We start from the raw sequence: 243,882 nt of genomic DNA on the forward strand, positions 1-243,882 counted from the left end.
ACCAGGATGATGATAAACTTCCTTCAAGCAACGAACGCTACATATGGGCCAAGTTCCAAAGGCCTAACTCCCTTACATTCCCAGGATAGCTCCAACCTGCCCAAGGACAATGTAACCATTAAAAACACTGGAAGTAACACTTTGAGTGCCTGCTAAAGGACAAAATCCATGGTCTCTGAAGACACCATTGGCTACGCCTACACTGGCATGATTTTCCAGAAATGCTTTTAACGGAAAAGTTTTCCGTTAAAAGCATTTTCGGAAAAGCGCGTCTCAATTGACAGGACGCTTTTCCGCAAAAGCACTTTTTGCAGAAAAGCATCCGAGGCCAATCTAGACACGCTTTTCCGCAAAAAAGTCCCAATCGCCATTTTCGCGATCGGGGCTTTTTTGCGGAAAACAGTACTGTGCTGTCTACACTAGCCCTTTTGCACAAAAGTTTTTCGGAAAAAGACTTTTGCCCGAACGGGAGCAGCATAGTATTTCCAGAAAATCACTGACGATCTTACATGAGATCGTCAGTGCTTTTCCGGAAATTCAAGCGGCCAGTGTAGACAGCTGGCAAGTTTTTCCGGAAAAGCGGCTGATTTTCCGGAAAAACTTGCCAGTCTAGACACAGCACATTGAGTTTATTCCACAATCATTTCTGAGGAACCAGCAGAGGGAAAAATTGAGAATACGGGAGACAGTTGCCAGGCTCTCAGTTCCTGTGTCTTATCCCCCAACATCCGGGGGAAGCGCCTGAAGGCAGAGTCCTGCTTAGCCCTACAGCTCTGCAATGGAGCATGGTCAGTGCAGATGGAATCTTCAGAGAATGTATCTGTCAAATTCTATAACAAGTCTTTGCTGAGCATGTGAAAACTGAGATTTTTCAGAAATTTATAAATTGGCCAAATTTGATTAGTTTTTCCTGGGACCAGCAAAAGGTACATCGTAGGCACAAATGCTACGCCACCTCAAGCCCACACCAAAGCAGGAGAGCACCAGAGCTCCTCTATGACATGGCTGTAAAACTTATTTAAACATGAAAAAGAAAAAATGTATTTTTCCCTAAATCTCATGCTATGAAAGAGCAAAACCATTTTTGCTGAAACTTTCCCCAAAAATCTGGGCACATGTACAGGAAATTTCCGCCTGAATGGTTACATTTGGCAAAGGAAAGAGGGTCTTATCATGGGAAGTGATGGACAACCTCATGACCAGGCAACACTGTCAGCTTTGCCCATAATACAGGAGAAGAGCTAAATAAACATCACACTGTCAATAGCTATGTTGCCAGCTCTTGTGATTTTTATTGCAAGTTTTGCAACATTCTGTGTTTTTTCTTAAAATACTAGACCCTGAAGTCCTGTGATTGCAGGAGAATTTCAGCTTTCATATACAACTTTTCTAGCCCTTATGGCTGCAGATAACCCTAAATATTCTAAAACCACTAGGCAAATGAAAAGATCTCCCCCCCCCCCCAGCATCTTTTTAAAATGTCATGTGATTTTTAATCCAAATCTGTGATGTTGGGGTATCTGATTTTTTTTTGAATACTAGGGAATAACGCATTAGCCTCATCAAACTGCCAAGCAAAAGCTGGTTTACAATTTACCTCCCATCCTCAAAGACAATCATAGATGGAAAAGCCTCAAATCATACAATGCAGGATTATTGATGCTCCTTTGGCAGTTGATTTTCTCTATAACCTTCTTATTTTTAATATTTTTACTAATGCTGTCTTACAGTGCCAGCTGATCAATATCATCCACGGTTAAAGGGAAACAATAACATTTTCCTCCCCAATCTATCACAGCAGCCACCTACAGCCTTTGGAAATCCTATAACTCTTGGATCCGGTAAAGCAAGCCCCCAGTGGCCAGTCTAGTGCAGCACCACCGGCCCTAAGGCAGCTGTCCCACCTCCACTGCAGAAATGAATCTGCGCCTGTAAACTGTTTCTATAGCAGCAGCAAAGCTGGAAAACAGAGCTGGGCAGAGGTAGCACAAGTTTCCAACCTCCCAAGGCTTCTAGGCTGATATTCTTCTGCTCTGCTCCTCCTGAATGATACATGTAGGAGATGCAGCCTGGTAAGTCCCAAAGCCCAGCAATGCTGCTTGTATGCCTGTGAATAACCAGTGTGTCACCAGTGCTGGGGGGGGGGGGGGGGAGAATCTGGGGGAGGACTGTCCTTGAGACTAGGCTATAATGAAAATACTGCTCTGATAGAGGCAAGTTACAAAGGAGAGCATTTGGCCATTTTACTTTATTTTCAGACAAAAATGGGCTGTGGCATAGAATAAAAATGCCTCCTCCTCTCCCCCCACTGTACTCAAACTAGGGATGTTAAAATGTGTGTAATCAGCTAATCGAGTAGACGATGGAATTTCCATCAACTACTCGATTATTCAATAAGGAAGGAAACTGCAGAGGCGCCGCAGGGTTAGCTCCTGGCCCTGGGAGGTAACCCCGCTGTGGCTCTGCCTTTTAAATGTATTAAGAGCAGTCAGGCTCTTAATATATTTAAAAAGCAGAGGCACAGCGTCTGGGACCAGGCACAAGCTGGAAATCAGTTGATTCCCGGCTTACGCCTGGTCCCCCACTACACATCTGCCTCCCCTGCCCTCCCAGACGGTGCTGGGAAGAACCTGCTTTTAAGCTGGCTCCCCCCAGCCTCGGCTTCTGCTCCCTCCCTTGCTGCCTTTCTCTCAGAGGCAGCAAGGGAGGGGGGAGGAAGCAACTAGTCGAGTCACTACCTGACTACCCGATAAGCATGTCTACTTAATGTTTCACTTTACTATGTATATGAATTGGAGTGTGCATTAGCAATATTTAGGATGCTTGAGTTTTAAGAAATTTTCTTCTCTAAATACAAATTCTTACTCAAAGCCACCCCAAACTGTCTCTTTTTAAAATAAAATATGTGAATTTCAGTGAAACAAGTGCTTGGTATTAATCACAATTAAAGATAGTCTTATTTCTGAATATCTGTGACAAAGACAACAGAGTGAGTCAAAACTGTCAACAAGGTTAAAAAAACCATTGTTCAGAAACCTAGAAGGTGTATATTATAATAACACAGCATAGTCAAACATAAGACCAAAAAAACCCCACAGGGTGAGAAGAAAGAATGTCAGCCCAATTCTGCTCGCCTTGTTCATGTGCATAATACTATTACAATATTGCAATCAGTAGGATTAGATCCATAGACAAGGTGATCAGAATTTAACACTTCAAGATGTATCTAATCATGAGGAAAATTGATTCCATGCATCAAACCTTTGAATTTTAAAGATTATGTCAAATATCTGCATCAATGATATAGTCTGGTGTATATAACTGAGTGTACTGCGTCATCTTTAATTCCAGAAAAGTCAAAGGAATTCACTACTTCTAAAATGACTCACGCACACAACTTGGCACCTAGTTTCAAGTGAGTAGAAAAGCATAACAACATCCCTTAGGGATTTTCTGTGAACTCTATTTCAAAAAGGTACTTAGTGAAGACTTGGATGGACAGCACTGAATTATAGTCTGACTATAGTCTGAATTATAGTCCTACTGCTGGAGCCCAACTGGTTCTTAACTTGTATAGATCTCTGACTTTTTGTACACAATAAAGCTACTAACAACTCTTCCCCAAATTAAACTACTTTTTAAAATTGCTTTCCTGGCATATGAGAAGTTTAGAATCCCTTAGTGTCTCGTTTAACAGGTTATTATTTAGATCATCTCAAAAGTGTGTTAAATGGCTTGTTAGTGTAGACAAATGTCAGAGTCCATGTCCCAAAGAATTTACAGTCAGACAATGTATAAAAGGAGGAGACAGTATAGAAGTTAGGAAACAAGCTACAGACTAACAGTTTCATTTTGCAGCACTCTGGCCCTGATCTAACAAGGCACTTAATTTTAAATACAATTAATTTCATTTGACTCAGTAGGACTATTCACTTAAGTGCTTTGCTGGGTTGAGGCCAGAGCAAAGATGTTAAGCTTTCCCCTTTCCCCCCCAATTTTCTAAGGTCAGGTCTCTCATATACCCCCCTCTGAGAGGGTAACAATATATCTATGATTAGATTGCCACGTCTTACTAAATAAAGTGCACTGTCCATCATTGCAGGGTTTTTCCTCACATACACCCTGATGAGAACTTGTGTGCCATTAGGAGTATGTGTACTGCAGTTTGAAAACCACTCATAAAAGATATGCAGTCACTCACTTGGTCACTGCAGTATCCAGCCAGAGGGAAGGCAGTAGAAGAAAGTGTAGGAGAGGAAGACATACCTCATGCAGCAAAGTCATTAGGAAAATGGTATTGCATTGTGAGCTGCTGTTGTGTTTGCAAGAGAATCCCAGAGGACCCAAGGTAGTGAGGCATTTATGTTGTTTTAAATGTATCACTTCTCCACATAGCCTATCACAAAACTAGATTTTTTTTTCTTTTTAAGGAAGCTTGAAATTCCCTGTTTCTGGGCAAACTGGATTATTATAGTTAACAGTGCTAACTCATTGCTGCTCATTAAAAGAGGGATAAAAAAAAGAACAGCTTCATTTAATAGCCTCAGATTTAACTTTTGTATCATTTTAGAATACTTCAGACCAGTAGAAATGTTTCCATGATTTAAATTCCAGTGGAAATAGCATTTCTTTAAGCTAACCCAGTCACAGGTGATTTGTGGTAGCACATGGGAAGTCCCTGTCCTCCTGCCAAAATCTTAAATTGCTAAAGGGGGTGCCTCCTCATACCCTCTCCATGTGGCCTTCTCTGCACCTCCTCTCTTCACAGGCACAAGTTGCCTATTCTTGTAATGCATGCAGCCCTGCCATCAGAGTACTGTGATAATGTATAAATACTAAAACTGGCTAGAAATACCACTGAGACGGATTTGTTCCTTTGGGGGTCTAACAGAAGCATAATGCTTAAAAATATATGTTTTAATATTAAAAATGAAAGAACATACAGTGGAGTTAACAAAATGAGCCAGGAGTTGGACTATTTCGCTCCCTTTGTCTGAGAAGCATGCAAAGGGGGCCTTGAGAAACTGTGGGAGAACTTCCTTGAATATCCCCTCCCAGGAAAGGAGTTAAGGCCCTGTGAAGTTTGGTGGAGCCATGTATCCACTGCCCTGATACACTATAGTCTCTCCTACCCCTTGCTAACCCAGCTCTGCTAAGAACATTTATACCCTTCCACACCCGCACATTTATATCCCCTTCACTCATAGGGCTGGAGCTTAGGGCCTCAGCTATTTAGCAAATAAAAGTTTTAGGGCTCTATTATGAAAACTTCAGGGCCATAAAGGAGCCATAACTGTCCTGGGGAGAATTTCCCAATGTCAGCAGTGACGCAGGACTGTCATAAATGCCCCTCCTCACACAGCAATGTGAGAAGTACTGAGACACAAACACAGAAAGAGACAAAAAGAGAGAGAGATTGTCTGACAGGAATTTCTGGGCTGCTTCACAGCCCTACTATAAATTAGAGCAGCTTAGAAGCTGCTAAAACATATGTTTGTGCCTATAGTGGCCCCCATAGCAGGCCTGTATCCAAGGAGAAGGAAGGTGCAAAAGATACATGAAGTCACCCTCACCCAGCCCTACTCCCAGAGTCCCAGGCTGCACCTGCAGAGCTATGGCACAGCTGCAAAGCAGTGCTTCATTGTTTAAGCTGCAGCTGTGGTGACTGGATAGACACAGAGGCAATCAATAGTGTGAAATGGGAGGTGGAGAAGTCCCAAGAGGTAGAGAGACAACTGCCAGAACAACCCTTGTGGGCGGGGCTTAAGGGCAAGGAGATGAAAACATGCCTGACGTGATTCAGAAGACTGAGCACAGCTGAGAGAACACCCTGTCCTGGAGATCACAACTTCCAAATAGCAGCCAAGGCTCAGCACAGCATTCAAACTAGGGATGTCAACATATAGACTACTACACAATTAACCAATAAGCCTGGGCTTAATCAATTAATCCTGTCAACTACGTGCTCCCCATTCTTGCTGCCTCTCTATCAGAGGCAGCAAGGAGAGGACAGGGAAGGTGGGAGTCAGCTTTTAAGCCAGTTCCCCATGACCACCAGATCCCAAGGAGCTGCTTGCCCCCCCCCCCCCCCCCCCCCCCGGGGCCAGGGCAGGTGGAGTTGGTACATGCAGAAAGCTGGCTTTCAAGTTGGCTGCCTGCACATATCAGCTCTTATCAGCTGCTTGCTTCCCTCCCCCCCCCCCCCCCCACACACTGCTGCCTATCCGACACCAGCACAATGAGGGAAGGGGGACAGGCAGGCACCAATACATGTGGGGAGCAGGCTTCTACTTGCCACCCCACACTGCTGCCTCTGATGCAGGGGTGGGGCCAGGAGTGCACTGACTGCCGGCCTGTCCCGGGGACTATCGAATAATTGTGTAACCACTAAAATTTGATGTGGTTACATAATCAATTGCTAACTAACATCCCCAATTCAAACTGTTAATGCTGGACGTGGCACGTGATTTTAAAAGCTATGACAAGGCACAAAATGAGACATACAAAAACCCAGTAGAGGAAGCACCTTGACACAGATAATGGATTTAAACCCCCTTCTGTGTAGGACATTGACTGATTGAGCTCCTGCAGTTAGCAAGCCACCACTGAGGACGTGTGGGAACTCCAAGTTGCTGTAGGATTGGCTTTTACGTCTACACTGCAATTAGATGTCCTTGACTAGCCCATGCCAGCTGACTGGGTCTCACTGGGCTCAGGCTCTTGGAGCTGTTTAACTGTGGTGTACATGCTCAGACTCAAATTGGAGCCCAGGCTCTAGGGCCCCTGAGGAGGGAACCCAACCAGCTGGCAAGGATCAGTTAGTTATTTGTTTTTAATTATGGAATAGACATATCCTCAGAGAAACTGGCCTGAATGCTGGTGCCAATCACCTTTTGAATTTGGATAATGGGGGGGAGAGGGTGTCATTAATTTGGTTTTTCATCTAAGATAGGAAAATGTTTATTTGAAAATAAATCAGTGAAGATGGATCTCAAAAATACACGGTCTATTTATGCTATAAATATTGAAGTGTCTTAAAGTCAAACAGTTAACTTAGACTGGAAGTTACAGTCAGTGTAGAATCGGAAGCTCTTATCTACTGAAGTCAGAACTAAAAGAAAAATAATGTGCTTGCTCATAGATCCCGTGTTTTTCTGTCCCGGCCACTGAAAACTTGTGTATCAAGGAGAAGATAAAATAAACTAAGGCTTTGCTGTAAAAATGATCTGTTCCATCTGTAGCTCAAGGCTTACTACAAATAAAAATAAAAACAACTAAACCAGAACAAAACATAGGCATGTAGCCATCTTTGACTTTGATTATATTGCCATCCGAAGGCCCATTACTTGGTAGCAGGAGCCAGTAAGACGAAAGCAGAAGATGAGATTCCACACCTACCTCTTGGTTTTTATAACAGATTTATTTGCCACTGCTTTCATAAATGTAACAGTCACTTTAAGAGGGGCTCAGGTTGATTTTCAAGGGAGCAGCAACTACAATTGCCACTGTGGGTTTAGTATCTGGAGGATGCTCTGTGGGGGAGAAGGGGGGAGAAGCGCTCTCTCGCTTTTGTTTTTCTTTCTCTCTGTGCAGACAAATAGACACACTGAGTTCAATTGAGGCAGAGTACATAAAGAACCTACAGAAAGAAGTCTACCTACTGGAACTCGAGACATCGTTTCTATATCCTTTAAATAATATAAGTTTGGGTGTTGTTAAACAGCTGTTGATTCTCTGACAGAATACCATATTGCATCTGATATATAATTACAGAAAGTTGCAGCATGCGTTTGGGAAACTGTAGATAATTCTCCTGCTAGAAAACCCCCCCAACATAGCTGAATCATTTTATTTATTGTAGGACACAAAAACAATTCCTTTTGTGTGGTGGTTGTCTGGAACATGTACATGAATTCCCTTATTTTGGGAGAATACAGGCCTCATGGGCATGCTGTTATCTTAGTTTGAGAGAAAACTGAATTCTACAGAGAATTCTACACCACTGGGGATGGAGTATAGCAGAGACTGAGACAGCCCCTCTCTGACTGAACTTTTGTCTTGGATACAAAGTTTACTTGCCTGTTTAGGGACTATGGTCTATATTACAAATTTAAATTGATGCAAGGCAATTTATATCAACCTAGCTGTGTCTGTGTCTACACTTAAATTGGTCACCCACTATTGTAAGCTCCCCATTATACTGACATCATAACACCATCACCCAAAGCAGCACAGCGTCATGGCTGATGTACTTAAGCGTATAACTTGCCCATGCAGAAACTGTTAGTTAGGGTTGACATAACTGTCCTCCAGCAGCTATCCCACAATGCCCCACCCTGGCTGCTTTGGTCCCTACAGTGAACTCCAGTGCCTAGGAGGGGTCACAGAGTAGATGCCCTCTTCCTCCTCACCTTTAAAGTTGTGCACATTATTTAAATTCTTTTTTCTGGTTGCCTGGCTTCGTGAGCACATCTCACAGCTCTCTGTTGTTGAGTGCAACTGGCCAGCTGATCCATGTCAGCAACATACTTCAGATGCACTCTTGCATGAAGTAGATAGAAGATACTGGATCTCCTGTGCCTATGAGGAAAGAGGATACAGCTATGAAACAGATGTAGAAACATTGACATCTACAAGCAGGTTGCTCAGGGGAAAGGGTATGACAGGGACTAGCAGCAATGCCACATGAAAGCGAGGACCTGTGGCTGACATACTTGAAGGCCAGACACACCAAAAATTGATCCACTGCGGAGTCACAGACATGCTGCTTTTACATGCCAGGTAGTCTACAATTATCTGCTGAAAGTTTCTAAGGATGGCTGCCCGATTTCTTCTTCTGTGGTCAGGCACTTTCCCATAACACTTAGTTACTTCAGCAGGCAGTATTGCAGTACCCAGATAAGCAGCAAACGGGCAGTTGGTGCCCAGCTTCATGAGCAAGGGGTCATCCGGGTCCCCTAGGATTACTCCGATCATTTCAAGGACCAGCCCACACTGATGGTGGCAAAGTGTCCCCACTAATCCAATCCACCAGTACTTGCATAACCATAGAGAAGCAGTCTTTCTTTGGTGATTTGGGGCCAAAATAGAGGTACACGCTCCATCACAGTTTGGGAATCCCATTGCTGCAAAGCCATCCACTCTGTCCTTCATGTTGCCAAGAGTCGCAGTCTTGCATAACAGGAGGTGATTAATGGCCCTGCACACTTGCATCACAACACCAGGTGGATTTCCCAATTCCAAGTTGATGCCTGACCGATCAGGAACAATCTAGCATTGCAAGTTTCCACAGCGTAATCACCATTTGCTTCTCCACTGGCAGGGCAGCTCTCATTTTGGTGTCACTGCACTGGAGAGTTGGGGCAAGCTCAGCCCACGTATCCAGGAACAAGGTCTTGTACAGCTAAAATTTCTGCCACCACTTCTTGTTCCAAAGCTCCATTATGATGGGTTCCCACTTAAGTGCTTGTTTCTTGGCCTAGACGAGCAGCAGCCACAGCTGCTTCATGACTAGGGCAAAGATTAGTCACAGGTATTTTACAAGTCATGGACAGGGCACGGGCGGTAAACAAAATTCACAGCCTATGACCGGTCCGTGCTCTGAGGAGGGGACTCTAGGCGTGTTGCAGGTGTCCTGGGGCAGGGGGTAGCTCAGGCACTGCTGGTGATTTTGGTCGGCAGTGTGCAGCCCAAGACTGCCACTAGTGCTCTGGGACCCAAGACCACCATCACTGCTGCTCTGGAATGAGTGGGGATGTGGTCGCCTGCTACCGTCATTGGATCTCTGGGTGGAGGAGAGGCATGCAGTGGCCCTAGACTTCCCTTAGTAGTACTGGCTGCTGCAGAAGTCACAGAGGTCCCCAACAGTCATGGAATCCGAGACCAAGTCACAGCCTCATCTTTGAACACCACCACCAACCTGGAACCGGTTCTCGCCATATCCCACGTCAATCTGTCCTCCAGAGAACTGGAACATTCCCCACTCAATCAGTCCTCCTGTGGCTCTACAAATATTCCAGTGCATACCTCCTGTGCTTGCAATGCTCCTCACGATGACAGTGCAGAACTGGGCAGGCTCCATAATTCTGTCAGAGATGGAGGAGAGCAGAGTGCACCATCCAAGTTTGTGAGCTTTTGGGGAAAAGGTGCAAAAATTATAGGATACTGTTCATATTATAGGATGGAGACAGTTGCAAACTGGCAAGTTGATCCCATGCTCTTTGTCACCCCTGCATGATTAGTGTCATCCCCATCATGTACTGCCAAAGCTTCCCAAAGACAGTGCCCTGGAAACAGTGCCAACTCACACAGTGGATGCCTACGCATGGTTCACTACACTGCAGCAAGCCAAGCACACCTGATGACTACACACATCATCAACACAAGGAGCCACGTACAAATGCACACAAGCAATATGCTAACTGAAATGGCTGCATGCCGATGTAACTTGAGGTGACATACACTTGGGCTGTGTCTAGACTGGCCAGTTTTTCCGGAAAATCTGTCACTTTTCCAGAAAACTTGCCAGCTGTCTCCACTGGCTGCTTGAATTTCCGCAAAAGCACTGACTTCCTACGGTAAGAAATCAGTGCTTCTTGTGGAAATACTATTCTGCTCCCGTTCAGGCAAAAGTCCCTTTTGCGCAAAGCTTTTGCGCAAAAGGGCCAGTGTAGACAGCTCAGATTTGTTTTCCGTAAAAAAGCCCCGATCGCGAAAATGGTGATCGGGTCTTTTTTGCGGAAAACCGTGTCTAGATTGGCACGGACGCTTTTCCGCAAAAAGTGCTTTTGCGGAAAAGCATCTGTGCCAATCTAGCCGCTCTGTTCCGAAAATGCTTTTAACGGAAAACTTTTCTGTTAAAAGCATTTCCAGAAAATCATGCCAATCTAGACGCAGCCTTGTAGTGTAGACACAGCCTATGAAATGAATGATTATGTCACTTCTCCCCACTCCCTACCAGGATTCTGAAATCAAATCAACCGGGATTCTTTTAAAAAAAAAAATCTTAAACATGAGGGGCTGGTCTACCCTGACAGGTTAGATCTGCATAAACCATTAATAGAAGAACTCTTCTGTTGACCTACCTACCTAACACCTCTTCAGCGGGATGAAGAGAACCCTTACGATGAGAGAACCCTCCGCGGCCAGTGTCAGTAGTAGTTCTTCATTGCAAACACAGCAGTGCCGTTGCTGAGTTTTAAGTTTAGACATAGCAAAGGTGTGATTGGGCAAGATAACACAGACCCACAACTATAAAATAATCAAACTGGTTTAAATCAAGAGCATGGCTCTGATCCTGCATTCCACATTCACCCAACCGATTTCAAAGGGTGTTTTAGATGGTTACTGGGATCAGTCCTTCCCTAATCATCTAGATGAAGGACTAAGGTTTTTATATATATAACCAAACAGAAATGATCGACAAATGTCTGAAAAAAAAAATTTTTTTATTGGAGTTTGGTTTTTTTTAAGCAAAACATTTAATTAGACTTGCAGAAGAAATAGCAGTCAACTTAGACACAAAATCCGTATTGTAAAAAGGGTATTAGGGTTGTGGTATACTTGTTAAGATCCTTGGTTTTTAAATAAAAATGCTCTCTGGGCTGGAATTTATTGAATTGGAATCTTCCAAGAAAAATAATTTCTGGAGGCTCATTTGCTCCTTTTTGCTGCATATTGAGAGGGGAGGAAAAAAAATCAGAGAGAAAATGGGTATGAGCATGGGCAGGGGTATGAGCATCACAGCAGGGGCAAAAAACAGACACGTCTGCCCCCACTACTTTCAGCTTTCTGTGAGCTGCCCCATGCTCCCCTTTCCCCCACAGCCCCACTCTGCCTCTTTCCTTCCTCACCCTATCACCTCCCTCAAAGCTCTGCCTGCACCCCGCTTCTGTCTGCCCCCCATTCCAGCCCCTCCTCAGAGTATGCCCCACCATTATTCCACCTTTTCCCATCCTCCTCTTCCCCCTTCCTCCTAACACGCCCCACCCACTGCACAGCTGGGTGGGCAGGTGGTGCTGGCAGGGAGGGGAAGGATCTGGATCAGCAGAGCCCAGTTAACAGCTGCTTGGTGGGTGGCCTCACGCCTCCCTCACTGTTTTTGTTTCTGTAAATGATCCAGCCCTGAAGCACCCACACAGTTGGTGCCTATAGTCCCCACTGCTACACAGACACTTGCAACCTCTCATCCACCACAACACAAGAGCTCAGCTGCACCTGACTGCTCACAAGAGAGGGTGGAGAAGTCAGGAAACAGCTGTTCTACTTGGCACACTTCCCTTGAAAACTAGCCTGTTATTTGCTCTGGGCATCAGAAGCTTCCTTTTTTTGGGCAGTTTGCTACACCCTTGAGGGGATCTGCAAGCCCAAGAGGCCAGCCAGTGGGAGGAGGTAGAGGTGGGGGTGGGCGTAGACTGCTTCAGGGTTTTCCCCTGCTTATGCAAGAATCCCCAACCACACTCCCCTCAAATCTGCAGAGTGGATGTGACAGAACAAAAGGCACACAGCTGTTTTTAGCATGTCCTTCCTCCAGCAACATTTTACCTACACAAAGGAGGCCATTCACATTCTGAATCTGTGGAGCCTGTATTTGTTAGAGGGAAGACTATACACAGAAAGCGCAGATGCACTTAGAAGGGCTCTCTTTAAAACACATTATTTAAGATCACATGGAAATTCACCCTTATATGCCAAAGGCTGACAGCTCCTAGGTGCCACTTAAGGCTTCAAAATACGGCCTCGGAAGGTATCCAGACCTTAGGGGTGAATTTCCTTCTTGCTTGCATTCTTATCGCAGGTGCACACTTTGCTTTGCATGTAACCAGTTAACCAATATGCTGTCTTGGTTAAACTCCTGGCAGTTGCAGCAGCCCACAGGCCTGGCCTCCAGTGGAGCGTTTAACTGTGAATTTCAATTGGTTCCACAGAATTTTTTTTTTTTAATTTTTACTTCTTGACTGAAAGTTCAAAAACAGGGTACTGTCCTCTGTGCATCACTGTACAGCATTAGTTCTTAGCAATGACTTATGGGAAACTAGGACACTCAATTGGGGTGTGAGACAGATCAATGAAGGCAAAACTTTTTTTTAAAATGTATTTTCCCTCCAATTCCTTTTCGACCTGGACATTTTCCACACATTACACCTGAGGGCATTCTGTGCCAAAAATTAATTTTCTATGCACAATATTTTAAAATTCTGCAAATTTTGTCAATAAATAAATGCTGAGGTTCCAACATGGCAGTGAGGATCATGGGCCACTGGCTGCCTGAAGGTGAAGATCACCCTGCAGCCTCCCCTCTCCCCCAGGTTATGGACTCAGTGGTGAGGCTGCACCTAGCCCTGACAGCACAAGGCCTAGGTAACACCCTGGAGTCATGTGCTCTGCACTAGGTGCGGAGCAGGTCCTGGTGTGGAGGGGCTCAGCACCGAGGAGATCCAGATGCACAGTGAGAGGAGTGTGTGGGGGTCAATCTGGGTGCAGGCAGCTCACTGGGGGTTCTAGGTGGGGAGATTCAGATGCACAGAGGCTTGTTGGGTGGGTTCCAGGAGCAGAGTAAGGAGACTCTGCAGCAGTTTCCAGGTGAAGTTTGTTGGGGGCAGAGAGGAGTGGGTGTGGGGGGTCTCAGTGAGGGAGAGGCGTGGGCTATGGGTGCAGCCAGTTGACTATCAATGGTGTGAGGGTCTGGATGTGGTGACTCAGCATGGGGTAGATGAGTGGAGGTTTGAACGCAGGGAACTCAGTGGAGTGTGGTCTGTGTCCATGGGGTGAGGGCCCTTAGACAGGGGGTCGGGGCATAGAGAGGCTCCAGCTGTAATGACTGAGGTTCAGTGGAGTGGGTTTGGGATAGAGGGCTAGGAGAGCTCTGGATGCACCAGATGAGGTTTGGCAGAGGCGTACTGATATGGTAGGCGAAGATGTACTGTGTTGGGTGTATAGGGGTGGGGATTAGGGTTACAACAGGGAAGTGATGGAGGCAGGAAGCCAGGGAGGATGCTGAGTTTCATCCAGCTGCTGGATGGTCTAACACATCTCTAGCCACTCCTTTCAGGGGAAGAGAAAGTCCCATCCTCTCCTGCCTCCTACCAGCTGATCCTGGCTCAGGGCAGAAGTTATTGGTTAGATGTGTTCCCAGATATGTTGTGATTTACCCCTCTGCCAGCTACTCCGGTTGCGTACAACCTTGTACTTGCACTGCTAAGGAGTGGTGTGAGACTTTTCTTACAGCTTCCCTTTGCTTTCCTATCAGAAAATTAATTTTCTGCTGGGAAGCAAAGAAATCTGCAGGAGACATTAATTCTGTGTATGCATAGTGGTGCACAATTTCCCCAGGAGTAACAAGTGTGAAAGACATACAGCTGCAAAAGGTCTGTCCAGGCCTCCTATACCCTCATTTCCCTTTGCAGGACATGGGGGAATTGGTGGTGTTGCTGAACTCATCACATGCATGCCACAAAAACGGGCACCGGTGCTCAATAGGTGGTTCAGAGTGAACCGTTATGAGTAGGCATACCACTAATGGCTGAAACTGGGCTTAAAATAAGAGGATGCCGGTTTAGCTCAGGAAATATGAACTCCTCAGCTGCAAAAGATTTAGCTGACTAATGTTGCCATCTTTCAATATGCTCGATATTTTACTTGAGGCCTCCATTCCAGGAGAGAAGGGATTACATCAGAATCTCAGCTTTCAAAGGCAACTTTCTAGCCTCACGGTGGTGGAGGTGACACTGAAAAATCTGACGTAAGTGCACCATAAAGGCTCAAAACCCAAACGTCATATAACAGTCCCCCACATTTTAAAAGAATCTCATGATGAAGCCACTCTCAGAACTTTAAAATACTGGGTTTCACAGTACTGGTGCCTAAATAATAGAGATCATTTAGTAGAGGTCAAACAGTTTTCTAGTCCTTGCCTGGATTCTAAATTCAGATTTGCTATCAACACTATTTAGAGGTTCTGTTCTATCTTTGTCAAGATTGCTCAATCAAAAAATAAACCTGCTGTCTCATGCAGCAGCTCCTACCTTAAATTCCAGCAACTTAAAAAAAAAAAAATCCAGGCTGGGAGTCAACAACCTTCTGCAGGACCTAGCAGCCCAGCATGGGGTTGGGAGCAGCCCCTATCTGCAGTGGGCCTGGAATTTTACATCCCTAATAGGAGCATCATTGCTTAAGTGCTACAGCTACAGCATTTTAAGTGTAGACCTACCTTTAGTGTAATTTCAGATACATCCCCACATCAGTCACTTTTTTAGCCCCACTCTTGCCAAACCTTACATAAAGCTATGTGTGTACTTAATTGATTTAAATGTGTGTTAAGGATGTGAACAACTAGTTGACCAGTCACTTCCCTCCCCCCATCCTGGCCCTTGCTGCCTCTACCAGAAAGATAGAGCTGAGCCAGGCTACATGCAGTATTTCAAAGCAGCAGCTCTGTGTGGAGCACAGAGTCAGCTGGAGACTCCCCCGCTGACCACAGGCTCCATGTGGTGCTGCAGCTTTAAAACACCACATGGAGCCAGACACCAGGCTCCCCGTGGCATTTCAAAGTGGCAGCGCTGCACAAAGTCTGTAGGTCAGCTGGGGACCCCGAGCTCCATGCAGCGCTGCTGCTGCTTTGAAACACCATGGAGAGCAGGGGGCCAGTGGGGACTGCTGATTCCCCTGCTGACCCAATGTTCCCCACAGTGCTTTTGCCTTTGAAGTGTAGCAACAGCCCTGGGGCTGTTAAAGGGGGAGGTGCCCTTATCGTCTAATCAAATAGTCGATGCCAATTACATCAACTATTCAATTAGCCAAATAATCAAAATTTTACATCCCTAATGTGTATAGTTACATATGTCCTTAAGGGAGAATAGAAATGGGTCAGTAAATTAGATATCTGTTTAACGCTTTTCTCAGTTGTGCAATAATATTGTGTGGTCTAGCTTACTACTGTGAATTTGAAATGTTATACATAATGCTAAAGAAAGAAATACATACAAGATAATACTGTGACATTTCATAGAGTTTATCAAAACTAGCTGCTTTAAAAATGGCTTAAGATGATGAAAAATATTTAGGATATAAGAATTTACTAGTGTTAGCAACTCAGTTTTATCACAAGGCCATTTCGATATTTGGTTTTGGTTTTTATATTTTTCCTTAAAGCCCCAGTTCCTGGAATCATGATTATCTGAGATTCTCACATGGGTTCTGTTTGTTTGCTTTAAAGGAAGTTTCTAGTGTTCATGGCTATAGAGGAAAGTCATAAAGACTCAGTAAATCTGAGTTAAATCATGAGATTTTCAAAAAATATTCTCATAATTTTGGGGGGCCTGACTCATTTTTAATGCTTCAGGTTGGCAATGCTGAGTGGTCCTGAGTAATAAAATGCTAGAAAACATGTAAGACAAGTTACACAAAAAAGGAAAATAAATTTGAAAGTATAACTTTAAAACAATCTTCAGTTTTTATATTTTTAGGTTCAAGAATGACAAAGTAGCTAATGCCAAATCTTGGATGAAATGTTGGAATAAACACTCAAACAAGAGCTCTAGTAACAATACAAAATAATGCTTTCCAGTCACTCATCTGGCACTAGTCAAACAAGCAACCACCTGTGACCAACATCACTATGACTACCACTTTATGTAAACAACCTGTCTCTACATTAGCTTGTCCTCCCAAATACTCTCTCCCTCCCACATTTGTTTATTCACTTGTTACAGAATTTCCAACCCCAAACAGGGTTAAAAAGAACCCACTCCTGTGACCTAAGAACCATGACACTGTTTTATTTGCCTTGTGCTCCGATCCTTCAAGGTGTCCCCGGGGTCTTATTTTCAAGCTCTATGCACCATTGTAAGAGCTAGATTTTTTTTTGCTTTTGTTTTTTTAATGAAAAGGTGAACGTCTCATGAAATCGGTTGATAGCAGCTGCAGCTTTAAAGAAAAACACACCAGCTATAATGAGACCTGCAATAAAACTCATGGGAGTTGGCAAGACTTTTGTTGCATATTATCTAAAATCTATCTTGTGAGCTCTCTGGGACCAGGACTATCTGTTTGTGTCTATGTCTGTGTAGTGCTAGGCCAGTGGCTGGCATGCTAGAATTACGATATACATATTCTGAATGCAGTAAAGTTTAGCATCAAATGAGAAACCCACTACTAAGCTTCTAGTTATTAAATTAATGTTGCAAATATTAGAAGTGTAATACTGTATGATCTTTTGCCCTTCTGAGCAAATTATTCCTCAACTGTACATTGTAAACAAGAGAGCAGGCAAAAAAGGCTGCTAGTATTCAACCAAAACTCACCACTCAAGCAGAAAAAGTGTTGCAGAAGATGAAGGTAGGTTTTCCAATGTCTACATTAATACAACTCAAAAGCAGTGTGCTAATCTGCTTCTTCATTCCTACCAGAATCTTGTTCTCTGAAATTCTCCCACCCCCTTTTTCTTTTAGATGCATATTCTAAGGTAGCCTCTTTCTACACCCCCCTCACACACAAACAGTTTGAGCAGCTGCCTTCACCTCCAGTGAAGCATCTTAAGTCTCTCTTATCCAGCCTTACTTACTCTGGAACCGTTTGTAGTTACTGCACCTACAGTTCTAGTTACGAAGGTTCTAGTCCATAAAGAATTTGAAAAGAAAGATACTCACCTGTGTGCACATTCTGTACATCCTCTCCTATAGACCAAATACTATGAAAATTCACTCCCTCCCACTTTTGAAGTTCAAAGTGCAAAAAATCAGCAGCTGTCCAATAAATTACATACTACATTTTTTGATGTTTTGTCATTACCCCTTGTAACACTGAAAAAAATGCAGAATTAAAATCTTACATATGTCCTAACACGCTCCATAATTTATGGACTGCCTCATAGTAATTCACTCTCTTCAGGAACCTTGTTGCAGCACCGTTCCATTTTGCAGTGCAAATGAACCTCTAACTATGTTTTAACAATGACTCAGCCTTGTGCAATGTCCTGGCATGATTCAGGAATGGAACGGAAAGGTCTTGTTTATACTACAAAATGAAAGCCTGTTACCACCAGTTGGGGACAAACTTCTGTATTGGCTTTGCATAGCAAATCTGTACTATTCAAGAGGCACTATATAGGATGGGAGTACAGGGTGGAGGGAGGGAAATCAGGAACCCAAGTAATGATGAGCATGGCCTTGCATGTGTTCATCTCACAAGAGCTGGATCAACAATAACAAAAAAACCTAATATATAAACAGCAGTAACTTGGATACCTCAGTCCCCACACACTCATCTGTGTCATTTAAATTGGGGGCAGCCATTTCCTGAGCACCTAAGGAGTTTGTCTGTTGTCCTTGGCTTCATATGCAGATATATAAAGCATCAGTGCAGGATTTAGGAAGTTGCTGAAAAATACCTATTCTCATATCCTTTGTTACTGGGATACCTCTAAGTTCCTGCTTGACAGCCTAGTGTCTTGTCAGTTGCTGACTGCATGTGTCCTCCCTGCATGCTGCACTAGTTCTGGCAAAAGTTTCAGAGGGGTAGCTGTGTTACTCTAACTGAAAAAAACTCAAAAAATTAATAACCAATGATCTTGTAGCACCTGAGTAACAAAAAAAATGTAATGGTATCATGAGCTTTCATGGGCATAACCAACTTCATCTAAAAAATTCATCTGAAGTGGGCTGTGCCCATGAAAGCTCATGATACCATCTACATTTTGTGTTAGTCTCTAAGGTGCTGCAAAACTATTTGTTCTTATTTTTTAAAGTTAGTTCTGGCCAGATAGCCCATACGGCAGCCTTTGATGGAACTGCCCCAGACAACCACAGAATCAATTTGGGAAAAGGCACATGGTCAGGTTTATCCCCAACAAAGCACAGTATTACACTCCATACATGTATGCCTTTAGGAACGGACTTTCTGCTCCCCCCTCAGCCAAAGACACCACCTCTGTGACTCCTCTTTTATACACTGATACAAACAAGTTACATATTTAATCAGATCAGAGGGGAATTACTACCCTTTACCCTGTACACACCCGTTTGTTCAAAACATCTCTGTCCATCGCCCTGTCATCCTGCAAGCAAGTTCTGCTTTGTGGGGGAAGAGGCAAAGGACAGGAGAGGCTTGGCCTCAGGGTGGAGCCTTGGGGAAAGGGACTTGGGGCAGAGCCTGAGTGGCCTAGGGAGCAGAGGCCTGGTCTGGGCTTTGGGGCCCACACAAGCTTAAGCTAGTCCTGTCTTCCTTTGCCTAGCTCCCTGCCTAGTGTACTAGCTGTTGTTGATCTCATTCTAAAGTGCTTCTCTCTCCTCCCATTCATTGAATGGGGAACTGAGATACCTAACCCAGTTTTGTGGATCACGGTATATTCCTGTGATTTTCTAGGCACCTGAAAGTTAGGTATTGAAATGTTGAGTGTGGTAGAGCCCAAGTCCTTGTGTGAAGCTGAGCCTTAGGGGCTGCTTCCAGAGGGGCACAGACCTAACCTGTTATCTCTTTGTTTTGTTCAAATGCTACATCATTTACTTTTATATTAATATGCACAGTGCTTCAAAAATCATTTAAATCTATTTTGAAATGCAACCAATTCATTTCATGAACACTGACATTTTTGTTTCAGGCTGGGGAAGGACATGCAGCAGGAAATACCAATCACATGTACTCTAAAAACATCAGTGTAGAAGATTTAGCTTACCCCACTTAATTACAACAAAAACTGGAACTGAAACTCGAACTGTCATTATCTTAGAGCACAGTACTATGGACATACCTACCCTTTCCCTTAAGAAAAATACACTTTTGCTGCATGTTGCTGCTCAACTTTATGCATGGATTAATCAATAGAACTGCATCTGCATAAGCATTTGCAGGATGAAGGCCTTAGCCTGAATTGAGTAACATTGGTGACCTTTGTCTTTATTGATAAACATGCTTCTTTATAATCTGAACAGGAAAAAGGGGGATAGCAATATTTAAGTTTATACTGCACTTTGTAGTACCAAAGCCAGAATTTGCCAAGTGCCCTAATTAGATGAATCAAACGGATTTTCTCCAAAAACAAATACAGTGTTAATATTAAGAAAACAGCTACTGTTTTTCCTGTGTAAAAGCACGACAGCTCATAAATAAAGCATGAGAAAAACAAAAGGAGTAAAACTATGCCAGCCCCCAAAGTACCTTAAGGTTCATTTACCTGTCAGAATGATTTTCCCAGTGAAGGAAACTGCTTGCTCACATGAAACAAGAAGTGAAGCAATTTACATGTGCATCATTCATTCTTTCCCATGTAATTTTTCCATTGGGCTATAATTTACTATGTCACAGGACTTGAAGGTCACAGCTATATGCTGAGTAGGTTCTGATTGCAACAATAACTGTGAACCAGCCTTTGACAATTCTTGATTCTTCACTACTAGAAAATAAGATATGGTGGATAATTAAACTCTTGGAATTAAAGATTTGTCAGTTAGTACACTTTGAAGGGAAGGTCTGGGTATTCTCGGAGTCTGAAACCAGGTCTACTCTATAAAAGTGTATCAGTATGTCGCCCATGAAAAACCCACACCCCAGAGCTCCACAACCTAACCCTCTGTGTAGACAATATCACAATGATGGCAGGACTTTTCCTGTTGACACACTACTGCCTCTCGAGGAGTGGATTGTTACTCCAACCGTAGAACCTCTCTCATTGGCATAGTAGCATGTTCACTGAAGCACTACAGTGGCACAGCTGCACCACTGCATGTGTGCTGCTGCCACTTTTTAAACATAAACCTTCCCCAATCAACTTACTACTGCTGTATTAAAAACCATACAGCTTGAAAATAACATTAAAGGAATGCTTTCATACTTCTGGCTATGTATACAAAATATCATTCAGGTATGTCTGTAACTAGCAGTGATACCTTTCTGGTTTATCCAGATGAGAAAAAAATTCTACGACCACCACATGGGTCTTTCTATTTAGTTCCTTGGCTATTAGGGAGATAAACAATTTGCAGAAGCCTCTCACTGCTATCCCTCTCCCCCTTCTATCATCCACTTACAATTTGATTCTACAAGATGCTGGCAACCTATGAGAACTCGAACTGCCACAGAAACTGATGAGAGAGAAAAGGATCAGGGCTCAGGGCAGTGAGCCCTTAAACCAAGTATAAAAAGATTTTAGTGGTTTAATATGAGTATTTATAGAGGGCTCATCTTGACCCTTGTTTCCCTACAGTGACAAGAGGGAATGTATCTAGGAAACCAAGTTCTGTCCTCAGTTATCACCATGCAATTCCATTGATTTCCAAGTGCAGCTGAGGACAGACCTAAAAGTCTGTGAGACATGCCCTTGCGTTCCAGGTTCCACCAGGCTGTAAACCATTTAAAACATGGCCTGGCTCATCAATAGCTTTGCCTTTTGGTTTGTCATTAGATATTGGTCTGTCATGTACAATGTGTTTAACGCCAAATAACACTTACAGATTTACTATACGAAAACCAAGTAACATGGCCTTCAGTTTTCCCTATCAATCCCAAAGCAATATTATCTGACAATGTAACAGATCAACTTCCTGGAGAAATTTGAACAAAGCACACCAGTGACCATCAGTTTCAAGGCCTACTCTAGCAAAGAGCCATGCCTCTAATGTCCCAGCATTGTCTCAGTGAAGTCCATAGGACTCCAGCAAGGCAGGGAGGGTTAACAAGGCCTCAGAAGAAAAGGGCAGAGTCAGCCCCAGAGCTTCCTACAGCATGCCAATTTAAAAGGCCTTGTGCTTCAGCAGCTGCAGGTAGGCCTAAGTGTCTGGTTGCATCAGTCCTTTGAGGAACCAAAGCTCTAATGACTGCAACTGTATCATGCAGAAGTTGTGCACCACGGAAAGCAGAAAATGTTAATGTTTGGAAGGAGTAACATTGGACTGGTACAACAAAATCATCACTGAAGGAGTTCACTAAGTATCTATCCCAGTTTCTGAAGAAACTTACTGAAGGACTCTTGTATGTACCGGTGAATTTTTTCTTTATTAAGCATTTTATAGGCAGAAGTAACATCAGTGATTTAACAAGAGAATAGTAAGTATACAGACTCCTGCAGTTACATATGTAGCAGAGGAGGTGTTTATACAGTTTCTTGAAAGTAAGTTGATATTTGTACAGACTTGTTTTCATTACTGCCTCTTAATTACAACAGGAAGGCTGATTGGTGTTGGGGCCAGCTGCTGATTTTGGGCATGCTTAAATGATTTCAGTGTCATCTTAGCTTCAATATTGTTGACTCTGATCAATGAAATGGGATCCTGCTTTTGTATTATACAATAAAAAAGCCAACAGCAGTGGATACACATGCTTCCCTCAAACATAAAACGGGTACTGTGATGAATGTGCACAGATTAAGAACTTAATAATAAGGGAAGTACCTACATAAATCTGAAGGAATCCTACTTGAAGGCCACCATAAACTGAACATTAACCTGGGAAACAAAAGTATTGCCAAACCCGTAGTGGCCCTGCCAGCTCATAGGAGCTGGAGCACTTTGTATTTGAAAAATCTCACTACGGAGCTGTTAGTCTGTGTGGGAGTAAAGAAGGAATCCAATAAGAGTGGAGTCTTTGTTTTTATTGTTAATTATTTAATGCTTACCTATTTTTCCTCAGATTATGTTCTTTTCCTGTTTTTCTCCTCAGTTTTTAACCTTTGACTATTTTTTAGTGTAAGTATGGAACCCCTTCAGCACCCTCAAGATTAGTAAATTTGTATTACCCTGAAACACAAGTGCATAAAAATTCTTATGCTGTTATATTTATAGGAATTACAATCAGAAATAAATACTGCTCAGCTGGAACTTGGAAAGAAAGAGACCACCACCAAGTTTTTCAAGGCAGAAAATCAAGCCACGCATGAACATCTGCAAACTTTGTCAGGTAGTAAAGGATCATTCCAATGTGTGGTACTTATGCAACAGTTCATCCTTAAGATAAATTCACACCTAACCTGAACAAATTTGTATGTGAATGTGTTACATAAAAGAAAGTAGAATACAGTGGAAATAAGGGGGGGGAGGTGTTATTTTGGAATATTTGAAAATAGTCTGTTTTAGATTAAAGCTCACAAAGAAGCCAAAGTTGTGCTAGATGATGTACAGAAGGGAAAAGGCAAGGCATCTATCTGATCAAATACATGACAGCTAGTGAATGTAACGAACAATGTTGCCTTGTTGTGGGTAACAGGTGCAGCTGAACTAGTGAAGAATATGTTGTAATCACAGAGGCAGACAATTAACCCATGTTAGCACCATTTTCAAAGACCACAGTTAAGAGCAGTAGCTATTTCTATTTTATGATAATTACGTTTATTTAGTAATTGGAAGTTTTAATTGCACAATAGTCCTGGTTTAAGCCAGCTGAGATCCATCCATTGATGACACTTGTTGTCTGCAATGGGCACATGTTCTTATTGCTGAATAGCCCCTGGGGAAAGGAATAGAATCTTATGGTTCTTTTGTTTTGACATATGCACATCTTACCAGTTCCATATACATTAATTGTGAGCCTGACTAAGTTAGCGCTCTTCTTTTAGGTAAAATGGAAGAGATTTTAAAGAGGGATTTGCATAAGAAGAATGGTAGTTTGAGAGTTCATTGCATGCATAAGAGAAATTATTTGTTACAATTTATTATAGTATTAATAGTGAGCTTTTAAATCAACAACAGTATTTGTAGTTACATCGTATTTAACCATCTAAAACAGAGGTTCTCCACCAGTGATCCAGGTCCTCGGGTGGTGGGGAGTGATAAGGAAGGCAGAGGGCTACAAGCAGATTTCAGGGGGGTGCCAAGCAGGACCACTGTTAGGTTTGCTAGGGCCCAGGGCAGAAAGCTAAGCCTTACTTTGTGGAGCTATTGCCCGGAGCTCCTAGCCCTGCCAGCTGGGGCTGAAGCAGAAGCTTGAGCAACTTAGTTTTATGGGAACCTCTGACACATGAGGCCTCACAGCTTGCTACCCCTAGTTTTTATGTGCAAAAAAGCCACTTGTGTTACTGATGGGTTGTGGAGCTCTTACAGCATGTTGGGAAGGTTTCACAGAAAAAGATTGAGAATTCTTTTTTAAATTTAGATTAACTGGGTAACTGAATAGTCAATGCAATTGGGTAATGGATTAGTCCAAAGGCGGAGGACCCCCTTGTCATGTGTAGCAACAGTCCCAAGGCTGCTGTTACATTTCAAAGGTGAAAGCACTGTGGGGAGCACAGGGCCAGAGGAGGATTCAAGCAGTCCCCCACCGGCCCTGTACTCCCTACAGCATTTAAGCTGCAGCACTGCATAGAGCCCAGGTTCAGTGGGGGAATCCCCAGCTGTCCCCGAGCTCCACATGGCACTGCCACTTTGAAATGCCACCTGCAGCCCAGGGCCAGCTAGGGACTCTCCAATTGGCCCTGAGCTGCATGCAGCGTTTCAAAGCAGCAGCGCCTCGTGGAGTCCAGGGTCTGGCCCCGGGCTCCACAGGGTGCTGCCGCTTTGAAGAGCTTTCTGACAAACAACAAGGGGGAGGGGAAGGAGTGACTAGTGTGTTGATTATCTGATAAACATTTGCTTACTGGATAGTAGACTAGTCGTTCACATCCCTTTTCTAGATCAGATTGTTAGGGAATCATCTTTTTAACCACTAGTCATTTGAGCAAACTACTACACAGTTTCAGAAGCCACTGTGAAGATGGAAAGGGTACAGATTTCAGTTTATGAAACTACCATCTGAAAGACTGGTATTTCACACAGCTGCCAATACTAGAGAAAAGTTCTTATTAATGGAGGATGTCACAAAGCTGAAGAAACTGGCTGAGATTGTCAATCAGGATATTTCACACAAAGAAGCAGAGCTACTAAGAGTCCAACAAGAACTACAGAAAGCCATGAATTCTGTTAAAGAAAAAGAACATGATATCCATCATTGGGAAAACCAAGTAAGTAATCCTAGCTAAATACTTCTTTTCATGGATTAAATTTACACAGCAAACTCTCAGATGCTTAGATGTTAGAAATGGGGAATACCTGATAGTCATCCAATCCACTTCTGCCCTATTTAGCCTAATTTGAAAGCACTTGTACCAGAGAAAGCTTTCGTATTTCCTTTGGAAGACATCCACACAGTGTAATTAGATCTCATTTCTCTTGATCAGAATCTCTCCCCCCATATAGCAGTCTTTGTGGACACCTGAAAGTGTCAATGAACTCCCAAAACTGACAACCTGGAGTGGAGTTTCTCATGAGTATTAGCTTAGCAGGACTTCAACTCCTGCTGGATAGTTCTGCAGATTACAGATACAAAAAGAACTTCGGTATCTAAGTCTCAGTGCACTAAGTCCTACTGAACTGGTCAACAGTTTAGCATAATCCAGGATGTGCAGTCTGGATTGTGTGCTCCCTCTATTTGCCACCTTAGCTTTATAACCATAATTCAGCAAAGCCCTTAAACCACATGCTTAATTTTAGACACACATATACAGGCTGTGTCTTCAATGTAGTTCAGCACCATGATTCAACAAAGTTCACAGGACAAGTCTGCTTTTGGTTAATCAGGATTTAGGTCAGAAAGACTGGATTTTATTCAAAAGTTCTAAAAATGAGGGTGAAGAACCTGGAATGAAAAATGGTCTCCTTTATTTAGCGGTTATTTAGGAATCTTTGGCTGCAAAGAGTAACATGTGAGAGCGGTGACTCAGTACTAGTACCACAAACAAAATAAAGAAAAGTTTGCCCACATAAAACATGATAGTTGAAGAGCTACATTAGAAATGGATTAGTCATTTAAATAATCAAGGTAGTCTAGAAACAACTGGGGCTAATTCATGTGAGTTTTAAATAGTCATTGTGAGGCTTAAATATTAACGTCATGTTAAACACAAGAGCACCAGTCCACAATTAAAAGCTACTGTCTTATTCTGCCTGTTTGCAGATTGCAGTGGTAGTTCATGTTGTAGAAGATAAGTTTTAGATTTATTTTATAAAGTTTATATTTTGAAGCATACTTCTGCATCAGATTCACAGCTGTAGGACATAAATCCCCACTGTACTCCATGCTATACAGATCTGTCAATATAAAAGTCAGGACAAGGGCTGGAACAACAAACAAGAATGTATATTGACAATCCCCTGAAAAAGACATTTTTCTCAACTCTTTGAAACTAGATTACAGGCAGTCCCCGGGTTACGTACAAGATAGGGACTGTAGGTTTGTTCTTAAGTTGAATTTGTATGTAAGTAGGAACTGGTACATATTGTAGGGGAAACTCTAGCCAAACATTTCTCCAGAGCTCAGTTTTATTCTCCCACACCTCACTTCCCTCAGTCCTTTATTCTCAAGCTGAGGTGTCTGCTGAGAAAAGCCGCTCCGCGTCTCCCTGGTCTGCTGGGGGAAAGCAGCTAGTGCGGGGCTGCCTCACCCCGTTTGTAAGTAGGGATCCGATGTAACCCGGATCCATGTAACCCGGGGACTGCCTGTAGTTGATTTTTAAAAATATTATTTACACAGCAAGTGCAGTATAGTGAGCCCTCGCTACTTCGCGGTTCGACCATCGCGGATTCACGACTTCGCGGACTTTTTTCATTACATTATGTATATACGTGAATCCGCGATGGTCGAACCGCGAAGTAGCGAGGGCTCGCTGTATACATGTTAAATATACATGTCCCTACTTCGCGGATTTTCAACTATCGCGGTCGGGTTTGGAACCTATCTACCGCGATAAACGAGGGTTCACTGTAATGAGAAACTTGAAACCTTTATATCAACACTCAAAATCATAAAATTTTCAAGTCAAATTCTAGTCTGACTCAAGATAGCCATAGAATGTCACCAAGGGTTTCCTATATCATGTTTTCTGTTTGAGCTAGACCATACCTTTTAGAAAGATATTCAGCCTCGATTTACGTCTTCATGCACTGCAGAACGCACTACATCCCTAGGTAAGTTGTTCCAATGATTAGTTACCATCACTGTGAAAGATTGTGCCTTGTTTTGAAGTTGAATTTGCGCTTTAGCTTAGAGCCATTGATCTTGTTATGCGCCTCTGTCTGCCTAATTAAAAAATCCCTGTTCTCGCTGAACTGCAGGTCTATCACTGATAGTCCCAAACACAAAATCCCATGACTTGCTGCTGTCACTTATAAATACTGATTTAGTTATTTACCAAAATCTAAAAAGTTACCTTTAAGCTCCTGCCAATACCAACCATAAGGGATAGAGATAGCCGGGAATGTGAGGGGAAATAGGGAAAAAAGTATTTTCAGAAGGATTATTCTAATTTTTATTCAAAAGATTCTTGCATTTTTGTATTGCAAACATAAGTGTCCTGCCACACTTTTCCCCCCCAACCATTGCTTATCAGTGAATTGAAATAGAAATGTAGCCGTGTTAGTCTGGTGTAGCTGAAACAAAATACAGGACTATGTAGCACTGTAAAGACTAACTGGTTTATTAGATGATGAGCTTTCGTGGGCCAGACCCACTTCCTCAGATCAAATAGTGGAAGAAAATAGTCACAGCCATATATACCAAAGGATACAATTTAAAAAAAAAAGAACACATGAAAAGGACAAATCACATTTCAGAACAGAAGCGGGATTGGGGGGGGGGGGGGGGAAGGAAGGTGAATGCCAGTGAGTTAATGATATTAGAGGTGGGGAAGGGTAGATGTCTGTGAGTTAATAGTATTAGAGGTGATAATTGGGGAAGCTATCTTTGTAATGGGTAAGATAGCTGGAGTCTTTGTTCAGCCCCCCGCGGAGAGTGTCAAATTTTAGCATGAATGTCAGTTCAGAGGATTCCCTTTCAAGTGCAGATTTGAATGTCTTCTGAAGTAGGATGCAGGTTAGCAGGTCATTGAGACAGTGTCCTTTCTGGTTGAAATGACAAGCAACTGTTTTTTCTTTGTGATCCAGTCTAATGTCTGTTTTGTGGGCATTGATTCTTTGGCGAAGTGTCTGAGAAGTTTGTCCAATGTACATAGCAGACGGACACTTTTGGCACATGATAGCATAGATTATATTTCTGGAGGCGTAGGAATATGTATTCTTGATCTTATAACTCACTTGGTTAGGCCCAATAATGGTGTCAGCAGAGTGAATATGTGGACAAAGCTGGCAGCGGGGTTTGTTGCAAGGGAAAGTACCAGGGTTGGTATTAGTGTGGTATGTCCTGTGGTTGTTGGTAAGAATCATCTTGAGGTTAGGTGGTTGTCTATAGGAGACTATGGGTCTGTCTCCCAGAGCTTCTTGTCCAGCTCTACCTAAGACTTAGAGACGGCTTCTTTTCTCACATCCCCCAAACGTTTCTTTTGTACAAACAAGAGTTCTGTTGTAAAGAAACGCAACGGCCACTAGAAGTTTCAAAAATTAGCCCATGTAGTCTGAGGAGGAGCTCAGGATTTTGAAAGGATACAAGAAAGCTAGGTACCCAACTCCCATTGATAGTGGGATTTGGATGCCCAGATTCCTTAGACCTCTTAAAACGTCCACTGGAGTCTTTTGTAGAACAGAAAGAAAAGAAAAAAAAATGAGAAACCTAATCTGCGCTGTATCCCAATACTAAGATAAAGAGGGTATATCCTGATTCTCCAAGCTGCTCACCTACGAGAGAGCGCTCTTGGTCAGCACACAGCAAAGGAGAATAAACATTCACAATCGCATCACAATCCCTGGTAGTCTGAGCCCTTTCTGACCAGAGGCCCCACTACTGTAGGGCATTTGGAACCCTATCTTTATCACTTCTCACAGGCAGTAACACATTTGGATTTAGCATGCTTTTCCATGGCAATCAAAGTACTTTGATGAACACAAACCTCACAATACCTTATGAAGTATTATCCCCACTGAAGAAATGAAAATTGTCTATAGAATTCTAGAGCAGTGGTCCTCAGCCTTTACCATCTCATGACCCTCATGTTAGTGTGCAAGTGTTTGTGACCCTCTTCCATTTAATGATTAAAAGAAAAGGGTGACTCACCACCAGACCTGTCTGTGACCCAAAGATAAGAACCTGTGGCCTACAGAATACTTACAACAGGTGCTAACAGAACTATTCAGAGCACCCTTTGTTTCCCAGAAATACCACCTGTGCTTCCAATATTAGATTAAAAAATTTAGAAAAAAAATTAAAAAATTGGAAGAGGTATTTTTATATGCTCACTGTATCTTTAATCTCTGCATTGTTGTGTTCAGCTCCTCCAACAGATGCAGCAACACCAGGATATGGAAGCAAAGCTTGTGGAAAATAGATCAGAATGTGTAAGAGTGCAGGCGTTGCTTCACCAGCTGGAGGAGAAATACCTTACTAGCTCCAAGGCTGTACAGCAGCATATTGCTAAAGAACTTGGGTAAGAACATATGCAGAGCCGGCGATTTACTTATTTCAATAGCTAGTGAAGGGGGAGGAGAGAGAGAGCGCGCGTGCATTGTTTGGAAGTGCTGAGCATCTGCACTTTCCAGTGGCAACAGGATCCTTGATAGCAAAACTGACATCATGGCACATGCAGAGAGCCATTTACATTTATTTGGGGAATCTAAAAAGTGAATTTGGTGTTCAAGAAATGTTTATCCAGGTATAGCATCAGACAGAACAATTTAAGCTTCTCCACACTGACTTCATAGAAGTATGAGGAAAGTTCATAGTTTTGCCTATTCTTTACATTGAGGAGTTGCAAATTGTAGTGCTAAGAGCTAAGCTTTCATCATGTAGAGCAGTGATCACCAATCAGAAGATCGGGATCTACTGGTAGATCTTGGAACCTTTGACAGGTGATCCTGACAGGTTTGGCCAGGAGGCTATCAACTGTTGGCACTTCATCTGCCCTTTTCAGCTCTGCCGTGCTGCTCCTGCCCTCTGCCTTGGAGGTGACCCTCACCCCTGGGAGCCTCCTGCTTGCTGTGCAGGGCACAGGAGGAAGTGGAGGGGGTGCTAATGTCAGGGTGCCCCTCCTTCCACCCTGTATCACATCTCCCCAGAGCACAGAGGGTTAGGGATGGAGAGAGTTTTCCGGCTGTTTTTGGGAGTGGTGCAGGGCCAGGGTAGGGGTGAGCCTGCTTTAGCTCCACTACACCAACACCCAAAAGTCACCTGTGGTAAGCAGTGCCCAGCTGGAGCCCACATGCCAAACCCCGGCCCTAGTCCTGAGCCCCTCCTACACCCCAAACCCCTGCTCCCAGCCTGATTAAAGTGAGTGGGAATGAAGGAGAGAGTGAGCTGGGTGGAGCCTCAGAAGGGATGGGAAGGAGGGGGGCAAGAATGTTTGGGTTTCAGGTAAATCCTGGATTGCACTTAAAATTCAAAAAGTGATCTCACACTTAAAAAGGTTGGGGACCACTGATGTAGAGAATAACTATCAAATTTATGGGGCTGAGGTTATGCCAGGTCTACAGTGGCCAGTTCCAGAGAATTGAGGCCCTCTATATTGTCCTTAATCCTGGGAAGATTGAGGGATTATATAGAGGGAGGTAGGAGGCTCACTTTTCTCTACTGTGTCCTCATGTGTTGGATTTTTTGGAGTGAGTGAATCAGATTAAGAATGGGTTGGTGTCACTTATTCTGGTGTACAGCACCAAGATGCTTTGGTGACAGGGAATTAAGACTGGTTCATATTAAGAAAGTAAAAGGTTCTTACACCTAATCTTGTGAGCCATTCAAGCTCAGAATTGGACTGTGTATGCCTGAGAACAGCAGCACAAGAGAGACTGGATAGTGCAGTAATCAGTATAAATGGATTAGAAAAACAAGCTGGTCTTCTTTCAAACGTTACCAAAACATCAAGCCAACTCAAGAGGCACAAGTTAGTTTTTCTGGACTTGTAGGACTACAACTTCTGTAATAGACTTTGAACTGCATATACTTTCCCACAGAAGAGGAGCTAACTGCAGTTTAGATCGGACTTTGAAGTCAGTAAAACTAGTAAAGTAACATTGCTTCTTATAAAACATCAGCAATATTGAATTTAGTGCTAACATTGGAAGTATTTTTGTTTAGTGAAGAAACTGAAAAACTAAAACAGCAGCTCAAAGAAAAAGAACTTTCTGCTGATGAGGATAAATATCTACGCTACAAGATGGCAGAAGATTGTGGATATCTGACAAAAGAAAATGGTCTCTTACAGTCTCAAGTTCTGGAAGCCACCAGACACCTAGATAGAGTAAGTTGGGTTTTAAGGTTTGTTTTAAATCAGGCTATGGGGGCATACATCATAGTTCACATTGCCCTTCCTATCAAGACCCAGCTCAAGCCAGGGAAGCTAATGATCCAACTAGTGAACCAAATTAATGATCCATTTCCACCTGAGGCACACGCACTGCACATATGCTAAAAAGAATAAGGCTGTTGAACAGCAAGTAGCAAAAAATGGCTAACCTGAGAGGGTAAAAACTGTTTTTAAAAAGTGTGGGTTTTTTAAAATCTCTTTAAAAAACACAAAATGTATAATCAGCTGGAACCAGTAAATCTAACACTCATCTCTGGAGTGGCTATGCTGTACTATGCTCAGTAGTAGTAAAGATTGCATAGCAGCCTCATTTGGAACTGGTGTGTTGAGATTCCCTCCAAGACCACTTTCCACTAAGGTTCCCAAAACTCAGTTCAACTCCAGATTCCCTTATTCTAGTATCTTTATGTGGCACAGAGCAAAGCTACAGAGTTTATCAGACTCAAGAGCAGGACCTGGGTATGCAGCATACCACATATGAAAAGTTACTCAGAAAACCTCTTGCTTTACTGACATTTACACATTAAACTGCATCACATTTTGGGATTGGTTTGGTTACTTTGTAGGAACCAATCTATGTATAGCACGCTCAATTGTGCACTGTTCGTGTATTAGCTGGTCTTCACATTTCAAGGTTTTACTTGTCCATTGTCCCTAGCACCAGGGTGGTTCTTCCTTATCTTGACTAGCACAGACATCCTGACTCCAGCACTTGCCTTGTTATAAGTTCCTATTTATTATATAACCTTCCATTCACCTTCCCAGTCAAGCCAACTGCTTTTTTTTGCGGAAGTGCAAACGTGCTATTTCGGAAGCCCGGTCTCTCTCACTCCATGAAAAAGAAGAGATCTTCCAAAAGAGGGGGATTTTCCAAAATTTGGCCCAGTGTAGACGGGCTAAATTTCGGAAAAGCCTCTCCCAAAAAATTGAAAAAACTGTAGTGCAGACCTATCGCTAGTGTGACATTTCTCAGCAGACTTCTCTCCACAGCGCTCTCAATGTGCTTTTTACACTCACTCTTTACCTGCAATTAGTGCTTTCCCTTGTCACCGATAGGTCTTAGTCTTTAAAATTTCAGTGGCACTCAGACCTTTTCTGTGCTCTGGTAAGCATTCTGTTATATAGGTATTCCCAGTACTCCCTCTATTCCAGTGGTTCTCAAATGTGGTATGACTGTCTTGCAGTTGGGGCTGAAGAGTGCCAGCGTGCCAGTCTCGCACCCTCCCCCCTCCTTGAGTTTCGAGTGCCAGTGCGGTCTTCCCACCGTTGAGGAGTGGGGGAGCCCTGGGCCTCATGGGCTAGCTCCAGCTTGTAGGGGCAGGAAGTGGCTCCACTCACTTCTACTCCTCCTATCCCCAGCTGGGGGAACTGCAGCACAGGAAACCACTCACCTGGAGGCTTTTCCCACTGCTCCTACTGGCCGGAATCCCAGCCAATGGTAGCAATGGAGAACAGTGCCTGGTAGTGGCGAGCAGGGACATAGAGCCAGGTACGCATACGCCCATCCCCATCATGCCTAGATCTCTACACCATCCCCTTCACACACTCCCATCCCACCCAACTCACTCCTGCACCCCTCCCTCCTGCCCAAGCCCTCAGCCTTTATCCTCCCTCCCACACCTCACATCCCCACCCTCTCTTGCACCCATTTTGTCATCTTAGGTGGTTGGCTGGTGGTCCACAAACCTTTCAAAAGTTTGAGAACCTCTGCTCTATTCCCTTGAATTTCTGTTTAGTTGAGAGTATGATTTTTAGGTGTTATTCTTGCATTCTTTGTCTAATACTATTTGCTGGAGTTCCTTTTCCATCCAGTTCTAGACTCCCATTATCACTTCCCTACAGAAGTCCATAGGATTCTCCTTCTTTAGCTCTAACCCGCTCCTCCAGTGCCCTGGAAACCACCTCAAAATTTAAACCCACCCAAACACCATTGCTCATGATAAAACTACCTATGCATATAATCAATTATATGTTACCTGCTCCAGACAGATGAATCTTAGTCATGGCACCTACTACACTGATATTGCCTCCAAGACCTCTCCACTTAGCTTCCCAAAAACTCCCTATTTCCTCACTCAGCTACTGTAATTTGATGTACAGCAAACTGGCTTGGTTACTTTGTAGGAACCAATCCCTCTATAGCATGCTCTGTTCATGGTAACTCTGATCTTTACATTGCAGGTTTATCTTATGCATTGTTCCAAGCATTGGCTTATCTTAGCTAGCACAGACATCCTGACTCCAGCATACTGCTTGTCAAGTCCCTATTTACGACATAAATCTTCCATTCATCTTCCCAATCATGCTCGTTAAGGAATAAGGCCAGTAACTTATGTCAGGCCTACATTTGGCCCCTTTCAAGATTCAGCTGTGCCTCAAAATGTGATTAACATTAGTTAATGTTACTCTTACCATGTTGAATGTAAAAAGCTCATCCTCTCCATAGGTGTCCTCCATTGGTGTACATGCAAAACATTTACATGAAGTTCTCAAGCACTATCTACAAGCACATCTGTAAGAGGGGATTTTGTGAGTGTAAGTTCTAACTTCTGCTCAAGTCAGAGTTAAACTAGGCATAAGGCTTTAATGCATGATTTCCTACAGGAGAGGCAGCTGAGAGAGAAGGAAAGCAGCTGCCATACAAGGAGGATTTCTGAGCTAGCCTGTGAAAAGGAAGAAGAACGACAACTTGAGATGGAGCTCACTTACCTGAAGAGACTACTGCAGGATGAAAGACAGAAAGCTCTTGCTGCACAAGAACAGGTATTGCATATTGGTTTGAGTTTCTCAAATTCATCACACTAAATACAATATTCATCCCATGGTATCTCAACACCTTTAAAAAGCTGAAGTTCAAGTGACAGATTAAATTTTCTCCCTTGTTAGATTTCTGATTAATATTTTCAATAAAATTTCTGAGCTTAAAAAAAGAGCTTAAAAAATCAAAACCTGACCTATGTGATTGGTAACAGGTTGCCAGTTTAGGTTTATATTGCATTAAGATAGCCCTTGTATAATATTGGAATGGATGCTGGAGTTGTATAGAGCTCACATTTGAAATATCTAGACTCCTGTGCACAAAAGTTCCAATTCCAACAAGGTGAATCAATCCCTTAGCCTTCCAAAAATCGATATTCTACATGCACATTCTATAAATACGTAGAGATCCTTTGGTATAAAAGGAAATTGTTCAAGTTAAAAAAATCCTAAATTCCATTTGCCATTATAGCGTATGAAGATAGTGGAATTATACTACAAAAATGTATTTTTCGTAGTACATACATTCATATTATAGCCTGACTGCTTGAAAGAGCTGTTCCAAAACAGTATGCAAATCAACAATTTCATCAAGGGGATTTTTTGGTTTGCAAATAATTCACTAACCATTCTGACCTCTGAATTAATTTAGCACTCAAAAGTATTCAGTGAATAGTTTATGAACAACTTGCACCTTGTCCTCTGAAAGGTGAGTCCAAACTGTCACACGAGCTATTCACTAGCATTTGCTGTAAGTGATGATAATAGTCTTAATACAAATGAGGAACTAAAATATTTTCATGAATATCATCAGTGATGTCTAAGTTGAGAGCAATATAGGTTAAAAATATGTACAAATCTTCAGTTATTTGACTAGTTTTAGATTATGCAAATACAATTGTGCTACTCATTAGTATAAGTTCTGTTACTATCGATTCAGTCTGAGTATCGTGGAGCTGATTTTCAGAACTGTGCCCGCACAAATCTATTGGCGATTGTCTTCAATTACTGCATTTGGATACAAGTCAGAACTCACTGTACATGCAAACATCTTTATTTGCACATGTAATCATAAGAGTGTATGAATTGGTTAAGACGCTTGTGCACAATTCTGGGATGGTCATTCTGAAAACCTTTTTGAATTTCAGGTAAAGTAAAATGTATAAGTTCTCCCCGGGTGAAAAAAAAAGGTACTCACAAACAGCGCGCACACTAGCAACATAATACAAAACTGAATTTTTGTGGGTAAGTTATTTAATAAGGCTTGCACTATGTCTCACTTCTGACAAGTCCGTTGTTTATCCATCACCTTTAAATAGCTGAATTTATAATTTTTTTTAAACCTAAATAATGCAATGGTGACTGGGCAATGCAAGATAGAGGAAGGAGAAATGGGAGTACTAACAAAAGAAGCTTATTTGTTGAGTATAGACAATATCTTTAAGTCTTGTAAAAACAAATCAATGTTACCCCATGACATTTACACTCCAAGACAAACAAAATTCCCTGGGACAACCAGAAATGTTATTTTTTGGGGGGAAATTTTTGGCGAGAGTATAGCAAAAAATGAAGGGGAACAGCCTGGACATTTGAAAGTAGCCATCCTTTTATTTAAAAAAATTCAAACCCAATTACAAACGGAGAAAGCTGACCTGAAGTTCATTTGCAAATTCAATATAATCAATTTAGGACTGAATAAAGATCTTAACTGATTAATGCACTATGAAGGCAATTTCTCCTCTTGATATTCACATCACCACACCAAATGCTGAGAATGAGCCACTTCTACCCTGACTTGATTAGCCTCATTTACACTATATAGAATTGTGTTCTGTAACTTCATCAGATGAATTGGAGTGGAAGTGGGTTTTACCCATGAAAATTTATGCCCTAATAAATCTGTTAGTATTGCAGTGTAGACACCCCTTTAGAGACTACTTTGAAAGAACTAGCGCTATTCTGAAATAACTTAGTCCGCGCATCTACACAGCAGGAAGTTATTTTGAAATATAGCATCAAAATACTGTCAAGCTGGAGGACTTCTTACTCCGACTCCTGTAATCCTCATTGTATGAGGAATAAAGGCAGTTGGAAGAAGCTCTATTTTGAAATAAGTGCTTTGTAGATGCTCCCTATTTCAAATTAAGATATGCAATTGACATCGCTCAATTTGTGTAGCTTATTTCAAAGTAAGCCCTGCACTGTAGGCACACCCTAAGGTGCCATGGGACTTCTCATTTTTGCAGATACTCACACAACTATCCCTCGGAAAAAAGGGTGGGTGTCTTGCATTTTCACTGGCTGTTGACTTTCTACTATATGAGATTTAAATTATTGAATTATAGTCAACCATTACATTATTCTGAATACAAAATATTAGGATTACCTACCTACAGAAATTAGATTGCTGAGCAACCTGAAGCCACAGGAAAGACATATCAGTTTGTCAAATTTTCCTTTGGAAATTTAAATGCCAACTGTCCATTCATTGCATCAATAGGTACTACATCTCCAGCAAGTAAGGAAATCTGTAGATCTAAACGGGCAGTCACTTCAGAGCCAGCTACAAGATTTAGAAAGAAGATGGTCAAGAGCTCAACTGGAAAATTCAAAGCTGCGAACAGAAAAAACTCATTTGGTAGAACACATTTCTCAGTTACATCAACAGGTACATGAATTCACTGCTTCTTAAAAAACAAGTGGTAGAATTTGTACCTTACAGTTGAGTCATCCTCCTTTATAATGACAATACTATAGAATAATATGAAGAGATCATTTAAAACCATACCTAGTGACAGACAGCTACAATTCTCTTTTCCATGCTTACATCAATGCAAGTGGCATCACTCTCTACATTTCTTATTTACCCTGATGTAAATTTGGAGTATTTAGAACATGGCTTCAGATAAGCAATGCAGGTAGCAACACTTGTAGTTACAAGATAGACTGGGACTTTCTAGAAGACCCACTTTTCAATCACTTATAATTTTGCCAGATTAATGTTGTGGGCTGAACTTCTCCTTATGACATCTATTTAAGCTCAACTTTTGGGGGAAATTTTCAGCAAAAACAGCCTAAATACTTTTCATAATGAGGTTGGGGAAACACTACTGTAAAAAAATTAACGTGGGCAAAACAATTATTAGGTTAAGACGCTCAAGTACCCTCATGCTTTGCAGTAGGGACATTCAACTTGGCAAGGGTGATGGGTCAGGGATGTACCTGAAATGTTTTGAACACGGTTCATAAAAATGTAAAAAAGGTTAGTTGTTCCTTGTGATAACAGGACACCTGCTTTGTTTGAACAAAGCCATTAACCAAAGCCAAAAATCAGATTTATAAAATGGAACAACAGCCCTTATTGTTGCAGACCTGTTAGTCTATCACAACATGCACCACTATGTGGTATATTAACAGTAACTGCCATTACCAGACCAGTATTCTCTCTCCAACTTTGAGATGCTTAGGAAAGTGCAAGAAATCCAAGAAAGAAACTCCACTTTAATAAGATGTACAGTTCAGACACACAAAGCTCTAGATTTCACATTTGGTATTGTTTTCTTGCCCTTTCATCTCATTCAAAATAAAGAAAAAATTAGGAAGAACCTGGGCAAATGGATACCTTTCATTGTGTAGTTCTGAGAGTAATCATCTTTACCCAGAACAGTTTAGAGAAATTTGTTTTACACCAGGGGTTGGCAATAATTTCTTGAGGGGGGGGGGGACATGCCAAGATTTTGGTAAGTGGTCAAGAGCTGCACTCTTCCATATCAATGGAGGGAGTGAGGGGTCTGGGATGGAAGCAGTGTGCAGAAGGGATCTTGTAGGAAGGAAGTGGGATGCAGGAGAAGGTGTGGGGTTTGGGTGAAGGAGGTAGTTGTGACCAGCGTTAGGGGAGTAGGGTGCTGAGGTTTGGGTTGTGACCTTAGGCAAGAGGGGGTTGTGACTTGGCGCAGGGGACGGAGATGCAGGAGGAGGCAGTGAGTTTGGGTTGTGACTTGAGACACGGGATTGGGGTGCAGGATCTGGGAGAAGATATGGAGCAGGAGGTGGGGCAGAGGGTTGGTATTATGTGGGGTAAGGAGACAAAAAGACTTATCTGCTTGACTCCCAGCCAGCAGCCTTCTCAAACCAACTGCCTGCCTGCCCTGGCTACAGGGACCATGTGGTTTTTGAATAGCTACAAGTGTGGGGGTAGGGGCAAGTGCTTTGCAAACTTCCTGTTGACAACAGGCAGCTCCCAGTGGCCAGAAACAGGCCAATGGGATTGTGCTGGGGGTGGGAGCAGCACATGAAGGCTCATAGCTGTTCAAACAGAACCCAGCATCAGCTTCCTTCAGCAGCATGCGGAGGGGGAGATGGGAAATCAGGTAGTCTGCCTGAAGTTCCCCACTGCATCCGCTGGCCAGAGCAAGCCAATGGAAGGTATTTTGCCCAGGCCTGGGTTTACACTATATCCTCTTTATATAAAGATGTAACACAGAAGTAAGGGATCCATTACAGTTATGTGCTTTGCAGCAGCTTGAAAGAAAAGATTATTGCTAATTTGACAAGTAGGGTTAATTGTTATGGATTACTGAGTTGATTTTTAGGAACTGGTAACATTTACACCAGTTCCGTTTGTGTACTGTTGCAAACGGAATTTCATCCACACTAGAATAAAGTTTTAGGACAAGATCTCTATCTAGGCCTGAGACTATATGATACAGAATCAATACTAACTTTTTTTTCCCCTTTCAATTATCTAGCTTTCTGAGAAAGAAGATGAAATCCGTCACATGTATGCACATGTTAATACTATGTCCTATGACCTCAACAGTCTGAAATCTCAAGTGGAAATAGAACATACCTTGCACAGAGAAAGATGGAAAGACTTCTCCAATATTCTATCATACAAATCACCTGCAAAATGAGCTCTATTTAGGGAAATCGCTCACTTTTTCAGTAACTGACCCAATAATTTTTAAAATGAAACTAACCCTAAATTAGTTTATTAAACTCCCATTGTAAAAAAAGTGTGTCTTGAGGAACCTATATAAAGCATACTGCTCTTCAAGAAGTGTTCTGCATTTCTGCACAGTAAATGAAACCAGGTCATATCAGAATCATCTGGAGCCTGGGGAGATAAACTAAGAACACTGAGTGGAATCTGCATGATCAGCTCTTGTGAAGCTGCCCTTCAACTGAAAAAAACAACTCATTTAGCCACTTCAATTGCAAGGATAGTCTCACATAGTCATCACTCCTAGGTGGCAGGCTCTGCCATGCAGAAACATGCTTCCTGAATTTAACACTACAAATTAAATAGAAAATCCATTAGTTACTTTTTAAAATTGTCTTCATATAATGAATTGTTTAAATGAATGTTCTTGCTGCACCAGCTCTAACATCCTCTACCAAAAGCAAATGTATCAACAACAATATACTACATTCTAAAGTTGTAGCAACCTTGAAAGCCTGAGAAAGTTAATGAACTTTTGGCATTCAGGATTATCGTCTATATGTCAACTCTGAAATTAAGGAAAAAATATCAAGTTCATTCTCAGCTTTCACAAACATTCCTTTTGGCTCAAATTAAGTTATGTCTCAAAACAAAGATGACAATTTTGGAAGTTTTGAACCAAATCCATTTACTCCTTTTCAGATGAGAAAACAGACAAAAAAAAAAAAGAGGTTTCTATAGCAATGTCAGTTTTGCCAAACTGCATATAAGGTTGTACATCTCTAGCTTCAGATACAATCTTGCTCTGCATACTGCCATTGAAAATGCTGCTGCTAAGATCAATTTCTTAGCCTTTCACTTTGACCTCCATAATGAATCTGCATTACTCCTCTACCCCCCTTCTCTAACATATCAAACATAAGTCTTCACTTTCATGGCCCTTCAGAACGTATCCCCTCTCTACCCATCATCATCTCATTAATAATCAAGATGTTAGCTCCTGCTTTGGTTGAGTCCATGCTGCTCGTCTCCTTTGCTCATGTGCCCCTCCTCCTTTTCCTCCTACCCTCTGATCAGCTCTCAGTGGGATACACTGGAAGGGGGAAGCACAGGTGTGACAGGCTCAGTGGAGAGGGTAGGAAGTGGCAGGAACCTAGGCGGAAAGGGTGGAGGAGGACAGCGCCTAGGGCAGAGCTGAGGGTTGAACAGTGAGCACCCGCAGGCCCAGTGGAAAGTTGGCACCTGTAGCTCCAGCCCTGGATTTGGTACCTATGTAAGGAGCCACATATTAACTTCTGAAGAGCCACAGGTTGGCCACCCCTGATTTAGACAGTCACTGGGAGGAGATAGGGAAACCCCTTTGGTGCTCTGCATAGGTCACAAAGAGCTACGTAGAACTGAGAAAGGCCTGTGTCCTCTCCAGATAGAAAGCCAGCGCCCGACACACCCAGCACATGGAGGCGTTTCTCCCCCATTGTTTGCATAAAGCTTGGGGTAGAAGACTAGCAGAAAAAATGTCCTGGCCTATGGGGAAGGTGGAGACCACCTTGGGAAGAAAGGCCAGTGTGGCCAAAGCTGGAACTTGTCTGAAGAACGGGGTATACAGAAGTTCTAACGTTAGCGCTCGGAACTCCAACACCCTTCTGGCTGAGGTAACAGCAATCAGGAAAGCTACCTTGAAGGAGAGTAGTGACAGGGTGCACATGGCTAGTGGCTCAAATGAACCCAGGAGCTTTGTCAGGACCAGGTTCAGGTCCCACTGCAGGAGAGGGTCCTTAACTTGGGGTTAGAGTCTCCGCAGACCCCTTAAGGAACTGAGAGGTGACCCCATGGAAGAAAACTGATTGACCTTGAAGCAGCAGGCGAAAATTAGATATGGCGGCCGTGGCCGTGGACAGGCCCTGCTGCTTCAGGGGCAGTAGATAGTCCAGGATTGGCTAAAGGGAGGCCTCATCCGGAACCACCCACCTTGCCACACCTATAGGGAGAAACGGGTCCATTTAGCTGCGCACGTGTTGTGCACTGAGGATTTACACCTCTCAAGGAGGACCTGCTGTACAACACCCCAACATGCCAGCTCCTGCAGGTTCAGCCACAGATGAACCACACTGTCAGGTGGAGCGAGCTAAGGCGCAGGTGAAGTGGTCAACTTTGGTTATGAGATAGCAGGGGCCTCAGCAGCAGCCTTCTGAATGCGACACCAGGTTCATTAGTGCCACAAACACGAGCTGGCCAGGCTAGGCCAGCATGATGAGGATGACCATCGCCTTATCCCTCTTGACCTTTCGAAGGACCTTGCTTATGAGTGGAAATGGAAAGGTGGTGTACAGGAAGCCTTCCAACCATCTGAACAGCAATGCATCTGGCAGAGAGTCCTGCTCGAGGCCAAACCTGGAACTGAACCAACTGAACTTTGCTTTGTGTTGTGTCGCGAAGAGATCCACTAGGGGATATGTCCAGTCTCAGAAGAGGGAGGCAGTCACCTCAGGGTGGAGTGCAAACTCGTGGCGAGAACTCTCTGCTAAGAGTGGTGGGCTTCCGGTGTGACACATGCAGGACATAAAACTCCCAGAGCCACATCGCCTCTACGCAGAGTTCTGGAGATCGAGCTCCACCTTGTCTGTTTATGTAACACGATGGCTGTGCTGCCCGTAAGTAGTACACCACCCTGCCTTCTTGGTGCAGTAGGAACACCTCGCATGCGTTCCGTATCACCCAGGGCTCTTTCATGTTTATGTGGCACACCCTTTCTTAAGGGGACCACATGCTTTGGGTGTGAAGGGTGCCCATGTGGACTCCCCAACTGCAGTCTGATATGTCAGCTCCCTGGAATGCAGTCGAAGATGGTATGCAGGTCCTGTTGGGCATGCCATTTGGGCCATCCACCAGGCCAGGGCCGACAGGACCCTGGGTGCCACCATCACTATCTGTTCAAGGTGCCTTGCTGGGCCATAAACTGACGCCCACCACAGCTGGAGGGGCCTTATTCTGAGCCTGGCCAGAGGTACCACATATGTTCAAGCGGGCATATGGCCCAGGATCTGTAAATACACTCATTCTATAGACATGAGGATGACCATGAGCTGATCAATTAGATTCAAAGTGCTCTCTGTCCTCTCTTGGAGGAGTGATGCTCTGGCTGTAGTGCAGTTCAGGACTGCTTCTATAAACGCTATCCTCTGGCTGGGCACCAAGAAGGATTTCTTTTCATTTATTAGGAGGCCAAACCAACAGCACATTCAGGAGGCGGTGGACATCCCACTGAATCTACCTGTTGGATGGCCTCTGGATTAGCCTATCATCAAGTAAGGGTACACCTGGACCCCCCAAGGCCTTAGGTATGCTGCCACCACCACCACACTTGGTAGAGACGCTGGGGGCCATAGACAAACCAAAGGGAAGGGTTTTCTTACAACTACAAATCTCAGGAATCGCTTGTGGCCCTCAAAGATGACGATGTGGAAATATGCTGCACTCTACCTCAAAGATGCCTATCAGCCCCCAGTATTCATATTGCGGAGAATGGTGGCCAGGGAGGCCATACAGAACCTGAAGTGGGCCAAATATTTGTTGAGGCCCCGGAGGTCCCTGTTGGCCTTGGGAATAAGGAAGTATCGAGAGTAGAAACCCGTTCTTGAACTCACGTGGTACCCCCTCCACTGCTCCCACCTGGAACAAATGGGACAGCTTCTGTTCAAGGAGTTGCTTGCGAGAGGGGTCCCTGAAGAGGGATGGGAGCGGGAGTGAGGGGAAGAGACAAGAGCTGGAGGGTGTAGCTATATCAGACAGTGGCCAGGACCCAATGGTCCAATGTAATTTCCATCCATTCCAGGAGGAAGGGATGGAGCCTGGCTGAGAATAGGCAGGCAGGATCCTGGGATTCCAGTATGTCATCTTCGGGTACACCCACAAAAAGGAGCACTTGCCCTGGGACTTGGGCTGGCTGGTCAACTGCAGGCCAGATAAAGGACAGTGGCCTTGCTTTCATGTCAGAGGCTTAGAGAGTGAAGGGGCCCTTTCTAGGTGAGGGTACTGGCCTCTTTTGGGGGGGACTTGTTGCTTAAACCATTTCCTCAGACCCAGGAACACAGAGGCCCAAAAGGATTTCAAGGTAACGCAGTAGTCGTTAAGCCTGTGCAACGTTGTGTCTATCTGTTCTGTGAACAGGGCCCCTGTGACAAATGGCAGGTCTTGAATAGAGTTCTGTGCCTCCAGGGACAGACCTAACAGGAGCAGCCAGGCCACCTACCTAATACAAATGGTGGAAGCCATGGATCGAGCCACCAAGTCTGCAGCATTGATGCCATTTGTAGAGCTACCAGAACCACTGACTAACCTTCTTCAACAAGGGTCTTGAAACTCCTTGAGACACACTTTGGGCAAGGAGGCCTCAAATTTTGCCAGCACCTCCCTGTGTTCATACCATGTGGTGCAAACAAGGCCTAGTGGTTCACCATCCTCAGGTAGAAGCTGGCTGAAGAGTGGACCTTCCTTCCACACACAGTCTTTATTCTTAGGGGTGAGTGCTGGCTGGCCCTTGCACTCCCTGTGGTTCAGACTCCACCATGAGGGAGCTTGGTGGTGGGTTGGTATAAAGATAGCCGTGGTCCACCACTGGCACAAAGTACTTCTGCTTTGCTTCTTGGCTATTGGTGGAAAGGAGGAGAGTGTCTGCCAGAGCACCATGGCAATTTTGGCAACCACCTCACGTAGGGGCAACGCCACCCTGCCTGGGTCCACTTGACCCAGGACTGTGAACAGTGAGTCTGACGATTCCTTCACCTCCTCAGCTTGGAGGCCCTGCCCATTGGCTACCCTCCTGAGTAGGTCCTGGTGGGCATTCGAGTCCTCCTGAGAATCCGCCAGGGGGAACAACACGATCACCTCATCTGGGGATGAGGAGGCAGGGGCTAGCTGGGCTTCCTCATCTTGGTGAGGCTGATTGTCTACACCCATCTCCTGGTGTGGGGTGGAGAGCAGAGGAAGAGGGTGTGCCCATATCTCCTTAGGGTCCCCTAGGCCCTGTCAGCACTGATGAGGCCTGGGATGGATCAACAATTGAACAAGTAACCTGGGGCTAAACCCAGGGAGTCAACGGGCACCACTGAGCCCGTGGCCATGGTGTGCTCTGCGACAGTACTGGCGGCACTGAAGTCAACGGTGCAGTCTGTTGTGCAGTCTGCTCTGCCGGGAGGATGGAGGCCACAGTCAACACCACACTACCAGAGTGGATGCTTACCGATACTCAAAGAGGACAAGTGGGAGCAGCAGCCTTTCCAGTGCCAGATTTCCGTCACTGACGAGACTGCAGCCACCTGGAGTGTCAGCGGGAACTTCTGTGCCCCAACAACGCTCCTCAAGTCTGGTGAATGGTGCTAGACCAAGGTATCACCATGCCGAGATGGAGACCAAGAGAAACGGGATGCACCTCTGCCGCTGGATCGCCTTGATAACGATGAGCATCTACAGCCCGGCAAACGGTATTAGTGCCATGGCAAGGGCGAGTACAGAGAGTCACTGTCTCCTCATACCACTTTAGGTATATCTTAGGTGGTCTTATACATTTTCAGGAGGCAAAGAGAAAACCTGTTCTACCTATCTAGAGAACATCCACATTCTATTAGTGAAAAAGATATGAAGGACTCTACCAATATTATGAACCTTTAGTCAATTATTCACTACTGTACATTTTATTCTCCAACTTGCATGCAACTTCTTGCTTGAGGTCAGTAAAAAGTCAATTGGAAGAATGTGTTATACTGCTTTTCCACATATAAAACTAAGTTTCTATTCTGCTGGCCCTTATTTAAGGGTGTAGCTTTGGTCTTCAGAACTACCCCTCTTCTTCATGTGGATACAAAGTTTTTTCTATCTTGGAGTTATCAGGGTCCCAGACTGCTGTCAAACTCCTATTGTTCTTATGACAAAGGCACATGCTGACCAACAGGGAAGAGCAGTTATCCCTTACTAACAAGGTAAGCCTAAATACTACAGAAGTTTTTTGGTTGAAAGGCTTATTAAAACTTCAACTATGCAATGTCTTTGTAACTAAACCACTGGAGTCCTGAGGCACCTTAAAGATTTATAGATATATTTGGGCATAAGCTTTCCTGGGAAAAAACCCACTTCAGATGCACAGGACTCTTCATTGATTTTGCAGAGAGACTAACGCAGCTACATCTCTGATAATTGTTACTAACCACTGTCAAGAGTAGTGCTGAAGCCATCTCTACTCTACAAACCATGATCAATGCAAATTACACTGGCATACAGCAGCCAAATTCTGCACATCACTTGGACAGGTATATACCTACTTGCTTCCACTGGTGCTGCGCATGCTCAGCAAGAGCACTTTTGTCAATGGAGAAGTGCACAATGGATAGATACCTAGTGTGCCAAATGCCATTGTCTGGTGCAATTCTTTTGGGGACATCTTTGTACTGAATAAAAATTATTCACCCAGTGATTTCTAGGAGCTGAGCATCAAGTTCCCAGCATGCAACTTTCTCAGTGCCATTAAGCCATCCGTATCAGATAATTTCATGTTTAAAAAAAATGCATACAAATCCATTTACTTTTCCATGTCCACCATCTCTGACAGTGCAAAAGTTTTGAAGCTTCCATGATTCTATGTGGCAAATGCAGAACATACAGCACTCCTTGATTTGCAAACCTGCAGAAAATACTGCAACCATAGGAGGACCTTACAATTTCTTCACTGGCAGTATGCTGAGGGACATTGCCTCCAACAACCTTTTTTTGCTTTCTCAAAGGAGCTACAGAGGGTAGAGCACTGATGAGTGGACTCACACTGTAATGCAGGTTTGGGAAATGTAGTGACTGCAAAAGTTTTAGATTTGAAAATACATATTTCTTTGATCTGTGAACCCAGGTCGCCCCAGCTCTCCAACACAGGGACAGCAGAATGAGAGCTGTGTTGACGGAAGTTAGTAATGATTGCACTGTGGACGCTTGTAACATCAAATTCTTACTGGTTAGTAGGAAATCATTTTGCAGCCAAAAAAAAAAAAAAAAAAAAGTGAGGACAGATGTCCTGCAAGTATGTATGGCTTCAAAAAGATCTCACCAAACTAAGTGATTGGGCAACAAAATGGCAAATAAAATTTAATGTTGAAAAATTTTAAGTAATGCACATTATTTTTTCCAATCTCAACTATACATACAATATGATGGGGACTAATTTAGCTACAACTACTTGAAAAAGATCTTGAAGTCACTGTGGATAGTTCTCTCGAAACATCCACTCAGTGTGCAGCGGCAGTCAAAAAAGCAGACAATACCAGGCATGATTAAAAAAAGGAATAGTGAATAAGACAGAATATCTTATTGTTTCTATATAAAACCATGATACGCCCACATCTTGAATACTGCATATAGATGTGGTAACCTTACCTCAAAAGATATATTGGCATTAGAAAAGGTTCAGAAAAGGGCAACAAGAATTATTAGGGGTTTGGAACGGATCCCATATGAAGAGAGATTAAAAAGAGACTCCGAATTTTCAGCTTAGAAAAGAGGAGATTAAGGGGGGATATGATAGAGGTCTATAAAAGCATGACTGGTGTGGAAAAAGTGAATAAGGAAAAGTTATTTACTTATTCCCACAATATAAGAACGAGGGGTCACCAAATGAAATTAATAGGCAGCAGGTTCAAAAACAAAACAAAAAAAGAAGTATTTCTTCACTCAGTGCAGAGTCAACATCTGGAACTCCTTGCCAGAGGATGTGGTGAAGACTAGGACTTTAACGGGGTTCAGAAGTGAGTTAGATAGATTCATGGAGGTTAGGGCCATCAATGGCTATTAGCCAGGATGGGTAGGAATGGTACCACTAGCCTGTCTAGAAATGGATGACAGGAGACAGATCATGTGCTGATTACCTGTTGTGTTCCCTCCCTTTGGGGAATCCGGTATTGGCCACTCTTGGCATACTGGATAATGGGCTAGATAGACCTTTGGTCTGACCCAATATGGCCGTTCTTAAGGCCATTAACCCTCTATGCAGGACTGACTCAGCAATGTGCAGGAATAAAGGGATGATTTGCAGTAATGGGGTTCTTGAACTGCCATGGGGCAACAGGTAAGCATGTACACATCCTTCTTTTGGAACCAATTCATCTTGCCACAGACTACATAAACAGAAAGGGTGACTTTACCATGCTTATGCAAGCATTGGATCTTTTTTCTGTGCTTTCCAATCCATGTATTCTACAGTATGTGTTCTGAACTAATAAAGACAAATCTGATTCTCCAAAAAAATGCAACTTGGACTGGCAAAAAAATGCACTAAAACAGCATGCAAAATAATCATAAGCAATATTATTCAAGTTTAATACATTCAGAGTGCAACTTTAAAACTGGAAGGGAAGTAAATATTTATGTCAATTTGAGTACATAAATGTGGTTATACATGCTAGGGATGCAGAATTTCGATTCATTGGCTAATTCAATAGTTGATACAATCTGCATTGACTATTCGATTAGTCGATAAAGGTGCTCCAAGGCTGTTGCTACACTTCAAAGTCTACAGCACTGCAGGGAGCACAGGGCTAATAGGGGACTCAAGCAGTCCCTAGCTGACCCTGGACTCCACATGGCTCTGCTGCTTTGAAACAGTGTGCAACTAGAGCTGCATACAGAGTTTCAAAGCAGCAGACCCTGGGCTCCATGCGGTGATTCCGCTTTGAAGCACTCCCTTCTCCTCTTCTTCCCCCATGCCTCTTGCAGCCTCTTTCTAATAAAGGCAGTGAAGAGAGGTGGGGAAGCAACTAGTCAACACACTGGTCAACTATCTGATAAGCATTTGCTTATTGGACAGTTGACTAGTCCTTCACATCCCTAATACATGCATCAACTGTGGTGCACACAAGCCAGTGTATGTGAAACTGGTCTTCCTTTCTGTCTCCCAGGATGGAGTGCTCAAGGTAAAAATGCAGCCCATGATGCTAAGAACATTGTGGGGGTGGGAGTGGGAGATGAGTAAACAGCAACAATGAAGTTGTCCAAGGATTGCAAAGGGTCAAGCATTTTTGGGGGGAGAGGGTGGACCCAAAATCTGTAGCTGTTGGGTTTGCTGCCTGAAGTGGTGGTGCATTTCCCTCTTCTTCCCTCACTTTTCCTACTTTTTCCTTATCCATGCGGTTGTCATGTAAGGCCTTCAAGCCTTTTGTTCACAGTCCAGTGTATAACTGGCATGTCGGATCTCACAGAACATGTCCTGCCTAGTGCTCTTCCCCCTCCTCGTCAAGGTTGACCATTGCAGGGGGTGGGGAGCACAAGATGATCATACCTGAGGTGGGATTAAAAAACAAACAATGTGCCATTGGAAAATGTGGACAGTGGAAAAGGTAAGGTATTTCATCAAGACTCTCTTCCCTTGTTCTCATAAACACTTTCTGTGGCTCAGCATTGCCCACCAACTCCAACCACAGTGAATGTGGCCCACTAGTGATAAGGTAGGAGGATTTTGGGTGAACAAAGTTATATAATTTTGGTTCTTGTTCTATGGCAATGGTATTAAATATTGGCACTATTTTCCACAGGCAGGGATGATATCAGCTGACCTCTCTTCTCTGAGAATCATAAAGGCAGTTAATACAGATGCTACCAAAAATCCAAAACCATCTGAGTTTGCATATCACTAGCTTGTCTACAGCAATGGTGCCAGCTCAATTCACCATATAACAGCATAGAACAATATTCTGCTGTGGAGGAAGAAATTAAGCAGTCATCTCTAGAAATTCTTGAGGGGATTTAAGACTGGGAGAATTCTACTCCACTGAGCTTGTGTGACCTGCAGATGCAGATGAGATGTGTGCATGGCAGCTGAGTGGGGTTGCAGGGACACATGGGGGGAGGGGAGAATTTCCCCAACTTCCTGGTCAGCTAGTGTCCGCATATATGGGAGGCTCCCAAATCCCTCCCTCCTTTAGCCAGAATGGGCAGGGCTGGTGTCCTTAGCCTGTTTGCCAAAAAGCTGAGACTGGGCAACACGAGATCAGTCACTTGATTATCTGTTCTGTTCACTCCCCCTGGAGCACTTGCTATTGGTTGCTGCCAGAAAACAGGATGCTGTGCTAGATGGACCTTTGTTTGACCCAGTATGGCTGTTCTTATGTTCCCTCCACCTTCCACTCCCCCAACTGTTCCAATGCTTTCCCTACCCACACCCAACAATCCTTCAGGTTCACTCACTGTCTCCTTCCAAGCAGTTACATCCCTCTCCGTCAGCTTCTCTATTATCCCTAATGCCCCTATCCCTTTGCACAGCTTCTGAGAGGTGCAAGAAATAGGTTTCTGTAATGTAGTTTTTTAAAAAGTTCTGTATCAATATGCCTAGTAAGAAATCTATTTGTCAAAAATATTTCCTGAATATTTTTTGCTCTGTTCCAAACATATTTACTAACAGGTATTATGAAATAAAATTACAAAAATAATTGAAACTTGCATGATGAGTGTGCTATTCTGAAAAATCTGCAGAATTTTAGATAACTGTATGCAGAATTTTAAATATTTTAATCAGAAGATTCCCTCCCCCCCCCCCAAGCATAAGGATTGCATAGTATCTCAATGTACTCTAACAAAGTGCTCTACATTCCCTCTCCACAACCCAAGAGGGGAAAAAATGCAGATGCCAACTCTACCTCTTCTTATGAGTAAATCATGAAATGTTTATATCTGTCCTGTTAATTTGGGAATGGGATGGGCATCATCTTTAAATGTAAAGATTGTAAGAAAAAAATGCACACACCAACTTACCCAAGTTCCCTTCCCCTTCATTGGGTTCATCTGCACTTGTTTGGTGGAACTGGTAACAGAATTCCCAGTTACATCCCACTTGCCCCTTTTCACATCAGAGATGGTCTTGGGTTCCTCAGTTTTTCCTGTTGGGCACTGGTGGGGTCTCTACCACATATGGCATGAAGTTAGTTGCAAAAGAGATCTGTGGGGAAGCACTAGGTCTGTTGTTGGTCTTCCTGACCTTCTAGACTACCCAGGTAAGTTCCTTTGCTTTCAGGCAGGACTACTGCTGATCCCATCATACGTCTTTGCCTGCTTCTTCTGTGCACTCTGCTTGTGAATGGTGTATTTATTGAGGATCAAGTGGATCAGTCTCCAGAATTTAGACAAGCACTAAATTTACTTTGGAAAAAATGACAGATTAACTCTCATAAGATTCCTAGCTGAATTTCATCTGTTATGGAACAAGAGTCCATCTTTCCATTTTAAACCTTTTAATATTACAATGGGAAGATGCTCCCATTGTACTCTTACTCTATGCTGTTAATATTTGAACAATTTATGACCAGTGTAAATGTATTTTAGCTGTGGCATATCTAATTTGATAAAGATAATTAAATTACTAATAAAAAAATTGTATGTGTCTGCATCCTATGAATGTTATCCTGCTTCACAAACAAATGGCTAAAAAGAAGTGTCCAAGTTTCTAAAGAGTAGTTATCGCGGCTTTGAAAAATAAACCTTTTCTGCACTCTAGGCAGCTTGCAAAAATAAAGGTTTTGAGGGGAGACTGGGTTTGCCCTTCTTTATGCTGTATAAAGGTGACTAAACAAATCCACCTTTTCACTATTTTACTAAATTGCAGCCTCCCATTACTTTCCTTTACAGGCAGTACCTGGGTTACGTACAAGATAGGGACTGTAGGTTTGTTCTTAAGTTGAATTTGTATGTAAGTCGGAACTGGTACATATTGTAGGGGAAACTCTAGCCAAACATTTCTCCAGAGCTCAGTTTTATTCTCCCACACCTCACTTCCCTTAGTCCTTTATTCTCAAGCTGAGGTGTCTGCTGAGAAAAGCTGCTCCGCGTCTCCCTGGTCTGCTGGGGGGGGGGGGGGGGGAGGAGGCGGCTAGCTTCGCATCTCCCTGGTCTGCTGAGGGGAAGCAGCTAGTGCAGGGTTGCCTCACCCCGTTTGTAAGTAGGGATCCGATATAAGTCGGATCCATGTAACCCGGGGACTGCCTGTATTTAAAATGAAAAATACTGAGCAATCAGCTTAGAGAATCTAGGTTTTTAACTGTTCCGAAGAAGCTCCTTCACTTCTCAGCTGTAAGAACAAGTGCATCTCCTGTACTTATCCATTTCACATCAGATGACTAAAGAGCATCTCATGTTATATTAAGAAAACAATTTCTGACAAACAGTTAAACAAAGATTGTCACAGTACAACAGAAGAGTCTAAGACCAATCAATTATAAGAAGGTTTGAATATTTATAAGTTACACTCAAATCTATATTAAACCCTGTTTTCAAAATATAACCAGAACAAAAGCACAACAATTCTGTAGTGTACCAAGTGTATATTTCAATTTACTGTATGCAATCTAACAACAAATTTGGTCATAATTTACCAGATATACATAAATGATTTAAGTAGTAAAAGAAGATTCAGTTTCAAGAGAATAAGTTCATACCTTGAGAAAAAAGTTAATACATTAAGAATGTAAAGCCAGGTCCAGTTTAAGCATTAAGTGAGCTGTATTCTAATAAAGCAGATTTAGGTGAATTTTATATATATATATATATATATATATATATATATATATATATATATATATATATATAAAATGATAGAGATAGAGAGACAGACCTACCAATTGTAAACTATGGCTTTAAAGGGGATGGAAAAAATCTTTATGCTATACTTACATATTCACAAAGCAGAACATTACTTTAAACGTTTAAAATACTTTTTCATATGATCTTTGCCCAGCTAATTTCTACTTTGGACCCCACCAGAATTACACATTTCAGTCTAGAACAAAATGAGAAGATGTATTCTTCCATTAAAAAAAAAACAAAACAACAACAAAAAAAAACTAGTTCTGTCAGGTTTATAGTGCCGTGGAAACTACCAATGAAATAACTGGATGATAAAAAGATGCATTTTAATACCCATATAACTGTAGTTCAACTTCTCAGTCTCATCCAGCAGAAGCAATGTCTAACATTAAATCACTGTTCTACTGAAATAAAAGAAAAACAATAAAGCTTGTCTCTTTAAATACATACCAACTTTGATCAGATGGAGCACCATTAAGATTCTGTCCGTCAAAGCATAGTTCAAAGTTTTCCACACAACTAGCATAATTTAGTTACCTGATATAAAATAGGAAAATATACTCATTTTAAAATTAAAACAAAAGCTGAAAATATGGGGACCCTCAATTTTTTATACAGTACAGTCACACTGGCCTAGCTATGTGTTATGATAAATGCTGTGCATATTTATTCATTGTGACATAATATTACATCAAATGCACTGTCCAATGATCAGCTAATTTATTAGGCTATGAAGTGAAGGAGTTTAACCTAAAGGTGCAATATCCTCCCCTCCCTCAGAAAGAGGCCTGAAGTCATTGGTACAGTATCACAAGTTTAGAAAAAAAGTCCATGGCTACAAAAATTCAAGTTTCAATGCCTCCTCAAAAACTGAAGTAAAGAGTGCTGGGAGTGGAGAATTCTAAAGGGTGAACTCAAATGAATATCATTTTGCTTTTGGTTTGGTTTTGTTTTTTTAAAAACGTTATAGCAAATTAATCCATTAAACATACATAATTTAACATTAAACACTAGAAACACCCCAGAAAATACAAAAGAATTAAAAAATTAGATCATGTGTGTTCATTTTAATGAATAACAATGAGCACAACAGCCTAGTGTCTAATTCATACTTCATAACAAAAACTAGCCAAAAGCAGACATTTATTGTAAATTAACAACCAAAAATTCAGATGTCATATAATATTTCTATGACACTTTCTCCATTTTGGGGACTCTAAGCTGTGTGTTGGACTGAGGTATACACTGGAGGGGGGGGGGGGGGGAAGAGATGGTCAACAGGGAATAATGCCAACAAAGATACTTAAAACAGGCAGCAATGCCAGAAAGTGTTTAATATAGTAAAATCTGCTATGTTACTCATACTCAAATCACAATCCTCCCTAGCATTAATTTTTCCTTGTGATTATTTCTCATTTGGTGAAAAAGAAATCGCTCTCTTGTAAATTCAAAATTGTCAAGAAATAAAGTCAGTAAATTAATACCAATAGTATCTACTCCAGTGCTTGTCACCTAGACCACAGGCAGGCTTAAAGCCAACTGATGAGTCAATTTAATTAGCATGTTCATATGATCTATACTGCATATTTACATTACTGAGGAGTTTAGACCATTATGGGTAAGGGGGAGGCAAGAGTGGTATGGCAAAGCCCTATTCTTGGAAATAAGAGCCACTAGCCCAAATTAGCCTCACCAGTTCACTGAAACTATGATTGAATTTGGGGAAGCTGTCATGTATTTCCATAACAAGATTGTAATATTCTTCATTCATGTTGACGGATACATGAATGTGTAACATAATAAGTACAGTTACCATGTCTGAATAGGACCCAAGTAGCTATATCCTATAAATAATAAAAAATACATTTTCTTTTGATAACTGACTAGATGTGAGGACTCTGTATAATTCAACCAAATGGTTGTATGCTTTACAGTCCTGTGCAAATATCATAAAAAATTTAATAATCCTTTTTTGCTATAAGGCTTTGACCCTACAAATTTCACAGCAACACAACTACCATCCAGCCTGTACCATATTTTGCAAGCCTTCAGTCAAAGAACTCAAATTGTTAATCCATAGCGTCCAACTGCAGCATCCTTTTAAGTATGCCTTCAGTCATCTAAAGGCACACAGACTTCCCCAGATTCATCCCATCGAGACTGGTCATTCTGTTCTTCCACATCATCAACTAATTCTTCATCAGCTTCTCCAACTTCATTTTCCTCATATTCTTCATCTCTAGGGAAGTCTGCGTCCTGCACCTGGTCTACTCCCTCTTGCCCTCCTGGTTGAGATTTATCTGCACAGTCTACACAAACTCCATAGCGTCGAGATCCATGTCTTATTCCAACACTGGCTGCTAGCATGAAGATCTTCTTACACACCATACACTTGTACTTTTTATCCTTTTTATGCACCTGAACAGGAAGAGAAATGTTACTTAGAAAGAACTTACATTTGCAACATTTGGAGAAGCCTGATGAATGAGCAAGACTTATTTGAGACAGGTTCATGCTTTCAGGTTCTCAAGAGCTTTTGATGCAAACTTTTGCTAGCCAAATGACAACAAGTGAGGAAAAAAAAAGGCCTCTGAAAATTGAGAAGCAATATTTTCATTGCCTTAGCTGTTGTCCCCTACAAATTAAGCACCTGGTTGGGATAAGACTGGCATGATTCTGTCAGTTTCACTGTTGTACAGTTTTATATAGATACTTGAAATAACATCCTTCATATTACATTTTAACTAATTAGTAATTTATTAGTTGAGTAGTTGATGGAAATGCCATCAACTAGTCAATAGGCACTTCAGTGTTCCTCTTTTGAAATGTACAAGAGCTCCCCCTGAGAACTCTTGTACATTTCAAAGCTGGCATGACAAACTGCGTGCAGCCAGCAGCAAGTCCCACTGACTCTGGGCTCCAGGAGGGTGCTTACCCTTTGAAATGCACAAGAGGGGTTCAGCCAGCAGGGGCTCTTATACATTTCAAAGCAGAAGCGCCTTCATGGAGCCTAGGATCAGCTGGGCACTCCCCAGCTGACCCAGGGCTCTGCATGCTTTGAAATGCCGCACTGAAGCCACGTATCAGCTGGGGAGTCCCCAGGTGATCCCGGGCTCCGCTTGGCATTTCAAAGCAGCAGCTCTGCATGGAGCCCAGGATTAGCTGTACAGTGTTGTCCCTCTGAAATGCCACTGCGGCCTTCCAAAGCAGCAGCGCTGCGTGGGTCAGCTGGGAAGGCCACTAGAATCACTAAACAAGTCACTAAAACCCACAATTTGAAGCCAGATGGAAATTCCTTGGAGGGGAGGTATTTTCCCATATAACACTTAGACCTTGATAATATGGGAATGTTAACAGCTAGTGCTATAACTAGACAAGCTGTATATTTATAATAAGAATGGCTTTTTGTTTAGTTTTAACACCTTTCCATGCAACACAATTTGAACAGAAAGAAACCAATCATAGTGGAATACCAAAGTGCCCACAGGAGGTTATAGTGATATAACTGTTTAAATTCTTAGATTATACTGAAAAAGTTTACCAATTTAATTCTTGTGTTTAGAGGACTAAGTCTAAATCAGAGTGGGTGAAAAAAATAAAATTATACACAGAGGATACAATTTCAATCCATGTGTAAAATCAGCAGAATTATCAGATCTTTTTTCATATCTTAAGCTCACTTGGACAGGGTGGGCAAAATATCTCACCAAGCCACCGGATCCAGCCCACAGGAGCTTCAGCCAAGACCCTGCCTCTGCCCTGCACACTGCTCAGAGAAGCAGCTCTGATAGCCATATGTTTCTCTGAATGCTACGAACCTGGGAACATGAAGGGGTAGAGGCTTTGCGCACTGCCCTGCCTCCAGCACAATCTTGCAGCTCCCATTGGCAAAAAATGGCATACGATCCCCGCAGCTGGCTGCTCTGCACAGCATGCAGGACCTTGGATGGCAGGGAGCCTGGCTGAAGGAACCTGCTGGGCTGCTGGCCAGGAGTTGCCCACGTAAATTACCTACCAACCATAGCCTACATCTGGCACCTCAGTCCCTCTCCTCCTTCCCTCAACCCTTTGCTCCCCCTCCTGCACCTCTACCCCATGTGCTGTCCCTCTGTAATCCAAACCCTTTGAACCTCTGCTCCCGCATCCATATCCACTTCCAGAGCTTGCGCCCCAATCCCATCTCCCGCCCCCCCGGTCACATCCAAATCCCTCAAACAGGTTACAACCCTCTTCCAGACCTTGCACCTCCTCCAGTTCACAACTCCCTTCCAGACTCTGCATTTCCCCACGAGGTCAGAATCCTTTCCTGCACCCATACTTCCTTCCAGATCCTACACCCCAATCCCCTGCCCTAGCTTACATCCTAAACTGCTTCTTTACCTTCTGCACCACTTTCCCGTGTCACAACCTCCTGCCACACCCTGCAATCCCTCTCTTGCACCGCTCTTCTAGGTCAGAATCCTCTCCGGCATCTATATCCCTTTCTGGACCCTGTACCACCCCCCTCCTGCAACCCAGCCCTCTGCCCAAGATCACAACTCCTTCCCTTCACTCAAACTCCCTCCTGGATCTGGACCACCCCTTCCTGCACCCCAATCCCTCACCCCAAGCGACCTTCTGCACCTGAACTCTATCCCACACCTCCTCCATTAATATGGAAGAGTGTGGCTCATGACCACTTACGTTCTTGGGAGTGGCCCCCCCCACAAAAATTATTGCCCATCCTGGCACTAGAATATTGCCCAATACTTAGGGCAATTCAACCCATTCCTCAAATGAAATTTTCTAACTCAGGATGTTAGAACTAAGATGTTGAGTATCAATTAATTCACTAATCGAATAGTCGATGCATTAGCACAGAGCCCCAGGGTCAGCTGGGGACTCCCAAGCTGACCCTTGGGCTCCATGTCGCACTGCCATTTTGAAACGCCACTGCGATGTTTCAAAGGAACAGCACAGCATAGCTGATCCTAGGCTCTGTGTGTCACTGCCCTTTTGAAACACCGCTGTGGCGTTTCAAAGCGGCAGCGCTGCATGGAACCCAGAATCCCAGGCTCCGTGTGGTGCTGCCACTTTTGAAATCCCCCCCTCCTTGCTACCTCCATCTGATGGAGGCAGCAAGGAAGGAAGAAAAGGAGGGTAAGCAACTAGTCCTTAATATCCCTAAATAAAACCAGCTGTTCACTGCAGTTGAAGTCTCGTGGTATAGAGAACATCACAACGGAAAAGATATAATTTGGTATGACTAATACAATGTTCTTTTACTCCGAGCTCAGACTGAGTCACTAGACAAGCAGCACCATATACAAGACACCTCTTTCCCATTGTTTTCTTGTTTCCCAGAATTTATGCTTTAATTTTTTTTTTAAAAAAAGTTACGGCTCTGGATAAGATGGTTACTTACCTCGTAACTGTTGTTCTTTGAGAGGTGTTGCTTATGTCCATTTCACTTGGGTGTGTGCGCACCGTGTGCACAACTCCTGGAAGTTTTACTCTTAGCAGTACCCGTCAGGCCAGCCAGGCAGCTCCCTAGAGAGGTGCCAATATGTCCACGCATATATTCACCTGCTGGCCCCCAACCTCATCAGTTCCTTCTTGCTGGACATTCCGACAAAGGGGAGGTGGGAAGGATTGGAATGCACATAAGCAACACATTTCGAAGAACAACAGTTATGAAGTAACCGTCTTTTCTTCTTTGAGTACTTGCTTATGTCCATTCCACTTAGGTGATTCCCAAGCACCCCCACGGAAGCGGGGTCGGAATCCTACACTGGAACGGACTGCAGCACTGCTCTACCAACCGCCGCATCCTGTCTAGCCTGCTGCGTGATTGCATAATGGTTAGCGAATGTATGGAGCGAAGACTAAGTGGCCGCCCTGCAAATGTCTATGATTGGCATCTGCGCCAAGAACGCCGTGGAGGCGGCCAGGGCGGAGTGGCCCATGAGAGATGGCGCCAACTTCCCTTTGAAGTCATAGCATGTCCTGATACATGCCGTAATCCACGAGGACCGGCATTGAGCTAACACTGGACAATCCTGTCTGCTATAAAGAAGAAGAGCGGAGCAGATTTCCGAAATTGTCTCGTCCTTTCTAAAGGAAAGGCAAGGGCCCTTCTAATGTGTGTAATGTTTGCTCCCTCCCATCCACATGCGGTTTTGGGTAAAAAACCGGAAGAAATATTTCTTAAGACGTATGAAACAGGGACACTACTTTAAGCAAAAAGGTGGGGTTTGGACGTAGGGTCACCTTATCATATATATATTAGTAGCCCAATGTTGATGACTAACGCTGAAATGATGGCTGTTCCCTTTGGGTGGCGCTGTTGCCTCCCGCCATGGTGCTCAGCTGACTTCTGCACTGCTCAGCCAGACTGCCGGAGGGAAGCAAGCGGCCGTTTGGGCCCCGCTCTTCCCAGCTGCATGGGGAGCATGGGGCCCAAACGGCCACTTGCTCCCCTGCAGCGGCCTGGCTGAGTGGCACAGAAGTCTGCCGAGCGCCACAAGGCGAAAGGGGGGGGGGGGGGGAGAAGAGAGCGGTGATGTGCAGTGTGACAGCAGCTCCAGGCTCCGCCTCCGGGCCCTGAATGTCACCGGCCCCGTCCCCCTTTGCCTCCTGCTGTGGCGCTCGGCTGACTTCTGCACCACTCAGGAGCAAGTGGCGCAAGCGAACGTTCGGGATACGCGCTCCTCATGCAGCACAGGGAGCATGGAGCCCAAATGGCTGTCTGGGCTCCGCGGTCCCCCAAGTGAGAGGCAGGAGGCGGAGGAGAGCTGAGAGACTGGAGGCTCAGGAGAGAAGACCGACGTGGAGGAGAGACCTGAAAATCCTATCTTATGATGGGTTAATTGGCTAGCCCTTAGAGAATATCGTATAAGGTGGCTCCAAAGAGAGGGCTCGCAATTCCAATACCCTCCTAGTGGAGGTGATAGCCACCAAAAGAGGTCATCTTCATCTAGGACAAGTGGGAGAGAGAACAAGTAGCCAGTGGCTCAAATGGAGCCTGCATAAGGCCCCGGAACACCAAATTCAGGTCCCACTGTGGAATAGGCTGCTTAACCTGGGGTAGAGCCTATCTAGACCTTTCAGAAACAACTTGACAGTAGTGTGGAAGACAACAAAGTGTTCCCCCTCACCCTTGTGAAAGGCCACAATAGCCACGAAGTGTACCCTGACAGATGAGGTAGACAACCCCGTTGAACGACGCCGAGGAGATAGTCCAAAAAAATCAGGGGGATGGGCACCGACACACGGTGCCCCCTTTCCTTTGCAACCCAGATTGAGAACCTCCTCCACTTGGCGCAATAGGTCACCCTAGTGGAAGGCTTCCTGCTTTCCAAAAGTACTTTCTTCACTGAGTCTGAACAGAGGACCTCCCCTTCATGCAGCCATGGATCTTCCAAGCTATGAGATGGAGGGACTGCAGGTTTGAGTGACACATAAGGCCCTCACCAAGCTCCTATGTCAACAGGTCCAGGACCAGAGGATGGGCAATGAGCTCCACCACTGACAGGTACTGCAATGAGAATCAGCATTTACTTTGTACCTTCTGACCCTCAGGAGCACCTTGTGAACCAAGAGGAAGGGAAGAAAAGCATATAGGAGACTCTCTGGCCACTGCATCACCAAGACATCCCCTACAGACCCCAGGTACTGTCCCCGGTACGAGCAAAACCTGGGACACTTCGTGTTGAATCGAAGCAAAGAGGTCTAGGAGGGGAGCTCCCCACCTGCATAAGAGAGCACTGACCACTTCTTCCTTGAGAGATCACTCGTGTACTGAGAATGCTCTGCCGATTTCATCTGCCAGTGTGTTGCAGGCCCCCAGGAGACAGACCTGTAGGCAACCTATTTTCTGCACAATGCAGAGGTCCAAGAGGGCTAGTGCCTCTTGGCAGAAGGGAGAAGACCGAGCACCACCTTGTCGGTTGATATAATACATTGCTGCCATGTTATCCATCAGAACAGAAACACAGTTGTCTCTCAAATGAAGGAGGAACGCCTGGCAGGCCAGCTGACATTGAGATGTAACCCCTTTTCTGCCCCAGAATACATACCTTACATCTGTAGCTCCACCAGGTGGGCTCCCCATCCGGCATCTGAGATATCCATCCCCAGTTGCGCTGGGGGGTGGGGAATGGGGGGCAGGGAGGGGGAGAGAGGGAGGTGCACTGAGCAAACAGAACCCGATCGCACACTTCACTCTCCCTCAGCCACCAATCCGACACTGATAGGTCCTCCAGAGGAATGGTGACCACAGCATCTATGGGGTTGCAGGCTGGCCTGTAGACCTTTGCCAACTAGGCCTGGAAGGGTCGGAGGCACAGTCTGGCATACTGCACCATGTAAGGGCATGCTGCCATGTAACCCAACAGTCTCAAGCATTGGCTCGCCAGGCCACCCGTGACCACGAAGGCACTGGATAATTTCCTTCATGGCTTCGAAGCTGGGGCTTGGAAGGTACGCCCCACCCTCTTGCGGCGTCTAATCTTACTAATTCTATCACCTGACTGGGTACGAGGGTCGACTTTGCTTCCTTCAACAAAAGACCCAGTTGCGAAACGGTTTGCTTAGTTATTGCAATATAAGTCTGTACCTGGTCCCTGGAACAACCCAATGAGCCAATTGTCTAAATAGGGATAGAGGCGTAGCCCCCCCTCTTCCTCAGGAAGGCTGCTACCACTGCCATGCACTTGGTAAACACCTTGGGCACAGTGGGCAGGCCAAACGGCAGCACTGCAAATTGATAGTGGTCCCTCCCCACCACGAAGCATAGGAACTTCCTGTGATGAGGGACAATATAAATGTGAAAGTACACGTCCTTCAAATCGAGGGCAGCATACCAGTCCCCTAGATCGAGTGATGGGATAAGGGACGCTAACGTCACCATTCTGAACCTTGATTTCCTTATGTAGGCATTGAGCCCTCTTAGGTCCAGGATGGGGCACAGATGAAGAAGTAGTGGGAATAAAAACCCTTCCCCCCCAAAAAAAAAATTGACTGGGACATCTTCTACTGCCCCCAGAGATAGGAGCGAGGAAACCTGCTGTCAAAGGAGGTACTCATGAGAGGGGTCCCTGAAGAGGGACAGGGAAGGGGAAGATGAGAGGAATGAGATAGACTATCCCCTCGCCACAGTATCGAGGGCCTAACAGTCCAAAGTGATAGTGCTCCAAGAGCAGTGGAAAGGGGAGTCTGTCTGAAAAGGGGTGATCTATTGTTGGGGCTGGTATGTCATCCTTGGGCGCACCTTCAAAGTCCCAACCTCTGGCCCTAGGACTTATTAGGGAGGTCCTTGGTTCCGGTCAGAGAACGAATGGGAGTGTCTCCAGGGACCCCTAGTGCTATTCCCCCTATTCCTGCTGTCAAACCCAGCTCCCTGATGGTATCCCCTCTGCGGCCTCAGGTTCAGCGAGCAATGCTGAAGGGCGGGAGTGTGAATCCCTCGGGACTTCAATGTTGCCCTAGAATCTTTGAGGCTGTGGAGCCTACTATCCGTCTGCTCCAAGAATAGCCCTGACCCCTTTGAAGGGCAAGTCCTGGAGCATTGTCTGCACCTCTGGGGAAATGCCGGAGACCTGAAGCCACAAACTCCTGCTCATAACTATGCCCGTGGCCATAGAATGTGCCACAGAATCCACCACGTCAAGAGCAGCCTGAAGAGCTGACCTGGAGACCACCTTTCCTTCCTCTGTGAGCTCCGCAAATTCCTGTTGAGAGTCCTGCGGGAGCTAGGCTATGAACTTATTGACGGCCACCCAAGAGTTATACACATACCTGCTGTCCATAACTTGCTGGTTCGCAGTCCTCAGCTGGAGTCCAGCCATTGCACAGGCCTTTCTCCCCAAGAGGTCGAGTTTCTTAGACTCTTTACTCTTAAGAGTAGGACCCCTTTGCCCTTGCCTCTCCCTTTGGCAGGAGGCTTGTACCACTGCTGAGCCAGGTGGTGGATGGGTAAACAAATGTTTGTGGCCTGCTTGTAGCACATAATATCACCTCTCGATCCCTTTCTGAATTGGTGGTATGGAGGCAGGGGTCTGACAGACTCTTGGTGATTTTAGCCACGGTTTTATTGAGAGGTAGGGCTATTCTTTCTGGGGCATCAGCTGTAATTATGTCCACCACTGGGTCCGCATCCTCTGAGCTCTTTGGCCTGCACCCCCAAGTTTTGGGCCAGGTGCCTAAGTAGATCTTGGTGTACCTGCATGTCCATAGTTGGCATAGCCAAGGCTTGATCTGGTGACAAAGATGAGGTGGCCCTTCTGCAGGCACATCCACTCTGGTTGGGAAGTTGTGTCGGGGCCTGGCCCAATGCAGGCGGCTGCTGCTGCAAGCAAACTGAGATCCCCACCAATCCCAGAGCGCTGGCTCTACTCTCTGACCCGGGGTCCCTCAAGAGCAGGGTAGCTGAGGGGGTAGCTCTGCGTGGCAAGTATTATGAGGCCATCACTAACCCTGACCTTGATGAGCCCTGGCGGTATGCCCATGGGGTCCAGAATGGCCACTGAAGGAATAGTTACTATTGAAATGGCCATGATTGCACCGTAGGTGGGCTGGACCTCCTTGACCGGTGCCAAGAGCTGGATCGGTACCAGGAAGTCAACCTATGTGGGGACCTTGACCTCCGCGAACTGCCAGAGCGCTGTGATGTGGCTCTAGACAATATGGATTTTACCTCTGACTAGGAGTAGTCGTCCAATGAAGACTACAGCGGTGCCGCAGCTGACACCTGGCCCTTGCTGGCTGCGCTGAGCCATTGCCGATGGCTTCTATCAGTGCTGTGCTGGTGGAGGGCATGGCCGTGGACTTCAGTGCCAAACGATACAGTGCCGGCGTCCCTCATGGATGGCCATCCTGCACCGCTGGGGGTCAGTGCTAGCAGCGTAGCCAGTGCCAGACCCAAATCTCCTCTCAGCGTCTGGGGAGGAGGTGTGAACTCAATCAGCTCCTGAGCTGCTCCAGAGTCAACAGCTGTGGGACCTCCTCCACGGACAGGTCCTTAGGTTTCTGGCTACTCACCTGCTACTTGGTCCATGCTGATGTCGCTCCTGAGATGGGGCCTTAGGTCATCCTTCTCATGGACGTACCCATGTCCCTTGTGGAGGATGATCTCCCTCTCCGCACCTTCTTGCGGGCATCCAGTGCTGGGGACTGGAAGTAGTGCTTCAGTGCCAACCAATCCTCCACGTCGTGGAGCACCTTGACGAGTGTCCAACCTCCTGCACCGACTCTGGTGCACTCCTTACCGCCAGTGTCATCTCTGGTGCCTGGGGTTGTAACGCTGATTCCATTAAGAGAAGCTTAAGTCTCGAGTTGTGTTCTCTTTTGGTCCTCAGCTTGAAGGATTTGCAAATTTTGCAAGAGTCTGTGAGGTCTTTCCCCACAAGCACTTCAGGCACTTCTTATGCGGGTCCTCAAGGGGCATAGGTTTTGAGCAGCGCGTACAAGGTTTGAAGCCCTGGTGCCCTGACATATCCCCCACAAGGGAATGTGTGTGTGTGTGTGTGTGTGTGTGGGGGGGGGGGGGGGGGGGGGGGGGAATGAAGACAAGCTCTTTCCTAACTATTCTACAACCAATAACTCCAAACAATGAGTAACTATTTATACTAGATAAGCTAAGGGCAGGCATTCCAGCAATCATGGGGGGGAGGAGGGGGTGTGTGTGTGTAAGAAGGAACTGAGAGGGTTGGGGGTCAGCACGGGAATATATGCACGGCCATATCGGCACCATTCTAGAGGACTCCCTGGCTGGCCCGACAGGTACTGCTAAGGGTAAAAAGCTTCCAGGAATTGTGCACGTGGCACATACACACCTAAGAGGAATGGACATAAGCAAGCACTCAAAGAAGCAGCAATGGTTGCTTCAACACCACACAAAAAAGCCAACTAAGTTTAACAGATGCGGTGATGTTGGCAAAACCTGGAATGCCTCCTCAGAGGTACCAGCATCCACTGAAATGAATGGGGCAACTGAACTCAGATGCTCAACGACAGTATTTTAAATAATAAATATTGTTAAACAGCTTCATTGTTCAATGAAGCGAACTTAAAGGAGAGGGAGGTGACTATTAGGAAGAGGTTTACACAGGGCACCAAAAGACCCCTTTTTTAAGAACAGGGGAAGAATAAATTCTGGAGTATACTACCATTTTCCCTTCCCACAATCAAGAAGCAGCCAAGCTCAAGGAACCTATCAAAATTTAGCACAACAACATGTTACTTCTTCTCTTCCAAAGGGGAGACAAGCGCAGGAAGCCCAATAGGGCTTATAAGCTCAAACATCTCCTCAATGAGGCTCTAACCACCCAGTGGAGCTTATGTATGTATTCAGGTCATTCTCAGAGGAAGACAAGACCTAGTCTTCTCTTGCAGCGGGAAATTGGAGATGTTCAAAATGCAATCACATCTTCTGCAAGTGGTATCTCATGAGGATAGTACTTTCAAAAATACCATGATCTCTTTTACTACTGCTTTTGCTGCTTCCCTAAAGCTGAAATGTTCATGTACCTAGGATTTATACAGCACAGCAATAAAAATGAAACTTGAATCGGTCAATCCCTTTTAATCTACACAGAAAAAAAATGATCAAAATCCCTGCTTTTTCATCTAATCACAGCATTTCAAGATTAGTTCTTATGGCCAGTTAATATACATGCATCCATAAAGCAGGTTAGTGAGCGAGCAAACTACTCAATCCCAATTTACGTGGAACATATGAAAGACAAGTTTTCATTTTTAGCATTAAGTTGGAAACAGGTTGGCTCACCTTAGATTTCTGAAGTACATAATACACATCATCCCATCAAATGGGCTTTGGATGAACATAGCTGCAACTTCAAGGCACTTCGGAGAAACTGACTAGCGGGTTGTCAGTTTGAGTGAAAAGATGTTATATTCAACTGCTACCTTAGTAAGTGAAGGTTTCTTTTGGTCTAATAACCATGTAAAACCATGCATTTCTGCTCTTTTGTCACTTTCTCAATCCTCCTGAAACATCCCAAAATGTACATGCCACCCCCAGGGAAGATTTTTGGAAACAAATTTCAGAGACAATAGTGAGCTTTCAAGATGGGAATTTAAAGGTAGATATAGCTGTCCTGGCACAATGTAGACTCAAACTTGGTTACTTTACTGTAAAACCGATACTATTCGCATGTCAAATCTCATATGAAATCATTTCCTACCAAAGATTAAGAAACATTTGAGAGCTTTAAAAAACACACAAAATGTGACCTACCAAGGAATGTCTTTTTACATGCTCTCTTCGAGTAAACAGCTTCCCACAGATGTCACAGCTAAAAGATCTAACTCCTGTGTGAATGAGCAAATGTCTCTTTAGTGTTCTTCTGTATTTGGCTACATAATTACAGTGTGGACACTTCAGTTTGTTCATGATTAGAGCAGATGAATCACCTAAAAAAAATAAAAAAAAAAGAGGCTCAGTGTTTAGTAACAGTAGAAAATGAAACAGGACTATTTTCTGATACAGTCTAGTATAACAAACAGCAAAAGGCTTTTGCACTAAACAGATGTCAAAACTACCTAGGTCAGAAATGTGTTGATCCAGGATCCGTTGACACTAGGGATATAAATGATTAACTGATCAGCATCCCAGCTGATGCATATCAGTTGCAATTAACCGGAGAGGGCTGGAGCAGCAACCCACTCAATGTGGGCAAAGGGCTGTTCCAGTCTGGAGGGGCCCACTGCAGGCAGGTGATGTTCCACCCCAGCCAGAGCAGCCCCCATCCACAGCAACCCTGGCCCAGTTAACTGATTAAATCAGATTTTACACCCCTAATTGATATTGACCAAATAAGCACAATTTGACTGAAGTGCCCATTTAATAAATGTCAGCTCCAATGGAGTCTGATTGTCATTAGGGATGTTAAATTTCAATTAATCAGCTAATCAAGTAGTTGATGGAATTAGATTAGTCAAATAGGGTGGGGAGGGGGGGAAGCTCATTATCTCACTGTGCTTCTCTCTTTGAAATGTATAAGAACCAGCCATGGCTCCTGTACAAAAAGAGAGATGCAGCAGGTTCCCACTGCCTCTACCCCTTTGAAATGCACAAGAGCCGCATGCAGTTCCTGCATATTTGAAAGGGAGACACACGCCGGGAACTCAGGCCAGCAGGGACAAAAGCAGTTCCCCTGAACCTCTTCTTCAAAATCTATGAGAGCCGCAGGCAGTTCTTGCGCATTTCAAAGAGACAGAGGCAGTGGGACCTGCTGCATCTCTCCCTTTGAAACAATCGCTCACTCTGGTCCGACTGTTGCTCTTCTCCCTTCGACATGTACAAGAACCAGCCTTGGCTCCTGTACATTTCAATCTCCACTCTTGCTGTTTCCCCATTGCCCTCTGCCTCCCCTGCAACGCACGTAGACCATGCTGGGGGGAACTAGCTTTTAAGCTGGCTCCTCCCAGCACCGGCTCATGGAAAGTATTTTGATAGTGATATATTCATAGTGAATTGTATTATGATTTTAGAATCATAAAGTTACTTGAATTAATGAAGGTATTTCTTTATATAATTGCCTCCACAGAACTTTGCTTACACTCCCTTCTTCCCCTCTAATTCAGAGCTCAGATGCACTTTCTAGAGGCTATGAAGAACTGGGGTATGGTCAGGAGGTTAGAGGGGCAATTATATTCTTGGGCCACTGATGGTAGAACTCAGTCAGACAAACCCACATTACAAGAAATGTTAAGATGCTATAGTACTACGTGACAGAAGGAATGGAATGGGTCTTAGGTCTCCACAGCTAGACAGAACTCAGGAACTGTTATGGGGCTGGCTATTCATTTCTTCACCCAATGAAGACATGAACACAAGACACACACAGGACTTAACTGCAATCAAAGCTTCTAAAACATTTTTTTTTAAGGGCATGTGGCTATGCACCAGATGGACTCCATGGAGTCAGTATCAGGGAAGATATAGCAAATACTTGTATGAGTAAACAGAAAGTACTGCTTGTTGGTACAAAGATTTAATTAATCTATAAATGGATTTTAAGTGTTTGTAGTCTTCAAAAAATTGTATCAATAGCCAAGCACTCACTTTGAAGCATCTAAAAGATCCATAACATTAATTATAAGAATGTCACCTTTAGAAATCCTATCCCAGGACTGAACTTGTACTCCTCTACATTAGGCATGTTAGTTAATGTTTATTTCTGTAAACATGTAACCCCTGAATTTTTCAGCGGTTACACGTTTACACATGGGGGAAGACAGTGCTCATAGGGCTCCCCGTGAGTACCAGTTCCTGCCTGCCCCCTCCCCGCTGCCTCTTAGGCAGCAGTGCGGTGGGGCGACGGGGGGGACGGGGGACGCGGCAGACAGCTCTGCAGAGCTACTACGTGCAGGGAGCCAACTTGAAAGTAGGCTTCCCACGCGTACTGCCTGCCCCCAACCACCATCCACGCTGCTGCCTCTTTGGAAGGCAGCAAAGAAGGGGGAGGCAGGCAGCTTCGTAGGAGTAGGCTCCCGCTTTCCCCCTCCTTATTACCTCTAATACAGAAGCAGCAAGGGGGTGGAGTATGTGTAGTCATTAAGATTAACCGCTAAGCCCAAGCTTACTGGTTAATTGTGTAAACAACTATACACTAACATCCCTATTCCACATTCAGACAGACGTAGTCAATAGGCAGACTGCAGACTAAATTTGGAGTACTAGATGCTTTTGAATGGGCCACCAAAAAAAAAAAAAAAAGTGCCTTATTTACTTTACCACCATTACTGTTATTGAAGTGTGAAAAATGCTGTTCCAGAGTCTAGACCTTGACTATACTATGACCAAGGAATACGAACATTGACAAAAGTCAGAAAAATATCCTTCATAAAGCATTCTGAGTTCTGATAAGGGATAAAAAGGACTAAATATTATTACTCAATCTGTATGTTCCTAGAACAGCTGCTTTATTAAGAAGGGGTATGTTTCATTATTATTCTATATTCTCAAAATCTTCAGAAAGTTTGCCTACAGCTAACCCCTAACTAGATCTATGCATTGGGGAAAGAATGGGAGTGAGGAATGTTGCCCCAAGAAGGGAAAGACCACCCAACATAGGTCTCAAGAGAAGATGCTTTTAGCCATGTTGAAAGGCGATATGGATTGCACCAACCAAAACTTAACATGTTAAGTGACGCTATATTTTATCTTCATGCTAATCCATATATCCTAAATTGACACTAAGAGCCTAATGTTTTTACAAATGCTAACCGGCTAGTTTTCTGTGAGCAAAGCTACTGTGACATCGCCAAAGGGAAGATTACAAGTATCGCTACTTGTGAGTGAGTATTTATGAGTTTCATATAACCCAGGATTTTTAAAAATAAACTCAAGAAGTCTGCTGGCCAGTTCTATGCAGAGGTCAGACTAGATGATTTCAATGATCCCTTCTGGGCTCAAGCTCTATCATAACAGTGAAAGAAACAAGACCTAAAACAGGGGCTTTGAAGGGAAAAAATTACTTGCCATTTTCCCAAGCTTCTTTTGGCCAAGATTCCGGCAACAGTCCATACTTGAAGTCATTTGAAGCACCCGGCAACAATCCATACTTGAAGTCATTTGAAGTACCAGGCAACAATCCATACTTGAAGTCATTTGAAGTACCTGTTACAAGTAATGTTAACTTGATTTATACAGAATTCTACAGAAGAGAATTCTTGAAAAGTTTGTTTTAAAATATAACTTTTCAGAGAAGCTTTATGACTAAGGTTCTGCTTAACTTATGATATTGCAGAAATTGCAGATTCCAAAGTATGAGGCATCCACTGCAATTCTGACCTCTGATGCACCCTCTAAAGCCCTGGGTGGCTGACAGGAGTGAGGGGGACATTGTTGAAAATAATGGACTTTATTAGCACAAATAGGGTCCATTACCACCTATGGTCTCCACAATTTTCCATGGCTTGTTTGCAATCATCACCCCAATTTGACAATTTCATCTTGGAAGTCAAGAAGGGAGTTATTTATGAATTGATCAGAGTAAATTTATTCACCAAACTCTGGGATTTTTAGATTACAGCCCTGGATAATTTTATCCTCCCCATGCTGGGAGATTCTGCAAAAATGAATGCATTTTCATGCAACAAAATCCTTATGGGTCAGTTCCACTCTAAGTCTTCATTCCCCACACTCCCCCCGCCCTCCCACACACTTTGCCCCCCATTTACATACACCAGAAAAATCGTTAGTGGAAACTTCCAGCCACTGACAGAGCTACACTATCTCTCTCAATGAGATTAGCTATATTGACAGTGTTCCATCAGTACAATAAAGTCTACATCAGGCGAGGGAAGACAGCCTCTGTGGGCTGGATTTGGCCCGCCAAATCGGCTGATTCAGCCCATGGTCTGGGGATGGGAAAGCACGCAAAGTTTCTTCCCGGCACCAGGGGCGCATAGCACTTAGAGTGAACCGCGAGCTGTTTTGACCAGCTGGAGGTTCTTCTAAGTGCCACATGCCTCTGGCAGGGTAGAGGGCAAAGACTTGATGCACTCCCATTCCGAGGCCCTGACTGGCCTGGGGGTGGGGGGAAGTGCATGAAATCTCCTCCTGACACCAAGGGTGTGAGCAGGGGGCAAAGACTTCACATGCTCCCGCACGCCCCAGACCAATCAGGGTCGGTGGACGGGAGAACACAGGAAGCATCCTGTCCCTTCTGCTCAAGGCCCCACCCCTTCCAGGGCAGCCTGGGACTTCACATTTCTGAAATGGACCCCCTTCAAAAATTATGGCCCACCTCTGGTCTACATGATCAGTTTTGCTATCATACTTGCATTGAGCAGACAGTAAAATTCTTCTCCATTTCCAGCCAAAATAGCCATGCAGGCAAAATTTATGTAATTCAGACCATGCCATATACCTAGTGCCTTACAACAGGTGGAACAAAGTACCTTTACTTGCACGGTTATTACATGCATACTGGGGGTTGTATTGCTACATCAGGAGAGGACTGACAGTATACTTCCTTTCTGTTGGGCAAGGTATATACAGAAACATCTATCATTAATTTTTCACTAGCATGGTGTAAGTAAAAATCTAATCAACATCAGATTATATGCATCAGTTTTCTTCTGTTGCTTAAGAAGCATTATGGATTATGCTTGACAGTGGTGTGACTACAACACACACAGGAAAACTGCTCAAAGGGAGCCCAAATGAAGCTAACAGGTGTCTGAATTTTTTTTGTCATGCAGCTGGATAGCCAGGTACCAGCTACAGTCCATGTGGGATCAATCATGCAACTGATTTCAGCAATTAAGTCTCAGTAAACACAAAGCCTCAGCTCCCAGTGAGTAAACAGGAAGTTATTCTGCTGCCAACAGGATTGTCCCAAGGATTTGGTTTGGGGTTTTTGAGGACGGTGGGAGGAGAGGAGAGGAAATGAAAGGAAAGGAGAGAAGCAGAGAACTCCAACCATTTTAGTTCTCATGCCTGGCTGGTGAAGGTAAGGAAGTGGCAATGTAATTTTCCTTTGATTCCTGGGAATCAGAATGAAACTGTGCAAAAGTAGTTTTTTCAAATTTTAGATCATACCAGATCATTCCTGTGTCCATGCTCCTGCACACAAGAAGTAGTAGTAGTAGTAGTAAGAATTCCCTCATCTTGAAGATAATATTGTTGATTACAGTACAGGCATCTCACAATAGCTCATTTAATGAAACAAGAGACACACATAGGTTAAGTTCCTATTGCTTATGAATACGTCAAAATTCTCACACAAATAAAATCCTCCCTTTGAGGTGAAAAGTATGGAAGAATGGTGATCTATATATCCCACCCTGCGTAACTAAAAGTCTCCAGGTCTGTATTAAAACCACCACCACCACTGGACAGTGACGATAGGTAATCACTTCAAAACAGAATGGATAATTGCTATAATCCTCCTGATCTTCAAGTGTAAAAGCCAATAGGTGTCATCCAAAAAGAGAAAGAGAAAGCTTTTTTGGAGAGGCACTATGTGATCAAAGTTTTTAGCAACTCTAAACTAAAAGCCTCACATCTGCAATACTAATAATCAGGGCATGACAAACGGCGGCCCCGCAGCGCGCATACACAAGACTCGCATTGCACACGCGTCCACTGCCAGTGAATGGGGGACCGGCTGAAATGATTTGTCAAGCCCTGCTTATAATCAAACCCTGTGTCTTGAGATTGTTTACACTACAAGCCTATGTAGAGTATCACAATTGCCTTGCAAGAACCGACTAGACTAAAGGTTTATGGCAACGGTTAAGGATATGATTGTCATAAAATAATGCAGTAGATAGGGTAACTTGAAATCAGACTTAGCAATTTTCATTTTCTATATGAGACCTCCTCAGTTATAGTTTTACTGGTTCTCTGTCAGAGAGACCCCTATATAAAGGTAAGGAAACTTATGGTAGATATAGTGGACAACCAGAACACCAAAAAGGAGAACACACCATTTTTGGCTCAATTAATAATCAGCAATTAGGAGTCTTACTGCTACTAACAGGAGTGCCCAGGCCCCTTACACAATAAGAAACAGGGTCACCTGGTGCAGAGTGTGTCAAGGCATTTAGTAGGAGAATCACTGCACAAACATTTTACAATTGTGTTTTAACACAAGAGAAGTGAGCAGAAAACAGGAGACAGGCAATATGCTGCACCTGGAGCAGCCATTATGCAGTTTATTTAACTCATTAGCTGGTTTCAATTTAAAATAAAGAGGCAACTTACCTAACAGATATCAGTTACATTTTATCGTAGACATAGTCGAGACAGCTTTTTAAAAGTGACTTGGAAGTGGTTTAATGAGCATTAGTAAGAAAATTATAGGCATTAAAGCCATTTGAAGAGGGTGACAAGAGACTGCTTTGTTAATGGAACAATACAGATACAAGAAAGGATAGTTAGCAGCTAGTTTGAAAAACAAACAGCATAAGGATCAGAAGTTTAACCAAGAGAAGGGAAGAGTTAGAGCAGTGGTCCCCAACCTTTTTGTGGCCAATAGCACATTCACGTTTGCAGAAGAGTGTGGCAGGCGCCAACAATTTTTCAAGGCTTATTTTATATTTGTACAGTAAAGAATATGAAAATCGTATTTAATATATGAAACCTAAGATAAAAAAGGGTAATTTTACATGTAAAAGGTATTAAATTATTCAGCAGTTACTTTCACCTTATGTGAATTTGCTATTGTCATATTAAATGTGAATTGGGTAAATTGGATAGAAACTTAATTTAGCTGGATAATTTTTATGTTAATTATGTTGTAATTTTAAAACAATTCTGCATTAATAAAAGGGGGGGATGTCCAAATGTTGAGCAAAAAAAGCACCCTCCCCCCAAAAAAAATCATGGCACCTTTAAATCTCACACTCCCCATCCCCACCATGTCTCCTCACCTTGCTCCATCAACTCCCCTGGTGCCTGCTGCCCCCCAACCTCTCACCCTCCTCTGCCGTCCTGACTCCTGCCCTTCTCACTGCCCTCAGCCTTCCTGAGACCTGCCCCCCTCCACCAGCCCTTCTCTCCCCCCTGGGCCCACTCCTCCAGTAGCCCCACTCTGATCATGTGAGCTACCCCTCCTCGTCCCCTCTTCTAACACCGCCCTCTACACACCTGCCCTGCGTCTCTCCCCTGCAGGTGTCTGCCCTTCTGCTTCACCCCCAGAATCCCCTGGCACCTGCACCTTCCCTTACCCCTGCACCCTCCTGGTGCCTCCTCCTTCCCTTACTGCCTCTGCCCCCTTTGCCTTCTTTTTCCCTGATGCCCACCCCCTCACCACCCTCTGCCCCCGTTCCCCTCATGCCCCTGTGCCCTCACACATGACTTGCTCCATCCCCGCCTTCCTCATGCCCATCCCTTCTTTCAAGCCTTCTCCCAGCACCTCCCCACTCTAGCCCCAATGCCCTTATCCTCTCCTCTCCCAGCATCATCCTGTCCCCCCTCCCACTGACACCTCCACTCCTGCTCTTTTTCTCATGGTCTCCACTTGCCTCCCTCCCCCGGCACTTGTATCTCCTCCACCCTGTCCCTTGGTGCCTTCCCCTTTCTTCTCCTGACCTGCCCCCCTTCCCATCAGCATAAGCCCCTTCCTCTCCCACCCTTTCCCCCTATTCTTCCCCTCCCCTCCCTTCTGCCTTCCAGTTTGCAGGGCTGGAGTCTGCTGCGATCGGGCCCCAGAAGTCCCTGCAGCCTGGGCTCCAGACCAGGTGCTGGAGCTGGGCCGCTCGGCGTTCACATCCCCGGCCCATCACAGCACTACCGCCCCGTCAGGTGCACTCACCACCATCCCGCCTCTGGTCAGGCTCTGCTCCCCCATGCCCCACTCAGCACATCTCCTTCCTTCTTCCCTAAGCCACAGCTGGCTGTTTTAAAAAACAGCGCCACAGTGCCACACCGATGTGGCACCTCCCCCCCCCCCCCCCCCGGTGCAGCCCTGGCTCCACCCGGGTTGACAGTGCATGCTCGCACCTCTCTCAGCCATGCCTGATTTCCCTTCCCCCAGCCCGGTACCTTCCCCAGCTGGTGTCAGCTTGCCGGCCTCCTTGTTGGAGTCCCTCGGCCCAGTGGGGTCTTCTGGCGGGGCTGTAAGTGCCAGCAGCATCCCTACTGGCTCCGGTGCAGGAATGCGGAGCCCGGTGGCTCTGTCGCGCCAGGCCAGTCCACCCCTGCATTAGGGTGTGTCTAATGCAGACTAGGCGGGCGCGCATAAATGCTCCCGGGGGCGCCATGGCGCCCGCGGGCACCACGTTGGGGACCACAGAGTTAGAGATACTAGAAAGAGAAGGGAGACATGGTCAAAGGCAAAAGGCCAAGAAAGCTATTTTTAAATTAATAGCTTTTTGAATAGATTTAAGAGGGAAGAGGTGGACATCAGTGATCAAGTTTTACTGGCCAATAAAGTGAATACGTAAAATTTGCCTAGTCTCAAGACTTCCTAGCACAGCTTATTTAGGAGACTGACCTTGACATCCACCTGAATCAGGTCCACCTTGTGATTACCTTAAGCTCCTTAATGCATTCAGTACCACGCAGTACTTTTACAGACGTTCTAGGCAACAATCAAATGCTTAAGCCAGGTTTTAAAACATATAAGATTCCATAGCCTAGAGTTATGGATCAATGTAGCTTTTGACAGAAGGGATCTTTTAAGCATATAAACCTGAGAAGTGAAGAACTTCTTTAAAGGGGGGGGCTCTAAAGTGCCATCTTGGAAGCAATTCAAGAGAGTATCTATGAAGTGGAGATTCCTTATTTCAGCAGCACAGAGCCTTTTGATGTACAAGTCTCTTAATATCCCTTTAACAGATAGGTCCTTTAAGGCAAGCACCACAGACTCGCTAGTCTTTCTGAAACCTTTCAAAGACTAAGAAGTTTTTGCTGTTAGTATTCAAGAGATTTGCATTCCTTCACCTTTGTATGACAAGAAAGGCCAAACATCCTGAGTCTAGATATTTTAAGAATATAACATAACATCTTTGGTCAAAGACAGTTAGACAACAAACCACAGGTAATAAAAGGTGGCTTACTTTTTCGTCACCTTTCAGGGAAGCCAACCTTTTTCCTTTTGGAGAAAAAAATGGTGACTCTTACAACATGGCAGATCACTATGGTTTTATTGAGCTCCTATGAGGGTCTGATAAACTTCACTGACAGAGACCAGAAGATCCCACTGACAGAGACCAGAAGCTTCAGGATCTCTACCAAGCATTTATAAACCTCAACTATCCACCCAGAGAAATAAAAAAGCAAATTGAAAGAGCCAGACGAATACCTAGAAACTATCTACTTCAAGACAGACCCAAGAAAACAATAGAACACCACTTGTCATCACTTACAACCCCCAACTTAAACCTGTCCAACACATTATCAATAAACTACAGCCTATATTGGAACAGGATACCATACTCAAAGAGGCTCTGGGAGACAGACCCATAGTCTCCTATAGACAACCACCTAACCTCAAGATGATTCTTACCAGTCACCACAGGACATACCACACTAATACCAACCCTGGTACCTTCCCTTGCAACAAACCCCATTGCCAGCTTTGTCCACATATTCATTCTGCTGATACCATTATTGGACCTAACCAAGTGAGTTATAAGATCAAGAACACATATTCCTGCGCATCCAGAAATATAATCTATGCTATCATGTGCCGAAAGTGTCCGTCTGCTATGTACATTGGACAAACATCTCAGACACTTCGCCAAAGGATTAATGCCCACAAAACAGATATCAGACAAGATCACAAAGAAAAAACAGTTTCTTGCCATTTTAACCAGAAAGGACACTCTCTCAATGACTTAGCCACCTGCATTCTGCTACAAAGACCTTTTACATCTGCACTTGAAAGGGAATCCTCTGAACTGTCATTCATGTTAAAATTCGACACTTTCCAAAAAGGACTTAAACATTTGAACTATCTCACCCATTACCAAGATAGTTTCCCCAATTATCACCTCTAATACCATTAACTCACAAACATCCCACTCTCCCTACCTCTAATATCATCAATTCACAGACACTTACCTTCCTTCCTCCCCCCCACCCCCCCGCATCCCCCTCCTGTTCTGCAATGTGATTTGTCCTTTTCATATTTGTTCATTTTTTAAAAATTGTATCCTTTGGTATATATGGTTGTGACTACTTTCTTCCACTATTTGATCTGAGGAAGTGGGTCTGGCCCACGAAAGCTCATCATCTAATAAACCATCTTGTTAGTCTTTAAAGTGCTACATTGTCCTGCATTTTGATAAACTTCAGTCACTTTCAGCACCAGATCCAGAGAGTAGCTGCTGTTGCCACCATTTACCACCATAAATACATACATATGGCCAGTGTCTGGCAACCTCAATACCTTCATGTTACTTTGCAGAATTAACCTTGGTACACTATAGAAGTGATCAACCACATAAAAGTTTGTCTGTAGTTTAAAATCAGTATTTGCTCACACAAGTATATGTAACAGATGAAGACCAGTGTACTCTTTTGGTCCACAGTATCAGGGTGCATTGATTTAAATTAAAGTGATTTAAATCAACAAAGTAACTGCTTTAAATCCAGTTTCCCCACTGATACTTCACACATTTCTCAAACAAATATGATTACTAGAACATGTTAATTTACAACTCCATACATCTAGGAGGGTATATTGTGTAATTTTTATTTAGGAAATAGTAAATAATATACATTATCTGTGTCAAGCTGCATATGCTGCAGCAGTACATTAGGAATCGTAAGAATTAAATCATGCAAACAATAGTACTTATTTTAAATGAAGGCAATTCAATTGCAGCAATTTCCTGAGTTGCTGACTGACAGCTGTCCTGAACTCTTCTTAAAATTTGACAATTTAAGAAGTCATCAAAACACTAAATGTACTATATCCTTAAAACTTCTGCAACTAGCTTTCATCTTCTCCATTCCCAATGTCATTTTCATTCACAGATTGAAACAAATGAGTTTTCCTGCGTTTTCGTCTCCCAATCAATTTCTTAGCTTTGAGTGAATACTAAAATGTTAAAAATACTCTCTTTATGCCTGCAGAGGAAGCTACTGCTGTGGAAAGTTAGCTTAGCAACTGAAGGAACTTTGTTTCAAGGTGCCTGGTTAATGATTTCCACCAATTCAGGGTAGTGACTTTGTTAACATCAGAAAACATTTACTAATTAATTGGTTTTGCTTCTGCCCTAAAAATTATTGTGACTGGAATAATTGAGTCATTTTGAGATGTCCATACCATGGCAGCAGCACCATCTTCAGAAATTAGGCATCTACCTTTATATCTGGGGTTAAAAATGCTAAAGAAAATTAGTTGAGTTAGTGCTTGAACCATTTGCTTCTTTACTGTGTGCAGTTTATCTTTCTGGTGAGGTATTTCTTTCATCAATATCCTTCTAAGTGACTTCCAAATTTTGGGAGAATCAGCAATTTCTCTGAAGCTTAAGGCTATGGATATATAAGTTTCACCATACTGAGAATATCTTCTACATTCCTCTAACCCAGTGTTAGATACTTTGTAAAAAAAGAAACAGTGATGGACTCTCTCACCCAGAGTTCTAGAAGAACAGAACAGTTCTTAAAGTAGTATTCAAAACAATCAACCACATAATTCCATTGAATATATTGAGGGAAAATTAGTTTGGATCCTCCTATTCTCTTCAGTGAAGCTAAACCAAATGGTTATTATGAAAGTACTTTGTGTTTTATTTTGTTCATGGAGAAGACGTACTTAAGACTTAAGCTAAAAGAGGCATCAAATGGACACTGCAGCCATATATTAAGGCTCAGTCATCCATTTCTTCTAAGTAACTTCTCATCTTTGCCATATTTGCAGCATTGCCCATGAAAAAACTGCACACGACAGCTGAATTTTTGTTCAGTTTATTACAGCTTGCACTGCCACTTACAAATATTCTGTTCTGGGGCATTTCCTGATGCATCTATCATTTCTGAAAGATATGCAACCTCATCTTCAATTGTCAGACAGACACATTACCAGATCATTGGGTATATCGCTCCACTTATCAAGGCTTAAACTGACAAATTTCTCAATATTTCTTACATACTGTTCAAGCCTTCTCCCCCCTCCCCCGCCCCCCACCATTTAGTCACCTTCCACCAATGTCTGCTCTACCAGGTCATAAGGACTCAATGTCAACGAATTGTTTGTTAATGCAAAAAGATGGCATAAATGAGCCGAGTAACCTTTTCATCTGCAGTGTCCTGTAGGTATTTACTGGTCCTTATTGCAGACCTATCTATAGCGGTGGGTTGTGTTTTTTTTTTTTTTTTTTTTTTTTTTTTGAGGAACCAAATGTAGGATGGGGTTCCCTTAGGAAAGCTGAGCTATACTTAAGACAGACTTATGGCATCACCATCTTTATCTGTGGCCATGGATGTTCCAAAGCAGTGTTTCTTAACCAGTGGTACAATTACCCTTAGGGGTACTCGAGAGAAGTCAGAGAGGAGGGGAGGGACATATGTCAACAACAGAAATTTGGAGAAAACAGAATTTTTGTTTTAAGTTTTACAGAGCTTTATTATTTTTGTACTTTATACCCAAAAATTTCACCACCCACCCGGCTACGATTAAGTTATTTAAACAAATGTGTTGCAATGGTAGGAAAAAAATTGTGTCTGAAAACTGTAGGTACTGGGGGTACTTTTTTTTTTTAAGGGGGTACTTTATAAAAAAGGTTGAGAAACTGTTCCAAAGTAAGGAGCATGTATTTGTAATAAAGTAAGAAAATGACACCCAGTTACAACTAGCAATTCTAGATTTCTCTCTTACTTGAGCTTTTTATACCATGTACTTAGGTGGCATATTCTAAACTAGTTAGCTAATTAAACAAGATGCAAGAATTAGTAAAGGTAAACTTTTTTCCCTTCTAGCAACATCCTACAAACAGCTTGGGAGTTTACTTAAGTCACACATACTAAAAGACAGACAGTGTCTTGAAGAATGACACATTGTGAAGTGAATTATTGAAGTTACTAACCAGTTGATCCACACTGTTCTTCAGACAGTCCACAGCTTCACCTATATACAGTAAACTTCTGATAGTCCGGCGTATCTGATAATCTGGCACCCCCTGGGTCCTAAAGGTGCCGGATTATCGGAAGGGGGGGCTATGAGGGGTCTGGGGTGGGGTGGGGGGATGCTACCCCAGACTCCCTCATAGCCCTCCCTTCTGATAGTCGGGCTCTGCTGCAGGCATCCCCGATTCAGCCACTGCTGGTCAGTTTCAGCAGCGGCTGAATCGGGGACACCTGCAGCAGAGCAGCTGGGGTGCTGCTGGTTTGGTCTGGTAGCGCCGACCCTTGGTGCCGCAAGACCAACCCGTCAGCACCCCAGCTGCTCTTGGGGACGCCTGGGGCAGAGCAGCTGAGGTGCTGCTGGGTTGGTCCCACAGCGCCGCTCCTCGGCGCTACTGGACCGATCCAGCAGCACCTCAGCTGCTCTGCCCCAGGTGTCCCCAAGTCAGCCGCTGCTGATACTGATCAGTGGCTGACTCCAGAAAGCCAGAGGCAGAGCTGCTCTGCCCTGGGCTTTCTGGAGTCAGCCCTGCTCAGTTTCAGCAGCGGCTGAATCAGGACGCCTGGGGCAGAGCAGCTGGAAGGCTGCTGGGTTGGTCTGGTAGTGCCAAACCTTGGCGCTGCGGAGACCAACCCAGCAGCACCCCAGCTGCTCTGTCCCAGGTGTACCCAAGTCAGCCGCTGCTGAAACTGACCAGCTGCTGCTGAAACTGACCAGCTGCTGCTGAAACTGATTCCAGGAAGCTGGGGCAAAGCAGCTCTGTCTCGGGCTTCCTGGAGTCAGCCGCTGGTCAATTTCAGCAGCGGCTGAATCCGGGACAGCTGGGGTGCTGCTGGGTTGGTCCCGCAGCCCAGAGGAGCAGCTACTGGACCTATCTGGCAGCACTCCAGCTGTTCTGCCCCCTGCTTCCAAGATTCAGCGCTGGTCAGTTTTAGCAGCGGCTGAATGGGAGAAGCTGGGGCAGAGCAACTCCAATGGTCCGGCTGCCCGGAGCACTTCCGGGTTCCTGATGGTGCTGGACCATCAGGAGTGCCGGACCATCAGATGCTGGACCATCGGAGTTTTACTGTAATTTTCTTCCAATAAACAGCTTTCCTGATATTTCTTGCAACTAGGCCTTGCATCATCTTCTTGCACAGTTTACACTTACTAGATTTTTTTTAACCGAGGAAATTAATTTCTTCAAAATATTTCCAGATAGGGTGTCTCATGCCCAGAAGCCATGACAATTTTCTATGGCAAAAGTATGGGTGAATATAGGAAGCTATGTGTATAATAAATTATGTCGTTCTTTCCTTCCCCTCCACTGTTCCTTTCTACTCTGCCTCTGTCCTTTCCTATATATAGTCTGTCTGAAAGACAGTATCTTAATTAACTCTTCTGTCTATGCTGGCCCAGCTCCTCCACCACATAAATACAGAAAAACAATCCTATCCAGACTGTCTCTTTGCACATGTGACTTTAGCGTGCTGAGAAACCAAAAGCCAAAGAACTTTCAAGAAGCAAGAGCTGATAGGCTGGACAGACTAGAGCCATTAATTCATTTTTATGAGACTGTGTAGGTTTAGCATATTTGAGAAGATTTAATTGTAACATTTTTTAAACAAAAGAAATGTACCATTTTATTGATAAAAAGTGTGGGTGGTTAATGTTGCTTCTGGTCACTGCAACATTTACCACCAGCCTCTCTTACAGAAGAGTAAGACTGATCGATCTTCCTCTACTTCTTTGACACAATCAGATTAATGGACTATGACTGAGGTCAGCCATGCTATATTTCCATTCCAAAACTTATGTACTTTATCAGTGCTAGAGCCAGGGAGCATAACGGCTACTAGAACATGGCAAAGCCATCAATGTTTACTATACATGTGAACAAAAAATACTTGGGAACAACTGAGACTTACCTTGAGTTAGCACTTGGTGCTCTCAAAGTCAAGACTATGACTAGCATCAGGATATTACTTTGTCAGCATAAAACTTTTGACTCAAGATGGCTGAATGATAGCTAGGGATATTTAAATTAATTAATTTTGGTAAATGTGTACTCGTTAAAAATTTCAGCAAGTATACATTTATACAGAGGATAGGGAAGGAAGGCAGTTCTGCAGGAACCAGTGTGCATGGGGAGCCAGCTTTTAAGGTAGCAGTGTGGGGGAGGAGTACAGGTAGCACCCCACAGCTGCTGCTCATGGAAAGCCCACTTAAAAGCCAGCTCCCCACACACAGGCTCCTGCCTCTCCCACTCCCCACACTGTTACCTGATACAAAGGCAGCAGTGGGGGAGGAGGGAGGGAGAAGAGAGGAATGAAATAGTGACAGTGTGACCTCTCTAGGAAGTGCAGAAAAAATAGTTTCTTCATTTCAGTTTGTTCAACTAATTCATTCAGACTAACTGGGAACTGAAAAAACAAGGAGAGCTCATTTTCCTCTTCTAACCTACGATTGAAAAAAGTAGTGAGGATGGAATTTAAAATTTTAGAATTAGGACAGTGAGACTCAAACCTATTCAATTCACTAACTACAAATAGTAGATCCTTTGATTAATCAGATTTGAAGGTAAAACATTTTAAAAACCTTTTATCCTTATATCTTCAAGTAGTTTAATTTATTAACGTGTTTGAATTTTAACTGAACTCCAATTTCCATCTTAGTATACCTGGAGACAAGGCACTAATAAAAGATGAGTAAGATACATGTCACTGTCCAGTTTCTAACCAAGAAACTTAAATAAGTTTTTTTTATATTTTGTATAGTATAACAGTGTACAGAATCACACAAATACAGGGTCACAGGGACATCAAGAGGTAATCTAGTCTGTTATCCTGCATGAAGGGAGGACCAAATATACCTTGACCATCCCTCTGCTTAAAAACCTCCAGCGACAGGTATGCTGAAAACTCCTTTGCTAATCTATTCTGATAATTAATCATTACAGTTAGAAAATTTTCCCTAATAGCTAACCCAAGACTCCCTTGTTGCAGATTAAACCAACTCCTCCTCAGCCTTCCTTGAGTGGACACGGAGAACAATTGATCGTTGCCCTTTTAACAGCCTTTGACAAAAGATGACTGAATAGGAGACCTCAAATCTTCAGCTGTTTTAAGAGTTAACATGTTCAATTTTGTTATGATTTTTAAACTGTCCACACATTTTTGTTGGTCTCCTCTGGACTCTCCAATTTCTCCACATCCTTCTTAGGATCATCCATACTAAGGATGTTAAATTTAGATCAATCAACTAATCGAACAGTCAATGCTAACTGCATCAACTATTCAATTAGCTGGTACGGGCATCTCAGCCTTTGAAATGTAGCAAGAGACCTGCCAGCTCATTACATTTCAAAGACAGAAGCGCTGCAGGGATCATGGAGCCAGTGGGGGACTGCTTGAGTCCCCCACTCACCTCCTGTTCCCATGGCACTTCTGCTTTTGAACCCCGCTATTGCTACATTTAAAAATGCAGAAGCACCACCAGTTCCCCACCTTGCTCCTGCCTCGCTCCAGCACCAGCTCTTGCTCCCACTCTTCCTGCCTCTGATAGAGGGAGCCATGTAGAGGGGGAGCAACTAGTCAAGTGGACTATCTGATAAGCATATGCTTATCCAACAGTCAACTAGTTGCTTACATCCCTAATCCCTACCCATACACAGAACAGAAAGCTGCATAGGGAATCATGAAATTTGGTGCCTAGGCAGATATGTGCTATGTATTAGCTCCAACACATCCAGCCACCCACTCCTGGCCCAGTGCTGGTCCAGCTGCCCCATACCCTGACTGCTTCCTCAGGGCTTAGTGCCTACCCTCCATTTACCAGGCAGCAAGAGATCCTCATGGGTTGGAGGTTTCAGACCGAGCAGGGGGAAGCTGTGCAGTGGGAGGCTGGAGAGAAGTGCCACTTCTCTCTAGCTGGCTGCCTGCTGCTACTCCACAATCCTTCAGTCCTCACTTCCTTTCTAGCCATGCTCCAGGTTGCCAACTCCCTCAGGCTGACCATCACTGCAGCAAATGGCGTATGATCGAATTGCTCTCTTCTCCCCGACAGCTTTAGCTTCCTCGCTCCTGAAGCGGGGTACCAGTGCTGGGCTGCATAAGGCACCAGCACTAGTAGGGATGGTCCTGATCCTTCTTCAAGTGTGGCACCCAAAGCAGAACACATTTCTCCATCCATGTCTTACAAGACACTCCTGTTAATGTATTCCAGAATGATGCTTGCAGTGGGACCACACTGTTAGCTCATATTTCATTTAACCTCCACTCCCTTTTGAGAAGTACTATCAGCCACTTGTAGTAGGGATATAATACTCTAACCCTTTTTTCTTCTCAAATTTTATATCTTCTTTGAATTTCATCTTGTTTCTCCAATTTAATCGAGGTGCTTGAAAATTCTAAATCTTGACTTCCAAAGTACTTAAAACCCCACCCAGCTAGGTGCCAACTGCAAATTGTATAAGTGCACTGTTGTCTTAATCAAGTTTTTAATGAAATAAGTGAATAGTACCAGACCCAAAGACATGTTAGCCTGGGAGGCTGTATCTTGCCGTGTCTGACAGCAGACATTTGTGCTCCCACTTTATAGTAATTACATCTGGATGACATTTCCCTTGTTTACTTATGGGAATGACTTGTGAAAATGTGTCAAAAGCCTTACTAAAAAATATCCCCCCCCCCCCCCCCCCCCGTTTTTATCCTTACATGTTGTGCTGTTCTTTGGAACTTTGGCAGCAATTTTTTTTTATAAGTTTCCACACCTATCATTAAAGAGCTTCTGATACAGTTATATTGGCCACTTCCCAGTGCTTTTTTTGTGAGAGTACTGCACCTCCAGTCAGATCTTATCTGGAAAGAACCAAGCATACTGGCAACTCCGTAATTAAAATAGTCTTAAAGGGGCAGTGTGTCTTAAAAGGGCAATGACAGACCCACCACCACTTTTTTTTTTAAACAAACCAAAAAAAAAGCACTGCCATGTCCAATTGTTTCTACCTTTTCTTTACATAAAAGAAGAGCAGCAAACTACTGTCTCCTTCAAAAATGCCAGATGTTTTGAACCCATTTTCCCTTAGATAAGCCCCATGAGAAGTAGGGATGTAAGATCCTGTTTAATTGGTTAACCAGGTAAAGGGGGCACACAGGCAGCAGCTGTCCTAGTCCAGCCCTGTCTGTGACTAAGCCGGACCCTAAGCCGGACCCATCGAGGACAGAGGCTGCTCTGAACACTGGAGCAGTCCCTGCCTGCCAGGTGCCCAAGCCCACTGCAAGCAATAAGCTCAGGGCCATCATGGATGACTGAGGTAGCCCCTGTCCATGGCAACCCTCCCTGTGGGACTGGAGCAGTCCCCTGCCTGCCAGAGACACAGAACTGTTCCATGCCCCACCAGTTTATCTTCTCATTAGGGATGTGAAAGATTACCTAATTAATTATCTGGCTGCTTAGCAAGAAGTAGTATCAAATCATACCGTGAAAAATATTTTCCTAAAGAGTGATTTACGTTCAAACGCAAAAAGACAGATTTCTCACCTGCTGGTTTAAAAAAAAAGTCAATTTACATGGGTAAATAATTCTTGTAACATCACCATTCGTATTCTGAGTGTCCATCAGAACTCAAGAGGTACAGCGGCATTCAGTATTACCAGGGAGCGACAATCTTTGTAATCTACTCACCCATGGCGAGTAGATTACAAACCGGAAGAGCCGGGTTCCGGCGATATGCGCATGCGCAGAACACCGGACAGCACGGCTGGCAAGCGGGGCTCACGGCGGCTCAGCAAGCCCTGCATATTATTTAACTTCAATCCTTTACAGGAAGTCCCCGGGTTACATCAATCCGACTTAAGTTGGACCCCTGGTTACGAACGGGGAGGATAGGGGGGCGCAGCTAGTGCGGGGGGCCTCCCCCACTGTCGCCGCCTCTCCCACTGTCGCCGCCTCCAGCGGCCCTTCCCCCCAGCAGACTAGGGAGACGCGAAGCGGCTTTTCTCACCGCAGAGGACGCAGGCGGCGGGACTGCGTCTCGGTGGCGAGAAAAGCCACTCCGCATCTCCCTGGTCTGCTGGGGGGGGGGGGGGGGGGCTGCCGCCAGTGCGCCGCCGCCATCGCCCCCCCCCCCTCCTCCTCCCAGCAGACCAGCTCTGCCTCCCTGTAGTCAGCCGCTGGTCAGTTTCAACAGCGGCTGACTTGGGAACACCTGGGGCAGAGCAGCTGGGGTGCTGTTGGGTTGGTCCAGTAGCGCCGAGGAGCGGTGCTGAGGGACCAACCCAGCAGCACCCCAGCTGCTCTTCCCCAGGCATCCCCAAGAGCAGCTAGGGTGCTGCCGGGTTGGTCCCGCCACGCCAAGGATCGTTGCTACCAGACCAACCCAGCAGCACTTCAGCTGCTCTGCCCATCAGTTTCAACAGTGGCTGAATCTGGACACCGGTTCCGACTTACATACAAATTCAACTTAAGAACAAACCTACGGTCCCTATCTTGTATGTAACCCGGGGATTGCCTGTATTCTCCACTACTACTGGGGAAGTGCTACTAATCCAGAGGCACACGTCATCATGCTCCACAAAGTTCAGTTAACACTAAGTAAAAGGTATTATTCCAGAGTGACTCCCTAGAGTAAGGAAGGGAACCACAGGTCAGTCTCAATTTATCATGAGTAACAAAAAAAACCCTCACACAAGCCAAATGTAGGGTGTACTTAGATAGCAAATTGCTGACGCCAACACAATCTCAACCTTTATCCTAGTCAAGGGAAAAACCTGAGAGTTGCCTCTCCCGCATACTGCACACTTACTCTTTCAAGCTTGCGACAGGATGAGGAGAGGAGCTACAGAGTCTCCATCCCAAATCTGGACCTAGTTTATGGGAAAATATTCTCTGTATACCTACATGACATATAAAAGATCCACAGAAGTGTGATGCAGCCTGTTCAACTTGATAAAATGTCGAGTTAAATGAGAATACTCTACGGAGAAGAAGAGAGCCTGCAAAAACATTTGAGACATCTACACAGAGAGAGGTAAAATTGAATTTATTCATTAAGATTGACTTTTTAGTACCTGATTTTGTAAAGTTGAAGGCACATGTCCCCAGTGTGCATAAGAGTTCAACGTAGCTGGTCCCCAGTAGAGTGGCTATCCCACAGTACTTGTGCCGCTTTGCATTCTGGGTTACGCTCCCAGTACACGTTGGGACCAAAACTATGCAGGAGCTGGGGGTTCTGAATATGTGTTGTCAGCATCCCATAATGAACTCATTTCATCTCTCCCGCTGTTTGAGAGCAACAGCAAACAGTGCCTTTCTCCTCCCCACCTTCTCTGTGGTTATCCCCACAGATGCCATAGCAGTGTAAGCACTGACCCCACTGCAGCTCTCATTGATCAAGATGTTCAGCATTAGGTATCATGAGTATGTCCACAGCGTATCCAGAGTCCACCAGAACAAGTGTTAATCTCAGGAAGCCGTGAACATACACTTCTCATATGATCTAAGGATGTTAACTAACGAGTAATTTACTAGTCGAGCAGTCAATGGACTTTCCATCGACTATTCGACAGGCACTTCTGCATTCCTCCTCTGAAATGTACAAGAGCCCCTGCTGGAACCCAGCTTATTCCAGGCTCCACACAGCATTTCCGCAGAACCTGGGGTCAGCTGGGGATTCCCAGCTTTGAAATGCCATGCTAGAGCCCGAGATCAGCTGGGGAGTACCCAGCTGATCCCAGGCAAAGTGGCAGCGCCACATGAAGAAGTACCCCGCCCCCGCTGCCTCTATCTGATGGGGGGGGAAGGGAAGAGAGATCGACTAGTCAACAGGACTATCCAATAAGCAAATGCTTATCAGATAATTGACTAGTCCTTAAAATCCTTAATTTGATCCTCTGGAAACAGGGTTCTGGGTCTATCAGACAAGCACAGATTTGAGCATCACACAGTGATGTGGTTATGGAACGATCGGCGGTGTCTGCAAGACATCATTATTCATAAGGCCACTTTCATATAAGTTTGCAAATTGCTTTCCTGCATCCCGAAGTGCAAGAATACTAGAATGAGACTGCTCTCAAAGTGGAAAAGTGTGTGGCAGTTGCCCTGTGAAAGCCTGCAATGCGACATAGCTACCGGTCAATTGGTAATCAATTTGGAGGGGGGAAATCTACAGTTGATGCTGTTGTGACCCAAGCAGCCGAGGCAATCAATACCATTGTTACATAAAGGTAGATACTCTAGAAATGTGGAGGACATAGAGAGCTTTGCTGCCCTTGGGTTTTCTAACAGTTGTGGGGACAATATATGTAACGTACTGACCGTCTTGCCAATAGTTTGAAAGTTGAGCAAGAAGGCAGTGGGATTTAGTCACGTATATAATATGACTGACTGTTCCAGGGTAGACCATAAACTAGAAATCGAGGTAAAATTATAAATCTGTCAATAGTGACAATTTTTTTAAGTGCTTATACACAAATATTAGCAGTTTAAATAATAAGATGGATGAACTAGAGTGCCTCGTATTTAAAGGAGGATATTGATGTAATAGGCATCACAGAAACTTGGGGGAAGGAGGACAAATCAATGGGACAATCATACCAGGGTACAAAAATATATCAGAAGGACAGAACAGGTCGTGCTGGTGGGGGAGTGGCACTATATTAGAAAGAAATGCAGACTCAATCAAAGTAAAAACCTTAAATAAGCCAAAATGTTCCATAGAATATCTATGGATAGTAATTCCATGTTCTAATAAGAATATAGCAGTAGGGATATATTATTAGCCACCTGATCAGGACAATGGTAGTGACTATGAAATGTTAAGGGAGATTAGAGAGGCTATCAAAATAAAAAGGACTTGATAATAGTGGAGGATATCAACTGGGTACACATCACCTCAGGACAAGATGTAGAGATAAAATTTCTTGATACCTTAAAAGACTGCTTCTTGGAGCAGCTGTTTCTGGAACCCACAAGGGGAGGAGAGGCAATTCTTGATTTAGTCCTAAGTGTAGCGCATGATCTGGTCTCAAGGTAAATATAGCAGGACCGCTTGGAAATAGTGACCATAATGTAATAAAATTTAGCATCCCTGTGGTGGGAAAAACACCTCAGCAGCCCAACACTGACATTTTATTTCAGAAAGGAGAACTACATGAAACTGAGGTTAAATAAATTAAAAGGCACAGTGACAATAGTAAAATCCCTGCAAGCTGCATGGAAACTTTTTAAAGACACCATAATAGAGGTCCAACTTAAATATGCAACCCAAATTAAAAAAACACAGTAAGAGAACCAAAAGAGTTCCACCGTGGTTTACTCACCAAGTAAAAGCAGCAGTGAGAGATAAAAAGACACTTTAAAAAGTGGAAGTCAAATCCTAGTGAGGAAAATAAAAAGGAGCATAAACTCTGTCAAATTAAGTGTAAAAATATAGTAATCTGTAAAGGAGTTTAAAGAACAGCTAGCCAAAAACAAAAAAATAGCTTTTTTTTTTTTTTTTTTTAAGTACATCAGAAGTAGGAAGCCTGATAAACAACCAGTGGGGCCTTTGGATGATAGAGATACTAAAGGAGGACTCAAACACAATGAAGTAATTGCAGAAAACTAAATGAATTCTTCACTTTGGTCTTCATGGCTGAGAATGTTAGGGAGATTCCCAAACCTGAGCCATTTCTTTTAGATGACAAATCTGAGGAATTGTCCCAAATTGAGGTGTCATTAGACGTGGTTTTGGAACCAACTGATATACAGTTACAAGTCACCAGGATCAGATGGCATTCACCCAAGACTTCTGAAAGAACTCACATGTGGAATTGCGGAACTATTAACTATGCTCTGTAACCTATCCTTTAAATCAGCTTCTGTACCAAATAACTGGAACATAGCTAACCATTATTTTTTAAAGGGCTCTAAAGGTGACCCTGGCAATTACAAACACAGAAGTCTAACATCAGTGCTGGGCAAACTAGTTGAAACTATAGCAAAGAAAAAAGTGTCAGACACAGATGAACATAATTTGTTGGGGGGAAGTCAACATAGTTTAGTAAGGGAATCATGCCTTACCATACTACCCTTCTTTGATGGAAGTCAAAAACATGTGGACAAGGAGGATCCAGTGGATATTGTATACTTAGATTTCCAGAAAGCCTTTGACAAGGTCCCTCACCAAAGGCTCTTAAGTAAAGTACGTTGTCAGGGGATAAGAGGGAAGGTCCTTTCGTAAACTGATAACTGGTTAAAGGACAGGAAACAAAGGGTAGGAATAAATGGTAAGTTTTCAGAGTGGAGAGAGGTATCTAGTGGGATTCCCCAAGGGCCTGTCCTGGGACCAATCCTATTCAACTTATTCATAAGTGATCTGGAGAAAGGGATAAAGAGTGATGTGGCAAAATTTGTAGATATTAAGCTGCTCAATATAGGTAAGACCAAAGCAGACTATGAAGCACTTCAAAAAGATCTCACAAAACTAAGTGACTGGACAACAAAATGGTAAATCAAATTTAATGTTGATAAATGTAAGGTAATGCACACTGGAAAAAGTAATCCCAACTATACATGCAATATGATGGGGACTAATGTAGCTACAACTACTCAAAAGTCAGATCTTGGAGTCACTGTGGATAGTTCTCTGGTAACATCCACTCAGTGTGCAGCAGCAGTCAAAAGAGCTAAGAGAATGTTAGAAATCATTTAAAAAAGTGACAGAGTAAGACAGAGTATCTTATTGCCTCTATATAAAACTATAGCATGCCCACATCTTGAATACTGCATATAAACGTGGTCATCTGATCTCAAAATATATATATATATATATATATATATATATATATATATATATATATATATATATATATATATATATATATATATAGCGCCATTAGTAAAGGGCAACAAAAATGATTAGAGGGTTTGAACAGGTCCCACATGGAGACATTAAAAAGACTGGATTTTTCATCTTAGAAAAGAGGAAACTAAGGGAGAATAAGATAGAGGTCTATAAAAATCAGCACAGTCAATCTGTGGAATTCTTTGCCAGAGGATGTTATGAAGACTAGGACTTTAACAGGGTTTTAAGAAAGAGCTAGATAAATTCTAGGAGGTTAGGTCTATCAATGGCTATTAACCAGGATGGGCAGGAATGGTGTCCTTAGCCTCTGTCTGGAAATGGATGACAGGAGAGGCATGTGGTAATTACCTGTTGTGTTCATTCCCTGGGGAAATCTGGCATTGGCCACTGTCGGAAGACAGGAACTGGACTATATGTACCTTTGGCCTGACCCAATATGGCCCATCTTATTTTCACTGCGCCTTCCCTGAGCACTAGGTCTGCACTCTCATTGGCTAGAACCTGCTGCTGGCTGCTTTTGGGGTGCAACATGGTCTGCAGTGCCAGGACAATCAGGAAGTAAGGATGTTATCTTAGCACCCCTGACCAGGAGCCACTCAAGATAGAGTCCCTCCTTTCCCAGCCCTGACCCACCCCCAGAGCTGAAGCTCTCATCCTCAGCCCCTCCCCCCCGGAGACCACACTTCAGTCAAATTATGTTGGGTCCTGGGCATCAACAATTTTCTTCAACTAGGTCATGAAAAAAAAGTTTGAAAAAAAATCACTGTGCTGCAGGGTAAGGATAGGGTCCAGAGTGACTTAGACAAATTGGAAGATTGGGCCAAAAGAAATCTGATTAGGTTCAACAAGGAGAATTGCAGTCTTGCACTTGGGTCAGAGGAATCCCAAGCACTGTTACAGGCTGAGGACTGACTGGCTACACAGCAATTCAGCAGAAAAGGACCTGGGGGCTACAGTGGATGAAAAGCTGGACATGAGTCAACAGCATGCCCTTGTAGCCAAGAAGGCTAAATGGCATACAGCTGCTCCCCGACCTGCGAATGGTCAAGATACGACCGTTCGCACTTACGACCAAAGCTCCCATGGAGCGGTCATAAAGGTGGTCCCTGAGTTACGAACACGACCTGCGCTTACGAACAGCACAGTTGCATGTAACTCAATGGGATCCGAGTTACGGACCAAGTGCATACAATTCTAGACCACCCCCCCCCCCCCCCCCTCCATTACAGGAAGGATGTGGACACACTGTAGAAAATCTAGCAGTGGGCAATAATAGTTGGGGACTGGAGCACATGACTTACGCCAAGAGGCAGAGGGATTTGGGCTCATTTATTCTATAGAACAAGAGTGAGAGGGGATTTGACAGCCTTTAACTAACCAAAGGGGGGGGTTCCAAAGAGGAGAGAGGCCGTTCTCAGTGTTGACAGATGACTGAACGAGGAGCAATGGTCTCAAGTTGCAGTGAGATTGGTCTAGGTTGGCTATTAGAAAATACTATTTCACTAGGAGGGTGGTGAAGCACTGGAATGGGTTACTTAGGGAGGTGGTGGACTCTCCATCCCTAGAGGTTTTTAAGTCTCAGCTTGAAAAAGTTCCGGCTGGGATGATTTAGTTGGACTTAGACATGCTTTTAGCAGGGGACTGGACTCAATGACCTCCTGAGGTCTCTTCCAATCCTATGGTTCTATGACTATATAGACTTTCCCTGATGGCGGGAATCCTTTGTTCAGCACCTTCCAACCCCATGAAAAAAATACTAGGTTCAACAGATTCCCTGTGCTAGGTGGCACGGTCACAAATCTTTCTAATACCAACTACAGTTTGGGTTTACAGGGTAGAGAAGACTATTCACAGGTCACTGGTTTGAGTACTGAGTCATTAAGTTTCCAGTGTATCAGTAATGGGCCTCATTAGCACATTTTAGAACTATAAGCAGATCCACACTTCATATTTCTAACTTCACATACAAGATAGATACATACAGAAAGGAAAGATATACAATCTGCTGAACCTGTAATGTTAAAACTGGTATTACATTTTTGTACAAAGCATCTTCAAGATACGCATATTCATATTCTGAAGCTAGTTTTCATAAAGCATAGGGGAAGGCTGACTGACACTGGCCACCAGGGAAACTGTCCAGAAAGATGGTTCATAATGCAGTAGCTGCTGAAAGATGCACTCCTTACCCTGGTTACACAAAGGTGGTAATCCAAAAAAGACTTCTGTTTTAAAGAGAGTGGTAGTGTAGCTCACAACATTTTAAACTCCTTTGAGCTTGTCAACGAAATGGTGGATAAAGAAAGAACAGCTCACGTTGGTGTGGACTGCCCCAAAATACTAGTATCTAAATTTTTTTTCCCCACACAAGACTATTACAAGAAGTTACGCACTCATTGGGGTAACATGCTAAAATGAACCTTTAGGACCCAGGGGGTGCCAGTTTATCAGATATGCTGGACTATCGGAAGGGGGGGCTATGAGGGGTCTGCAGTGGGGTGGAGGGGATGCCACCCCAGACCCCTCATAGTTCCCCCTTCCGATAGTCCGGCTCTGCCCCAGGCATCCCCAATTCAGCCGCTGCTGGTCAGTTTCAGCAGCGGCTGGATCGGGGACGCCTGCGGCCGAGCAGCTGGGGTGCTGCTGGGTTGGTCTGGTGGTCTCGCAGCGCCGAGGGGCAGCACTACCGGACTAACCCGGCAGCACCCCAGCTCCTCTGCCCCCGGCTTCCCGGATTCAGCTGCTGGTCAGTTTCACAGCAGCTGAATCCGGGAAGCTTGGCACAGAGCAGCTCCAATTGTCCGGCTGCCCGGAGCACTTCCGGGTTCCCGATGGTGCTGGACCATCAGGAGTGCCGGAGCATTGGATGTCGGACCAATGGAGTTTTACTGTAGTTGGTTTTCAACATAGCAAGAGATTAATTGCAATATTCAAACTTGGGAACATCCTAAGATTGGGATTGTTTAAAATATTTACTGATTATGTAAAGGTGGGGTGAACAATGAGATAGAAAAAAATTAAAGATGAAAAGGTTCTTGGTTAGTACAACTAAGACTAGGGACAGCTTTAGAAGGACTCCGAAGGACTGAATGAAAGAGTAGTATATTGGCAGATTAAACAAGGTTTTTCCAATGCACACTACCTCACATTTGTGGAAGAATACAAAATCCAATTACGTTGGGGACAAGGAGGGAGAAACAGTGACTGAGAATCAATAATAAAAAATTTACTTCTTGAATTCCTTAATATTTATCAAGCAATGTTGCTGTTCTCCCTCATTCTGGCAATACAGTGTGATGAGAAGTTACTCACAAATGCCCTGTTGTGGCTATCCCAATATGTGGAAAATCTCTTAACAGCACAGGCCCAGCATAGCTGGTTACCACACACCCAATGCAATCTCAAAAAGAGGACAGGTTGGAGCAAGGAGAGTAGTAATTTGTGTGTACTGTGTTCTAACCAACCCCAGCTAGCATATATGGTTGCTCACGGACCATTACCAGCTGAAAAACTTCAGCGGCCATGTCTGGGCAGGCAATTAAAGACTTATAACTTACAGATTCTCAGCTCCCCTCCCCCTTTTCTTAGGCTGCCCAAGCTGGGAGCATAAGGAAGCAGGGTCAGTCAATTCCTATCCTGTTTACCACCAGACACCAGCAACTCAACAAAGGAAGCAGACACAGCCATGTTTTTCCCCTCTCATGTAACACACTGGACAACCAGCTGGGGAGCTATTAAGCAGCTGTTCAGAGCACCCCTCTCTCCAGTTACTCCAGAGAAAACATGGGGTGCAGCTGGAGGTGATTCCATCCAATACTAGCCCATTAAATTAGATAAAAAGCACCCCTCACCACACAAACCACACTGGAAGTAAAGTTCAAGGAACACACTCCTAAAGTGAAAAGTCTCTTTATGAGCCACAGGTTGAACACCACTGGTGTGAAACCAAAATACAACTTCTTTTTACATCAAATAAAGGGATGATTATTCAAAAGATAAATTACTAGAAGACATCAGCCTTCCCACCACAGGGCAACTGCTGGTTTTAAAATATTGTATGGATCAAGTTGCACATGGTTCAGATAGCTGAAGTCAGCTAACCAAGAGACTACTGTATATATGTTACAAAAAAACCCTGAGTTTTCACCAGCTGATGTTACATGGTTTGTTTTATTTTATTACTGGCTCTTAAAGATTATAGGAAGTACATTCTCAATGTGAGCAGCTTCAATACTCCGCTTACAAGTATTTTGACAGCATATATCTGCACACCAAACTGACTTAGCACTTAAACAGAGTAAGCATATTTATATTAAGATTCCCTGCAACATAGTAAGATACTGACTTTGTCTAATTTACTATTTGCTGCAGGATCTTATCTAATGCATTTTTATAGACGTGAGGTTATTCTATAATAGATAAAATGGTTTAACTCTTGGATAATTTAATATCAGTGAAATAAAAATGTACCTGGTTCTTCCTTAATAAACTGCAAATCTTCTGTATATGGGACTGATGGCTGCATCATTGAGCATTCTTCTAAGTTTTCTTCATTATTAGGTGGTATGTTATAAATAAATCTCTTTGTAGTTTGGTTTTTCCTTCTTGCTTTTCCTGGCTCTTGAACGGATTGTCCCTGTGAGGCCACGTCATTCCACACAAAAACTTTCCCTTCACCTTGAGATTCATTTTCAGCCATTTCAGGTGAACTGTCCTGAACCCAACTACAGTCATTCATTTGATAGTTTTCAATTTGGCCCTCATCAATACAGTAGCCATCGTTTTCAGTTTTTATACTACTTGCCAAGTTAGTAAGATTCCGTGTTGCCCAGAAACTAGCAACCTTCTGATCCCTTGATGAAGGCAAGCCATCTCGACTAACAGATCTTCTGTTATAATCCACTACTACAGCCTCTGGAGCTTCTGATTTAATGCTTATATTTAAGGCATCTTTAATAAAATTGCGGCAGGACTGGACCACCTCTGTCATTTGAAGATAGCTGGCCACTGACATCACTTCAATGGCATTTTGGCTTGTAAGGACAAGGTTACCAGAATATAAGAAGTCCAATATGACAGAAAAACCTTGAACAGCAACAACATCTAAATAAGTAACAGTGGTTTGGTTACGGCTTTCTTTGTTTGTAAAGCAGTACAGGGTCTTAAAGAAACGGCTGCCTGCAACCAAAATGTTCTTGTGAGCTCGGAAGACCCTCCCACTCACCACAATATTGACATCACACAGAATGCCTTTCTTCCTCTGTTCATTTAGTTCTTGCAGCAGCTGATAGCAGTAAGAGTTTTCATTTGGCCTACTGTTGTAATCGCAGAATGCCTCATTAGTCAATTCTGATGGTATTTCTGACTCCTGTAATTAGAGAAAAGAATTAGCTCAGTTAATTGCCTTCTTAGTTTTCCCATTGTTGTCAAATATGAAAATAAAATTACCTATTAATACAGAGGAAAATGGGATTTTTGACAAACAAAACATATAAAGGCAATATGCAACACAAAATGTCCAAAAAGTTTCCTTGCGTACTATTAGAAACTCATTCCACTTATAATTTTTTTCTGAAGCTGTGGGAAAATGAAGAGGTAGATGAGCTATAACTACCACAAAAATAAACGCAAGCCACTGAAGGAAGACTATTTAGTTCAAGTGTTTAAAGTGGTTTATCACAAAATGCCTGAACTAGATGTTAAGGGACTACATTAAAGTTTTAACCCCAAATTGTTCAATTAAGAGCTATGAAAACTCCCACAGTGTTTCCTCTAATTTTTCCACTCCTGGACAGAATTTTCTTAGGCACACCAATGCACAGGTCATGTGAGACATCACCTTCACATTGATGCACAGCAAAATTCACGTGGCAGGAGCAGAGCCAAGGGGGTTCTGAGTGTAGGAGGGGGCTCAGGGCTGTGGCAGAGGGTTGGGGTGCAAGGTCTCTGGCTGGGGGTGCAGGCTCCAAGGTAGAACTGCTGATGAGGAGTTTGGGGAGGGACAGTAGGGCTCAGGGCTGGGGGTTGGTGTACTGGCTCTTTGCTGGGAAGCTCAAGATGTAGGGCAAAGGGTTGGAGCCTCGTCTTACCTAGGCAGTTCCATGCTATGAATGGCATAGAGGTGCTCCCTTCCAATGGCTCTGATTTCTCCCCAAGGCCTGGAGCTATCTCCCTGCTGCAGCCCCACATGAGTCTTAATCGGGAAGCTGCTTAGCTTAGGGGAACTTAGCTCACACTACTTTAATCTTCCATAGAGGACTCAAGTAAAAATAGGGAGACAGGATTTTAACAAATTCCCAACACAAATAGAAGCAAAAATAAATACAAATGCCACCCTGCCTCCTTTGCAGTTTAGTAAAACTTTAGTCTATTATCAGTGCACCAACTGCTACGAATTTTCATTAAACAATTTTTTTAACCTCTAAAGATAAATATTTAAATAGGTAATTTTCATCTATTATATAGATGGCTTCACAGAAACTTGATGGGATAAAACAAGCAACTGGAGTATTAGTATAGAACAGCGAGTCTCAAACTGTGTGTGGGAACCCTATAGTGGGTTGTACCCAGTGTTCCTGGTTTTTTCCATCCATGGGAAGAATAATTTGTGTTACATGCACCGCCGGTAAACACATATGCTACCAGGTGAAAGTGCTCTATTGATCAGCTGGGTGGCATCGGAATCTCTGAGTGGCCGCCCAAGCTCTCAGCTTACAGCTAACACTGATTGAGACCCTGTTTTCAACTTGCTAGGGTCCAAGGCTGAAGTCTGGGCTCTATCTCCTGGTGCCAAAGCTGAAGCCCCAGGGCTTCAAGTCTCATGTTATAGGTTCTCTGCTTCAGGTTCAGGCCTTTAAACTTTGGCTTTGCCCTCCCCGCATGAGGCAGTGAGGCTTGGGTTTGGGTACCCCCAATTGGGACAGTCAGGCTCCAGCAAGCTCAGGCTTTATCATCCCTCTTGGGGTCAGGTAGTAATTTGTGTCAGAAGGGGTCATCCAAATGATGTTTGAGAACCCCAATACAGAAGTTTTAAGCATGCTAAGGAGGACAGACAGAGGGAAAGAGGGAAGAGGTTGGGCCTTATAGAAAAAAATGAGGTTGAGATGGAAATAAGATACCAGAATTCCAACAACTCTGTAAGAATAAAAAGGGGTAAAAAACAAAGGCCATGTCATGCTAAGGTTCTACTACTGGCCAGCGAACAGGAGGAGAAGGTAGATGAGATTGGTTTTATTAGCTCTTAAAAAAACCATCGAAAGCAAAGAATTTGGTGGTGACTGGGGATGTCAGTTACCCAGACAACAAAGACTATACAGACTACAGGCAGTCCCCGACTTACGCAGATCCGACTTATGTCCGATCCGCACTTACGAACGGGGCTCTCGCGCCCCGGAAGTCGGGGCGAGAAAGCCCCGTTCGTAAGCTGCTCCGGTGCCCCTGGTCTGCTGGAGACCGTCTCCAGCAGACCAGGGGCACCGGGCGGGTTCCCGCGCTTCTGAGGCTTAGCGAGAGCAAAGCCTCAGAGGCGCGGGAGCCCCCCCCCCCCCCGCGGCTGCGGCTTCAGTCTGGGAGCCTGTGGTCTGCTGGGGACCGTCCCCAGCAGACCACAGGCACCCAGATTGAAGCGGCAGCAGCGGCGGTTCCCCGCGCCTCTGAGGCTTTGCTCTGGCAAAGCCTCAGAGGCGCGGGACCCTCCCCCCCCCCGCGGCTGCGGCTTCAGTCTGGGAGCCTGTGGTCTGCTGGGGACCGTCCCCAGCAGACCACAGGCTCCCGGACTGAAGCCGCAGCTGCGGCGGGGTCCCTCGCCTCTGAGGCTTTGCCAGAGCAAAGCCTCAGAGGCTCTGCTCCCCGTGTCCCTGGTCTGCTGGGGAGGTGGGGGCAGCTAGTGTGCTTCCCCTTCCCCCAGCAGACCAGGCTTTTGTTTTGGACTCTGGGGCAGAGCAGCTGGGGCGCTGCCGATTGGTCCTGCAGCGCCCGCTCTGGGCACTACTAGACCAACCCGGCAGCACCCCAGCTGCTCTGCCCCAGGTCCTGATTCAGCCGCTGCTGGCCAGTTTCAGCAGCGGCTGAATCAGGACGCCTGGGGCAGAGCAGATGGGGTGCTGCTAGGTTGGTCCAGTAGCACCCAGGAGCGGCGCTACTGGAGCAACCCAGCAGCACCCCAGCTGCTCTGCCCCAGGCGTCCCCAAGTCAGCTTCTGCTGAAACTGACCAGCGCTGACTACAGGAAGCCCGAGGCAGAGTTGCTCTGGCCCGGGCTTCCTGGAATCAGCTGCTGATCAGTTTCAGCAGCAGCTGACTTGGGGACGCCTGGGGTTCTTAAGTTGATTCTGTATGTAAGTCAGAACTGGCGGTCAGTTTCAGCAGTGTCTGAATCTGGACGCCAGTTCCGACTTACATACAGATTCAACTTAAGAACAAACCTACAGTCCCTATCTTGTACGTAACCCGGGGACTGCCTGTATATTGGAGAAAGCCATAAGGGGAGAAGTCATTCTAAACTAGATTGAGGAACTGATTGAGAATTTGAAAGTAAAGAGGCAGTTTGTCATAGGATCAGATCACTTTCACTCAGAATACATGATTCTATAGATGGGTAAGAGGCAAAACAGTACAATAAAGATAAAGAACTTCAAGACAACAAACTTCTGTAAACTCAGGGACATAATAGGAAAGATTCCATGGGAAACAAGCGTATGGGAAAAAATAGTTTGAGAGACGGTGTTTTTTCAGAGAAATATTAAGGACACAAGAGCAAAGTGTGTAGGGGAAAAAAGATTTGAAACTCAAAAAGAATCCTAAAAAAGCAGAAAATGTCAAATCACAATATATAGGTGTATGTATAAACACACACACACTTATCACAAGTGTTCTGGGACAAAATTAAAATGGGCAAGGCACAAAATGAGATTAAATTAGCTAGAAACAAAGCACAACAAGAAAACATTGCACAAATACATTAGAAACAAGACCAAAGACAGGGTAAAAGCCTGTTGGGGGAAGGGAAGGGTGGAGGAGGTTACTAGAGACTGGATGTCTAAGGTCAGGGCTATACTACACCTGGAAGGTCAGCTACATAAGTAATGTAGTTGGAGTGGATGTATTTTAAAACTGTGCTTGGCACTGTCTCCACAGTGGGAGATAATAGGAATAGAAATGCTCTTCTAAACTTCCTATACTCCTTATGACAGTGAGGAGTACCAGCATCGACAGACATAGACAGACATACACCAGACATGCTAAATCAAACCCCAGAAGATTGACTGTCAGAGCATCAATCCTCCATAAGGAGATATGGCCTAAGATTAAAGGCCAGTGAAAGTGACAAGATGTCAAAATAGGCAAGTTAAAAATTACTTCGACAAGATAGAAGTTTTCAAATTGCCAGTGCCTGATTAAACACATCCTAGAATACTCAATGAGCTGACTGAAGGGAGATAAGCTACTAGTGATTATTTTCCAAAAGAGTCCAAGGAGATTTTAGGGGACTGAAAAAGGGCAAATGTAGTGCCCAAGTACAAAAAGGGGAATAAAGTCACCCCAGGAAATTACAGACCAGTTAGCTTAATTTCAGTATCCAGAAAGGTAACAGGGCAATTCATCTGAAGATACCTTTAAGATAATAAGGTGATAAACAACAGCATGGAATTATCAACAAGTCATGTCAATCAAAACCAGTATCTCTTTGACAGGGTAACTACCTTTGAGGGTGTGGGGGTGGAAGGAAGCAGTAAATCAGGGTTTCCCAACCTATGGATCAGGACTCAAATATGGGTCACCATTACATTTCAAAAGGGTCACCAAGTGTCTCCCCAGGTTGCTCTGCCCGCCCTCCCTCCTCCCCCCATTTTTGAATTGCGTTGGGTCACCAAGTCTTCCTGAATTGTCAAAATGGGTGCCCATCTGGAAAAGGTTGGGAACCACTGCAGTAGATTGACATATCTGATGTCTTATGTGACCTACTCCTAAAACAACTAGGGAAATACAATTTAGATGGAGCTACTTTACAGTGAATGCATAACTAGTTGGAAAAAATTGTTCCCAGAGAGAGTAAGTTACTAGTGGTTCACAGTCAAGCTCAAAACACCTAACAGCTGGGGTCCTGCAGAGGTCAGTTCTGGGTCTACTATTTAGACAATGGCACAGAGTACACATTTATAAAGTATGAAAACAATACCCACCTAGGAAGGGGTTGCAAGTGTTTTGGACGACAGCATTAAAACTCAAAAAGATATGGACAAACTAGGAAAAAAATTTGAAGCAAACAGAATGAAATTCAATATGGATAAATTCAAAGTACTCCAATTAAGAAGGAACAATCAGTTGCATACATAAAATATGGGAAATAATGCTCCAAAAGGAGTACTGTTGAAAAGGATTTGGAAGTCATAATGGATGACAAGCTAAGTATGAGTCAACAGCGTACACTGTTGCCAAAAAACACACACCCCACCATATACCCCAAACAACATTCTAGGTTCCATGAGCAGGCGTGTTGTAAGCAAGTCATGAGTAATTATTCTGCTCTAATCCACACTAAATCAGGCCTCAAAAGGAGTAGTGTGTCCATTTCTGTGTACCTCATGTCAGGAACAAAATGAACAAAATTGGAGAAAGTCCTGAGAAAAGGAACAAAAATCACTGAAGAAAAGGGTTTGTTTAGTCTGGGGAAAGAGAAGACAGCAGATACAATAATACAGGGTTCAAGTATATGAAGGTGACAAAGGGGAGGAGGGAAGTAAACTATTCTCTTTCACCTCTGAGACGAGGACAAACAGCAACAGGCTTAAATTGCAGCAAGGTAAATTTAGTTTGGACATTAGCAGGGCTCGACAAACCACTGTTTCTACTTGCCCTGTGGCGAGTATATTTCAGCCAGTTGCTCCGTGCGCCTCATTCACCAGCGCTGTGCACGTGCGCAGTGCCGGTCTGGCGCATGCGTGGTGCAGGGCTGGCGAGTTAGTTTGCGCCACAGTTTGTCAAGCCCTGGACATTAGGACAAATTTCCTTCCAAGGTGGCTAAGCACTGCAGTAAACTGCCTAGGGAGGTTGTAGAATCAATAGCAGAGATTTATAAGAGCAGGTTAGTGAACATCTGTCAAATCTAGGGATGTTAAACTCCAATCAATTAATCCAATAGTGGATCAAATTCCATCGACTACTCAATTAGTTGATGGGGGCACTCACTATCCCACTGTGCCTCTGCCTTTGAAATGTATAAGAGCTGCCTGCAGCTCTGGTGCACTTCAAAGAGAGAGACATCCGGCTCCTGTGCCTCATTCTTTTGAAATGTACTTGTAAATTTCAAAGAAAGGCACAGCAGTATGGACACATCTACCTCCCCTATCCCCCACAGAGACGGTGCTGGGGGGAAAACTTGCTTTTTAGTCGCTTACATCCCTATGTACAGTAAACTTCCGATAATCCGGCATCTTTAGGACCCAGGGGGGTGCCGGATTATCAGATATGTCGGACTATCAGAAGGGGGGCTATGAGGGGTCTGGAGTGGGGTGGGAGGGGATGCCACCCCAGACCCCTCATAGCCCTCCCCTTACGATAGTCCGGCTCTGCCCCAGGCATCCCTGATTCAGCCACTGCTGGTCAGTTTCAGCACCAGGCAGCACTGCAGCTCTGAAATGCTGTATGTGGCCCGGGGCCAGCTGGGAGTTCCCAGCTGACCTGGGCTGCATGCTGCGTTTCAAGGCAGCAATACCACACAGAGCCCAGGGTCAGCTGGGGACTCCCCTGCTAACCCCAGGCTCCATGCAGCAACACCGCTTTGAAATGCCGTAGGGAGCAAGGGGCCAGCAGGGGGCTGCTTGAATCCCCTGCTGGTCCTGAGCTCCAAGCAGCACTTTCACCTTTCAAGAGTAGCAACAGGCCCTAGGGCTATTGCTGCACTTCAAAGATGGAAACACCCTTATCAACTAATTGAATAGTCTTCAAATTGCATCCACTGTTCGATTAGCCAAATCAAAATTTTACATCCCTACTACATAAATAATTTACATAATACTTAACCCTGCCAGTGCAAGGGACTGGACTAGATGAGCTCTTTCGGTCCCTTCCAGTTCCACAATTCTATGATTCTACATGGCAGCCTTCACCATTGGACATTAGCTAAGAAAAGAAGTAGAGAGAACTGAACATGTTTACTGCATGTATACCACAAAAACTCGAATTACATTTTAAAAATGTGCTATAAGGATGTATCATTGTAGTGCTGTTTAAACATGTAATGAGTGTTAATAAGTAAATGATTACATGCTTTGCATTTCTATAGATTTTTTCCATCAGGGTATCAAAGTGACTTGTAAATGTTACTGAAGAGAAAAAATGGCAATAGGTCCATGCAGATAGGGAAACCACTCAGCAGCACAAAGAATTTTGAGTTGAATTTTAAAAGAGAGAGGGTAGAGTCAGTGACTGAGGAAAAGGAGAGAAAACTGAAAAAGGCAGAGTTGGCAGTCTGAAATATTCAGGTCCTAATTTAGATGGGAGTATTGCCATGAAGAATACTCATAAGGCAGAAGCAATTTTGTAGCTAGTCACTAGAGATGTTTTTTAGGACATGGTTAATACAAATATATTTCTATTTGCCATTTAGGAAAGGGCCACAGATGTTTCAGAAGAGGCTGGACTTTGGACAAGTGATTTAGGAGGCCACAGGCTAGAATTTCAGTAATTGAATGTAAGAGAAAACATGTTATCACTGCCAACTATAATTCATTTACTGCCAAAAGGAACAATTATATAATCTAGTCTGACCTGTCTAACAGAGAACGCCACACAGTTATCCCTGTACTGAACCCAACAACTGGTGCTTGACTGTAAACCATCTTCAAATGCGAACCAATGCCTTTATGGAAGACATCAAGAGATAGATTGCCAGTTTCCATCAGAACCAAGAAACCACTCTCCCCATCACTAAAAACTCACGTATTTGGCACTAGTTTTCAATCCAATGTGGACCATGGAGAAGATGGCTGCAAGACCATAGCCAAAATCTTCTCATGAATCGAGTTTCAGCTGTTTCTCTTTAGGTAGCAGCTATTACCCCACTGGGCAAAAATGGAAGGAAAAGTGGTCTGCAGTAGTGGTTTAGACTCTTAGTGACTTGCCTGTTGGATGTAACATTCAAACAATTCTATACTTCTGTAAATCACCACCCTCCTCCTTCACAGTTGAGCTCATGGAAAGTTTGTAAAGAAAAGCCAAGTAGTACAACATGGATGTGAAAACAGAAGGTGGATGTTTTCTCAACTGAACCATAGTAGAGCGCACCTGTGGTACATCCATTCAATAATCTCAAAATCTTCTATCAACAGACTGCCATATCCCCCACACAGAGTACCCAACTTCTCACAGCAACTAAGCACCCAAAGGACTTGGGGACTGGAGTTTCAGCAATGAAACATGGTCAAGAAATCATATGGCACAATATATACATGAGGTAAGTTAAGAGCGATCTTAAACTAAAATATTTGTTTAGCATCTGTCTGTCTCCTGGGAGCAGGAAAGGACCCAAGACTCTTACATACATACATGCTACATGCAGTGCCACCTTTTATGAAAATTAATGGAAAAGCAGTTATTTGCCTTGCAGCATCTTTCTACTCTATACAGTTAAACTAACAATGTGAAGGACTAGTTGACAGGCTAGTCAACTAATCACTCCACCCTCCTCCCCCTCCCCCGCTTCCTCTATCAGAAAGAGGCAGCAAGGGGGAACAGGAGAGAGTACTTCAGAGCAGCAGCACTGCTTGGAGCATGGGCCAAACCCCAGGTTCCATGCAGTGCTGCCGCTTTGAAATGCTGCGTGCAGCCTGGAGCCAGTGAGGGTGTTCCCAGGCTGCACGCGGCGTTTCAAAGGTGACCCCGGGCTCCTAAGGCTGGTGCTACCCTTCAAAGGCAGAGGTGCCCTATCGACTAATTGAATAATCAATGCATTTTGCATCTAGTCAATATTTAACATCCCTAAAGTAAACACTGTTCCCAAACAAAAGGTTTCAGAAGAGTGAGATGATAGTAATTTCCTGGCCTGAAACAGTTTTCTAGGAAGAAAAGAAAAAAAAAAAAAATCTGTCTGAAATGCTTTGTTAGCTGTTTTGGTGATGCTCCACCTCACAGCTCCACTCCTATAGACCCTGCTTTATTATTCAACATTTATATTGCAAATTTTGCCTATTCAATATTTATATTGCAAATTTTGCCTATTCAGCACTACAAGTCGGGCCCTATGGTGGCAAATGCTATAGAAGATATACAAACAATCACTACTTCAGAGAGCTTATTTTTAAAATGAAGTAAAGGTGGAGAAGTAATCCTTAAAACAGGGATATTGAAACATTTATGAATGAAAGACCATCTCCTATTCATGACATTCAAAGCAACTACAGTTCAAGTGGAAAAGTAATACTACTTCAACTGTTTTTCAGCTTTCAGAGAACTACTGCTTTTAACTAAAAATGTATTTCAGACTGAAAGGGAGGTTTTGTGGTGTTACCTTGCAAAGCCCAAACTTTAAAAAGCATGGGGACGAAAAAAGAGGGGAGGAAGAGAAGAGAACTAGTAGCCCTTCTCGGTTTACTGAATACAGAAAAAGGAACACACCACAGTAAAGTATTTTTATACAACTAAACAAACCTCTTCTAGTACAGGAGTCCAAATTTTTTAAACAGCCAGTTTATCCCAGGATAGATAAAAATGATTACTGATTTTTATTTAAATCACTTATTTTTCTTTCAAAAAATTAACACATTAAAACTGAAATCTGAATTGAATACAGAATGTTAAGAGCTAAACTTATTTCTTAAACGTATATGAAAATAATGCAAGCTCCATGAGCCACTGTCAAAAAACCGAGTTAAAGCTGCTTTTCTGAATCATTTCCCCCCCATCCTAACTTTTGTTCTTTATTAACATGCCACAATAGATGGTATTAAGTGCTTAGCATATCAAACTTATTTGCTGAAGTGTATTTAATAGAAGGTTGGTCTACTGTACCTCAGTAAGTCGATATAAGGAATGCAACTCCAGCTATATGAATAACGTAGCTGGAGTCAATATTGACTTATTTTTCTTGTCTGGGATAGAGTACAGGGGTCAAGTGCAGAGTCATCTGCGATCAATTTGACAGGTCTTCACTAGACTGTCCAAATTGTCTGCCGGTGCATTGTTCTCAAGAGATGTAGTGTAGATGCAACCCAAGGGTATGTCTTAGACTACAAAGTTTTAGCGTCTAGACTACATCCAGTTCTGTTGACAAAGCAAGCCGCTTCGTCGACATGATAGTGTAGACGCAAAGGACAGTGTAGATGCAATAACGCCTTCTGTCGGCAGAACTCTGTCGACAAAAAGCATTATTCCTCATAGAATAAGATTTATAGCCATTGACAAAACTTCTGAGTTCTGTCGACATTATGTCGACAGAACTCAGCCGCAGTGTAGATGCAGGTATAGCTTTGACGACAAAAGTCCACTCATGTTGACAAAACCCTGTAGTCTACACATACCCTTAATGTCAGTTTCCATTCTAACATAGCTTGATCAAGATTGAGTAAACAGGTAATTATCAGTCACTATTTTCTAAAGCAGTAGAAGGTACAATCTAAATATCAAGCTATATAATTTTTTAAGTGTATACAGTTATAGTCTACCCTCCTAAGTATCAAAAAACATACCAAATCTAGTGAAAGGCTCTATTTTGTTGTAAATCAAGTCAAGATTGGTGCCTCAGTAAAGGCATAGAATCACAATATCCTTGAATATATAGCATCTGCAATTACTTGTGATGCATTTTGGCATTCTAAATTAACTCTCTCTAAAAAAGGCCCTGAAATCACTGCTCACACGAGTCTATTGCCCAACAGATCTATAGAAGTTTCCACTGCATTAGCGACCAATACCCACAATTTCCTTTCCTCACTTAATGGCATTATGCCATATGTTTATTAGCAACTGTTAAACATGCCCTGCAGTTGAAGCTTGTCAGCTCAAGAACACGTGGTACCTTCCCTAGGACAATGATTGAATGATCTCTTCCAGAACCCTATTCCCAATTTACAAAAACACACACACACACACACACACACACACACACACACACACACACAGAAGAAAAAGAAAAACACACACACGCATGCACACTCTAAGGCAGACAAATGCCTAGTAAATATTTAGAGCATTGGAATATTAAATATCAGGGATTTTTAAAGACATTAGTTTGGTATCAGATTATTTTAAGAGGACTAAAGAACACAAAAACAGAGATGTGATAACACATGGGAATGGAAATACAGGCAGTCCCCGGGTTACGTACAAGATAGGGACTGTAGGTTTGTTCTTAAGTTGAATCTGTATGTAAGTCGGAACTGGCATCCAGATTCAGCCGCTGCTGAAACTGATCAGTTTCAACAGCGGCTGAATCTGGACACCAGTTCCGACTTACATACAGATTCAACTTAAGAACCCCAGGCGTCCCCAAGTCAGCTGCTGCTGAAACTGATCAGCAGCTGATTCCAGGAAGCCCGGGGCAAAGCAACTCTGCCTCTGGCTTCCTGTAGTCAGCCGCTGGTCAGTTTCAGCAGCAGCTGACTTGGGGACGCCTGGGGCAGAGCAGCTCAGGTGCTGCTGGGTTGGTCCAGTAGCGCCAAGGAGCAGTGCTACGGGACCAACCCACAGCGCCCCACCTGCTCTACCACAGGCCCCAGGCTTTGCTCCACGTCTCCCTGGTCTGCTGGGGTGGGGGGGGCACTAGCTGCGTCCCCCCCAGCAGACCAGGGAGACGCGGAGCAAAGCGACGGAGGACCCGGGACCGGACCCGCAGCGCTTCCAGATTAGCGCCGCGGGTTCGGCCCAGGTCCTCCGCCGCTTTGCTCCCCGTCTCCCTGGTCTGCTGGCTCCCCCAGCAGACCAGGGAGACGGGGAGCAGCTTTTCTCGCCCCAGGGCGAGAAAATCCCCGTTCGTAACTGCGGATCCGACATAAGTCGGATCCGCGTAACTCAGGGACTGCCTGTATAGTGGAAAAAGCCATAATTTAATTAGTTTGGAATTGTGAATGTGATTTAGGAGATCTGACTACCTAGTAAAACCACATTTATTCTTTTGATCACACATACAAGTCAAAACAACTACAGCAGAAGAGAGCATCACAAAACAACAACAAAAAACCAATGGTTCAAGGATACAGAGATCAGTACCTTCCATCTGCAAGTTCAACCCCAAAAAACTACCCCGCAAGGGTTCCAACTTACTTCAGGAATAGTACAAATGAGGAAAAATCTTATGTTATGCTATAACTAAGGATGTTAACTATTGGTTAATTGAATAGTCAAGTAATTGCATGAAATCTTTGCAGTTACTCAACTATTCTATAGTCTCTGAGGGTGGAGCTGGTAGCCAGTGCACTCAGCCCTTACTCCCAGAGAGCCCCCTGTTACCCCACACTGTTGCCTCTAACAGAGGCAACAGTGTAGGGTGCCAAGCAGGAGCCAGTCCACAAGAGGAACTGGTTGTTAAAGACCCGCTTTACTGCCTCTGATACAGGTCCGAGCTCCTGTGGACAGAGGCTGCTGGGGGATGGCAGAACTCTGCCACAAACCAGCCTCTGGCCACCAAAGCCCGTGCTGGCTGTGGACAGAGGCTAAGCCAGCAGCAGTCTTTGTCCGTGGGGGGTCTTAGCTCTCTGTGGACAGAAGCTGCTCCAGCCTCTGCTCAGGGTGAGCTAGGACCCCACACCAACGGGATGCTCCTCAGCAGCCTCCACCGCTTTCCGCCCCCCTTCACAGGCAGCAGTGGGTGGGGGGGGGGGGGAAGAAGAGTGAGGGATACAGGAGGCAAGTAGTCAAGAAGATTAACTGATAAGCCTAGGCTTATCAGTTAATTGTATATTGACTAGTCCCTTACATCCCTAACTATAATACAAGTGTTTTCATTAGAGCGAGCATGTATGAAATTTGGAAGATTTCAAATGTATTACTACTTTAAAAAAAAAAAAGAGTAGTGCTGTAGCACCTCACACACACACTTACTTTATTTTATAGACACACACACTTCCCCAGCTTTTCATGGGCAAAACCCACTTCCTCAGATGAAGGAAAATCCAATGACATATCAAGTATCAACACAAATACCACTTCTAAAAGTTACACCCGACTTACAATAAGATAGTCAAAAACTATTTTAAATTATAAAGATAAGAATGGTTGTAGGATTGCTAGAGAGGTAACATGAGGAGTAAAGAAATAAAGGCAACTGTCAAAGAAACTAGAAACTGTAGTAATTTAACAATTCAGACAAGACAATGGTGACAGAGGAACAAACCTCAAATTGCAAGACAACAGACAAAACATGCTTGAGAATTACATAGCAAAACACATTAGCAGTCTCAAAGCACTGAGTTTCAGAGAATGCTTTTACTAGACAGATAAAGATACTTCAACCTAAGGTGAAGTAAGATGCAGTTAATAGTGTATAATTCAAAAATGCTCAGGTAACTGAAGTCACTTTACCCACTTCTGAAGTGAACCGTAACACAGCAGCAGGGCATTAAGAAGTTCTTGCATATCCTATCCAACTGAAATTGCAGAAGCATCCACATTTACTTAATATGCCTGTCTTTTAAACCCTGAGGTCCTGCACCCAAATTTAGATCACTGGATTTGCCAGAATTGTCACAAATTATATAAAGAGCTTCAGTAGTCAGCTCGTGATTATGAAACCAGTTCATATCTAGCTTAAGTAGAAAAGTATTCCTTCAAAGAAGTTAGTGATTCAGTAGCATTAGTTATTCCTTAAGTGTCTCATTCATCTACGGACCAGAGTTAACCCTGCCTAGCTTTGAGAGCGCCAAATCAACATAAAGACAAACTATACAGTTGAAGGATTTTCATTTATTCTGGATGTGCCTTTAGATAAGTCTATTTGTAATAGAAACTATTACCTTTGTGCCTTACTTTAATTGTGATGAATTTACTCCACTATGTTGTTAGTTTAGCCACTATGTACAATACTGTCAGAAAATAGTGACACAGAAAATGAAGTACTCATACAGCTTTTATGTCAAGCACATGTATTTGTTGACATTTCAAACATCCTTTAGACACTTGATATAGTAAGAAGGTCTAAAGTTGTCAGTGGCCTTGCCAATAAGAACAACAGCTTGTTCTTTGAGTTGTAGGAGACACTCAGCTCATTTCAGTAGACTTCCGATAATCCGGAACCTATGGGATTTAGGTGGTGCTGGATTATCAAATATGCCAGACTATCAGGAGGTACTATAAGCAAGTAATATATATACTGTATATAAAGTGTTCTTAACCCTTTTTATTGTACATACTGCATACAGTATACTGTAACGTTTTAATTTTTTAAAGCCTTTTTTACCCTTTTTGCTCAGTTCAGCTGCTGCCGCTGTTACCTTGTGACTCTTTTTGCCAAAACTCACTCACTAGGCTCTTGCCATTTTGATGCCGGACTATCAGGAGTGACGGACTATTGGATGCCGGACTATTGGAGTTTTACTATAGTTTCAAAGCATTAAAGGGGTTAGGTGGCACATTAACTTGGTTTTCAGGAAACCACGTTTATCTCCATGCAATTGCAGACATTTTATGCAAAGTAACTGATGAAATCTAAGTCACCTATGCTGGAAAAAATTATTACAGAAAAAAGCGTATGAGCACCTCATGCACCCTCTAGATCAGTGGTCCCCAACCTTTAGAGGCTCCCACGGGGCGGGGCCACTCACGCACCAGGCGCCCAGGGGGCGGGGCCACTCACGCACCAGGCGCCCAGGGGCACGCCGGGGCGGGGATGCCGTTGCACCCGGCGCCGGCATGTGCCCCAAGGCCGGGGCTGCCGGAGCGCCTTGTGCCAGTACCACCACCCGAGCCGCGCACCCGCATGTGCCACGGGTGTGGGGCCGCCTGAGCGCCACGCACCAGTGCGTGTCGTGCGCCTGGGGCCGGCGCCGGCCCAGGTTGTCGGCGGGCACACACAAATGCCTCTGTGGGCACCATGGCACCTGCGGGCACCGCGTTGGGGACCACTGCTCTAGATCGGGGGGGGGGGGGGGCAAAGACATGGTTGCCGTTTGCCAGGGTTAGCCTCTGACAGGCTGCTGCCAATGGGAGAGACGCAGCAAATGGGAGCTGCAATTGCTGGGATTGAGCAGGTAAATATCGAGTTAAGTGCCAGTGAGGTAGCTAATCTTGAGAGACCACATCCAGCCTACAAGTTAATTATTTTAGGTACTAAAAATCAATGTTCTCTCTGATTGTGTTTTTTGCACATAGCTGTTTTTTGGGCACTGCTATAATTTGCCCCAGGAGAAGGAATCTTGTAAGTTTTTTTTTTTTTTTAAATCAGTGCAGTTACACATTTAAATGGATACAATTTTTGCGCTCCTAAGCACACCAATTTTTGTTCATGAAATGCACAAATAAAAATAGCAATCACTGGTCATAAACTACAACCAACCATATGGCTATTGAAACTATTATATATCCCTAATGTGTGCTGGAATTAAGGGTGCTGAGTTTGCTGCTGTGCTCCCTGACCTGAAGTGGATTTTCCTCATACACAGTTCATAGTTTGATTCAGTGGTGCTCAACACCACTGGTCAAGACAGGCATATTAGACGTTCAGCCTGAAAACAGAAGGCAGGGCAGTCTGTTTACTGGAGCCAGGTGTGGCAACTGGAGCAGAATATGCCCGAATCCATCCCGGGCAGAGGTAGACTAAGGAAGCCATTTAAACTACACACGTGGGCATACAGACATGTGAAAGGATTTACCGTCTCCGCCAGCGAATAGCGGTACCCCGACTCAACATGACTCTGGCCGGGAAGATGCCACTGTTCTCCCCCGCCCTTCCCTAGCCACTCCCAGCCCTTGTGGCGTCGTACCTGCTCTGCAGTGACCGGTTCGTTGAGGCGGTGCTCACCGGAGAGGTGGTGCCTGAGAAGCAGGGTTCGTTTGTAGTTGCGAGTGCCCTTGCAAAGTTCGTCGTGGCCCCCCGCACCGCCTCCGCCAGCCATGCTGTTGTCGGGGGCGGCGGCGGTACACCAGGCGCAAGACATGAGGCCGGTCTCCTGGCAATAGTGCAGCCATGGGAACTCCTTGAGCCAGGAGCCCTGGAAGGAGACGTGCAGCTTCTGCAGCAGGGACTTGGGCCTGGCCGCTAACGGGAAATGCTTGATGCTTTCCCCCTCCCCCGCGCCCACGCTGCTGCCCTCCGCCTCGTCCCCCCCATCGCCTCCAGATCGCCTGCTGCTGCTACAGCTGCCGCCCTCGGCGCCGCTGCCGTCGCCCAGGCTGCCCCCCTCGCCGTCCTCTTCGTCGTCACTGCTGTCGCTCAGGGAGCCCCCGTCTTGGACCAGCTCCTTGCCCTCCAGCAGGCCCTCGGGCTCCAGGCCCTCGGCGCCCTCCAGCTCCAGCTCCTCGTCCGCCCCCCGCCCATTGAAGTGCCTCCGCGGCCAGGCAGGGGCCTCGCAGCCATTGTTAGCGGCGGAGGGACCAGAGAGCAGACCTCCGCCGCCCCCCCGAAAGGCCAGAGTCCTGCGATTCCTCTCGGCGAAGATGGGGCCGCTGGCGGCCGCAGGGGAGACTGCGTCCTGGGGCGGTGGCAACAACAACAGCTCCTTCCCCTCTGCGGCGGCCTCCAGCTCCTCGGCGTCCAGCCCCTCCAGCTCCACTTCCTCGTCCGCCCCCCGCCCGTTCAGTTGCTCGGGGTCTTGCCGGGCCCAGGCCTCCGCCAAGTCACCCCCGTTGTTACTGCTCGAAGAGCCGCCTCCGGCAGCTCCCCCGGCCGCCGCTGCGGCCGCCGCGGTGACCAGGCCGCCAGCCCGGAACGCCAGAGTCCTGCGGTTCATCTCCGCGAACATGGCGCGCGCGCGCGCGCGCCCCCCGCCCACCTCGCGCCCCCCGCCTCGCGCTCTGACTCGCGCCCGCCGCTCCCCGACCAACCGCTCTGCCCGCTGTCGGGAAACGGGAGCCGGCCTGCCCAGGGAACAAAGGGAGACAAAGGGGCGAGTCCGGCCCCGGCTCTGGCCTGTACCGCCGCAGGCTCCCCACAATGGATCCGGCTCGGCAGCGCTTCCGTCCCGACAGGCCCTGGCCCAGGTCGAATGGCAAATGAACAACGGACTGCTCCCACAATGCACCGGGCAGCCACGGAGGGGGAGGGAGGAGAGCAGGCGGGGGAAAGGAGCGGGAGGCCGAACAGCTGGTGAGTGTCAGGTTCTAGTCAGCGCTCGCTGCACCTCCCACCCCGCTCCCAGCGCACCCCGCGGCCCCCCGCCTCCCCCGCAGCGGGGCCCTCGCCTCAGCTGCCAGCTCGAGCCATGCGCGGCCCCTGGAGCTGGAGCCCGCCTAGGGTGGCCTAAGCATTTTGAGCCCCGTGTTGTGTCTCAGAAGGGTGCCCGCGGGGCCCTGACTTCTGGTTGTGGGCGATGGTGGCGACACCCCGCCCTCCTCCGCGGTACAGTGTGCCAGGCGCTGGTAATTGCTGCGAAATGCACTGCCCCGAGTGCCTAAAGCCTGTTGCTCTTGTGAAATGGGAATTCAAAGGAAAGGTCACCCACGTGCTGAACTGAGTGGGGATGATTGCCATGGCTGTTACATCACGCCCCGCCAATTACAGAGCGCCCTGCGTGTTTATACCTGCGCAGCCATACACTCGAATGACAGACATTACCTGGGGTTCCAGAATCCAACACAAAGGGGAGGAGTGCAGGTCAGTGATCTCAGTGTGCACTACAGCAGGCAGTAATCATTAATAAATCTGAAAACACAAGTTATACTGGTTCTAATGATCTTGTAGCTTTCATAACAGTCCGTGCTTTATTGTTTCCTAGTTCATTCAAAGCTGACAAGTCTCAGAGAGATAGGAGGTATCTGCAAAAATAACAAGGCGTCCTGTGGCACCTTAAGGACTAACAGATTTATTTAGGCATCAACTTTTGTGGGTAAAAACTACTTTGCCACTCCCTGCATCTGACAAAGTGGAATCCAAAACTGAGCTAATGTTTCTTAATTCCTTTTTGTGTGGGTGCTATGATTATGGACATGCCCCTAAAGTTTACCCTATCTACTCTGCAATATCACAGTCACCAAATTTGTAGCCGATTCTGTTTCTTGCACAGAAACTGAACACTTGCAGGGGAAAATCATTTGTAGACTCATAATTGTGAGGAAGAAAACCCTTAAAAACAAAACCCAAAAGTAAGTTTATACAGTGAAATTTACTTGATACTGAATGCTTCATTCATTGCAGTCAGATGTTAATCTTTGCTTAATTATGGGCAAGTCTACATTTAGGCCTGGTCTACAATACAGACCTCTGTTAGTACAACTACATCACACAGGGGTGTGAAAAATCCACATCTCTGTGAAACATAGTTATACTGACCTACTACCCCCACATGGGCAGTGTTATATTGGCGGGAGAGCCTTTCCTATTGACATAACTATTGCCTCTCTGAGGCTAAGTGTAGACTACTCTTTCATCTGGAAAAGCTACTCAAATTTCGCTCCGCAATTTGCATAGCTTTTTCCCATTGCTTTTCCAGAAGAGGCTTTTCTGCCATTTGGCCCCATCTAGACAGGGCCAAATGGCAGAAAAGCCTCCTCTTTTGGCAGAGCCCTTATTCCTTGTAGAATGAGGTATATAGGGCTCCCCGAAAGAGTGCATTTGCTCTTCCGCAAAAAAAGTGGAAGAGCAAACATCTTGCCTGGCTGCGGCAGAGTTTTTTCCGGGATACCTCTGGTATCCCAGAAAAACCCACCAATTTTAAACATACCCTGAGAGGTGGATTAACTTTGCTGATGGGAGAGCTCTCTCCCTTCATCTTAAAGTGTCATTATTAAAATGCTACAGTGACACAGCTATATTGGTGCAGCTGCATCACTACAATATAGGCTTTAAGGAAGAGCACTTCTATCAGTGAAGTTAGTTCAACTCCCCAACAGGCGGTACCTATATTAGTAGAAGAAACTCTCCTACTGACATAACATCTATGAGGGGTGGAGTGAATTAGGTCAGTATAACTACATAACTCAGGGATGTGAATTTTTCACATCCCTGAGCAACGTTGTTATATTGATATAGATCTGTAGTGTAAACAAGATCTGTGATGCTACATAAATGCCTCTCTATTACAGATCATTGTAGCAGAAGCATCCAATTGATGTGCTTGTCCCAAACTGCTGGAAACTCCATTTATCTCCTCCTCAGCTGCCAAACCTCCCATTCCCTTCCCCACAACACTTTCTGTAATGCACTTATGTTTTTAGCTGAAAATTCTGCAGCACATAGCACAGTGTTAGAGAACAGTTTTTGCTTTAAGTCTTTACTTATAGGGCAGTATCACAAGACATTTTAGTATTAAACATTTTCTACTGAAAGGTAAATACTTAAAGAGACAATTAATTAAAATTAAAGAGGCAAAATAATTAAAATACAGTCTAAAAGAATCAACTTGGCTAAATTATACAAAATCAAATAGCACCAAGAAATCAGGTATAAAAGAAAATCCAGTGGCCCTCAACTCATCTCTCCCAACTAACAAAATGGATCTGTTCACAAATGATACAAATGGTTGGGTTGAAAAAAGGAAGCCTTAGTATGAAAACTACAGTATAGGCAAATCAGAATAAATGGAAGTTATATTTTAATGAGTTAATGAATGGAAAATAGAGCACTGTTCAAACTGTAAATATTATAGATGCCTAAATAATATTCGTATGCTAAAGTGAGATCATCAGAAAAATCAGTAATTGAAAATATTAACTCACTTTCTAAACTCTGAGAGGAGTAAAGATAGCATATAAGTAGAAAACCAGTTTAACCCTGTCCTCAGAAATAGTATAATAACTGAGTTCGGAAATACACTGTATTCTTATTATTGAAGGTTAAAACTCTATGGGGTCTCACTATAATTCTGTAGTTTTCTCTGGAGGAATAAATAAATCATAGAATGCATTGTCATACACCTAGGAGAATTATGGTGACTACTTGAAACCATAAGAGGAGGTAGAAGAGTAGTTGAATATTGAATAGGTGACAGACAGAGAGAGGCAGGATCACATGGGTCCCAGGATGAAGAAACATAAGGTTCGACTAGCAAGGCAGGTATATAGAAGTTAGTGTATACCTTTGTATTATCACAAATTCAGATGTTGACTCAGACATTTGCAAAATGGTCTAGCTAGAAGACATAACTTTACCAGACCTTCTAAAAGCCAGTGGGAAATTTATCTTACTAAAGAGTTTACAACAATGTCTTCCCAATGAAAACATAGTTTGGAAAGGAAGACAATAACTTTCATGTATACTAAATAAAGCTGGCTGAAAATTTTTCAACAGAATGTTTTTCTCTCCGAAAATATTGTTTAACTGAATTCAAACTTCCCACGTGAACATGTCAATCTTGACAACATTTTGTTTGGAAAAAAATCAGAATGAAGCATTTTGGTAATGAGAAAACATCCCATTTTGACATTTTCAGAATGGAATTTTCAGTTTTTAATTTTGAAACAAATTCTAATTCCAAATGTATATTATTACTTGATAAATTGTAATGAACAATGAAACATTTTGATTTTGATTAAACATTCTGATTGACTCAATGGAAATGAAACATTTTGTTTGAACCAAAATAAAAATAATTCAAAAATTTAATTTTCAGGAAATTTCATAATTCAATATATCATTCTGATTCAAAACAAAAACAAAATTTTAAGTTGTGGAATCTCCTATTAAATGGGAATTATTGTTTCCAATTATCTTTGTATCGGACAAATCCCAACACAATTCAAGAAATAGTTCTAATTTAAGTTACAATGCGAAAACAATTCTTGATACCCCCCAGAGAACTGGGCCAAGATGGAAGAGCTATCAAAAGGATACTGTATGCTTCATGGCATAATGACAACAAATTCTGCTGCAAGTATTTCTAAATTCTGCAGAACTCCTGAATTCTGTGATAATGTTAAATTATGATTTCTGCATTATTTTTTCCATTAAATACCCATCATTTCCATCCTTCCCATGTCAGACACACATATAACTGTAGTTCATAGTTGAAAATACTCATAAATTTGTCAATGATTATTTACAAAAAAGATTATTTCTGATGATTATCTTTTCTATGTGTTCTCTATATATTAAAGCTATTTGGGCTTCAGTAATTAAAATGTTGTCTGAGTGATACAGCTCAGAATCTCCTTCTTTCATCCTGTACATACCAAAGAAAGGAGGAGGATGCAAGTTTCGGTGGTTCATCTTCTCAGCACCTCGTGCCTGAGATACTACTTCTACACTAGGCAACGTGGCTGCCTGTGTTGAACATTCAGCTCCCCTTGCTCCCTGCAAACTGGATTCTAGTTTCCTGATTCTCCTTTGGCCTGGTTCTATACAACAGAATATTAAAGAGAGCGTGCACTTTAATACAATTAATCTACGCTTGTGGTTATGAGAAAATTACAGACAGGTCACAGCACAGCAGAGCTGGATGAGACAGAAAAAATGCTAGATGTTGGACTGCTGCAAAATAATGAATTCTGCAGCAAAAATGCTCAATTCTATGGTATTTTTGAAAAAGGACAGAGTCTTAGCCAAGGGCATACAGTTATGGAATCCATAAGGTCTTGAGTGAGACCCTATGTCAGCGCTGGTCTACACCCATAATTCACTGTGAAAGAATCATGGAAGAGCTCACAGCAGATCCACACAGTAGGGAACAGGAGAGAAGCTAGTCCATGAGATAATCTGTTGTTTAAATGTGGTACTCATTATAATACTGTTTGAAATCCCTTTCTTAAAATGAGGCAAGAAAACAACACAAAGCAAAATGGTTATTGATGGGTAAAATTTTTATCTGACTGAAGTCAATGGGAGTTTTGCTCTTGACTTCAGTAGAGCCAGGATTTCACTTTAAGGTACAAGGATGTGGGTGATTAAATAGAAAAACATTGGCCCAGGTCCACAGAGGTATTTTGATTCTTAATTTCTGCTGATTTAAATAGAAATTAGGACCTTAAATATCTCTGTGGCACTGGGCCACTATGTTCATTACTGAATATAGTATCACAATTTTAACCCGACCTACCTCAGTTCTGAGGAAGCATTAGCATTTCTTGAAATAATTGTATTTAAAAAAATACATGTTACTATCACTAAGAAAATCAAAACAGGTTTAACAAAATTCCTTGATTGTTGGACGAAGTCTGTTGACAGAGACAGATGCCTGGTCAGTAAGGAAATAATTCAGTACTCACGTATATGATGGGTAGCACATTGATATCTTCCTTAGAACTGCTGCTGCTACCTTATGTGCAGCCCAACTATGGAAGCTGAAGTTTTTTTCTTCTCTTTCATTTTCAAAATCCTCTGCCGTAGAAAAGACCCATGGTTTCTGATAGTATATTTCAAATCTGTGTCTCTCCTGCCGCAGTTTAGAAGCTGGTTTGGTTCTTGACATAACATAAGGCCAAATTGTGTTCTAAATAGTTGTCAAAATCCATCTGAGGTGTTTGGAAACATGTCCTCTCTTCTATCATACCACTCATCCCATATCTCATGTAGCCAGAGCGAACAATATTTTTTTCTCCTATGTCTGGAGCTATCTTTTTCCAAAGGCTCCTTTCCCTTTCCTTCCCTTCCCTTCCCACCACCAGTGGGCAGAGAACAAAATTCTGTTTTCTTCTTACATTAACTTTGTTCAATAGCTTTGTTTCTCCCCTCAACTCAAACTTGTCCTCCCCTAATCTCTCTATGCCCTTCACTTTCTCTCCCCTCCTTCTCATCCCCAAACAAAGCTCATACATGTTGGAAGAGGAGCCACAAAAAAGCCTGGTTCCTTGGACCTTGCCCTAGTCTACTACACTTAAAACTTACATAAATTTAGCTAAATTATTCAGAGCTGTGAAAAATGGCATGCCCTTTCTAATGTAGTTAGGTAGATCTAAACCCTCACTACAGATGCAGGTAGGCAGAAGAATATTTCCATTGACCTAGCTACTTCCTCTCGAAGGGGTGAATTTACTACATTGATGCAAAACTCCCTTCTATCGCTGTAGTAAGTGTCTACACTACATCGCTATGGTGTTGTAACTAGAGCCATGTCATTGGAGCACTTCTAGTGTAGACATACCCTGATACACTTCTTCTCCCTAACCGCAGTTTCTCAACTGTCATGGAATTCTACAAGCCAGTCACTATGTCCTTTTCCAACATGGAATGTCAACAGGAATTCCCAGCTCAGTGGCATAAATTAAAAAGCTCTATACTTGTTGCATCAGAATAATACTATACTCATAATTAATAAAAAGACCCATGATACTATTCAGAAGAAAATACTTGTAACTTTTAAAGTTGTTGACTGTGAAGTAGGCTGACATCCTCAGAAAAAAGACTGACCAACCCGCTGAAATGACTAAATAAATAGGACTAGATTCACTCAGACATTTTGGCTAAGGCACATTTATAGATACTTTAATTTGACCCTACTTGGGTGCAAGGAAAGTTCATATCTCTCATGCATAACTGCCTTTGCTGAATCTGTACATGTACTCCAATTGAAGCCACACTTTCCACAGGGTCTATGAGGTCTAGATTAACTCCAATTGCATATACCAGTTTGCGAGGCCCAGGGCAGCCCAATTTCGCGGGGCCCCCCTTTGCCATAGTGCATGCACAGTGGCGCCATGGTGCATGCGCAGGGCTTCTTGAAGTGCGGGGCCCGAGACGGTCGCCCCACTCGCCCTGCCCTATATCTGCCCCGACCACTAGTGGGGTAGATAAACAGGTCCCAGACTTATCTTCCATGTCATTCATTGAAAAAAAAAACTACTGGACCAGAGGTATCTAGTGGATATAGTGTATCTAGAATTCTAGAAAGACCTTGATAAAGTCCCTCACCAATGATTATTAAGCAAAGTAAGTTGTCATGCGGTAAGAGGGAAGATCCTCTCATGGGATAGTAATTGGTTAAAAGACAGGAAACAAAGGGTGGGAATAAATGGTCAGTTTTCAGAATGGAAAAAGGTAATTAGTGGTGTCCCCCAGGGGTCTGTAATGGGAGTGATCCTATTCAACATGGCTGCATCTAGACTGGCAAGTTTTTCCGCAAAAGCGATTGCTTTTGCGGAAAAACTTGCCAGCTGTCTACACTGGCTGCTTGAATTTCCGCAAGAACACGGACGATCTCATGTAAGATTGTCAGTGTTCTTGCAGAAATACTATGCTGCTCCTGTTCGGGCAAAAGCCCTCTTACGCAAATGCTTTTGCGTAAGAGGGCCAGTGTAGACAACGCGGTATTGTTTTGCGCAAAAAAGCCCCAATCGCAAAAATGGCGATTGGGGCTTTCTTGTGCAAAACCACATCTAGATTGGCACGGACACTTTTCCGCAAAAAGTGCTTTTGCGGAAAAGCGTCCATGCCAATCTAGATGCTCTTTTCCGCAAATGCTTTTAATGGAAATACCTTTCCGTTAAAAGCATTTGCGGAAAGTCATGCCAGTCTAGACGTAGCCCACATGTATAAATGATCTGGAGCAAGGGGTATAACAGTAAGATAGCAAAATTTGCAGATGATACAAAATTGTTCAAGATAGTTAAGTTCACAGCAGATTGTGAAGAGCTTCAAAATGATCTCACAATACTAGGTGACTGGGCAACAAAATGGCAGATGAAATTCAATGTTGATAAATGCAAAGTAATACATGTTGGTAAACATAATCCCAACTATGCTTATAAAATGATGGGGTCTAAATTAGCTGTTACCACTCAAGAAAGAGATCTTGAAATCACTGTGGATAGTTCTCTGAAAAAATCCACTCAATGTGCAGTGGCAAACAAAAAAAGTAACAGAATGCTAGCGATCATTAGGAAAGGGATAGATAATAAGACAGAAAATATCTTATTGCCTCTTTATAAATACATGGTATGCCCGCATCTTGAATACTGTGTGCAGATGTGGTCACCTCATCTCAAAAATGATGTATTGGAATTGGAAAAAGTTCAGAAAAGGATAACACAAATGGTTAGGGTATACAAAATCTGCAATATGAGGAAAAATTAATAAGACTGGGACTTTTCAGCTTGGAAAACAGATAACTAAGGGGGGATATGATGCAGGTCAAAATACATATGATCCCCTGGGATCAGTTCTGGGAATGGTTCTGTTCAATAGTGTCATCAAGGATTTAGATAATGGCATAGAGAGTACTCTTATTAAGTTTGCAGATGCTACCAAGCTGGGAGAGATTGCAAGTGATTTAGAAGATAGGGGCATAATTTAATATGATTTGGACAAACTGGAGAAATGGTCTGAGGTACATAGGATGAAGTTCAATAAGGACAAGTGCAAAGAACTCCGCTTAGGAAGGAACAATAGAAAATGGAAAGTAACTGTCTAGGAAGACATACTGCAGAAGGGATGTAAGGATCATATAATGCACCACAAACTAAATATGAGTCAATGGTGTGACACTGTTGCAAAAAAGCAAATATTATTCTGAGATGCATTAACATGAGTGTTGTGAGTGTTGTGCACAGAAGTAGTAATTCTTCCCCTCTACTCTGCACTGATTAAACCTCAACTGTAGTACTGTGTCCAGTTCTGGGTACCACATTTCAGGAAAGATGTGGACAAATTGGAGGGGATCCAGAAAAGAGCAACAAAAATTATTAAAGTTCTAGGAATTATGACCCATGAAGGAAGACTGAAGGAACTGGGTTTGTTTAGTTTGGAAAAGAGAAAACTCAGAGGGGACATGATAGCAGCTTTCAAGTACCAAAAAGAGGTGTTATAAGGACAAGGAAGAAAAAGTATTCTCCTTAACCTCTGATGATAGGACAAGAAGAAATGGGCTTAAATTGAAAAAAGGGAGGTTTAGGTTGGACATTAGGAAAAACTTTCTGTCAGTGTCGTTAAACACTGGAATAAAGGTTGTGACATCATCACTGAAGGTATTTAAGAGCAAGTTAGAGAGATCTGTCAGGGAGGACATGCTGCTATCATGTCTCCTCTCTGTCTTCTCTTTTCCATGAGAGCAGAGAACTGGACTTGATGAACTCTTGAGGTCCCTTCCAGTTTTAGTATTCTATGATTCTATGAAAATCATGACTGGTGTGGAGAGTAAATAAGAAAAAGTTATTTACTTCTTCCCATAATGCAAGAATTAGGGACCACCCAATACAAATATTAGGCTGCAGGTTTAAAACAAACATAAGGAAGTATTTTTTCGACAACACACAGTCAACTTGCACAACTCCATGCCAGAGGATGTTGAGAAGGACAATAATTTAACAAGGTCAGTTGATTCAGGCTCTGAGACTCACCGCCATTTTGTTTTTTCCACTGTAGATGTACCCACATGTTGATTTAGGCACTTACAAGGATTTCTGTATCTAACACTGTTTCAGCAAAGCACTTAACACATGCTTAATATTTTGAGCATGTGCTTAAATCTCTGTTAAGCATGAGTTTAACTTGAAGTGAATGAGAGCATGTGCTTTAAGTTAACCATGTGTTTAAATGCTTTGCTGAATTAGAACCTCCATACAAATGTGAGTGTCTAACTTTGAAAAATAGGCTTTGGAATATGAACTGTATGTGCAGTCAGTATATTTATCAGAAAAGAAATTCTTGAATTCCACTTACTTTTCAGACTTATAAATATATAGAACTCCAAGGAAAAAAGTTATATACATTAATAGTTTAGGAATGTTGATATAATAGTGTGAACGAGCATATGCCTCCAGAAGCTTGAAGCTAAAACAAAAGACTTAAAAATGCTCAACAAAAAGCTTTTTTTTTTTTAAAGCTCATAAAAATAGTAGTTGCTGACCTTTTCAACAAATTATTTCCCATTTTCAATCAAAGTGAAAGTGTTTTTGTAATCTAAAGGATTTATTAGGCAATTTAACATGACTGTTTTGGTAAATTATTCAGCTGTTCTCATATATTGGACCTTTTTCCATTTCTTTTCTTTGAATTAACAAGGACCATTTTCTACCAAATGGAAAGCTACATTAAGAAAAAAAATGTAAAAAAGTGGATAGGCTGAAAAACTAATATTCTCGACTCTGCATAATCTGGATTCAGGCAAGGTTATGGAACTTAAAACACTCGCAGCACTGATTGATTATCTCCTCCTCTCGGTGGATAGAGGTCAGACATGCATTCTTATCATCCTTGATCTCTTTGTAGCATTCAGTATTGTCAACCATGTAATATTGCTGTCTCACCTGAGAGAAGTGCAGACATCAAGGGGTAATGACTAAAATCCTTCCTGGACGGATGCACTCAACCATTAATGATGGGAAGCTGAACCTCCATGTACCATTTTGTACCTCAAAGTAACACCTTGGAGCCCCCATATTCATGACTCATATTATCATGAGATGTTTTGAATAAAGTATTCCTTGTGAGGTATCATTTTAGAAATCTTGATCTGTTGAACATTAATACCTTGTTGGATTGTACATGCTGTGATTGTATGTGAAATTATGAAATATTTCTATATGTGCTACTGAAATACGTTGTGAGGTTAGTCTATTTAATCATAGAATCATAGAATACTAGGACTGGAAGGGACCTCGAGAGGTCATCGAGTCCAGTCCCCTGCCCTCATGGCAGGACCCAGTACGGTCTAGACCATCCCCAATAGACATTTATCTAACCTACTCTTAAATATCTCCAGAGATTGAGATTCCACAACCACCCTAGGCAATTAATTCCAGTGTTTAACCACCCTGACAGTTAGGAACTTTTTCCTAATGTCCAACTTAAACCTCCCTTGCTGCAGTTTAAGCCCATTGCTTCTTGTTCTATCCTCAGAGGCCAAGAAGAACAAATTTTCTCCCTCCTCCTTGTGACACCCTTTTAGATACCTGAAAACTATCACATCCCCTCTCAATCTTCTCTTTTCCAAATTAAACAAGCCCAGTTCTTTCAGTCTTCCTTAATAGGTCATGTTCTCTAGACTTTTAATCATTCTTGTTGCTCTTCTCTGGACCTTCTCCAATTTCTCCACATTTTTTTTGAAATGTGGCGCCCAGAACTGGACACAATACTCCAACTGAGGCCTAAGTAGCGCAGAGTAGAGCGGAAGAATGACTTTTTGTGTCTTGCTCACAACACACCTGTTAATGCATCCTTGAATCATGTTTTCTTTTTTTGCAAAAGCGTTACACTGTTGACTCATATTTAGCTTGTGGTCCTCTATAACCCCTAGATCCCTTTCTGCCTTACTCCTTCCTAGACAGTCGTTTCCCATTCTGTATGTATAAAACTGATTGTTCCTTCCTAAGTGGAGTACTTTGCATTTGTCCTTATTAAACTTCATCCTGTTTACCTCAGACCATTTCTGCAATTTGTCCAGATCATTTTGAATTATGACCCTATCCTCCAAAGCAGCTGCAACCCCTCCAACCTTGGTAACATCGGCAAATTTAATAAGCAGGGCTCAACAAACTATAGAATCTACTTGCCCATGGCGAGTAGATTTCAGCCGCGCGCCCCGTTTACCTGTGGCATGCGCATGCGCAATGCGGCTCTTGTGCATGCACAGTGCGGGGCTTTCGCCGCCATTTGTCAAGCCCTGTTAATAAGCGTACTCTGTATGCCGATATCTAAATCGTTGATGAAGATATTGAACAGAACCAGTCCCAAAACAGACCCCCTGCGGAACCCCACTTGTTACTCCTTTCCAGAAGGATTGTGAACTGTTAATAACTACAGGCAGTCCCCCGGTTACGTACAAGATAGGGACTGTAGGTTTGTTCTTAAGCTGAATTTGTATGTAAGTCGGAACTGGTACATATTGTAGGGGAAACTCTAGCCAAACATTTCTCCAGAGCTCAGTTTTATTCTCCCACACCTCACTTCCCTCAGTCCTTTATTCTCAAGCTAAGGTGTCTGCTGAGAAAAGCCGCTCTGCGTCTCCCTGGTCTGCTGGGGGGGGGGGGCGCTAGCTTCGCCTGTACTCTCTGGGAACGGTTATCCAGCCAATTATGCACCCACCTTATAGTAGTGCCATCTATGTTGTATTTCCTAGTTTATTGATAAGAATATCATGCGAGACCATATCAAACGCCTTACTAAAGTCTAGGTATACCACTTCCACCGCTTCTCCCTTATCCACACGACTTGTTATCCTATCAAAGAAAGCTATCAGATTGGATTGACATGATTTGTTCTTTACAGATCCATGCTGGCTGTTCCCTATCACCTTATTATCTTCCAAGTGTTTGCAGATGATTTCCTTAATTAATTGCTCCATTAACTTTCCTGGCACAGAAGTTAAACTGACTGGTCTGTAGTTTCCTGGATTGTTTTTATTTCCCTTTTTATAGATGGGCACTATATTTCCCCTTTTCCAATCTTCTGGAATCTCTCCTGTCTTCCATGGTTTTCCAAAGATGATAGCTAAAGGCTCATATACCTCCTCTATCTATAAGGTAACACCTCCTCTCTTTTTTCCCCGCCTGTCCTTCCTGAGTAAGCTGTATCCTTCTATACCGATATTGCAATCGTGTGTATTATCCAACCAAGTCTTTGTGATGCCAACGATGTAATAGTTGTATTTATTTATTAGCACTTCCAGTTCTTCCTGCTTATTACCCATACTTCTTGCATTTGTAAATAGGCATCTAAGATACTGATTTGATCTTGCCTCCCAGTTCTGCCTGGTCCTTCCTTTCTCTTTGCTATTATAGCCCACACTGCCTCCCATTTCCGACCCATCTCCCAGGCCTCCATGTTCTTCACTTACCTGTGGGCTTTGGTCACCTGTCCCCGTCGAACCTAGTTTAAAGCCCTCCTCACTAGGTTAGCCAGTCTGTATCCATATACAGTCTTCCCCTTCCTTGAAAGGTAAACACCATCCCTGCTTTGCAGTCTTTCCTGGAATATCATCCCGTGGTCAAGGAAGCCAAAGCTGTCCTGGCGACACCATCTTCGTAGCCATGCATTCACCTCCCGGATGCACCTGTCTCTGTCTTGGCCCCTACTTTTGACAGGAAGGATCGAAAAGAATACCAGCTGCGTTCCAAACTCCTTCACCCGTACTCCCAGAGCCATGTAGTTACTCTTGATCCGCTCAGTGTCACACCTCGCAGTATCATTAGTGCCCACATGGATGAGTAGCATGGGGTAGTAGTCAGAGGTCTGGATAATCCTTGACAGTGTCTCCATAACGTCTCGAATATGGGCCCCCGGCAGGCAGCATATCTCCCAAGATGACATGTCAGGGAATTTAAGTTAGAATTTAAGTTAGAATTTAGGCAGCAAATTGCTGGCATGCAGAGTCATAAATAAGGGCCTGATCCTGCAATCTGTCAAGGACCCCTCACACTTGCTGACTTCTATGAGAAAGAACAACAGGATCAGTCTTGAAGAAAGTCCCATAGAAGAATTGTTCAAAGAATAAATTTTCACTGTGGCAAACCAAAATATACTGACACAGAGAGAAAGAGACACGGGGGAGAGAGAGAGAGCGAGCGAGTTAAAATAAGTGCTCAAATGCACAAAACAAGGTTTAAATACTCCTCACCTTACACATCAGCATAGACTGGATTCTTGCGTTCATTAAGCCAACTTTATGCTGTACCAGTGAAGCTAAGCTGCCTTAAGGTAGTCTTAACTGGTCAATGGAATATTCCCTCTGCATAGGGCCATTTTAATTGACCAGTAGGAAATATCCCATGCCTAAGACCTCTGTAGTAATTCTTATGTCACACCTCAACTGGTCCCACTCCGTCACAAGAAAAAAGCTGGGAAAAAATAGGGGTATGACGAGGACACCTCACTATTAAGTTGATCACCCTCTGCTTGATATGCAGCTGAAGGCATTGGTAGTTGGTATAAAATAGAGCACCTGTGATGGATCCCCCCACCCCCATGCTTTATGAAATGGGCTCATGGACATGAATATAAATAACTCAAAAGTGGTTTGAGTGAATTATTTCATGTAACTCGTTGATCTTCATGTCATTACCTGCTGGTTCTGTTTATCTTACTCTGTTGTATGTATCATTTGTGTGTGTAAAATTAGACACATGGAATGGGGAATATTTTGTGAGTTTCAGATGTGTGAATGGGAGACACGGAAGGTGTTACCTACAAATTCTAGATGAGCCACTCTTAAAAAATCTTTTGTCCTTAAGACTGAGCCGTGGTTGGTAGGGAGTGGCCTCAACTCCTTAACAAAAGGAATAGGAAAGAAGAGGCCGGGGTCTTTTGGCTGGGCTGCACCTGAAGGAAGGGGCCAGGCACCATAGGGTGTGGAAGAGAGCCCTGATTTAGAGGGGCAGCTGGAAAAGAGGTTTTCGGGTGAGTTTGATTAAGTTTGTACTGAGGTTTCAGTGTAGAATTAGCCAAGTGGTTTTGTTTCTTTTGATTTGTAACCTACTTTGCTCTGCCTGTTTTCACTTATAACCACTTAAATGTTACTGCTTCCACTTAATAAAATCATTTTTATTTTCTATCAAACCCAGTGTAAATAATTGTTACTGGGGGGGAGGGGGCAACCAGTGTGCACATTCCCCCTTTCATTGTTAAAGAGGGCTTACCTAATTCTTTGGGGTTTGATTCCCATCTGGGGAGTGCTCTCTCAGGAGGCTGGGCCCTAAACTGCACTCTCCTTGGACCTGAAGTGGTTCAGTGTCTGTACTGCTTCTCCGTGGGAGCAGGGACCTCAGCTAGGGACCTTGGCTGGGGGAGACCAGCAGAGCTGGCCCAGCAGGACTGGGCAGTGAGGAACCCCAGAGAGCGGGAAGGCGAGTGGCAGTGGCTGTGTCAGCACCCCAGGGGGTCATCTGTGACCTCACCCCATCACAGCACCCTTCAGGCTTCTTTGCTTTAAGTATAGGCATGGGCTGGTGCCCAGCAAAACAGTATGCTTGCCTGGGTTATTGACTTCAATAGATTACAGTACTCACTTAGGGTATGTCTACACTACAAAGTTAATTCGAACTAACAGACGTTAGTTCGAATTAACTTTGATAGGCGCTACACTAGCACTCCGCTAGTTTGAACTTAATTCGAACTAGCGGAGCGCTTAATTCGAACTAGGTAAACCTCATTCTACGAGGACTAACGCCTAGTTCGAATTAGCTAGTTCGAATTAAGGGCTGTGTAGCCACTTAATTCGAACTAGTGGGAGGCTAACCCTTCCCAGCTTGCCCTGGTGGCCACTCTGGCCAACACCAGGGAAACTTGTCTGCCCCCCTCCTGGCCCCGGAGCCCTTAAAGGGGCACGGGCTGGCTACACAGTTTGTGCCAGTTGCAAGCCTGCCAGCACCCAGCCAGCAGACCCTGCATCTGGCATGCTATGAGCCAGCCACCTGATGCCACCCAGCCCTCCCCCTCTTCCCGGGACCAGCCTGGCGGCTCCCAGGAGCCTGCTCGGGGCCGCAAGAGGCGGGCGCCCGCTTGGTCTAGTGCGGAGATCGTGGACCTCATCGAGGTTTTGGGGGAAGTCTCCAATGTCCACGATCTCCGCACTAGCCACAGGAACGCGGCTGTCTACGGCCGCATGGCTGACAGCCTGGCTGACAGAGGCCACCAGCGGACCCGGGAGCAGGTCCGCTGTAAAATAAAGGACCTGCGGCAGTCCTACTCCCAGGCCTGCCTGCCAGAGGCCGACCCAGAGGCCTGCCCCCACTTTCACACCCTGGACCGCATCCTGGGGGCTCACGCCGTCCATGCCCCCCGAGTGGTCATCGACCCTGGGGCAGAGGGACCTGTCCTGGACACCGAGGAGGAGGAGCCGGAGGACTCCGCGAGCCAGGAGCCTGCCAGGACCCCCGAGGAACCCCACAGACCACATCTCCTGTGTCGTCCGAGGCCGGGAAGGCCTCCACCTGTGAGTACCATCATGCTCCCCTTATGTGTACGGGGGGTGGGGTGGAGAGGGAGCCCAGGGACCATGCGCCTGGGCCTTGCCCACCATGGAGCAGCAGCTGGGTGTCATGCAGGGGCCTTGGCCTTGCAGACGGGGGCTGGGTTTCACCCACCTTGTCCCCAGGGAGAACTGACCACTGCTCTTGTTTCACCACAGCCATAGCACCTGGGACTGCAGGGCGCACCACCCCGCCTGCAAGAGCCACCCGCGCCCGGGCCAGCAGGCGTGCCAGGAATGAGGAGGACTACCAGCGGCGGCACCTCCGGTTCATGGAGCAGCTGCTCCGCAACCTGGAGCACTGGGTCCGGGAGGACCTTCGGCTGCGCCAGCGGAGTGTGGATGCGCTGGAGGAGCAGGGCCGTGGCCTCAGGGGCCACCTCCAGACCCTGGTAGTCCAGTTCCTGCCTCTTCCTGCTCCGGCTCCTGCGGCTGCCCTAGCTCTCGCTCCTCCTTCCACCCCTGCTGCCCCTGCTCCCTCTGCTGCCCCTGCTCCCTCTCCCGCTTCCTCCACACCCCCCGTCCCTCCTGCCCCAACCTCCACACCCGCTCCTCCCCGAGGCCCCCGCACCCACAGTGTTGCGAGACGGGAGAGCCAGCCGGACCTCCAACCCTGAGCTTTCCCTTCCCTTCCTCCCCTTCCACCCCCTTCCAGCTCCCTCCTCCCAGGTTTCCCCCTCTCCTCTCCCACCCTCACTCCTCCCTCCCCCCACCCCAGTTATGTAAAATAAAGAGAGGTTTTTTTTTTCCAAAACAGGTGTCTTTATTTGACATTAGGAAGGGAGGTTAGGGAGGGGAAAGGGGAAGGGGGGGGGTGGAAGAAGGCTCCAGTAGGGCATGCAGGGAGAGTTCAGTCCTCCTCCTCCACATGGAAGCTCTCCCACAGGGCTTCCCGGATCCGGACGGCCCCCCGCTGGGGGCGGTGCGGGGCTGAGCGTATTGGCCAGCCATGCGGTCAGCCTCAGCTATCCAGGCTGGCAGGGAAGCCTCCCCCTTTATCTCGCACAAATTGTGCAGCACACAACATGCTGCCACCACGGGAGGGATGTTGTGCTCGACGAGGTCGAGGCGGGTGAGGAGGCACCTAAATCAGGCTTTCAGTCTCCCAAAGGCCCCCTCTATCACGATGCGGGCCCTGGTCAGCCTCGCATTGAAGGCCTGGCGGGAGGGGTTGAGGTGCCCCGTGTAGGGCTTCATGAGCCAGGGCCGTAGGGGATAGGCCGCATCCCCCACCAGGCACACGGGCATGTCCACGTCCCCGATCCTGATGTGGCAGTCGGGGAAGAAGGTCCCGGCGTGCAGCCTCTGGCACACGGAGGAGTTCCGGTACACCCTGGCGTCGTGTGCCTTGCCGGACCAGCCCACATTAATGTCCATGAACTGTCCCCGGTGGTCACATACGGCCTGCAGGAGGACGGAGAAGTACCCCTTGCGGTTGACATACTGGGAGGCCTGGTGTTCCGGGGCACGGATGGGGATGTGCGTCCCGTCGATTCCCCCCCCCCCCCGCAGTTGGGGAAGGCGAGAGTGCCGAACTCCCGGATGACGGCGTCCGGGTCGGCGAGGCGGACCACCCTGTGGAGCAGCACCCGGTTGATGGCCTTGACCACCTGCGGAGAGACACAGCAAAGCGCGAATCAGTGGGGCGCCCGGGTGGCTGGGAGTGCTCGTGCCCTGGCAGTGCCCCGCGCCCCACTCCCGGGAGCAACCCCCCCGGGTAACGTGTAGTACGGCCAGGAGAGACCGGCCCCTCCAGTGCGGGGCACTTTTGCCTCCTCCCCACCCCGTCACCCCGTTTTCCCTGGGGCGGCCCATCCCCTCCTTGCAGCCCCCGTCGCCCCCGGCCCAGAGGCCGGCGAGTGCCGTACCTGCATGAGCACCGCTCCGACGGTGGATCTCCCCACGCCAAACTGGTTCCCCACGGATCGGTAGCTGTCTGGCGTGGAGAGCTTCCAGAGGGCGATGGCCACACGCTTCTGGAGGGGGATGGCGGGCCTCATGCAAGTGTCCCTTCTGCGCAGAGCAGGGGCGAGCCACTCGCAGAGCTCCAGGAAGGTGTCCCTCTTCATTCTGAAGTTCTGGATCCACTGTTAGTCTCCCCAGCGCTCTAGGACGATGTCATCCCACCAGTCGCTGCTGGTGTCCAGACGCCAGATGCGGCGGGGCACGCCGGCGCCCGGGCGCCGCCACAGCTGCGCCATGGTCCCCAGGGTGGCTAGGCGGAGAGGCAGGGGGCTGATGTGCACCAGGTGGAACCCGGCAGCCTCCAGCCATTGCTGGCAGGCTTGCAGCAGCAAGTCCATAAACTGCACCAGAAAGTGCAGGGCGAGCTCTGGCTCCATGTTGCCACCTGCGGCAGTGGCCCTGAAGGGAAGCACCGACACAGACGGGCGCAGAGAAAAACGCTTTGCTGTCCCTCGGCGAGGTAGGCAAGCAAGCGGAAAAGCTGAGAACCGGCTGTCCAGGGGGTCCCTTTAAGCACGAGCCTCAGATAGCCTCAGACAGAAGCCACAGAAAGCAACTACTGACCTGATGCCCTGCCAGAACCGGTTTCAGCCGCCCTTAAATGCGCCCCTGCGTCCAATCAGTGTGGACGCGCTAGTTCGAATTAGCAAAACGCTAATTCGAACTAGTTTTTAGTTCTAGATGCGCTAGTTCGAATTAGCTTAGTTCGAATTAACTAATTCGAACTAAGTTAGTTCGAATTAGCGCTGTAGTGTAGACATACCCCTAGTAATGAAATCAGAGATCACAATGGAGATTCTGTCTACCATGCCTAGAATTCACAGCACATTTGTTTTGTTCTTAGATGGGTTTTGTAAGAAATGTATGATGATGATGAGCATAGCAGGAATACCAAAATAGTTAAGTAGATATGATCATTGATTAGTAAATTATGCAAGATATAAGCACAATATGAGAACTAAATATGAAATATAATCTGTAATATTTATGATACCAGCAAAAAGCTATCTTGCCAGTCAGTGGTCTTTATTCCATTGCCTCTTAATCTTTCTCAGGTGGCATTTAAATAAAACTCAATTCATTACACCTCCCTTAGTTCAAAGATAGTTTTATAGCACAGTCAGCTTTTCATACAGTGTAGACTGCCTTCCCTTGTTGAATAGAATACTTCACACTAAATAAAACTGTTTATAGTTCGCTTCACTCTTATTTTTTGTTAAACAAGATATTGTTATTATTTATTCAGCATCCCTGTGTTATTCTTGCTGATACTGACTTACTTTGGAATCCTCAGCAGGTTATTGAATTTCTCTGAATTTAAGTTTAACTGTCTATAAAATGGGATTACTGACTGTGTCCAACCAAGAAGAGTTTTATGTGGCATATCTAATTAGAGCTAGATTGTTTCTGTAAGTACATCTTGAAACACTGGGTCATGTGTAAGATGTACCATCCTAAGAAATACTCCTGTGTCTCAGGGACAATATATTACTTCAAAACATCATTTATTTCTTCACCTATTCCTGACTAGCTATTTTGATCAATGAGTGGATGGGGGGAGGAGGGACAGCTTGGAGTCAAGTCTGTACCCATTGTCTATTCCTCGCTGCCTCCACATGCTCACAGAAGGGATAGTAAGGGCTCTATTCCATAGACTCATAGACTGATAGACTTTAAGGTCAGAAGGGACCATTATGATCATCTAGTCTGACCCCCTGCACAATGCAGACCACAGACTCTCACCTACCCTCTCCTAGAATAATCCTCTCACCTATATCTCAGATATTGAAGTCCTCAAATGGTTTAAGGACCCCAAGATGCAGAGAATGCCCCAGCAAGTGATCCGTGCCCCATGCTACAGAGGAGGGCAAAAAACCTCCAAGGCCTCTGCCAATCTACCCTGTAGGAAAATTTGTTCCCGACCCCAAATATGGCGATCAGCTGAAGCCTGAGCATGTGGGCAAGACTCACCTGCGAGACACCTTGGAAAAAGTTCTCTATAGTAACTCCTATCATCCCACCATTGGCCTATTTACCACTGATAGTAAAAGGTCAATTAGTTGCCAAGATTACGTTATCCCATCCCCTTCATAAGCCCATCTAGCTTAATCTTTTGCCCCCACTACTTCCCTTGGAAGGCCGTTCCACAACTTCACTCCTCTCATGGTTAGAAACCTTGGTCTAATTTCGAGTCTAAACTTCCTAATAGTAGACAGTTTATATCCATTTGTTCTTGTGTCCGCATTGGTATTAAGCTTAAATAATTCCTCTCCCTCCCTGGTATTTATCCCTCTAAGGTATGTCTACACTACAGCACTAATGCAAACTAACGTAATTCAAATTAGTTAATTCGAAATAAGATAATTCAAATTAGTGCATCTAGACCTAAAAAATAATTCAAATTAGCGTTTTGCTAATTCGAAATATCATGTCCACATTGAGTGGACCCTGAACCGAAGTTAAGGCTGGCCGGAACCAGTGCCGGCAGGGCATCAGGTTAGGACTTAGAGTATGGAGCTGCTGCCTCAGGCTAGCCGAGGGCTGTGCTTAAAGGGACCCGACCCCCACCCCGGACAGACAGTCCTCAGGGTTCCCCGCTTGCTTGTCTAACTCGATGAGGGACAGCAAAGCAGTCCTGGCTTGGAGTGCCCTGAGTACCCACACTCGGCACATCACAGCACTCAGCCATCAGCCCGGCTGCACTTGCCACAGGCTGCCATCCATGGGGGGGCGGGTCAATTGGGAGGCTGTCAGGATACAGAAGGCCCTGCAGGAGAGCTTCCACCCCGAGGAGCCCGCAGAGCCACCCCTGGGATGTTTCAGCTTAGAAAAGAGGAGACTGAGGGAGGATATGATAGAGGTATATAAAATCATGAGTGGTGTGGAGAGGGTGAATAAAGAAAAGTTCTTCATTAGTTCCCATAATATAAGGACTAGAGGACACCAAATGAAATTAATGGTCAGCAGGTTTAAAACTAATAAGTGAAAGTTCTTTTTCACACAGCACATAGTCAACCTGTGGAACTCCTTGCCACAGGAGGCTGTGAAGGCTAGAACTATAACAGAGTTTAAAGAGAAGTTAGATAAAGTCATGGAGGTTGGGTCCATGGAGTGCTATTAGCCAGGGGGTAGGAACGGTGTCCCTGGCCTCTGTTTGTGGAAGGCTGAAGATGGATGGCACGAGACAAATCACTTGGTCATTGTCTTCGGTCCATCCCCTCCGGCGTACCTGGTGTTGGCCGCTGTTGGCAGACAGGCTACTAGGCTAGATGGACCTTTGGTCTGACCCAGTACGGCCATTCTTATGTTCTTATGTTCTAAGTTCAGGGCTCAGGGTCAGGGGTCTCACTGGAACAACTTGATTTTTATGCAAACCTGCTCCTGGGTTCGCATGTGGCCTTTGGTGGCCAGGCTGGCAGCTCTCCTGCCCTAGATGGCCGCATTCCTGTGGCTAGTGCGGAGATCGTGGACATTGGAGGCCTCCCCCAAACCTTAATGGGGTCCACGATCTGCCCGCTAGACCAGACAGGCGCCCATCTTTTACAGCCCCAGGCAGGCTCCTGGGAGCCGCCAGCCTGGTCCTGGGAAGAGGCAGAGGGCTGGGTGGCAGCAGGTGGCTGGGTCTGCTGGTTGGGTGCTGGCAGGCTTGCAACTGGCACAAGCACTGTAGCCAGACCGTGCCCCTTTAAGGGCTCCCGGGCCAGGAGGGGGGCAGAAGAGTTTCCCTGGATTGGCCCAGAGTGGCCACCAGGGCAACCTGGGAAGGGCTAGCCTCCAACTAGTTTGAATTAAGTGGCTACCCAGCCCTTAATTCGAACTACTTAATTCGAACTAGGCGTTAGTCCTCATAGAATGAGGTTTACCTAGCTCGAATTCAGCACTCCGCTAGTTCGATTTAAATTCGAACTAGCGGTTTGTATGTGTAGCCCCTATTAAAGTAAATTCGAACTAACGGCTGTTAGTTCAAATTAACTTTGTAGTGTAGACATACCCTAATATATTTAAAGAGAGCAATCATGTCTCCCCTCAGCCTTCTTTTGGTTAATGTAAACAAGCCAAGCTCCTTGAGTCTCCTTTCATAAGATAGGTTTTTCATTCCTCGGGTCATCCTAGTGGCCCTACTTTGTACCTGTTCCAGTTTGAATTCATCCTTTTTAAACATGGGAGACCAGAACTACACACATTCCAAATGAGTCAAGTCCAAATGAGGTCTCACCAATGCCTTGTATAACGGCATTAACTCCTCCTTATTTCTACTGGAAATACCTCGCCTAATGCATCCCAAGACTGTATTAGCCTTTTTCATGGCCATGTCACAATGGCAGCTCACAGTCATCCCATGATCAACCAGGACTCCAAGGTCCTTCTCCTCTTCCATTACTTCCCACTGATGTGTCCCCAGTTTATAACTAAAATTCCTGTAATTAATCCCTAAGTGCATAACCTTACACTTCTCACTATTAAATTTCATCCTATTGCTATCATTCCGATTTACAAGATCATCCAGATCTTCCTGTATGATATCCCAATCCATTTCTGAATTGGCAATACCTCCCAACTTTGTGTCATCCTCAAATTTTATCAGAACACTTCCACTTTTGGTGCGAAGGTCAGTAATAAAAGGATTAAATAAGATTTGTCCCGAAACTGATCCCTGAGGAACTCCGCTAGTAACCTCCCTCCAATCTGACAGTTCACCTTTCAGTATGACCTGCTGTAGTCTCCCCTTTAACCAGTTGCTTATCCACATCTCAATTTACATATTGATCCCCATCTTTTCCAATTTAACCAATAATTCCCCATGTGGCACTGTATCAAATGCCTTACTGAAATCGAGGTAGATTAGATCCACTGCATTTCCTTTATCTAACAAATTTGTTACTTTCTCAAAGAAAGAGATCAGGTTGGTTTGGCATGATCTACCTGTAAAACCATGTTGTAATTTGTCGCAATTGCCATTCACCTCAATGTCCCTAACTACTTTCTCCGTCAAAATTTTTTCCAAGACCTTGCATACTACAGATGTCAAACTAACAGGCCTGTAGTTACCCAGTTCACTTTTTTTCCCTTTCTTAAAAATAGGAACTATATTAGCAATTCTCCAGTTTACTTCCCCCCCAATTTACTCCCATTAAGCTGTTTGAGTTTGGCTTTTACCTCGGATATGGTAATATCTACCTCCATATCCTTATTCCCATTTGTTATGTTGCCATTATCCCTAAGTTCTTCATTAGCCTCATTAAAGACTGAAGCAAAGTATTTGTTTAGATATTGGGTCATGCCTAGATTATCCTTAACCTCCACTCCATCCTCAGTGATTAGCGGTCCCACTTCTTCTTTTTTTGTTTTTTTCCTATTTATATGGCTATAAAACCTTTTACTATTGGTTTTAATTCCCTTTGCAAGGTCCAACTCTACATGACTTTTAGCCTTTCTCACTTTGACCCTACATGCTCTAACCTCAATAAGGTAGCTTTCTTTGCCAGTCCTTCCCATCTTCCACTCCCTATATGCTTTCTGTTTTTTCTTAATCACTTCTTTGAGATGCTTGCTCATCCAGCTTGGTCTAAAACACCTGCCTATAAATTTTTCCCCCTTTCTTGGGATGCAGGCTTCTGATAGTTTCTGCAATTGTAATTTAAAATAATCCCAGGCCTCCTCCGCCTTTAGATCCATAAATTCTTTACTCCAATCCACTTCCCTAACTAATTTCCTTAATTTATTAAAGTTAGACCTTTTGAAATCCGAAACCCTAGTCTCAGATTTATTTTTGTTTATCCTTCCATTTAGTTTGAACTGAATTAGCTCATGATCGCTTGAGCCAAGGTTGTCCCCTACAACCATTTCATCTATGAGGTCCTTACTACTCACCAAAACCAAATCTAAAATGGCATCCCCCTTTGTTGGTTCAACAACTACTTGATGAAGGAATTCATCAGCTATCGCATCTAAGAAAATCTGAGCCCTATTATTATTACTAGCACTTGTTCTCAAGTCTATATCTGGAAAGTTAAAGTTTCCCATCATTATGCAGTTTCCATTAGTATTTACTTCATTAAAAACATTAAAGAGGTCTCTATCCATATCCAAATTAGATCCTGGTGGTCTATAGCACACCCCAAGCACTATCTCTGGGGAGGATCTAATAGTTTTCTTCCCTAATGTGATTTTTGCCCAGACAGACTCTGTCTTCTCCATTCCATCACTTTTTATTTCTTTACAATGTACCTCATCATTGATATACAATGCTACTCCACCACCTTTACCTTTATTTCTGTCTTTCCTAAACAGCACATACCCTTCAATATCCATACTCCAGTCATGCCTAGTATTCCACCATGTTTCTGTTATTCCTATAATATCTGGTTTCACTTCCTGGACCAATAGCTCTAGTTCCTCCATTTTGTTACCTAGGCTCCTTGCATTGGTGTACAAACATCTTAATTTTTGCTGTTTGGCCTCACTCACATTCTTTACCCAATTTGACCCAGACATTGTACCTCCAATATGACTTATTAGACTAGTATTCACTCTACCCTTCCTCCTTATGTCTATTCTCCTACCTCCAGCTATAGCCTTTCTTACTTCTTTTTTCTCCCTCTCAATGCTAAAATCCAGCGTAGAGATTATCTGGACATCTCCCAACCATCTCCCCCAAATTCCTAGTTTAAAGCACTGTTAATCAGTTGTGCTAGCCTCCATCCTAGAAGTCTATTTCACTCCCTACGTAGGTGAAGTCCTTCCCGAGAGAATAGTCCTCTGTCTGTGAATGCCTCCCAGTGGCCATACATCCCAAAGCCCTCCTTATAGCACCACTGTCTGAGTCATCTATTGAGCATCATAATCCTGTCACATCTTAGTTGCCCTTCTCTAGGAACAGGCAGAATCCCACTAAAGATCACCGAAGCCTTGATTTCCTTAAGCGTCTTCCCCAGCCTGGCATAGTCTCCCTTGATTTGTTCCAGCGAGAATCTAGCCGTATCATTTGTTTCTACATGAAGGATGACCAGTGGATTCTTTCCCGCTCCCTTTAGGATCCTCTCCAACCTCACTTCTACATCCTGTATCTTAGCACCTGGCAGACAGCAAACTCGTCTATTCTCTGGATCAGCTCTGGTTACAGGCCTATCTATTCTTCTCAATAAGGAGTCCCCAATCACGTAGACCTACCTTTCCCTGGTGACAGTCCAATTCTCTGGTCTATCTCTTGTTTCCTCTAGCTGCAAATCCTTTCCATTTCTATTTTCCCTTGTAATCCTCTTCAACCCATCCTGTATCCTCCTGGTGCTCATTATTGGTGTTGTCTCCATCAACTCTTTCCTTTTATCTATGGGACTAACCACTCTTCTCTTCTTCCTTGCCCTTCCATCTTCAGTGGCCACCTGCTGTACCCCTTCCTCATTCTCCAACTCTGCATACCTGTTCTTGAGCTCTATTTCTCCTTCATTGGCCCATCTTTTCCTGTGCCTGGTTCTCTTAGTCACATGCTTCCACTGTCCATTTTCTTCGCCCAGCAGTCACCCCTCAGAGGCCTTTGATTCTGCTTCCATCTGCATGTCTAAGCTTTCCCCTTCAGCCACCTCATTCCTTTGCTCCATCATCTGCTCAAACCCCCTTCTAAACTTGACCAAAGTTTCCACCTGCATCTCCAATCCTCAGATCTTTTCTTCCATCAGCTCCATCAGGCAGCACTTCATGCAAACAAAACTCCTTTCAGGTACCCCCTCCAGAATCATGTACATACCGCAGCTACCACAGCCAATCATCCTCTTTTTGTCCTCTACTACTTGGGCCATGGCCACTGTTGCCTCTGTGTTTATCAGCCTTCTCACCTAAATCCTGTTAGGCCGGCGAACACAAAAACAAACCAAAACATCCCCACACACACAGCAAAAACAAACCCCAAACGAGTCCCACAATCCAAACTCCCCTTATAAACTCCCACTCAAACTCCCCTGTTTACAACTCTGTTTGTTGGCTTCTGTGCCGCAGCAGCTATCTGGGCTGTCCATCTCAGGCTTTGTATACGCTTAAAAGTTTAAAGCAGTGTTTCTCAAAGTGGCTGGAGAAGGGGATGGCCCCTGAAGCCTGGCTCTTTTAATGGCCTGAAGGCTACAGGGGGTTAGGTGCTGCAGGCCAAAGGCAGGCCCAGGAGCCTCGTCCCCTCAGACAGTCTGCAAGCCATAGGGGTTCACTGGAGGCCGGGGGCAGCCCCTGGATCCTTGCCCTCCCAGACAGCATGCAGACTGCAGGGAGCCTGCCCCTTCCCTGGAGTATCCCCCTCAAAGAGGCGGAAGGATGGGGGGACTGCTAGAGGCCCCCCCAAGCTCCAACCCTCCCAGACCAGCTGCAGGATAGGGGGGCAGCTGAAGGTCAGTGTCAGCCCATGGAGCCCTGCCCCTCGCAAACAGGCTGCAGTGACTGGGGGGCCTCTGCCTCAAGTGAGGCCCCGCACAACAGCTGCAGACTGAGGGAGCAGGCTGAGGGCCAAGGCTTGCCCACAAAGCCACAGCCCCCACCTGAAAAGCGCGCAGTTCCAGATTCTTCCCCACCCCATCCTGGGAGGTGCTGCCATCTGGGCAGCGTAGCCCTGGGCCCTTGAGAGAAGCTGTTGTCTGGGGAGAGCTGCCCCAACTCCTTGGGAGGAGTTGCTGCTGGAGCAGTGTCACCCTTGTTGCCCTGGGCAGCTGCTGTAAGCCCCCCACTTCCTCCCAGCCCCCTGTTCTCAGTCCCCTGCCCTGAGTCCTGAACCTTCTATCTGCCTTGACTTCTGCAAGCAAAAAAAAAAAATTGCCTGAAACATTCTGTTTAAAATCAACAAGAAGTCCTGTTAATGTTACAGATTATCGCGGTTAGCTCCCTGAGACTATTTAAAATCAATTCAACAAAATATTAAATGGTGCATTTATTTATGGGTTTTGCAGTTCTGAAAGTTTAATCAAAATGATATTTGGCATAATTAATCTGCAAATGATGCTTCTTTTGTGTTGGAAATTCTGCTTAATGTTACAAAAAACTGTATTGGAATCATTGCTGTATGTTTCTTCATGCATCCACTGCAAATCAGTTCTACTCAGAAGAATTTTTTAAATAAGTTGAATAAATTTCATCCCAGAATTACACAGTGCTTTACAAACTTGGTGCTTGATTCATCTCTGCAATGGTGTCTTCTAACTCAGTTTCCTTATTATTGCAGAAGGCCCAATAGCTACTACATGTAACCAACCCAAAATGCAAATACGTATATAGCCTTCTGAATTATGATGATGCAAAGCACAATCTGTAGAAATAAAAACAAGGTTGAATTCCAGAGTGTTCTATTCCAATCTGACTGTCTCAGCGATTTAATATATGGCCTTGGGGCTAGTCACTGGTTGTCTTCCTCAATTTCTCCATCTATACACTGTGAATAATTTAGGGAACTGGTATAAGCTATATCAGGAAAAGAACTTTTGCCAGTACAATTGGTGTGTCTCTACTGGGAGAGTTAGCCCTGCAGCCTGCCCTGCCGGTTTCCTCAGGACAGAATAGCCCCACACCACTTTAAGCAGCTGGCTGCTCTCTGTGACTTTGCTCCAGGCACCATGGGTGAGGGGGAGGCTTTTTGCTTTCTACCCTGTCCCTCAGCAAAATCTCTCAGCTCCCATTGGCCGGATTTGCTGAAGAGTGGGGGCAGCGTGAGAAGGCTCCCCATCCCTCATGGCACCCGGAGCAGAGAGCCACAGAGAACTCTGCCAACTACTTAAAAGTGTTCTGGGGAGGAGAAGCTGCCATGGAGGGCTGAAGATTTGCCCCTGTGGTGATGGTGGGGCTTGGCTCCCATGGGGGGGCGGGGGGTTGCCTTCCCCATCCCTACTTTCACCCATTGCGTACGATGCTGGTCCCTTCCTTGGGTCAATGTTCTTTGCAATGGTGGATGTTCATTCTATGTGGATGGAAATCATTCCAGTCAGAATAGCTATCACATTTATAAGGGTATGTCTACACTACCCTCCTAATTTGAACTAGGAGGGTAATGAAGCCGGCCAGCGCCATTTTTAAATGCCGGCAGTTCGAACCCCGTGCCGCGCGGCTACACGCGGCACGGACTAGGTAGTTCAGATTAGGCTTCCTATTCCGAACTACCGTTACTCCTCGTGGACATACCCTTAGAGCCTAGAGGAAAATGAGCAGTTGCTGTGTAGATTGGGCAGAAGGAGCTGGAGAACAGGCTTGAGAAAAAATAATTTTCTCTTTCCCTACCCTTCTCTCTGTGGGCTCTCACAGCTGCCTTTCACGAAGCAGACAAAATATTTTTTATTTTAGTCAGTTCTGGCCATGTCCCTAAGGAAACCATCTCATAATCTGTGTTAGGGTTGTGACCTTAATGAGAACCCAATGTGCCTGATTCATATGTAGGCTTTGTGCACTGATTGTCTGAAACCATATTCTGGTTAGGCCTTTTGGTAATATCAGACCTATGCTTTGAATCAGATGTGAAATAACATCACCAGCTACACTGCCATATCACTATATTTACTGTAAATAATATGTATCCATAATATAATGCTCTTCCTTTGATCTGAGTAGTGATTCTACTCTCTTCTCTGCCTAATTCACTTGGTTTTCACCCTCTTGTATCAAATTCTGCTTTCCTTAAGGCTACTCAGGATAACTGAGATAACTGGGGTAACTGCCCTCTTTACTCTCCCCTATCAGCAGCCCTGTATTTATTCCTTTGCTGTTCTCTTTTACCTTCTTAATTTATTTAGGCAGGCTGTGGGCTCTCGCATTCTCAAAAAATCCCCACCCAGTCACTCCCTGTGTAGGAACAACTGTTGCCTAATCTTACTTCCTTTTCTCTCCTATTTTAGAGCTTTCTGTTTAATTGCAACTTTCAGTCTTCCTTTCACATCAGCTCCTCCTTGATTTTCCCTTCAGTCTAGCTGTGACCCAAAATATTTAACTGAAATTGCTATTCTGTCTATATATTGTTCTCTGTTCACCCTATTTCTCTTTCATTTATCCATATTCTTCTAAACATTTCTACAGCTTTCATATTGTCACAGGCTTCTTTTATCCTTGTGTCAAACGGGGTTCTGATTTCTCACAGTTCCAGTCTTATTTTTCTAACCTTCTTAGTGGCTTAGGCTATGTGTGTGTCTAAACTATATTCCTCTTTCGAAAGAGGGATGTAAATTAGACAGATCAAAATTGCAAATGAAGCTGAGAGTTGAATTTCCCGTACTTCATTTGCATAATGGCAGCCGCCCAGTTTTTCGAAAAAAGACATTTCGAAAGTAAGTACAGGATCTTTCCAAAAAGGGTGGGGTTTTTTTTGAAAGAACTGCATCTAGACACAGTTTTACTTTCGAAAAGCCCTTTTTCAAAAGACCGTGCAGCCTCCATTATGCAAATGAAGTGCGGGAAATTCAAATCCCGGCTTCATTTGCAATTTTGATCTGTCTAATTTACATCCCTCTTTCGAAAGGGGGATGTAGTTTAAACATACCCCCTGTCTACACTAGACAGCTTACAGCAGCACAACTATTCCAATGCAACTGCCATGCTCTAAGGCAGGGCTACTCAACACATGGCCTGTGGGCCACATGAGGCCCACGGCTCATTTGTTTGCAGCCTGTGGTGCAGTTTGGGTTTACTCAGGGCTCAACATGCAGGCCGCATAGGAGCCAAAACAAATAAGTAGTCAGTATAATGTTCTTCAGTTGATATGCATTTTAGTAGTTAAATTCCTGGACTGTCACTGCTCATTAAAAGTGCTGTCATATGGGTGGAAATTGGGTAAATATTGCATTTTATTAATATCGTTTATCATTTAATGACTTAAATAAGGACTGAATGTTGTGTAGTCTTGCCTTAATCTTTATATTCATGCCCGTCAGTATGAAAGAAGCGATTTGCACATATTTGCATTTACATTTGGATGTATATGCAATCGCACTTAAATTGCAGCCCTTGGCATTGTTCTGTGAGTGCAGGAGCGGCCCGGAGCCAGCTGAAGCAGCTGGCGCCCTAGGCGGGGTGGTGCAATCGGCACCCCTGCCTGAACGGCCGTCAATGGCCGTGACGTCATCATCGGACGCCTGGGCCAGCGGCGCCCTATGCAACTGCCTAGCTCACCTAGGCTCACGGGCCGCCCCTGTGTGAGTGTCATTGTAGGCCCTGGAGTTGAGTAACCCTGCTCTAAGGCCTCTCGTGTAGCTGTTCCGTGCTGATGGGAGAAAGCTCTCCTGTTGACATAAGTAAACCACCCTTAATCAGAGATGGTGTCACTGAGAGAAGCTCTTCTGCTGGCATAGGGATGTGCATGCTACCACTTATGCTGGCAAAATTTAAATCACTCAGGGAAGTGTTATAAGGGTTAGAGTAAATGGGAAGTTTGCTGATTCATTGTTTCCTCTCATCAGTTCCTGGTGGCAAAGCTCAGAGCTTAAAGTAAAATTTTGTTATTGTTAGAATTTTGATGTCGTGTATAAAGGACAAGGACTGTGCATATTGTGCATATTTTGGCCTTTCTGACAATAATTTAAGGACACTTGAAGATCATTCTTCCCCCTTCTCTCCACTAGTAGCCATGAGCCTACTCATATGGAGTTTGATGGAAGTTAAAATGGTTTATCTCCCCACAACAGAAGATGGTGTAAGCAGAAACATCACCTGCCCTACACTGGGTGCATGAATGTCTCAGATCTAGGAGGTTAGCTGGTGCTCAGTGCTATAAAATACACCCTCTGCACTATCTTTTCAAATCTGGCCTGACATCTATGTTCTCCATTATCAAATAGGGAGGAACCATGAGACAGGAGATGAGCAGGACAAAGAGAACTAATGGCAATATAGAAAGAGAGCAAAAATATTCAGTCAGCCTCCTAGCTGATGTAATTTGACATAGATCCATTTAAGTTAGTTGGTACAACGACATACCTTTATTGAAGTCCAGTGGGGAGACACAGGATCTAGGATATCTGACCCCCCTCCCTTCCCAAGTCTGTTATCTGAGACATTATTATTTATAAAGCCTGATAAGAGTATATAGTAAGAATGTACAATCCCATTTATTTGGCTAACTGGTTAAACATATTCTTTAACCAGTTTACCAATTAAAGGGAGAGATGAGCCGGGGGGGCTTTGCCAGCCCAGCTAGAGCGCATCCCCATGCACTGCTGGGCTGGAGTGGCCCCTCCACTGCAGGCTGGGGTTAGACCGGCTGAGCTGGAGATCCCTGACAGAGTAGCCCCTGCCTGCAGGGTGCCCAGGTCTGCTGCGGACAGAGGATGCACTGGCTAGGATGCTGGAGCAGCCCCTGCCTGTGGAAGCCAGAGTTTGTTGCAGCATCTTGGTTGGAGCAACCCCTGCCCGGAGGGCGCCCAAGCCTGCCACAGGCTGAGACTGCGCCAGCCCAGCCAAAGCAGCTCCTATCCACAGTGCGCCCTCCTGCGGGGCTGGAACAGCCCCCTGCCTGTGGTAGGCGAGGAGCTGCTCCAGTCCCCACTGGTTAACATTAACCGGTAAGCCTCACCAGGATGAAACTTACCAGTTAATAAGTTCAACTTTCACATCCCTTAGTACATGCCATAGTAAAGACACTTAATATAATATGGTGCCTGTCTCGGAATTTACAGTCGACATTGTCTGCACTCAAAGACAGGTGAAATCACTGTAGAACAGGAGTTTACAAAATTGCTGTGACCAGTGGAACAGTGAAACAACTATGGGGTGGTAAGATGATCAGATAAACAGCTATGCAGCAATGAGGTGGAAAAGTAAGGAGTTGGCTGCACCTTTTTCTTTATTTCTATTTTTTCTAAATGTAGTCACTGCTGCCGGTCTACTGTAAGGATTAATAATCATGCAGAATAGCCATGTCACCAAGACCAGTGGAAAGGCCTGTTCTCTTGATCTCTGGTGTTGGTTGAAGGTTATGTCACAGCAGTATTTCACTGGAATAGTTAATTATCAGAACATATTGTATCATTTCACTGGCTTAATAGGAACCAGTTAACACAGATTAATCAAACTAATTTGAGGCTTTTAGCATAAATCAACTAATCTATCAGCTTTAGCATAACTTGAGCCAGAAAGGGATTTATAACTTGGTCACAAGAGCAAAAGAAACAGCTGCCCTAGCCAACTTCCCATTCTGTGAATAGAATGGAGGATCCTGGTTTTACAATCAGAGCTAAGAAGAGGATATATGTTGGCATAGGCAAAACAATGTGTCAAAGGAAACTAATACATGTTTAGACTAAATCTCTGTTTACAAGGACAAAACTAAGGTTACAGAAACTCACAAGATTTTCATGACTGAATGAATGTGGATAAATCAGTGGTAGGCAACCTGCGGCCCGAGGGCCACATGCAGCCCATCATGATTCTATGTGAGGCCCACAAGACATTTTTTTTCCTGTTGCCTACATGGAGGGTTGCCAGATAACATTGGTTTCTGTCCACATTTTTTTTTCCTACCGGTATTAGTAATATGACGCACTTAAAGCAAGTAAAGTGCATGCTGATTACACACACCGTTGCCTGTGACAGCTGTGCACTTCCTCTGCATTTAGAGTGCTACTACGGCTCAGCTGGCACATCCCACAACTTCTAGGCATGCAAGTGCAATTAGCAAAAGTAACCTATCCCAGGAGACTATCTTGGTTACGAAAATATTGTGGCCCACTGAGAGAAAGGAGGGCCACTTATGCGGCCCATTCACTAGCTTAGGTTGCCCAACAGGGAATTTTTAAATCACAAATAGCCAAAACCAGTCAAATTGTTTTTTGGGTGCACGACACGTATCTTCTAGTGTTTCTGTGAGAGCCAGCACAGAGATTCAAGCATGTGTTCTGTGGATGGGCAGGCAGGTGGGCAGGGCTCGCCTTCCTATGAGGCGAACTGAGACGGCCTCCTCAGGTGCCAGACTGTGGGAGGGCAACACTAGGACCCAGAGTGTAGAAAATTGTGTTTGCTGCTGGTGCATATGTATTCTCTCTGCTCTAGATGCACAGTACCATGAGAGGAGTAGAATAGGAAGAAGGCAGAATTGAGACCTTTCAAAGTTTTGGCCCAAGTGAGGGAGCATGGGGGGATCATTTGAGCTCCCTGCCTCAGGTGCCAAAATATTGTGGGCCAGGACTGGGGAGCTGCTCCATGTTGATGAAGTAAGCAGCTGCATCCCATACCAGCTGAAACTTCTGTGCAATCTTCAAGCATAGCTCCCTAAGCAGAGTGCATTACACATCTCAGTATGGAGGTGACCATAGCATGGATGGCCATTGTAATGTCTGTATGAAATGGGAATGGTTACAGCGGTCAGTGGTGGATTATTAAGGGCAATATATCCTAATACTGTACTGCTACTCCAGAATTCAGGGGCAATGCTGGATTTAATGTGACAGGAAGCCCACAACTGTTCTGGCAAAATTAAGTCCCTCACTCTCGTCATTGGCTCAGATACTAACTTGTCTGTTTCTTTACATAATTTCCTACTCAGCCAAGTTTGACTTCTGTTTTGTTGGGAATGATATTGTGGTTCACCCCCATGCAGATACCAGTCTAACCCAAGCACCAGAAAAAAAATGAAACTCTAGATTCTGCATTTGATGAAAAGATAATGTAGAGGTTAGTATTATCAGCATCTTTATGTGATGGCAGTGGAGCCTGGAACATTTCCCAGTCTCTCCTAGTGGCCTTACATATATATTGAATGGTGTATGGATTTATAACACAAAAAGGACTTTACAGGCCAAAGATCCAACATGGAAGCATCTTAAAGAAAGATGGGCAAGACCCCAGCACCACAGAATGAGCAGTAGAATACAGACAGTCCCCGGGTTACGTACAAGATAGGGACTGTAGGTTTGTTCTTAAGTTGAATCTGTATGTAAGTCGGAACTGGCGTCCAGATTCAGCTGCTGCTGAAACTGATCAGTTTCAACAGTGGCTGAATCTGGATGCCAGTTCTGACTTACATACAGATTCAACTTAAGAACCCCAGGCATCCCCAAGTCAGCTGCTGCTGAAACTGATCAGCGGCTGATTCCAGGAAGCCCGGGGCAGGGGCTTCCTGAAGTCAGCCACTGGTCAGTTTCAGTAGCGGCTGACTTGGGGACGCCTGGGGCAGAGCAGCTGGGGTGCTGCTGGGTTGGTCCAGTAGTGCCACCGCTCCTTGGTGCTACTGGACCAACCCAGCAGCACCCAAGCTGCTCTGCCCCAGGCGTCCTGATTCAGCCGCTGCTGAAACTGACCAGCAGTGGCTGAATCAGGACGCCTGGGGCAGAGCAGCTGGGGTGCTGCCGGGTTGGTCCAGTAGCGCCCAGAGCGGCGCTACGGGACCAACCGGCAGTGCCCCAGCTGCTGTACCACAGGTGTCCGGAGCAAAGCCGCGGAGCACGGGGGCAGCGGGACAGCCCAATCGCACCGTGGCTGTCCTGCTGCCCTCGGGCTCTGCGGCTTTGCTCTGCTTTGCTCCCCCTCTTCCTGGTCTGCAGACCAGGGGGACGGGGAGCAAACCCGCGGAACACGCGGGCAGCGGACAGCCCAGACGCGTCTGGGCTGTCTGCTGCCCGCGTGCTCCTTGGCTTTGCTCTGCTTTGCTCCCCTTCGCCCTGGCCTGCAGACCAGGGAGACGGGGAGCAAAGCAGAGCAAAGCCGCAGAGCACGCGGGCAGCGGAGAGCCCAGACGCGTCTGGGCTGTCCGCTGCCCGCGTGCTCCGCCGCTTTGCTTCCTCTCCCTGGTCTTCTGGAGACCAGGGAGACGGGCCCCGTTCGTAACTGCGGATCGGACATAAGTCGGATCCGCATAACTCGGGGACTGCCTGTAATAATAATCATTTGTTGGTTGATAATCTCTTGTACATGTATAGTAACTATTTTGGTTTAATATGTAAAATTAGACGATACTAGCAGTTCGTTTACTTCCTGTAACTAAGTAGCCTTGGGAGGGGAAGAAGGGGATAGGGCTTCTGTTTACTTTAATGGGAGCCCACATGTACATTTAGCACCAAGGTCTGGCCTTTGAGATAGAGTGGAGTTCAGAACTCTGCAAATTAACATCCTGAGAAATGTAACATAGGACTTAGGGAGGAAGGGCCAATGTGACTTTAACCCCAGATTCTGAGTTGCTGGCGGGGGGGGGGGGGGGGGAGGAGGAGCAAATGAAATGGTATCAAGTTACGGCAGGTTCCACATAGTTGTTTCTAGGCTACACTGCAGCCCAGAAACTCCATTCAATATGGACACTTCCTTTCTATCCATAATCCACTATCTCACCTCCACAGAATGACTATGGAGGCCTGCAAAGCGGGGAGAAGGCAAGGGGGGAGTGTAGGGCCATGATTACTTAACACGTGCCCGTTTAACATGTTTTCACGATAGCACGATTTTGGGGGGGCGGGACATTTTTCAAACAACACGACCCTGTCCCCGCAATAACATGATTTCCCTAGGGCTGGCCGGCAGCCGGCAGCTGCGTGAGGCTTCCCCTGCGTCCCTGCAAAGTGGCAGAGGTTTGCCACTCGCAGCACCGTTCCCCGGTGACCACCTCCGGCCAGAGGGGGCCACCGGGGAACTGCGTGGCAAGTGGCAAATCTCCGCCGCTTTGTAAGCAGGCAGAGAAAGCCCCAGGCAGCTGCGCGAGGCTCCTCTTACCTCCCTGCAAAGCGGCAGAGGTTTGCCGCTCGCAGCGCCATTCCCCGGTGACCCCCTCTGGCCAGATGCCTTGCCTCCGGCCAGAGGGGGTCACCTGGGAACAGCGCAGCAAGCGGCAAACCTCTGCCACTTTGTAAGCAGGCAGAGGAAGCCCCGCGCAGCTGCCTGCGACCGGCCAGCTGGAAAAAATTAAGCTGCTGGCTGCAAAAGCCCCCTCACCTGTCCTCCCTTTCCCTTCCCCAAAGCCAAACACCTCTCCTCCCTGGCTCCCTGCTATAACCCAGTCCCCTTTCGCCCCCAACCTTATGTCCTGTCCCAGCTGCTAACAAGTGCAGGCTGGAGCCTCCAGGTACATGTGGCTCTCAGCAGCCCAACCAAGAGGGGCTGATGGGAGTATTTCTGGGTTCCAGCTGATGCCCTATTGGGAGTTGTACTCTATGCATGAGCAGATGACTACCTTGTACATGTGATCACAGCATTCCTCCCCTCACTCAAGTCACTGACATGTTTGTGTTAAACTGCAGACGTTAGATATTGTATCTTGCTGTGTGTTACTGTATCCCTTATCATGAGTGAAGAGTGTAAGGAAAGTGATACATCTGCTTTTGCAAGCAAGGAGCATAGAAAATCATTTACATTAGAAGAGAAACTTGAAGTGATTAAGCAAATTGAAAAAGGTGAATGCACTTGTGATATCTCCCACGCTTTGAATATGCATGAGTCTAGTGTGCGCACAATCCGTGCCCAAGCTGAGAAAATTAAGGAAAGTTGCAAAAATGCAACCCCAGTAAGTGTGAAGAAGGCTGTTTGTATGCGATCTAACCTAATGGAAATATGGAGAGGTGATTGTCTATCTGGATTGAAGACCAAACACAATGAAAGATGCCGGTGAGTTTGGCTCTTATTCAGGAAAAAGCCAAAGCTTTATATGATGCTGTTAAAATAGAATTGAATGAAACTGATGCCAAGCCATTTAATGCAAGTCATGGTTGGTTCGAACGCTTTAAAAAGCATTTGAACTTACATAATATAAAAATAACTTGAGAGGCTGCTGCTGCTGACATGGAGGCTGCTGAATCATTCCCAGCAATATTTGAAGCTATTATAAAGGAAGGTGGCTATTCGTCTAAACAGGTGTTCAACCTGGACGAAACAGGACTCTTCTGGAAGCGCATGTCAGCACGCACATATATCTCTCGTGATGAGGCTTATGCACCTGGTTTTAAGGCTGCAAAGGATCATATCACTGCGATGCTATGCACCAATGCCAACAGGGATTGCAAGCTCAAACCGGTAGTAGTTTACCGTTTCGCCAATCCTAGAGCTTTAGCTGGGTATTCAAAGGATCGTCTTCCTGTTGTTTGGAGATCTAATGCGAAAGCATGGGTAACTGCAAGCATCTTCACAGACTACTTCAGCAATCGCCTAACTGCTAAGCTGAAAGACTACTGTTTGTAAGAAAATCTTGCTTTCAAAATTTTACTTCTTCTAGATAATGCACCAGGGCATCCTCCTTCCCTTACTGATCTGTCAGAAAACATTTGTGTGTTATTTTTACCCCACAATACAACCTCGTTAATTCAACCTCTTGATCAAGGAGCGATAGCTGCTTTTAAGGCGTATTACTTGCGCCGTACGTTTGCTAGGCTTATAAGGGAGACAGATGGTGAGAATAAGCCTACAATCAGGGAATTCTGGAGAAAATTTAACATTAAAGATTCTATAGCTATTATAGCAGAGGCTTGGGCAGAAGTTTCATCGAGTTGCCTTAAAGCAGTTTGGCGCCGTATATGGCCTGCATGTGTTCATGAGGGAGTTTGACACTGAAATAGCTGAAGCTATTAGAGGAGGTGGATGCTATTGATGTGCAAGAGTTGCTCGACTTTAATGGGGAGGAGTTATCTATCAACGAGTTCAAGCTTCTGGATGAGCAGTGGCTGGAAAATGAGCATGAACATGCTAAGCAAGTTGTTCAAACATTATCAATGACAGTTATGGCTGAAGCATTTAAGCTTATAAGTGATGCAATAAACATTTTTGATGAGAATGATCCTGATTGTGAATGGAGCTCAAAAGTAGCGAAAAGCTTAGAAAGCGCTATATCTTGCTACCAGGAACTTTACAATGAAAAACAAAAAGCAGAAAAGCAGCTCTCTATCAAAAGTTTTTTTCATGTTCAACCTAAAAGAAGATCATCTGATGAACAAGATAGCCCTGTTCCATCTACATCATCTACTGTTGATGTTGACAACTCAGCACCAATAGAAAATTGACTTTGACACTGTTGGAGGCAAAGGAGGAGCAAGGGGGGAGTTAAAATGGATGTGGTTCTCTTTCTCACCTGTTAATGATGTTATTTGGTTCCCTAAACGGTTAAAAGTGTTATCTGTTAACCCCCTATCCCTTCCCTGAGTGAGTGCAGAAGAATGTCTGAGGTGGACACCAGAGGTGGGAAAACTCTGAGGTAAACAGCAGGAGTAAACGACAGAGCACACAGCACCAGCAGGGAGTGCACACGGCCCCAAGAGGCCCAGAGACTCAGAAGCTGCATGTGGCTGATCCTTAAAGGAGAGCTGGACAGAGACATGGTTGGTTGACCATCAAGTGGAGCCTCCCAGAACGCCCTCTGCTCCGGTCGCCTGGCCAGTGGACCAGCTCAGGGGTCAACATGGGAAGATCAGATACCATGAACTGCCTTCTGCTTGCCTTATCATCCTGCTTGGGACTGTAAGTGTGGTTGAGTGTATGAGTAAGATTCCCCTCCCTTCCCAGTTTTAACTGAATAAACAGACCCTTTACACTCCTGTGTGGTGATCCCCTCTCCTTAGTGTTTAAAGCAGTTGCAATCCACATCCTCTTGCAACAGACACCACCGCTTGAAACACAACCCCCATCTTTTCCATTATTTTCAATGGGAAAATTGACCCCGCATAACACGTTTTTACTTAACACGAACATTTTCAGAAACGCATCTGTAGTGTTAAATGAGGAATTACTGTACTCTCCCTGAGGCTGCTGCAGACCTTTCATAAGCTCTCTATACCTTCTAAAAGACATATAAGAACAGAAATCAGAAGTGGATCCAGAGTATTCAAAATAGATAAAGCTTATTTAAAAACCTACACGTTTTCAGCCTGTCCATAGGATAAGTATGAAATTAAAGAATTAGAGCTATCCTAGGTTTGGTTAAGGAAATATATATGTGTTGTTAAAAAAACAGAGCCCTGACTAGCAAGAAGAAGGAAGATTTTGAAAATAAAAAGTTGTAAGGCCAGAAGAAATAAAGTAGGGAGGACGTCTGGTACCAAGAATAACTAATGTGATAAGGAGAAGTTTCTAAGAAGAAGGCTTCTGACAGATAGGTGTGACTGCAGATGGTTTAAAATAAGACAAAAGAAATCTGCCAGGCTAGGCTGGTCCTTCCCAACCCATGCGCTACTGTTATCTCAAAATTTAAGTCCTCTGAGAATTCAGCTGCAAAAACTGTTGGTGAGCAAGAAGGAAGGGAGGAAAGGCCTTGGGGAGAAAAAAGAGGATGGCAAATAAGAGTAAAAGCTCTCACATTGGTTTTGGCTAAAATCAGTAATGACAGCACTTGATGTTAAAGGGAATAAAAGGCTATACATCTGAAGAGTTCTCTGTCAGACCTTTCCTGATTATGCTGGAGTGTGCCAAAATGAGATGATCACCCCTAGGTCTGGCCTTTGTATGTATACAGGACATATGTTTGTGAATGCTTTGTTACTGTATTGGGTACAATGACTTCTTATTTTTAGGCTGCTGAACATGTTTAGAGCAACTGCATGAAGTACAATTTGGTCTATGGATTTAGGGTTGCCAGATGGTTTCAACAAAAATACCGGACACACTTGACATGCCATCACAATCTACATTACATCTTATTTAGAAAATACCGGACATTTATATTTTCTCATTTATATTTTCTCAATTTGTCAATCAGAAAGCTCAAATACTGGACTGTCTGGTTCAAAACTGGACACCTGGCAACCCTATATGGATTTAATACAGGAATTTATGCTTAAATTGGTGTTTGATGATTTCCCATATTGATAATAATAATTTCAACATATTATTGGTAATTCCAATACCAGCCTCCAAAACAGGGACATTTTAAATTGGACTCCAAGTCTGGTTGGAAGCCAATGAAAGTGTCAGATGATGAAAATGGCTTCATACAATGAAGTAGAATTCCAGTGCAAATATTTCCTCTATACTTGGAATCTATTTTTAATATAGTCATTAAGCTACTCTGGATCTAAATGCTGTGTTCATGATCTTGGGAGGGGTTGTCATGAAATACTGCATGTGAGAGTCAGTCATTTTTTTCATGAATATGCTTCTATTTTCTGAAACAAAGTAGTTTAGCTATAGTATATTGTGGTTCTTCCGAAGTTTAGAGACTGAGGACCTGATAATTGACTTCATTGGGCACAAGATCAGAGTCTAAAGGTCATACTGTCTCCCACTCACTGAAGGGATAAATGGGCAGCAAAACTGTATTTTGAATCAATACAGAAGGGCCATGTGGATGAGAAAGACTCCTAGAGAGGGAATGCCAAAGTCTACCACACTCACCAACAGCCCTTTTGACAAATTCCATGCTATTCAATAAATAAATGTTTTGAAGAGCAGATACTATATGGACAAGAGAACTAATACAATTCAGTCTACTCTGGATAAGAACTTTAAAGCTTTATGTAGCCAAACAGCAAGAGACTGCGAAGAAAAAATGAAGAACAGAAGGTAATGATTGATGACCTCTCTGGTATTCTAGCCAAGAATATAAAGAGCTCAAAAACAAACTGATGACCTGGAAAACAAGATCAGATTAAGAACTGTCAGGTCTGGAGGTGTGGGGGTGGGGATTCCTGGGGGAGCAAAGATACTTGAAATATTGAAATATTTTTGTCACAGTAGATTACAATGGTGTTAGGGATTAAGGATACGTCTAGACTACAGAGCTTTTCCAGGATACTGGAGGTATCCCGGAAAAGCTCTGCCGCATCCAAGTGTAACGTGTCTGCTTTTCCGAAATTTTTTTTGGAAAAACAGATGCATTTTTTTTCGGCATCCCTGTAAACCTCATTCTATGAGGAAGAAGGGATGTTCCAAAAGAGAGTTTTTTCCTGACATTAGGCCTCGTATAGATGAGCCAAATGTCAGAAAAGCTTCTTTCGGAAGAAAAGCGGAAAAAGATACACAAATTGCGAACTACAGTTTGAGTATCATTTTCCAACTTTTCTTTGTAGTGTAGACATAGCATAATAGAAAGTGTTCAGCTTCCATTCTAACATGCCTGGGACATTGCTTTTTTCAGGAACACAATCAGGCAATGCTGCAATGGCCCAATTCTGCACTCTCTTAAAATAGTTTTGCGCTAGCTGCAAGTCTCTTGTCGTCAGTGGAATTGATACTGCTACACACCAGCATACCTGACAGTATGGCACTTTTGGAATTACAGCTCTTGGAATGAACAACACCCTTTTGAATACGTTAATAAATCTCCATCTAGGTTCAGGAAATAAGATGTTATACATACACACTTTGTACTTATCATCAGGAACTCTAAATATTTTACAAAGGAAGGTGAGAATCACCATTCCCGTGTTACTGATCAGGAAACTGAGGAACAAAGCAATTAAGTGACTTGACTGAGGTAATTCAGCAAATCAATGAGAGCTGAGAACAGAACCCTGTCTCCCTTCTCCTTATCTCCAGTCCAATGCTCTCTTTAAACACACAAAAACACTATGCTGTGGATTGGATAAGATTGCCACACACCCATATGATATTGAATGCAGAACCCAAAGAGCAGAAGAATGGAAAACAAAGCCATAGAATTTTACTTTCCCACGTAGCTCCTATAGTCAGAGAGTTACACCTCACGGCACCACTAGAATCTAAACTAGGTATCACATATGTTGCCTTGTAGCCTCCCCTTTATCCAAGAAGGTGTCAACCTTCCAGCAACGTCTTTCCCAAATTCCGCACAAGGGCAAAGCCTCCTGTTATGTCATGGTGGGATTGAATTTTGGAAAAGAAACAAGCTGACTGAAGCAAGGTGATCCTAATGAGTAATTCACTAGTCAAAAATTTAAAAGACCTGAATACAATCCTCGGCTTGTTCACTGACTTCCACTGTGACCTTGGGCATATTGCTTAGCCTTTCTGTGCCTCAGTCTCCTGTCCGTAAAATGGGACAATAGATTTTGCTACTTCATAGCGCTTTTGTGAGGCTAAATATGTTAAATATGGTGTGGTATTCAGATACTACAGATAGAGAAGCACATTCACAAAGATCCAGTTCCACATGCAAGTAGATGTGGTGAAGATTGTCTTCCAAATGCTGTTGGACTGCATAAACCCTTCCTACTCACTCATGCTAGGTTCAAATTTGGATAGAGGGGATATATGACAAAAGGCAGTGTTATACTGCTGTCCTAAAGGGTTCAGAGGCAGCAGCTTATAAAGCCCATTATATATTGCTTAGCTGATGTGCAAAAGTTTTCAACCATGGCACAAAATGGCAATTTTTTTTCTTTATAATTCATTTTAAAACTACCAACTGCAACAGACTACATTTCATATACACATTTCTGATTTTCTGCAGGGCTTCCTGTTGTATGGGAGATACAACATACATGTGTGAACCCCTTATGCTTAACAATCTGGCCCATTTTACCAGCTTGAACACGCTAGTTATCCTTCTCCAGATCTGAAGAAATTGGTCTAATAAAAGATAAATCACCTACCTAGTCTCTTGCTAGATACCATAATTTTAATCTAATACAGCCAAAAAATCATGAAACACCAAATGTAAACTTTCTTAAAGAGCTCAATTTTCTTTAATTATAACCTGAAAAAATATGTATTAATATTCTAAGGATATACTAACTATAGCCACAGAAATGTCATTCTTTTCAACAGACAACAAGCAACACACAATCTTAGCCGTGCTGAACACCATGCCATCCAGAGTCTCAAAAACAACCTGGACATTATTATCAAACCAGCTGACAAAGGGGGTGCTGTGGTCATTATGAATAACCAGGAGGCAACCAGACAACTCTCGAACACCACATTTTACAAACTTCTCTCCTCTGATCCCACCTCGGAATACCAAAAGAAACGACACTGTCTCCTTAAAAGCCTCCCCACAGCTACTCGGGAACAAATCCACACAGAAACACCTTCTGACCCCCGACCAGGACTGTTTTATCTGCTTCCCAAGATCCACAAACCTGGACACCCCGGACGTCCCATCATCTCTGGTATTGGCACGCTCACTACTGGTCTATCCAGCTATGTAGACTCTCTTCTCAAACCCTTCGCAACCAACACCCCCAGCTATCTCCGAGACACTACTGACTTCCTAAGGAAACTACAAAACATCGATAACCTCTCCAGTAACACCATCCTTGCCACCATAGATGTAGAAGCTCTATACACCAACATCCCACACGAAGACGGATTACATGCAATTAGAAACACTATCCCAGAGGACAACACTGCCAACCTGATAGCAGACCTATGTAACTTTGTTCTCACCCACAATTATTTCCAGTTTGAGAACAACTTATACCTCCAAATCAGCGGCACAGCCATGGGTACACACATGGCCCCACAATATGCTAACATCTTTATGGCTGACCTAGAACAACGTTTCCTCAACTCCCGTCCCTTCTCACCCCTTCTCTACTTACGCTACATCGATGACATTTTTATGATCTTTACGCATGGCCAAGGAACACTGGAGATATTCCACAGAGATTTTAACAACCTACACCCCACCATCAACCTCAGCCTGGACCATTCTACACGAGAGGTCCACTTCCTGGACACCACATTACAAATCAACAATGGAAAGTTAGACACCACTCTCTACAGAAAACCCACCGACTCATACAGTTACCTACATGCTTCCAGCTCCCATCCAGAACACACCATACGATCTATCGTCTATAGCCAAGCCCTTCGATACAACCGCATCTGCTCTAATCCCACTGACAGAGACCAGAAGCTTCAGGATCTCTACCAAGCATTTATAAATCTCAACTACCCACCCGGAGAAATAAAAAAGCAAATTGAAAGAGCCAGACGAATACCTAGAAACCATCTACTTCAAGACAGACCCAAGAAAACCAACAATAGAACACCACTTGTCATCACCTACAACCCCCAACTTAAACCTGTCCAACACATTATCAATAAACTATAGCCTATACTGGAACAGGATACCATACTCCAAGAGGCTCTGGGAGACAGACCCATAGTCTCCTATAGACAACCACCTAACCTCAAGATGATTCTTACCAACAACCACAGGACATACCATACTAATACCAACCCTGGTACCTTCCCTTGCAACAAACCCCGTTGCCAGCTTTGTCCACATATTCATTCTGCTAATACCATTATTGGACCTAACCAAGTGAGTTATAAGATCAAGAACGCATATTCCTGCGCATCCAGAAATATAATTTATGCTATCATGTGCCGAAAGTGTCCGTCTGCGATGTACATTGTGTCAGTCCCCGTAATACACGAGGTTCGAAGGGATGCCGGAAAGGATGAGACCACAACTGGGGGTTTTAAAAAGCACAAACTGATTTTATTTTGATGACGCCAGACAATCATCAGAACAAAAATTAAACAGATTGCCAGACAACACAAAACAATTCCCTAAGGCTTTTCTAAATCACAATAATTCCCAATAACTGCCCAGGGGTTAGGAACAGTTGAATTAACACTGGTATTGTCCATAGGGCTGATTATTTACACAATTTTATACCAGGAAACAGTAAAAACCCTAAACCACAACTATTTATAAACTAATTTAGTAACTTTTTAACCACTGTCACTTGACAAGCAATAAGGACAACTAAGAAATCAATTAGGATAGGGATGATGGCGGGGGGGGGGGGGGGGATTATACCAGTTCTGGAGACAGCAGGAACACAAGTACCGGTCGCATGCTCATAAACTGTCTCCACTCGGGTCGACCAACTCGGAGTACACTCAGTAAGACTCGAGAGCGGGGGGTGCAAGGCGTCTGGGTGATCAGGCCAGGCGTTCACTCGATGCAAATCCCCAGTGAGAGAGGGGCTGCCTGCCTGTTTTATTGCCTGTGACCTTATCACCCCATAGGTTGTTTTTTGCTGCAGTGGGTGGAGTAGCAGGCCTGAGCACAAGTCAGCCCATTGGCTGATCTTTCACTGCAATGGGTGGAGCGAGCAGGGGAAGATTATTAATTTACATGCCCTTATATGGAAAACACTCCACCTCACAGACAGAGCCCCCTATACCAGCCTTAGAGGTATTACAGGCTATGGCTCCCTGCGACGGGCAGCCATTTCTGATGTTCTGTCTTGGACACATTGGACAAACGTCTCAGACACTTCGCCAAAGGATTAATACCCACAAAACAGATATCAGACAAGATCACAAAGAAAAAATTATTTCTTGCCATTTCAGCCAGAAAGGGCACTGTCTCAACGACTTCACCACCTGCGTTCTTCTACAAAGACCTTTTACATCTGCACTTGAAAGGGAATCCTCTGAACTGTCATTCATGTTAAAATTCGACACTCTCCGGGGGGGCGGATTGAACAAAGACCCCAACTATCTTACCCATTACCAGGATAGCTTCCCCAGTTATCACCTCTAATACCATTAGCTCACAGACATCTAACTTTCCCCACCTCTAATATCATTAACTCACAGACACTTACTTTCCTTCCTCCCCCCCCCCCCCCCCGCATCCCCCTTCTGTTCTGAAATGTGATTTGTCCTTTTCATATGTGTTCATTTTTTTAAATTGTATCCTTTGGTATATATGGCTGTGACTATTTTCTTCCACTATTTGATCTGAGGAAGTAGGTCTGGCCCACGAAAGCTCATCATCTTATAAACCATCTTGTTAGTCTTTAAAGTGCTACATAGCCCTGCATTTTGCTTCAGCTACACCAGACTAACATGGCTACATTTCTATTACTATTTTACAACAGACTGTGTGCTTTAAATGTAGGACAAATATACAGTATTAACACATTCAAACCAGAAGTGAAAGAAAGATTATGCACCCAGGTGCGCAGCTCTAGCAAGAGCTGACTGAACTGTAACAAAAGCCAGCAGGGAGCTATTTAAAGAGCTGTCAGGACCTGGGTTGCAATAGGACAGTACCTGTAAGAAATTTTAAGTTACTTTCACTGCTGATTCAAACTAAAAAGTGTGATCTCCATTTTGAGAGCCAAAACAGAACTCTGTATCTGTGGCGTCTCTGCCATTTCTCCATAGTTCCTTGGATCATGCTTCCTTTCTAGGTCTCTCACCAGACCTTGTTGCTCAATATTATGGCTATGGATATGGCATAGGAACTAACATGGATAAGATAGGTGTCTTTCTTTTGCATCAGAGAGGTATTTAATTACTAAACTGGTTACAGCAAGAATACACCAAACAAAAACTTTGAAGCCAACTGGCTGCCCAATGACCAGAGATGCATCATTTTTTTTTCTGTCAGATCTAATGTTTCTAGACAAAAAGGAGTCAAGCTTCTCTCAAATGGTCAAATAAATTATTTCAGAGAGCAGGAAAGAGGATGGATAATTTTAGAGTGCACACTTTTTTTGCTTCTTTGCACAAACATACACATATACTGTATCTGGTTTATATGTGGGTAACAGCATATAACTGAAATCATTGGGATAGTCAGAGATATATTTTGAGTGTGTTATTTAAGACAAAATACAGGACTATGTAGCACTTTAAAGACTTTAAAAGCTTTAAAGTGCTACATAGTCCTGTATTTTGCTTCAACTACACCAGACTAACACGGCTACATTTCTATTACTTATTTAAGACAGCGATTCTGTTTTCCTCAAGGAAAAATAGGAAACATACTGTAAAAAAGCTATGGTCCTCTAAACCCCAGGACCATTGTTTTTCTGTTTCAATTTTATGTCATGATCTAGTTCTGCGTGCTATTTGAAGTTTACATTCTACACAGTTAGCGTATGTCTACACTACAGCGTTATTTCAAAATATCTTATTTTGAAATAGTTAATTTCAAAATAAGTTATTTCGAAATAACACGTCTACACATAAAATGCATTTCGAAATAACATTTTGCTATTTTGAAATAGCACGTCCACACTGATTGGACGCTGAATCACATTTAAGGCCAGCTGAAACCAGTTCCAGCAGGGCATCAGGTCAGTAGTCGCTTTGTGGGGCTGCTGTCTGAGGCTATCTGAGTCTTGTGCTTATAGGGACCCCCCTGGACAGCTGGTTCTCAGGTTTTCCTGCTTGCTTGCCTACCTCGCTAAGGGACAGCAAAGCATTTTTTTTTCTCTTATTGCTTTGGTTGCCCTTACTCGGGACACCACAGCACTCGGCACCATGGAGCCAGAGCTGCCTCTGGGCACTCTGGTGCTCATTTTGGATGTCTTGATGCAAGCCTGGCAGCAAGTGCTGGAGACTGCTTGGCAGCTTCTGCAGCAGCCCAACCCCCAGGTCCTCTTTTGGACTCCCCTGGGGGCCATGGAGGAGCAGCGGCCAGACGCCAGCGTGCCCTGCCACATCTGGCGTCTGGACACCAGCAGCGACTGGTGGGACCACATTGTCCTGGAGCGCTGGGGAGATCAACAGTGGACCCAGAACTTCAGGATGAAGAAGGACAGTTTCCTTGAGCTGTGAGTGGCTTACCGCTGCTCTGCGGTGATAGGACACACACATGAGGCCCGCCATTCTCCTCCACAAGCATGTGGCCATCGCCCTCTGGAAGCTCTTCATGCTGGATAGCTACCAATCCGTGGGGAACCAGTTCGGCATGGGGAGATCCACCGTCGGAGCAGTGCTCATGCAGGTATGGCAGTTTCCAGCCACTGTGGCAGGGTGTGTGCGTGCGAGGAGGGGATGGGCTGCCCCAGGGAAAAGAGGGGGAGGAGGTGCAAGTCTCCTCCATGGGAGGGTTTGTCCTGTCTCAGCCACACTACAGACTGCCTGCAGTGGCCAGGATTGCAGGGAGGGGGGTTGCTCCTGGGGACGGGGCACGGGGCAGAGCACTCTCAGCCACCCTGGCACCCCAGTGACTATTGGTGGTTTTGTGTGTCCCTCTGCAAGTGGTCAAGGCCATCAACAGAGTGCTGCTCCATAGAGTCATCCGCCTCACTGATGTGGATGCGGACATGGAGGAGTTTGGCGCCCTGGGCTTCCCCAACTGCGGGGGGGGGGGGGGGGCTATCGACGGGACGCACATCCCCATCTGTGTCCCAGAACACCAGGCCTCCCTGTACATCAACTGGAAGGAATATTTCTCGGTCATCCTGCAGGCTGTGTCTGACCACGGGGGCCAGTTCATGGACATTAACATGGGCTGGTCCAGCAAAGCACACGACACGCGGGTTTACCACAGCTCCTCTATGTGCCAGAGGCTGCACGCCGGGACCTTCTTCGCTGACCGCCACATCAGGGTCAGGGACATGGACGTGCCTGTCTGCCTGGTGGGGAGTGCGGCCTACCCACTATAACCCTGGCTCATGAAGCCCTACATGGGACACCTCAACCCCTCCCGGCAAGCCTTTAATGCCAGGCTCAGCAGGGCCCGCATTGCGGTGGAGGGAGTGTTTTGCCAGCTGAAGGCCTGATTTAGATGCCTCCTTGCCCACCTCAACCTTCCCGAGAGGAATATTCTGCACGTGGTGGCAGCGTGCTGTGTGCTGCACAGTTTGTTTGAGCAGAACGGAGTGGCTTTCCTGCCACGCTGGATGGCAGAGGCTGAACACTTGGCTGCCCTGTATGCACATCCCCATACGGTGCCAGCCAGGAGGCCCCTCAGGGGGCTACCGGTATCCGGGAGGCCCTGCAGGAGAGCTTCCAGACAGAGAAGGAGTGAAGTCTCCCTTGCATGCCCCACTGGGGCCTTGTGCCTTATTCCACCCTGAGTCTACCCCTTTAAGGGCTCCGGGGTTGAACGGGGAGCAGAGGAGTTTCCCTGGTTCGGCCCAGAGTGGCCACCAGGGCACCCTGGGAAGGGCTAAAGGCCCCCTATTTTGATTTGGCTATTTTGAATTTGGTGTTATTCCTCGTAGAATGAGGTTTTCCAAATTCGAAATAAGCACTCCACTATTTCGAATTTATTTTGAAATAGCGGTTTGCCTGTGTAGACGCTATTAAAGTTAATTCGAAATAATGGCTGTTATTTTGAATTATCTTTGATGTATAGACATACCCTTAATGAAATAGCCTACAAACACATTAACTACTCATATAGAAATCATTGATACAACAATCATGTTCATCTACAAATAGGTAACAAAGAACTATTTCTTGTTCTGCCATATCTCCATGAAAGTCTATGGAGGAGAATGGTGGGAGAGATGAGTCTCCCTGTCTGCTCTGAAGGTTAACAAAGCTGGGCTCTGATGAACTGTGGACAGAGTATGCTCCAGTGTTGAAGACTCATTGTGGAGAAAGCCCTGTCAGATTCCCCTTCCTATTTAAGCTGCGGAGGCTGTACCTTGAGCACCTCCATTGGTCATAATTGTGATTACATTGCACAGGAAGAGAAGTAGTCCCTCAGAACTTTTCTACAGTTTATGGCAGTATAACTAGAGCCATATGTTTATACCAATATAGTTATGCTAGAAAATCTCCAGCTGTAGACACTGGAGTCATTGGTGACCATAGGGAGAGCTGGTAGGGACCCTTACATTTACACTTTTCCTGATAAAGGAGTCTTTCTTCCTCTACTTTGGGAAGCTCTCACACTTCCCTTGTTTGCAGGAGGAAAAATCCCCTCAGGCTACAGAAGTGTCTTTTAGAAGTGTCTGTCTCATGAAATGTAGAATTGGCCAAAATATAATGTATTTACAAGTCGCCTTTTCCCTTCTCTCACTTGTGCCACTCAGGGTGCATCTACACTGCACCGTTTTTCTGGAAAGATAGTCCTAATCCACAAACACTAAACCCCATGCATTAAAGTTAAGCATGTGCTTTGCTGGAGTCAGGACCAAAGTGCCAAGCTCCAAAAGGGTAAAGCCAAGTTCCAAAGAGAACATAAACATGATGTAAAAATTCATTGCATCAAGTGAACAAGTTTCTATTATGTAGAAAGTTCTAAAGAGAGAACTATATTTAAGGCATCATCTCGAATAAATGTCTGAAAATGTTACCAATGAAAAACCATAGACACTGGACACTCAAGACAATGATCCATAGAAGTATTTAGGAGCTTATATCCATTCATTTAAATGAAAATTAGGCACCTAAAACATTGTTTGGAATGTAGGCCTCAGACACTATGCTCACAAGCACTATAGAAATGCTCAGATGACATCAGAAATTGTAGAAATGGAGCACTAATCATGTTTTAATCAGAACAACCATCCGATCAAAAAGATCCACCTTTCCCATATGCTGTAAGACTTGGGCACAAATAAGCATGACAAGGAAACAAGTTTGTTGTACTTGTCAAAAGAGGAAGAAAATGATATGATACTATTCAAGGATACAGTTGAAATGCTGCATAAATAAATCTATTACTTTATTAGTATTCTGGGCTTCAGTATTTGCATGCACAGCTATGTTCAATACTTACCCATTCAGCAAAGAGAATAGCTGTTAACAGCAGAAATTTAAAAATACATTAAGATACAGAATATCATCTTTAAAGATTTATATGTAGATTAGCCAAATAACTTCTTGGCCAGAGCAGAACAAAAGTAGTGCATGTCTTTATTTTATTAGGTAGACACTTCATCATGTAAGAACCCTTCAAGGTCATTTTTAATTAAACATTTATTTCTGTAAAGAGAGAAAGAGAGAATCTATACAAGATTTACAGTGTCTTGTTCAGTTTTTCTCTGTGTATTCTCAACTTTGCAGGCTGAATGGCTATTTCTCTTTGTCATTCTTCAATGAGGTTTCACACCTAGCTTTCTGATTACATTTCTGTGCTTCCCTCCTCCTGACATGAGTGCTCAGCATAGCATAGGGGACACTATAAAATGCAAGTGTCTCAGAGCCCTTTGACACTTTTCAGACTGGAATATTAGGACACTGGCTTCTTCCCTTGTGTTCCTGATCATTCAGGTTTTTGCCACACTCTTACTCACTTTTGCATAAGAAGTATTCATAGGATTCACATGGTAAGTCCTAATTTGTGTTAGGTTTAATCACTTAAAGGCTACGTCTACACTGGCCCCTTTTCCGGAAGGGGCATGTAAATTTCAGCAGTCGTCGTAGGGAAATCCGCGGGGGATTTAAATATCCCCCGCGGCATTTAAATAAAAATGTCCGCCGCTTTTTTCCGGCTTTTAAAAAAGCCGGAAAAGAGCGTCTAGACTGGCCCCGATCCTCCGGAAAAAGTGCCCTTTTCCGGAGGGTCTTATTCTTACTTCTTTAAAAGCCGGAAAAAAGCGGCGGACATTTTTATTTAAATGCCGCGGGGGATATTTAAATCCCCCGCGGATTTCCCTACGACGACTGCTGAAATTTACATGCCCCTTCCGGAAAAGGGGCCAGTGTAGACGTAGCCTTAAAGTCTGAAGTTCATATAGCTCATCCTATTCATTTACAACAACAAAAATTCTGATCTTGCACCAAATAGCTTCTTGTAAAACTTCTTGTGGGCCTCTGAACAAATTTGCCTCAACTTTCACTTTCTTTTGGCTGTAAATCGAACCCAACTGTCAGAAACCAATTATATAATGTTAAATTAGATTCCTGTGAAAAATCCTATCAAAATAATGAGCATTTGATCTTAAGGAGAATCACTCCCAGCTGTAAGCCTTTAGATTTAGAGGAAGATATATTCTCTGAATGAACTCATATATATATATATAGTATAGTTAACATTTATGGGGCCCATGTGTTCATATTTTTGTAGGAAGGGTCTAATTCTGTTCTCACAGCTGTGTAAAGGTGGAGTAATACCAGTGAAAAGTAGTTACGGCAGAATACTATTGCTAATGGAAGAAGGATGGTCCTGGGGTTAAGGCATTGGCCTGGATTCAGAAAATCCGAGTTCAGTTTTCCCTTCTACCACAGATTTCCTCTGAAATTTTGGATGAATGACATAATCTTTCAGTTAGTCTATAAGGTGCCAAAGGACTCCTCACTGCTTTTGCAGATTCAGACTAACACGGCTACCCCTCTGATACATAATCTTTCTGTGCCTCAGAGTCCCATCTGTCTCTTGAGACTGGAAGGCTGTGTCTACACTGGGCCACTTATTCCAGAAAAGCAGCCGCTTTTCCGGAATAAGCTGCGAGCTGTCTACACTGGCCCCTTGAATTTCCGGAAAAGCAGTGACGATTTACTGTAAGAAATCAGCTGCTTTTCCGGAAAAACTATGCTGCTCCTGCTTGGGCAAAAGTCCTTTTTCCAGAAAACTGTTCCAGAAAAGGGCCAGTGTAGACAGCACAGTAGTCTTTTCCGCAAAAAAGCCCCGATTGCGAAAATGACGATCGGGGCTTTTTCCGGAAAAGCGCGTCTACATTGGCCACAGACGCTTTTCCGGGAAAAGGGCTTTTCCTGAAAAGCATCCTGCCAATGTAGACGCTCTTTTTCTGGAAATACTCATAACGGAAAACTGTTCCGTTTTAAGCATTTCCGGAAAATGGTGCCAGTGTAGACACAGCCGATGTGTCTACATATGAGGAAGGAGATGTGATTTCCAGCTTTTGTAGATATACTCATCCTTGCTTTGATTGAGCTGAAAATTGCAGTGTAGCCAGGGGTAGCATAGGCAGTGGCTTGGGCTTGCTGCAACACTCTCTAATTTTTTCATCTATGTGCGGAATAAATGTTGTTATCTGCATTGAGGCATGTATAGATGTTCACTACCAGTAGGCACACGTGCTGCTGGCTGTCAGCATTTTGCTAATCAGATGGATGGCATTCAGCAGGGCCGACAGCCACTACAGACTCCAAGGGGGCCGTCTCCACACCCCTGCAGGGAACAGGGCCTCAGGCAGAAGGAGAAGGGCTGGGGGCAGACAGCCCTCAGCGCCACCTGGCTCCCCCACCCCTCAGAGCCATGCAGAGCCTTTCCCCAACTGCAGAATTTCAGTTGCCCTGCCCCTGGCAGCAACCAAAAGGGGCCTAGAGCTGTGGCCGTGGCTGCTGGAGCCTCAGCCCCCTTTCTAGGGTTGCTAGATGGTTTCAACAAAAATACTGGACACACTTGACATGACATCACAATCTACATGGCATCTTATTTAGAAAATACCGGACATTTATATTTCTCATTTATATTTTCTCAATTTGTTTCCCAAACAGAAAGCTCAAATACTGGACTGTCCAGTTCAAAACCGGACACCTGGCAACCATACCCCTTTCCATTGCTGGGCCCCAGGGCAACTGCCCCCTCTCCTTTTCTCGCCCCAATCAACAGGCCTGGCAGCATTTGAATCTCTTCTGTGCGGCTGTCCAAGTGCACAACTTATAGGGAACACTGGCTAGCTGCCCAAGACCATATACATCTGGAGCCCCTCCATAAGTGCTCCATAACTTCCCTGACTACATTGTTATTGGCAGCATGCTAGCTACTGCAGAGCTAGGACGTATGTCTACAGAACTTGGGAATTGCACCTCCCAGATCAAAAGTAGACATAGTTTGTATGCTTGTTAAACCAAGGACCATCTCCACATGGGTCTGTAAAGTGCCTAGTACAACGAGGCTCTTGTTTTGCTGGCACGTCTACATTCTATTGTTGTAATACAGACCATTAATAATAATCAGGCTCTGGGTCTGAAAGCATTTTATTTTTCTAAGCAAGAAAAGTCTAAAAATAAACAAAGTGTGAACATGAGACATGGTGAACTGATAATAAATTAAAGTGTAACATAGATATGTAGAAGTGGTTTAACCCGTAGTTAAAAATGTGCTGTATTTGGCTCAGTGGAACCGACGGCTTGTACAGGCCCCATGGCAAGATGGTGGTGGGGCCCAGCTCTGCGCGCCTGAAATGGGCAGTCTAGTTTGGAACCTGCTTTACCGGGGGCAGTAGGCCCTCAGTGCCATGCTCTAGGCAGCGCATTCCCATCTCCCCTAGTCCACAGAGCCACACGGAGCACACGGCGTGGTGCTCTGCACTCCAACTGTCCCCGGGGCTCTGGCAACTGCTGCCACCACAGTAGCAGCAGCAACAGCTGGAAGTCCCGTACACTTTGAATTGCCAGGCCCTGGGGCAAATGCCCCCTTTCCACCCCCCTGTTGGCAGGCCTAATTTGGCTTGATTATTAGAAAAACAAATACTTTTATGTTTTTTAAAGAAAGACATTGGAAGGGCAGGATTGGGGCTACACTGCTGCCCTATAACTTCCATTAGGCAGAGGTTTGTTCCCACCCATTATCCCATGACCCTTACAGTCATGAAGACTGGCCAGCCAGTCAAGAGCCAGGCCTTCAGATGGCAACTAGTCAAGAGGCTGGAAAGCCATGACATCATTGCTGTAAACCCATGCCAGCCACACAAGTCTGAGGGCAGGAGAGCCAGTACAAATTGCCACTGGACATGGTGGAAAAAGAATCATAAGATTTAGGAAAATTTGCTTCAATTGGCTGCAACTTTATTAACAAAACAACTAACTACTCATGGCCTTGGACATGTAAATCTCCCAAGCTCATGGAAGCTTGCCTTAAACTCCTCCTCCCAAACAGCAGATGGTGCTGAAGCAGACTGGGCTCTGTGTTAGGTTAACCATTCTGTATAACAAAAGGAAAACTCACTTTGTAACGAGAGCACCCCTCCCCCATTTCAGCCTCCACTAGTCAGCTTTGCAGAATCCATGGTGGGAGAAGTTTCTCCGCCTGCCTCCTGCAGCAGGTTTGGAAGGCAGTGAACTCTACCCACCTGTGACTTAGCTTCTGGCTGTTCATTGAACAGTTATGCAAGAATTACTCACCACTAGATGCCAGTCACAAATTGCTGAGCTAGCATCCAATATACCAAGCCACACACAGAATAATTCAGTCCATGAGAGCAGGGCCAGACTAAACAAGCCCTCACCAGCACTGAACTGTTCATCTGAAAGAGATCCTGCCAGTCATAATTAATATGTATGTATCTGATGGTTTCCCTGTTGAAGTACTCAGTAAAGCTCCTCCTTTCCCTGTTGATTAATTCCAAGCTCAGTCAGCCCTGTTCCATGTAACTCCTTGATCTGCAAGGTCCTTCCTCCAGCTCCTTTTGCTTTCTTTCTTACCCACAGTTTCTGGAAAGGGCTTATGAAGGAAGTGTAGGAGAGCAGGAATGTAGTGAGAGAATTTGTGGAAAACCAGATTCAGTAGAGCTGAATTAAGGCAATCCAGGACCCAAGGCACATCCCTCCATGGTTCCATCCTACACTATGAGGAGGCAGCAAGTTTCCGAGTTGAATGATTGGGGCAGTTCTCTTGGAGCTCTTGTTTCAGGCTCTCTGCAAACTCGGGTTGACTTTTGTTACCATAGCTGCTAAGTTTTGCATAGCTCCATGTGTGACATTTTATGTACATTATTTAATGAACTAGTTACAAATAGTCTGTGTATGGCCATAAGCTTCATTTTATGGTTACTCTACCCTTCCTCAAAGCAGTGTCTGGGTTAGGATACAAAGCTACACAAAACTTGGGAGGTTGGAGGCTGGGGCAAATAGGGAATATGTGGGTGACTACTTGGGTTGGGGTAGGCAAGGAATCTACACTGGGAGTAGATTCTGGGGGTGCTTGAGCTGGTGGGTGCTGAAGGGTGTCTGGGGTCACCATCTGGGGGTACAGTAAACTTCTGATAATCCAGCACCTTTAGAACCCAGGGGGTGCTGGATTATCAGATATGCCGGACTATGAGAAGGGGGGGCTGTGAGGGGTCTGGGGTAGGGTGAGGGGGATGCCACTCCAGACCCCTCATAGCCCCCCCTTCCGATAGTCCAGCTCTGCCCCAGGCATCCCCATTCAGCTGCTGCTGGTCAGTTTCAGCAGCGACTGAATCTGGACGCCTGGGGCAGAGCAGCTGGGGTGCTGCCGGGTTGGTCCTGCAGCCCCAAGGGGAGCACTACGGGACCAAACCAGCAGCACCCTAGCTGCTCTGCCTCCGGTTTCCCCGATTCAGCTGCTGGTCAGTTTCAGCAGCGGCTGAATCAGGGAAGCCAGGCGCAGAGCAGCTCCAATTGTCCGGCAGCCAGAGCACTTCCGGGTTCCTGATGGTGCCGGACCATCAGGAGTGCCGGAGCATGGGATGCTGGACTAATGGGCTACGTCTACACTGGCATGATTTTCCGGAAATGCTTTTAACGGAAAAGTTTTCCGTTAAAAGCATTTTCAGAAAAGCGCGTCTAGATTGGCAGGACGTTTTTCTGCAAAAGCACTTTTTGTGGAAAAGCGTCCATGGCCAATCTAGACGTGCTTTTCCGCAAAAAAGCCCTGATCGCCATTTTCGCGATCGGGGCTTTTTTGCGGAAAACAGTACTGTGCTGTCTACACTGCGCAAAAGTCTTTCGGAAAAAGACTTTTGCCCGAACGGGAGCAGCATAGTATTTCCAGAAAAGCACTACGATCTTACATGAGATCGTCAGTGCTTTTCTGGAAATTCAAGTGGCCAGTGTAGACAGCTGGCAAGTTTTTCCGCAAAAACAGATGATTTTGCGGAAAAACTTACCAGTCTAGACACAGCCATGGAGTTTGTGCTGTCAGGAATATCTGGGGTATATGTGTGAGTGCTTGGGTATGGGCAACATGTGGGATACTGGGGTGGGATTCCAGGGTGTTGTCAGTGATGGATGCTGCAATATCTGGGAGTGCTGCTTAGGTAGGTATCATGTAGGAGGAGAACTGAGGTCTGTCTGAAGCCTGATAACTGGGGGCGACTGATGGCTGAGGTTTCTCTGGACAGCACGATCTGGGATCTTCCAGAGGGTCTCTTTAGAAGACAGAGTCTGTGGGGAATGTGATTCAGGGGAAGGGGTCTGTTTCCGGGAGGGCTGGGTTGATCTGGGAATTGGTTGGGCTCTCTCTGGGTGTCAGGAGTCTCTGGGTCTCACAGGGAGGCAGAGGCCTGGAATCTCTCCAGGCTGGCATTAGAGGGTCTGACTGGGGGAGGATGGTGCTAGTACTGGGCACCTCCACCTCCACCTGCTGCCGCCATCCCTTCTTTTGCTTCTAGCTGTTCTGACTCCTTTTGGGGACAGGTAGAGCAGCCAGACAGGAGGAGGCATGTGTGTGACCTGGCTCCTGTCCACAGCTCAGACAGATAGGAAATATTCTTGCTGAGATGGAGGCAGGTGAGAGGGCTGCCAGATGTGTGAGTGTCAGACAGGATGCTGACGCTTGCCAGTCCCGAGTTACACTCACATCGCCTTTCCAAGCTTTTCTTTGTATGCTCTCTATGAGCGATATAAACAGTTTTTAAAAGAAACATTGACTTTGAGTTTCAACATGTTACTTAATCTGGCTCTGATTAGCTCACTCCACAATTTCTGCAAGATGTGCAAGATGAATCCGTATCTTTCACCCATTGCAGGGTGAGGCTCCCCAATCAAAACATCTCCATCCCATAAAAATTACTGGCTCTGCCCATGTGTGGGTACCTACAAGATAAAGGAAGAGCCCTCAGGTTAATGATGTTGGTGGAATGTGTAAATTTATGCTACAATAATCTGTGCAGTATCTATGTATACATGGTCTTCATAATGGTAGAAGTCCTGTACAGACAGGGTCTTAGAAAGATGGATGACCTAAGAATCTGAGGAGCCAGGTGGGAGAACTCGTTTTACAATGGACTCAGAGCTGGAAAAGGTTGTACATTTTGCTGCTGTGTGATTTTTAACTATTTGGCATTGCATTGTCTGTCCTTCCAGCCTCAATAAAAATTTCAAAGTGGTAGAGGCCCTGAAGTGATAATGAATATAAATATCTTTTGTACAGAGAGTGCCTTTGGTGCTGAAAAATCCAAAAGCACTTAACTGGGGCTGGTCATGAACCAGAATGTCTGTTCTGCAAAAAATGCTGATATTTTCATGTTTGTGAGTAGGGGTTGAATCTGAACAAAATTTTATGAAACAAAAATTCCAAAAATTGCTATTCGGAATAATTGAAACATTTTGTTTTGACAGTGTAATACATATGGACATGTACACTATACTCATATATTCATTGCTTATATTTGCTGAAATGAAGTAAGCTTTCATCCAGAATACCAGGTGTAGTGACAGCTCCCCAGATTCTTATTTTACTTATGGGGTCTTCCTGTCTTGAGAAAGTGTAAGCATGACACATGTGAATTGGTGAGGAACTATTATTGTGTTTTCATACTTCTGTAAGTGAAGGGACAATGGGTCATAAAGCGTGGCCAAAAGACAAGAGGCCCCAATATTCAAGAATCAATTGCAGCATCTCAGCTATTCACCCAAACACAAGGAGTTAGGATCATCTTAATAGTTATCACCTTCCCCTTGTGGGCTTTCAATAAATTCAGTGACGTTTGAATGCAGTGAACAGTATCTCCTCAGGAGTCTAGTTTATTACACAGGCACCAAACACAGTGTGTTGACAAACTTCTGCTATGACTCCCCAGGCTTCTTCAGAGACTGGTCCTCTGGAGTCTCTTCCTGCTGACTCAGGGTATCTCTCAAGACCTCTTTTATGTCCACATGGTAGACTGTGAGGGTATGTCTACACTATAGTGCTATTTCGAATTAACTTAATTTGAAATAGTTAATTCGAATTAATCTAATTTGAAATAACGCATCTATACACAAAAACTATTTCGAAATAGCATTTTACTATTTCAAAATAGCACATCCACACTGAGTGGACCCTGAACCGAAGTTAAGACTGGCCAAAACCAGTGCCGGCAGGGCATCAGGTTAGGACTTAGAGTGTGGGGCTGCTGCCTGAGGCTAACTGAGCTCCGTGCTTAAAGGGACCCTACCCCCACCCCGGACAGACAGTTCTCAGGGTTCCCCACTTGCTTGTCTACCTTGATGAGGGACAGCAAAGCAGTCCTGTCTTGGAGTGCCCTGAGTGCCTGCACTCGTGATACCACAGCACTCGGCCACATGGAGCCAGAGCTCCCCTGGGCACACTGGAGCGTCTTGTGGGGTCACTGCCATCAGTCTGGCTGCACTTGCTTCAGGCTGCCATCTTGGGGGTCCATCGGGGGACTGTCAGAATCCAGGAGGCCCTGAGGGAGAGCGTCCACCCTGAGAAGCCCTCAGAGCCTCCCCGGTCCTCCCCACCGGGGGCTCGTGCCCCATTCCTCCCTCACGTCCTTCCACTTACCCCTTCCTAGCCCCCCTTCCTGATGTCAAATAAAAGACACGTATGTTCAAAAATAGAAACTGGGTTTATTGAACAAAACTGGGGGGGGGGGTGAACCTCTGGGGAGACTGGGAAAAGGAGGTGGGAGAGGGGAAGAGAGAGGGTGAGAGAGGGGAGGGGGAAACCTGGAAGGAGGGAGCTGGAAGGGGGAAGAAAGGGGAGGGGAAGCTCAGGGCTCAGGGTTGGGAGTCTCGCTGGACCAACCTGACTTTCATGCTAACCTGCTCCTGGGTTCGCATGTGGCCTTTGGTGGCCAGGCTGGCAGCTATCCTGCCCTAGACAGCTGCGTTCCTACGTCTAGTGCAGAGATCATGGACATTGTGTGCATCCCCCCCAAACCTGAATAAGGTCCATGATCTCCACCCTGGACCAGGAAGGTGCCTGCCTTCTCCATCCCCTCTCAGGCTCCTGGGAGCTGGCAGACTGCTCCTGGAGAGCAGTGGAGGGCTGGCTGCCAGTGGCTTGCTGGCTCATGTTTTGGCGCCACTGGGTCAGGGGCCCCGGTGGCCACTGCTGGCTCTGGGCTGGAAGACTTGGAGCTGGCACAGGCACTGTGGCCAGGGTCTACCCCTTTAATGGCTCCGGGCTGGGGGAGAGGAGAGTAAGCTTTCCTGGTTGTGCCCAGAGTGGCCACCAGGGGTCCCTGGGAAGGGCTGGAGGCCCCCTACTGCGAATTAAGTGTCTACATACCACTTATGCATGTGGAAATTCTGGAGCCACTGCTGGTTGTTCCATGGCTTCAGGACAAGGTGGTCCCACCAATAGGAACTGGTCTCCCTCCACTAGAAGCGGCATTCTGTGGTGTGCAGGGGATGAAGGATCTTTTGAGGCATCAGGAGTGCCAAGGCCTGGGTGAAGAGGTTCCCCGATCCGGGTTGCTCATCATGGTCCTGAATCAGCACATGGGCTGGATCGACTGTGCCATGAGGTACAGGATGAGGCCTATGAGCCTGGCACTGCTTTGCAGCAGCTCCATCTCCATTTAATGAGTACTATAGCATCCTCAAGGGCAACCAGAGCACACAGCGTGAGTTTGGTGTCCCATGAGGGGGTAAGCAGTGGAGAAGTGGCGTGTGAGACACGGCTGTAGAGAGGAGCCCCTTTAAGCACGTGTCTCAGCAAGCAGCCACAGGAAGTATCCACTTTCTTGGTGCCTTCCCTGGAGTGCTTCTGGGGGTTTAAATGTGATACAGGCTTCAAAATACTAAAATACTTAATCAGCTTTAGGAAAAACAAATAAATATGCACATATACACATCCAAATCACTGCAATTTATGTATTGCTAACTAGTGAGTCTGTTGTGAAAAGTGATATTAACCTTACTCAGCTCTGCCAAGCTTTGGCACACATTAAATCCTGGGTAGAGGACTGGGGGAGGCAGCTAAAGTCCAAGGCATTAATTTGGGAAAACACCACAGAGTTCATAAACAAAAAACATATGTAAAATTCCCATCCTAAGTAGGTTGGGCAATGTCCTTTTCCTTTCTTGTTCTTGAGATTGCTAGACTTAATGTCCCCTCTGTCAGTCCCCATAATACACGAGGTTCGAAGGGATGCCGGAAAGGATGAGACCACAACTGGGGGTTTCAAAAAGCACAAACTGATTTTATTTTGATGACGCCAGACAATCATCAGAACAAAAATTAAACAGATTGCCAGACAACACAAAACAATTCCCTGAGGCTTTTCTAAATCACAATAATTCCCAATAACTGCCCAGGGGTTAGGAACAGTTGAATTAACACTGGTATTGTCCATAGGGCTGATTATTTACACAACTTTATACAAGGAAACAGTAAAAAACCTAAACCACAATGATTTATAAACTAACTTAGTAACTTTTTAACCACTGTCACTTGACAAGTAATAAGGACAACTAAGAAATCAATTAGGATAGGGATGATGGCGGGGGAGGGGGGGTGTTATACCAGTTCTGGAGACAGCAGGAACACAAGTACCGGTCGCATGCTCATAAACTGTCTCCACTCGGGTCGACCAACTCGGAGTACACTCAGTAAGACTCGAGAGCGGGGGGTGCAAGGCGTCTGGGTGATCAGGCCAGGCGTTTACTCGATGCGAATCCCCAGTGAGAGAGGGGCTGCCTGCCTGTTTTATTGCCTGTGACCTTATCACCCCATAGGTTGGTTTTTGCTGCAGTGGGTGGAGTAGCAGGCCTGAGCACAAGTCAGCCCATTGGCTGATCTTTTACTGCAATGGGTGGGGCGAGCAGGGGAAGATTATTAATTTACATGCCCTTATATGGAAAACACTCCACCTCACAGACAGAGCCCCCTATACCAGCCTTAGAGGTATTACAGGCTATGGCTCCCTGCAACGGGCAGCCATTGTTGTAGTTCTGACTCGGACACCCTCCACATTCCCAACCCTTCTCTGCACCCCACTCACAGTTGCTGCTTTTACTTAGGACAGACCCAGAGTTTAGAGCTGCATCTGTAGAGTTCACTTCTAGTCTCCCCCAGCATCCTACCCATTCCACTGGTCACTCGCCATCCTTCTGCCCCGCTCTGCTTGCCCATATGCTGCCATCCACTTCTAGGGTTGCCAGGTGTTCGGTTTTGAACCAGACAGTCCAGTATTTGAGCTTTCTGTTGGGGAAACAAATTGAAAAAATATAAATGAGAAAATAGAAATGTCTGGTATTTTCTATATAAGATGTAATGTAGATTGTGATGTAATGTCAAGTGTGTCCGGTATTTTTGTTGAAGCCATCTGGCAACCCTATCACTTCTGCTATCCATTTCTTCTCTGTGACTTTTGCCTATCCATCTCAAATGATTTCAGCTCCCAGTGATTTCAACTCTTAACAAGCAGGGTGAAAAAACACAACTCCAGCACAATTAACATAAGAAAGAGACACATGATAATGTCTGTTTACCTCTATTCTTTGAAGAGGGGGAGGGGGAGGAGAACAGGTCAAACTAGTCCAGGCAGGGGAAGCCAAAATAACATTCTCTTACTCCTTTCCTCTTGTAGTAATATGAGGGCCTAAAACATAAGCCCATGCAGCACAGGCCTGGTTTGAGGCCTGAGGCCTAGTTAACAATGGGCAAAACATGGCTAACATAAAGCAAGGCTAAGCTGTGAGCAGAAGGCAGGCCCCAGCTCACAGAACTCGGCAAGAACAGGGCTGAGAGCACAAAACACTAATTGGAGCTAGGTACCGACTGAACAATAATTGGTACTGGTTATAAGTGGAAAGCACATGGTATCACTAGCTCATTAAAAAAGACCTTGATACCCAGTCTTCACAGATACAGACTCAGGTTCAAGAAAGGGTCTAAACTGACAGAATGATGGATAGAGATGATCTAATCAAACCACGTATCTAAGTAGCGTCAGAGGGTGGTAACCTGACACGTCAGCAGTGAACTGTGATTTGTTGTACCTGTATATAAGGTGGTGTCTTTGGGAAACAGCCTTTGTATGATCAGGTAGGCAGTGGAAATTTCCCACTGATTAAGTCATTCCATTGTGGTAAGTACACGTGTGTAGTGGTTCAGTAGAGTCTACTGACAACTGTTACTGTACTTCGCTCTACAATAAACCTGGCCCGGCACCTTCAATCCTTATCTGGTTTGTGGTCTTTGGGGGCCCGCTCCTCGGGGTGCCTGTCCTGTTGTTGGGGCCGGGGCTGCTCCAGCTCGGTGACTGCCCAGCCTTCGGCAGGTTGTGGGGGCTGCACCGGTTTGCGCTGGGGCCGGTGCTCCTTGACCGGTGGCGGCGGAGGTTGCCCCCAGCCTCGCTGCAGGTGGGCACTTTTGAATTGGCCCACTGATTGTGACAGGGCTCGGAGCCCCCGCACTCCTCATGATGTGGCAGTTTCTCCTGCCTCGCCCTGGCTGTCACTCTTGGCACCCGCCTCTCACGGCTACATGCCAGAGGCGGAGTCGGCCATTTGCCGGCTGTGCAGGCATGGGGGCAGGTTACAGCCCTGCTGACCTGATGCAGTGCCGCCAGGCTGTCCAGGCTCTCTGCCTGCAGCCCCGTTCTCCTCCCGCCTCCCTTTGTGGTCCGGAGTGCGGGTTGCTAGCGGCCCATCACAGGCTACTATGGCTTGATAGTCTCGTCAGTAGAAAATTAAAAATAAACAGCAGTGGCCTTGTCTAAAAAGGTTAACAAAACATAATATTAATTCTCTCTGTAATGTAATTTGCTTTGATGTGAAAATGCTTTGATGTGAAAATCATATCACACGTAAAGACAGGGCCAAATTAATTCCTCAACTCTGACTGCCCCAGAACTTTGAGGAAGCTTGGGTTCAACATATGCAGCATTATAGCAAGCTGAACACAAAGTCTGGATCAGAACGTTGTGAAAATTCAGACCTAGTTCTAGACCTAAACTGAGCCATTTTGGCCCATTTTTAGCTATGGGTCTAATCTTAGATCTTCTAGCCTGAAGTTTGTCTTCATGATGCATTAGTCTATACATACCAGAGCGGTGTAAATTCTAGCAGTCTATTATAAGGTTATTCACTAATTAGCGTGTGTGGACCCTGATGGCATGAACTACAAGTTCATTAGTGCACATTAATATAGTCCAGTACTACATTAATACTCACCAAGGAACTTTTAGTGTGTGCCAACAAAGTCCATATGTGCACACTAAAACAAACCCTGGGCGAAACACCTTCCTCAGGCCAGATCCAGCCTGCCAAGCCACCGGATCCTGCCTGTGGACACAGCAGGAGGCCTCAGACAGACTCACCTGCTTGCCCCGCCTCTGCACATGGCTCAGTAAAGCAGCTGCTGGGCCATTTGTGTTTCACAAACTGTGAGCAGAGAGGAGTGGGGAGCTCATGGTTGCTCCCGCCTCCAGCACAATCCCATTGGCTGGTTTCTGGCCAATGAAAACTGCCAGTTCCAAGAACAAGTGGTGCGCAAAGCACACCTCGCCCATCCCCTCCGGCTCTGCAGTGGCAGGGCAGGTTTCTGCCTGAGAAACATGCTGGGCTGCTGGCCAGGAGTTTTACAGGTAAATCTCCTGGCCAGAGCCTATCTCCAGCACTCCAGCCCCACTCTTCCCCACTCCTGCCCTCTATCTCCCCCACCACACATAAGCCAAACCCTCTGCCCCTCTCCCAAGCCCATACCCTCTCCTAGATACTGCACCCAATCCCCTGCCCTAAGTCACAATCCTCTCCTTCCCTAGTCACAACCCAAACACCTGCACTACAAATCCCATGCCCCAGGTCACACCTGCCTTCTTCACCCAAACGCCTTCCCAGACTTCACAGGCCTCCCTGCACCCCCAATACCTTACCCCAAGCTCCCTTCTGCACCCAATTTCCATCCCAGACCCCACACCTCCACCATTAGTAAGAAAGAGTGTGGTCCTTGACCACTTTCCAAAATCTTGGAGTGGCCCCCAGTATAAATTGTCTACCCATGCCTTCGCAGCTAGTTAAATGTGTGTTAGATTTATTTCTCCCCTACTGATTAACCTGTTTTTGCACATGTTTCTTCTCTGCTATCTTGTTTCAAACATTTTAAGAGATTAGAAATTCTGCAGAGCATTATTCGTGTATATTCAAGCTACCTTGGCATTTATTGGTTGAACTTGCTGCAATCTGTTAAACACTTGATTTTTAATTCTCAAATCGCCTTATAGATCCTGATAGAATAGGACTGGGCATGTTGTTCATCTTGGACTCTGCTGCTGGTGCCTCCTGCGAATCACTCTGCCATTAGTCTTTGGCACTGGAAGTAATTTACCACTGGAACAATTTACCAAGTGTTGTGGTAGAGTTTCCATCACTGACCATTTTAAAATCAAGACTGGATGTTTTCCTAAAAGATCTGCTCTGGGAGTTATTTTGGGGAACTTCTCTGACCTTTGTTATGCAGGAGAGCAGACTACATGATCACAGTGGTCCTTTCTGGTCTGGGAATCCACGAATCTATTAAACTGAAGCTCAGCTGAGCTGCAGCCATAAGTTTTTATTTCAAAGACTTTCTTCAGAACTCAGCAAGGAACAAACACAAACTTCAAAGGGAGAAAAAATCCTAGTTGTCCTGTGTGCCCATAAAAGCTCATGAAAATATACAGGCAGTCCCCGGGTTATGTACAAGATAGGGACTGTAGGTTTGTTCTTAAGTTGAATCTGTATGTAAGTCGGAACTGGCGTCCAGATTCAGCCGCTGCTGAAACTGACCGCCAGTTCCGACTTACATACAGATTCAACGTAAGAACCCCAGGTGTCCCCAAGTCAGCTGCTGCTGAAACTGATCAGCGGCTGATTCCAGGAAGCCCGGGGCAGAGCAACTCTGCCTCGGGCTTCCTGTAGTCAGCGCTGGTCAGTTTCAGCAGCGGCTGACTTGGGGACGCCTGGGGCAGAGCAGCTGGGGTGCTGCTGGGTTGCTCCAATAGCGCCGCTCCTTGGCGGTCTCGGTCCGCCGTCCGCATCTCCCTGGTCTGCTGGGGGGGGGGCACAGCTAGTACACCCCCCCCCCCAGCAGCGGCTGAATCAGAACGCCTGGGGCAGAGCAGCTGGGGTGCTGCCGTGTTGGTCCAGTAGCGCCCAGAGCGGCGCTGCAGGACCAACCGGCAGCGCCCCAGCTGTTCTACCACAGGCGTCCAGAGAAAAGCCTGGTCTGCTGGGGGGGGGGGGGGGGGCGTACTAGCTGCGCCTCCCCTCCCCCCAGCAGACCAGGGAGATGCGGGTGGCGGACCGAGACGCACCGCGGTCCCGCCGCCCGGGTCCTCCGCGGCTTTGCTCCCCGTCTCCCTGGTCTGCTGGAGACCAGCAGACCAGGGAGACGGGGAGCAAAGCCTCAGAGAACGCTGGCAGTGGGACAGCTGCGGCGCGTCTGGGCTGTCCTGTTGCCCGCGTGCTCCGCGGCTTTGCTCCGCGTCTCCCTGGTCTGCTGCCGGCGTCATCAGCTTATGCACCCCCTCTTCTTAGCTTAGCACCTGTTGCACTTTTTACTTTTGCAGCTTATTATTTTTACTTACTGCATCTTTGCACCCCAATTTATGATGAGCCCAAGGTGAGTCCCTTGCTTCCCCACCCTTGTTATGGTCCTGACATATATATATATATATATATATATATATATATATATATATATATATATATATATATATATATATATATATATATATATATATATATATATATATATATATATAAGTAAAATTTGGAAGTCTTTTTTTAACTTACAGACTAACATGGCTACCCCTCTGAGACTTTCAAAGGGAAAGGAAGAGCATTTAAGAGGGTTTTTTTTGTCTCCCTTAGTCATATGACATGACCATGGTCAGCACTACCCATGACACTAACACATTACTTTGCACAGGTGTGTGACTGTCTTTGGAGATACCAAATTACATAGCATCATTGTCCCCTCTAAGCTGTGCAGCAGCACAGCTTCACAGCTGATTAATCAGCCTGGTCCAGTCAGTCAACTCCATGCATGGAGCCCTTAGCCTCTGACTGGGTGGGGCTGATTAATCACCTGTGAAGCTGTGCTGCCCTAAGCTTAGAGGGAACACTGCACATCATGTCATATTGCTAGGCCTAGGCCATGCTATGATTGGAAATTGTGTTAAAAAAGCTTGTGGCTACTCCCAGTATTCAGGAACTGACTCACCAGTGTGGAGGGCTGGGGATTTCCTCCCCCAAGAACCAGCTTCCACAAACCCTGCTGCAGACCATGCAATCTCAATGGCTGAACACAAGAGGGAACAGGAGCCAGAAGAGGAAAGGGAAGGAACAACTCTCCCAACCTTCTGTTTCTGCTTCCATCCTCTTGCCTTCAACCCAATCTCACACAGCTCCTTATCACTTCCTCTGCCTGCCCACATACTGCTCATTTCTGTAGGAAGGGAGGTGCTGCTAATAAAGGTTGTGCAGTTAGGTCCACAGTGTCCTAATATCATACTTGTAGAAACAGAACTAGCAGAATAATAAATGTAAAGTAATGCACATTGGAAAAAATAATCCCAATTATACATACAAATATGATGGGGACTAATTTAGCTATAACTACTCAAGAGAGGGATCTTGGAGTCATTGTGGATAGTTATCTGGAAACATCTACTCAGTGTGCAATGTCAGTCAAAAAAGCAAATAGAATGTTGGGAATCATTAAAAAAAGGGATAGAGAATAAGACAGAGAATATTTTATTGCCTCTATATAAACCATGGTACAACCATATCTTGAATACTGTGTACAGATGTGGTCACCTCATCTAAAAAATATATTGGTGTTGGAAAAGGTTCAGAAAGGGGCAACGAAAATGATTATGGGTTTGGAATGGGTCCCATGTGAAAAGAGATTAAAAAGACTTGGACTTTTCATCTTAGAAAACAGGAGATTAAGGGGGGATATGATAGAGGTCTATAAAATCATGATGGGTATAGAAAAAGTGAATAAGGAAAGTTATTTACTTATTCCCACAATATAAAAACGAGGGGTCACCAAATGAAATTAATAGGCAGCAGGTTTAAAACAAACAAAAGGAAGTTTTTCTTCATGCAGTGCATAGTCAACCTCTAGAATTCCTTGCCAGAAGATGTGGTAAAGACTAGGACTTCAATGGGATTCAGAAAAGAGCTAGATAGATTCATGGAGGTTACATACATCAATGGCTATTAGTCAGGATGGGTAGGAATGGTGCCCTTAGCCTCTGTCTGGAAATGGATGACAGGAGAGGGATCACGTGATGATTACCTGTAGTGTTCCTTCCCTCTGGAACATCTGGTATTGACAACTGTCAGCAGACAGGATACTGGGCTAGATGGACCTTTGGTGTGACCCAGTATGGCCATTTTTATGTTTTCATGTAATCTTATTGGGAGATAAGGCAATGTACCACGCTTATTGTGATGGCAAAATTCATGTACGGTCCCTAGCTATTAAAATTGTCCACCACACATACACACACTCATACACAAAATTCTATAGATGGGATATAATTATCAGCCTCAGCTGCTCATGCTATTCCACTGGCCAGATGGTCTAGGCAACTTGGAGGGAACCAAGCTGTGTCTGTGTGCACCAATGCTCTTCAAGGATGGTAGTAGAACTGAAAGACCCAATTCTATAGTTTTGCATGCATATTTTGATATGTTTTAGTCCATAGATCCTGTCTTGTCCCTGTCTCATACTGCCCCAAGAAAATGTATGACCATGAGTCATCAGATAATGGCAGACATGACTTTGATCTTCTTTTCTTGATGGGGCTTTTGACTCTGTTCTTTACCCATCAAGGTGGTGCTGGCAGCTGGTTGTCCAGACAGGCTGGCTTTGGGGACTGATCCCTTTACACACACACACACATACACATGCGTGCGCGCTTTTAAATCTTCAGCCGTACATTGGAATAACTCTTCCCTTTAGTTCAGAGCTGTGGGTCAGCACAGACTGGGAAGAAACTCCCTCGCATCACCCCATCTGCCAGCCAACTACATTGTCCAACTCCACCAGACAGCACCAGCAACTCACTCCCTGGCCCTCAAACACAACATTACAATTGATGTTCTGCAAGATTTTTTTTTTTTAGAATTTAAGGAAAAGAATACAATTATTAATGTATAAATATTGTGTGATTGTTCAAGGACTATTGCATTAGTTTTAACCAGTTTGTAACTAAATATTCATGTTTGGGGTCAAAGATTATTTCTGGGCCATTTTTTGAGTGGTAGACAACTCTCCCCCATAGCACAGCTGTACTGGACACTGGAACCACTTACCTGACCGAGAGTAGTCAAGAGACACTGATATAAAAGAGTTGGTCAAACTGATTTCCCCCATTCAGATAGTGGGGAAATTTTGGCTATGTCTAGACTGCAGGGTTTTTTTTCAGAAAAAGATACACAAATTGCATACCGCAATTTGCGTATCGTTTTCCTCTTTTTATTTGGAAGAGGCTTTTCCAAAATTTGGCCTGTTTACACTGGGCCAAATTTTGGAAAATCATCTTTTGGAACATCCCTTATTTCTCTCACCAAGAGGAATACAGGGATGCCAAAAGACCGTAGCCACTTTTTCAGAAACTGTTCTGAAAAAGTGGACGCGTTCCCTGGACACGACAGAGTTATTCCAGGATACTGGAGGTATCCCGGAAAAACTCTGCAGTCTAGACATAGCCTTTGACTCAATCCCTTCGGTGTTCTACTTCTGAGTGGAGAGGATTGAAAAACAATCCAGTGAAAAATATGGGGAAAACATAGTTATTAGGTTGAGTTTAAAACAAATCCATGGAGAACAAAAAAAGAAATAGAGGGAAGATAGAAATTTTAATGAAAAAGTAAATTGAATATGTAAGATGTTATGAGACATCTATTTGTACCAGTTTAGTTTTTGGCAGTTTTGTTAGTGCATAGCACAGGTTTCCCTATCGCTTTAAAATTTTGCAAGCCCAGAAAATGTAACTGGGGGGGGGGGGGGAGACTAACAAACCTTCACATTCTACATGTGAAGGGGTATGCTTTTAAAGGTGAGCTTCCTTTGCTGAAGCCCTTTCTTCACAGTGCTGTCATGTGTTATTCTGTAAAATGTCTGTGCTGCTAGAGATGTTCTCGGATAAATCTTGTAAGTGTAAGACAGATATAGGCTTGACAGGATTCAATTTTTATAATGTTGATAGAAAGTTTCAGTTTATTTTTAAGCATTTTTCTACTTATATTTTCATGGTTGTGCAAAATTGTGGCTGTTAAGCATGGGCAGTTGCTGAAGGTAAGGCTGGGGAGGCAAGCCCCCAGCCCTAGCCCCAGCTCTGCCCCTTCTGCTGAGGCCCTGCCTCCACAGGAGCCAAGCTGCCTCCCCACCAGGAGGTAGGGCAGCATGCCATGCCCCCCATCACCACGGGGAGGAGAGGAGAGTGGGTGGGCAAGTGTGCCCCAGCCTTTTCAGCCCCAGTGCACTGGGGAAGGAAGAGGGCATATGGCTCCAGACTTCCTGGGCCAGAGCACCTGGTAGGCGTACTGGGAGCAGATAGGGTTGCCAGATGGTTTAACCAAAAATACCAAACAACCCCCCACTCCCCCCAAAAAACACCAGGTTGAGAAAAAAAAGGGGGGAGCCCAAAGTTGTTCAGAAAAAAAAAGGGACCCTGACAGCAGTTATTAAGCAAAAAGAAATAAACAAAATAAAAAATCAGCATGGACCCTTTAAGAAGAGGCTTTTTTGCTGGTGGCCATTTTGTTTTTCTGTTCCAGCAACAAGATAAGCCCCTGCAGAACCAGGTAAGCAGAGGGGGTGTCTGGGAGTTGGCCCTGGTTGCTGAGTGTGTCGTAAGGTTGCCAGGTGTCCAATATTTTCCCCTCCTGACAGGGGAAAAAAAATAAGAAAATACCGGACATTTTACCTATTTGTACCCCATTTTCCATTCATCTGAAGAAGTGGGTTGACCCACAAAAGCTCATGATACCCTTTACATTTTTGTTAGTTTCTAAGGTGCTGCAGGACCATTCATTGTTTTTTAAGTTAGGGTGCATCTACGCTGCGCCGTTAGCTCGAAATAAGCTTTTCAATTTGAGCTACACAAATTGAGTAGCTTACTTCAACTTAATTTTGAAATACTATCTACACAGTGCCAAATTTTAAAATAAAGCGCTATTCTGAAACACTCCCTTAATCCTTGTGGAATGAGGTTTACAGGGATGTCGGAATAGCAAGCCCATTATATTTCGAAATAACAGGCTTGTTTCAAAGATGCAGAATAGCTATTTCAGGATACCAGAAATATTCTGAAATAGCACTGCAGGGTAGATGTACCCTTACAGACTAACACAGCTACCCCTCTGAGACTTTTAACTAGAAGAAGCATTTGAGGTTTCAGTCAGGGACACAGTCTAGGAAAAATATGAAAGATTAATCACTTGTAAGGCAAAATGTTTAAAGGCATCTTCCTTAGCTGCTCCCTGGTATTAAATGAGAAGGGAAATAAAGATGATATCCAATACCAGTCATGAGGGGAGCACTCAACACACAATTCCTACGATCCAGGACCTCAAATGTATTTAAGCACTGTAATGGGGTGTACCAATCCCACACTGGGAAAGCTGAGCCTAACCAGCCTCACCTGGTTGAAGAAGCCCTGCCAGGCATGCTTAGGCTGCAGCCCAGGTATAAAAGCCTGGAGGGCGGCTTAGTCTGGTCTGGCTGCTGAGAAGGAAGGAGGTATTGCTTTGCGGAGACTGGTGGGAAGTAGACTAGGGAGGGATATTGTAGCCTGTGGTTCTCAATGTGTTTTGGAGGGATTCCCCACTGAGAGAGCAGTGGACTATGCCACTGCTAATAGGGCCCTGGGCTGGGACCTGGTAGAGTAGGAAGGGCCCAGGTCCCCATACCACCTCGTCAACCCCTGAGCTGGGGGACCATCACCTGTTTATTACTAACTCTGGCTGCTAGGCCACACTGCCCCAGTAAGAGGGGTGTTGACTAAAGAGCCATTTCTAGGACACATTGCCCTGGTGGGAGGCACATGGGTGGAAATCACAGTTGCATTGTAGGACATGTGGGGTTGGCCATGGTCCCAAGAAGCCCAGGGACATGACAGCTTGGCCCGGGAAGAGTATGAGTGTATCCCCCTGTGAGAGGCACCTCATTCTGATCTCCCTTTGAGGCTCTGGGTTTAAAACTGTGGGTGATTAGTCTATAGTCTTTTTTTCTATGCCCATCTTTGGTATTACTTTTTGTCTTAATATCTTCTGCAAATGGCGAACTATTGCCTTTGGGCTTAGAGATTGACTAGTCTGATTTCCCTGATATTTAATTAGCCAGTATATACAGTAATAGCACAGAAAAGGACATGAAGCAGGATGACACAATTTACAGTATTTTATGATGATATAAGCAGAGTCTGAATGAATGCATCCCTGTTAACTAGCTGGGGGGGGGGCGGGGAAGAGATCTTGGGTGTGTTTATGTAAATACAGTATGTTCCTGTTTTGCTTAGCTTTACTAGATAGTCAGCAGATGAAGTAGTGTTTTGCTCATTATAATCAATCAACTTTGTTGGTGTTGGGTCACAAATTACGTTAGTACTGAATGCAGGGATAGTGAAATATGTTTACCGTATTTGTAATTATTGTGGGGAAAGGACTGTGCTTAACATGTCTCAAAGAACAGAGTCACTCTCGGTTTAAAGAACTTTGATAAGATAAGGGCTTTGAAAGTGAAAGGTGGGGGGAGGGTTCCCAACCAGAAAGTTGCATGCCCTCAAGTCTCTGTTGTAAGGCTGGTTCAACCTGTTTCTCCCTCTTGTTTAAAGATGATGGTGCTAAATAGGCTTCATTAGGAGTTTGCTTAAATTGCTCAATGAGAGCTGAAACTGCTTGTAGTATGACTGGATTTTGCCCAAGAGCTAAAGCCACTTGAGCTGACAGTGTTTCTCCTGTGCAGAGGTTACAGCTAAGAGGTGGATGGCAACTGATAGTGACTGACAGCCAGCAGGGTGGCAGTGGAGAGGAGTGATGTGATCTGCTCACAGGCTGATACCAGGAAATGATGAGCAGCCAGTGGAGTAAGATGCCTTTGTATCCACATTTTACTATCTTCCCCCAGCCAATGTGGGAAGTGAACTCTCGACTCTTGGTCTGCACTGACCAAAGGCAGCAACTGTGAAGTGGGTGCAGAAAAGGTTTGGGCATGTGAAGGGGACTTCTGAGTTGCTAGTCTTAAGAATCTGAGGGGGAAAGAACACTGCCCAACCTACTTGGGATGGGTCTTCTACTCATTGCTTGTTATGAACCCTGTTCATAGTGGGTTTTCCCCCAAATTAATGCCAAGTTACTCCCCTCCCTTTTATTAAAAATGTCTTTTCTACACTCAGACTCTATGGCTGGGAGTGGGGAAGCATTGCCTTTCAGAGGTGCCTGGGGTGGGGTGTAAATTTCCCAGGTTACTGGGTGGGGGCTTGAGCCAGTTCTGTGGTGGATTGATGAAAAGGAATCTCTAGATATTGAACCTGCCCCTGATGGCTAGTGGTTGCACCTGGCAGAAGGGTTAATATGGTCTTAACAAAGATCTCGCTCCCCCATGCAGTTTTGCCCTTGTCATTTTTCTTACACATGTGGAATGCTTACAGGGATGTTGAACTGCAAGTTTTACTAGAAACAAGTTTCATATGTTTTCTCTTTTGTTGAAGTAAGATGTGCAGTTATCCAGTAAGTGGCAGCAAATGTCTTAAAGATTCATCAGCAGTCACTTAGTGTGTAGCTCCAGTGGCAATGCAGTAGAGTACTCAAATTCACAATATGATTCTACCTAACTGAAAATGAAAACTGCAGTCTTATGTATTTGCTAATGCTAATATAGAACATGCATGTCTAATTTCCTGTTGCCATAGGATCTCTATGGGGTACAATCAGGTACCAAGAAAAAAATACTCTTGTAATTCAAAAGATGCTTTAGCAACACTTTGATTCCACATATTTGTTTGAGACCAGCAAGCCTGGTTTTAGAGCTGTATGTGGAATTGAGACTGCCTATATAGGAATGATTTCTAGCAATAGATAAAGACAAGGAATCCATACTAATTCTGTTTTAAATGTACTAGCACCAGTTCAGAACATTAGAAATAGTTTTTACTATTATGTGCCAATTTTCCAAAACCAAAATCTGATTGGTCTGTTAGACCTTTTTCATGATGTCTCGTGCTGTGGAGGGAATCTCATTACTGAAAAACAAACAATTTGTACAAAGCTTATTTATATATAATGTTGATTAATGGGGAAGGAAAGTAAATGGGAGGAGTGAATAATTAGGAGAGGAAGTGATATATTAAACAAAAAGAGCCAACTTACCCTTTCAGTACTATCTGGGGGACCTCCAAATACTCTGAACTATATTGCAAAATCTAAACTGCTTGAAAGTCCTGCACTGGTATTTCTAAAAGAAAAGGGAATTGAAAACAGGAAAAAATGAAATTGGGTGTTTTGCCATAAACTGTTGCTGAAATGGCAGCTGAGCTTCTGAGGGCTGAGAGTGGAAAGAATGTGTAAAATGTGTTTTTTTTTATTTTTTTTTAAAGAGGAAAAAATGACTACATTTCAATAATAGCAGAAATGTATTTCTAACCATTTTCTCCTAGCCTTCTGCTAAAGACTTTTTCAGAATAGACAGCAGCATTAATATCTCTATCCCCATTTTGTTTTTTGAAGAATTAAAGTAGCAAGGCTTAGTTTAGTAGCAATAAGCCATGTCAGGGTTTATTTCATGGGTGGCTAGGCGCACATAGAATGCAGTATTAGCCTCCAAATGTACATTATGCTGTTTTTATTTGCTGTTGTGACTCACCTGTTGGATTTTGCAGCAGCGGAGAGTGAGTTTTGGTGGCTTTCTTTCCTTTCAAAAAAGTCCAGGAATATCCTGTGTAATTTATCAGCTGAGCGGCCTATAGAGTCATCAATGGTTCTTTGTTGTCACCGCTCCTGTTTGATGTATACAGGCAGTCCCTGGGTTACGTACAAGATAGGGACTGTAGGTTTGTTCTTAAGTTGAATCTGTATGTAAGTCGGAACTGGCGTCCAGATTCAGCCGCTGCTGAAACTGATCAGTTTCAACAGTGGCTGAATCTGGATGCCAGTTCTGACTTACATACAGATTCAACTTAAGAACCCCAGGCATCCCCAAGTCAGCTGCTGCTGAAACTGATCAGCGGCTGATTCCAGGAAGCCCGGGGCAGGTGCTTCCTGTAGTCAGCCACTGGTCAGTTTCAGCAGTGGCTGAATCAGGTTGCCTGGGGCAGAGCAGCTGGGGTGCTGCCGGGTTGGTCCAGTAGCGCCCAGAGCGGCGCTACGGGACCAACCGGCAGCGCCCCAGCTGCTGTACCACAGGCGTCCGGAGCAAAGCCGCGGAGCATGGGGGCAGCGGGACAGCCCAGATGCGCCGTGGCTGTCCTGCTGCCCTCGGGCTCTGCGGCTTTGCTCTGCTTTGCTCCCCGTCCCCCTGGTCTGCAGATCAGGGGGACGGGGAGCAAAGCGGCGGAACACGTGGGCAGCGGACAGCCCAGATGCGTCTGGGCTGTCCGCTGCCCGCATGTTCCGCTGCTTTGCTTCCTCTCCCTTGTCTGCTGGAGACCAGGGAGAGGGAGGGCCCCGTTCGTAACTGTGGATCCGACATAAGTCGGATCCACGTAACTCGGGGACTGCCTGTATCCAATAGAGCAGGGCTACTCAACTTGTGGTCTGCAGGCCATTTGTTTGTGGCCTGCAGTGTGATTTGGGTTTGTGGGGCTCAACATGTGGTCTGTCGGTGGGAACCTTTGAACAAGGCCTTCACTGGGAACAGGCTCTACCACAGCGAGGTCTCCCTGGTGGGGTGAACACTGAAAGACACAAGTGGATGGGCTGGTTGGAACAGATGGTTACAGGGTGTTGGCATTTCTAGCCCCCAGGGAGGAGGCGCCAGGAGTGCAGGGGCTTTGTGGTAAGTGCTGGCTGCTTAGCCTTGTAGGCAGAGCATGAGGTGCTTACTGGCTCACACTGGACACATTTGGGTCCAGCACCATGGCTGGACAGCCCTGCCTCCGTCCCACATGGTGTGACAGACTCCTGCATGGGCACCTGTCCTTTTTTGCCCTTCATGTCTGGCCTGACTCACCCAGCTGCCTGCCCATTGCAGGTTGGAGTGCTCTGGCTTGGAAACTTTCTGAGTAAAATCACTCCAAGAAAGCTTCACGCTAAATACCCAAAATACTGGTATACAACTTTTCTTTGTAAGAAGCATTAAAAACGGCAACAAAGAAGAGACGCATGTTGATGAACACAGGGTTTTCATTCCTGTTTGGAAGATGGAATTTGCTTTTGCAGAGATAAATGGAAAACCAATGTGTTGTCTTTGTCAAAAGACTATCACTGCGTTAAAACGAACCTTCAAAGGCAACATGAATCTTGAAGCTATTTGCATATATATCCACATGTGTATACAACCACACTTAAGTTACTCACAGCACATGCCAAGGGCTGCATTATTGTGGCCCCCGGGGCTTCCAAAGTAGAGTAGCCCTGCAATAGAGGAATGACAGCCATTTGAAGCACAAAGCTGTATCACCAACATGTTGAAGGTACTTAACTTGGCATTGACTCTACAGTTTCACTATTCCTTTAATAAGAGACTTAATTTAAAACAGCCCCATGCTTTATTTTTAGAGCTCCAGAGCTAAATTTACAGCTGGGTGTAGCTGAAACAGGGAGCAGGAAGGAGAGACCAGAAGGGAATTGGCAACAGCTTCCAAATGATAGCCCCATTCTATGTGCCTTTCCTCTCCTCCCTGCCCACCATGTAGATTATATCAACCTTGGAGCAGCTCTAAATAACAGTTGGCTAGAGCTCCCCAGAGGCCACTCATCAACCAAGAGAACAGCATGTTCTGGCTACACACCCTCACCAACCTCTCTTTCCCTAAAACACCCCTTGTGTTAAGCCTATGACAAGATGAGAATGCACCTCTATATTCACTCCTTTCATACTGCTATAATCTTCCTACAGAATGTCTCGTAAGATATATTGTTGGAAAACTAAGTCGACACTGGTCAATAATATTATGGTGAAATGAATGTGGCAACGTTCTGTGTAAAATTATGACTATCTATGCAGAGGTTGGTAAACAGGTCTATCCTGAAAAAAGCAAAGTGTGTTTACCTCAATTTAACTATAAAGTAGCACACATGATACTTGGGATATCAAGAGTGGGTAGACTTGTTTCTCAAAGACAAAGGACAGTCCAATGCTTTTAGCCAGGTGCCATCGAAGTTGATTGGAAATCACTGATCAAGTGACTATTCTTTGGCAATGAAAGGGGCAGAAACTGATCAATCTGCATCTTAGAAAGCAACAACATAGAACGCCTTTCACCACAAGACTGTCTCTTCCCTCATAATGGGAAGGAACTTTTCTAGGGTGACCCTTAGGAAAATAAATTTCAAAGGGTGACTTGACAATGAGAGTGAGGGGCAAAAACATCTCAACTTCACTCCCTCGCCTTAGAGGAGGGAGGAACCAGCCTTTTGACTTAGGGAGGGATCTGATGTGAAAATTTGGTCAACCACATTGCTGGGATCCTATAGTCAGTATTTTACCTGAAATCACCTCTGGCTTGTTAAATGTTTGCTACTGAATAGCATTTTATCTCTATTTCTCTTGTAATGCTTTGACTTTACCTTAGACTTGTAGTCACTTAAACTTTTTGTAGTTATTTTTTCCCCCCAAAACGAATCCAGGGGTGTATTTAAATTGAACTGTAAGGTAACATCAGGAAAAATATCAAACTGTTACAGGGGCAATGGATCTCAAATATCTGAACTGTCCAGGAGTGGGCTGAATAGTCTAGAACACACTTTTGGGGGGAGGGGAATCCAGGACTTTGTAGGTGGGTGTTTGGGGTCACTCTGCAGTGGCAAAAAAGACTGCTGGAGGCTAGAGTGTGGCTGACATGCTGCTGTGATCAGACTTGCTGAACCAGTACTGTGGCTCTACACAGGCACTCTGGATGTGACCTACATGCTGCTAATCTGTCTCTAAAGAGCCCTGGCTGGGAGTTGCAGCATTGTGAGGCATCAAGGTTGCAGGGTAGAAGTGACACAGCCGCTCACTGGTCTGGATTACACCCAGAAATGTGATAGAAGTGGGTATAATGGGGTATATGCTAGTGTGATGCCTGCTGAGGACTGTCAGGGGAACCCACGATATGGAAAATACATGATGATTGGATCCCTTTATAACACTGGAGTGAAGCAGAGCAGACTGGTGAATCTGGGCCCCATTCAGTATTGTACATATATAAGATGACTAGCTGAGCCTATAAGCTGCTATGCCAAAATGTAAGAATCTTTAAAATTAACAAGCCACATTGTAATAGGTACCAGACAGTGTTAAATCTTGTCTCTAGTGCTTTTGCTGCAATGCAGCTTTCTATATGACAGCAATATATTTTTCCCTTCTTATGAATTCTGGGGATAAGCAGAAGAGAAACTAGAAAATTGTCCAAGCATATATACGGAGATGGAATCATAATTCACTATTTGGCCACTGCTACATGCATTCATGGTGTTGCAGTTGTTTCTGGGCCTTATGAAGTCATATGTTCTGTAAAGAGCTAGAGCTTTTCTGAAGAACATCCAAGAAAGAGCACTGTAATGTAGGTCAATTCATGCTGCAATTTCCTGGAAACTAAACAAAACCAGCATTATTAATTTATACACTATTTCCAAATGCCCTGGTTACAAGGGTTCTGAACAGGGAGACTTGCACTAATTTAGTTTTAATTCCATAGAATTAGCACTTCTGGTAAGAGTGAAGAGGTAGTTTTCTTTTTTTTAATTATAGAACTCTATCACAGGGGGTCTGTATTTTTGTCAGACGGAGGTAAAGTCTTTAGAGACTGTGTGACCCACCTGATATGGGCATGGGACCAGAGGAGGAAAACTAGTTGTTCTGTTCCCAGCTCTGGCACTAGTTTCCTTTCAAGCTTTGGACGAGTCACTTAAATTATTCATGTCTTAGTTGCCTTATCTGTAAAATGGGGATAAAAATACCCATTTTAGAGGCCTACTTGAGACCAATAGCTGAAAAGTGCTAAATGAGTATTACTGGAAATGCCTTTTGATTCAACATTTTTCTCCATCTCGCCAAAATTAGTTTCAAATACCAATTTTTTTTCAAAGTAATTTCACTCCACATTGGAGACATTTTAAAACATGTCTCCGAATGTTGTATATCGCTGTACTTAGGATAATAAAATTTCAGAGTCCAGAAGAACCTGAGTTGCTTCACGGAGGCCATGTCTACACTACAAGGTTTTTGTGTAAAAACAACTGTTTTTACACACAAACCAGCGGAGCAGCCACACCAAGTGTGTTTTTGTGCAAAAAAAAAAAAAAAAAAAAAAAATACAGTAAATTGCCAGGACAGCCGGCTTTTGCTGGTAGAGTTATTCTTCTCCCCATGAGGAATAACTCCTTTTTGTGCTATAGCTCTTCTACAAAAAGGCATGTGTTGGATGCTCAACAGGGGTTTCTTGTGCAAAAAGAGCCTATTAGAAAAAGCACAGGTGTTCTGATGCCATTTTGTGAATGGCAATCAGAGCTTTCTTGTACAAGAACATCTATGCAGTGTGGACGCTCTTACACAAAAGCACCTAAGTTTTGCGATGCACTTTTGAGGTCTGGATGTGCTTTTGCACAAGAAGTTTTTGTGGAAGATCTCTCTCCCATGGTGATCATTTTAGAATGTCTCTAATGTACCTCATGTTCAGTTTACCACAAGGTTACGTCTACGCTGGCATGATTTTCCGGAAATGCTTTTAACGGAAAAGTTTCCGTTAAAAGCATTTTTGGAAAAGCGCATCTAGATTGGCAGGACGCTTTTCCGCAAAAGCACATTTTGCGGAAAAGCGTCCGTGGCCAATCTAGACATGCTTTTCTGCAAAAAAGCCCCGATCGCCATTTTCGCAATCGGGGCTTTTTTGCAGAAAACAAATCTCAGCTGTCTACACTGGCCCTTTTGCGCAAAAGTTTTTCGGAAAAAGACTTTTGCCCAAATGGGAGCAGCATAGTATTTCCGCAAAAGCACTGACAATCTTACATGAGATTGTCAGTGCTTTTGCAGAAATTCAAGTGGCCAGTGTAGACAGCTGGCAAGCTTTTCCATAAAAGCAGATGATTTTGCGGAAAAGCTTGCCAGTCTAGACACAGCCCAAGTGACTAGCAAAATACACCTCATTTGGGGGGGTGCAGAAACTATTGTGGGCCAAGGCAGTTTCTCTCTTGTTCATTAATCTGGCACACTGGGAGACTGGACTCTATTTATTCATTTTCCTGTATTATCATGAAATGATCAGATACCTCCTTTCCAAACGAAAAACTTTGCACACTCAGGCAGTGTTTTTCAGCACCCTTCCTGCATTGTTGCTCAACTGCTCCCCTTCTCTGCTAATTTTCAGATAATTTACAAAAATCAGATCCCTCCCAGGCAGAGACTAATAATGACTCACGTTTAATAAACCTGGCTAGTTTAGACTAATCTTGCCACCAGCTACAGTCTGCCTGCCTCTGCCTAGCCACAATTAATTCAGCAAGTAACCTTTCTTCCTCTGCTCCAAACACCTACACCATTCAAACTGAGCCTCATGCATGGAAGAGAGTAAGTAATGTGTCTAGAATGGATGCATGTGTTTGCGCAGGGAGCTATGGAAACAGTGGCTGAAGGTTTCTTGTTTTAACAGGATGGGGTAATTTACATTGCTCACCAGCCAGAGTAGTAAAGGGGAAATGCCTTTCCCCAGGGGGTTCAGGTTATTAATTAACCCTCTTCTGAATTGTCAGCCAAACATAAAATAGCATGTACTGTACTCAGCCTCAGAACATGAGTGGTAAAAATTGAGGTCTCCTAAACTGCAGATCTGGCAGCCCTGTTTACCTTTTGAAACAGCCCTGTTTTTGAATTTCAAAACAGTCTTATTCACCTTTCATCAAGCTGGATTTTCTCCTTGTCCTAGGTCTTCACTCCCTAAGAGTGAGGTTTTTGGCTCTGCCAGACAACTTTGCTACTTCCTGCCTGGCATCCCTTCAGGGCTCTCTGGCCCAGCTCCACCAGGCTGCAATATAAAGCATGAAAAAATACCTGCCTGGAACAGGAAAGGAGAATTAGATTCTCATCACTGTTCAAGCTGGGGTGGGGAGAGGATTAATAAATACACTCAACCTCTCTCTGACCCTGTACCAGTCACTTTCCTGGCACTGGCATCCATTTGAGAGGATACAGTAATTCTGATGTGCTGGAACTTGGGTCACTGGGGTGTTGGTCCTTTGGGTTCTCTGGAGAAGGCTTCTGAGGTGACACATTTTGAGTTTTGTTTTCATTTCTTGATTTACAGTACAACACCAGTGCACAAATGTGCTTTTGATTTTTTTTTCAGTTACTCTCAGAATATTTGAGTAAACTGCAGCATTAATTTATAAACAATCAAGGCCAACAAAGGCCTCTATAAGTGAACAAAGGCCTCTATAAGTGAAGCCAACAACTGTCATTTAAGCAAAGGATTAACAGATTTTGATCTTTTATCTTCACTTGAGAGAAAACAACCTATTCTGATTTTGCAATCTTATATCAGGCATCTAGCAGCAAACTGTAATATATACATGAAGAGTCAATCTTTAGCATCTTTTAAATATGCCACATATCGTGGCATATACTGTGACTTACCATTTTCTACTAAGTTCTCATTTTCCTCAAGAATTGATTGATGGAATTGTTTTCATTTCCACTTATTTAAATGTAGCTGTTAATTCCTTTAATCAAATGAGGTATGGCCCTTCTTGGTGCCAATGACATCAGTTTAAAATATGCAATGTAAAACAAATGAATGTACTTAGGGTTAGTTCTGCCTGCCTGAGAATGGTCTGAAAAAACTGTTTTTTGTCTGTTACCTTTAAATTGATGGAACTTTGACATCATTCATATTATCAATATGCTTTGTATTTAAAACAATGTTTAATGTGTTTTACAGCTAACAATTTATAGAGTAATACAATCAGTGTAAAAGTTAGTTGACTACTTGCAAAAGTTAAAGTCTAAGGTAAGGAAGAGGCTCTTAATTTATGTATTCAGTCACACTTTCGTAGGTCAGGAGTGAAAATACTGCTTTTGTTAACAGATCTGAAGACTCCTAAGGCTTTGCAGTTTTCGCTGGGCTGTACAAAGCAAGCCCCACTGACAGAAGGAATAGAATTCATACCCATAAGCCCTCAATTGAACAACTTTCTGGTATTGGTTAGCAATGTAAGGGCTCCAGTACATAGCTGAGCTATTCTGATTCTATCCAGAAGAGGGTAGTGCTGCATATACACATCAGGCAATTGTTTACACTATTATGAAACCTAATTAGGATGAAAAATTCTACTGACACTTTGTTTTCAACGAATAGACAGAGCAGCAAGATACTAATAATGAAGAGAATGCCTGCTTGTGTGCCTACCACACAGGAATCTGTGTATAATGTAATTGATATAACGTGGTCCTTTCCTTAATGTGTTGCATGAGCTTTCAAATAATACTGCTCAACTGTAGTGTCCATTTTCTGCCTCCTTTTTCTTGGGAGGGGGATCTGATCTAGTAGATGAGCTAAAAAGGTTGTGAATCAAGTCCTGGTGAGCTCTAGTCCCATTTGACACTGACTCCCTCTGTTCCCCTTAGGTAATTCACTGGTGTTACCTGCCCCAGTTTTGCCATTGGTAAAGTGGGAAAATACTACTTAACTACTCATTTCCTATCAAAAACCTGATTATTTTTTATTAAATTTTTCCACAAAACCAATTTGGTTCACTAACTCTTTCCTTGTTTAAATGTGATGTTAGCGAAAGCATCTATCCTGTATTCTCAGGTTTGTATTTTTCTTACAACCGGGGTTTTCATTTATATAATTAACCTACCAATCAATATTAACTAGTCAGCTGAGGAGGAAGTGCAAGTCTGCCTGGATTTCAAACTGCAAGCAAGAGGAGGGAAGATATTACTTGTGGTGCTTCTGATTCAGCAGATTGCACAGAGTGGATGAACAAAGACTGTGGTCTAGACTACAGCTGTATGTCGACCTAAATCATACTGCATCAGTAACAGAAGTTACATAGCTGAAGTCAACATAGGTCAACTTAGGGTTGTCTATACTGTTGCCTGGGTGACTCATGGTAGCACTTGGGTGATGTTGTCTCTCCTCTTCTCCCCCCCCCCCACTATGCTATCACCACAATTTTAATTTCTATCTGTTGTGCTCCTTCATGCCCCCTCCCTGTCCATCTGGATCACCCTCCCTGCACCCCTCCCCCACAAGAACCAGTTGCCTCTGCTGTATTGTGTCAACTTACCATATGCTTCTCTGGGAGCTGGAGTACAGAAGTCAAGGGAAGAGTGCTCTGCCATTAACTAAATCTACACTGCTACATTGATCCCAGAAATACAGATCTAGCTGTAAGTGATTCTCAGATAAAATTCAGTCTAGGCCAGGCAAAATATGGCCCACGAGACCGCTCTGGCCCCCCAAGTCATTGGATCTGGCACACGTGTCAGGCTCCCTGCCTGTCCCATCACAATTCAGTGCTCAGAAAATCTGGCTGTGGGGCTATGTGCCTCTAGGAGCAGGGGTGTGGTAAGAGGGGAGGAGAGAAGGGCTTCTCACACTGCCTCCACCCTCAGCAAAATCTTACAGCTTCTATTGGCTGGTTTCTGGTCAACGGGTGCTGCCTATTTCCAGGACAGGTAGCATGTGCGAGTACCCCTCTCCTTCGTCCCAGAATAGCAGTGTTCAGTTCAGAGCAGCAAACATGGCCCCTGAAGTTGCTCTGAGTGGTGTGGAGGGTCATGGAAGGCAAGGACCCTGGTTAAGGAATCTGCTGGGCTCCTGGCTGGGAGCCTCCCAACCAAGTGCCTCCCATCCAGAACCTGCATCTGCCATCCCAAATCCTCCCTCCCCCCTCCCCCGGACTCTGCACCCCTTCATACATCCATCCTACAGGTCATAATCTCCTACTCCTGATCACAACCCAAATCCCTGCACCTCCTCCATTAATATCATGGAAAAGTGCAGCGCTTGACAACTTACCAAATTCTTGGAGTGCCCCCCACCTCCAGAATTATTTCCCACCCCTGGTCTAAGCTTTTGGAACTCTGAGTTGCTTCTTGCTGTGTTTCTGTGCAGACTGACTTGTTTAGATTTAATTTGTTTGTTTTGTTTGTGTACATGAAAATAACCCGTGCGTGTTATGAAGTAGCTTTATGTAGCAGAAATTAAGCTATGAGTTTCTTATTTATATAGTTGTATTTAAAAATTAAGTTCATCCCTCTTATTCTTTTAAGACTTGCTTATGGAGAGGTAGACCCTGTGCAAAGACTGAATTCTGGATCTCCGTGTGTTCTTTCTGTAAGATGCTTTGGAACACCAGGAAAGGGGCAGTAAAGTAAACTCTAGCTCACTCAAAGGTGACAATAGTACTGGGAATTTATCTACAGGAGGCTATGTGGCTGTCAAACTCAGTTCCATGTGTGTGAACAGAGTGGGCCTTTCCGACGTAAATCTGCCTACAACGATCAAGTTAAAAAAAAAAAAGAACAGATTGCGAGAATTGCCATCTTCCCTCCCACTTAAAGAAAATAAAAGTCTGGGTCTAATGTGGCTTATAGTACTCTTGTATCTTTTCTTTCAGTTAATTCCAAACAACCTAAAGAGAAAAATCCTTTTGTGTTTGAATGTCACTGGTTTTTAAATTCTGGATTCGCAAGTTCCAGATTTGTTTCACTTCCTATATTTTCCCCTTTCTGGCTGAGACAAGCAGGGTTAGGGCAAGGCGGTTGCTTTGAGCCCTGCGCCTTCAGGGTCTCACACTCCCCAGTGTCTGTCTGCCTGGCTACTCACTCGCTGCCCTGGCTGGGAGCCGCCCAGCTGCGCTGCGCAGCCAATCACAGTGTGCTGCCTTGGGCACCATAAACTCTTTGACCAGGCCTGGAGACAAGCCAGTGTGGGAGGCTGAAGCTGCTTCAAGGTTCATTTGCTCAGCCTGCTTCCCATCTAAATGAAGAAGTTAGCTGAAGCTTTGATTTTTTTATTTTTTTTTTTTTTTTTTTTTGTTGCCTCCATGGAAAATGGGGAGAAATGCAACTGCTGGGTTTTCCTTCCATCTGAGTGAAAAGGTTATTTCTAGCTTATTAAGACTTGACTGTTGTCCATTCAAAACCGTGAACTTCTAGTGCATGACCAGAGTGAGTTTAATAAAGTATGATAAGCTTATTAATTTAAGGTCATATATTCTGACCTTATTCATGCTGACATAAAATGTAAAGTAACTCCATTGCAGCCTATGTTTGGAGTACCTGCATTGACAGCAATGCTGGCAGGAGAGGTGGGTATATCCAGCAAACCCTTCCTAGTGCACACAAGGTCTTAGGCTGTAAACCGGTGGTGGGCAACATATGGCCTGTGAGCTGCATGTGCCCACCAGGGCTTTACCTGTGGTGCACCCCCCTTCCCACTGGGGCACTGGTGCTCTGCACTTTCTTCTCCTTACCCTCCCCCTCAGCACTTTCAGAGCACAATGACACGCCTGCCATCCTGGTTCCTGCTCCCTCTCAGAGCTTGAGTGCTGCCAACCAGCAGTTCATGGGTATTCAAGCTCTGGAAGGAGGGGAAGAAGCAGGGATGGAGTGTGAATCAGGTGATTCATGTTGCTCTGAAAGTGCTAGGAGGAGGAAGGAGGAGGAGGAGCAGGAAGCATGGGCTTCAGGGCCCCAGTGCACAAGAAACGCATGGGGGAGAGGGGCAGGCAGGGGCTGCATGGGTGAGAGATGGAACCCCAGTGGGTGGCAGGTTGCCCAAGTGGCCCACTCACTAGTTCTGATGGCCATCACTGCTATAAACTGTTTAAGGCAGGAACTGTCTTCTTCCCGCCCATGGCACAGTAGAATCTCATTCTTTTCTGACTGTGGAGTTTAAAAGGGAGGAGTCCTCAAGCAGATAGTGCTTAGGTTGATGTGCTACAAGTTGTGCCATGTCCTTTCATTTCAGGGCTGAAAGGATAAGGTTACAGCAGTTCAATGTACCCGAGGTGACTATCTTTCATCCAGGCTGTAACACAGGCCAAGAGCCTCAAGGATATTTAGACGTATTTGAAATAATGGAAGTTAGGAGCCTAAATACCTTTTGAGGGTCCAGGCTAGAGTGGCAGGATTCCTCCCTCAGCCAGTTAGCAGGTATCAATATGTAGCTCCCTGCCAGGCCCTAACTACTGCACACTCTGAGGCAGTTACCGTGGGAGATCATATCTTCTGCACAAAGCAAACAAATTTTGGAGACAGGAGTCTCCAACTCCCGGTCTGCAGCCACCTGTGGCCCAAGCAATTCCCCAACCCAGCCTGCAAAATGTTTTGAAAGTGATTTAATCAGGCCCATTCAGCTGCTGGCCCGGGAGTGAGGGATGGGCAGACAAGCGGCCCCCCCAGTAATCACACAGTCAGTGTTGCCAGGTGTCCAGTTTTTGCCGGAGTGTCCGTTATTCAGGTCCCCCTGTCCGGTAAAAAATAAACAGAAAATACCGGTCATGTGAAATGTCCAGTATTTCCTGTTTACCTTGGACAGAAGCCCAGCAGGCACAAGTCCCCCTTGCTGCGTCTGGAGAGGGCAGGGGAGAGAGGAGCATGGCAGAGAGTAGCAAAGCGGAGTGGAGGCAGGAGAGGGCACTTGCTGGGCGCCATTCTGGGAGGGGTGGGCTGCGATGGGAGCAGAGTGCATGCTGCTCTGGCCTACGTGACCCATTGAGCAGAGACCTGGGAGCTGGCCATGTGATGCCTCCCTTTACACACTGCGAGCCAAGACAACTGGGCCGGGCAGCAGGAGCGGCGACTTTAAAAGTAAGGTTTCCTTACCCGGCTGTCCTGTTACTCTGGTGCCTGGCTCTGCAGGGGGCGATTTGGTTGGAGCAGGACACTCCTGGTGCTGGGGATGCCTGGCTCAGGGGGAGGGGTGAATGCATTGTGATGGGGGGCACTGTGGGGGCCCTGGCTCTGGGGGAGGGGTGAGAGCACTGGGATGGGGCGGGGGGGGGGGGACTGGCTCAGGGAGAGCGATGGGTGCATTGGGGCTTAGCGTGGGGCTCCAAACTGGAGTGAGTGGTGTAAAATGCGGTACAAGGTCCTTTTTTTTTTTTTTTTTTTTTTTTTTCCCCCTCAACAGTGGAAGTGTGGTGTGTGTTTGGTTTTTTGGAGGGATGGTGTTTGGTATTTTTTGTTAAACCATCTGGCAACCCTACACACAGTCCCAGCCACAGGGGGTCCAGGAAGCTGTACTGGCTGCCTCTGCCATGAGGCAAACCGCACTGGCAAGGGAGCCACCAAGCTGATGCACTTGTGCAGCCAGCAGGGCGGGGCTGGTACCAGGCCATCTTTGCTTCTGCACTATTGCTGGTGGTGCTGCTTCTTCAGCTAAGTGCCTGACTAGCAGCCTCTGTTCCCCAGCCACCCCGTGTGAAGGTAGAGCATAAGTAAGGGTGGCAGTATTGTGATCCCCCTTCCCACAATAGCCTGGCAGTCTCTTTTAGGTCAGGATCGGGGGCTTTTTTGCGCGAAACAATACTGCGTTGTCTACACTGGCGCAAGAGGGCTTTTGCCCAAACAGGAGCAGCATAGCATTTCCACAAGAAGCACTGATTCCAGACAGTAGGAAGTCAGTGTTCTTGCAGTAATTCAAGCGGCCAGTGTAGACAGCTGGCAAGTTTTTCTGCAAAAGCAGCTGCTTTTTGCGGGAAAAACTTGCCAGTCTAGATGCAGCCAACATGTTTAGGAATTGGGATAGTTTCAAAACAGTTTGCATCACAAAGGTGATAGCTTGCAGAAGTTTCAGTAATGACAGACTTAGCAGTAAGTCTTGGTAGTTACAAAGTCTCAGGCTGTCTACACTGTAGGCTTTTTGCACAAGAATGGCTGTTCTTGAGCAAAAACTTGCGGAGTGTCTACACTGCATGCACGTTCTTGCATAAGTAAATTTACAGTAGAGCGTCTGAACAGAGGGCTTCTTGTGCAAGAGCTCTGATGCTCAGTCTGAGGAAGAAGCCTTCTTGTGCGAGAAGGTAGTGTGGACGGGCAGCAAGAGTTTTTGTGCAAGAACTAACCTCCCAGGAAAAAACACAGATGGCTGCTTGGATGCTCCATACCTGCACTCAAGGTCGCTACTTCCTGCTTGCCAGACCCCCCGTTAAGGCACACGCACCCTGCAGACGCCACGTGGCAGCAGCAGCGCACGCAGCAGCGCGCACAGCAGCTCCACCACGCGACTCTGCCTGCTGCACCCAGGAGCCCTAGAGAGATGTCTACCCCGGAAGCCACCTCATGAACCTGCACCCCGTCCCAGCAGCCACCCCAAGCTCCCAGCAGCCACGGAGGGGCAGCAAGCGCAGCGCCCCATGCTGGTCGGGGCAGAGGTCGAGGCTGTTCTGGACTTGTGGGGGCAAGAGGAAGCCCTCCATGACCCCTGGTCCTGTCAACGCAATGAGGACATCTTCGGCTGCATGGCCCAGGTGCTGGTAGACCAGGGACATCCGGCCCGGACCCTGGAACAGGTCCAGGCCAAGGTCAAGGAGCTGTGCCTAGGCTATGTCAGAGCCACTGAAGGTGAGGGGGCAGGAGCCGACACCTGACCCCACTATGACCGCTTGCACACCATCCTGGGAGAGATGGCGGTCCAAGGGCCTTTGGTGCCACTGACACTGGACTGCGCACCCCGGCAGTCAGGCTGCCTGACCTGGAGGAGGAGGGCAACCTGACCACTGGCTCTGAGGATGATGGAGAGGACCTTCCCATCACCCTCCACCTCGAACCAGTGCCCAGCAGCTGGGACATCTCCTGGGCCTCATCTGAGGCTGGCGACGGATCCTCCGGTGAGTTTTGTGTTTCTCACTTGCAAGGGCGGGGGAGGCGGGTGCCGGGGGGGTGGGGTGGGAGGGAGAGAGAGCGTCAGTCAGGCAGTTCTGCTGCATAGTGTGCAGCTAGTACGCAGCACATGCAACCTCATGCAGCCTGACTGTGTGGCACGTAGATGCGGCAGGCAGCTCCAGGGCATGCCTGGGACCCTGCTGCTCACACACATCTTGCCCAGGGGAGTGAGGGGGGATGCCAGCTGGAAGCATCCAAGCCCCAAGGGTGCAGGCTACACCCCACACATCCTGAAGGGTGCCTATTGGGGCATTGCTTACCCGGTTTTGCAACTCCCCTTCCCTTTTGAGGGGTGCTCGCTAGTCCCCATGGCTCCCTTCCCACACGAGTGTCTTTTAGTCTCACCGTTAGAGTTGGTTGGCCAGTCCTTACAACCCCCTCACCCCAAGGTTGTCCTACAGTTCCACCTCGCTGTTCCTCATCGCTGTCAGAATCCTCTTAATCTCCACGAGGGGAGGGGGACCTGGTTCCTCCCTCACTCCAGGTCCCCGTCCAGGACCCTGAGAACAGGAGTAACAACGTCCTGTTCAGCCGGGGGGCTGATGCCGCAACTCACCGGCTCTCAGGCTATCCTTGTCCCCATCCTGGGCTCCTTCCTCCCGTCGGGGTTGCTCCATTGTTCGGGTCGAACCGGTGGTCCTCTGTTGGCTCGGGGCTGGGGTTGCTCCGGCTGCCTCCGCTCCCCCGGTGCCGGTCGCTTCTCTGCTCTCAGCCTTCCGTGTCTCACCATCCTCTGGGTCCCCTCTTCTCCTGGCTCGCAGGAGCATGACACCACCGGGGCTCTCCCCTGGGGAGCAGGTGCACTCCCTTTTCAAAGCCGGCACCCTCCTTCCGGATGATGGCGAATGCACTCCCAGGCCATCCGGCATGGTCGCTGGGGGAATCCCAGCGCCAGCGGCGGCTGCCAAACAGGCGCTGCAGAGCCAGTTGCACGCTGTGGCGCTGGGCTTAAGTGCCACTCCAATGCGGGGTGCGGGGCTTACCCTTTCAGCCACCGCCACCCCGTCGCGGTGCCGCACACACAGCATGCAGCCATGCCTGCCTGTGCAACACAGCAGCTACTCCTGGGATAAGCACAACGAGCCAGACCTGTGAGCACGGCCCCCACGGAGCCCCTTGGCTGCTCCCAGCCCCTATGCTGACCCCGAGGCAAGCCCCCCACTGCAGCCACACACTTCCCTGGGCTACTTATCCGAGGGCTGGGGGAAGGGGAAGTAGCCCGCCTGGGCCTCTGGGCCACTGAGTCTTGCTGCCAGGACAGTACACTCCCCAGTAGCCCTGGCTGCGTCTCCAAGGAAATCAATTGATAGTAGTCTGAGATCCCACACTTGCTCCCATGCAATATGGGGATGTGTACTCAAACATGACTACAGCATCAATGGTGTGTGCTCACAGACAGTGACAAGAGTAGAAGCCATGTGCTTTACCTTGGGGAGGGAGTATGCACAGTGCAGGCAGACGGACACAGCATGCTAAGTGGCTACGACACAGACAAAAGGGGTCGTCATTCACAGTGATGTCTCCCAAGGGTTACAATCCATGGAGGATCACTTCGCTCCGGGATTTTGAGCTAGTCTATGTGAACACACACAAGGGACCGATTGGGCCCAAGACACAGTTGTGTGGTGTAACACGGGGCTCAGGGAGGTAGGCATTGGGCTCAGGGACTCTGTGGGCAGGGCTGACTGGCTGCCTCGCTGTTTTCTGTGTTCTCTGCACTGGGACCAGCTGGGAGTGAGGAACCCTCCAGTCCTGCAGCGGTGGCACTGACGATCCAGGCACCAGTCCGGCAGGCCAGGCAGCGGGACCAGCTCCTCCAGCATCATGTCCAGGCTGTGGAGCAGATGGAGGATGAGGTCAGCGGGCTGACATGAAGTGGCAGCACCAGGCATGGGGCCAGTTCCTCCAGTGCTGTGACTGCATGTGCGACACCGTCTCCGCCCTCATGTCGCATGCTGGCCATGCCGTGCACTATGGTGTGGCCTTGCCCCACCCTCCTACCCTCACTGCCGTGCCCATGCCCCCTCCTGCTGCCCCTCCTGCTGTGGCCATTTCTCCACCCCACCCCCGCTGCACCCTGTCCTGCCCACCTCCCCATGCTGCCTGCTGCAACCCGGGCTAAAGGGCGCCGAGGCCTCCACACCCACAGATGCACTGGGAGGAGCCATCTCTCCCAGCAATAACTCCCCCTCCCAGTTCACAACCCCTTCCTCCTCCCCCTCCCAGTTCAGAGCCCCCTCCCACTACCCACCCTTCTTCCCTATGTAAATATGGTTTATTCTTGGTTAAACAGAAAACAGTTGTGTTTATTGGGAGATGAGGGAAGCAGAGGAGGAAAGGGTTGGGGATGGGAGGGAGATGTGGATGCCAGGCAGAAGCGACCTACTGTGGGACCTGGGAGAACATCTCCCTGAGGGCCTCTCAGATGCGCATCCCGTTGCGGTGCGCCTGCCGGATGGCGGCTGTCCGGGGCTGTTTGAGTGCTTGGCCCTCACCTGCCATCCACCTCAGGAGGACTGATTGACTGCTGCCCTGGGGGGCCGTGCACTAAGGGGGTTGAGCAGCCTCAGACAGGGGTACATTCACACCCCCAGACAACCCCTTTTCACCTTCTTGGCTACCTGCTGCTTGCCAAGGCAGCTTGCAGGAGCTCAGCCCAGCTGGGAGCCACTGCAGCTGAGCTCCTCAGCTGGCTGGCTTCTTGGTGCCGGATTGCAGCACTTGGGGTCAAAAGCTTACTTTCACCTCGTGTCTCAAGAGAAAAATAGAGGACATAAAGGCGTCCTGTTTCATATCAATAGAGGACAGAATAGCAAAAAACAGGATTGTCCTCTACACAGGAGGATGAATGGTCACCCTATGTTTGCTCCTTGTTTTGAGAATATGACCTTCTGGTTCGAAAATAGGCCTATTGTGCTTTCTGTCTGGTGAACAGGCAGTTGTTGCTCTTCTTGAGAAGTGAGTGGTGGCAAGGGAGTAGCTGTTGTTTTTGGCTAAAATCTGATGGATTGACTCACCTATTTAAATTTCTGCTGTAGATTTCAGAGAGAAGCTTGTAGAGCAGGTTTTCCTGACTAGTGTCTCAAACAATACACCATGTCACTTCTGGTTGCTTAGGTTAAATGCTCCAGCAGTCTTAAGTAATAAAAGCAACTCATAAGCACTTTTAACTACAATAATCTGTTTGATCTTGCCCCATAAGCCTCGAGGTGCATTTAGTGAAGCAGCTGACTCATTGTTAAAGTGGGGTGAATAGTGCAAAACATTTTCAACAACTACCTGCTCGCATTTTTAAAAAGAACTGGTTTCAATCCATTCATCTGAAGAAGTGGGTTGTGCCCACAAAAACTCATGATACCCTTTACATTTTCTTGTTAGTCTATAAGGTGCTGCAGAACTATTCATTGTTTAAGTTTTTGATCTGCTCCTGGTTATTCCGCAGGAGCAAAAAGAGGCACGTCGTTAAAGAATATACAACCTCATCCAACCCAGGCCATGAAAAAACCCTAATTTTAAGAAAAATAGGGCCTTTAATACTCAAACCATTATTGTTAGTCATACCATTTTCCCTCTTATATAGTCATGCTGAGCAAAACATCCTTGTACACTACAATGTCCTTGAACGAGGATTTCAATATGTATGCTAAAATATGCTACCTTGTCTGCAACTTGACCAAAAGTCATATGTATATTCTGTGTTTACCAGGGACTGGATCAATACAAGTGCAGATGAAAACCAGACACTATTAAGGTGATTGATTTACATTGATCCTACTCCAGCAATCATCCTTAGTTTGGTCTAGGAGGCACAGAACTTTTGAGTTTTAATGTAGAGATAATGTTTTAAATTTAAAATCAATGTCAACCAAACTAATATATCTTATTCCCTATCTTCCTTCAGCTCTGCTCCTTTGAAAATAGTCAGCCATGGACCATAGCAGGCTGTGATACCTTGAGTATTCCCTAGAATCTTTATGTACATTCAGCAACACGATATCCTAGAACAAATATTTTAAATATTCATACAATCTGTAAGTGCTGAGACAAATGAAAATACCCGGTAACTAATACAAAAGCAGAGTAAAAGTGGTGATGTGACTCTTCCCCTCTCCCCGAGTCACAGTAATTCTGTACCCACTCCCATCACAAACATGTCCAGTGATTTCCACTGAAGTATTGCACAGAGTGGCATTTAACTATGCAGATGTAATACAATAGCTCAGAGGTTTGCTTGGGCCTGATTTTTAACCCTGAACAGGACCCAAGAACATCTGACCTGACCCCTGGAGGGTCAAACACCTGACTCTTCACCTGAATTTGAGCCAGTGCTGCCCGTCTGCAGGGTTGGCATGGCAAGGGCTGCATGCCCTGCTCCTGCCATGCCCTGTGACGTGGTGTGTGCTGCACAATGCATGCCTCTGCATGTTAACTCTGCAGCACTTATGCTGCAGCAAGGTGGCAGTGGCCATCAGGCCAACATCATTGACAGGGGAAAGGTATCAGAAGTGACTTTGAGGCTCATGGCAATTGGGACAAATTACAGCATGGTTTTACAAAAGGTAGATCATGCCAAACCAACCTGATCTCCTTCTTTGAGAAAGTAACAGATTTTTTAGATAAAGGAAATGCAGTGGATCTAATCTACCTAGACTTCAGTAAGGCATTTGATACAGTACCACATGGGGAATTATTGGTTAAATTGGAAAAGATAGGGATTAATATGAAAGTTGAGAGGTGGATAAGCGACTGGTTAAAGGGGAGACTACAGCGAGTCATATTGAAGGGCGAACTGTCAGGTTGGAGGAAGGTTACTAGCGGAGTTCCTCAGGGATCAGTTTTGGGGCCAATTTTATTTAATCTTTTTATTGCTGATCTTGGCACCAAAAGTGGAGTGTCCTAATAAAATTTGCAGATGACACAAAGTTGGGAGCTATTGCCAATTCAGAAAAGGATTGGGATATCCTACAGGAAGATCTGGATGATCTTGTAAATTGGAGTGATAGCAATAGGATGAAATTTAATAGTGAGAAGTGTAAGGTTATGCATTTAGGGATTAATAACAAGAATTTTAGTTATAAGCTGGGGACACATCAGTTGGAAGTAACGGAGGAGGAGAAGGACCTCGGAGTCCTGGTTGATTATAGAATGACTGAGCCGCCATTGTGACATGGAAGTGAAAAAGGCTAATACGATCTTGGGATGTATTAGGTGAAGTATTTCCAGTAGGGATAAGGAGGTGTTAGTGCCATTATACAAGGCATTGGTGAGACCCCATTTGGAATACTGTGTGCAGTTCTGGTCTTCCATGTTTAAGAAGGATGAATTCAAACTGGAACAGGTACAAAGAAGGGCCACTAGGATGATCTGAGGAATGGAAAACCTGTCTTATGAAAGGAGACTCAAGGAGCTTGGCTTGTTTACTTTAACCAAAAGAAGGCTGAGGTGGGACATGATTGCACTTTTTAAATATATTAGAGGGATAAATACCAGGGAGGGAGAGGAATTATTTAAGTTTAATACCAATGTGGACACAAGAACAAATGGATATAAGCTGGCTAGTAGGAAGTTTAGACTTGAGATTAGACAAAGGTTTCTAACCATTAGAGGAGTGAGGTTCTGGAATGGCCTTCCAAGGGAAGTAGTGGGGGCAAAAGATCTGTCTGGTTTCAAGATTAAACTAGATGGGTTTATGAAGGGGATGGTTTGATGAGATAACATGATCTTGGTAACTAATTGACCATTCATTATCAGTGGGAAATAGGTCAATGGAGGGATGATAGGAGTTACTATAGAGAACTTTCTGGGTGTCTGGCTGGTGAGTCTTGCCCACGTGCTCAGGGTTTAGCTGATCGCCATATTTGGGGTCGGGAAGGAATTTTCCTCCAGGGTAGATTGGCAGAGGCCCTGGAGGTTTTTCGCCTTCCTCTGTAGCATGGGGTACAGATCACAGCTGGAGGATTCTCTGCATCTTGGGGTCTTCAAAGTATTTGAAGGCTTCAATATCTGAGATATAGGTGAGAGGATTATTCTAGGACGGGTGGGTGAGATTTTGTGGCCTGCACTGTGTAGGGGGTCAGACTAGATGATCATAATAGTCCCTTCTGACCTTAAAGTCTATGAGTCTCTGAGACTTGACCCCAAAAGGGGATTGTGTTGCAGGGTTCAGCAATGGCTGTCAGACCATAGCCTGCATTCAGATCCTTATGAATGGTTTAAGACTGGGCATTTAATAAATATTGTAAAAAGTAAAACTCAAACTCAGCTATGAATCCCCTAGTCCCTGTTGGCAATTCCGTGTTATGTCTCACATCTGTCTAAACATCCTACCAGAGAAAAGGCACCATATGTTCAAGCCTGGCCAGGTTGCAGATTTACATCCAAAATATTTTCCTCCATCATAAAAATAAGTCTATAAACAATGAATACTGACCTCACCCCAAATGCAGTGGTGAGAATATTGCATTGTTAAAGAGAAGGGGCTTGTCTGATAAAGAGACTCTATTATTATTTGTATTCTAGTCAGGGGAGCTATTTGTGGGGTAGAAGGGCTGTAGGGGGGGGGGGGGGTCTACTCACATTAGCCCTAGATAGAGCTCATAATTGCAACACAGCCTGAGTGTGGTATGTGATAAATTTGGGAGGAGCACAACCTTTGCTAGGCTCCCCACCTCCACTGCTCCTCCAGGCCATGACACTTGGGGATGGAGTGAAGCAAGGATGTTGAAGAGTTGGGCAGGAACAGGAAGAGGTGGGGCAGGAGAAGGGCCTGAGGCAGAGGGGAGTTGCCCCAGCACTTCCCTGGTGGTACGGGGAGGAGTCACATGGGGGAGGGGAAGTGATGTGGTCAGTGCCTCCACCTTTATCCTTCCTAACCAAAGGTATGTCTACATTGCGGAGGTTTTTGAGATACCGGAAGTACCCTGAAATAGCTATTCTGTATCTACTGAAGCAGCCTGTTATTTCAAAATGAGGAGTAATGGTAGTTTGAATTAGGATCTTTAATTCGAACTACTTACTCCGTGCCGCATGTAGCCGCGGGCACGGAGTTCGGACTAAGGGGGATTTAAAAATGGCGGTGCCCGGGAACATGCAAATGAAGCCCGGGATATTTAAGTGGTGCGCCCCTCAGCCGGGCCACTGCGGAGGGAGTGGGGGGTGACCTAGACTGCCCTGCCTCCCGCCCGTGTATGTCACTGCCCCGCCCCTCCTCCCCCGCGGCGGCCCGGCTGAGCTCGCAACACTCAGCCGAGCCACCATGGAGGGAGGGGAAGGGGGCAGGGCTGTGATGTACACAGCCAGGGGGCGGGGCCGTGTACGTCACCGCCCCCCTTCCCCTCATGCTGTGGCACTCAGCTGAGTGCTGCACCCCTCAGCCGGACCACTGGGGGAGCAAGGGGCTGTTTGGGCTCCCCCCAGATGGAAGGGGAAGGGAGGGCAGTGAAGTACACGTCCCCGGCACCAGCCGTGTACATCAGCGCCCCGCCCCCCTCCTTCGTCGCAGCCCGGCTGAGCAGGCAGCACTCAGCCAAGTGCCATGGCGGGAGGGAAGGGGAAGGAGGGCGGGGAGCGAGAGGCAAGAGGAGGAGAAGAAGAGAAAGGGAGAATGAGAGGCAGGAAGGGGAGAAGGGAAAGAAAGAGAAGGAGAGAGAGGCAGGAGGCGGAGGAGAGCTGGGGGGGGGGCAGTAGGAAGAGAGAGAGCGCGCGAGAGAGCTCAGGAGAGAAGACCTGAAAATCTCGTTTTATGACGGGCTAATTGGCTAGTTGTGGATAGTTGTCTTAAAATATTTGCTCTATGTCTAGTGACAATCAAAAAACCTAACAGAATATTGGGGCTCGTTAGGAAAGGGATACATAATAATACAGAAAATACTTTATTACCTCTATATAAGTCCATGGTATGACCACATATTGAGTACAGATTTGATCACCCCACCTCAAAATATATATATTGGATTTGAAAAAAGGTACAGAGAAGGGCAACAGACATTATTAGGAATACTGAACACATTCCATACGAGGAGAGATAATAAGACTGGGACTTTGCAGTTAGAAAAAGAGGTGATTAAGGGGGAGTGTGACGGGGCACTCCCACCCCGCACTCAGGGTGCTTGGGGGTGTGCCGGGCGGACATGCGGGGTGGTGGGGAGCCCGTATGGCCCCAGCACGGCGGGCCGCGCGGACGCGTCAGGGCCAGGCGCGGGGAGCGCCGGGAGGCAAAGGGCGCCAAGAAACGAGGCCCAGGAGGGAGGGGCCGGAGAGGCGCGGGCCGATGAGGTCACGGGGGAAGAGAGGCGCTGCGTCGCCATGGAGGAAGTGACGGACGGGGGGAGCGGAGCCGGCGGGAGATTTAAACCCGGGGCTGGCACTATGAAGGGAGAGGAGAACGGAGCAGGAGGGAGGAATGAGAAGGGAGAGGTGAGGCCGGGTAACGGGGCAGGGGCGAGCCCTTAAGGACTGGCGGAGTAGGAAGTGGCCCAGGGCGGGGTCATGGAGCCCGTGAGCGTGTGTGTTTTGAGGCACTTCCCCCATCCGCTAGGGAGGGACCGTGAGTCCCTGCGTTCAGGGCCCTGGGCCGGGGTTCGGAGAGGGGGTGGGCCCGAACCCCCCTACTCCGCTGGCCGATGCATCCATTTCGGGCGTGCATACTCCAGAGAGCGGGAAAAAGGGACACAGAGTGGGTTCCTGTGGCGGTCTTGTACTGGTTACGGCAGGACTGGCCCGCACGTTTAATAAACTGGGGGGGCCGTTGGCCGGGTCAGTGACGAACGGTGTCTGACTTGTTTACAGGGAGATATGACAGATCTATAAAATGATGAATGATGTGCAAAAACTCTATAAGGAAGTGCTATTTACTCCTTCAAATAACACAAGAACTTAGTCACTCAATGAAATCAATAGGCAGCTGATTTAAACCCCCCCCTCCCAAAAAAAAAAAAAGGATTTCTTCACAGTCAATCTGTGGAATTCTTTGCCAGAAGAAGTTGTGAAGGCCAAGACTAACAAGGTTCAAATCACTGGGCCCTGGAGTAACTTCCTCCTTTGTCCCTCCCTGTCTGCAGGCCTGTGTGATGGGATGAATCACTCAGTGATTGCCTATTGTGTTCATTCCTTCTGAAGCACCTGGCATTTGCTCCTGACAGAAGACAGGATACTGGGCTAGATGGACCTTTGCTGAGATCCAGTCTCAGATCCAGTATGGACGATCTCACGTTATATAGAACCCAGATGTATCTGCCTTTTCTGTAACCCAGTAGAGCTCACTCTCCTCCCAGAGCTGAGATAGAGACTGTCTGAACTCCTGGGTTCTCTCTCTCCCTCTCCATGGAGTTAGTAACAAAGTACAAATATATATTAAAATTCTAAAATTAACAGTATACCCTAAACGACCTGCCACAAGATGTCAGAACATGTTATGAGAGCTGAGAGGGTCTACTATTTGTCCTATATAGGCACGAGGTACAGGGCTCTTATCAGCTATCTGCTACGTTATCTGCCAGAAAACTAGAGTTTTCAAGTGATTAAATAGCCCCTGGAATCCTGGTTAAAATTTCATTCCCCCCCAAAATTTGCACCCTTAAGCTTAGTAGCTCCAGTCATGGATCTTGTTCTGGGAGGTCATCTACAAATGTAGAGCAAAAGGTAACCCTGTCCCCAAGAGCTCAGACTCTAAGGGTATGTCTACACTGCCACCCTAGTTCGAGCTAGGGTGGCTAATGTAGGCATTCGAATTTGCAAATGAAGCCCGGGATTTAAATATCCCGGGCTTCATTTGCATCTTGCCAGGCGCCGCCATTTTTAAATCCCCATTAGTGCAGACTCCGTGCCCGCGGCTACACACGGCATGGAGTAGGTAGTTCGAATTAGGCTCCGATGCAAATGAAGCCTGGGATATTTAAATCCCGGGCTTCATTTGAAACTTCGAATGCCTACATTAGCCACCCTAGTTCGAACTAGGCTGTGTCTACACTGCCACCCTAAGTCAGTGACGTTACACCAGGACTATGTTTGGCCATTTGTGTCTTGGAGGAGTTCAAAGAGCAGCTCAGAAAATACCAGGTTCAACTACTCAAAGATGTGCTTATCCTTGTGTTATGTTTATGAAAATAGACCTGACAGTGGTGGGACAAGGAATAACCATAAACTCCCTAGAAATATCAGAAAAGTGAAAAAATTCCTCTGACAAAGAAGCTGCACAGAGAGACTGAAGCCACATTCACGCACATCTTATTCAAAATAGAACTGCACATACATTGTGGTGGTTGAGGGAAGGCAGCTGAGATCAGTGGCAGTTGTCAGGTATGAGTCATCCCATTACAGGACAGGAGGAGTGAGCAATATGTTCCCAGCAATGTGCTTACTGGAGTAAAAAATTCAGTCATCTCAACCTATTTACATGAAACTCACTCCTACTGTGGCTATGGCTTCTAAGGAAAATATGGCTGAATCCATAGTGGCACTCAGATTCTCCTGTTTTTTGCCATATTTGCAATGGTAACAAAAGTATCTGTATGCATGTTTAAATGTCTATGGGACAGATTTTGCTCCTGCATAAATCCAGATTGAGAGCAAAAGCTGGCTCTACCCTTTTAAAATAAGAGACTTGTTACGCTTTACATTTAGCCAAGAATATTTAATAAAGATTGAATTACTAGAAGAGAAAAGACTGTGATTGGAGTACAGGCTCACTGGAAAACTTGTTCCTATTGTATCAGATTCATGCTGGGTCTAAATCTCTCAAGAGTGGCCCGAAATCCAGATAGAACTAATAACCACATCAGAGACACAGGGCATGACCATGCCAGCTGTACTCAGCATGTGAGTGCTGGAACTGGCTCCAGAAAGCAAGCTGCTTTCATACAAGGTGAACTTACATATCCACAAGCACCACTGTGAAGCAACAGCTGACATATCTGTAGCTGCAGTTCAATCAACCAGCAATTACTCTGCCCCCATGGTCTCATGATGTCAGCTGAATTGCAAGACTTCTAGTATGTCTGATATGGGATGAAGCACTCAGATAATCCTAGAGCATGTTTGTCTTGTGTGTCATTAGCCCAAATGAAAATGTAGGATTCAATTTGCTTTAGATGACTTAGGAAGTAGCGAAGAAGATGGTTTTCTACCACAATGGGTCTCTCCCTGCAGCTTCTGGAGAATGCCCTGCATAGACATATCCTCTGCCTGAATGAACAGTGGATTTGCTGAAGATGGAGCTCCTTGAAATGTGACATTCAGGAGACACCTGGGAGGGACACAAGAAAACTACGGTAAGTTACTGAGCAGCTGGGAGTGGTTTGGTTTGTAAAAGTGCTGGCATGTGGCATTCCGCAGTGCTTTTGGTTATCAGGTCAGAGATTCCACTTTAGAGCACTCCTGTGTTTGGGACTGCACGGTGCCTTGGGGTCCTCACATATGCTAACGCTTTTAGGATCAGGCCCTAAAAAAAGCAGTGTTGGAGCTCTTTCAGGCACTTCTGGCCCAACATTTTCTAAATAACTTTGCCTAAAAACTACTCTTTGTGGATGAAACCCTGACATTGTTGCTCTGCAAAACTTCCAGGTCAAGTTAAGGTAGGGGGATTTGATACTATGACTTTCTTTTAATTTTTTGTTAAAATTTAGACCAAATGTCAACTTTGTTTAAAGAAATATGGCTGTGACTTGCTACCTTGAACCACTGTCAGCAGTGGAGTAAGCTGCTGCGCACCACTGCTGCTAGAGCAAGCGGCTCACTGGATGTGTATTACTGGGCTCTGCTGCCAGGAGAGAGGGCGACCACTTGTATTCTTATCACTAGGTGCTACTGCTGCCAGAGAGAAGGTGGCACCTGGGACACTTACTACTAGGCACTACCCCTCCAGAGAAAGGGTGACTCCTCATACCCCACTGGCCCCTTAACAAACTGACTTCAGAGTTGCCCCCATTACCAAAACCATCCAGATACTGCCCTTGCCATTCATGAGAAAGTAACCAACTCTTAGAAATTCATCCAAAGTGTAACACGACTAATTCTACTGTGTCTATAATGGGAATGAACTGGGCCCACTGATGAGACCATGGAGGTGTTTTTATGTTCTGTATTCTACTTACCCTGCGGGAGTCAGTCAAACAGTAAGGATCTTAATGGTAAATCCTCTAGGGCCAGTCTGTCTGGCCCAAATGCATGTATCGCGGTCAATGGGATTAGAGGTAGAGGGCCTGTGTTCCCTGATGAGACTGGGATGCCAGTGGAACAGGGAGTCTGGGGAGCTGGGATGGAAGCAGCTCAGACCCATGGACAGAGCAGAGCACAGGGTTTAATGAAGTTCCACTTGTTCCCCTAAACTTGGACTCAGCCTCACTCTTTGCAAGTGAAACAGGGTGGTAGTATCTGAGCTGTGAGTTCTCTGCAGATGGCAGCGTGAGGCCTGATCTCCCCCCCCCCCAACTCAGTCTGATCTGCCCTGCTTCTCCCCCCCCCTCCCCCCCCCCCCAACACCCTGGAGTTTGAAGACCCAAACAGGTGGAAGGAGGAGTTTGAGCTGTACACAGACCTAGTCAGGTGGAAGGACACCAACAGCATGAAAGTAAAACTGTTGTTTTACTTTACTCTGGATCAACACTGCCCCAAGCCTAGCAGCAATCCTGCAAGCCATGGGAACCGATTGCTCCCCCAAGCAGAACAAAACTGTGGAGTGACACCAGTTTTTCACTACAGACCCATTGGCAGAGGAGGGGCTAGACCCCTGTGTTACAGCTTTGCACACAGTAGATGCTCCATGCAATTTTTGGGCCTTGACAGACTCCCTGATTCCAGATATCTACAGCACTTAGGTCACTGCCTGTGGAAGCAGCTGCTCCGGGAAGGTGATCTAATGCTGGACAGATGCTTAAGTGTGGGGCATTCAGCAGAAGCCTTGAAAGTGAATGAAAGCCCTAGGAGGCTAAAGTCAAGTGTCTGGGACACTCCACTGTTCAGGAGAGGAGCAGCAGACATATGGGAGGTGGGAATCTCAGACTAGGGGTGCAGCATGACCAAACAAGGGGAGAACCAGAGTATATAAGGCTCAAAGGACCACACACAGCTCTGTGGCACTTGATATAGTTAATAATCCCACAGCGCTACCAGGAGGCCATAGAGGGACACAGCCAGGGAGCACTGTGGACAGTAGGGCACAATTGGAAGCACTGCCCGAGAGACCCAGAGTGACTGTACCTGCAGCCCTCTGATTGCCCTAGCACCCTATTTAACCCCAGGAAATTGTCTGGGCAGCCAGAGAGTCTTTGGTCTGGGACAATGCCAAACTTTGCTTGGTCGCCTGATCCCTGGTGTCTGACTCCAGCTAGGATCTCATCCTAGCTCATGCTTATTGGACTCAGTTCTAATGATTTCTTTGCCCCCTGCTCACAGTCTCCTGTCTCTGAGGTGCAGACCCCAGCCCAGCTGTGTCTGCTAACCCTGACTACCAGTCTTCATCCCTTACAGAGTGTAACCTAACTGTGGCCGGCAGGGAACTGTGATTCACAGACACTGGGGATGTGATTTGTGAGCAGCCCAAGTGGGTGTTCCTTCAGCAAGGCATTGTAAGGTGCCAAGTTTGCAGGAATGGGTGACACAGCTGCTCTCATTAGTCCAGATTTTACACTTGTATATCGTACAAGGCAGTCAGAGACAGGCCAGCTCCAGTGGCTATGCAAGGGGTACAGCACTTCATAGGAATGAGGGATTAATTTTCTGTCCAAACCTGGCTGCAGGCGATGAACCCACACATCAGTCTAAGAAGCAAGATGTTGAGTGGGACTGGTCAGAAGATCCTCCACAGCAAGTATTTGACATGCTGCAATCAATAACAGATGCCTCTGTCCTGAAGTACTACCAACCAAGGGAGCTATTGATTTTCTACTGTGTTGCATTTGAGACACGGCCTTCCCTACAGGAGTGGGGGGAGCCCAGGACAATCACACCTGTACTTTAGGCTAAGCCATCTGCTCACCTATTCCTGCCCCTGTTCCACACTTGCCTCGCTCTATCCAGCCTCTGCCCCTTCTATATGTAATGCCAACAGGCAGAGCCAAACCTGGGGTCTCTGGAACATGCTCCATGAGTCCCTACCACATGAGCTGAAAGTCAGCACACACATTCTTTCTATAAGTGGGCTAAGTGCCACTACATGGGACAGTGAACCCCACCCATTAGATGCATGGGTTACATATACCCTGCCCCCTCCCAGCCCCAAGCCACCCCGCCACCCAAGGGACATGACATGATCTGGGGGATTATCAAGGGGCCTGGCTCCAGAAGCAGGTCTCCCCCAGCACTGGCACAGAGTTGAGATGATAGTCCCCCAGCAGAGTAACAAAGACACTGATAATAGCTCTGGGAGGGTTCTGCTACAAGGACTTGAGAGCATCCAGGAGCATAGCCCTCAAAAGGAACCAAAACCCCAAATAAATCTATCTTACTCTACAAAAGTTTTACACAGAGCAAGTTCACTCTTTTTATCAGTGAAAGAGACATATGCACAGCTATTAATAATAACATATTTTTACAATTATTTACATGGGGCTTCATAATAAACAGAAGTGTTTGTATTAAGTAAAAGAAGTAGGATTTAAGTGTTTGCAAATGAAAACAGATCAAAGCACATTACTAAGCCAAAATAATCAAAACACACCAGTTAAGCCTAATACACTATTTTGAAATGATACAAAATGATACAGGCACACAAATAGAATATACATATTCAAAGCACTCTTGAATGATAGGCTATTTGACTTATTTTGCATCAATCATATTTAAGTTACACATATTCATTGTCAAAAATATATTTCCATAAAAAATATAAGGGTGTAGCATCACAGCCCCTTCTTATACTTCCAAAGAAGTGGCAGTGTGTACCAATGCATTTCACTGCTACCAGATCATAGTGGCATTAGTTAGGGAGGTCCAACAGGCAAAGTGTTCCCTTCCAGGTCTTTGTACTTACTCAAATTTCCATGGACTGCAGAGTTGGGAGAAGGGCATGGCCTGACTCCTTTTAAACAAGTGATCCCATACTAAATCAGTACGGCGTCTACTGGAACAGTCCAGAGCATTGTTTCAGCTGTATAGTCACTCACAACAGTGCAAAAGAAATTGAACCAGGACGCCCCTTTATATAGAGATGGGCACCTGCCAAGAACTCAACTCCTGGTAGTACTGTTTTATGCACTGTGTGGGTAAAAGATAAGGGATTTTAGGTCCCTGAAAGAATGAGTGGGGACCAGAACAGGAGTCCTGCTGGAGAAGAACCGGACTATACCCCCTCCAAGAACTATCTGAATTGGTACCACTGCCCTGGATGATTAATGGTGTTATCTGACACCATGAGTAGGACATATAGACCCAGACAGAACCATCCTGGGGGGGCGGGGTCTGAGGCAACCTTCCCCCCCTCAGTGCCCAGGCATAGGGCCCCAGGGCAACTTTCCATTGCAGGCACCGCTCCTGCTCTTCCCTCTGTCCGTCTTACCCCACCCCTGGTCAACCCCTTTCCTCAAGCCCCACGCCTGTTCTGCCCCAGCTTGCTCCCTCTTCTAAGCAACATGAGCCGGGGGATTATGGGGGCCTGGTGTGGGACAGCAGCAGTGACAGGGAAATCTCACACATTCAACTTGACATTCAGATTCAGTGAATGAGCTCCATTGCTTTATGACTGCTCTTGCTTGCACATGTTGGGCCTGACCTCACCTTGTGGGGCCAATGGGAATTCTGCCATTGACTCCGATGGGGGAAAGATTGAGCAGTTAGGCCTATTCTCCTGCCATTGCCATCAGCGTGCGTTTGACTTGTGTAAAGACACAAATGGGGCCGCTATGGGACACTTTCACCAGAGTTCCGCATCCAGCATGATGAGCTTCACTGAATGGTGGCTGTTTAGTTAGGAGCCTGAATGGCAGCTGAACAATTCTAAAAATCTGGCTCTGACAATATAACTCCTGTTAACATTAGTGGGCATTTCACAGACATATTTGAGGTCATGAGGCTTTTTTTTTTGGCATGGCAGGAAACAAGAATTTCAAGTTTGTTACACTCTGGCACAAGTGTGAGGAGAGGTTTGAAATTAGGGTCACTCCTCTTTACTGAGGGGATTGAGTCTCACACGCCTTGTGCGTCCAGTCCCTTCCTGTCAAGAGATCATGATAAAACAAAATGGGAAGAAAAAATGGGCATCTCTGAGGAGACATGGGCATATGAGGCATTTAGCTATGGTGTATGTGGGCAGCATAGTCCCAGAATCCTGAAGTATATGCTGGCATGTCTATTTCCATTCCCTGTTCTCCAGTGCCTCACCTAGCTATTATTATTTCTGCTTTATTTAGTAATTGGGTTGGAGGGACCTCACCAGAGTTCACTTGTCTGCCATTGCTACTGCTGCCGCCGTCTTCTGAAGAAGATCACTTTCTACTGAATTCTCAGAGGAGGGGACTTTGCAGAGTCCTTGCCCCTAGAGATGCTTTACAGCAAAGAGTGTAGAAATCCCTTTTTCTCACTCAGTTCAGGCCAAGTCCTAACCATGTCTTAGTTTCTGTAGTTATGTTGACTCCTATAGTCTGATTTTAGGAATGCAGGGTAGAAAGTTTATGCAAATGAAGCTCTGTAGCTGTATTTTCTCTTGTTCACCAATAGATGGCAAAGAGAGTTCTTTTGTATGTGGAGCTTCTGTCCAGCTGGTGTTCTGGGTAAATTGCTTATACAGATGAAACATTTCTATGGTCATTCTTCTCCTGTTCACCGACAGATGGGAAAAGAGAGCTTCTTATCCTCTAAAACTTCAAGCCACAGGGTTTACACACGTGAAATATTTTGGAAGTGAAAACACTGAGCTTTGAAAAAATAAATAAAATAGGACATTAGAATGTAGGCATGGTAAGACCTTTTATTGGACCAGCTTCTGCTGGTCAGAGAGACAAGCTTTCAAATCACAGTTGGTCCTATAAGAGATAATACCTCCTCCCTTGTGTCTCATATCCTGGGACTGGCACAGCTACAACTATACTGCATGCATAAAACATAGGTAGGACATCTCACCATCTCTCACCACTGCTATATTTGTGATTCTGAGTAAGCCTTTTAAAAACCAAGAAACACTGAGAAAGCAAGAAATGTATGAGCGGTGGATAACATTTTTATTAAAAAAAAAAATCCTGACACAAATGCACCATGTGTCGGCCAAGTAGTGTAGAAAGACAAATTTTGTTGCAGGAAGTGAAAATTTGAACACTGCTTTGTCAGCAAGAGCATTCTTCTGCCAACAAAGCAAATTCCCCCTCATAGAGTAAGGCAGCTAGCCCCATCAGCCAAGTGGGGGAGGAAGACACCCCCACCTTAGGGCACTGGGCTGGGGCCTGGAGAGAGGGCAGGCCCAGGCCCCCCTCACACCCTGCTCAGGGGGGTAAATACAGGACTAAGAATCCATGCACGCTCCACAACTGGGGACCATATTGTGGGGTTGTGGATAGGAAGACGGAGAGGACTGGACATCTCGGAAAGGACCCCCTTCACAGCAACAAATCTACGTCAACACAGTCTTGTTGCTAAAAGCTGAGTAGTCTAGACATACCCTAGGTATTAGCTTTCTCTCCTTACTATGCCTGGCTGAATTCATTCTTGCATTTTAGACCTCTATGACCTACTTTATGTAATGGATAAATTCCAAAATATAATCCTTGTTTCAAGGAGGTATTACAGGAACCATGTAAAAGTATTTTAAGCAGACTGTCTTTGATAGCACACATTTTGTTGTCAGGGTGAAAATGGCGAGATATGGTGTCTAGAGAACAACAGACAATAACAACAAATGTCCTTGAACAATAAGGCAGAAATTTCAACCAGCTACAAAATCAGGAAACTCAAATGTTCAGGTTTCTGTTGCGATGCTGACTCACCCACATGCTTTATGGGATCCAATATAACAAACAACATTGAGACAAATCCTGATCATAGAATCATAGAGCTGGAAGAAACCTCAGGAGGTCATCAAGTCCAGCCCCTTTCCCAACGCAGGACCAATCCCAACTAAATCAACCCAGCCAGGGCTTTCTCAAGCTAAGAGTTAAAAACCTCTAGGGATGGAGATTCCACCACCTCCCTAGTTAACACATTCCAGTGCTTCACCACCCTCTTACTGAAATAGTTATTATTAATATCCAACTTCGATCTCTCCCACTGCAACTTGAGACCATTACTCCTTGTTCTGCCATCCATCACTACTGTGGAACAGCCTTTCTCCATCCTCTTTGGAATCCCCCTTTAGGAACTTGAAGGCTGCTATCAAATCCCCCCTCACTTTTCTCTTCTGCAGACTAAACAAACCCAAATCCTTCAGTCAATCCTCATAGGTCCAGCCCCTAATCATTTTGGTTGCCCTCCACTGGACTCTCTCCAATCCCTCCACTGGACTCTCATCCTTTCTATAGTGGGGGGCCCAGAACTGGACACAGTACTCCAGATGTGGCCTCACCAGAGCCAAATAAAGGGGAATAATTGATTCTCTGGATCTGCGGGCAATGCTCCTCCTAATGCACCCTATTATGCTATTATCCTTCTTGGCTACAAGGGCACACTGTTGACTCATATCCAGCTTCTCATCCACTATAATCCCCAGGTCCTTTTCTACAGAACTGCTACTTAGCCATTCAGTCCCCAGCCTGTAACAATGCTTGGGATTCGTCTGTCCTATGTGCAGGACTCTACACTTGTCCTTGATGAACCTCATCAGATTTCATTTGATCCAATCCTTTAATCTGTCCTGGTTGCTCTGGACTCTATCTACCTCTCCCCCTAGCTTACTGTCATCTGCAAACTTACTGAGGGTGCAATCAATCCCCTCATCCAGGTCATTAATAAAGCTGTTGAACAAAGCCAGGCCTAGAACAGATCCTTGGGGCACTCCGCTAGACATTGAGCCATTGATCACTACCCGTTGGGCCCGACAGTGTAGCCAACTTTCTATCCATTTTACAGTCTGTTTATCCAATCCATATTCCCTTAATTTGCTGGCAAGAATATTGTGGGAGACCGTATCAAAAGCTTTGCTAAAGTCAAGGTATATCACATCCGATGACTTTCCCATATCCACAGAGCCAGTTACCTCATCATAGAAGCTAATCAGATTGGTCAGGCACAACTTGCCCTTGGTGAATCCATGTTGACTATTCCTTATCACTTTCCCCTCTTTCAAGTGCTTCAGAATGGATTCCTTGAGGATCCACTCCATGATTTTTCCGAGGACTGAGGTAAGGCTGATTGGTCTGTAGTTCCCTGGATTGTCCTTATTCCCATTTTTAAAGATGGGCACTACTTTTGCCTTTTTCCAGTCATCCGGGGTCTCTCCCGATTTCCACGAGTTTTCAAAGATAATCACCAAAATCTCTGCAATGACATTTGCCAACTCCCTCAGTACCATCAGATGCGTTAAATCCGGGCCCATGGTTTTGTGTATGTTTAGCTTTTCTAAATAGTTCCTAACTTGTTCTTTCCCCTCCAAGGGCTGTCCACCTCCTTCCCATACTGTGCTGCCTAGTACATTTGTCTGAGAGCTGACCTTGTCCTTGAAGACAGAGGCAAAAAAAGCACTTTAACTATTTACATGGGCCAAAATTTTGCCCTCAAATATCGTGCTTGCTGCAGTCTAAGGGTACATCTACACTACAGAGGAAGATTGAAGCTGTTGCTGTCAGTGTTCCATGGTTTGAATTAGTGGTGTAGCTAAGACAGCTAATTCCAAGTGAGTGGGGCATTCCAGTCAATGCTGGTAACTTTGTTTTCACAAGGAGTAAGGGAAGTCCAAGGAAGAGTGTTCTTCCTGTGGTGTAGACAGCATCAAAAGTCGAGCTTAGGTACTTTGACTTCAGCTATGCAGTTAACATAGCTGAAATTGCGTATCTTAACTCGACTTTGTCCTGTAAGGTAGCCATACCTTAAGGGAGCATCTAACAGCAAATTTAAAGAGACAAAGTGAGCAGGGTAATGTCTTTTATTGACCTACTTCTGTTGGTGACAGAGAGAAGCTTTCAAACCACACAGAGCTCATCTTCAGGTCTGGGAAAAAACTCCCAGCATCACAGCAGAATATTACCTCACCCACCTTCTCTCTCTAATATCCTGGGACCAACACAGCTACAAATTACATAGGATGCAAGAAGGGAGTATTTGCCAGATTGCCTTTTCATTTCCATGGGACTTGCCTAAGTGAGGACCAAGTAAAGTTGGAAGCCCACAGCATTTCCTCACAGAGCTAGATTTGTGAGGAGAGGGAGGTAAAACTTCAAGGATCTCTTAGGGTTTGTCCAAATCTTTCTAAGCCAGGACCTTCTCAGCATACTGGCTCACTCCCCGCTCACTCACTGGCAGGACGGGGGAAGTGCTATTAGGACAGAGCTGCCATGAGGACAATGTTTAAAAAGCAGATGTCCAGCTCTGCACTGGAAGGGCTACAGCCTGGAGCTGTATTATGTTTTCCTGCACCAGGGCTATGGGGCAACAGTACAGATCCTTTGTCCTGCCCCTGGTCCAACACCTTCTGTTTGTAGAACCTGATCCTGTAAATAGTCTGGGAAAGATGAAGTTCCTATGAATCTCTTGCACTCAATTCAGGGGAGGTTTGTGTGTGAATGCAGCCATCTTAGCTGGAACTGAGGATTGAACCAGGGACCCCTGGAGCTGAAAGTATGTGTTTCCTCAGCTTGAGCTAAACAGTTAGCTTCTGCAGCTGGGAATGGAACACAGTCTCATCCTCTGTTGCTCAGGATCTGAGACATGGTTTGCCCCCAAATCTGAGATTTTGTTATATCCTATCCATGGGCAGCTGTTGAAGGTGGGTTGGGGGAGGCAAGTCCCCAGCCCCACCCCTTCTGCTGGGGCTCCACTCCCAGGGGATGCAAGCTACCTCCCCACCCCCCAACCATGAGGAGGGGGTCAGGCAGGTGCACGGCTCCAGCCTCCCCAGCCCTGGAGCATGGGGAGCAAGGAGGGTACCCAGATCCAGCCTTCCTGGCCCTGGGGCATGGGGCAAAAGGAGGCTGCATAGCCCTGGCCAGGAACACAGGGAGGGCGGGCACTAGGGGCAGCAACACTCTGCTGCCAGAACATTCTGGGGCGGAGTGTGGGCAGAACCCGACTGGCAGTTTGGGAAGGGTGTGCCTTCTCCTGTCTAGGATACCAGATGCTCATAATCCTATCTAGCATAAAATACAATGGACACATATTTCAGCTGCTAGCACCATAGATCTCCCATTGGAAAGGTTCGAAATAAAAACAAAAGGCACGGCTTTCTACTAAAATGTTATTGGGCCCATCCGCTGTATCACTCCAGGCACCTGAAAATGACAATGGTAAAACTATTAAAATATTGAACAAACAGAAGATATGATCCCATCCAGGCGCATAAAACTAAATCATTGTGCTGTGTCAAACTCCTCTGAAAATGTTACCTCTTAAAACTAGGCCAGATTTGTCACAGTTTGAGAAAGTTAGAGGGAGCTGAAAAACTAATCTGTTTAAAATGGAAAATGCATTCCTTAACTATGGCTTTTACTGCTCTGGAGACCCTGGGCCATATCATGCCAGCTTTTAAGCAGAATTTCCTATTGAAACCAATATATTGTGTTTAAACAGATGTTACCCCAGCAAGAGGGAGGCTTTCTTAACCATCCTTGCCAATATGTTGCCTGTACCGTTGCTCTAATTCTGTGACTAGCCTGTCACTTTTCAAGATTTGTCTTTCAAAGAGCACAGTATGGGAAATGGGGGGCAGGGAGAGGGTCAGGGCTGTTGGGAGGGAATAAACGAACATTAATATTTGCAAAACTGGAGACAACTAGCACTCACTGCAGGGTGGAGCAAGGGTGTTGTCCTAGCCTGGCACCAACCTAGGGATGGCGCTGCTGGTTGTAGCCCAGAGGAGAGGTGAAGAATGAGGATGAAGGAGCAAAAAGAGAGGAGCAGTGTTTGAGACATTCTGTAATGGACTCAAACTTAGTTTTGTTGGGTATTTTCCTTGGCATGAGCTCTAGAAATGGTAACTCTAAAGAGATCAAAGATCAGTTCTCACAAAGTTATCTTGTAACCCTTCGTTCTTCCATGGTCACTCATTCTCTTTGGCTATGTCTACACTATGAACTTTTTGCATAAAATAGAGGCATAAGGATCTTGTGCAAAAAGCATGTGAAGCAAATGAAGCATGTGAAGTTGCTAATGAGCACTTTATTTGCATTGCCTCTTCAGCAAAAAGTTCATAGTGTAGACAAAGCCTTTCTGTTCTCCCTCCCCTCGCCTATTATTTGTTGCACCTAGATTCCCCTGTCCAACCAGATCCCATTGTTCTAGGTGCTGTACTAATCTCTCTATATAAAAAAGTTTTTCCTGATGGAGAACAGAATGTTCCTGCGGGGCGACAGAATGACATCATCACATCATCAGTGCCAACAAGCTTTCTCAGTGAAGGGGAAGCAGCCAGAGAGAGGGGATTAGGCAAGCGAGGAGCTTTAACAAGCAGGTGTAACAAATGGAAGGAGAGGGTAGCAGATCATCAGAGGTGGATAAAGTACCCCAAAAAGTTACTTGAGTAAAAGTACTGCTATTTTGAAAATAACGTAACTAAGTGAAAGTCAAATTATCCTTCTGGAAAACTATTTGAGTAAAAGTACAAAAGTATCGCATCTTAATTGTACTCAAGTATCCAGAAGTAAAAAGTAGCCATTCTATGGAAATTTATGATTAACCACCCGAGTTATTATAAGGCACCATTATTTTTCATACACATAATGTGCATTTATAGATATGCATATATACGTGTGTGTGTGTGTGTGTGTGTGTGTGTGTGTGTGTGTGTGTGTGTGTGTGTGTGTGTGTGTGAGAAACAATAGCCATTGATGAAGAAGATGCTCTTTCTGGAAAACTGTAGATCAGGGTGGGGAACCCTTTTTGGGTCAGGAGCCACTGACGTACGGAAAAATCAGATGGGGGGTCACACAAGTGAGAGGCAATGCCCCCCAAAAACAAACAACCCCCCCCCCACTGATGATAGAAATGTAGCTGTGTTAGTCTGGTGTAGCTGAAACAAAAAACAGAACTATGTAGCACTTTAAAGACTAACAAGATGGTTTATTAGGTGATGAGCTTTCATGGGCCAGACCCACTTCCTCAGATCAAATAGTGGAAGAAAATTGTCACAATCATATATACCAAAGGATACAATTAAAAAAAATGAACACATATGAAAAGGACAAATCAAATTTCAGAACAGAAGGAGGATGGGGGGGGGAGGGAGGTAAATGTCTGTGAGCTAATGATATTAGAGGTGATAAATGGGGAAGCTATCTTTGTAATGGATAAGATAATTAAAGTCTTTGTTCAAACTTAGGTGTAAAGTGTTGAATTTAAGCATGAATAACAGTTCAGAGGATTCTCTTTCAAGTGTAGCCTTAAAAGGTCTTCGAAGCAGGATGCAGGTAATCAAGTTGTTGAGACAATGTCCTTTCTGGTTGAAATGGCAAGAAACTGTTTTTTCTTTGTGACCCTGTCTGATATCTGTTTTGTGGGCATTGATCCTTTGGCAAAGTGTCTGAGACATTTGTCCAATGTACATAGCAGACGGACACTTTTGGCACATGATAGCATAAATTATGTTTCTGGATGAGCAGGAATATGTGTTCTTGATCTTATAACTCACTTGGTTAGGTCCAATAATGGTATCAGCAGAGTGAATATGTGGATAAAGTTGGCAACGGGATTTGTTGCAAGGGAAGGTACCAGGGTTGGTATCAGTGTGGTATGTCCTGTGGTTGTTGGTAAGAATCTTCTTGAGGTTAGGTGGTTGTCTATAGGAGACTATGGGTCTGTCTCCCAGAGCACATCTCTTGTGCAAAGGCACATGCCAGTGTAGACACTCTCTTGCGCAAATAATTTAACGCAAGAACTCTTGCTCCAAGAGTTGCTCCAAATCCCAGCCAGCCAGCACACAGAGGGAAGACACAATTCTTCAATCCCCACCAAATCTCCACCAAATTTAGCTGCCCACTCTGAACCTCTTCCAGCACAGCCTGCCCCATGGCTTCTACAAGGGGCCCTCTGTCCCAGGGGGAATGGGGAGCTTCTGCCCTGGGCGCCCTCCCTGCTGCTGCTCTCACTAGAACAGAGGATTTACCTGACACAAGTAAGTACCTCTGTCCTCCCTGACCTTGGCTGAGGTGGCTGGGTTTCCCTCCTATTTAACTGGCTGACCCCAGGGAAAGTCACAAGAGAATATGCCTTGCTTGCTCAGGTCTCAGGCTGGCAGTGCCTGCATAGATACTGTTTTTTGAAAGAAAAGGTGTTAATGAGCTATTAAAAGGCTTCATTGTTGGCAGGGTCATTGTGCTTGTTGATTGGTTATTTTTTTGGATGATTGGGTGCTTGCACAAGAAGCTGTATTTAGGCAAATCAAAATGATGAAAGTAGTGAGTAACTAAGTGCTTCCACAAATTGTAGTGGAGTAAAAAAGTATTATATTGTCTAAAAAAACGACTTGAGTAAAAGTCGAAGTATCACAAAAATAAATTACTTGAGTAAAGTACAAACACTGGAAAAAATGTCCTTGAGTAGTGTAACGAAGTATTTCTATTAAGTTACTCTCTACCTCTGCAGATCATGTGGTGACACAGAAAAGTTCTGTGCCATTCACAAGTTTAGAGTAAACAAAATGTAAAGATATAAAAATAACTATGTCATCAGTTGCTTGCTGGTTTGTCCATTCTTCTGCCTTTATCCTTTCATATGTATTTGTTTCCATTTTCTCTTTATCTCCTTCCCCACACTCTCCACACTGTTATCTTTTTCTCTTTGTGTCTAATGTTGTTGGACTGATAAGGATTCTCATGAATTGCCCTTGGCTGCCTGGTCACTACACCAGTGGGAGGTGTTGGAATGTTCCAGTGCATTCCAGCCCCAACTTCAACAGTGTCTAGAAGGAACCAGGCATGTATACTACTGGGGTGGAAGATTTTATAGTCTGCTATTGTAAATTTCATGCTGTCCCCCTTTTCATGGAAAGGGTATTGCTTAATGAGCTCACTAAATAACTTATGTCTTGGCAGATGAAAATGAGGAGCTGCCCTTGATGGAAGAATTTCAAAGACAGAAAACTATTGGTCATTTAAATCCTAGTTTCTCCTTATTCTTTTTGAATGTAAGGTCAGCCTTGTAAAATGCTGATTGGTTCTGAGCTTTAAAATGACATAACTCTTTTTGATATTTCTAACATATGATCATAATGCTTCTGCATCAGTGAGCTAGAACAAATAAGACTAAAAACCACCCTCCTTTAGGTTATAGCTGTGTCTAGACTGGCAAGATTTTCCACAAAATTATCTGCTTTTGCGGAAAAATTTGCCAGCTGTCTACACTGGCCGCTTGAATTTCTGGAAAAGCACTGACGATCTCATGTAAGATCGTAGTGCTTTTCTGGAAATACTATGCTGCTCCCATTCGGGCAAAAGTCTTTTTCCGAAAGACTTGCGCAAAAGGGCCAGTGTAGACAGCACAGTACTGTTTTCCGCAAAAAAGCCCCGATCGTGAAAATGGCGATCGGGGCTTTTTTGCGGAAAACCGCATCTAGATTGGCCACGGACGCTTTTCCGCAAAAAGTGCTTTTGTGGAAAAGCATCCTGCCAATCTAGATGTGCTTTTCCGAAAATGCTTTTAACAGAAAAGTTTTCCGTTAAAAGCATTTTCGGAAAATCATGCCAGTGTAGACGTAGCCTATATGTTTGAACTAGATACTACAGGGAATAGCTTTTCTTTTAGATGCTTTTACTAGCATATTGAACCTACATCTGTACAGCTGCAATGCCAATATGGCATGTTTGGAAGTATTTATTTTTTTAAATTATCTCAGTTTCCAGTACCACTGTTAAAATGTTCTATCCAGCTCACGTTGCTGGAAAAATGGTAGCAACTGTAACCATTTAAGATCAGTCTTCAGAAACCAGTTCAGAACACAGTACACTTCAGCAGAGCAGAGCCCTGCTGGATCAGGAATGTGCTGTTGGTAATTGTGTGGACATTCACAGGAAGGGCCATTTGAAGATGAAAGCATCATGATTTGAAAAGCAAAGGGAGAGGAAAAGAGATTTTTTTCCCTTTAAAGTCAAGAAAGCTTGATGGGCGGGGAGAGTAATAATGGGCTTCTAAATACATGTTTTGGCATTGAAATAAAATGCTGAATATCCAGCAGTTTCTCTGGTGACATAAGTTCACTGCCCAAAGACTTCATTAACACGGAGTTACGGTAACAAGCATGACCTCGTATACTTTTTCAAAAGAGTGAATTCACCTCATCAGACACAAGCTCGTTACATACCTAGGCACACCAATATAACAGGGTCACCACATGAAATTAATAGGTAGCAGGTTTAAAACAAAAAGAAGTATTTCTTCACACAACATGCAGTTAACCTGCGGAACTCCTTGCCAGGGGATGTTGTAAAGACCAGGACTTTAACAAGGTTACAAAAAGGACTAGATACATTCCTGGAGGTTAGGTCCATCAATACTTATTATCCAGAATGGATAGAAATGGTGTCCCTACCCTGTTTGTTGGGAGCTGGAAATGGATGATAGCAGAAGGATCACTTGATGATTACTTATTCTGTTCACTGCCTCTGGGGCACCTGGCATTGGCCACTGTTGGAAGACAGGATACTGGGCTAGATGGACCTTTGTCTGACCATTCTTATGTTCTTGTGTAACTCGGTGTGGCACCAGAACCTTAAGAACATAAGAACAACCATATTGTTGTTGCTATGATCTTTGAAAAATCATGGCAGACAGGGGAGATTCCAGAAGACTTCAAAAGGGCAAATATTGTGCCCATCTATAAAAAGGGGAATAAGAACAACCCAGGAAACTACAGACCGGTCAGTTTAACGTCTGTCCCAGGGAAGGTAATGGAGCAGGTAATTAAGGAAATCATATGCAAACACTTGGAAGGTAATAAAGTGATAGGGAATAGCCAGCATGGGTTTGTGAAGAACAAGTCATGCCAAACTAATCTGATAGCTTTCTTTGATAGGATAACGAGCCTTGTGGATAAGGGAGAAGCGGTGGATGTCATATACCTAGACTTTAGTAAGGCATTTGATACGGTCTCGCATGATATTCTTATTGATAAACTAGGCAAATATAACTTAGATAGGGCCACGATAAGGTGGGTGCATAATTGGCTGGATAACCGTAGTCAGAGAGTTGTTGTTAACGGTGCTAAATCCTGCTGGAAAGGGATAACAAGTGGAGTTCCGCAAGGGTCTGTTTTGGGACCCGTACTGTTCAATATCTTCATCAATGATGTAGATATTGGGATAGAGAGTACGCTTATTAAGTTTGCAGATGATACCAAACTGGGTGGGGTTGCAACTTCTTTGGAGGATAGGGACATAATTCAAAATGACCTTAGCAAGTTAGAGAAATGGTCAGAGGTAAACAGGATGAGGTTTAATAAAGAGAAATGCAAAGTGCTCCACTTAGGAAGGAACAATCAGTTCCATACATACAAGATGGGAAGCGACTGTCTAGGAAGGAGCATGACGGAAAGGGATCTAGGGGTCATAGTGGACCACAAGTTGAATATGAGTCAACAGTGTGATGCTGTTGCAAAAAAAGCAACTATGATTCTAGGTTATATCAACAGGTGTGTTGTAAGCAAAACTCGTGAAGTCATTCTGCCGCTCTACTCTGCACTAGTTAGGCCTCAGCTGGAGTACTGTGTCCAGTTCTGGGCGCCACATTTCAAGAAAGATGTGGAGAAATTGGAAAGGGTACAGAGAAGAGCGACAAGAATGATTAAAGGTTTAGAGAACATGACCTATGAAGCCAGGCTTCATGAACTGGGCTTGTTTAGTTTGGAAAAAAGAAGATTAAGGGGGGACATGATAGCGGTTTTCAAATATCTAAAAGGGTGTCACAAGGAGGAAGGAGAAAATTTGTTCCTCTTGGTTACTGAGGACAGGACAAGGAGTAATGGGCTTAAAGTGCAGCAGGGGAGGTTTAGATTGGACATTAGGAAAAAATTCCTAACTGTCAGGGTGGTCAAATATTGGAATAAATTGCCAAGGGAGGTGGTGGAATCTCCCTCTCTGGAGATATTTAAGAACAGGTTAGATAGACATCTGTCAGGGATGGTGTAGACGGAGCTTGGTCCTGCCTTGAGGGTGGGGGGCTGGACTCGATAACCTCTCGAGGTCCCTTCCAGTCCTATTATTCTATGATATTAGGTCAGACCAAAGATCCATCTTGCCTAGTATCTTGTCTTCCAACAGTGGCCAAAGATAAGTGCCCCAGAGAGATAATCCTCAAGTGATCCCCCTCCCCTGTCACCCAGGCCCAGCCTCTGACAGAGACTAAGAACACGGTTCCCACCCAGCCTGGCTAATAGCCATTTATGGACTTATCCTCCATGAATTTATCTAGTTCTTTTGTGTACCCTGTTCAAGTCCTGGAGTTCACAACATCCTCTGGCCAGGAGTTCCACAGGTTAACTGTGTGTTGTATGAAGATATACTTCCTTTTGTTTGTTTTAAACCTGCTACCTATTCATTTCATTTGGTGACCCCTAGTTCTTAGGTCATGGTGTGATAGGGTGTCTGCCCCACACTGGGCCTTTAAGGGTTAAAATGCCTGGGAGAGGGATGGAGCTGTGGAGCCAGCAGTTGTGGCCAGTATGAGCCAATTATGGCTCAGCTGAGGGCTGTATAAATAAAGGCTCTTGGGTCTTGTTCTGGCTGGGGATGGAAGAAGGAAAGATCTGGTTGCTAGGCTCTCTTAGACAGGGTAGTGCTGGGGAGTTCTGGTTGTACCTCATTTCATCCTGCAAGACCTGGGAACACCAGGGCTATGTCTACACTGGCTTGATCTTGTGCCAAAGTGGCTGCTCTTGTGCAAAAACTTGCTGCCTGTCTACACTGGCTGGGTATGTCTAGACTACATCCCTTTTTTGTAAAAGGGATGTAAATTAGATGTATCGCAATTGCTAATGAAGCAGGGATTTAAATCTCCCCCGCTTCATTAGCATGAAAATGGCTGCCGCTTTTTTTCCGCATGGAGCTTTGTCGGAGAAAATCGCCAGTCTAGACGCTGATCTTGAGGAAAATAAAGCCTTTTCCGAAACATCCCTTATCCCGTATCCCTTATTTCATAGAGTGATAAGGGATCTTTCGGAAAAGACTTTATTTTCCTCAAGATCAGCGAATAGACTGGCGCTTTTTTCCGACAAAGCTCCGTGCGGGGAAAAAAAGCGGCAGCCATTTTTATGCTAATGAAGCAGGGGAGATTTAAATCCCCGCTTCATTAGCAATTGTGATACGTCTAATTTACATCCCTTTTACAAAAAAGGGATGTAGTCTAGATGTAGCTGCTGTGTGTTCTTGCGCAAGTAAACTGATATTCTACTGTATAAAATCAGGGCTTCTTTTGCAAGAACTATGATGCTCCCACTCAGGGATAAGTCCTCTTGTGCAACTGTTCTTGTGCGAGAGGCCAGTGTAGATGGGCAACATGAATTTCTTGTGCAAGAAAGCTCTATGGCTAAAATGGCCATCAGAGCTTTCTTGTGCAAGAGCGTGTCTACACTGGCACGGATGCTCTTGTGCAAAAGCACATGCCAGTGTAGATGCTCTCTTCTGGAAGAGTTTTTGTACAAGTACTCTTCTGCAAAAGAGTTCTTGTGCAAGATCATGCCAGTGTAGATATAGCGGCTATATCTATAGTGGCAGCTTCTTGTGCAAGAACTGTTCCACAAGAGAGCATCTATACTGCCATGTGCTTTTGTGCAAGAGCATCCATGGCAGTGTAGATGCTCTCTTCTGCAAGAAAGCTCTGATGGCCATTTTAACCATAGGGGTTTCTTGTGCAAGAAATTCATGTTGTCTGTCTACACTGGCCTCTTCTGAAAGAGCTCTTGCACAAGAGGGCTTATTCCTCATGGGAAGAGGAATAACTCTTCTTAAAGAAGCCCTGTTTTATAATGCTATACTATACTGTAAATTTACTTCTGGAAGAATGCTTGTGCAGTGTAGACTGCCGGCAAGTTTTTGTGGAAGAATGGCTGTTCTTCCGCAAGAAGCTGCCAGTGTAGATGTAGCTTAGGGCTGTAGTTAGAGCAGGATTGGGGAAAAGCAGGCAGAGTTGGGGAAGCTCTAGCCAGGCAAGCTCCCAGGTAATAAGAGTGTACTAAGGCTGTAGAGAAACAGCAAGGGCAGGCAAAAGTCCACCTCCCCTTGCTAATGATGAGTGACAACATTTCAGACTGCAGTTTTACCCTGAGGTAAGGGGCTAGATGAAGACTGACAGGCTGTGTCTAGACTGGCAAGTTTTTCCACAAAAACAGCTGCTTTTGCGGAAAAACTTGCCAGCTGTCTACACTGGCCACTTGAATTTCCGCAAGAACACTGACGATCTCATGTAAGAAATCAGTGCTTCTTGTGGAAATGCTGTGCTGCTCCAGTTCGGGCAACCGTCCTTTTGCGCAAAAGGGCCAGTGTAGACAGCTCAGATTTGTTTTGCGCAAAAAAGCCCAGATCGCGAAAATGGCCATCGGGGCTTTTTTGCGCAAAAGCGTGTCTAGATTGGCCACGGATGCTTTTGGGCAAAAGCGTCTGTGCCGATCTAGACGCTCTTTTCCGCAAATGCTTTTACTGGAAAACTTTTCCGTTAAAAGCATTTGCGGAAAATCATACCAGTCTAGATGTAGCCACAGTGTGTCACTGGGACATGGGGGTTGGAGGAGGACCTCAGAGTGCAGAGACATGGGGAGCCACCAGCCAGAAGGGGGGGCTCTACCACCAAGAAGCTAATTTGCAGAGTGATCAGCAGGAGGTGTCCCAATGGTGAGTTACACTGTTATCTATGCACAAGTAAAACTTATTCACTTTCTGCACACCAGTCATGATTTTATAGACCTCTATCATATTCCCCTTTAGTTTCCTCTTTTCTAAACTGAAAAGTCCCAGTCTTCCTAATTTCTCTTCGTATGGCAGCCTTTCCAAACCCCTAATCATTTTGTTGCTCTTTTCTGAAATTTTTCCAGTGTTAAGATGTCTCTTTGAGATGAGATGACCATGTCTGTAGGGTTGCTAGCTGGTTTAACCAAAAATACCAAACTACCCCTCTCTCCTCCCCCCCCCAAAAAAAAACACTGGGGGGGGGAGGGAAATATGTTGGGGGGGAAGAAAGGGGGAGACCAAAGTTGTTGAGGGAAATAAAAAATCAGCATGGCCCCTTTAAGAAGAGGCTTTTTTGATGGTGGCCATTTAGTTTTTCTGTTCTAGCTACAAGACAAGCCCCTGCCGAATCAGGTAAGTGAGTGTCTGGGGGGAGTGTCTGGAGGCGTGGCCCAGTTGCTTAGTGTGGTGTAGGGCTGCCAGGTGTCTGGTATTTTTGCCTCCTGGCAGGGAAAAAAAATCAGAAAATACCGGACATTTTAGGTGTCTGGTATTTTCTGATTTTTTTTTTTTTACTAGACAGAAGGTGAAAATACTGAACTGTCTGGGTCAATGCCAGACACCTGGCAATCCTACATATCTGTATGCCATATACAAGATGTGGGTGTACCATGGACTTATACAAAGGCATAAGATGGTCTCTGTTCCTTTTTTAAATGATTCCTAAAAGTCTGTTTGCCTTTTTGACTGCTGCTACACATTGAGTGGATGTCTTCAGAGAACTATCCACAAGGACTTCAATATCTCTTTCTTGAATGGTAATAGCTAATTTAGTCCCCCTTACTTTGGATGTATAGTTGTGATTGTTTTCCAATATGCGTTACTTTGCATAGAGCAACTTTAAAATTCATTTGCCATTTTTGTTGCCTAGTTACTTAGTTTTGTGAGATCCTTTGGAATCTCTTCAGTCTGTTGTGGTTTTAACTATCTTGAGCAGTTTAGTATCTGCAAATTTTGCCACCTCACTGTTTACCCCTTTTTCCATGGTGAAGAGAGGGATCATGTGGTGATTACCTGTTGTGTTCCTTCCCTCTGGGGCATCTGGTATTGGCCACTATTGGCAGACAGGATACTGAATTAAATGGATCTCTGGTCTGATACAGTGTGGCTGTTCTTATTGTTTTGCCATCAAATGCTGCTTTCTGTCAACAAAACTATTTAATGTGGACAAGGCCTTAGTTTCAAAGCAAACTCTCACTACAAACTCTCTTTAGTTGGGATTGGCCCTGCCTAGAATGGGGGCTGGACTTGATGACCTTCTGAGGTCTCTTCCAGCTCTATGATTCTATGTTTCCAACAAGGTTACTGATCAAATTCTTCAGGTCAGGATCCTTCCCCAAATGTCTAATGACCGTTTCCCTTTGTCTTCTCAGATGTAGGCAATGAGATGGGCAAAGAGAGAGGGGTATCTTGAAGTGTGTCTCTGCTTCTGATATAGTTTCAATATCTCCAGCTGGGAGCAATGTGGTAGGAAATTCCATAATGCCTTTCTGCTTAGGTATACATTTTTCCCTTCTCTTCTTTCTTGCCAAAAATGGTTACTTAGCAGGTAATAGTCAATCAGTCTTGTTTATACCTGGTTCAAGTATCTGCATATTCTGTTGCTGAGGATCTGGTTTGGCCATGTATGCCGGACTTATCTGGAATATATATTTTAATTATGATTTCAGCATATGTTTAATGTCAAACATTGCATTTTGCCATGGTGTGAGTGATCAGAAAATAAGGCATGCCCTATACCAGTGGTTCCCAAACTTTTCAGCATCACATCCCCTTTTTGATTTGAGAGAGCTTCACTTCCCTTCCCCCTCTTCCCCCGCCCCCAAAAAGCAACAAAACTTGTTGAGCAAACTTCATTTTGAAATCTGCCCCAGCCTGCCCGCGCTGTTCCAGTGGACTAGGCTCTTTCGGGGGCGGGGGGGGGGGGGGGGAGAGAGGGGAGAGGGAGATTTATGTGGGGAACTGGGTTGCCTCACGCCCTGCAGTTTGGAAACCCATGCCCTATACAAATACCAAGTATATCCTGTCACTATGTTACCCAATTACTTCCTCATCAATTAAAGTCTCCCATGAAGACCAGCTATTGCAGCTTTGCCCTCAGTGATGTTTCCTAGCAGCTTCATCTTTCTCTTAACTTGATGGTTTGACAGCTGCTATTAATTGTGCTTTCATTTCCATTCTCCATTTAGTTTTAAGTCAGAGTTCTGAACAATGTAAGTTGTGGCTTCGGATAGTATATCATTTTATTTGGGAGTGGAGAGTGCCAATGTATCATCCAAATAAAAGAATCCACTTTGACAGTCAGTACAGGCAGTCCCCGGGTTACATGGATCCAACTTACATCGGATCCCTACTTACAAACGGGGTGAGGCAACTCCACACTAGCTGCTTCCCCCCAGCAGACCAGGGAGACGCGGAGCGGCTTTTCTCAGCAGACACCTGTAGCCAGACACGAACCCCATCGTGTTCCCCCCCCCCAGAGAGCAAGAGAAAGGTAGTCAGCCTTTGATGCCCTGGGAACGCAGGTGTGCTGCCTGTCCCTGACTCTACCATAAACAGAAACCAGACAGTAAATGGGCTAGCTGACGACCCGGGGCCTCCCGTCGCCCTGATGGCTAGTACCAGTAATTGACACGCCTGCACTGTCCCAGAAGAGGAATCTTCGCCCATCACATACCAGAGGTGCCCATTGTCTGCATTTTCCCAGGTGTAAATTATGCTTTGCACCCTTCGTGGGAAACTTGGCATTCAAAGCCATTTTTCCTAATTGGCCACTTGAGACCAGGAAAAAGCCTACATGACCCAAGGGGTATAAAGAGGGGTTTAGTAGCCCACCCCATTTGAGCTCCAATCATCTATACCTGCTGGCAGGTATTGATTGTCTCCCGAGGTCTGTGGGACGCCCAACCTCGCCCTACTTCTTCCCGAGTGATTGAGAGAAAGACGCTGGCCACGCCAAGTCTGGAACGCAGGGGTGAGAATATATACCTGCTAGATGTCTATTTTGCATGCATTTAATAAGCGCTCAGAGAACCAAAAGGGTTTCATGGTACCTATAAGTAACTTCTTAGTGTAATTTCTGTCCTGTCCTTTGTAGTGGCTGTGTTATCTGTAACACAGTTGTAGCATTTAACAACTAAGTTTACCCTGTAACAATAAAATAGTAACTGTTTAAGCTTTAACCTGACTCCTTCAGTTGCTGTAACAGAACCAAGCACAATTTAAAAGAACTTCAGCCGTTCATAAGGGACTCACTGCCCTGACCGTCGGCTGACAACACATCAGCTTGAGAATAAAGGACTGAGGGAAGTGAGGTGTGGGAGAATAAAACTGAGCTCTGGAGAAATGTTTGGCTAGAGTTTCCCCTACAATATGTACCAGTTCCGACTTACATACAAATTCAACTTAAGCACAAACCTACTGTCCCTATCTTGTACGTAACCCGGGGACTGCCTGTATACACTTTCCTGGACAGCTATTGTGCCCACCAAAACTTGGAGCAAAAAAAATTACAGCTCACCCAAGAGATAATCCATAATTTTGTTATTAAAATTTAGCAAATACAACACAATTTATTCCTTTACTAGAAGACTTACCTGACATTGCCCAGATCCTTCAGGGCAGGGGGCTGATATTGAGGGGTGTGTGAAGGAGTCAGGGCAGGGCCTCTGGGATATTGGGAGAGGGGGCAGATCGAGAGAGGGGGAACATAGGAGTGTAAGGGTGAGGGTTTAGGGGTGAGGAGGGGCTCAAGGTGTGTGTGGGGAGGGGAGGGGGGGGTCTCATCTGGTGGGCCCCATCCAGTGGGCCCTTCTGTTTTTGCTCAACTCTCCCCAGCCACCAGAGGCCTTCTGTCTAAGGGCCAGGGGGGAATGGTTTTGAGCAGGGGGTTACTTACCTGGTCCGGTGGCAGGCAAGATAGCAGAGCTCCAGCCCTGCTGGCAACTCTTTTGGTGGTATAGCTGCCCCCAGTGATAACTCTGCATATAGTTCTCCCCTGTGCTCAGAGTCCCCACTGGCACCACTCAATATTGTGTCCCTCATCTGTGCCCCTCCCTTTCACATCCCTCCTCTCTCTGCCTCTTTCCTTTCCATGTTAGGGAAAACAGTCCCATTCCAGGGACTTCCCATTTTCCTGTCACCACCAAATCCTTACTTGCTTTAAGTTAGGATAAGAGAAGGCTACCTGCCAAATTTGGTCCCCTTAGCTCTTACCGTTTAGGAGTTCTTGAATAAACACTCAGATGGACAGATTCACATTTCTAGAATATAGAGAGACTAACAAACAGGAAAATAATTGAGGAAGTTGGTAGAACTACGGCTATAGATTATTGGCCCTAATCTATTTGCAATCCTGACTATAAACTCACTCCACATAAATAACTAGACCATGTGGCAAGACGTGTTGAATTTGTTTCTCAACAAAGATTGCAGTATTATCCTATTTATTGCTCCTATTGCACATGTGTCACTGAGGCCTACCAAGAACAGGGAGTCATTGAACTAGATACTGTGCAAATATAAAGCTCCTACCCTAAAGAATTTACAATCTAAGCATTTGTTCTATTATTGTCACAGGTCAGAGACTTATAGATTCATCCAAGAGCCGATTTTGTCCTTAAACGTTCAAACCATGTATGTGAAATAGCACCTCTTTCATTAATGCTTGATCCCTGCATGTTTAGTTCAAGCTGACTGCGCTATCTTATAGGAGCTAAAATTGATACTCTGATTGGATAAGTCTATATTAGCCCCCTAGTTGGAACTAGGGAGGCTAATGTAGGCATTCGAAGTTGCAAATGAAGCCCGGGATTTAAATATCCCGGGCTTTATTTGCATGTTCCCGTCCAATCACCATTTTTAAATTCCACTAGTCCGAAGTAACTGCCCGCAGCTACATGCGGCAGCGAAACGGTAATTCAGACTAAGTCCTTAGTTCAAATTAAGTGCTACACCTCATTCCATGAGGAATAATCATTTCACTGCCGTGTGTAGCTGTGGGCAGTTACTTCGGACTAGTGGAATTTAAAAATGGCGACCGGCCGGGAACATGCAAATAAAGCCCGGGATATTTAAATCCCAGGCTTCATTTGCAACTTCGAATGCCTACATTAGCCTCCCTAGTTCGAACTCGGGACTAGTGTAGACATACCCATCTGGATTCAACTCAAATGCCAGAAGGAAATTGCAGGAAATGGTGCTGATGATTCAGTGGCAGACACTATCCCTTATGAGTCAATGCTTATGTAGTCAGTAATCCACCACAGAGAGACATAAGATCTGTTGTTGTTGTTGCATGTATTAGAAAGTTTAATGCTGAAATGTTACAGTAAATCATAACGATAGTTCAGTATGTATGATTTAGTATCACTGATGTAATGATAATGTTGAAATGTGATTCAGCCTAAACTTTTAAAATTGATTTTAGTAGAAAATATTGTTGGTAATCAATGTGCCATTATAATACACTGCAAAACTGTGTAATTGACAAGAAAACAAAATACTCTTTCTATTGTGCTAAAGGCTTTGTATATATTAAGGAAATACTACTTCTATGGTGGCTTAAGAGACAATATGAAGAGACTATTTTACTGCTTATGTGAACACTAAATATAAGACAAAACAAATCTTCTACTTGTAAGTTTAAAAGGATGTTTTCAAGAGTTTCTTTTAGGTTTAAACAAATACTTGAAGCATTTTTGTTGCATTGTTTCTTGGTTGTCTCTAGTTTTTCTTGGCTTTGGTACTGTCTAATTTTTGATTCTTTGTTACAGATGGGGCCGTGTTTTCCAAGGGGCCTGAAATAAGTTTGGGACAGCAACATGGCCGCCCGTTGACATGGAAGAGGAAGTTCCCTCTAAGACCCATTGGTCGGTGGATCCAGACTCACCTAGCCTCACCCACAGGAAGCCAGACGGAAGGACTAGGACTATAAGAGCAGGGCAGATGCTTGGCTCCAGCTCCCGCAACGAAGGGCTCAGCCGTGCTGCCCCTGACCGGAGGACTGGGTTGGGGTGCCAGGACCCCTGCCAACCCCGATCCCTGGCCTGGACTGCTGAGACTCTGGCCACCAGCTGAAGACAGGCCATGCCCTCCAGGACCCTCGCTGGGCCCAGATGACTGGTCCGGCCTGTGGAAGCAGTGAATAGAAGGAGGAATTTGTGTGCAGCCATCTTAGGTTAACATGCATCTGACGAAGTGGGTCTTTGCCCACGAAAGCTTATGCTCCTACACTTCAGTTAGTCTATAAGGCGCCACAGGACTCCTCGTCGCTTTTGCAGATTCAGACTAACACGGCTACCCCTCTGATACTTGACATCTTAGGTTATGTTAGCAATACAGCAAGAGTCAGGTTAATTCTGTGGCTTGACAATGCGAGAGCTATAATAAGACGCTGCCTTCGCCTCTCGCCTCCATATGGAGATAAGGATGGAATGCTGACTCCAGTGAGAACCTTGAAGATAAGGTAGCATTTGGGTGGAACTAAAATAACTGTTAGCCATTGGTGTTTGTAATGGGAAGGAGACTAATTTTTTGTTGTTGTTATATGTAATGCATAGTATATAAGCTGCTTCATAACTGTTTGTATTCGAAGATCTGCCAGGGTGGCGGGGAGGAGAGGTGTCTTCCCACCCCTGTCCGAATCAGGCTTCCCTTGCAATATTGCTCAAATAAACTGCCTCTGGCTACTTGTTGCTTATAAACGCAGAGTGAAGGCTTGTTTTCTTCCACAGGCCCTCCTGGGGCCCTGCCTAAGCGGGAACCCATGGACACCCCACCAGTCCCTCAGACCCCCAGGAGCAGACCCCCAGGAGCAGCACCGGATCCTGGTAGGTCCCCACGGGGAACTGGGAAGTGGCCCAAGGATAGCCGACCTTGCGGCGGCTGAGGAGATGGAGGTCGGGTGGGCAGTATGTTGCAGCCTGGATCCCAGCTGACCCTTGACCTACTGGGCGTGTAATGGCCTGGATTCCTGCTGACCCAGTGGCTGCAATGCTGTCACTATCAGTGCCCTGGGCTGGGATGCAGTGGAGTGAGTGGGCCTGTCTCTCCCCCCCTCCCCTCCCCGGCCGCTATCTCTACCTTGGGGTAACAGGTTCACCCGTGTGGGGCAAAAACTCCTGTGCTTGTTGGCTTTCCTGGAGTGAGGAGACCTGACTCCTGCTGACTGGGATCTGGCCGGAGCTTTAACCACTGAACAACTTGTGATAGACACTTGTCGCCCTGACCCAGGGCTATGCCTTAAACTGTGAACTATTGAACTATTTGTGTTAACCCCCTAGTCTGTCCACCTGCCCTGACCCAGGGCTGGGCCTCAAACTGTCGCTAGGCCAAGGCATGCTGCCCAAACTTGTGGGCACTCTAGGGAGTCAGAGTGGCCTCCCACTGACAGTTAACCCTGTACAGGGTATGATGGACCGGGCCAGGTCTGGGCACTGCTGAAGGCATCCACTCAGGCTGAATTGCTCAAAACCAGGGTTCCTTACAGCCCCTGACTAGAGACCTTTCCCAAGTAGGTCCCAAACCAGTTGCACACGAGCACTCCAGCTGCCAATCCAGTCAGCAGGAAGCCTCACGAGCAAAACCCTTCTGACACCTCAGCTCTCCCTGTCCCACAATCAGCCCTGGGCCTAGCACACAGGAGAGGGGTTATTGAACCCAATCTCACCTACCCCAAACAAATTCTCCCAGTCCCAAAGAACCAGCCACAGATTCCCGGTCAGTTTACACTTTGGATGTTACTCACAAGATCACGCTGGGCCAATGCTTTAGAATCTAAAAGTTTATTAATAAAAAAGAAAAGGAGGAGAGTAAGGTTAAGGAGAATACATTACATGCATTGAATCACCAAGTTCTTGATTCAGGCTCTTAGTAAAGATGTTATAAACTGCTATCTTAGAAGTCTCTGGTGTACATCCTATGTCAGGATGGGTCCACAATTCTTCTTGGGTCCCTGTCCCTCGCAAGGCTGCATCTGGGATCTGTAGCCGAATTGAAGACAAAATGGAGACCACCTCATGGCATTTTTATTTCCATTCCTGGTCTCCCAAGCCAGAATGGATCACGTGGCCAAGTGATCTAGCTATCAGTGTCCTATGTCAGCAGCCATGATATTGGCTGGTTTGCAGGTCTCCAAAGCATCCCTCAGGTGTGAATTGGGCACCTTGAGAGCCATTGGTCTTGGAGCCTCGCCAATTAGCATAGTCATTGACTGAACAATTGCTCTTTACAATGGGCGGTCCAGAGCCCATTGCTGTCTCAGACAGAGAACATTCCCAGTATAAGCACAGAGTCCATATTCATAACTCCACATACAGCCATCACACAAGTATATTAGAAGCATAATCAGTAGAACATAAGCTTTCATTTGACACCTCACATGGTCAAAGTTTGTACAGACTTTGGGGCAAACCCCCCCTCCCCCGTGGGCACAGCCATGATCTGTCTGTTCCCCTTAAAATCCAATAATGTGACATAGGACCCTTGTTTAATATTCAGTTTAGCATCTAGTTAATTGTGGGCACAAAACTGCAGGTGCTCATAGAGGAAAAGGAGGGAGAAGGTGATTACTGTAGACTCCCTTCTTTGCCTGCCTCTATATCCATCATTGCTTTCCTGCAAAACTCAGCATGATCATCTTCCTGTGCAAAGGGAGCAAGCAGACTGAGTGGGAGATGCTGGGGAACAGCCATTCTAAGCAGCTTGTTCCCCTCCTACACCAGCTAAGGTTTGTATGGATGTACAGGAGTAGTTAAGGATTCTTTGATTCTCATTAGCTATTGCTTCTGTGTTTCCTGACTACATCCTGCATCGGAGAAGTCACAGACTATATCATGGCCTAGAAGGCAATGACAATAGTTTGCTTTCTGCAATTAGTGATGTTTTGTGGAGTGTTGCCTGAGTATAGTGCTCTGGAAAAGACACCACCTGTACAGCTGCAAGATTTGGACGAATGTTTGGCTGTGAATTCCCAGTCTTTGCTGCCAACGTGATACTGGGAGCATGTGGCCCATCTGCTATTCTGATCTCAGTAAGGTTTTTGTCTAGTCTGTTCCCTTCTCTGCATGTTTTGTGCAAAGTAGAAACTCCAGTCCCCACTGATCTGAATAGTTGCACCAGGGATGGAAATAGCCCTGCATAGGTTACCCCCTCCCAGCCCAGTTTTTGAACCCCTGCTCTAGTCCCCTATCCTCAAGGAATTTCTGCATGACTGGAAACTTGGCTACTGCCACCCCATTGCTGCTTTTATTGCTACAGGGAATACATCTAATAGCTACTCACTGTTTGTGTGGGAATATCTCATTTGAGGGACCATTTGTAGGAGCTAAATAGAGGGAAACTATTGTAATCCTCATCGCATCAGGAGCGGTATTGTGTATGACTTATTAGCTCTACATATGTTTGGCAAATAGCCCAGTGATAAATTGAACTTACCATGCATCATTATATAGCCCTCCCCCCGCCCTTCACTAATCCATCTCCCTCAGGAAGATGGCCAATCTAAACTATTAAGCAGCTTTAAAGTTTTGCCATTTAAATATTTCTTTAAACCACAATTTCCTCCTTTCTGCCCAAAAGTGGAATTCACCACCATGTTCTACCAGGTAGCATTTCAAGTTAGATAATAGTCTCTCTTGGAACAGCAATATGTTTGATCTAAAAAATCCCATCCCTTTATAGTGAAGTAATTCCTAACTTTCCATTGGGTTATATTGTACTTGCATCTAGTCTCAGAAGGTCTTATTACACATCAGACTTTAAAAACACGATGAGTTTATGCATTAAAAAGCTAATGTTTGTATTTCTTAGATATTTTTAGTATATTTAAAGTCAGTATATTACAACAAAGTAATTAGTTTTATACATCAAGGATTTAAAATATCCAATCCCAATAAAAAATAGAGCTCTTAAAATATCTAAGTTCTTCCTGTGAAATATAGACTACATAATGGTTTGTTATAACTTTTTTTGCTATCAGCGTAAGTTTGGAATAAACCATATAATATGCCCATTTTAGACTCGTGCTGATCAAATCTTTACATTGTGCCATAACTGTGTATTACAGGATGGTATGCATGTCATGCAGTAACTGTAAGATTCAAAGTGTTGCATATCTATCTGTCTTAGAAAGAAATTACTGTTTTGCCCATCAGAGTGATAATTAACCATTGAACAAATACATTAGATCAACATGGTGGTGTCCTTAATGAATGTCATAGAAGATTCTACTTGACGTCGTGTACCTTTTTCATGACATCAGTTTTGGACCATGTTGCAATACCTACCTATTTGTTAAAACATTCCTACAATAACCAATCAGATTTGGGGTTAGTTTAATCTCTTTCATCTCATTCTACAACTGAGCTCCCTTTACTCCCAGGAATGAATTCCAAAATACGAGTGCACCTTTATTCAAATAGAAACAAGTGTGAGTGATGGAAATACATGGTTAAACACAAAATGAAGTCATACGAAGTGACGGAGGGCCTACACTTATTAATACTCATCTTTCCTCTCTAATAAAGTAGATTCTCACCCCAGATGCCACTTTTTTTTCCAGTGCTTAACAGCCCCTAAGGAGCTAGGAATCCAGTCTTTTATGAAGCCCCCCTGCTCATCAAGGTACCTCCTCAATAAATGGATCTAGAAAGCCTTTCTCCAGCATGTGATAGATTGAGTCCTTTTCTTTCCCTATTCATAGACAGGGCCAGCCCATCGCTGTCATATTGTTCCAAGTAGTTTTACTGTTTACAATTAATCTTTGATGTTCTTTCCTTTGACTTTTCTGGGTTGGTGCAAAGGTGGACAATTAAGTGATACATTGTATAATCGGCTACTCAGGGAGGGAAGACAACCCCCTCCCAATTGAACAGGACATAACTGAGACATGTTATTCCCTGGTGAGTCCAAGACCATCAGGACATTTTCCAATATAGTTACATTATTCCTTAAATATTACCCATATACTCATCTCACATTTCTGAATGTTAAGTTATAAGCTTCCAGTGGAGACCTCACAGGCTGCCTGTTATGGATAAAATACAATGGAAGTGATGGATTAGGTGTAACAAGCTTATCAGACATAAGACCGCAGTTGCTTGTAAAGAACAGGGTACCAGCCGTTTGTCAGTTGGCACCAATGGGTCTCTGTGTTACACTGCCTTGTTCTTGTAAAGTGGCTAATGAAAGAGTGTTGGCATAACCTTTTAACATGCACATGGTAGATTTTGCTCTTAACCATGTTAAAGAATTAGAAGGACTTTGCAGACTGATATATATAGCAACTTAAATCTAAGCCTCTTAAAAGTAACTATCAGTTTTCCAGAAGCGAGCATTCTGTACAGTTTTGCTGTGATTTTGCCTGCTTTCAAGATTTGCATACAGGATAGTAAATTAACAAAGTGTAGCTTTACCTTGAATTATCCTTAGTGCTTTTAATTCAAAAATTACATGATATGGTCAGTAGAGTGGGTGGTGCAGGAAAACCTCACCTCAGACAAATTCCACACCACCCCAACTGCCACCCCAAAACCTGAGACTAGAAATACCCTGGCTCTCTTTATTTTTCTATTATAAGTTATTTCCTTTTTATTGTTTTCCACAAACTACTGCAAATTACATATGCAATTAGAGAAACAAACGTGAAAAACTAGCATGCATTGCACAAGACATATTAGTGTGAAATATTCAAATAACTAATTGTTCCCTGCCATACACACACATTTAAGTCATGGTGATGCTATGGCCACCGATAGTCCTTTTAGCAGTTGTTCTCAATCCGGGGTGTGTGTGTGTACCCCAGGAGGTACACAGGGATCTTCAGTTCAACTAAATATTTGCTTAGTTTTACAACAGGCTACATAACAAGCACTAGCAAAGTCAGTACAAACTAAAATTTCATATAGACAGTGGTTTGTTTATACAGCTCTGTATACTATACACAGCTCTGCAGTGTAAGTACAATATTATATTCCAATTGATTTCTCTTATAATTATGTGGTAAAAATAAGAGTCAGCCATGCTCAGTATTAGTGTGTTGTGTGACACTTTTGTATTTGTGTGATTTTGTAAGCAAGTAATTTTTTTATTTAATGAGTGATACTGGGGGTACGTAAGACAAATCAAGCTCCTGAAAGGGGTACAGTAGTCTGGAAATATTGAGAAACACTGCTTTATATCATATGAGTACATAGTTGTTATAAGAATTTGCACTTACTGTTCACAGGGTGAAATCAACTCCATCCATAGAGCTTAAAGGGGGTTGATGGACCAACCGATTGAATTTCAATGGCAGTCAAGTGTCTAGTTCCTTAGGCTCCTTTCACATAACTATACGCTTTGGAGTCTCACCAAGGGAAAAGTTCTCTCTTTCAAAGGAGAGAGAATGATGAAGTACTCCCTCAAACAGGGAATCCCTCTGTGCTAAGAATGTCCTCCCTGATAAAATATACCTTATAACCTCACTATCTTTTTTCCAAACTTAAATAGGAACCCACCTGTTTCATTATCTCTTAGTCGCCTAAGCCCCCGCCAGGCTCAACATTTTAACTATAAAGCAACTGATGAAAAGGGCACATAGTTCATACTTCTTGGGTGCGTCTAGACTGGCAAGATTTTGCGCAAAAGTGGCCACTTTTGTGCAAAATCTTGCCAGCTGTCTACACTGGCCACTTGAATTTGCGCAAGAGCACTGACTTTGTAATGTACAAAATCAGTGCTTCTTGCGCAAATACTTTCACGCTCCTGCTCTGGAAAAAGCCCTCTTGCGCAAGAATACTTGCTCAAGAGGGCCAGTGTAGACAGGGAAGAACCGTTTTGCGCAAAAAAGCACCGATGGCTAAAATGGCGATCGGGGCTTTCTTGCGCAAAATCGCGTCTAGACTGGCCACGGATGCTTTTGTGCAAAAACACTTTTTGCGCAAAAGCATCCGTGCCAATCTAGATGTGCTTTTGCAGAAATACTTTTAATGGAAAAACTTTTCTGTTAAAAGTATTTCCTCAAAATCATGCCAGTCTAGATGTAGCCCTTTTGTATAGTGATAGGAGAACAATGAAGGCAATGATGTGGCTACAGAGGGATCTCTAGGTATTTCATCCTTGCTGAGCAAAGAGGGTATCCATGTGAATGTCTGACGCCTCCAAAATGAACACGTGATGTTTGCAGCATGCCAGAGATGCAGTACAGCAATTCCCTCACTTTCCCCCTATGAAATAAGTATGCACATCTTCCACAATTTCAAACTATCCATATGCGCTGGGGGGAAGCCCAGCACTTGCACAGTTGAGTCATTAATTAGATTTTTGTTTGGTACGTCGGCAGCGGTCCGCTCTTCAGACCCTCTTCTGAGAGCACCCTTGTCTTCTGCAATAAGAGCTGTGGCACAAGAGCAGAAGGGGTTTTTAAAAATTATTATTTTAGTCAGTTATGAGGGGATATTCTAGGTCGGGGTGGGAAAGTAGTGTGGTATTTGCTGCTCTATAATTCATACCATAATATGGGTTGGATCCCTCCTAAGCAAACATGGATTGGGTCCCACCCAAGCAAACCCCTGTTCTGTATATTCCTCACTCCCCTTTGTTGTCTGTTATCTCCCTCAGAAATCCTATCTTGTTGTAGTCAGTTTAGGTTGTAAAGTTTTGGGATAGGACCATATTTTTGCATACTCTATAAACAGCTTGTGTTCGTGGCCATACACAAAGACTGTGTCTAGACTGCATCCCTTTTCCGTAAAAGGGATGCAAATT

General features: G+C 45.0%; 3 protein-coding genes and 1 long non-coding RNA gene across 11 annotated transcripts; 3 read left to right on the forward strand and 1 right to left on the reverse strand.

The window, feature by feature from the left end:
- Positions 1 to 1,961: 1,961 nt before the first annotated feature.
- LOC102445697 (uncharacterized) lies at positions 1,962 to 44,478 on the forward strand. Of its 3 annotated transcripts, none has more exons than XR_003091597.2 (11): positions 1,964 to 2,072; positions 3,352 to 3,415; positions 7,594 to 7,683; positions 17,256 to 17,334; positions 22,770 to 22,884; positions 24,735 to 24,919; positions 29,175 to 29,329; positions 30,973 to 31,135; positions 33,806 to 33,964; positions 35,107 to 35,203; positions 36,459 to 36,589. XR_003091597.2 is itself a non-coding variant. In XM_025190841.2 (11 exons), exons 1-11 carry the CDS (start codon positions 2,063 to 2,065, stop codon positions 38,869 to 38,871), a joined length of 1,353 nt encoding a protein of 450 aa, XP_025046626.2. In that variant the 5' UTR covers positions 1,964 to 2,062; the 3' UTR covers positions 38,872 to 44,478. The 3 variants fall into 3 exon arrangements, 2 of the variants coding, with proteins under 2 accessions (XP_006135337.3, XP_025046626.2); XM_025190841.2 differs by lacking the exon at positions 35,107 to 35,203 and adding an exon at positions 38,707 to 44,478 and having other exon boundaries at positions 36,459 to 36,626; XM_006135275.4 differs by lacking the exons at positions 3,352 to 3,415; positions 35,107 to 35,203 and adding an exon at positions 38,707 to 44,478 and having other exon boundaries at positions 1,962 to 2,072; positions 36,459 to 36,626.
- Positions 44,479 to 51,135: 6,657 nt separating this feature from the next.
- ZBTB10 (zinc finger and BTB domain containing 10) lies at positions 51,136 to 111,038 on the reverse strand. Of its 3 annotated transcripts, XM_075920469.1 has the most exons (6): positions 110,831 to 111,038; positions 109,771 to 109,998; positions 93,333 to 94,230; positions 67,990 to 68,127; positions 64,741 to 64,916; positions 51,136 to 53,921 (listed from the first exon to the last, which is right to left on the reverse strand). In XM_075920469.1, the coding sequence occupies exons 2-6, from the start codon at positions 109,942 to 109,944 to the stop codon at positions 53,616 to 53,618; spliced, it is 1,692 nt and encodes a 563-aa protein (XP_075776584.1). In that variant the 5' UTR covers positions 109,945 to 109,998; positions 110,831 to 111,038; the 3' UTR covers positions 51,136 to 53,615. The 3 variants fall into 3 exon arrangements, with proteins under 3 accessions (XP_075776584.1, XP_006135336.2, XP_075776583.1); XM_006135274.3 differs by having other exon boundaries at positions 109,771 to 110,972; XM_075920468.1 differs by lacking the exon at positions 67,990 to 68,127 and having other exon boundaries at positions 109,771 to 110,975.
- Positions 111,033 to 161,586, forward strand: LOC142827013 (uncharacterized). 2 transcript variants are annotated; one of them, XM_075920472.1, is made up of 2 exons: positions 111,033 to 111,599; positions 153,331 to 161,586. In XM_075920472.1, the coding sequence occupies exons 1-2, from the start codon at positions 111,466 to 111,468 to the stop codon at positions 154,619 to 154,621; spliced, it is 1,425 nt and encodes a 474-aa protein (XP_075776587.1). In that variant the 5' UTR covers positions 111,033 to 111,465; the 3' UTR covers positions 154,622 to 161,586. The 2 variants fall into 2 exon arrangements, with proteins under 2 accessions (XP_075776587.1, XP_075776588.1); XM_075920473.1 differs by having other exon boundaries at positions 111,033 to 111,092.
- A 35,817-nt stretch (positions 161,587 to 197,403) lies between these two features.
- Positions 197,404 to 236,833, forward strand: LOC142827016 (uncharacterized). Of its 3 annotated transcripts, XR_012901355.1 has the most exons (5): positions 197,404 to 199,089; positions 200,873 to 201,000; positions 210,290 to 210,411; positions 235,911 to 236,314; positions 236,461 to 236,833. It is a non-coding gene; the product is annotated as an uncharacterized LOC142827016 (long non-coding RNA). The 3 variants fall into 3 exon arrangements; XR_012901354.1 differs by lacking the exon at positions 197,404 to 199,089 and having other exon boundaries at positions 200,025 to 201,000; XR_012901356.1 differs by lacking the exons at positions 197,404 to 199,089; positions 235,911 to 236,314; positions 236,461 to 236,833 and adding an exon at positions 212,878 to 213,211 and having other exon boundaries at positions 200,025 to 201,000.
- The last annotated feature ends 7,049 nt before the right edge of the window (positions 236,834 to 243,882 follow it).

This window comes from Pelodiscus sinensis, chromosome 2 (genome assembly GCF_049634645.1).
Source record: "Pelodiscus sinensis isolate JC-2024 chromosome 2, ASM4963464v1, whole genome shotgun sequence".
Classification (NCBI taxonomy): Eukaryota; Metazoa; Chordata; order Testudines; family Trionychidae; genus Pelodiscus; species Pelodiscus sinensis.

Excerpts from the sequence above, each read along its gene's own strand:
- LOC102445697 (XM_025190841.2), top strand. Across the intron at positions 3,416-7,593 it reads AACTTGGCACCTAGTTTCAA|ACAAATAGACACACTGAGTT; the intron begins GTGAGTAGAAAA and ends CTCTCTGTGCAG. Across the intron at positions 33,965-36,458 it reads CTCTTGCTGCACAAGAACAG|GTACTACATCTCCAGCAAGT; the intron begins GTATTGCATATT and ends TTGCATCAATAG.
- ZBTB10 (XM_006135274.3), bottom strand. The coding sequence starts at position 110,748 with ATGTTCGCGGAGATGAACCGCAGGACTCTGGCGTTCCGGGCTGGCGGC. Across the intron at positions 94,231-109,770 it reads AACCGGTCACTGCAGAGCAG|GAGTCAGAAATACCATCAGA; the intron begins GTACGACGCCAC and ends CTCTAATTACAG. Across the intron at positions 64,917-67,989 it reads AAAAGAAGCTTGGGAAAATG|GTGATTCATCTGCTCTAATC; the intron begins GCAAGTAATTTT and ends TATTTTTTTTAG.
- LOC142827013 (XM_075920472.1), top strand. The coding sequence starts at position 111,466 with ATGATTGCCATGGCTGTTACATCACGCCCCGCCAATTACAGAGCGCCC. Across the intron at positions 111,600-153,330 it reads CACAAAGGGGAGGAGTGCAG|ACAACAAGCAACACACAATC; the intron begins GTCAGTGATCTC and ends TCTTTTCAACAG.